At 40.2% G+C, this 288,358-nt stretch overlaps 2 protein-coding genes across 4 annotated transcripts; both read left to right on the forward strand.

Moving 5' to 3' along the window:
- Positions 1-613: 613 nt before the first annotated feature.
- On the forward strand, positions 614-228,013 carry PHEX (phosphate regulating endopeptidase X-linked). 3 transcript variants are annotated; one of them, XM_077988390.1, is made up of 23 exons: positions 614-753; positions 2,419-2,650; positions 8,000-8,068; positions 16,196-16,357; positions 47,169-47,255; positions 48,264-48,490; positions 61,538-61,606; positions 65,102-65,218; positions 68,063-68,146; positions 70,080-70,225; positions 82,679-82,772; positions 85,617-85,745; positions 106,895-106,996; positions 143,118-143,195; positions 153,398-153,501; positions 167,724-167,782; positions 190,992-191,046; positions 196,565-196,632; positions 199,129-199,259; positions 203,901-203,966; positions 204,961-205,065; positions 222,100-222,176; positions 224,584-228,013. In XM_077988390.1, exons 2-23 carry the CDS (start codon positions 2,533-2,535, stop codon positions 224,684-224,686), a joined length of 2,250 nt encoding a protein of 749 aa, XP_077844516.1. In that variant the 5' UTR covers positions 614-753; positions 2,419-2,532; the 3' UTR covers positions 224,687-228,013. The 3 variants fall into 3 exon arrangements, 2 of the variants coding, with proteins under 2 accessions (XP_077844516.1, XP_001087261.3); XR_013412723.1 differs by lacking the exon at positions 614-753 and adding an exon at positions 199,578-199,669 and having other exon boundaries at positions 1,779-2,650; XM_001087261.5 differs by lacking the exon at positions 614-753 and having other exon boundaries at positions 1,779-2,650.
- A 21,304-nt stretch (positions 228,014-249,317) lies between these two features.
- On the forward strand, positions 249,318-250,864 carry CBLL2 (Cbl proto-oncogene like 2). Its single transcript, XM_002806169.4, has one exon. It carries the CDS (start codon positions 249,404-249,406, stop codon positions 250,670-250,672), a length of 1,269 nt encoding a protein of 422 aa, XP_002806215.3. The 5' UTR covers positions 249,318-249,403; the 3' UTR covers positions 250,673-250,864.
- Positions 250,865-288,358: the final 37,494 nt, after the last annotated feature.

Below are 288,358 nucleotides of genomic sequence, written 5' to 3' on the forward strand. Positions count from 1 at the left end.
TCTGCCCACCTTAGCCTCCCAAAGTGTTGGGATTACAGGTGTGAGCCACCACTTCTGGCCCTGAAGCTGGTTTTTTATTTTGTTTTGTTTTTGTTGTTGTTGTTGTTGTTGTTTTCGAGACAGAGTCTTGCTCTGCTACCCAGACGGGAGTTCAGTGGCATGATCTCAGCTCACTGCAACCCGCCTCCTGGGTTCAAGCAATTCTCCTGCCTCAGCCTCCTCAGTAGCTGGGATTACAGGCGCCTGCCACCACACCCAGCTATTTTTTGTATTTTTAGTAGAGACGGGGTTTCACCATGTTGGCCAGGCTGGTCTCGAACTCCTGACCGTGTGATCCACCCGTCTTGGCCTCCCAAAGTACTGGGATTACAGGCGTGAGCCACCGTGCCCGGCTGAAGCTGGTTTTTAAGAGTTAGTGGCTAGGGCTAACTTGGATGATTTGTATTGCTCTTATTTCTCCCTTTCACTGTGAAGGGTCAGGAAATGTCGATGCTGGAGCTGCAACATTGAACATGGTTCCTGACCTTGTGGAGTTCATGGTCTAAGATGTATTCTAGAGTCAAGTCCAAAAACTCTTGGGAGAATCTCATACTAGGGGCCAAAGGCCTGCTAAGATGTGTTATGGAATAACAGCAACAAAGTAACATCAACAACCAATGAGCACAGGATAACTACAACACACCATGATATCATAACTTGGACAAAGACATGATCCAGTGACTTTGGTGCAACATGAAATGAGCAGAAAGTAAGGTATGTTATGGAATAAGCCCCAAAACTTGAGAGAATTCCATGCTAAGGGCTTAAGCCCTGACCAAGACAAGCCAGACAGGATCACGAATGTGTGGCCATGTTATACTGAGCTCATCAGCACCTGCTGAGCTCCTGTGTCACCTCTAAAGCCATGTGCACAAGTTTTGCATTGAGATAATTGCTCTACCGGTTTCTAGGTATAGTTGAATTCTCTACCCCCACTCCCACTGCCCTATGACCTCCAGCAAAACAAAAGCAGGTAGGTAGTAATTGTGTTGTGAATTAATGATATCTATATCTTTAGATGATAAAATCTATATCATTTCAATGGTAGCATTGGAATATCAGTTGCCCTTCCCCATGAAGAAAGCACATTGTTATTGTTTAAATCATTATCATAATAAAAAAATCAAAGACCCAGTCATTCATCAGTCTTTCCAGTGAAGTCAACTGCCTTTGTTTTTTGTTTGTTTATTTTTGAGACAGGGTCTCTGTCACCCAGGCTGGAGTGCAGTGATGAGATCTGGCTCACTGCAACCTCCACCATCCAGGCTCAAGCGATTCTCCCACCTCTGCCTCCTGAGTAGCTGGGACTACAGGTGCTCACCAACATGCCCGGCTAATTTTTGTGTTTTTAGTACAAACAAGGTTTGGCTTTGTTGGCCAGGCTGGTCTCGAACTCCTGGCCTCAAGCAATCCCCCTGCCTTAGCTTCCCAAAGTGCTGAGATTACAGCCGTGGGCCACCACGCCCGGCCTGAAACCAATTGCCTTTGAATTCATCCTGGGGAATCTGCTGAAGTGGACACTTTATGTAAACACAAAAACATCCTAATGAATGGCTGCCTCAGTAGGAGTGGCAGACAAAACACATGGTGCACTTTTCATCAAAAACATGCAAGGAAAAAATTTTTCATCATATCTTTTGTAGTTGCTAATAAACTTAATTCACGCACTTGTGTTTTTTTGTGGGTTTTTTTTTTTTTTTTTTTTTTTTGTACAATTCTTAGTACCACAAAGAGGAAGTGCTTTTTCTCCTTCCTTTAAGAAAAAGTTCCAGTTCAAACCATCAGCCTCTGTAGGTTGTCTTAATTGCTACTTTGCACTGCACTGGACTATGACTGATTTTTGGCACATGCTATCATACACAAAGTTCCTAAAATAAAATGCTCCAGGATATCCTAGGAACTCTTAGAAGGCTTTAAAAAGGGACTCACACACTGAAAGAATATCTTTGATGAAGACAATTCAGGCAAGCAGAATGATTCTTGCAACAGAATTACATGATTAATTGAGAACCTGAAGTGGGTCCGGTGAATCCTGGCCACCTAACTTATCATGATTTGGGGGAGTTTCACGAGAATCCAGTTTTGATAAAACAATTGTTTTTTCCTCCCCAAGTGACTATACATTTAAATAGCTAAAACATCTGTTCAGCAACATAGTAAAACATGTATACTCGGAACGCTTGAGAGAAAAGCCTGCCAAACAATCGGTTGAGAGAGAGTTTGCTGAGGGAGAGCACCAAGATAAAGCAACGTTGTTTGTTTTGTCTAGTCAGGGGGAAAGCCAAGGCAACCAATATTTTGGTTTTTATAATTTTCATTTGTGAAGAATTATTTGAGAAAGGGTGGCGAGGGGAGATTTCCTGACGGGAGTTTTTTAAGCTGTCCATTAGTAGAAGAGCAAGAGAGCCTTGGATGTCAACGCCTCACTCTTGAGACCAGCCACCAAACCACGAAAAGTGACTTTCCTCTCGTGTGCTCTCTACGGCCCTTCTGATGGAAGCAGAAACAGGGAGCAGCGTGGAGACTGGAAAGAAGGCCAACAGAGGCACTCGAATTGCCCTGGTTGTGTTTGTCGGTGGCACCCTAGTTCTGGGCACGATCTTGTTTCTAGGTAAGTGGAGTGCAGGAGGCCGGGGGAACTGGGTGTGTGTCGAGAAGTTTCCTTGTGCTTTATTGTAGCAAAACTTGTCATAACACAGGTATAGGGCTGTTTGCCTGCGTTCGTAGGTGGTGCATCTTTAGTTTCTATCAAATATGCAAATGATAAAGAAGCCTTTTTTAAGGAGCCTAAATAAATAAATACACCCAAGTACCAAATGTATAGTCCAGAAGGCAAAGTGGGTGTAAGTGGCTTCGAGTAGCTGGCTGATTCTGTTGCGTTGGGCGGAAAAATTTTTATGTGGTACATTTAGCAAAATAAGTGTTTATGAATTCATAGTCACATAGTTTCATTTATATTTTGAGGAAAGACTTTACATTGTGATGAAAATCATGCTGGAGTGTCTTTCCATTTGACTTTTATTAATGTTTGCTTGAACGAATCATGAAATTTAATTCACAAAACACAAATCAGTCCTTTAAAGTGTACTTTTAATGATATTCTTCAATTCCTTTCTTATCCAGTGACTCTGCTATGCAATTTGCTTTACAAATTAATATGAAGGAAAACAGAGGTTTTTCCCCCAGGATTTGAAAGATATTGTGATTCAGTTATTTTAATGACTCTTGGTGAGAATGATGTACCCAGAGAGTATATAGGATGATAGAATTGTATTCCTATGAAAAAGAATCAAATATCTTGGAAAGGAGTGAAGGATTTTCTAAAATTCTAGGCTTGCTGAACCCTTGACTATTACCATTTTAATTTTTCTCATACAACCCGTAATACTTCATTAGCTTGAACGTTATGTAGGAATGAGGAGATTCTAGGTGCAGTTTGAAATGTAGCAAACCTGGAAACCTTCCTTGGCATATACAAGATGCAGGAGGCCATGTTTATTTTGGCAGGGGTAAACCAGTAATTAAAAGAGGTAGGGTTGTGTGGTTGAAAACTCTGCTAAAATGAGCAAACCATCTTTCCCTGTTTTCTGTGGCTGAAGATTTAGGAAATTAGATGGGTTTATTGCTTTCTGGTAAAGCTAAATCTCCTACTCCTGCAACTGAATCTGTGGCTCTTGAAAACTCTTGTGAGATTTCTCAGTACTTCGGGTTCAGATAAGTGTCCTCTGCTGAAATTCAAAATGAGAGGGAAAATTCTATGGGCCATGCCAAAAGACTACATGCTATGTGGAACGTGACTGCAAGGTTAGGTTTTGCAAATGCTCCCAAACTTAAAAATCCAAATAATTATTGTTTATGTAAAAATACGTACTCTTTTTAACGATATTACCACTGCATGAAACTTTTACAAAGCTCTACTTTTATGATTACATCCTGAGGCCGTGGCATATCCGTTGAAAGATTCTCCATGGCAGCAAATCTTTGTTCTTTCAGAGAAAATTATTCTTAGGAAACAGTGTCGATGTTCTTAGAGCAAAGTAAAATTCATCAAGCCAGACACTAGTATTACGGATAAGGAGGCCTGCATAACATATGAAAGAGAACTTTCCTGCGTGCCCAGTAACCTGGCTCTCACCTTGACTTTCTAAGAGGAGCTCAAATGATGTTAGAGAATAAGGGCAAACTAAGGCTGTGGCCTCTACAACTTTGCTTCTCAAAATGGGGTCTGTGGACCAGCAGCATCAGCATCACTGGAGAGCTTGAGCTCCACCCCAGACCCGCTGATCCACAATCTGCATTTTCACAAGACCCCCAGGGGATTGTTCGCAAATACAGGTTTGAGAAGCATTGCTTCAGGTGACCACATCTATTTGGATGTATACATTCAGGGATACTTCTTTTTGTTAAATATTTCTGCACTATTTTAGAATCACCCCCTTACCCCCTCTCCCCATCCCTCTCCTCAACTCTGCCACCCACCTCCACTCTGCACCCAGGCAAAGCGCTTGTCTGACAAGCTCCAGGGACCTGTCCGGCAATGCTCTTCATGACAATATTCTAGTTAGGGTCGTCTTCTCTTCAGGGGGCTTCCTGGTTGACTTTGTGGTATATTTCTCTGCCTGTCCACATTCACTTACATGCCTGCAATTTCTAGCATCCCTTCTTACCTCGTCTTTGTATCTGAGGCTCCGGGATAATCTTTTCTCGAAACCTTAGTGCTTCTATAGTAAGAGTGATTGCCAGTGGCCTTGCGGTGGCTTCAGAGAAGCTACAGGGCACCGGAATGGAAAACATATATGCCTGTAACCAGTTTATTTATTTCCAAGTGTCCTTTCTTCTTCTCTTTCCCTCTCTTTCCTCCCCACAATCTGTTTCTCAGATGCACTGGCCCGCAAACTTTTTCTGTCAAGGGTCAGATAGTAAATATGTTCGACTCTGTGGGCCATACGGCCTCTTGCAACTATTCAATTCTGTTGTTGTTGCACAAAAGCAGCCACGGACAATATGTACGCAAATGGGCATGGCTGTGTGCCAAGGAAATCTGATTTCTAGACACTGAAATTGGAATTTTATATACTTTTCATATGTCATGAAATATTATTTTTCTTTTTATTTTTCCCAACCATGAAAAAAATGTAAAAGCCATTCATAGCTCATGGGCTGTACAGAAACAGGCAGTGGAGTGGGCCTACGGGCCATAGTGTGCTGACCCCTGCTTTCTGGCCATTCTTATGCTCTTGATCTGTGGATGACTCCACTGCATCCTGAGGACATTTCCTCTGGTTACAGAGAAATCTACAATGAGAAACCAAACTGCTATTTACAGGTATTTTTCAAAGCTCCTAACCATTCAAAAGTAACATCTTAATTTTTATATTAAAAATATTTTCTTTATTGTCTCTATTTCATTCACTTACACCTGCACATTATCTGGGCTTGTTGATCCTCATTTATTTGGAGGATTTTAAAATAACCCCATCCATGGAGATAATGCTCTTCCTTGAGGGGTTGGGTCTGTCAGTGTCCCAATTAATTATATACACACACACAGACACACACACACACACACACACACACACACACACACATATATATTTTGAAACTGAGTCTCACTCTGTCACCCAGGCTGGAGTGCAGTGGTGCGATCTTGGCTCACTACAACCTCTACCTCCTGAGTTCAAGCAATTCTCCTGCCTCAGCCTCCTGAGTAGCTGGGATTACAGGCACGCACCACCACGCCCAGCTAATTTTTGTATTTTTAGTAGAGATGGGGTTTCACCATGTTGGCCAGGCTGGTCTCAAACTCCTGACCTCAGGTGATCCGCCCACCTCGGTCACCCAAAGTGCTGGGATTACAGGCCTGAGCCACCGTGCCCGGCCTAATTAGTTATATTTAAAACCTTCCTTCTACTCATCGTTAGATAAAGATACCTGATTTTACTTCTTCAAGGTTTTGGGTCAAGAATTATTTCTCATGAAAGGAATAAATCTTTAATGATTTTATTAGCTCTTTTGTTTTTTAAAATAAGGCTAAGATCAAGAAGATATTGTCCAGAATTATAAAAATATTATTATTATTTACAATAAAGCTTATTTTTGCATTATAAAAAAAGAACACATGCTCACTAAAGAAAATTAGATGAACATATAAAAATTGACTGTTGGGGAAAATTCCCCCTGAGGTTCTACCACCCAGGCATAGTGGAATATTGCACACTAATCTTTATGCTGCCCATATATATATTTTTACCTTTTTTTTTTGCTTTATACAGAAATCAAAACATATCTTTTTGCTAAGAAACTTATTTTCTTAAAAATAGGACTGAGATGGACTGGGCACAGTGGCTCACGCCTGTAATCCCAGCACTTTGGGAGGCTGAGGTGGGCGGATCACGAGGTCAGGAGATCGAGACCATCCTGGCTAACATGGTGAAACCCCGTCTCTACTAAAAATACAAAAAATTAGCCGGGCCTGGTGGCAGGTGCCTGTAGTCCCAGCTACTTAGGTGGCTGAGGCAGGAGGATGGTGTGAACCTGGGAGCCGGAGCTTGCAGTGAGCTGAGATCGCGCCACTGCACTCCAGCCTGGGTGACAGAGAGAGACTCATCTCCAAAAAAAAAAAAAAAAAAAAATAGGACTGAGATGTTTCCTAGGCAGTTTTCTTGAATCTATAATGTAACACAATGCAAAGAGGCTGCTTAGAGGATGGCAGCAGAGAAAAAAGCAAAGGAAAAGAAGGCTCCATTTACAAAAACTTGCCACACTGGCTAGTAATCTATAGGTCTTCCATCTCTAGCAGAAATATAGGCACAGCCGAGCTTTCTGATCCTTCCACAGAGGGCCTTGGTCCCCATTCACCTCCCACCATCCCTCTCCCCATGGCCACATCTCCAAATGATTCATTGTTTCTGCTCACAGAGCACAGCAAGAATGAATTCCCCAGAATTTCCTCAGCTACCACAAATATTTTTGAAATCTTAAACTCACATCTGCTAATGCCCAGGTGCTACCTGGGGTTGACAAATGGGCACCCTTCTGTACTTCTGCAGAAACCTATTTAGATAATGTTGCCAGCCAGATGGGGACATTAAGCCATTGGTGAAAAGCCATTTCAATTTCAGACTTTTTTTTTTTTTTTTTTGGAAGAGGGGAAAGGAGGAAATAGCTGGAAGCTTGTTCCACAGAGTTGCAAATGTCTGGTAGCTAAGCTGGGCCTGGTGGGCGGAGGGTTTGTGGGGTTCAGGGCAGGCGGAAAATGACTGTTGCTACTAATAGGTGATTGAGATATGTTCAGCATATTCTTTACCCCTACTCCTTTTTTGGTCCATATCTGTATGGATGGTTTAGATAAGATCCAGAACTCTAAAAGCCATACATGCTAGCTTTCTATTTCCACTCTGATTGCCTCCAAATGACATAGTTTAAGTTTCAATTTTCCCATCTTGAACATGGGCATGGAGTTATAACCAATAGAGTGAAAGTATGAGACTTAAACCACTGATAATTGGAGGTTGAAACGACTTTAGAGAGTATCTCGCCCAGTGGTGCTCATATTTGAGCATTATCGGAATCACCTGGGGGGCTTGTTAAACTGCAGATGGCTGGGCCCCACCCCCAGGTTTTCTGAGTCAAGATCTGGAGTGACTTTCTAACAAGCTCCCAGGTGCAGCAGCAACAGCTGCTGCTGCTCTAGAGACCACACTCTTAGGAGCTCTGGTCTAGTTATACTTATCTTACATATGAGAGAACTGAGTTTCAAAGCAACCAAGAGTCTTACCAAGGTTATGTAGCTAGCAACTAGAGTCTGGTTTCGTGACATGGAACCAACTGGGTTTTGGAATACCGTGTCAACACTGAGAAGGATGAACTGATATCAAATGTGTTGCATATGTTTCCGAGGGTGGTTTACCGGATGGCGGTCTGCTACAAGTCAGTCATTTATTTTGGTCTGTTTTTTCAGTGAGTCAAGGTCTCTTAAGTCTCCAAGCTAAACAGGAGTACTGCCTGAAGCCAGAATGCATCGAAGCTGGTAAGTCACAGTTTTCCATCCTGTGTCAAGTTATAATTATGGTACCTTGGGAAGTGGAAGAGAAGACAGGTGGTATTTTTAGTATTCTGTTTGCTTGAGGTTTACCAAGTACGAAATGCAATTTTGAAGAAATTTTAAGTTTATTTTCAAGTTTTGGTGCGAAATAGTGGATCTTAGGTTTCCTGTTTTCTTTTTCCTTGCAAAAAACAGCTGTGGTGTTCTAAGCGTTGTTGCAAGGGAATCAGGAAAGGGGCTTGGAAGGCTGAATGGCCTCTCTTAAGACCCACAGGCAGAGAACATTGGTCTTCCTATGGCTCCGCTGGCTATAGATTCCTCTTTAGCTTAAGCAGTTGCATATTTTCTGGTCTGTGGGTCTGACTTGCCTGCCTCCAAGCAAGGCTCCTTTGTAAATAAATCCATGCTTCCATTGCCAGTGGGAATCCTTTTTTTCTTTTATTTTAAACTGAGACGGAGTCTTGCTCTGTCGCCCAGGCTAGCGCGACCTCAGCTCACTGCATCCTCCACTTCCTGGGCTCAAGTGATTCTCCTGCCTCAGCCTCCCTAGTAGCTGAGATTACAGGTGCCCACCACCACGCCCGGCTAATTTTTGTATTTGTAGTAGAGATGGAGTTTCACCATGTTGGCCATGCTGGTCTCGAACTCCTGACCTCAAGTGATCCACCCGCCTTGGCCTCCCAAAGTGCTAGGATTACAGGTGAGAGCCACTGTGCCTGGCTGGGATCCTTTTTTGTGTCACACATTGCAAGTCAAACTTCTCTTGAGGTGACCAGGCTGTGTATCAGTGGGTATCCCAAGGTGAAGATGACACTTAAAGTTGCCGCAGTTTTGCCACAGTGTCTTATCCCATCGAACTCATGTCTGGAGTCGCCCCAAAAGCAGCGACAGGGAAGTTCCCATGAGGGAGTACCCCATCCCGAGATGGGGCCAGTTGGGATTCCAAAGAAAGAAGCACTCAATAAATGCCAGGGCAGCCGGTCAGTCCAAAGCATTTATTAGTGCAGCTTATGTTGAAAGTGCTGCAGTGTATCCTCAAGACAGTGAGAGAAAAGGGGTGTTCTACTTAGGGTATTAGGGTGTGAAGACTATATGACGGTTTAAGGAATTTGGCTCAGAGCCAGTACTGGTTTCTTTCAGTGTTTTGTGCATCAACCTCGATACCTTTATCAGTGCCTGGGAATGTCCAAGGGTCCAGTTTGGGCCTAAGCCTGCTGGGAAAAACCTGCAGCTGGAATTAGCCGGGCATGGTGGCTCATGCCTGTAATCTCAGCTACTTGGGAGGCTGAGGCATGAGAATTGTTTGAGCCCAGGAGGCGGAGGCTGCAGTGAGCTGAGATCGTACCATTGCACTTCAGCCTGGGTGACAGAGGGAACGTCTATCTCAAAGACAAAACAAAACAAAACAAGCCGGCTGCTGGCTGGGTCACAGAGTGATCAGGGTATTCTGTCATTTTTGGTTAGCACACCGAAAGCGGCGGGGCAGGAGGAGGAGGGATACCTGGGGGTCCCACACACAGCTATTAGATTTCCCTCCTAAATCAGTGTTAGGGCCTAGATTTGAGGGAGCCAGATTCCAGCCCTCACCCTCATTCTTTAAGTGGGCAGGGACACTTTTTTCAAAAGGAAAGTCATCAAACAAGCATGTGGCCCTTTCACTTTCCTCTTGGCCTTAAGAGGTTAATGAACAAATTCACCAAATATTTGTTGCACATCAGGTACTGAGTTAGGTTTTGGAAATAGAGCAGTGAACCAGGTATGGGAAGAAAGACAATACGGCAATTAATACAAGAAGAAAATTATGAAACCGGGCGTGGTGATACACGCCTTTAATTCCAGCCACTTGGGAGGCTGAGGCTTGAACCCTGGAGTTGGAGGCCAGCCTGGGCAAATTAGTGAGACCCCGTCTCTAAAAGAAAGAAAGAAAGAAAGAGAAATATCAGTCAGTGGAACACGTTACAGAGAAAATTTAACACATAGAACAATGTGATAGCAAGTGACAGGATGGCTAGATTGAAAAGCCTGAGGACATGACCTTGAAGGTGACCTTTGAATGATGAGGAGGGAAATGCTGTGTGAAGACTGAGGCAAGGGCTTTCCAGGTGGGGGGAACAGATGGGGCAAAGGGTGGATAGAAGCGTGGACTTGAGGAACGGGAGGAGCTTTTGCTAGGTGAGGTGCAAGCGATGAGGAGTCAATGGGGGGGCCCAAGTGCCAGTGAGTTTGGGCTTTCCTTAAGTACACTCAAAAGCCTCTGGAGGCTTTTATGAAAGAGAGTACATCTTATGAGCATTTCAAAAGATGTCTCGGTGGAGGGCTCCATTAGCGGGAGTCTTTCCTGATGGAGAAGAGACCATAGGGAACAAGAAAGAAGAAGGTGACTCAGGTAGGTTTATTTCCGTATGCCAGGTGAGAGGCAATGCTGCCTTGAATTCAAGAGATGGAGAGGGAGAATGGGGGAAGGATTAGGAGGTAGAGGGCCTATTGAAGGATTCGATTTAGGCTGTGAACAAAAGCAGACAATTGTGGGTGATGCTTAGATTTTTGGTGATGGTTGGGCAGTGGTGTTTGTTGAGATGGGAAACACTTAGGTGAAAGAGTTTGTAAACTCTGAGACCTTATACAAAGGTAGTGGCTTAGATAATTGTGTTAGTAGAGTTCTTTTTTTTGTTCCATTCTTAAATGATCAATATATCTGTTTTAACCAGGCTGTGTGTTGAGTGACTTACAGGCACCATCTCATAAAACCTTCAAAAGATCCCCGTTGAAGTTGGTGCTATCACCATCCTCACTTCCAGATGAGGAAATGGAGGCTTCTGGAGGCTAAATAACTGCCCAGGGTCTCATCCTGAGTTAGTAGCAGAACTGGACTTCGTGTCCATGTCTGGCTCCTTTCCATCTTTTCCTTGGTGATATGGGGCCATGCCAGGCAACTCTTTTTGGCCCTGGAACCATCTGGGAACTCCCAGGCCCTTTCCTGCTCCAGGCTTGAGTAATTGACCTGGGGTTTTCTCCAGTGGCGAGAGGATGTCATGGAGTAGGGTGAGAGCAGGCGGAACTATCAGGACAGGTTTTAGAGTTTATGTCACCCGGTGCTTTGGCTGTGGTAGGGTTCTTGCAGATGTGTGAAATGGGAATTTTTGAGCTCATAAATTTTCAACTTGAGTTTAGAACACATTTTTTGTATGGAAGGCCACTTATTTTGTGAGTTTTCATTCTGTATTATACATCATCATAATGCAAGTGTAAAACTTACAGCCTCCTGCCAGCTAGTGTGTTTTGCCTTGCTGTCCTGTTTTTAATTTTCACATTGGCAAATGGCTTTCTAATGTTGAAAAAATATATACTGATTTTGCTGTTTCTGTAGTGAAAGGCTCACCAAAGACACAGTTCTCTTTAGTGTAGCATGAGCCTCAGTGTGCCCAGGGGTCTGCAGAACAGCTGTTGAGTACACATGACAGGAGAATTGCGGCCAAGCCAGGGCCTTAAACAAGAGGCTGTGCGTGCGTGGGCGTGCGTGCTGAAAGTTCAGAAGACTAGAGTGTTTGATCGCCTTCTGGACCATTTCTGAGCAGGTGCCAACCATTTCTGAGATGCCTCCTCTCCTTAACTCTCCTCTTCTCTGTGTCCTCTTATTTTAATCCCTCTTTCAAAACAAGAGCTGTACGAAGAATGCAAAGAAACAAGGAAAGGGCATGCATGCTTATGATCGCAGATAAGGGCAGACAGAGTGACTGGGTGTGAAGCATGATCTAGCTATTTACAAGCCACATGATCCTGGGCTAAATATATAGCCACCCTAAGCCTCAGTCTCACCACGTGTAAAATGGGATAACAGTTTTTACTTATACTAGTTGTGAGAATAAAAGAAAATAATAATAGACTGGGCCCGGTGGCTCCCGCCTGCCACCCCAGCACTTTGGGATGCTGAGGCAGACAGATGACTTCAGGCCAGGAGTTCAAGACCAGTATGGCCAACATGGTGAAACCCCTTGTCTACTAAAAATACAAAAATTAGCCAGGCGTGGTGGCACACGCATGTAACCCCAGCTATCTGGGAGGCCGAGGCAGGAGAATCACTTGAACCTGGGAGATGGAGGTTGCAGTGAGCTGAGATTGCAGGTTGAATCTGCACTTCAGCCCTAAGGGGGAGGCTGCAGTGCAGCCTGGGCAACATAGTGAGACTCCGTCTCAAAAAAACCCAAAAAATTAAAAAAAGAAAAAGAAAATAATAATGGTAGTAGCAGTAATCTAGGTTCACAATGCTAATTCTGAACCCCAAACCCAGAAAACATTGTAACCCTCAGTTGGCAAGATGGGGGCCTGATCTCAATTCCTGTGATGGCAAAATTGGATCTTAACTCATGTGAGGCTGCTTCAGATTTCATTTATCCTACTTATAAGAATATGCATATGTTTCCCAATGGAAATATTAATGCACTTGCTTCAGGCCTGCCACTCCAGCCATTGCTGAAGTGTTACATGATCGGTGGTTATATGCAATGTATTTTTTTTCTAAAATCTGAAAAATCTATGAGCTCTGAAACATATCTAGCCTCAAGAGTTTCAGATAAGTGATTGTAGAATTATAGTTCCCAGATTTAGCTGAATACATACATACATACAGGATGCTCAGTGAAATTTGAACTGCAGATATACAATGACTACTTTTTTTGGTGTATGTCCCATGGAATATTTGGTACACACTTATTCTAAAAAGTGGTTGTTTATCAGAAATTCAAACTTTACCGGGCATCCTGCATTTATACGGTAATGTGCCCAACACTATTCTAAGCACTTTACATATATTTAATTTGCATCATGATTCCATGGGGTGCTATTATTATCCCCATTTTCAGGTGAGGAAACTAAGACGCAGGTTAAATCACCTACCTAAGGTGTCTTAGCTGCTGCATAGTGTTTCTGTCATTCAAACACAAGTGGTCTGGCTCTAGAGTTTGCCATGATATCATATTGCTTAAAAAGGGCTTAGCGTAGTTCCTGGCAAAAAGGAAATACTCAATATTGGTGATTTTATTATTGTTAATTATTATTATTACTACTCTCTCCCTTCATCCTTGATTAAATCTAAAGACAGAGGCTGGTATTTAGGATGCCTCCACCTCTACCACATAAACACCAGCTGGAGACTGTGTGACAATTAACCTTATATACAATGACTTGGAAGAGTACGCAGCCTGAGCTTTCACAGATTTCCTTCATCATCATATTTCTTTTATTAAAACAAGACTCTGGGTTTTCTCCACGGAGCTGAGTAGGGGGAAATGCGTTTCGGTGTCTTGACAACTATGGTCCCTTGCAATTTGAAGTCACAGTTCCCCTGCAGAAAGTGCAGCCCTGTGCCCCGCTGTGAGTTGTGAATGATGGATTGGGAGGCTGAAGCTAGAGTTTTCTCACTCAGCAGGCTTCTTTCCAAATTCAATGTGAGTGATGTATTCCCCAACTTTTGTATCAGGGCCAAGGTCAGAGCTGACCTTGCAGTTTTTCTAGGTACCTGCAAGAATACTGGCGAGATGGAGAGGATACATTTGAGGGTTGGGGGCAGGGAAAATTTGAGAAGGAGGCCGGAAAACAGTGTACTTATGTGGATAAAAATGCGTGTGAGGGCTCCTCTGTGTAACTGTAAATGTTGTGTGGGACTGAGACGTGTGATCCATGTCTCTGAGGTGTCACATAGCAGATTCATTCTGTGGCTGCATACAGTAACTGTATATATAAATATATATGTATAAATACCAACCAAAAGAAAGATTTTGTTATGTCCTAGCACATTTGCACATTAAATATTAATGATAAAATAGTAGCAGTAAGTGAAAATGTAATTAAAGACAACTGATGCTAGTTCTGAAGCATGAAAATGTTAAGCCAATTTGAAATTTATCAAACTTCCGAGTCTTTTTTTTTTTTTTTTTTTTTGTAGAGACGGAGTTTTGCCATGTTGCCCAGGTTGGTCTCCAACTCCTGGGCTCAAGCGATATGCCCACCTCAGACTCCCAAAATGCTGGGATTACTGGCATGAGCCACAGTGTTTGACCTCTAAACCAATTTTTGGCTAGTTTTTTTTTTTTTTTTTTTCTTTTGTGTTGTTGGGGGAGGTTTGAAAATGGTGGGGATTTTGAGGGCCTATAGAAATTAGAATGTTTTTATATTATTCACTTCATTGAAGACAAAAGGCTGTTTGAAATTTTTGTAGAAAACCTAGGCTGGAGAAATATCTAGCCTTATTTTTAAACCTGAAGGAACCACACATGTAACCAAACTGTAAGATATGTATCAAAATTTACACAGATTGTACTTTTTTGGGGCAGTTCATTCATATTTAGCTGAAATCTCATTGGGTTTTCGTTACTTCAAACAAAAATATATTCTGGCATTATTTAAAGTATGAAAATTGCCCAGAATGTCATCTTTCCAATGTCATTAAAATATTGGCTAGTTTTTAAAAAGTCAGTTGGTACATATCTTTGTGCTAGAGTGGTAGCCAGCAATTGTATGGCAGTTGGAAGGGTGTTGGAGTTCAATATTGGGAATTTTGGAAACTTCTCATTTTGTAATGAAGGGTTTTCTTTTAAAGCTCATGGTTACGTATTTATGCACACATCTCCTACCTATGGGCTGTCTTCTATATGTAATTGTGTATGGGCTTATGAAAGAGGAAAAAAAAAAAAGTAGATCAGTCTATTGTGTCTTTCTGTTAACTTATACACATACTCAGTTCTACCGCTAGACCTGGGTCCCTCATTTAGAACACCCTACTTTGGCCCTCCTCTGGCCATGCCTCTCCTCCAATCAAGGCGTCTGTGGAGCCAAGTAGGCAGCCCTTTCCTTCTACACCCCAGAATTCCCTGCCCGATGGCCCCAAGCTCCCTTCCAGGATCTGTGTGGGTCTCTTCTGGGGCTTTATTTCTCCGAGAGCTACACTGAATATCAAGGAGCTCAAGAATGTGAAAATATATTGTAAATATAATTTTTAAATATTTAGCTAGATGACATATGGACTTCTGTTTCCATTAGCCTTCACTGTGAGGCAAACCACCCAAACTATAGAGGCCTGGAACAAAAATCCTTTGCTATTTCTCATGATTTTGTGTGTTTGGTGGATGGTTTCTCTGCTGATTTTTGCCTAGGCTCATTTGTGCAGCTGCATTCAGCTAGAGGGGTGCCTGGACTGGAAGGTGAATGATGGCCTCAGTCAACGTCTGGCAGTTGTGCTGGCTTGGTTCTTCTCTATGTAGCCTCTTGTCCTCCAGGAGGCTGCTTCAAAGGGCAGCTAAAGGGCTCCATTCAAAGGGAGTTAATATGGAAGGTGCAAGGCCTCTTAAGGCTTAGCTTTGAAACTCACAGAAAGTTACTTCTGCCAGTTCTGTTGGTCAAAGCAAGTGACAAGGTCAGTCCAAATTCAAGGCAGGGGAAATAGACTCTACCACTTGATGGGAAGAGCAGCAAGGTCACTTTGCAGAAGGACAAGCAGGATAGAAGAAAGAGTCACAGTTATCTTTGCAAATAATTGACCACACACTCTATTTGTATTCCTGTCCCATACCCCACAGATGTTAGGGATGATCCTGCAAAAGCTGGTAGTGATAATACCACCAAACTTTTATCCATTCACTTTTTTTTTTTTTTGAGAGACCGTTTCACTTTGTCACCCCAGGCTGGACTGCAGTGGTGCGATCTTGGCTCACTGCAAACTCTGCCTCCTGAGTTTAAGCAATTCTCCTGCCTCAGCCTCCGAGTAGCTGCGATTACAGGCATGCACCACCATATCTGGCTAATTTTTGTATTTTTAGTAGAGATGGGATTTCACCATGTTGGCCAGACTGATCTCAAACTCCCGATGTCAGGTGGTCCACCTGCCTCGGCCTCCCAAAGTGCTGGGATTACAGACGTGAGCCACTGCGCCCAGCCTGTCCATTCACTTTGAATGTAGTCATTTCATATAGTGAGGTAGATTCAGAGAGTTTTTTTAAGGGGAAATATAAATGCCAAGGCTTGGAAACTGGTTGATATGAAATCGTTGTTTAATTTGGAAAAGAACAGTACACAACATTCAGTGCTTATCATTAATCCTATGATTTTCTTTCTAAATAGCTGCTGCTATCTTAAGTAAAGTAAATCTGTCTGTGGATCCTTGTGATAATTTCTTCCGGTTCGCTTGTGATGGCTGGATAAGCGATAATCCAATTCCCGAAGATATGCCAAGCTATGGGGTTTATCCTTGGCTGAGACATAATGTTGACCTCAAGTTGAAGGGTAAGTTTCTACTGGGGTTTGGTGATACACTTTACAGAGAGCAATATTTGACAGGAAAAATATAGTTTGGGATTTGAAGCATGACTTCTCACTTTTTAACTATGCTAAATTCATTTCCAAGAATTTTTTAAATGAAAGGTTGAAAGGAAAGTTTGCAGAATTTTGATCTCCCAGATCTCAACATAAGACTAATGTAGGTTGTTATGTTCATGTTTGGTAATAGTAAATTCTGCTGAAGGATAAAGAGCATTTGATTGAGATTGCAAGCAAAGGAATAGTTAATGAAAATTGTATCAATATACTCATTTGTCTGTCGTATTCAGAGCAAACTTCATTTCTTGCTGATTGTGTCCTGGATTTTCATGGCTTACAAAATGTACTTAACACCTCATCATCTTTTGACATCACTTTTGAGAACTCTGGATGACCTTGTGGTTGTCATATTGTTCCTGTTAACTTCTAAGTTGGCTCTAGGGAGATTCACTTTTCTCCCATGGCCACTCTAGCAATGACAAGCTGACACACACATACTCACACGTGCATGCACACAAACATACATATGTGCTCAAAGAAATCCCCCCACCCCCCGCCAAAGTTGGAAATGTCTATTATTGGAGGATATTCTGTTAGCATTGGATCTAATTTTTATGCTAAGCTATTGGAGAAGGCCACTTCAGGAGGGAAGTAGGAAGATTTCAAAGCCAGATAAGGTAATTGTTTTGAGAAGGCAAAAATAGTGGTTTTTTTTTTGGCTCTTTTTGACAACTGTGAGTTACACCATGTAACTTGCATTCAGTAACACCTACAAAGAACTCCTGAGAAGTTACAAAAATCATTTTCCCTTCCCATTTACATTTCCCCAAGATTTTAAATACTTGAAAATTAAATATATATCATTTTACAATAAGTAAAACTCTTGGCAAAATAAATAATTAGATACCGATTGTCAATTATGAGGAAAAATGTGCTTAAATGTCACAACTAGATATAAATCACATGGATTTAATATTTTCTATTAGGAGACCCAAATTCAGTCTTGGTAAATTATAAATGAGAATTTACAAGGATGTCAGGGTTTTCTCCTAAACCCAAAGGAAGATTCTCATACTATAAAATCATAAATAAGACCTTGAGGAGTGAGTTTACTAATACTTATTTCCCTGTAGGACATTCATTCATGTTGGTCTTTGATTTACCATTCTTGTCCATTTCCTATTTACCTTATCTTGCTTTTCTTACTCAATAGACAGATGTGTACACACACATGTGCACACACACACGCACAGTCATGCGTGCAGAAACATTACTGAAGGATAAGAAAACTGCAAGATTTCCAGACATACGCTCCTTTTGCATTAGTTATAACCCAAAGATTTCTATCTTCAGGACATGAAGTGGTTAACGATAACTTAAATAACTTTTCAGGGGTGTCTGGAATTTTAACATAAAAGTTAAAATCAGTATATCAATATGCTTTGTTTGAGGAGGGTACTGTCTATAGGCTCCTTCAAAATCAATAGAAATGCGAGTAAATTGTTTAGCACAGGGTTTTTGTATTTACTAGCTTCCTTTTAAAAATCAAAAATTTTATTTCCCAGCTCCATTGAAGAAATAAAAAGAGAGCAAAAATTAAAAGAAAGGTCGCTCATAAATCCATCATAAGAAATAACTGCTAATAAAGCAGTTGGGGATATTTCTTCCCAGGTTTTGTTGCACGTGTGGGTCCATATGCATAACTTCATATGCACACCTATATATTTTAAAAATTAGCTGATATTATGTGTACTACTCTAACTTATTTTCAGAAACTACGCATTCCTCATAGACATAGATTATGTCAGTAGATACCTTTTCTTTCTTGCTTTCTTGCTTGCTTGCTCTTGTCACCCAGGCTGGAGTGCAATGGCACTATCTCGGCTCACTGCAACCTCAGCCTCCTGGGTTCAAACAAGCGATTCTCCTGCCTCAGCCTTCTGAGTAGCTGGGATTACAGGCACTTGCCACCATGCCTGGCTAATTTTTGTATTTTTAGTAGAGATGGGGTTTCACCATGTTGGTCAGGCTAGTCTTGAACTCCTGACCTCAAGTGATTGGCCTGCCTCAGCCTCCCAAAGTGCTGGGATTACAGGCGTGAGCCACTGCACCTGGCCAACTTTTCCTATTATAAATAACACTGTAATAAACATCCTTGTGTATACATCTTTATGTCCTTATCTAAATGATCTAAATATATCCTTAGGATAAATTCCCAGAAATGGAATTACTGGGTTGAAAGAGTACTCTAGATTTCTTTTTTGATGCATATAGCCAAATTGCCTTTTAGAAAGTTTCTTTCAGCTGGGCACGGTGGCTCATGCCTGTAATCCCAGCACTTTGGGAGGCCGAGGCAGGTGGATCACCTGAGGTCAGGAGTTCAAGACCAGCCATGGCTAACATATCAAAACCTAGGCTCTACTAAAAATTAAAAAATTAGCCGGGCATGGTGGTGCCTGTAATCCCAGCTACTCAGAAGGCTGAGGCAGGCGAATCGCTTGAACTGGGAGGCAGAGATTGCAGTGAGCCGAGATCGCGCCATTGCGCTGCTGCCTGGGCAACAAGAGTGAAACTCTGAACTCTGTCTCAAAAAAAAAAAAAAAGTTTGTTTCTGGGTCTTTATATTTCTTTTTTTTTTTTTTTTTTTTTTTTTTTGATGTTTTAAAGGATAACTTTTTCCCATCAACTGCTTTCTGTGGTATAAAGTAGAAGTCAGCAAACCATGGCCAGTAGACAAAATCCAGTCCACTGCCTGGAAGTTTTATTGGAACACAGCCACATCCATTCACTTATGCATTATCAATGGCTGCTTTTGCCCTCCAGTGGCACAACCGAATAGTTGCCATGGAAACTGGATAGCCCAAAAACCCTAAAATATTTACTGTTTGACTTTTATAAACAGTTTGCCAGTCCCTGATGCCTAGTATAAAGTAAAGCTTTGAATGTATGTATTGGATTCAATTGGAACTGTCTAATTAGTTGATAGCTCCTTGGTAGCTTCTTTGGATTTCTTAGATAGTTAATAATAAAGGTAAGAAATACTAGAACAGGCTGAGCATGGTGGCTAATGCCTGTCATCCCAGCACTTTGGGATTACACAAGGCAGGTGGATCACCTTCAGGTCAGGAGTTTGAGACCAGCCTGGCCAACATGGTAAAACCTCGTCTCTACTAAAAATATAAAAAAATTAGCCACGCATGGTGGTTCACGCCTGTTATCCCAGCTACTCAGGAGGCTGAGGCAGGAGAATTGCTTGAACCCAGCAGGCAGGGGTTGCAGTGAGCTGAGATCACACCACTGCACTCCAGTCTGGGCGACGGAGTGAGACTTCATCTCAAAAAACAAAAATACCAGAACAGTGTTGAATAATAGCAATGATAATGGGTGTAAGTTTCTTATTCCTTGCTTGGGTGGTAATGCCTCCAGTATTTCCCCTGAAAACATACACTTTTTGTTTGTTTGTTTTAGATAGCTATTCTTTTTTGTGTTCTGTTGTTCCTAGTTTGCAAAAAGGTGCTGCCCAAGAAAAATGCCTCTTTGCCATTTATCAAGAGACTCAGATAGAGTCTCTCTTTTACCTTATCTTGATTTACCCCTGCTGAACTAAACTTATAATTTTGAAATAAATCCTGCCTATTAATGGTTTATATTTTTTTTAAGACATTACCAGAATTGAAGAAGCTAGCATTTTGTTTCACACATTTGTGTCTATATTTATGATTCATATTGGTTTGTGATTGTTTTGTGTACTAGGTTTGTCAAACTCTGTTATTAAGATTGTGCTGGCATAGTCAAACAAAGTGGGAGGCTTCCTCCCACATGTTTCTATGCTCTGGGAAAGACATAATTCAATAAATCCCAAGTTACTCTATGACAAGCACTGTAAAGGCCAAATTCACAAACTGGTTGTGGGGTTCTTGTTTCAGATGTCAAGAAGGAGAGCAAATGGTGGAAGAGGGTCTCTTAAAATTAGTGTCTTGTAACAAAATAGGTAAAATATAAAATAGCTGGACACAGTGGCTCTTGCCTGTAATCCCACCACTTTGGGAGGCCGAGGTGGGTGGATCACTTGAGGTCAGGAGTTCAAGACCAGCCTGGCCAATGTAGCGAAAACCTGTTTCTACTAAAAATACAAAAATTAGCCAGGTGTGGTGGCAGGCGCCTGTAATCCCAGCTACTCAGGAGGCTGAGACAGGAGAATCGCTTGAACCCAGGAGGCAGAGGTTGCATTGAGCCAAGATCGTGCCAATGCACTCCAGTCTGAGTGACAGATTAAAACTCTATCTCAAAAAAACAAAAAACAGCTGCATAAAATATCTATTAGATTTATAAACTTTTTATTTTGAGATAATTCAAACTTTGAGAAGTTGAACAAATAGCACAAGGAACATCTATGTACCCTTTACCCAGATTCCCTGATTATTACCATTTACTACATTTATTCTATTATATATATACTTTCATTGTCCATCTGTAAATGTATATATAGTGTATCATCCTCTACATATACATTTATATACTTTTATATGTATGGGCGGATGGTATATGATAAAATATATCTATAAATGTATAGATAAATACCGATATAGATACAGATATATAGATTTTTTTATGAACTCTGCAGGTATGTTACAGATGATTAGATATTCCTAAAGTGTATAGAGGTTTTCAAATGTCAAATGTGCTAAAAATCTTACTTCTTTTCCTGAAACACTGAATCTTTAAATTTTAATATATTCTACATCTATCTGTGTGTCTGTCAGTCTATCTACCTTGTCATCCAACTATCTATTCATTTATCATTCCATCCAGGTAATACAGGCTCACTGTAGACCAACCGTAAAGAAACAACAAAAGAAGTATACTTCACCACCCAGCAGTAACAACTTTTTAAATGCAAATATAGACATAAAATTACATATCTCTTCTAAGGGACCATATAATACATTCTATTTAATTAATTTATTTACTTATTTATTTATGACAGAGCCTTGCTCTGTTGCCCAGGCTGGAAGTGCAGTAGCACGATTTCAGCTCACTGCAACCTCTGCCTTTTGGGTTCAAGTGATTCTCATGCCTCAGCCTCCCAAGTAGCTGGGATTACAGGCATGTGCCACCATGCCCAGATCATTTTTATATTTTTAATAGAGACGGGGTTTCACCATGTTGGCCAGGCTAGTCTCAAACTCCTGGTCACAGGTGATCCGCCTGCCTCAGCCTCCCCAAGTGCTGGGATTACAGGCATGAGCCACCACACCCAGCCGGATATACTGTAATTTACTTAATCAATGCCTGTGTTATTGAGGTTATTTTTAATGTTTTCTTCATTGTAAGCCCCTTGGAGCATGAGTTTAGAAACATTGAGCTGGATTTGAATCCTGATTCCCTTTCATTTTCCCTCTGTATCACTCTGGGCCAATTACTGACCTCACCTAGTTCAGTTTTCTTATCTTTAAAATGGAGATAAGAATACACATATCCGGGCACGCAAAGGCATACAGAGTGGTGTAATAGACCTTGGATTCAAAAGGGGGAGGGTGGGAGAAGGGTGAGGAATAAAAAAACTATAGGGTGCATACAAAATATACTATTGGTGACAAGTGCACTAAAATCTCAGACTTTACCACTATCCAATTAATCTACATAACCAGAAACTACTGGTTATGTACCCTAAAAGCTATTGAAATAAAAAATATATATATTTGGAAAAAAGAATACCCATATCATAGGGGCTTTGTGAAGATTGAAGGAGATGATTTATATGAATTACCCAGTCCAGTTCCTGGCACATAGCAGACCTTCCGTAAATATTTGTCCTTTGTTCCTCGCTTTGTTTCAAAGATAGTTCTAAGATTCATGAAGTAATGTCTATCAAATGCTTTAAGTTTTATTCTGGTCTTATCCTTTGTGTAAATACCACGTGCTTTCAAAAATATTGAATACTGTCAAGATATTTTTCCTCACTCTTGATAAAGAGAGAGAACATCCCAAAATAAAACCCAGTACTACCAATCAAAAAAGTACCATTTTCTTAAGGCTGATAGAAAACACACAGATACGGCTGTCCAATTTGTGAAATAAAATGGACTTGACAGACCTGGCTGATGAAAAATTGCCCTCTACTGAAGTGAGCAACCTGGCTTTGTGAATTTTTTTCTTTAAATGGCATATAAGACTCAGATTCCTACTTGGAAAATAAAATTACTTCTTATTCTCTCCAAGAAGTGAGATTTTTTAAAAAGTCGAATATAATCAGATGTTTGTCTTAAGATCCACATTCTGTAACCCCCCCCAAATTTGTCTTCATGTGACCATGAAGAAGACACAGCATGCATTGCTTATGGATGAGCAGATGGAAATGTAGCAAATGAGCACTTATGAAACATGAGGCAATGAATGAGCTAGAACACTTATGTCACATAGAAGACAGATGACTCAAGGTACAGCCAGATCAGCTCTATTACGGAATAGCTATCTTTGCCAATATTTTGTGAAGAAATGCAATATATTATTTTCAAACACAGCTTCAGCAGAACAATAAGATGAAGTAGGGACTCTGCATTAATGAACAGATAGAGATGATTGTGATTCATAGACCATTTATTTGTAAACACCTTCTGACTGAGATTCAAATAGTTCTCGTAATTAAATACCCCCCACTCCAAATAATCTTTTTTTCCTAGCCAAATCATCTTTTGCAGACAATGGGAAACTGAAAACTTCAGTTCCTATAAAGTCATTTAGTAATTAGGAAGTTCAGATTATTGAAGACAGTGAATTGTCATTTTCCTCATGTTGTATGTATAGTAGAGCTTTGACTTCATAAAGTTCTTAATTTTTTAATTATTTTAGTATTATTATTATTTTTTGAGATGGAGTTTCACTCTTGTTGCCCAGGCTGGCATACAGTGGCGCCATCTCGCCTGACTGCAACCTCCACTTCCCAGGTTCAAGTGATTCTCCTGCCTTGGCCTCCCTAGTAGCTGGTATTACAGGCGCCTGCCACCATGCCCAGCTAATTGTTGCGTTTTTAGTAGAGACAAGGTTTCCCCATGTCATCCAGGCTGGTCTTGAACTCCTAACCTCAGGTGATTTGCCCGCCTCAGGCTCCCAAAGTGCTGGGATTACAGGTGTGAGCCACTTGCATCCGGACACTTCATGAAGTTCTTTGAAACAAATAACAGACTGGTAAACGTGGGGATGCAGCGGGGAAGTGCTAAGGACCAACCATCCATTGTGGTGGGCTTTTTATTACCAGTGAAAACTCAGCCTCTGTAGTTTTGAGTGAGTCTCCTATGTAAACTGGGGTGCACCCCCTCAGAGAAGATGCCCATTTTTCTCAGAGCATGCTGGCTCTTTTTCATGTGGCCACACAGGAAGTAACCAATTGCCAAGTTACAAATACATCACTACAGTCCTATATGTGCAAAGGGGTGCTGCATGAAGATTTGGGCCTGTATCGAAGACTTTTGGAATGTGAGATGAAATAATTTTACTTGAAAAGTTTGTTGTTGTACAGGGTTTTCCTGTTCTCATACACCATTTGAGTATTGGTAGGTGTGCATGGTGCATGGAGTGTGGGGAGAAGGTAAGAAGTTGTCAGATTAGGGCCGGTGGCGGTGACTCATGCCTGTAGTCCCAGCACTTTGGGAAGCCCAGGAAGGTGGGTCACGTGAGGTCAGGAGTTCGAGACCAGCCTGGCCAACATGGTGAAACCCCATCTCTACTAAAAACACAAAAAATTAGCTGTGCATGGTGGTGGGCACCTGTAATCCCAGTTACTCCAGAGGCTGAGGCAGGAGAATTGCATGAACCCGGGAGGCAGAGGTTGCAGTGAGCCAAGATAGCACCACTGCACTCCAGCCTGGGCAGCAAAGTGAGACTCCAGCTCAAAAAAACAAAACAACAAAAACAAACCTAGTGCTAGATATGAAATATTCCCAGCACAAAATAATGATAAATGTTTGAAGCAATGGATATCCCAATTACCCACAGTTGATCATTACATTGTATGCTTGTATCAGATAATCACATGTACCCCATAAATATGTAAACTATAATGTATCCATAAACATTAAAAATTGGAAAACTGGAAAAATATAAAAATAAGTTGGTTTTTTTTTGTTTTTTTTTTTTTTTCCTGAACGCCCTGTGGAAGATGTGAGTGTATCTCTAGGATATGTTCTCTTTCTAAATAGCTAAATGAACTAAAGAGGACATCAGAATGACTACCGTGTGTAAAAGCTTGTGTTCTGGTAGTTCTGACAGTCAGCCTGTCAGGTTTTCTTTTTTCTTTTTTTTGGAGTGCTGGAGTGCACTGGCATGATCTCGGCTCACTGCAACCTCTGCCTCCCCGGTTCAAGCAATTCTCCTGCCTTAGTCTCCTGAGTAGCTGAGATTACAGGCACACGAAACATGCCCAGCTAATTTTTATATTTTTAGTAGAGATGGTGTTTTGCCGTGTTGACCAGGCTGGTCTCAAACTCCTGACCTCAGGTGATCCGCCTGCCTCTGCCTCCCAAAGTGCTGGGATTACAGGTGTGAGCCACCACTCCCGGCCAGGTTTTCTTCTTATGTGTGCTTTTCCACCCTCAATGCATGTCCTTGTCTTACTTTTTGACTGTTGTCTGCTCTTAGCCTTCCATTTTAAGATCTGATCTCTTCCCCTATTGCTTTAATGTAGCTCCTCTGTCATTAGTGGTTTCTACTACAAATAAGTTGGGTATGCTTGGTAAGAACCAGCTCTGTTCATTACATTTGTTCTAAATTGTATGATGTTCAGTTGGGGTAAATTCACTGCTTCAAATAGATTGAAATGCACAGCATTTTGATTGTACTAACTGATCTGTGAAAATAGTCGTATTTACCAAGCATTTACTTTTATTCCTGGCACTAATTGCTTTCAGCCATAAGTGACAGACACCCCAACTCAAACTGGCTTAAACAATAAAATATGCTGACTCATGTAACCAAAAAGTCTAGTAATTATGTAGACTTCAGGTAAGGGCTGATCCAGCAGCTGAACATTAAGGATCACATTTTTTTTTTCTTTCTCTCTCTACTCTGACATCCACCATGTCATATTTCCTTCTAAGTCTGTTTGGTCATGAGATTGTTGCTAATAACCAGAATTTATACTTCCTCATTCATATCTAGCAAGAGGCATTGTGTTAGACAGAAGGGATACAGAAGTATAAAGATTAATAAGGTCCCCTAGGCTGGGCGGGGTAGCTCATGCCTGTAATGCTAGCACTTTGGGAGGCTGAGGTGGGTGGATCACCTGAGGCCAGGAGCTCAAGACCAGCCTGGACAATATGGTGAAACCCTGTCTCTACTAAAAATACAAAAGTTAGTTGGGCGTGGTGGTGGGAACCGTAATCCCAGCTACTCGGAGGTTGCAGTGAGCCAAAATCACTCCACTGCACTCCAACCTGGGTGACAGAGCAAGACTGTGTCTCAAAATAATAATAATAATAATAATAATAATAATAAGGTCCCCTAGTCTATCCTAATGGAAATTACAATCTGCACTTCACGAGTGTTCCCATAGGTACTGTAATCAATGCTCTAGAGCTGTCCTGCTCAGCATGGCAGCCACTAGCCACTGTGGGTTTTGAGTACTCAAAAATATGGCTAGGTGGAATTGAGGTGTGATGTAAGTGTAAAATATACACCAAATTTTAAATACTTCATTTTTTAAAATGAAAGCACTCTCATTAATAAAGTGATGGTTTCATTTATAATAAGTAATTGCATGTATAAATAATATTCTGAGTTATAGTAAGGCAAATAAGATATACCATTAAACATCTCCCCTGTTTCTTTTTACTTATTTAAATTTAGCTACAATAAAATTAAAAATTACATACGTGGTTTGGGTAATATTTCTACCAGAAAGCATTGCTCTATAGCCCTGAACAGGCTATTAGCAAGGTGAACTATCTGGGAATAACTCAGATGGATTTCAGTGCTAGAGAAAGCTCAGAGAACACCTTGATTTAAAATAGTCCTCTGGCTGGGTGCGGTGGTTCACGGCTGTTATCCTAGCACTTTGAGAGGCCAAGGTGGGCAGATCACTTGAAGCCAGGAGTTCGAGACCAGCCTGGCCAACAGAATAAAAAACAACAACAAAAATTAGCCAGACCTGGTAGCACATGTCTGTAGTCCCAGCCACTCAGGAGCTGAGGTGGGAAGATCACTTGAGCTGGGGAGGCCACGGTTGCAGTGAGCCGAGATTGCACAACTGCACTTCATCCAGGGCAACAGAGCGAGACTCCATCTCAAAAAAAAAAAAAAAAAAGAAAAAAATAGTCCCCTACCCAATCTCCAATTCCTTTGTATTTGTGTCCTTTGTGGTCCTTATGTGGTCCTTTTTTGTGTCCTTTGTGGTCCCATCTGTAATGATCTCATTTGTGTACATGCTTGCTGTTCTTCTCACTTACACCGCTCCTGTAGATGTTAAACTCCGTGAGAAACTCCATTTTGGGTGTCACTGTGACTGCAGCACAAGCATAGTGCCTGCCATAGGAGGTGCTCAGTAAATACTTCCTAAAGAAAGGAGAAAAGGAATGTGCCCTCTGTGGTTGGCTGAATGCAGTTGTGGGGGCAGCTGACTGGGTAGAGAGGAGTGGCTTTTTCTTCTCCCTTTCACTCCATCTCCTCCTGTGCCCATAGTCCCGGAAGACTCTTGAGATGCAACCGGGACTTGCCCCTGAAAGGAGGGGAAGCAAAATCATCAGTCATTTTCCATTTGTGTTCTGGGCCTCAGGAAGGCAGGACAGGGACGTGGGCAATGAGACAGGCCTGGGCCCTTCTAAGACTCTCTGTTGGTGGGATCTGATGCAAGCTACATACAAGAAAAATAACTTGCAGGATGTGGTTCAAGTTTGGGTTCTGAAAAAATAAAAAAAAAAAAAGGATTCTGCCACTTATCAGCTGTGTGGCCATGGGCAAACTACTTCTTTCTGAGCCTCAGTTTCTTATCTGGTAATACTGTTGGACAAATCCAATGAGATGTGTAGAAAGTCTTCTACACAAGGTTCCATAAATGGAATCTGTTACTGTTAATTTCACAAGGGTTAAATTAATGTTTTAAAAGCGCTTGGCACATAGTAGATGCTTAAGAAATGTTCTCCAGTCAAATAAAAATAACTTATAAGAAGACCTTGACATCACTATTAAAATAAAATGTTGTGATCTAGTTTTTTTTTCTCAAACTCCCCACATGCCTCTAAATAAGGAAGCTGATTCTGAAAAAAGCAAGGCTGGAGATAAAACATAGCAGATGAGGACATTTGTACATATTCCCAACTTTCATTGCCAGACCTTGGTCATGACCCTAAACCCTGGACAGTTTCGATAATCTAATTGTCAGATAACACATTCATTGGAGGCCATGTGATTTTTAAATCACTCCTACAGGAAGAGAAAGAAGAGGAAGGGGAATTGGTAAAAATAAGAACAAATATTCTCTTATGCTTCTCTAGAGCTTCTCTGGATGTCACTTAAAAAAACTGCTACCAATTTCCCGGTTTTTTTTTTTTTTGGAGACGGAGTCTCACTCCACCTCCCCGATTCAAATGATTCTCCTGCTTCAGCCTCCCAAGTAGCTGGGATTACAGGCGCCTGCCATCCCACCTGGCTAATATTTTAATTTTAATTTTAATTTAATTTATTTTTTTTAGACAGAGTCTCACTCTGTTGCCCAGGCTGGAGTGCAGTGGCGAGATCTCGGCTCACTGCAAGCTCTGCCTCCCGGGTTCACGCCATTCTCCTGCCTCAGCCTCCCGAGTAGCTGGGACTACAGGCACCTGCCACCATGCCCGGCTAATTTCTTGTACTTTTTAGTAGAGACAGGGTTTCAACATATTGGCCAGACTGGTCTCAAACACCTGACCTCAGGTGATCCACACGCCTCGGCTTGCCAAAGTGTTAGGATTACAGGTGTGAACCAGCGTGCGCAGCCCCAGTTTCCCTTTGTTCTCTCTTCTTTCCCATCCCTAGGAGATCCTTAACTTAAGTCCACAGTCTTCCCACAAGAGGGCTGTCAATAAAATTCAGGTACTTGGATGGGAAAAATTGCACCTTTATTTTCACTAACCTCTCACAGAATTTTAGCATTTTGTTTACGAATGTAGGCAACAAACCCTGGTACTATTAGCAGTGCCTGTGACTTTGTTACCAACAGCAATCATGGTTATTTTTCTACCTTACTGCAGATGTTGCAGGTATCTTGAAATGTTATGTACATGTATCACTACTTCAAAATTATAGTAGTTCTCAGACTCATTAGGGCTTGGTATTTAATGAATTAATCAAATAGCATATATAAATAATTTCACACAGTAAAAAATGTTTTGCTGTGTTTTGAAATACCTGTTTTTCTTTGTAAGCCTGTGTTTCTTACTCACTTAGAAACATTATTCTCAGAATGGTCCATAGGTTTCAACAGACTGCCCAAGAGATGTAGGCAGAAAAAACCATTAAGAACCCCAATGTATATAAGGATTGCTGGAGCAAGATTCAAGAAGGCATAGTTTTATTTAGCTCGAGCTTCTTGATCCATCTTCATTCAGGTGCTGGTAGTGGCATTGGCTATTACATGGCCTCATGGGTCCACTCATGCCCAAATCTTTGAGTACTTCACTGTCTAGACTCCCTGGGTAATGAGAATGTTACTGACAGTTAATTTGTGTTTATGAGGATATTAGATGAAACTGGAGTTTGTGCCAGTACCAACCCTTGAACTGATTAAATGCAGGCTTTATGATTGTCTATGCCATGGAACCTGTATATTTTCAGGTGAAATTACTAAGGCTTGCCATGTGCTTATCATGAAAGCAGGGCATTAAAGGTCAATTCTGGGCCTGGCAGTGTACAACTGTAGTCCCAGCTACTCAGGAAGTTGGAGAGGGAGGAATGCTTGAGCCCAGGAATTCAAGGCTGTAGTAAGCTAAGACTGTGCCACCGCACTGCAGCCTGGGTGACAGAGCAAAGCCCTGTCTCAAAAAAAAAAAAAAAAAAAAAAAAAAAAAAAAAGGTCAATTCTTATTCAAAATGATATAGCTTTTGCTGTGATGTAGTTAATAATATTTGTGAACAGTGCAAGTGATTGAAAATAGTAATACACCAAGTAGAGTGTTTATTCATAAGTAGATACATGGTATACAAAAGAGCTAGCTTGTTATTCAATATTGAAGACAGGGGCTCTTGATTGAACTTAGAAGGTTGGAGAGTAAGGGAGTGGGGGAACTGCAAACCTGGAGGTGCTAGGAGCTAAGTCCTAAGGGTCAGACCCAATATATATAGCTTGGCTTTGTTGGAAGGAAGGAATGAACAGGGCCCTTGGTGAGAGAAGACAGGAGATAAAAGATGTTGAAATCCATTGGCGAGATTTTTGACTTGCAGCAGGGAATGCTAAGGTTTCTGAGAAGTGGAGCAACAGCCTGCAAAATGCTATGCATGGGAATATTGGCTGAAAAAAATGAATGGGAAAGCAGACAAGGGGGCATTTTTGTAGCATAAATATTGCCACACATTATGAAAAGTTTCCCGTGAGTTAGCTTGAATGTTGTAGGAGGAAAGAAACATTTCACTTTAGAAGATTGTGGACTAAATTTAGGTTCCTTTGACTAAATATAAGTTCCTCAGCATGACTAATGACACAGGATATGTGCATCCTGAGAAAGACATATACACCCACAATGACACTTCTCCACCTGCCCACACCCAGGTCCTGTTTTACAAGGTTGGTATGTTTAAGTGTATTTTACTTTGCAGTTGTTCAGAAGGATTGCATATTTTTGAAAAACTATTTCCTGAAAGAGGATGACTGTTTGGAAAGGAAAGAAAAATCCTAGCTGGCTTTGGTGGTAACAGTTGGGAGGCATACCCACATGAGCTTTGGTGGTAACAATTCCTGAAGCTTCTCCAAGGATCCACGTGTTCCTGCTGTTGGTTGCCAGAAGCCAGAATAATAATGGAGCTGAGAATATGGGATTTTAGTGAGAACTTCCAGGGGCATCCAGATTTCACAGCAGAAGCAGATGACTCAGATGTCCTGCACCTTAGAGAGATGGGTGAATCCCTTACCTTTACCATACACTGAGTTGATCAAGGGCAGAATGGAAGCCCTATAAAAATTAAAAAGTTGGTTGCATGCTAGCATTCATAGTGGAACCGAGTTGAAAATTTTATCCTTGTATTCCATACTCTCTGATTAGATGGTTTCAGCTGTGCTCTCACCCCCAATTCTGAGAACTTTTCAACTGTGACTGAGGTGTGGATGGGTCAAGCATCTTTACAATGTGACAAAATCCCCATTTCTCCTCTGATTTACTACTAATGGGGAGATATTTCAATTCATTACTGTGAAGTGAGCCTTTAATAGATTTAAAAAATTGTAAGAGTATATCACCTAGGGAAGGACCTAACAGGGCTGGGCACTTTATTGAGGTGACCTTATTTAATAATATCATTAGTTATCATTTATTGGACTCTGAACTGAGCTCCCAACAGGTAAGATGTAAGATTTATCTGCCTTTTACAGATGAGAAAACAGGCACCAAGCAGTATAACTAGCCCAAGGTCACACGGCTGATATGCAATTGAGCCAGGATTAGATTTGGCCCATTTGACCTTTACCACCTGGTAAAAGCCCTGAAAACTAGAAAGGTGATATTATTCCTGTTTTACAGTTGTGCAAACTGTGGCTTAGAGAGGTGTATTAGTCTGTTTTCACACTGCTACAAAGAAATACCCGTGACTGCGTAATTTATAAAGGAAAGAGGTTTAATTGACTCACAGTTCTGCATGGCTAGGGAGGCCTCAGGAAACTTACAATCATGGCAGAAGGGGAAGGAGGCATGTCTTACATGGCAGCAGGTGAGAGAGAGTGAGCAAGAACAGGGAAAATTGCCTTGTAAAACCATCAAATCTCTTGAGAACTCATTCATTATCAGGAGAACAGCGTGGGGGAAAAATGCCCTCATGACCTAATCACTTCCCATGAGTTTCTTCCCTCAAAACATGGGGATTATGGGGATTACAATTTGAGATGAGATTTGGGTGGAGACACAGAGCCAAACCATAACAAGAGGTTAAGTAATTTACCCATATTCACACAGTTAGTGACCGATAAAGATAACTTCCAGAGTGGTATTGTCCAATAAAAATATAATGTGAGTCACAAATGCAAGTCACATGTGATTTTATGTTTTCTAGGAGCCACATTTTAAAAAGTAAAAATAGTAGCAGTTGGAATTATATATTTTATCTAACCCAATATATCCAAAATATTATCATTTCTACATGTAATCAATGTAGAAAACTTATCCATGAGGCATTTTCTCTTCTTTCTTTTCTACTAAGTCTTTGAAATGTGGTGCATATCTTAAACTTACAACACTTCTCCATTTGGACCAGCCAGATTGCAAGTACCGGTAGCCTCACAGGACTACTGAAAAGAACAGTTCTAGAGTGGTGGTTCTTGACCCTGGCTGTGCAGTGGAATTACTAGGAAGCTTATAAAACACAGATGCCTGAGGCCCATTCTCAAAGATTCTCATGGAATTGATCTGGGGTGCTGCTTGGCTGTTAGGATTTTTGTTTGTTTGTTTGTTTTTTGAGACAGAGTTTTGCTCTGTTGCCCAGGCTGGAGTGCAGTGGTGTGATCTCGGCTCACTGCAAACTCCGCCTCCCAGGTTCAAGCGATTCTCGTCCCTCAACCTCCTGAGTAGCTGGGATTACAGGTGCGTACCACCATGCCCGGCTAATTTTTGTATTTTTAGTAAAGACGGGGTTTCACCATGTTGGACAGGCTGGTCTCGAACTCCTGACCTCAAGTGATCCGCCTACCTCGGCCTCCTAAAATGCTGGGATTACAGGTGTGAGCCACTGCGCCTGGCTAGATGTGAGGATTTTTAACCACCTCCCTCCCCACCAGGCGTGCCCAAACTAACTGAATAGAAAACTGTAACCTTTGTACATTGGCTAAGTTTCTGTGAGTTTTCTGAGATAAGAACCATTCAAAATGACCACTCTGGCAGTATGCTTTGCTAGTTGACATTAATGAATGCCAAGCAGTGCCCTAGCTAATTTATTAATTTCTCTCCATTTACATTCCCCAACATGTTGACCAAGTCCCCAGAATAACATAAGAAAAGAAGAGATTTTTTTTTCTCCTGCTGATTTACACATTGGTCTGGATACATACCACTGAAAGTAGATTCAGACATAAAATTTTACTCTTTTAATTGGGGTCAAAGGTGTTGGTGTCAGCCTGGAATCTCTGAGCTGTGGAGAAGAGGAAGCTGGGGTTTGAAAGCTGCAGGTGGCTGCCAGAATGAGACAAGTCTAGTGGGGAATGCGTGGGAGGTGCTGGGTGAAGAAAGGAGGCAATTGTGGTTCGCCTGAGGTCTGAAGGCTGCACAGCCCGCTGTGTCTCAGGACATTCACAAAGCTGCCCTCGCCAGAGGCCTCGTGTCCACCTTCCCACTGGACCAAACTTTTGATTCTGCCCCTGAACCCTGGATATGAAACCCAATACTCAAGAATTAAAATGTCTCATCTCACCCGGAGGTTCAATTGCCCTTAAAATGCTTTTGAAGTCATTTGGAATAATTTCTATATTGGCTTCTTTCCTTTAAATCCAAATATAACTTCAATATTTCTGACATATTTATTACTTTCCAGAATGAAAATACTAGCTCTTCTGAAGTGGTAGCTATTTAGTTATATTCAATTTTGTTAGTTATGTTTATTTGACTTCAAATTAAGCCGAAGAATATACAAACACTGCAGAGTCTTCCACAGCCTTACCAAAATTAATACTGTATTTCATCAAATCAAAAATACTGTCAACTGTAAGACGTACCATTGTTTCACATGAGCTAAAGAGTAAGCTATTACACGATGCTTTTTTATCACTTGGAATTTTATTTTGTGTTCATTGAAGTTCTTTTAGCCTTACTTAGACATTACTTTTTAAAAATATTTTAACTTTTATTATAGGTTTGGGGTACATGTGCAGGTTCATTATATAGGTCAACTTGTGACTTGGGGGTTTGGTGTACAGATTATTTAGTCACCCAGACACTAAGCATAGTACCTGATGGTTGTTTTTTTTTCTGAACCTCTCCCTCCTCCCACCCTCCACCCTCAAGTAGGCCGCAGTATCTGTTGTTCCCCTCTTTCTGTCCATGTGTTCTCATTATTTAGCTCCCATTTATAAGTGAGAACATGCAGTATTGGCTTTCTGTTCCTGCATTAGTTTGCTGAGAATAATGGCCTCCAGCTCCATCTATGTTCCTGCAAAGGACATGATCTCATTCTTTTTTATGGCTGCATAGTATTCCGTGGTATGTGTACCACATTTTCTTTATCCAGGCTATCATTGAGGGGCAGTTAGGTTGATTCCGTGTTTTTGCTATTGTGAATAGCGCTGCAATAAACATGTGTGTACATGTCAGACATTAATATTTATCATTGTTTTATATCCATTAAAAAGGAGAACAAAAGTAAAAAGATTGCTTGAAGTACTTCTAAAATTTCTTCACAGAGTCTCTATGATTTAAAATCATCAATGTTTTTGTTTTCTCACAAAATATTGTGCTCTCTGTCTCTCATCAAGAACAGTGGCAATTCAACATTTCTTGAAAAAGTACTCCCTAACTGCCTCAGGGATTTTTGTCCAAGATGGCCTTTTTGGATATGCAGTAAGTTTTTATTTCATTGCTAAGTCATGATGAAATTTTCCTGAAGACATTTTAAGTGGCAATTTACCAGCCATGTACCCGACTCATTTGAAATGCCAACACTAAGAATGGCTATGATCAAATTCCTATGTGGACAGGCAATGGTAACTACATTGTGACTATGCCTGGTGGATGGTTCGAAGATGGATTCCAATTTCAGTGATGTTAAGATGTGAAATAAATGTGCATCTTAAAACTGATGAAATATGGCATGTAAATTATATTTCTGAGAATCCAGGCTTTCCAACTGCTTGTCACATTCACCATGCTTATTTGCTTTAAACAATTTCGCTGAGACTTGTGGGATTCCTTGCCTCAGCATACCTTCGCTTTAGTGTACAATGGTATATAAACAACACTCCCTCACTTCCTTCTTCCACTTACTCCAATTTGTAGCTACAAAGCTGTACTTTTGCAGCTTTGTAGTTCATCTCAACCTTTAATGTACATATGAACTACCTGGGAATTTTGTTAAAATGCAGATTCTGATTCACTAGGTCTGAGAAAGGACCTGAGAGTCTTTAGTTCCAGAAAGTTCTCAGGTGATGCCCATGCTGCTGGTTTGGGGACCACACATTTAATAGCTAGACTTTAGTATGTCTAAGGACATAGTATGTCAGTGAAGAAATTCAGTACCTCTCCAGGGTACATGGATGTTTAAATTTTTCTTCCATTTGTATTATTATTTTGATGAAAACGTATATATTGCAAATTTCTTTGCCTTGCATTGGGTAAATGCAAAGACAGCAGGAATTTTGTATGTCTGATCTTATGGTACAGGGAGAGAGATTTTTTTCCCCTTAATTTGTTTTATGAAAGATTTGTTCATTTCCTTTTCCTTTGCTTTCTTTCTCAAACTTGGGAAACGAATTTATTAGGAAATCTGCATGTAATTGCAGATTAATAACCTACCCATTAATACCACATTAGTTCATCATGATTAATAGCATCTATGTGAACACTTAATGAATTTGTAATGATGGACTATTTGCTTTAAAGTATCAAGAGAACATTCCATGTAAAAAGGCACCACCCGTAACAGGAAAATTAATTATATGCTGTTTGGATAATAGCTTGTCACAAACAAGATATGTTTATTTGGAAAGCCTCATTGGTATTGATATTTGCACAGTGAGAGGTACTTTTTAAAAACATTCATGAATCGTTTAATTTGTAAAATGAGAAGGAAATTTTATTTTCATGAACAGTTAAAATAGGTGTAGGGACTGATATTTATGAAAGAGAGCAGCACAAACACAAATATGTGCTAATATACTCACAAGTTTGCCTGTGTCACTAGGCAGAAAGACTTCCTATAGTGGCCATTTAGATTAAGTTCCGAATTGAACTGCTTCTGCTACCCGCTGGTCTATTCTAAATTCATAAGTCCACTTCCTCAAGGCCCAAGCATTTCTTTTTTCTTTTCTTTTTTTTGAGACGAAGTCTTGCTCTGTTGCCAGGCTGGAGTGCTGTGGCACAATCTCGGCTCACTGCAACCTCCGACTCCCTGGTTCAAGCGATTCTCCTGCCTCAGCCTCCCAAGTAGCTGGGATTACAGGCACACGCCACCACGCCCAGATAATTTTTGTATTTTTAGTAGAGACGGGGTTTCACTATGTTGGCCAGGATGGTCTCGAACTCCTGACCTCGTGATCCGCCTGCCTCGGTCTCCCAAACTGCTGGGATTACAGGCGTGAGCCACCGCGCCCGGCCGGACCAAGCATTTCTTGATACTAATTTTATTTCTTTAGAGAATCATTTGTTTTCTTTATTGTCTTCACTCTAATTCTGTGATGTCAGCAGTCACCATTGTTTATTTCTGTCTTTGCCCTATATCTGAGGAAGTGAAGGTCAAGAAGATTATGTGACTTGCCCAAACTGATCCAGCCATATAATTTGTCCCCCACAGATTATGGGTCTCTCATTTCAAATGTCTCCAATTTTAACCCCGGCGGAAAGAGTTGCAAGCGCAGAGACTCTGTCCAGCTGGTGCCTTTGAGGAAACCCAAGAAGCCCAGTGCGATTGGAGCTCTGAGTTGGAAGGGAAGAGGGATAAATGACAAAACTGAAGAGAAAGGTGGGGGCAGAGCATACAGGCTTTTTAGGCCATGTAAAGATTTTAGACTCTATCCTAGGGCAATGGGAAGGTGTTTGTAAATGTCATGTCGAGGGATGCAATGAGCAATATGCTTTGCTAGAGCGTGCTGCTGTCTGTGGAGAATGGCTTGGAGGAGGTAGCCGACACATGGTGACCAATTCATGCTTTTCCAGCCCCATCACACTGACCTGTTTTCTAGCTTGATATCCAAACGAAGGTAGAGTTTGACTTCCTTGTTACAGGAAATACCAAGGCATGATTGTTTATCCTTTTTTCTATTTTCTCCTTAGGTCAACATGAAAGATCATTGCTGCTTCTTTGTTGCCCTTGATTTCTTTGAACTTAGGAAGGTATTTTGTCAAGCACCCCCACTCATGGGGCAAAATCCTCCAGGGAAGCCATGGCAGCTGCTGGTGGGCATGGTAGTTAGCACTCGTTCTACCAGCACTTTTGCCCCTTTGGGTTCACTGCTTGTGCCAAAGGTGCTGTTGCTTCCCCGCTTTTGGGGGAGATGATTCTGGATAGAGAAGGAAAGAAAGGCTTACTCCTAATCTCTCACTGTCAGAAACCCAGTTCTGGAGGAGTAGTCTCCCTCGACCATACATTGTGGTTTGAACAGCCAGGAATAGAACCCCTCCTTCTCTCACCTCCTCACAGAAGGTGGGAGTGAAAACAGGGGTTAGTTGGGAAGTGACTTTTTAAACCTATGTTTACAGTGTTTTGATGCCACTTTCATAGACGAGGGAGGAATTGTCTGAAGCTTAGATTTTTTAGGATTTCAGGGATGTGATGTTTATCTCTCTTCCTCTCTTGAGGGTGTGATATAAACTGGAATTGAAAATAGATAGCCGGCTGGGCGTGGTGGCTCATGCGTGTAATCCCAACATGTTGGGAGGTTGAGGTGGGTGGATCGCTTGAGCCCAGGAGTTCGAGACCAGCCTGGGCAGCATGGCAAAACCTCATCTTTACTAAAAATAAAAATTAACCAGGCACTGGGGCACATGCCTGTGGTCCCAGCTACTCAGAAGGCTAAGGCAGGAGAATCTCTTGAGCCCAAGAGGCGGAGGTTGCAGTGAGCTGAGACTGCACCACTGCACTCCAGCCCGGGCAACAGAGTGAGGCCCTGTCTTGGGGAAAAAAAAAGAAATACCCTGTATGGTATTATTTCTTTAACTTTGAGAGTCTTTCTGGCATACTGTTGATATTTTTTCCACTCTTGAATCTGTGAATCAACCCTCACATCAAACTCCTATTGCATTTTACGTTTGAGAAAGGAACTTTTTAAAACTGAGGTTGGCAGAACTGAGAACTAACTTAGACCTAAATGGGCCAACGCAAGGAGAGTGTTTCCAAAACAAAACAAAGTGTTTAGTGTCCTCCTTGAAGAATGTTGACACCAAGTTAAAATGGAGCTGCAGAGTAAGGAAATCAGTAAAGACAGGACAAAAGCTCCTTTTTTTTTTTTTTTTTTTTTTTGAGATGGAGTCTTACTCTGTCACCCAGGCTGGAGTGCAGTGGCGTGATCTCGGCTCACTCACTGCAAGCTCTGCCTCCTGGGTTCATGCCATTCTCCTGCCTCAGCCTCCCGAGTAGCTGGGACTACAGGTGCCTGCCACCGCACCCGGCTAATTTTTTTTGTCTTTTTAATAGAGACAGGGTTTCACCGTGGTCTCGATCTCTTGATCTCGTGATCCACCCGCCTCGGCCTCCCAAAGTGCTGGGATTACAGGTGTGAGCCACCGCGCCGGCCAAAAGTTCCTTTTTTGATTTGAGATAGGGTAGGAATGGCAGAGGTGGGAATCTGGGCTGGTGATGTTTCCTGGGATTGCAGGCATCAAGAAAGACCGGTGAGTGCTGTTGGTTTAAAGTAGTGATTATCAAAGTGTATTCCCCTGACCTGCAGCATCAACTTTACCTGGCAATTTGTTAGTAATGCAAAATCCTGGGCCCCACCCCAGACCTACTGAATTAGACACTCAAGTTAAAACACAGCCATTTGCATTTTAACAAGCTCCCCATTTTTTTTTTTTTTTTTTTAAATTTTTGAGACGGAGTTTTCTTGTCACCTAGCTGGAGTGCAATGGCACGGTCTTGGATCACTGCAACCTCCACCTTCCGGGTTCAAGCGATTCTCCTGCCCAGCCTCCCGAGTAGCTGGGAGTACAGGCACCCACCACCACGGCCAGCTAATTTTTTTTTTGTAATTTTAGTAGAGATGGGGTTTTACCATGTTGGCCAGGCTGGTATCGAACTCCTGACCTCAGGTGATCCGCCTGCCTCTGCCTCCCAAAGTGCTGGGATTACAGGCATGAGCCGCCGTGCCTGGCCTAACAAGGTCTCTTGATTTTTCCAGTGTACACTCAAATTTAGAAACCACTGGCTTAGACTAGAGCAAAATGTGAGGTCAAGCCTTGAGGACCAGCCAACTTTGTTCTGTTCTAACCTCACTAGGCCTCCTACCTCTGGTTAGGTGCCTCAGGAATCTGTGTCCCTGGTCAAAAATAGGGTGACAGGACAAAAGGAGTAGATGGCTCGTCATAAAGTCATTCCACCACTGCAAAAAGAAGTTATGATGTAATCAGGGAAGGTCTTTCCTTCAGTTATGGTGGAGAGATCTGTCGGGGAATTCCATGAGGGCATAGCTGCCTCTGGTTTAGCCACTGGGGGCCCACTCTCACAGGAAAGCAACTTGCAGAATTTTTCTGGGTATCTGATGGTTGAATTAACCGGAGTCAGAGACCTGAGTCCAAATCCAAGCTCTAACCTTTACTAACTGAGTCTCCTTGGACAAGTTCTTACAGTTTTCTTGCCTGTAGAATGGAGTTATGATATATGTTTCTTAGGATTGCTGGGAAGGTTAATTGAGGTTGTGTATTAATATAATACACCTGGCACAGAGCTGGCGCTTAAAAAATGAACACTGTCATTACTGGTCCTTGGATGTCTTAGGATTGTTCAGGAAGGACCATTGCAGGGAGTATATAAACACACATGGCTTTTTCCTTGTAACGTTAAGATGGATAAAATAGGAGTTAGAGGCCAGGTGTGGTGGCTCACATCTGTAACCCCAGCACTTTGGGAGGCCAAGGCAGGCAGGTCACTTGAGGCCAGGAGTTTGAGACCAGCCTGGCCAATGTGGTGAAATCCCGACTCTACTAAAAACACAAAACAATTAGCTGGGCGTGGTGGCAAGTGCCTGTAATCCCAGCTATTCATGAGGTTGAAGCAAAGAATAGCTTGAACCCGGGAGGCACAGGTTGCAGTGAGCTGAGATCATGCCACTGCACTCCAGCCTGGGCGACAGAGTGAGACTGTCTCAAAAGAAATAGGAGGGAGAAAAAATATATATAATTAGAGTTAGTAGTAAAAATGTGATATGAAAAAACTGAGGATAGATTTATTTTAAACCTCACGTTTGGCACAGACCTTACATGGAATGATCTGCTAAGATACAAAATATCTAAATAGGAAAGCTATTTATATTGAGTTAAAACATCAGATTGGCAGATTCATTGTAATGCTATGCTATCAAAGAATAATGCTAAAATTGAAATTATTTTGAAGTCTAACCTTGATAATTATAATTCTTACAAATTCACTTATAAGTGAACATAATAAAAGAGTTACCTTCTGTTAGAGTTTTGTAGTATCTAGCAATTTTATATAATTAATTTCATTATGGACAAAGAGGTCTTTTGTGTTAAAAGGGGACATTTTTGTGTTATTTGGTAACCCATGATTTAGATTGATTTAGAGGATATTAATCTCCTTAAAATCATCTCTGCACCTTTTTCTTAAGCTGATGCTTAATCAACAATTATCATTTATAAGATGATCATAAAAAATGAACAGAGAAAATAATTCTGACAGCTTCTATCCCTATATTTAGGTGGGAGTTTTCTAGAGGAATGAGAAATATCAACTCTTATTGGCTTTTCAGTATGTCAAACAGATTCAGTTAATCCCATGCTTGACTGGCCGTGGGGCTGAGGAACCGCCAAGCTGAGCGTCACACAATTCGTGTAAAAGTATATGAGAGTTACAGGATCCACGGACCATGGCTTAGTTAACTTGAATTTTATTTTTTAATGAGAATAACAACAAGCTTTGCAAGCTGATTTAGAGTCTGCAGGTTTAACTGCATAAGGGTTTAATACCTTTAACACCCACGCAGTGTGAGTTAGAAAAATGAAAATTTTCAGTATAGTAAATAAACTGAGGAGCCTGGAAACCAAATTGAAATCTGTAGCCTAGAAAATCAACAACGGCTAAAAATAGTAGGATTAGAGGCAACATTCAACCGTAGACCATCCAAAGGTAGTTTTTAAGTACCACCAAAGGTGAAAGCAGGCCATGATATAATAAGTTTTTAAAAAGTGTGGGTCTAGAGAACATCCTGTTCATTATGTAGATGTGGAAGCTTAAAGTATAGATTTGGTTTTCCAGAGTTTTAATTTTCCATGTTCTTTCTTTCACCAGAATCAGAGGGCACTCCCTCTAATTTCCAAAAGAGAAATGTTACCGTAATCTGCCCGAAATTGAGAATTTACCTTGGTGACGTTGATGTGAAGATTTTAGAATGCAATTGCTGGGTAGGTGTAGTGGCTCATGCCTGTAATCCCAGTGCTATGGGAGGCTGAGTTGGGAGGATCACTTGAGGCCAGGAGTTCAAGACCAGCCTGGGCAATATAGCGAGACCCCCATCTCTACAAAAATAAAAATAAAACAATTAGCCACGGCATGGTGGTGTGCACCTGTAGTCCTAGCTACTTGGGAGGTTGAGGTGAGAGGATGACTTGAGCCCAGGAGGTTGAGGCGAGAGGATGACTTGAGCCCAGGAGGTTGAGGCTTCAGTGAGCTTTGATTATGCCTGTTCTCCAGTCTGGGTGACACATAAGACCCTGTCTCTGAAAGTACCCATTAAGCAAATCAAGCAAATGTCTCCGGGATTCACTGGTCTCTTAGCAAGTAGCCAGAGGACCCCTTTTAGAATAGGCACATGGAAATATTGTAGGGTCAGGAGAAAGAACACAAAGGAGGGTGCTTTTTAAGAGTTCCTGTGCTCCTGAGCCACTTCATTCAAATGTCAGCTCAACATCAAGGTTCTTGGTAGGTTGTTGCTCACAGACCTAAAACTGCATATGTGGAGTTTTTGAGAAATGTATTAGGTGGATATGTCTTAGATATTGTAGAAACTTTAAATGATTGGCCTGAGCTCCAGATGGCTGTTATGAACTCTTGACTAAGCAGGGTACTATAAAATCCTCAAAGGCCTCATCCTTCCTTTGGAATTTCCTTTTTGTATTCTAGAGCACTCAATAAATGTCCTGTCTGAGCAGCAGAATTGAATTGAGTGAGGATTGATAGTCCTCCTTCAGCTTCTGAGCATAACTAAGTATTTTTTTCTCCCCAGTATAGAAGACCAGAGCATTGGGAATGGATGATAAAGCTGAGACAATTGATGAAAATAAAACTTAGGTACCCTTAAAACTGGCATTCATGAAAACAGATGAATGAAGTCTTGGATTGCATTGTATGATATAGGGACTGAGATGTGAAAAAAAGAGATTGTGGTGTTAGTATGATCAGGGCATTGCTGATTGTAAAAAGAAATAATAAAAGTAGTCCAGCTTCTTTCTCATAGTTCTTTTTCAACTGGATGAAAGTCTCTCTCAGACTTTCCTTGTCAGGAATTCAACTCAGCGAACATTAACTAAGCACCAACCATGCCAAACTCTGGGTCCTGGGTGTTCAAACATGAATGTGACCCAGCCCCTGCCCAAAAGAGTATTCAATCTAATGGAGTATAGCCGTTGTTAATGCCAGTGTTTCATACCAACAGTATTTCTTGGTGATACTATTTGAGGCCCAATAACCAAAAATATCTTTACTATTAAAATTCTCACATGTTTCATCCCCTTTGAGACTAGGCTTGTGTTACAAAGGCATGGTTGTCTACACTGTGGTCAAAAACAAATTTTAGATGGACTATAGATCTAAATGTGAAACAATAAAGATTTTAGAAGAAAACGTAAACTATCACTGGGCGCAGTGGCTCATGCCTGTAATCCCAGCACTTTGGGAGGATGAGGTGGGTGGATCACCGGAGGTCAGGAGTTTGAGACCAGCCTGACCAACATGGTGAAACCCCATCTCTACTAAAAATACAAGCTGGGCGTGGTGGCTCATGCCTGTAATCCCAGCAGTTTGGGAGGCTGAGGCAGGTGGATCACCTGAAGTCAGGAGTTCGAGACCAGCCTGGCTAACATGGTGAAACCCCACCTCTACTAATAATACAAAAAATTAGCCGGGCATGGTGGCGCATGCCTGTAGTCCCAGCTACTCGGGAGGCTGAGGCAGGAGAATCTCTTGAACCCGGGAGGCGGAGGTTGCAGTGAGCCAAGATCGTGCCACTGTACTCCAACCTGGTGACAGAACGAGACTCCATCTCAAAACAAACAAACAAAAACAAAAAAACAAAAAATAGCCGGGTGTGGTGGCACATGTCTGTAATCCCAGCTACTTGGGAGGCTGAGGCAGGAGAATCTCGTGAACCTGGGAGGTGGAGATTGCAGTGAGCTGAGATCGAGCCACTGCACTCCAGCCTGGGCGACAGAGCAAGACTCCATCTCAAAAAAAAAAAAAAAAAGAAAAAGAAAAGAAAATGTAAACTGTCTTCTGAGTTTGGGATAGGCAGAGATTTCTTGAACAGGACATGGTTACATGTGGTAACCATGGAGGAGAAAAATGGACAAGCTGAACTAAATTAAATGATTTCAGTTTATTACAAGATACCATTAAAAATGAAGTCTATGTAATAGGGGATATTTTATAATATATTCAAAAAGGACTTGTATGTAGAATATAGAAAACGCTTCTACAAAACAATAACAAAAAGGTAGATTGCTCTATAAATATGTGATATAGACTTGAATAAGTATTTTACCATAGAGGATGTTAGTTTTCTTGGTTGGGGGTAGTGATTGGAAGGGAGCACAAGGGGCTTCTGGGGTTCCAGTAATTAATAATGCTGGTTACTTGAGCATGTTAACTTAGTGAACATTCTTCACATTATGATCTGTGTACTTTTCTGTGTGTTGTATTATTTGTGTACTTTTCTGTACTTTCATTGAAAAAGTTTACATTAAAAAAATGCTTTGTTGTCCAGGATGAAGAATGTGAGCAAAATATTTTTGGAGGTTAACACTGATTGCAAAATATGTCTCCCCATTTAGAACTGCCTCTACTATAGAAGCAGAGGAAATGTTGAGAGCATGGGGCTTTGCAAGGTGGCTAGAGCAGGTCCAGTTTGTGAAATAGTCCTACACACAGCCTGGCAGTGTCTTAGGTTAGCGTAAGTCCTTTGGCCACCAATATCCTGAGAAGCAAGCAGGAGAACAAAACCAATTATGGAGGAAGCACTGGAAACAAGCTTGATTACTTGACAGTTTTGTATAGGGCTAATTCTGCCTGTAATCCTGTTTAAGTCACCACTTATTGATCCCCGTTATCATGTGCCCAGGCACGGAGATGGGGGCTTTCTGTGCATTAAACATTTTAAATCCTCAGCACAATCCTGGGAAGCATGTACTCTTATTATTTGACTTTACAGATTAAGGAACTGGGGCTTAGAGAGATTAAATAACTTGCTAGAATTCCAGCTAGCAAGTTGCAGCAAGCTGCAGCTGGAACCCATGTCTGTGTGATTCCAAAGCACCCCCCCCCCACATGTCTATTATGTTGCCTTAAAAAAAAAATTTTTTTTTATTTGATGGAGCATAGTGAGAAGAAACATACTTAGTTTTCAAATTTGATGATCAGAAGAACTTCTCAAACCAATTTTAAAGTCTGAGGTTTGCTGTGCTATAGTATTTTTATTTTATTTTATTTTTTGAAATACAGTCTCACTCTGTCACCCAGGCTGGAGTGCAGTGGCGAGATCTTGACTCACTGCAACCTCTACCTCTCGGGTTCAAGCAATTCTCCTGCCTCAGCCTCCCGAGTAGCTGGGACTACAGGTGTGCGTCTCCATGCCCAGCTAATTTTTGTATTATTACTAGAGGCGGGGTTTCACTATATTGTCCAGGCTTGTCTCAAACTCCTGACCTCGTGATCTGCCCGCCTCGGCCGCCTCGGCCTCCCGAAGTGCTGGAATTACAGGCATGAGCCACCGTGCCTGGCCTGCAGTTTTACCAACTGCAGTTGTCCTTTGCGGTTGTAAGGTGGTAAGAAATACCTGGGTGGAGTGGGTTGGGGATTGAGAAATCCTCCAAGAAACAACACGGGCTATGATTGGAATGCCCCTGTATGGGTGACCCATGAGCCTTTCTCAATGCTTTGGGGACATTTTAATAACTTGAGTAATTACCTGTGGTAGGCAGGCTTTGTTTTCTACTCATTAACTCTCCAGGCTACATTTTGTTCTTCTTACTGCTAATTCACATGCAGAGATACCTAAAATGGATGTTGTCAACTGATTGCCACATCACTGTCTGCATATCAATGCTCTCCTGTCTGCCTGGGCTCAGAGAGAAGGAAAGAAGAGAAGGAAAAGGGTATGACAAGGAACTTGTGATAGCCGAATCTGTTTTAAAAGCCAAATTCTGGTACAGAATTTTGACATATACGAATTATTGATACTCGTGCATGGCTAGTGTTTTGCGATTGCCCTATTTAGCATATGCTGGTCCTCTTTTTCCCTCCTTGTGATAGATAGCACGCCTTGGGAGCAGACACAGGTAAATGTTTCATGCTTTTAGTTCTTTTTGCTCCTTTGGCTTGTTTGGCCCTTAGGGCATTCATGCTTTTTAGCCCGTGGAGTGTTTATAGCATCAGAACATCATCACAACCCTAAATGAAATTTGGATTATTTACTTCTAAGTATGTTTCCCAAACAGTCTAATGACTGTGTAAGCAATATAGTGGAAGGGCACAGGAGCCGATTTGAATGGAAATATATGTGGATATGGCTTTAGATCTTTTTGTCTATTAAAAAAAAGTCTCCTTTAAAAAATCCTTGGGAACCTGGTGCGGCGGCTCACGCCAGTAATCCCAGCACTTTGGGAGGCTAAGGTAGTCGGATCACCTGAGGTCAGGCATTTGAGACCAGCCTGGCCAACATGGTGAAACTCCATCTCTACTAAAAATACAGAAAATTAGCTGAGTGTGGTGGTGTGCGCCTGTAATCCCAGCTACTCGGGAGGCTGAGACAGGAGAATTGCTTGAACCCGGGAGGTGGAGGCTGCAGTGAGCTGAGATCATGCCACTGCACTCCAGCCTGGGCGACAGAGTGATACTCTGTCTCAAAAAAAAAAAAAAAAAAAATTCCTTGGGGCTAGTTGTCTTGATTTTATTATTATGATGATACACAAGAAAGAAACACCAAACAATCTGAAATAATTGAAAATACATCCAACCCAATTTAATTTATTTCACTGGAATCTATCTAGTTATATGGACTCGTTTTAGGTATAGGTGCTTAGTTTTAAAAAACTGGACAGGAGCTCTGGGTTGCATTTTTTTTTTTTTTTTTTTAACTGTAGAACTTCTAGTTTAGAAGGAAGATTCCTCTTCAGGAGATATATAATTATGTATTAATTTAATTAGTGCTGTACATTGTGTCTTGAAGCTATTCAGAGTATCATAGGAACATCTGTTATACTGTGGTTATGATGGCTGCTAGGTTGTTTCCCCAAATGCCTTGACAAGGCAGTTTGACATAGTTTGGTGAAGGCAGTGACCTGGTGCTGCAGTCACCACAGGGATTTTTCATCTTGGCTTCACGTTGGTAGACTGATACTCTCAAGTATGTTCAACGTTCTCTTTTTCGGGAGACGGTTGTTTTCATTGAGTCCTGGCTTTCCTCTTTCCTTATTTAATGAAATAGTGACAACTATCATTTTCTACCTTCAAACATTATTATTAGTGATTTTATAAATAGAAAATTATTTTCCAGTTGGGCCTATGTCTGTGCTGGCAACCGTTGTATACACACGGACTCTTTTAGATGTCTAGGACTTTGCATGTGTAAATGGGCAAGTTTTCAGGCAATTCGGGTAGATTTTCCAATCTTGTCTCTCCATTTCCTGTCTAAAGAACTTCTTCCATGTCCACAGCATGTTTATTCAACATTGGATAAAACTTCTAATGGGAAATTTCTTCCGGGTGACCTCCCTGAGAGACTGGGCTGTGGAGAAATCTCAAGAAACACAACCCCGATGGAATTAGCTCCGTTGAGAATATTACTTGGTCCAGGAACGAGGGACAGAATTCAGTTATTTTTTATTCTTTTTTTTTTTTTTTTTTTTGAGACAGAGTCTCGCTCTGTCGCCTGGGCTGGAGTGCAGTGGCCGGATCTCAGCTCACTGCAAGCTCCGCCTCCCGGGTTTATGCCATTCTCCTGCCTCAGCCTCCCGAGTAGCTGGGACTACAGGCGCACGCCACCTCGCCCGGCTAGTTTTTTGTATTTTTTAGTAGAGACGGGGTTTCACCGTGTTTGCTAGGATGGTCTCGATCTCCTGACCTCGTGATCCGCCCGTCTCGGCCTCCCAAAGTGCTGGGATTACAGGCTTGAGCCACCGCGCCCGGCCATTTTTGATTCTTGAACAAATGAATTCTGTTTCCTTTTGTGTAGGTGGCAGAAGAAATTGACCCCTGTAGAAGATCCAGTCTCAGTTGGAAATTGAACTTTTGGTTTCTTTTGAGTTAGGAGTGCCCTGGATAAGAGAATGTAAAACTGTTTTTGTTTGAACCTCATGCAACTTGGAATCTGTTCTGTTGTCTGCATATCTTTGATAGATCTGTCTTTTCCAGGGTTGTCTGTCTTTATATTTAATTTTCTGGAGGTTGGAATTGTGATTATCAAATGACTTCCAACTTGGCAGCACATGTGGGTGGATACTAATGAATCCTTTCTTAACCTTCCCAGAACTTTTGGAGAAATCGATCAGTAGAAGGCGGGACATGGAAGCCATACAGAAAGCCAAAATCCTTTATTCATCCTGCATGAATGAGAGTGAGTGATGAAGAAAACTAAATAAAATATTTACCATACCTATCCTTTAGAGTTCTATTAATGTTTTAATATATTGTTTGAGGAAGAAGAGAACTACTAAGAATTCTATTAATGTTTAAAAGTGTTAAAGGAATGATAGTCAAAGACTGGATTTTGACTAGTCCCATCTTAGTTAATGTTGTTACTGGCTTGGTGGAGAAAATCATCTTATTTATATGGGTTGGATTCTTTGGGTATCATTTACTCCCTGAGAAACTTAGAAAAAGTCAGCAGGGCAAACTCCACTGTATCTGATTCAGAAACCAGAATCCAGAAGCCAGGCCAAGTCTGGCTTGAGAAAGAGACTGGGAGGGAGTGCACCTACTAGAGCCTAGAGAAATCCAGATTCCTAGGCATGCCAGGTTCCTGTGTCAGCCTAACAGGCATCTTTGTTGGGTCCTTAGCCCTGTCTCAACACCTTGGGTCTGATTGGAATTAGAACAGATACTGGTCACTTGACCTAGTCTGCCTTCTCAAGGCCATTGCAGGATGAAGCCAGTGCCTGTGGGAAGTGTGTCAACTGGTCTAGGATTTGGGGTATCATGTGGTGAGCTAGAAAAGAGCAATAAAAGACAGGAATCTGAAGCATCACTTCTTCGTTGGGTAGTGACTGGCTTTATTGAGGCATTCCTTTAGTTAGCGTTGTACCTTAGTCCCACCAAGTATTATTCATTGACTGGGTTCCATGTAGAGAGTCCATGTTTATTGTAGTGGATATCCAGCAGTTTCCCTGGTCAGCTGTCCTGGCAAGAACACTAGATGTAGACAGTCACATTGAAGTGTGGATTGTAGGTAGTTCTGTCTCTGTGATTATGCTCATCTCACCCCACCTCTTTTACCTACTCCCTAACGGCTGAAATTTTAAGTTGGAGCCTTATGGGAATTTTGTCTTGAGAAGATGCACTTGAATTCTAGTGTGTTGATGCAGTTTGCAATTCTAACTTTCTCTTCATATCTGCTCCCTTTCAGAAGCGATTGAAAAAGCAGATGCCAGGCCACTGCTACACATCCTACGGCATTCCCCTTTCCGCTGGCCCGTGCTTGAATCTAACATTGGCCCTGAAGGGGTTTGGTCAGAGAGAAAGTTCAGCCTTCTGCAGACACTTGCAACGTTTCGTGGTCAATACAGCAATTCTGTGTTCATCCGTTTGTATGTGTCCCCTGATGACAAGTCATCCAATGAACATATCTTGAAGGTATAATGAGGACCCATTTATCTTCTTTGCTCAGTCCTAAATTAGCCTTTTGGGGTGCCATCCTGGGGAAAGAGACTCATGCTGCCTTAGTGAAATAATAACATAAAACATTTTTATGGAATAGTAGAATCTAGAATATTCCCTTCTCCCGGATTTGCAGAATGTATGCCATTACCACACAAGTTTTGTAAGCCTTTTGGAAAACTAGTGAATTAGTTTCCAGTGATCTGTGATCTGGCCCTCCTATGCCTACTCAGAGCAAGTCTAAGGTTCCTCAATTCCAGTGGGAAGGGGACTACAGGTCTCCTGTTGTTAGCAGAGACTTTCTGTGCCCTGCTCTTGTCCTTGCCTCCTCATTCTCTTGACAGGAGACAACACATGCCATGATTTTTTGTTCCTCTTTCACTAACATTTTCTTGTGCACACACCTAAATTTTAGTTATCAAATTCACTCTGAATCTCTCCTCCCTCCTTTTCAAAGATGCAGCAAAACTTGTTCTGTTCCAAGTGCTTGCTTGCATTTTCTGTTGGAAGACTAACCATGTCTTCCATAAAGCAATGGGCCACATGGACATACCCTGAGGCAGAGCACATTGGTAAAATCAGGAGCCTGTCCAAAAACTACCAACAGCTACAGACTCACCAATGAAAGAGCTATGCAAGAATTCAAATAACATTCGTCAAATAGTTTTGTGCTTTGATCCTGCTCGGTTTTATTTTGTTTTACTTCCACAGTTACTTTGACTGATAGTGAAAATGTTATTGCATGACTGATTTTCTCCCCAATTCTGTCCTTAGTCAAATCAGAAAATATTAATGAAATATTGATATTCAAATTTTAGACAGGTATTGCCCTCATCTCATGTATTTTAACCTTCTAAAATCCAAATCTTAAAGTTCATCTTTTGATTTAGACCAGAGATTGGCACATTTTTTGGGTAAAGGGCCAGATAATACATATTTTAGGGTTTGCAGGCCATCTGGTCTCTGTTGCAACTACTTAATTCTGCCATTGTGTCTGGGAAAGCAACTGTGGACAACAAAGGTATGGCTGTGTGGCGGGCTGGCCCATTGGCTGTAGTTTTCTCACCTCTAGGTTAGACAATGGAATTCTCAGTAAAAATCTTGGGTCATTGAAAGGACTCCCCTGTACTCAGGAGGAAATTCTGAGTTCCAGAGACAATTGTGTTTCTATGTTTGGTGATGAAATGAGCCATCTTCTAATGCTATCAGGATAAGATGTGCTATGTAAGACACGGTGATGATAACCCATCTGATCTCTGTACTGTGTTGATATATCACTCATTTTTTGAAACTAGGTTTTAAGACTATCATGATCAATTCCAGAACTATTATGATGTTCTTTCAAATACCTTAAGTGGTGTTTTGAAGTAAACTGAAGGCTGTTTTCCAAACTTGAGTTTAAGTTTATGCATTCTACTGAGTGATAGAAGATCTTGATTCACACACAGATGAATACTTGCAAATGATAGCCATTTTATTATCTTTCTCACCTATTTCTGGATCTACTCAATTGAATTTATTTCTTTAAAGTTTTTATTATCAAAATGTGATACAAAATTAAAGAATAGAATAATAAACTCCCATGTATCCATCAACCCAACTTCAACAACTCTCAACTTTCTGCTGTTATGTTTCTTTCTGCGGTTATGTTTTAATCGAGACCCCTCCTTTTTTGGGAGGTGGCTAGAACGTTTTATAGCAAATTAAAAATATATCATTGCATAGTAAATACTTCAGTGCTTAGCTAGCGGAAAGGACCATTATCACAACCAAAAAGATAATCATAATTCCATAATTAACAGCTAATAACTAGTTAATTTTCAACTTTTCTGATTGTCTTAAACATGTCCTTAAAAAAACAAAACAGTTGGTCTTTGATTCAATCTCCAAATAAGACTCACAGGTGAACTTAGTTGATATGTCTGTTGTACTCCACAAGGGATCCCCCTATTTTTGTTTTTTTAAACCACATTTATTTGTTGAAGAAACTGGAGTATTTTTCCTGTAAACTGTCTTACATTCTGAATTTGACTGTTTTCAGGGTAATCTAATAGCTGACAAAAGTTCTTGTTTACAGAAGAATCACAGCTTAAAAATGCAGAATAAATAATAGAAAGCTATCTATTTAAGAAAAAATCCCTAATGAAAGGATGGATCTAGGTAATTACCATCAATGGCTGCTTAAAACTATTAGGTAAATGGTTGATTGGGAAATTCATGATAGAGCAGACCGATATCACCTGTACCCTAATATCAATGATAGCATCACTAAAAGTGGGGCAACTGGATATCGTGTGCCTCCTGGTATCAGTTGGAAGTGCACACTATCACCAGTGATGTTGTTGTGCCCCCACAATTGAGCCTCTAGTTTTAATACGAGCTTACAGAAAACATGAGGAATAGAGAAACATGGTAACTAGTTTTTAATAGCTTGCCTTGTATACTTAATATTCAATTAAACTGATCCTAGAAACGCTAAAATGTCAATGATAGAATACTTTCCAAATGTAAGGAGGCACCCATGTACTTATTATTGCTCTCTTTTGCCAAGATGGCAGCTTGTTCCAAACTGGTATTTAACGTTGTTTGGCATTTGAGTGTGGCAAACGTTTGCTTAAGTTCTGTTCCTGTTTGTACCATTTTACATGACTGAATATTCACATATCTGAACTAATTGCCTTCCCTCAGATATAATATAACTATAGTCTTCCTGATGACACATTTACAAGAGTTCGAGCATGTATCTAGAGGTGGTAGGAGAAGCTTTATTCTGAGAGCTACATGAAACCCAATGAACCTGATAACAAAAATTAGCGTACTGGTGCCTGCCAAAGTTGTAGAATTTGCAAGTGTTGCTTTTTTATTCATTTAAAAATAGTTAAAACTATAAAAGACAAAATCTAATTGGATGAACTATTTGGAGCCCTCTCTTATAGGTTTTATGGAATATAGTTAGAAAACTACTGGTATAGTTAAAAAAAAATAGGCTTTGGTATTTAAAAGATTGAGGTTTGCAGTTTAGCTCTGTGATTTACTCACAGAATATCCTTGTGCAAATTACTTCACCTCCCTGTTCTCACTTTTCCCATGTGTACGGAAGGGTGAATTAGAATTTACTTTTAATTGTCATTGAGATTCGAATGAATTGACTTTTGTGACAGTTTTCGTGGTAGATACTGGTCCACAGTAGCACATGATACAAGGTTCCGAACCTACTTTTCAAGGATGACTGAGCAACTGGTCAGGACCATTTGGAGAATGTTTTTCTTTGACATGTGTACCTGATAGGCCTCTCAGAGCTCAAACTCAGTTGTGCAAGGAATAGGCATTTTGTTTACTCGACCTAATCTTTGACTCTGAGCTCCCACCCAACCTTTTGGTGGGAAACTGAACCTTAGTCTAGGCATTTACCTCCCCTCTTGGTGGCCCCATTTCTCAGTCTTCTCCTAGGGTACTGGGAAACTCCAATACCAGTTATCTGGTTTCTGAGAAGAAATCCACTATGGAACCATGTAGCCCCTTCAAGTGTGCCCCTCTGATGCTGAGGTCCTGCGACTCCCATTCCTTCTCGGATCCTGCCATGTTTCGGGGACACTGATCAGTTCCTCTGCTTATGAGAATCCTTGACTTCTTTTGTTGCTTGAAAGATCCTCTTTCTGCTCTGGGAGAAATCCCTCTTACCTGAAACTCTCTTCTGTCAATGTCCTTAGGCTTCCTTTTCCATCAAATTCAATTTTCCTCGGTGTGCCTAGCTTTTCTCATCCCACAAACCCACAGGAATAAGAGAATGGCCTTCTGGGCAGGCACAGCACTGTGGGCATCCTTTTGGGTGAGCAGATGGTGCCTTTGGGTGAAGAGAGAGGCACTGTTTCTAAGGGGTAGATATAGCCCCATGCCAAAGACACGCAATTTGGCCAGCAGGGATTGCTCCAATCTATACGACGTACTTCTGCAAAGCTCCCCTTTGGCGAAATGACACAGGGTTTGCTACAGGCTTAAATGAGATAAAGGGATTTCAAAAATACAGAAAACAATAGAAGTTAGTGACCAAAAATATTATCTTGCTACACATGTTTGGATTTATTCTATGTCAGGAGATAGTAAGTATGAGGATTTAAGGTACAATAAAAGACGTGAGTATATGTGATCCTGAAAGAGTATTTGAAAGGCCAGGGTTGCCCCAGTATGTATTTGCTAGTTAATGAAGACAACAACTTAAAGTCATCATCTCTCAACAGCCCGCATTTTTCTGGCTCTCAGTAAAACTCGTAAAAAATAGCAAGGAGAAACTCTAAGAAAATTGGAAAAGTTTCTTTCTCTTTCTTTTTCCTTTTTTCCCAGGAACTGACAGAACATAGAATTTTATTTTATTCTTGTTATTTTTTATTGATACATAACTACACATTTTCATGGTACATGTGATAATCTTATACATTCATAAAATCAAATCATGGTAACTGGAATATATCCAATAATGGGATTGCTGGGTCAAATGATAGTTCTGTTTTAAGTTTTTGCAGAAATCACCAAACTGCTTTCCACAGTGGCTGGACTAATTTACATTCCCACCAGCAGTGTATAAGCATTCCCTTTTCCCTACATCCATGCCAACATCTATTATTTTTTGACTTTTTGATAATAACTATTCTGACTGGTGTGAGATACTGATGTATCTCATTGTGGCTTTGATTCGCGTTCCTCTACGGATAAGTGATGGTGAGCTTTTTTTCATATGCTTGTTGGCCACATGTATGTCTTCTTTTGAAAAGTGTCTGTTCATGTCCTTTGTCTACTTTTTAATGGGGTTGTTTGGTTTTTGCTTATAAATTTGTTTATGTTCCTTGCAAATTCTGGATATTAGACCTTTGTCGGATGCATAGTTGGCAAATACTTTCTGCCATTCTGTGGGTTGTCTGTTTATTCTGTTGATAGCTTCTTTTGCTGTGCCGAAGCTCTTTGGTTTAATTAAGTCCCGTTTGTCATTTTTTGTTTTTGTTGCAATTGCTTTTGGCGTCTTTATCATGAAATCTTGCCCAAAGCAATTTACAGATTCAATGCTATTTCTATCGAACTACCAATGACATTGTTCACATAATTAGAAAAAGGCTATTCTAAAATTCATATGGAATCAAAACAGAACCTGAATAGCCAAAGCAATTCTAAGCAAAAAGAACAAACCTAGAGCCATCACATTACCCGATTTCAAACTATAGTATAAGGCTGTAGTAACCAAAACAGTGTGGCTGGTACAACTACAGACACATAGATAGATGGAAACAGCCCAGAAATAAAGCTGCACACCAACAACCATCTGATCTTTGATAAAGTCTACAAAAACAAGCATGGGTAAAGGACTGTGGTGCCAGGATAACTGGCTAGCCTTATGCAGAAGATTGAAACTGGACCCCTTACTTTTATCACATACAGAAATCAACTCAAGATGGATTAAAGATGTAAATGTAAAACCTAAAACTGTGAAAACCCTTGAAGAAAATCTAGGAAATACCATTCCAGACATAGGCCCTGTACTATATTTTGAAGTCAGGTAATGTGATTCCTCCAGCTTTGTTCTTTTTGCCCAGGATTGCTTTGGCTATTTGGGGTCTTTCGTGGTTCCGTATAAAATTGAGGATTTGTTTTCTCTTTTGTGAAGAATGTCAATGGTATTTTGATAGAGGTTGTGTTGAATCTGTAGATTGCTTTCAGTGGTATTGTCATTTTAACAATATTATACTAATTTATAAGCATGGAATATCCTTCCTTTCTTTGTGTCCTTTTCAACTTCTTTCATCAACATTTTATAGTTTTCTTTACATGAATCTTTTATTCCATGGGTTAAATAGATTCCTAGGTGTTTTATATTATAAATGATATTGTTTATTGATTTCTTTTTCAGATTATTTGCTTTTGGTGTATATAAATGCTGTTGATTTTTTTGTATGTTGATTTTGTATACTCCAACTTTACTACATTTGTTTATCAGTTCTAATAGTTTTTTGGTAGAGCCTTTAGGTTTATCCAAATATAAGATCATGTTATCTGTGTACAAGGCTAATTTGACTTCTTCCTTTCCAGTTTGGAAGCCCTTTATTTATTTTGCTTGCCTAATTGCTCTGGCCAGGACTTCTAATATTGTGTTGAATAAAAGTGGGCAAAACAGGCATCCTTGTCTTGTTCCACATCTTAAAAGAAAGGCTTTTAATTTTTCACCATTCGGTATGATGTTGGTTATGTGTTTGTCAGATATGGCTTTTACTTTTTGAGGTGTGTTCCTTTTGTACCCAGTTTGTTGAGGGTTTTTGTCATAAAGGGATGTTGAATTTTACTGAATGCTTTTACAGAATATATTAGAATGATTATGTGATTTTTGTTTTTGGTTCTGTTAATGTGATGTGTTTATATTTAGTTACTTGCATTTGGATTTTCCATTTTTTTTTTTGAGAAGGGATCTCACTATGCTGCCCAGGCTGGACTTGGGTTCAAGTGATCATCTAGCCTCGGCCTCCTGAGTAGCTGGTACTACAGGTGTATGCCACTGCACCCAGCATATCATGTCTATTGATTTGTGTATGTTGAACTATCCTTGCATCCCTAGATTAATCTCACTCCATCATAGTGAATGATCTTTTTCATGTATTGTTGAATTAGGTTAGCTAGTATTTTGCTGATAATTTTTGCATCTATGTTCCTAAGTCATATTGGCCGGTAGTTTTCTTTTCTCCTTGTGTTCTTGTGCAGTTTTGGTATCAGGGTAATGCTGGACTCATATAATGAGTTTGGAAGTATTCCCTTCTCTTCAGTTTTTTTTTTTTTTGAAGAGTTTGAGTAGAATTTGTATTACTTCTTTAAATGTTTTGTAGAATTTAGTAGTGAAGACATCAAGTCCTGGGCTTTTCTTTGATGGGAGACCTTTTGTTATGGCTTCAATCTTGTTACTAGGTATTTGTTGAGGTTTTCTACTTCTTCATGGTTCAATGTTGGTAGGTTGCATATGTCCAGGAATTTATTCATTTCTTCTAGGTGTTCCACTTCGTTGGCATATAGTTGTTCATGATAGTCTCTATAATTCTTCGTATTTCTGTGGTCTCAGTTGTTATGTCTTCTTTTTCATTTCTGATTTAATTTATTTGTGTCTTCTCTCTTTTATTCTTAGTCTAGCTAAAGGTTTGTTGATTTTTCAAAAAAAACAAACAAACACCAAATTTGTTTCATTGATTTTTTGTGTGTGTGTTTTTATAGTCTAAATTTCATTTATTTCTGTTCTAATCTTTATCTCTTTCTGTCTACTAATTTGGGGTTTGGTTTGTTCTTATTTTTCTAGTTCCTTGAGTTGTATCATTAGATTGTTTGTGAATTTTTATTTGAAGTGTTTCAACCTTTTTGATGTAGGCTTTTATTGCTATAAAATTCCTTTTCAGTGCTCCTTTGGCTGTATTTCATAGATTTTAATTTGTTGTATTTTCATTTTCATTTGTCTAAAGAAATTTTTAAATTTCTTTTTTATTTTTTTCATAGACCCATTGGTCATTCAGGAGCATATTGTTGAATTTCCACGTATTTGGCCAGGCATGATGGCTCATGCCTATAATCCCAGCACTTTGGGAGGTCGAGGTGGGTGGATCACCTGAGGTCAGGAGTTCGGGACTAGCCTGACCAACATGATGAAACTCTGTTTCTACTAAAAATACAAAAATTAGTCAGGCATGGTGGCGGGTACCTGTAATCCCAGCTACTCGGGAGGCTGAGGTGGGACAATTGCTTGAACCTGGGAGGTGGAGGTTGCAGTGAATGGAGATCATGCCACTACACTCCAGCCTGGGCAACAAAGCGAGACTCCATCTCAAAAAAAAAAAAATTCCATGTGTTTGTGTATTTTCCAAGTTTCCGCTTATTATTGATTTTTAGTTCCATTGTGGTCAGAAAAGATAACTGATATGATTTCTACTGCTTTGAATTTGTGGAGACTTATTTTGTGGCTTAAAATATGATCTATTCTGGAGAATGTTCCACGTGGTGATAAAAAGAATATGTGTTCTGCAGCAATTGGGTGAAATGTTCTGTAAATGTCAGTTAGGCCTATTTGGCTTAGTGTCTAGCTTAATGCTGATGTTTCTTTGTTGATTGTCTAGATGATCTGTCCATTAGTGAGAATGGAATGTTGAAGTTCCCTATCATTGTATTGCAGTCTCCTTCTCCCTTTAGATCTATTAATGTTTGCTTTATATACTTAGGTGCTCCAGTGTTAGATGCATAGGTATTTATAATTGAGATAGGCAATATATTGCTATGTCTCCACTAGGTCCTTGCCTGTTTTTCTGGCACTAAATGGCACCTTAAACCTACGTTTGCTTTGACTCTAGCCAAAGATCAGAGCACTCCCAGTCCAGATATAGGGGAGATCCTAAAGAGGATATCCTGGCAGTGTGGAAAAGCTGGTTGGCGGTTGGTGTACAGGTGACCTGTGGAATGAACCTCCTCTAGCATAATGCTGCTGAATAGCCACTCTGATTTGGTATCTCCTTTGACCAAGTTATGGAGCAGAGTTTCCAGGGCTGGGTATGGTAGTCCCATCTCCCCTCTTTGTCTCTTGCTGTCTTTAGGAATATATCTCCCTTCAGGCATTCATGATGCCTTCTGTGGGTTAAGGTATGAGCAGGTCTTCTGTCAAAGAACCCAAGATGGTCGGGAAGCTGGTTGTCCACCTTGATCTCAGTTTTTCCAGTGTAGAAACTATGAGTCAGGGAAAATTTCTGCATGCTTATTGCTGGACAGATTGGTTGGAAGGGCATCATAGAGAAATTTGATTCTCCTTTGCTTGGAGCTTTTTCACTTCTCTGTGGCCTCAGCAACTGATTCATCTTTATATTTGAGTTCTGGGATATTGCTGGTGAGAATCTTAGTGCTGTATATTTGTTTTTAGTTTCCTGTGTATATGTTGGGGTGGGGAGGGAAGCCAGGTTCTGTCTCCACCACCGTTTTGAAACCTGAAGTCCAGACTCCATTTCCTACCTCATCATTTGTAAGCTCTTTCTTCTTGTATTACTACTTTGTCTTCTAACTTGAGGTTTATTATCACTGGAATGCCAGTTGTAATTGGAGAAAACATTTATATTTTTCAGTTAAATGTGTTGGATTTCCTTAAAAAACATATTTTATTTTTTGTTTACAGTATTCAGATCAGTTGTAAATGCAAGGATTTAAAAAATCTCAAATAACAGTGTCCTGATGGCTTCATGAGAAAGTCTTTTGCCTCAACAGTTTGTATGTTTCTAATGAGATTTATTTGACTGACCTTATTCAATTTGTTGGTTGGTGTGTTTAAAATGTTCCCTAGAAACCATAACAATCTGAAAGTTTATAAAAGGTCTGGTAACCTCACTTGAATTATCTAAACTTTCACAATAAGTGGATTTAACTTTATTTCACGAGAGAGAAACTTTGGCTTTCTTGATAGTATCTACACAGTTTCTTTTCCTATGAGACTCAAGCTCAAAAGATTCTTCAAGTGGTCCAAATTTAATGGAAAGCCAAAGTGTCTTAATCATAATATTGTGTTTCATGATCATGGCTTGCTTAATTTTTGGAAGAAATAGTGGCACATTGGGAATTGCAATAGGACAAAGCCAGGAAGAATTGTGACTTCATTGTTTCAGGCCAATTAGAGAGGGCTGGACAAAATAATTAGAGGATTTTAGCAGTATACACGGACAAGATGGATGTTTTGAAAGTGCCTTTTTTCCCTTGAAACAAGAGTTATGTTTTTCCTGGAATTTTTCGTAATATCACTAATTCTTAACGTGGCCTTTGTAAAATCTGTTGTATATTAAGGGCAGTTTCATGGAAAACTATAATCTTATACAAATTTATGTATTTAAGAATAAAATATTTAAGATTATAGTAAGATGAAAAAGAAGTTGGAGGAGATGGATCAAAACAATTTAAAGTCATATAAACTAATGGTATGGGCATGTAGGATTCAGTTTTTATTCAGATACTACTAATTTTTAATTTGTTATTTAGATTTTGTTTCTTATTTTGGCTTAATGTTTAATGTGTGAATTAGAGATTTAATTTGGAAAAATCTACTCTTCTTGAGATTCATTTTGTTTATCTTTAGTCAGTTGCTGATACTCAAGAAAGAATAAACCGTAGATTTAGAGAAGGTGCTGGAAATGTTTTTAAAGTATCTTAAAATTTACATAAATTCATTTTTTGTGATGTACCTGTCTGTTTTGACAAATGCAGAGAGTCATGTAACCACCACTGTAATCAAGAAATAGAATAGTCCCATCATCCATCCCCAAATACCTCATGTTATCTCTTTGCTAAGTCAGACCTTCTCCTCATGCCCAAACCCTGTCAGCCATCACTTTGTTCCCTGTTCCTGTAAAGTTTGGCTTTTTCAGGATGTTAAGTAAAATTCACCCATGTTGTATCAGTTCATTCTCTTTTATTGTTGAGTAGTATTCCATTGTATACCACAGTTTATACTTTCATGAGTTGGAGGACATTTGAGTTGTTTCCAGTTTTGGGTGATTATGAATAAAATTACATACAGGTTTTTGTGTGACTTTTAAATTTTTTTCCTGGATAAATACCTAGAAGTAGGATTGCTGGCTCTTATGTAAATGTATGTTGAACTTTATAATAAACTGTAAAATTGGTTTCCTTCCAAAGTGGCTGTGCCATTTTGCGTTCTTACCAGCAATACATGAGTGATTCAACTTTTCCACATCCCCACCAGCAGTTGTCAGATTTTTTTTTTTCCATTTTAGCAGATCTATAGTAGTGTTTTATTGCAGGTTTAATTTACATTTTCCTAATGACTAATGATGTTGGGCATATTTTCATGTGCTTATTTTCTATTTTCATATGTTCTTCGATGAAGTGTCTGTTAGCATCATTTGCTCAATTTTAAATTGAGTTGTTTCTTTTCTTATGGTTGAGTTTTGAGGAATCTTTATGTATTCTAGATACATATCCTTTGTCATATATGTGATTTTCAGATATTTTCCCCATTCTGTAGCTTGTCTTTTTATTCTGTTAAGTTTCTTTTTTTGTTTTTCTTGAGACGGAGTCTCGCTTTGTCCCCCAGGCTGGAGTGCAGTGGCATAATCTCGGCTCACTGCAAGCTCCGCCTCCCAGGTTCACGCCATTCTCCTGCCTCAGCCTCCCGAGTAGCTGGGACTACAGGCGCCCGCCAACACACCCGGCTAATTTTTGTATTTTTAGTAGAGACGCAGTTTCACCGTGTTAGCCAGGATGGTCTTGATCTCCTGACCTCGTGATCTGCCCGCCTCGGCCTCCCAAAGTGCTGGGATTACAGGCATGAGCCACCGCGCCCAGCCTAAATTTCTTTCAAGAGCAAATTTGTTCAATGTTGATAAAGTCTAATTTATTAATTTTTGCTTTTAAGGATTGTGATTTTATTGTCATGTCTAAAAACTCTTTGTCTAACTCCTAGTAAAAAAAATTTTTCCCAATATTTTTTTCCAGAAGTTTTATAGTTTTGGGTTTTACATTTAGGGCTATGATTCATTTTCAGTTAATTTTTGAATAAGGTGTGAGGTATGGGTAAAAGGTTATATTCTTTTTGCTTATGATGTCCAGTTTTTCTTTTCTTTCTCTGAGATGGAGTCACACTCTGTCTCTGAGATAGAGTCACACTCTGTCACCAGGCTGGAGTGCAGTGGCGCCATCCCAGCTCGCTGCGACCTCCATCTCCTGGGTTCAAGTGATTCTCCTGCCTCAGCTTCCCAAGTAGCTAGAATTACAGGTGTGTGCCAGCACGTCTGGCTCATTTTTGTATTTTTAGTAGAGACTGGGTTTCACCATGTTGGCCAGGCTGACCTTGAACTCCTGGCCTCAAATGATCTGCCTGCATTGGCCTCCCAAAGTGCTGGGATTATGGATGTGAGCCACCACACAAGGCCTGGATGTCCAGTTTTTCTAGCACACTCTTTGAAAAGACTGTCTTCTTTCTTTTCTTTACCTTCAAGGTGCTGAAAGTTGTTTTTTTTGTTTGTTTTTTTCTGAGACAGAGTTTTGCTCTGTTGCCCAGGCTGGAGTGTAGTGGTGCAATCTTGGCTCACTGCAGCCACCACCTCCCAGGTTCAAGCAATTTTCCTGCCTCAGCCTCCCGAGTAACTGGGATTACAGCCATACGCTACCACACCCGGCTAATTTTTGTATTTTTAGTAGAGACAGGGTTTTACCATGTTGGCCAGCCTGGTCTCGAACTCCTGACCTGAAGTGACCCACCCGCCTTGCCTCCCAAAGTGCTGGGATTACAGGTGTAAGCCACCACACCAGCCTAAGGTGCTGAAAGTTTTAATTCAAGAATTTATACTATACTTTTCTATCACCATAATTCTACTTATTTAGTTGTCTGGTTATCATGTGTGTTTTTATCACTTATCCTAAACCTTCCAGAGAGGGTTCTAACATTTGCAAAGGTTTCTCAAAACAAAATTATTACTTGATTCTGTTCAAATAAAAAAAATTCAATGCCATATGTTATTTTAGAGATAAGGAGTTGGAAAAGTCTGGTTAATCAACTCCATCCAGACTGGCATTTTGCGAAATACTGCAATGGGAAAAATACTGGATCTGGTGATTGGGGACAATGATTTTAGTCTGAGCTCTGCCCAATCATGTTACCTTGGGAAAGTCACATCAATTATCTGGCTTTTGTTTCTCCTTCCATTGAATAAGGGGGAATAGCTAATAATCTCTAAGATCTATTCCAACTGAAATAGCCTTGTTGTTACTCAGTGTTGATAGGACCTCAAAAGGTTTAGAAAACATAAATTAGAAAAGCAGGGGCAGGTCTCTGATACTTTATTGTATCGGTCATTGCCGAAGTACCTATTTGCATGTAGTTCTGAGTGTACTGAATTCTTTTTGTAATGGTGACATGAGCTCAAAATATGGCTGGGATGCAGACGATTTCATCACTCTTGTTAACATGGTACGTAAGACTTTACAGTGCTAACAGAATGCTTTCTGTTTTTGTTTTTACAGCTGGACCAAGCAACACTCTCCCTAGCCGTGAGGGAAGACTATCTTGATAACAGTACAGAAGCCAAGTCTGTAAGTTTTACTCATATTCAACTATGTGCCTTATCAGACTGCTATCAGGTCCATTACTTGTTCTAAGGTCACTGCTGCTTTATTGGAAATGAGCAGTGTGGCTATTCAATGACCATATTCCCAATACAGGAAGACTTTTATTCAGACAGATAAATTCCACTCCCTGTCTTTCTAGAAGTCTGCTCATCAAGGCTGTACAAGTCTCAGTACTCAATGCCCTTATTATCTAGCTTGGGAGACAGCAGGCCCAAATGAAATAACAAAGAAATGAGCTTGCAGTCATTCATTCCTCAGAAGTGCAGAGAACTCACTATCAGTTGCAGAAATAAAGCGTCGGAAGGGATACCCAGGAGACAAATGGTTCCCAAATTGTACTGCTTTAGAATCACTTGGGAGTCTTTCATGAAATGTTGCTTCTTGGGTCACAGCTCTGGAGAGTCTGACTTAGTAGACTTGAGGTAGGGTCTGAGAATCTATATTTTTAACAGGTGTTCCAGGTTAATGGAGGTTTAATAAGAATCAGAAAGGATCAATCAAGTTAGACTTCTTGGGTTGGCTTAGAAATCTAGCAGTTTCCTGAATATTGGAAAGAGCTGGTTCATTTCTGACACTTTCAATTTATTTTGGAAAATTTATTGAACTTCCAAAGAAGCCTCAGACCTAGGTCCCCTGGGTCTATGCTGTTACTAACTTCTATACATAGAAGGCTCTGGAGGGAAGCTAACTAAGATGCTGGGCAGCTTTCTTGCCGAGGACACTCGTCAAAGAGGGTTGGCAAGTTTACCTTCCTAAAAGTAGACAGAGTGAACATTTGCCAGTGTGGGGGAGGGTGTACCCCTGGTTTTCATGGAGTCTCAGCAACTAGGCTCAAAATCATCTCCCCCATAACCTATCAGTCAAGTCCTAGTGATTCCACCTTAAAAATATCTCTTCCATCCCCTTGGTCTCTCTTTTCTATCCTGACTACTATAGGTCAGATTCTTGTTAACTCTTGCCTTGGCTACAACAAGTAGCCTTTTAACTGTTACTGCCTCTCCTTCATCACATTGCCTCCTTAGCACCAGTTGGCAAGTTCCGTTCTCAAAGCACTGCTCCCAGCATGCCTTTGCTCCCAAGACAGGGTCTAAATTCTTTAGAGGGCTTTCAAGGCTGCCTCATGACTTCATCCCAAGTCATCTTTCCCATCTCATCTGGATTTGTTCTTCCCCCAACAAAAGCAGCTTGCCCATTGTATTAGTCCATTCTCTCTCCTAATAAAGACATACCTGAGACTTGGTGATTTATGAAGGAAAGAGGTTTAATTGACTCACACTTCCACATAGCTGGGGAGGCGTTACAATCATGGCAGAAGGTGAATGAGGAGCAAAGTCATGTCTTATGTGGTGTCAGGCAACAGAGCTTGTGCAGGGGAACTCCCATTTATAAAGCCATCAGAGCTCATGAGACTTACTCACTACCATGAGGATATGTGGAGGAAACCACCCCCATGATTCAATTATATTCACCTGGCCCTACCCTTGACATGTGGGGATTATTACAATTCGAGGTGAGATTTGGGTGGAGACACAGCCAAACCGTATCACCTACCTCACAGGACTCTTCACTGCGTCGGAACCAGTCTCCCTCAAATGCTATGTCCCCAATTTCTCCAGGCTAGATTTTCTCTGCAGCTCTTCAGTTTCCAAGCATGTAGCAGCTTTATTAAGGAAGTTATTTTGATGTCTTTAATGTTATAGTTAATAATTACATGTTTATCTCCCTCACTGTTTGGGAACCAGACACCTATTATATTTTTGTCTGTACCACTCTTTCCTAACATATGCACAGAGGGCCTACTAAGCCACCTTGTACATTTGAGTAGGCACTCAATAAATAAGTTTTTTGGTTTTTCTTTTTACATAGAGTCTTGCTGTGTTGCCCATGCTGAAGTGCAGTGGCACGATCTCAACTCATTGCAACCTATGTCTCCTGGGTTCAAGCGATTCTCAGCAACCTCAGCCTCCCGAGTAGCTGGGATTATAGTCATGCACCACCCTGCCGGGCTAATTTTGTATTTTTAGTAGAGACAGGGTTTCACTATGTTGGCCAGGCTGGTCCCAAACTCCTGGCCTCAAGTGATCTGCCCACCTCGGCCTCCCAAAGTGTTGGAATTACAAGCGTGAGCCATCACACCCGGCCAATAAATATGTTTTGTTTTGAATTGTACTGGGAATAGCAAAATATTATTTCTATTTAAGACTATTTTCTTTTTTTCTTTCTCTCCTTTTTTTTTTTTTTTTTTTTTTTTTTTTTTTTTGAGACGGAGTCTCCCTCTATTGCCCAGGCTGGAGTGCAGTGGCATAATCTCGGCTCACTGCAACCTCCACCTTCTGGGTTCGAGCGATTCTCCTGCCTCAGCCTCCCGAGTAGTTGGGACTACAGGAGTGTGCCACCACGCCCAGCTAGTTTTTTTGTATTTTTAGTAGAGATGTGGTTTCACCTTATTGGCCAGGCTGACCTCGTGATCCGCCTGCCTCAGCATCCCAAAGTGCTGGGATTACAGGCATAAGCCACCACGCCTGGCCTATTTAAGACTATTTTCAAAGCTTGCTTACTGATTCAACAAATATTTATTAAAGGCCTGCTATATTCTAAGTACCGTATAGGTCCTAAGGTCACACACATAGTAAGAATAGCTTATAGAAGCAAGGTATATGTTAGTAAATCTTATTCCCAATGCATGAGAAGTAGGTCATTTAATACCTGGTGCGTTGAGATCTCACAAATACGTCTGAAATGAGAGGTGGGCCTAAGGCAGTTCTTTAATTCCCATGATGTAAGGTCACCCGCGCCCCAACCAATGACATATGAGTAGCCCCAAAATGGGTTTATGAGTATGTAGGAAGGAAATTCTGTGTTTGCTATTTGTTAGATTTCACATCATCGTTCCTCTCTTTTCTCCTTTTTTTCCTGAGCTAGGGAGCAGAACTTTGTGAAAACTGTAAAAAACTGAAAAGACACAGGACTGCTGTCACTGGTCTTTTATTTCTTAGTGTGAAGGTGGGTAAATTGAGTTGCAAGAGAATGAATCACACCTCCCACCATTCTTTATGGATCAGGCCTCCTGCTTTTAGAAACAGTTCTTTCCCATTATTTTATTAAAGCCTCACTTGTCTGGAAAGAGGACATCTGACCTTTAACTTTCTATTCTTGTCTCATTTGGAGTTATTTCATGTATCCATAATATCGACGGTTGCCAGAAAACTAGTTCTCTTGATGCTTGATGGCTGGGCATCTCTGTCTGTCATGGAAACAGTACCCAAGTAGCCATCACTCTTTTTTCTCCCAAAGTGTTATGTGGGTGGCTGGTATTGCATAATGCCTGCACCGTACTTTGAGTACAGAGTGAAAATAAAAGACATTTATTTCCGCCTGCTATTTCTGCTCTTCCGTGTCTCCGAAACATATTTTCTAATAAGCTATTGTCATGGTCACTTTGTTCTTTATTTCTTACAGTATCGGGACGCCCTTTACAAGTTCATGGTGGATACTGCCGTGCTTTTAGGAGCTAACAGTTCCAGAGCAGAGCATGACATGAAGTCAGTGCTTAGATTGGAAATTAAGATAGCTGAGGTAAGTCTTCACTGAAAATCTCTTTCTTTCCTTTACTTTCTTTTCTTTTCCGTATATTAAAGGCAGTATATCCTGAATGAAAATATAAATTGCAATCAAATAATAGTATTTTCTATCATTGCCCTTTGGGCCTAAGGTAGAACTAGTAGCATCGCCTCTAGGAAGTAACAAGAAGGACTGTGACAGAAGAGCTCTTCATTCCTTCCACCTCCCTGGTTTAAGCCCATTCAGTGTCCATATGTTGCTCAGCTGTGGCCAAAGAATAGCAGCAGAGAGACCCTCTGACCGTTTTTCCTGGAGAAACTCATGTTTGGCTTAAATAGAAGATAGATGTTTAATAAATCCTTAGTAATCTGGCTTGAATGGAAGGTTGCTTTTAATCCAGTCCATGTTTTATGCTATCCCCACTCAGAGTCATTCTGGCTTAAGTTCTGGGCTCAGGGAAGTCTGTCCACCAATACAGGATATAAAAGTTGATATAGAAGTAGGTAGGACATGTTGGTAAACGTTTTTAAATGACCTTTCTGGTATTACTTTGTATCTGCCCCTGTTTTTTCATTCTTTTCTTGCGCTACTTCAATGAATATCATTGTGTCATATGCATGACACAGAACTACATGTCTGTGTAAATTACCTTAACTTCTTTTTGCCTCATTGTAGAGACAAAAAGATGTAAAAACAAACTTATGGGCAAAATAATGAGAACTCCTAAATGGTTAGCTTTGTTTATGGAGTAACTTTTTTCTAGAAGAAACAAAGTGTAAAAATCTCTATATGTTCCTAGGCCAAGAGGGAACAAATGTGGTAAAATCTGCTTCTGGGGAAACCCTGTAGTGAAAGAAAATGATACTTTTTACCAAGCAACTTTTGCACATGTGTTGGAAGTCTTCCACAAGAGAAGTTAGTAAAAATCTCAAGGTGAATAAGAGTCCAAATGTTGATTGGTTTTGTTTGGCGAGGTGCTGGTGGTGTGTTGAGGTATGGGAGTAGGGATGAAGGATAAGGGTAAGGAGGAATTGGTCTCTCTGTCTTTGCTGTGATGATGTTCGTGTACAGCTCTCTCCAAACTCCTACTTGTAGTGCGAGAAGTTCATTCCTGCATGTCACCTTTGAAGACTGCGAAGACTGCTGCACGTGTCTCGAGGTCCATGACTGTGCCTCTGAGCCATGTCTAGAGTCTGCCTGAATTCTCTTTGCAGGCACATAGGAGGCCCAGGACTCTGATTTGGACTAAAACTCTGAAACAGCAGGGAAGGCCTTGCCCTGAGCCAGGGATTTGGACCAAAAAGGGAACTAAAAACAGCTGGGCTGAGGCAAGACTGGGAATTGTCAAGAGGCTAAATGAAGTGACAGATCTGTTGTGTGGAGGGGAGTGGCTGGCAAAGAGCTGAAAACAGCTCTGAGGCCAAAGGTCTCCAACTTGGGGCTGTGAGACTCCGAGGGCGGAGGAGGGGCTGGTGGAAGAGGAGTGTGGATATTCTCTGAGGCAATGATTCACACAGAGCCAGGAGGCTGTTTGTAAGTTACGTGTGGTCTCTCCTGTGGAGAGTGAAGAGAGGGAAGCTAAGGACACTGAAGCATTTAGCAAAGAGGGGGCAGATATCTGCCAGTAAGCCCTCTGTAATCTTTACCTTGAAAAATCACTGCTAGTAATGCTTACCTCCATATCTTACACTACACATCACTAGGTACTTTCAAAATTAGTGGGATATGTAGTCCTAGGGAAACTTCTGAAGCTGAGAAGACAAGACAGTCCAGTCTAGCACAAACAAGTCCTTGTAAATACAGCCATGGAAGCATATACTTAGCCAATCCAGCTGGAGAGATGTGTGCACAAGGAGAGGTCTTATTGATGGAGTAGCCCTTGTGATTGGAACCAAGTGGAGTGTAATTGGAAAGGCTTGCTAGAAGCAGTGAATCTTGGGCAGTCCTGAGTCATAGTTCAAACCATGGAGGTGGTGATGGTGGATAGGAGATGTAAGAGTAGGAGAGTCATGTGTGCAGTGGGAATGTGGCAAGTTTAATGCAAGGGAATTAGATGATAGAAGGCCCGAAGGCAAAGTCATGACGTGATTGAAGGGTGGATATGGGAGCTACTGCTGGTCAATGGAAGTGATTAAGATGATCCTTCAGGAAGATAATCATTGCTGTTCTTCTTAAGTTAAACATAGTGGAGGCTAGAAGCTCAGATTTGGTGTTGGCCAAATGGCCAAGAGCATGAGTATTGGGAATGGAAAGAGTATAGAGTCAGGGCTGGAGAGAGGCAGGTTTTGAAATGTGTGAATAGGCAGTGACTGGATCCATACTCCCAGCAATGGGGCTAGGGAAATCTCAAGGTCAAAGAAACAAAAGGGGAAATGAGGGAATGAGCTGTTGACAGAATGATCACGGGGAACAGTGGCATCCAGATAGTCTTGTGTTCATCAGTGAAAATTTGCCCCTAGAGATGAAGGGATAGTCGATGGTTCATGAAATATTGAGATCATTATTTGGAGACCACAGGTGACAGTGGGATGTTTACCTCAATTGTCCAACTTAAGTTTAATTGTCAAAATTGAGCCAGCAATAGATTTTGCCCATCCACATTATAGATTGGGAGGGAGATTTTGGGTAGTTCTTTTTGTGCTGGGGACAATATTTGATGCAGAGGAGGATATGAAAGTTTATTTTCTTAATCCTGCCTAAAGTTATGTCTTTTTTTCTCTCCCTCGAAGTTGGGCACCACACCAAAGCCTTGAAAAACTTTATAATACTATGCAGATGTTTTGGCACATGTAGGAAGTAATCATACAGTAAGAAATGGTTCACTTGAAAAAAAAAATAACCAAAATCTCTTTCCAACAGATAATGATTCCTCATGAAAACCGAACCAGTGAGGCCATGTACAACAGAATGAACATTTCTGAACTGAGTGCTATGATTCCCCAGGTTGGTGAAAACTATCCAGAGAACTTTCTCTCAACTGGTCATTTTAGGAGGGATTGGATTTCATCTGTGTGTACATTTCTGTCTTGTAAAACCTACTCTCAGTCTTGGTTATCATCGTCTTTGTCAACAATCACATAAAATATCCCTTGTCTGTGTATTGGGATGCCTTCTGTTATAGGGAACAAAACATCTTTCCAACAGTGGCTTAGAAACTTAAAGCCTATTTTCTCACATGACAAAAGTCTAGACATAGGTAATTGTTGGCATTGGCTCAGCTGTTTAACAGTGTTGTCAAAGGCCCAAGTTCTTCCTATCTTTGCATCCTACTCTGTTTAGTGTGTTGGCTTTTTGACTTCATGTTTGATGACTCATGGCTGCAAGGTTATCCATCACAGCTCCATATATCACATCTGTGTCAGAGCAGGAAGAAGGGGAAAGGGCCAGTGATGTGTCTAACTCTTTTACTAGGAAAAACAAACAGACCTTTCCAGAACATCTCCAGATGTCTTCCCTTTATTTCTTATTGAGTAGTATTGGGTCACGTGGCCACTCCTAACCACCGGGGAGGTTGGGCAAGTGAGTAACTGGTTTTCCATTTCAACAGTGGACACAGGTAACGGAGAAAAGGTTGGGAAAAGACTTTTAGAGTAGCCAATCTAAGAAACACCATATGGTGTTTTAGGTAAGATAGGGATGCTCTGAAGAATGGAGGCATGTTACTTTCTGTGTTTTTGTTTTTTTGAGACACAGTCTTGCTGTGTCGCCCAGGCTGGAGTGCAGTGGCGTGATCTTGGCTCACTGCAACCTCTGCCGGGTTCAAGTGATTCTCCTGCCTTAGCCTCCCAAGTAGCTGGGATTACAGGTGCCTGCTTCCACACCTAGCTAATTTTTTGTATTTTTAATAGAGACGGGATTGGCCAGGCTGGTCTCAAACTCCTGACCTCAAATGATCCCCCTGCCTCGGCCTCCCAAAGTGCTGGGATTACAGGCGTGAGCTACCATGCCTGGCCGCATTTACTTTCTGTTGCTGCTTATTTCCTCTTGTTTTTTTTTTTTTAAAGGCTGTGTCACAGAGACTAGTTATGTACTGGGGCATCTGTTTCTGTGTATATATGAGAGTGAGGGAGAGTACAGGACAGAGAAAGGGAGGGAGGGAGAGAAAATGTACAGTATAGAGAAAGAATTTAGAAGGAGGAAGAGAAATGCAAGAGAGAAGGAGGGAAGAGTACGGGAGGAAAAAAGAGAGTATAGAATAGAAGAAGAGTACAGGACGGGGAGAGAGAGCAGAATGGGGAGAGAAAGACAGAGGGGAGAGTTCAGGAAGGAGGAAGAGTACTAGAGGGGGCCAAGGGAGTGAGGTTGCATATTACTGTGTTCGTGTGTGTGTGTGTGTGTGTGTGTATGTGTGTTGTCCAGATGTAGATGGTACAGAACACATGCTCCATTTGTGATTAAGACAATAGATCAGGCCGAATACGGTGACTCACAACTGTAATCCCAGCACATTGGGAGGCCAAGGTGGGTGGATCACTTGAAGTCAGAAGTTCGAGACCAGCCTGGCCAACATGGTGAAATTCCACCTCTACTAAAAATACAAAAAAAAAAAAAAAAAATTAGCCGGGCGTGGTGGTGGGTGCCTGTAATCCCAGCTACTCAGAGGCTGAGGCAGGAGAATTGCTTGAACCCAGGAGGCAGAGCCCAGATCATGCCACTGCACTCCAGCCTGGGTGATAGAGCGAGACTGTCTAAAAAAAAAGACAGTAGATCTGAATAGCAATGATCAGGAGTTTATTTCTAGACTTGAGTAGTTGCATCTTGAATTATTAGGTGTGAAATCAAAAGAAATGAATGACACTCAATCTATTCTATTTGCCTTTCTTACTTGCTACCTAACAGAGGTTCTCTCATTCTGTTTTGTTCTCTCTCCCCTCAGTTTGACTGGCTGGGCTACATCAAGAAGGTCATTGACACCAGACTCTACCCCCACCTGAAAGACATCAGCCCCTCCGAGAATGTGGTGGTCCGCGTCCCGCAGTACTTTAAAGATTTGTTTAGGATATTAGGGTCCGAGAGAAAGAAGTAAGAACTTTATGTGAATTTTACTGTGACTTTTGTGTTTTCTTTAAATTATAAGGGCTTCCCTTCTCACATTCTTTGAAAACTGTTTTTAAAGAATGTTACATCAAAAGAGTCACAGGGAAAATCCCGGTATCCTTTGTGATGAACTGGCCAAAACCATTGTCTGGTGTAATTTACTTGCTGCAATGATAACAAATGTTTTTGTCCTTTATTTCTGGTCTTTCTCCATGCTGTTCTCTTCGAGATCCTAAATTGTTTATGAGCTTGGGGAACAAGTTATATAATTATGTTATTTTCTAAAATTTCTGTGTGAACATCTTTTTTTTCCCCAGTTCATTCTCAATCTTTTGCTGCTTTTTTTTTTTTTCTGGTTCCTTTGTAACCAGTAAGTCACTTTCTGGCAATAAACAAAAGTATCTGTATTGAAAAGACACAAGACCACTTTGAGAGCGGTAGAAAAATTGCACTGATAAAACAACTTTAGGAACTGCCAGGGTTTTCTTATTTTAAAGAATGTTTTAGAATTTGTTGCTTTGCTAGTTTAGTACTACAAAGAAAAATCTTCAAAATTTCCAGGAAGGAGAATTTTACAGGTTCATTAAGGCATTCAGCTTTGACTTCAGAAAATGAATCACAGAGTTTACAAAATGAATCAACGAGTTTACAAAACACTTTACTGAGTTAATTGCTGGGCCATGATTAAAATCATATTTTCTTATTTGGACTCAGACAAGGCTATGTTGCCAGAAGTTATGTTTTTTAAAAAAGGCACTTCCAACAATTCTAGGAATAAAATGTAGCATTTATCCCCTACAGAAACACTTAGACACCTGAGAGAAGCTGCTGCTCTTTTTAAGATAATTTCTGATGATAAAAGTAATCTGTGTTCATTGTGGAAAACATACAGAAAAGGGAGAGAAGAAACAATTTACTTAAAATTATGTCATTTAGAGATAAGCCAGGATTCTTCGAAAATTTTCTAAATGAAAATTGAATCTAGAGGTAGGTAATTATATTGCAGGGTAGAGCCTTGCTCCATGGGCCAGGAATGTCAGCAGCGTCACCTCGGGTGCTTGTTAAAAATGCAGATTCCAAGGCCCTCCTCCATTGAGTCTGATACAGTAGAGCTGGAAGGGAGGCCAAGTAATCTTTATTTTAAACAAGTACCTCAGGAGAATCTTACGATTAACTTTTCTTAGGGGAGCAGAAGGGGATCACTGTATTTGGAAATTTCTTTGTAAGTACTTCCTAGCTCTCAAATACTATCAAATATGACCCTAATGATTTTCTACTCATATGCCATTGAGTTACGGAGCACATTTTAAATTTTGGTGGTAATTTCCATTGAAAGATGGAGTTTGGCCTGCTAGAGATTCATCCTTCACCTCTTGAGTCAGTTTCTTCTAGTATCTGTGTTAAAAGAGTAGGTACTTCTGAACACTGATTAATTTTACTTCCCAAAAAAGCCTAATTTACAATCAGGGGATAGATTGGAATTTGGTTTACTCTATTAGAAAAAGCATCTCTATCGTGATGATTACTTGGTAATTGCAGGACCTTTCGTAACAGTGGAAAAGACCATGATTGGAGGGAGATTTTACTCTGATTCTTGTCAAAATAATAACTTGGACAAATGTAAACATAGTGAACAACAGTAGAAAAAACATAGATGGAAAAATCACCTTAGACATTATGTACATATACAACTTCATTTAAAAATAAAGACAAAAATTGGCCAAGCACGGGGGCCTACACCTGTAATCCCAGGACTTTGGGAGGCTGAGGCGGGCAGATCACTTGAGGCCAGGAGTTCAAGACCAACCTGACCAACATGGTGAAACCCTGTCTCTACTAAAAAAATACAAAATTTAGCTGGGTGTGGTGGCTGGCACCTGTAATCCCAGCTACTTGGGAGGCTGAGGCGGGAGAATCGCTTGAACCCAGGAGGTGGAGGTTGCAGTGAGCCAAGGTCACACCACTGCACTCCAACCTGGGTGACATAGCGAGACTCTGTCTTAAAAAATAAATAAAATAAAAATAAAGCCAAAACCCAAATATCTTTCACACAGTTTATCCCGCAACCACCAGTTCATAAAAAAGCAACTTGTATTCTGTGTATTCTTGTGAGATTTCAAGACAACGTACACATCATGAGAAGTCTGACAGTATTTTATTTGCATACTAGGGTGATGTTTTTCCATTGATGATCATTTTCCATTGATGATGATATGCCAGTTGCTATAACCAGCACCTCTAAACACTCACTGGCTAAATTGTACCCTCTGCTCATGGAACAGTCTGAACATGGGTGTCCGTGTAAGAGAGCTTTCTTCTAAATAGTGACTCAGGAACCCAGACTCCTTTCATCTTGTGGCTCTGCTCTCCCGTGGATGTTTGGCATCTTCTCTATTCAGCTGGAGGATGGAGAAACAGAGAGGGTGGAGGATTGTATAGGTTTTGGTGGGAAGGCCTAGAAGTGGGGTATGTCACTTCTACCCATATTCCATAAGCCAGAACTCAGTCTTGTGACTCATCTAGCTGTAGGGGAGACTGGGAAATATAGTTTAGCTATATGCCCAGGAGGAAAAGGAGTTGGAGTTTCCCTAGACATGCCTTTATCAAAGAGCATATCTCATTTTCTTGAAATGACGACTTTTCTCTCAATGGCAAATGCTTCCCTGCTCCCTACCTCTATGACACTGTGGGTACCTGATGGCAGGCACTCTTTTTTAAATTTTTAATTTTTGTGAATACAGGACATATTTTGATACAGGAATGCAATGCATAATAATCACATCAAGGTAAATGGGGTATCTATCCCCTCAAGCAATTGTCCTTTGTGTTACAAACAATCCAATTATACTGTTTTATTTATTTAAAATGTACATTTACACTATTTTTGACTATAGTTACCTGTTGTACTAGCAACTACTAGGTTTTATTCATTCTTTCTATTTTTTTGTACCCATTAACCATCCCTCCTTCCCTCCTTCTCCTCTGCTACCCTTCCCACCCTCCAATAGCCACCCTTCTATTCTCTATCTCTGTGAATTCAATTATTTTAATTGTTAGCTCCCACAAATAAGTGAGAACATGTGAAGTTTGTCTTTCTGTGCCTGGTTATTTAACTTAACATTATGATCTCCAGTTCCACTCATGTTTCTGGAAATGACAGGATCTCATTCTTTTTCATGGCTGAATAGTACTCTGTTGTGTATATCTACCACATTTTAAAAAATCCATTTATCTGTTGATGGACACTTAGGTTGCTTCTGGCAGGCTCTCTTGTGATTGCTTTTTTAAGCATTGTGGCCTAGCACAGTGCTTCTCATGTAGTAGACACTTTAAAAATTCTAGAAGTTAACCAGATACCCCATCACCACCACAAGGAGGTGACATATGAATGGAACCCCAAAGGATAAAGAGGAATTTTCTAGGTATGGGAGAATGGAGAAAAGGGGATGGTAAGCATCTTGAGTGGTGGAACTAGTGTAAACTTGGGTGTCACCTGCAAGGCAGGGGGCTAGAGAGCTGAGGGGCCAGCTTGGGCTCAGGATATGTAGAGGAAAGGCATCAGATGAATGTTATGAGGATCCTCCCACCTCCTACCTTTCCCCTGGAGGCACCATTGAAGAAAAAGCCAGCCAAGCCTTCTCACATTGGGCATCTCTGCTGTGCCTCTGTTTTTGAGAATCTGCCTATGAAAATCATATACAGGTAACCATTATGGTTAACATCTTTGATTTTTACAATTCTATGTGTTGTTCCCACTTTACAGATGAGGAAGCTTTGGTTAAGTGACTTGGCCAAGATCACACCTCTAAGAGGAAACAGCTGAGATTCTAAATGGGGTCACCCTCATTTCTATGTCTTATCTCTTTTTTTCCATAAATGTCTTGGTGTGAAAAGAGACACTTTTCAGATGCTTCACTGCTCATTTTGGAGATACTAGCGTGTTGTACCCTCAGATAGTTAGACATTGCTAGCTTTGGCAATTCTCCTGCAATTTTCAGGGGTTCAAAGCCATCTTGTGTTGGTGTCAGCTGTTCATTTCTTATTTTTTAATTTTTATTTTTATTTCAATAATTTTGGGGGAACAGGTGGTGTTTAGTTGCATGGAAGAATTCTTTAGTGGTGATTTCTGAGGTTTTGGTGTACCCATCACCTGAGCAGTGTACATTGTACCCAATGTGTAGTCTTTTATTGCTCACCACCCTCCCCCTGAGTCCCCAAAGTCCATTATATCGTTCTTATGCCTTTGCATTCTCATAGCTTACCTCCTGCTTGAAAGTGAGAACATACGTTATATATTTTTCCATTCCTGAGTTACTTCACTTAGAATAATAATCTTTAGCTCTATCCAGGTTGCTGCAAATGCCATTATTTCCTTCCCGTTTATGGCTGAGTAGTATTCCATGGTGTATATATACCACATTTTCTTTATCCATTTGTTGATTGATGGGCATTTATGTATGTTCCATATTTTTACGATTGTGAATTGTGCTGCTATAAACATGCATGAGCTAGTATCTTTTTCGTATAATGACTTCTTTTCCTCTGGGTAGATAACCAGTGGTGGGATTGCTGGATCAAACGGTAGTTCTATTTAGTTCTTTAAGGAATCTCCATACTGTTTTCCATAGTGGTTGCACTAGTTTACATTCCCACCAGCAGTGTAAAAGTGTTCCCTTTTCACCGCATCCATGCCAATATCTGTTATTTTTTTATTTTATTTATTTTATTTATTTATTTTTTTTTTTGAGACGGAGTCTCGCTCTGTCGCCCAGGCTGGAGCGCAGTGGCCGGATCTCAGCTCACTGCAAGCTCCGCCTCCCGGGTTTACGCCATTCTCCTGCCTCAGCCTCCTGAGTAGCTGGGACTACAGGCGCCAGCCACCTCTCCCGGCTAGTTTTTTGTATTTTTTTTTTAGTAGAGACGGGGTTTCACCATGTTAGCCAGGATGGTCTCGATCTCCTGACCTCGTGATCCGCCCGTCTCGGCCTCCCAAAGTGCTGGGATTACAGGCTTGAGCCACCGCGCCCGGCCAATTTTTTTATTTTTGATGATGGCCATTCTCACAGGAGTGAGGTGGTATCTCATTGTGGTTTGGCACTTTCCTGATAATTCATGATGTTGAGCATTTTTTCATATGTTTGTTGGCCATTTGTATATCTTCTTTTGAGAATTGTCTATTCATGTCTTTTGCCCACTTTTTGATGGGATTGTTTGTTTTTTTTTCTTTCAGCTGTTTATTTCTCAATTGCTGCTTCTCCCTTCTTATATCACTCCCACTGCTAGTCTAGGAGATTAGGCCTGCCTTTCTTACTGAGTGGCTGTGGGGACAGTGGCATTGACTCTTTGGTAGGTGGTGCATGGTACAGAATTAGAGCAATGAGATCCTCCAGTGGTGGTGGTGCCAAACCACGCAGTCCAAGGGAGTAGGTGGCCAGGGAGGGACCCTTGGAGGAATGAGCTGGAGGCTGCCTGTGGGGAACAAGAGCTGGTGTTTAAGGTGGAAAGAGGGTAAGGAGGTAGTGATGATCTCTCATGTTATGTGCATCTCTTCCTAACTACGTGTTCAGTGATCTCATGTTGATAGTTTGAACTCAACCATGGGGGATTTTGACACCATGGAAATTGGCAAATGTAACAAATCATTTTTTTTTTTTTTCTCAACAAGGCAGTTGGTAACATTTATTAGCACATCACTGGGTGAGGAGCTCTATAGACTTCCCTCCCTTTCTGTCCCCCCTTAATTCTCCTCCTCACTCCTGACTTGAGGCTGCCTCAGACACTTCCCATCTACTTTTATCTGAGGAGTAAGAGTGGGAGGAGGAGAGGCCAAGGAAGGTTGGCATCAGGAGGAGTTGCTGTGGTTTCCTCTTCTAGGCCAGGCCTGGCCCCATGGAGATCATCTGCACCAGGACTGTTTTCTTTTGTTGTTGTTGTTGTTTTGTTTTGTAGCAGACTGGCCTAGAGCAAACCCTTGGAGTTTTGTCAAGGACTCTGTAAGTATTCCTGTCTTTAAGTTTCTTTTCATATAAAGCAAGTACAATGTACATTAAAGTAAGATGATTCTTGTTGAATGTTCCCAAAGGATGACCTGGAAAATGTGCTGTTATGTGGACCTCTCCCGGGGGCCAGCTCTTCTGAGAGTGATCTAGGGTCTTGCTAGTCAAAGAATGGCCTACGATGAGCAGCAGAGACATCACTGGGGAGTTTGTCAGAAATGCCTATCAGGCTCTGCCCCAGACCTACTGAATCAGAGGCTGAAATTGAATAAGATCCCCAGGGGACTCATATATACATTCAAGTTTAAGAAGCACTGATGTGGGATTTAGGAAGTCCTAGTTGAGCTGTATGTGCAGAATGATGAGGAGATGGAGTGTTCCTAGACCAGCTGTTTTCAAAACTGACACGGACCAGAATCCCCTGGAGGGCTTGCTAAAATACAGTGTGCTGGCCCCCGCCTCACGGATTCTCATTCAGCAGGTCTGGGGGTAAGGCCTCGGAAGTTTCTAACAAGTTCTCAGATGATGCTGAAGCTGCTGGCTCAGGGACACACTTTCAGAATCACTGCCTTACATTTGCCTCTGGGCAGCCTGTAGGATTTAGGAAGATCTCTGGCTTTGAAAACCTTTAAGAAGAACCTCTGTGGCTCACTTCAGATAGTATGACCGAGAGGAGCAAATGCAAGCTCTGGAATCTGAAAACCCAGATGTTGGTCCTAGATTTGTTACATTCTTGGAAGTACCTTGACCTCTTACCTTCGTTTTCTTCATCTGAAAATAAGGATAATAATAATAATCACTTCACAGCAGTGTTATAAAAATCAAAGAAGGTATTTTGTGATCTCTGAAATGTAATAGAAATGTAAGCTGCCTCCAGAGGTTGAGTATCCCTTATCCAGAATACCTGGGATCGGAAGGGTTTCTGATTTTGGATTTATTCAGATTTTGGAATATTTGCATTATACTTACCAATGGAGCATCCCAAATCTAAAAATTAAAAACATCTTCCAAGTCAGAGGCTTTAGGAAATGATTTCACGTTGCTCTCTTTGTGGTGGATTCTCTTCTGAGACACTTGGCCTTTCTCTATTTTATTTATTGCCACTTGGGGAAATTACCATATGGCTGAAAATGTGTTTTTTGGGAAAAAAGGATGTTATGTGTTATTTTCAAGGACTGTTGCTGAGTCTGATTTTTGCTTTTTGATGTATCTGAGCATTAGGTGACAGTGATTCAGTCATTATGGTTATATCTGTTCCTGGCGTGGTAATATTAGCACTCCAAAGCTGTGCTCCATAGCATTCTGTCAGTGTATTTATAACACACTGAAGAAACTCATCAGTGCCATTGTCTCGCTGTGTGAACTTCTCAGCATTCCAGCTTCCAGCTTGCAGAGGTCTGGTTGTTATGCTATCACCCTTTGTAATGCCTTGTCCAGGAAGTCCTCATAATTTTTATGCCCTTAGATTTCTGTGAAGCATCTTTGTTGGAGTGTTTTGGGGTCTCTGTGATTGGCCAGGAAATCTTAGCTGAATTAGAGGCTTGGCTAGGCATGGTGGTTCACGCCTGTAATCCCAGAAACTTGGGAGGCCGGATTGGGTGGATCGCTTGAGTCCAGGAGTTTGAGACCAGCCTGGCAAAATGGTGAAACCCTGTCTCTACCAAAAATACAAAAAAATATGCTGAGCACAGTGGCACGTGCCTGTAGTCCCAACTACTTGAGAGGCTGAGGCAGGAGGTTCCCTTGAGCCCAGGAGGTCGAGGCTGCAGTGAGCTTAGATAGTGCCATTGCACTCCAGCCTGGGTGACAGGAGTGAGCGAAACTCTGTCTCAAATAAATAAATAAATAAATAAATAAATAAATAAATAAATAAAAAATTAGAGGCTTTAATTCATCACTGTGTGGCATAATGAAAAGCATGCAGGCTTTAGAGTTGACACACCTGGGTCTGGTCTGGCCTCCATTGTTTATTACAGTGGTTCTTCAACTTGGCCTCACGTTGGACTTAGCTGAGGAGATTTATAAGCAATATTTATGTTGGGTACCACTTCAGAGATGGTGACCTAATTGGCCTGGGGTGGTCTAGGCATGTGGACGTTTAACAACTTCCCCAGGTGATTCTAGTTTGAGACTCACCGAATATGTGATTGTGAGTTTACTTAATGGTTCTAAGCCTGAAGTTTCCTCATATGTAAAATGGGTATAATCACATCTCTCTTATAGCAGCACTGTGAGGATCATAGTTAATGTGAGATGCCTAAATGAGATGATTTCAGGGGAGCTGGAAGGGCCCCTACTTCTCAAACCCCAGTATACTTTGCCATACTGCCTCTTCCACCGCCACCATCGGGCCCCCTAACAACTTCCCCAGTTATTCTGGCTCATCACCACTCCTTTGAGGGAATACCTTTTGAACTGATGAGAGGACATCTGCTGGCTGTTGACCTCCTTCTCGTCTCCACCTATGGATCCAGCATGGTTCACATGCCTGGCAAGAGGTATTTTAGAGACAAAAACCATAAAGTCCTTGCACTAAGACCAGGATTGGCCCATGAATGTGCTAGAGACCATGCCCTGGTTGCTGTCTGCATCTCCCCAGTGTGGCTGGCCTTTCTGCCCACTTCCTTGAGTGATGATCCTGTTCACCATCCTCTCCAACACATCAGCCGATTCGACCATTATTTAGCCGGTCCAGAGTTCACGTTCCTGTTTGCAACACCAAAGCCTTTTAACCTTTCGGCATGCTCCTCTCATGAAGCCTTCCCTTAGCCCTCAGTTTGAGATGTACTATCCTTACAGTGAAGTGTCTGGCATGCACTTTTCGGTGCTAGAGTCTACCAAATCATCATTTATGCACTTGTCTCATCTCCTCTGTTCAACTAAAAGCATCAGGAAATCAGGGACTATCCATCTCCCCAGCACGTAGAACTGTTAGTATATGTGTGGGCGCTCAGGATGTGTTGATTGAGTGAATGAAAGAAAGATCCTTTATATACTTACAGTGTGTCCCTTCAATGAAACAACCCAATTACATGAACAAGCTGAAGTCTGAAGTCCTGTGTTCCGAGCTGGACTTTGAGTTCTCTAATTGTAGGTGCTAGGTTCTTATTTCTTTACGTTCCTCATGGCATCTGGCACAATACTTGGCCAACAATAAGTGCTCAGTGAGCACTTCTTATCCTATTAAGGAGTGGAGATGTGAATGCAAAAGAGCCAAAGGAATGACCCCAAACCACTTAGTGGCCTCAACAGAGATGGACAAGGGCCAGACTTTGCTGATTAGGGCAGTGGTATCTTAGGGGAATGTGCATACCCTAACAAGATCCATTGGGTCTGAGAAGAACATTTTAGAACTTCTATATCTTTATTTAAATTTAAAAATAATTAAGCTTTATACAGAGTAATATAATGGACTTTGGAGACTCAGAAGCAGGGAGGGTAGGAAGGGGATGAGGGATTAAAAAAAACTACAGATTGGATCCAGTGTACATTACTTGGGTGATGGGTGCACTATAACATCTCAGACTTCACCACCATACAATTTTTTTTTTTTTTTTTTTTGAGACAGAGTCTTGCTCTGTTGCCCAGGCTAGAGTGCAGTGGCCGGACCTCGGCTCACTGCAAGCTCCGCCTCCTGGGTTTACACCATTCTCCTGCCTCAGCCTCCCGAGTAGCTGGGACTACAGGCGCCCGCCACCTCGCCTGGCTAGTTTTTTGTATATTTTAGTAGAGACGGGGTTTCACCATGTTAGCCAGGATGGTCTCGATCTCCTGACCTCGTGATCCGCCCGTCTCAGCCTCCCAAAGTGCTGGGATTACAGGCTTGAGCCACAGCGCCTGGCCCACCACTATACAATTTATCTATATAACCAAAAACCACTTACATCCCCAAAAGCTATTGAAATAAAAAAACTTTTTAAGAAAAATAATTATGCTTTATTGAGTTCTATATTGATGGCTATGGACCCTTCATTTGATCTGCGTGGAACATGTGAGAGGGCCACTGTCACCCTCACTGGCTTGTTTTCGTTCAGTATATTAAAAATAATCTCAGCTGGCGTGGTGGCTCATGCCTGTAATCCCAGCACTTTGGAAGGCTGAGGCGGGAGGATCACCTGAGGTCAGGAGTTTGAGACCAGCCTGACCAACATGGTGAAACCCCTTCTCCACTAAAAAATATAGAAATTAGCCAGGCGTGGTGGCAGGCACGTGTAATCCCAGCTACTCAGGAGGCTGAGGCAGGAGAATTGCTTGAACCCAGGAGGCAGAGGTTGCAGTGAGTGAAGATCGCACCATTGCACTCCAGCCTGGTTGACAGAGCGAGACTCCATCTTCAAAAAAAAAAAAAAATCTTGAGCAGTTTACATATACCTGTGGATTTATGAATTTTATTGTCTAGTTTGTCTAGTTTACTACATACAGCATAGATAAGTGGCTTAAAAATTCTTCCAGAGAAACAGGAATTGAAATGATTATTGATGATGTAAGCACAAGAGAACAGCTAGAAATTGGCAGAAGTGACCCTTCTCCCAGGCTGGTACGCCATGTTGGTTAGCCAGATGACAAGATAAATACAATGGTGGTCTAACAAGAACAAGCACAATAGTAATCTGACAAAGACATGCCATAAATTTTTGAAATAGTCAAGAAGACTCTAAGAAATGTGGATTTATATTCATTGTCATTGTTGTATTAACCAAATCCTATATGGACACTATGTCTTGAAGAATTAATCCAATGGTGTTTGAAGGATTAATGACTTTTGAAGATTTTTAATTTCATTTTACCTCATCTTTTGAAATTTCTGTTTTTGTATTTGTTAAAAATATTCCTAATATATTAGTCTATTAGTATATCTGTAGAAATTAAACATCCATGTATTGGGTATGTATGCTGAAAAATATTTTACTAGTAGGAGCGCATGTCCACTGTCAGAATGTCATATAAATGAGAGTGTGGTTTGTTCTTGATGGGCTTTTAGTGTCGTCATGTCATACTACTCTCACATGATTGACCAGAAAGCCATTTCAGGAATGTGTGTTATTAGTCACCATGGTAATGGCACAGCTGGGAGGGGAATGGATCATTAAAAATCCATCATCACTATTGGGTTAGAAATTAACTCAGATCACACATTCTTATGAGGTCAGGTCATCTTTTGCTTATAGAAAAAGGCAACCCTTAAAATGTAACATATTTTTAAAGATATGTATTATAGGCATTACATGAGCTTATTCATACATTTGGAAGTGAAAGACAAAACCCCAGAAATATATTTGTTAAGCATTTTGTTATTTTTTTGGAACCCTACAACAACCCTGTAAGGTGGGGATGATCCTCATTGTATGACAAGGAAAGATAAAATCACAGACCTTGAGTGACTTGTCCAAACTCACATATTTAGTAAGTATAGAATGAGGGTGTAAAATTAGATAATTGGTATTAGCCAATATTTAGCTGTTAGTTTCCAAAGGCAAAGAATACATAGGCATGGTATCAAGTCACCTAATCCAGTAAGTCCTCACTTAACATCATCGATAGGTTCTTGGAAACTGTGACTTTAAGCAAAATGACAGATAATGAAATCAGTTTTACCATAGGCTAATTGATGTAAACAAGAGTTAAGTTCCTATGGCATATTCCTGCTCACAAAAACATCATCAAACTTCTAAATAAAGACCAAAACACTTCTAATATTGAACACTGAATACATGTGAGCCATGCATACATTTAAGAAAGATGAATAAAAGCAAGTAAGATGATTATTAACCCAGTTATTCTAGTTCAGGGTTGCAGGTGCTGGAGCCTATCTAGGCAGCTCAGGGCAGCAGGCGGGAACCAGCCCTGGCTAGGACGCCATCCTGTTGCAGGGTGCAGTCACACACACACCATGCTCACTCACACTGGGAACGTGTAGACACGCCGATTAACCTAACAGGCACATCTTTGAGATGTGGGAGGAAACAACAGTACCTAGAGAAAACCTGTGCAGACTTGGAGAGACTGTGCAAACTCTACACAGACAGTGACCCTGGCCCAGAATGGATTTTTTTCTTATCAACTGTATAACAAAAGAATGTTGAATGAAATGATGCTATTTGAGGATCTGCTGTAATTTGAAGGTACTCACAATTTCCAGACATGAAAGGCTGTGTAACAGCGGACTTTATACCCTGAGAGTGAAAGCAAAATGTTCACTCTGAGGGCTGGGGCTGGAATCTTTCCTTCATCTATCTCTGTTGGGTGGTGAAAAGCAAGCCAATTTTGGTTGTGCTTATTGACATTTATCATCTTATGTCATTTCTCAAGTGAAAGTTCTGCATTTTTGTATGAGTAAGAGGTCCCTTGGTAGAGCTTTGCCAACCGTTTTTCTCAAGGTGTTCTGCAGAGCATCAGATATTGACCTAAAATACAATAAATGGGCATCTCTCTCTGTTAACAGGACCATTGCCAACTATTTGGTGTGGAGAATGGTTTATTCCAGAATTCCAAACCTTAGCAGGCGCTTTCAGTATAGATGGCTGGAATTCTCAAGGGTAAGTTTAAGAAGATTGCAATGTTACATCGCTGGATAACTTTACATGCTGGAATCGTCCATATATTAACTGATCCAATAAAAATCATCTTCAGGGATTAGACAGAGGGCGTTTGTAGCCCAAGCTCTATTTGTGTGTGTGTGTGTGTGTGTGCCTTATTTATTTTTATTTAGGTATAAATTACATACGATAAGATACACTCAAGCTCTACTTTGATGGGTTCTATGAAGATATTCAGAGAAATACTAGAGGCCACACATTGTTTTCAAACTTCCCCGTCTTATCAGTGGATTCCCATTTTCCCCCAGAGTTTTTAACTGGGTCACTGTAATTATAGTTTTAACATTTCATTGTGATATATTTGTAACTATCTTTTATTTTCAGTATTCTGAACATTTAAAATGTGCATGATAGAGATATTAGATGGTAGAATTTCATTTTCAATTTGGAAATGGAATTTTGTCTTAAACTTTGCCTATACCTACCATCTTCGCATCTATCCTCTGCTAGGTCCAAGAGGCTCTAATTTAGTTTTCTCTGAGACCTCCTCCATCTGCCCATCTGGCTCTTTATTTATTTATTTTTATTCAAGATGGGGTCTTGCCATGTTGCCCAGGCTTGTCTTGAATTCCAGAGCTCAAATGATCCTCTCACCTCAGCCTCCCAAAGTGCTGGGATTAAAGGCATGAGCCACTGTGTCGGGCCTCACCTGGCTCTTTAATCTTGGCTTCTCTCCCACCCTTGCTCGCCTCCCAGTTTATACCCATGGCACTCTCATCTTTGTTTTTGAGGCTTGTATCTGACTAATTCTCCTTCCACTAGAGGCCGTAAGGATTTTGTATCTTTGAAACAGTTTTTATTTTTCTATCAATTTAAAGTGAAGTGAATGGTGAATCTTGTAAGCTATGATTTCATTCAAGAGGCATTTTTGTTATTAGAGGAACTGAAAGTATAGAAATTCTTAGTGGGCCATTACTCTGGAAGAGTAGTGCAATTATTTTGGATATGCTTTGACCCTATAAAGTCACTAGCATATAAAGTTACTTTAGGGCTGCATGCAGTGGCTCACGCCTGTAATTCCAGCACTTTGGGAGGCCGAAGCAGGCAAATTGTTTGAGGTCAGGAGTTTGAGACCAGCCTGGCCAAGGTGGTGAAACCTCGTCTCTACAAAAAATACAAAAATTAGCCAGGCGTAGTGGCACACGCCTGTAGTCCCAGCTACTTGGGAGGCTGAGGCAGGAGAATCGCTTGAATCCAGTAGGCGGAGGCTGCAGTGAGCTGAGATGATGGCACCACTGTACTCTAGCCTGGGCAACAGAGCAAGACTCCATCTCAAAAAAAAAAAAATAAGTCTTTTTCCAGAGAACAGCATAAAACAACTCTCTCTATATATATATATGTCGTATTGATGGGTTAAGATACAAAACAAGTAGATTGTGTGTGCGTGTGTGTGTGTGTATTTTTAACTGCTATGAATCACATAAAAGATGATGCCCAGCTGCTTTCCACCCCTACTGTGAAGAGAATGAGAGAGGTGTAAGAAGCAGTGTGTGAACATTTAAGGTTAGGTATGAGGGGATGTTTCTTGAGCACGAAGTGCTAAATATAATATTGAATTGCCGAAGAAGGTTGTAGGATCTCTTTCTCTAGAGGTTTTAAAAATAGATTCGTCCCTTACCTCTGAGAGAGGTTACCAGAAATCAGAGGAAGAATAGATGAAATTAAGCCTTAATCCCATTCCTCAAAACAACCTGGGTCTAACATTGTGCAAAGGACACTTCTGGCCACCGTTCTCAGGGCCTCCCTTCCTCCCTGCCTGTACCCCCAACTTCCAAGGGCAACTTACACTATATTTATTTCTCTGCTTTTATCCCCAAGAGTAAACCTCTGACCCTTCCATGTCCTGCTCGGGAACCTTCTTACTTGTTTGTAAATGTTTTCTTGTAATGATATAATTGGGACAGATGGGCACAGCATTTACATCTGTATTTTGCTTGTTTATCAGTGTGTTTTTTGCTGTGACTCAATGTAAATATGCTCCCTGTGTTGTTCATGGTGGACCGTGTTCTCCTGGTCTGCCTTGTTGAGTGCTACTCGGAGCAAGGAAACCCTCGCTGGACAGGAACTTTGCTCACCCACTGAATCTAGACCTTGTTAGTGGAACTTTAGTTCTCAGTAGAGATTAAATATTATCTGGACACTTGGATAGCATCTTCTCATGTCCCTGCTGACTGCAGAAAAGTGATGATACCATTGTCCAGATTCTTTGTTAATGGGGAAAATTGGGAAGAAAGGATAAATATATTATTTTAACTGTTAAAACACTTTCTTTTCTTCCTTTTTTTTTTTTTTGAGACAGAGTCTCACTCTGTTGCCCAGGTTGGAGTACAGTGGCCCGATCTCAGCTCACTGCAACCTCCGCTTCCTGGGTTCACACAATTCTCCCACCTCGGCCTCCCAAGTAGCTGGGATTACAGGCACGCACCACCCTGCCTCGCTAATTTTTGTATTTTTAGTAAGCATGGGGTTTCACCATGTTGACCAGGCTGGTCTCAAACACCTGACCTCAGGTGATCTGCCCACCTGGGCTTCTTAAAGTGGTGGGATTACAGATGTGAGCCACTGCGCCCAGCCTAAAACATTTTCATTTAGTTTGAAATATAATGGGGACAAGCAGAATTTTTTTTCCTCAGCTATTTTACCTTTGCCTCTACTATCTGATGCATATATATGGGTTAGGGTGTGCAATGTTTTGTAGACTGTTTTCTTCAGGTTGTTTGAATTTTTTTTCAGCCATGGATTTTATCCAAATGAAGTTTAATCGGGATCAATTATCTCCCACAGGTAATCCAGGGGACCACAACTTTGCTGCCTCAGTGGGACAAATGTGTAAACTTTATTGAAAGTGCCCTCCCTTATGTTGTTGGAAAGATGTTTGTAGATGTGCACTTCCAGGAAGATAAGAAGGAAATGGTAAGTGGTGCACCCCAGCTAGCAAACAATAATGACAATTTAGCCAGATCTGAAAAGGGTATATTCAGCAGGCTAATGTCAGCCTTCCAGGGGGTAGGGGCCTGTGGATATTGTCTTCAGATTCTTTCAACTTCTAAGTGAAATAGGAAGAAAGGTCATCAAATGAGAGTGAGGATGAGTTAGCAAGTATTGAAGGTTAGAGGAGAGAGAAGGTGTGTAGTTGTCCAGGGGACTGGGCGAGTGAATCAACTGAGGGACTGTAGTGTAGCTGCTTGAAGGCGGCATGTCCAGATGTAGGTGAGGTTCGAGGTCATGAATTCAAAGAGGGTCTCATCACTGTGGCAACGTGTTCTTCCCCATCTGTTTCAACTGCACTGGAGGAAAAGATGTGTTTTTTTTTCTTTCGGCTTTATTGAGGTACATTTGACTAGTAACAATTGTATATATTCGAAGTATACGGCCGGGTGCAGTGGCTCACACCTGTAATCCCAGCACTTTGGGAGGCCAAGCCGGGCAGATGACTTGAGGTCAGGAGTTTGAGGCCTGCCTGGCCAACATGGTAAAACCCCCCATCTCTACTAAAAAAATACAAAAATTATCTGGGCGTGGTGGCGGGCACCTGTAATCCCAGCTACTTGGGAGGCTGAGGCAGGAGAATCGCTTGAACCCAGGAGGCGGAGGTTGCAGTGAGCCGAGATGGTGCCACTGCCCTTCAGCCCAGGCGACAGAGCGAGACTCTGTCTCAAAAGAAACACAAAGTATACAACATGATGATTTGACATACATTGTGAAATGGTTGCCACAATTAAATGAACACATCTGTTGTCACACTTATTTACCATTGTGTGTGTGTGTGTGTGGCGGGGGGAGGGGGTGTGAGGACACTTGAGATTTACTGTCTTAGCAAATTCAAGTATACAATACATAATTAGTAACTATGGTCACCATGCCATATTTTAGATCCCCAGAACTTATTCATCGTAGAACTTTGTACCCTTTGATCAGTATCTCCCCATTTCCCAGCCACCAGCCCCTGGCAACTACTGTTCTACTCTCTGCTTCTATATTTTAACTTTTATAAAAATTCTGCATATAAGTGAGATCATATAATATTTGTCTTTCTGTGACTGGCTTATTTCACTTAGCATAATATCCTCTAGCTTTATCTATGTTGTTGCAAAAGGCAGGATTTTCTTCGTTTCTTCATTTTTGTGGCCGAATATTCCATTCACAAAATGTGAATACATCACATTTTCATTGTGTATTCATCCATTGAACGGTGTTTAGGTTTATTCTATATCTTAGCTGTTATGAATAATGCTGCAATGAACATGAAGGTGCAGATCTTTCTTCCATATACTGATTTTACTTACTTTGGATATATACCCAGTAGTGGCATGGCTGGATTGAATGGTAGTCCTATTTTTAATTTTTTGAAGATTTTCCATGCTATTTCCATAATGGCTGTACCAGTTTACATTCTTACCAACAGCATATGAGCATTCCCTTTTTTTCCAGAAATACCTTGCCAAAACTTACCTCTTAAGTTTTTGATCAGAGCCATCCTAACAGGTAGTGAAGTGGTATTTCATTATGGTTTGATTTGCATTTCCCTGATGATTAGTGATGAAAACCTTTTCATAAACCTGCTGACTGTTTATGTGTCTTCTCTGGAAAAATGTCTATTCAGATCTTTTGCCTATTTTTTAATCAGGTTGTTTTTTCGCTATTGAGAGGGTGTATTTTGAATTAGGAATTTGGATTTGGCCAGGTTTTTTGTCTGCATTTTATTTTTGATGAATTATATTTTACAAATGTCATGAAGTAAAAGATCCAGGCATGATTAATAACAATCCATGTAGTCAATCAGATACAAATATATGAGCAGCTTGGGTGCAGGTTGGTCAATAAACATTGAATTTAAGGGCAAAGGCATTGTAATGTCATGATTGTTCAAATGATTGGTGTCATGTAGTGATACATAATAATACCAAATGGTTGGTATTATGTGTCAGTACATAGTCATTATTGCTACATAATACATGATTATGTTTTATGCACTGAAGTTTGCTTTGCAATACCATATCTAAGTACATTTGTGGCAGGCCAGGTCTCACTAACACAGGCCTCCATCACAACTGTCCCAGCACGAACTGAGTAGCTAGGTTAAACATTCAAAGCTGATTGAGCCATTGCCCATATACAAAGGCTGGAATGTAACAAAGAGCCCACCAAGAGTTTTGCCTAGGCTTTTCCTGGGCCTTGAAGCGTGACAAGATAATGAATGAATTATTAACAGGACCCTTTTAGGATTAAACAAGTTTTATTGGGGGTCTGAAGAAACTCCCCAGGCCTCCACAAACAAGTTTATTGGCGTCTAAAGGAACTCCCCAAACCTTTATGATTTAGTAGGAGACAAGATAAGGGTAATCACCCCAGCACCTAGATCCGTTTAGATTAAGTAAACTTACTGAGGCTCCAGAAGAAGGTCTTCAAGACTCAGACCTAGTTACAGATTAAAAGAAGTTTATCACTTATGTCTTTCGACAAATGCACACTTACACGTAGACATATAGTTTAGAAGGTATATGAGCTCTAGAAAACTTTGTAATTTTGAGTTGGTCTGGTGATAATTTCCAGGCTTTCTTCCTGTAACCAGTGGCAGAAAATAAAACTCTCTTCTTCCCCAGTTCATTTGCATCTCGTTATTGGGCTGTGAGAAATACCAGCCTGACCCTCAGTTTGGTCTGGGAAAAAATTGGCCTATGTTAACTTGTTTTTACTGTCTAAGTAGGAGACTTTATGTTTGAACCTGAAAGTTCTCTTGCAAACAATTCCACTGAAGAATTAATGGCTTATTTCAAAATACTCGATATTCTCCTTGCATGTTTTCTTTTGCTCCTTGGTCAGAGTAAATAGTTTGAGATCTTATCAGATAATCACAGTGGTAATATTATAAGCTCTGGGAAGGCTGTAAAAACAAAGGATAAAGAAAGATTTAAAAAATTATAGCAGGAGGTTTTTTGGCAGAAGAATTTTAACTAATATGAAAAGTATGTGGATTAAACTTGTTTTCCTCAGTTTTGGTGTGAAAGTCCCTTTTCCTTGTGTCAGGGTGTGACATTCTAAAATAAAGTTGATTTTGGCAATCTCCCCCCTGATTTTGATGTATTTTGATGTACATGGGGGTAGTGTGGTAGTTAGGCAGATACTCATCTCTTTAATGTAAAATTATTTGCGTCCCTTGTGCTGAAGCTGTTTGCCTCAGGGAATACTTAAGTTGGAAACTTACAAGAGAATTATCTGGCCTTTTATAGCCTTTTTTTTTAACAGGGCTTCTATCCAAGAACCACCTGGAACCACTGATTTACTTGAAAAACATTCAGTATTATTAGCTACAGTCTAAAGAAAAAGAAAAACAGAAAGATCCCCAAAGGGGCAAATTCCAAAGACCCTAACTCAGATGGAAGTCTGCCATTGTTTATTTACCAAAAAAGTCTGTTAAGCAAATGAATACAGTCAGAAGCTTAAACTTCAGGTACGTCTCAAATTTACATGTGTACACAAATCACATGAGCATCTGCTTGTTAAAATGCAGATTCTCATTGCATTTTAACAAGGTTTGTTTTGTTTTGTTTTTAAAGTTTTTATTTGGGATAGGACCCAAGAATTTGCCTAACAAGGTTCCAGGTGCGACTGCTGCTGCTGGTCAGCTGGTCGCGGACCACACTTGGAGCAGCAAGGTCTTCTCATGATTCATTTGTTTGTAAACAGCACCAAAAAAGAAAAAAAAAAGAAAGCCCTGGTGACTCACAAGAGCAGGCCAGGCCAGTTGACGTGAATAGCAATACTTAATTTACCAAATCTGGTTGCATTAGTGCAGGTAACTGCTTTAATTTTCAGATCATTGAAAGTTTCTGTAATTCAGATTGGTTTAAATGGACTGTGAAAAACCCTGCCTTAGGACCTCCAGGCTTAGTTCCCCACCAACTATGTAGTTATCTTTTGAAAACTGATACCTGGGTTTTACTAAGAGACTCCCGCCCCACTTCTCCTCCGTATCTCTGTTTCTAGAACCTCTTGATGACAGAGTTGGCCCAACTGCCTGTGGTTGGCACCCTTTGTTCTAGAGAGTGAGTAGGAGATAGCAGTTCACATTGAGGTTTCCTACCTATCAGGTTCTCCTCTTTTTCACTGGGGAAAACACATAATTCTACATTACTGTTTCGTTAAGACTTCCCACATCCAAGTGTGCATTTGGACACACTGATACACCAACACTCTCATACTCATTCACACACGTAACCATGGGAATTTAGCAAATTTAATTAGAAATGAGAAGAATAGCATGTAGAAAAGGAGAGTCCTTCAACAGAAAGCCACCAAAAGAGGTTATATAGTACATTCCCTTGCCATCCAGCTAGTGGGACAGAGCATTAACTCATGTGGGATTGGCTGCAAATGTTGCTTTGTCTTTGCAGTCCAAAATAGCACTATCCAATTGAACTAGAATATGAGCCACACTTGTTTTTTTGAGGTAGGGTCTCACTCTGTTGACCAGGCTGGAGTGCAGTGGCATGATCTCGGCTCACTGCCACCTCCGCCTCCTGGGTTTAAGGGATGCTCCTGCCTCAGCCTCCTGAGTAGCTGGGATTACAGACACCTGTCAACATGCCTGGCTAATTTCTGTATTTTTGGTAGAGGTTGGGTTTCACCATGTTGGCCAGGCTGGTCTCAAACTCCTGACCTCAAGTGAGCCGCCTGCCTAAGCCTCCCAAAATGCTGAGATTATAGGCGTGAGTCACCACACCCAGCCCACATATGTAATTTTAAATTTTCTAGTAGCCACAATAAAAAAGTGAAAGAACACAAGTGAAATTAATTTTAATAATATATTTTGTTTAATCCAGTTTATCTAAAATATTGTCATTTCAACACATAATTAATATAAAATTACTAATATGAGGCCAGGCATGGTGGGTCGCACCTGTAATCCTAGTACTTTGGGAGGTTGAGGTGGGAGGATCACTTGAGGCCAGGAGTTCGAGACCAACCTAGGCAACAGAGTGAGAGCCCATCTCTACAAAAAATAATTTAAAAAAAAAAAAAGCCAGGCAAGATTACACACGCCTGTAGTCCCAGCTCCTCAGGAGGCTGAGGTGGGAGAATCATTTGAGCCTGGGAGGTTGAGGCTGCAGTGAGCCAAAATTATGCCACTGCACTCCAGTCCGGGTGACAGAGTGAGACCCTTTCTCAAAAAAATGAAATTACTAATGTAATAGTTTATGGGCCTTATTTCATACTGTCTTTTAAACTCCATGTGTATTTTATACTTATAGCATATCTCATTTGGGACTAGCCACATTTCAGTGTTGCTAAGTGACTCCCATATTAAACATTGCGGGTCTACATAAGAAGGATCCCTTGAGCTCAGCATGGCAGGATTCAGTCCCTAGGTGAGAGGGTACTAGTAGCCGGGACTGGGAGGGTGGCGCTTTTTGGTCCCTGGCCAACTGTTTCAAGAGGGGCTCTAATATCAGAGAGGCAGGACTCACTCAAGCAACACTAGGATTCATGGTCTGGGAACAGGAATGGGGATTAGAGTCAAGGTGCTAGTTGGTGAAGATATTTCAGGTTTTCTGGAATACCAGCTTAGAAGCAGAAACAAATAAAGGCATAGTTCTCATTGGCTCAGGGACTGCATGAACTGTAGTCTGCAAATTAGGATGTTCAGTGCCTTGGACGTACAAAGGAATCCATCAAGTCGAAGCCAGGGGTTCCAAGCTCAAATACCCTCATGGTCAATGAGTAACATTAAATAACATGCATGAATAACGCTGACTGGGTGTAGGCAAAAGCCAGGGCAAGTGCAATAATAAACGGTAATTGCCATTGACCTTGGTGTCTGGGACGCAATAGTAGTGAAGCTCGCTTGTGGGGGTGGTGAATGTGCTATGCAAGATTCAGCCACGACTTGTTTCCAGTCAACTATTTTCATGCAGAAATGCAGGGCTTTGGGGGCTAGACAGGTTTCTGGTTTGTTTTCTGAGAGAAGTCAAATATCTGGATTTTTATGTGAAATCTCTCATATTTTAAATCTTGGTCAGTATTCTGGGGGTCAAATTAAATATGTCCTGCGGATACCATTGCCATTGACTTTTTTCCCCCCACTGAGATGGAGTCTCGCTCTGTCGCCCAGTCTGGAGTGCAGTGGTGCAATCTCGGCTCACTGCAACCTCTGCCTCCTGGGTTCAAGCAATTCTTCTGCCTCAGCCTCCCAAGTAGCTGGGATTACAGGCACGTGTCACCACACCCAGCTGATTTTTTCTATTTTTAGTAGAGATGGGGTTTCACCACGCTGGCCAGGCTGGTCTCAAACTCCTGACCTCGTGATCCATCTGCCTGGGCCTCCCAAAGTGTTGGGATTACAGGTGTGAGCCACTGTGCCTGGCCTCCATTGACTTTTATATTAACATTTTCTCCCTCCTTACCTCCCTTTCTTCCCCCATTCTCCAGAACTAAAGATCATAACTTTGTCCATCAGAGGACTTCTTTAATATTTTATCTTATTTAGATGAAGATTATTTATAATTTTAAAACATATTCCACTAGCTAAGCATTTAATATTACTTTTGTGGAAAGTTACATGAAAGTGGGACTCCTTCAGAGAACTGATGACGTATCATCACCGTAACTAGAGAAGATGCTCTCGTTCCACTGCGACAAGCCCTGATCCATATGCTCATGACCTAAATGGCAGGAGAGAGGATTAATTGTGTTCAGGAAGGATGTCTAAAGTTATCAATTGCTAATTTTCTTTTTTATTTATTTTTATTTTTTAATACTCTTGTCTTTTCCTTTTTCTTTCCTTTCTTTTTGGAGACAGAGTCTTGCTCCATCAACCAGGCTGAAGTGCAGTGGTATGATCTTGGCTCACTGCAACCTCTGCCTCCTGAGTTCAAGCCATTCTTGTGCCTCAGCCTCCTGAGTAGCTGGGATTACAGGTGTGCACCACCACGTCCAGCTAATTTTTGTTTTTGTTTTTGTTTTTTTTTTTTGGTAGAGATGGGGTTTCCTCATGTTGGCCAAGCTGGTCTTGAACTCCTGACTTTAAGTGATCTGCCTGCCTCAGCCTCCCAAAGTGCTGGGATTACAGACATGAGCCACTGCGCCTGGCCTTGTTTGATTATTATTATTATTATTCATATCTGTAGTGTAGAAGTAAGTGCCCCAGATAGATACTCATGTCCACGTAGGGCAGGTGAAGATTCCAACGAAGGCCAGGGAATGAAGGGATTGTCACCATGGGCCTAGTTGTGACTGTGATGGTCAGGATATATTGGTTTTAAAATGTGGTGATGATAATAACAGTAGCAGTTAGCTTTCACTGAGGTTTAATTAGGTATCTGGTATTCTTCTAAGTGCTTTCAGTGTGCGAACTCACTTATCCTCGCAATGACTCTGTTACTGCTATTAGTGCCCTAATTTTCCAGATGAGGAAACAGGCTCAGAGAGTTGAAGTAAATTCTCTGGAGTCATACAGCTTGAAAATGGCTTTGGTGGGGTTCAAGCCCAGACAATCTACATGGAAACCAGTGTTCCATTTCCTTGCTTCTCTCTGAAGACACTTGAATCTTTGCCAATTTTATGAATTTGAGGAGATCAGAACCTTCTTAATGGCTTATCTTGTAATTACCCTTGTTAGCAAATTACTTATTCTAATATTAAGATCTTAAAAAGGCACACATTTCATATTTTTTTTAACATTTCACAGGTAGGAAACAGTTGGAATAGGTTTGGCTTCTAGTATTTCAATATTTTAAATATAAATATAGTGGAAACCTAATTCAAATCCAACCAGTTGACATCATGTTTTTGTATTCATAAAATTCTCAGGAGAAGGACGGAAATGATAAGAAGCAAGCTACTATTGATTTAATCTAAGAACAACTTTGCAGCTATATCTTTGGCTCAGTCTACACACTGAGCTCAATTTCTCATATTTTGTACATACATCATTCTAAGGAGTGATCCCTGATGTTTGCAGTGGTAACCCAAAGGCTCTGTAAGATTTATTATCAAAGTTTAAAAAAATGTTTACCATTCTCTACTAAGGCAGAAATGTGAATACATACATCAAAGAAAAATTTTTCTATTGTGTTGATGGGAAAAAAAGGCCTTGTTGCTTTATCTCTAGTTTCTAGAAAATTCAGTAAAGTTGAAGTTCCCATGTGAACATTTTGGCTGGGCTAAGTTCTTCTATATAAACCATGTCTTGGTTTGTTTCATTGTAGACACTGTGTCCCTGGACTACTTACCTTTATTCATATATCTCATCTCCGCCAGTAGGTATTTTTTGCTGCTCCCTCAAATTTTCTGCATTTTTGTTATAGAGTAAACCCAGTTGAAGAAAATAATTATTTTGACACTTGTTAAAATAGTAATGAAGACTATTCAGGACTATTGCAAGAGGTGTCAAGTCTATTGCAACAGGGGAGAAAGGTTAGGCTCAACTCTAAATACAGCAAAGACAGCTGGAGATTTATAGCCAGTGAGGAGAATGAGGGGGTCAGTGGATGGAAAATTATGAAGAGGAGACATCAGGAGAAGGGAAATTCTTGCTAAACCAACTTAACAGGATTCTTGTGGAAGGCAGGCCAAGGTGATCAGGATGGGGATTCTTTCTAAAGTGACTTAACAGGATTCTTGCTACAACTGGACTAGGCAGGCTTGACAAGGATAGGATGGGGGTGGGAGGCTGAGAGGAGGGTAAGGGCAAGACATACTTGAGAAGAGGGCTCAGAGGAGCCTGACTAAACTTTGGTCAAGGAGAGAGTCTTTGTCAGCTCTCAGATCAAAGCTAAAGTCACTGATCTCCTATCATACGTTAAAACATTCTATATGCAGAAGGTTAATCTAGTTAAAGCAGAGCAAATCTATTACACTTCAGATTTAGGCTTTATTAAGTGAAGAACTAAAACTTGACTCTCTATGTAAAACAATTCACTAATTTCTCCTGCACTCTAGCCGGCTATTCTATTTCTCTTTAAAGACATTGTTCATGTTCCCAAGTAATGCCATGGATGACCTACAATATCTTCCATTTTTTCTGAGCTGCTCTCTGCCTGAGCAATTCCAGTAGTAATTCTTATCCTAAAGAAAGAATTCTCCTCCCACCCCATACTGCTACATCTGGTGTCGAAGACTTAAATACCCACGTGGGTCCAATTGCAGTGGCAGAGTTTGAACTTGCAACCTCAATACACTAGAAGTTCACCTCATTAGTGAGCTAAGATAATTGAATTGATGTACTGCCATTAATATTCTTTAAGTTCTCCAATTCCCTCGCTCACTGTTTCTCTCAGTGGTTGAGTAAATGAGATGTAACTATAACGTTGATGGCAGAAGTCACATGAAAGTCAGTGTCATGCATTATAGCATTGCCCTTATACTGAAGGGTTTTCGTTCCTTGCGAATTCAGCTGCTCATAAGGGTTGTTCTCAGTAAGGCCATTGTACAGATAAAGACAATGGTCCCTTCATCACAAACTGTGAAAGAAAGGATATTCTCTTTGGCTACCAAATACCCCTGTTTCTGTTTGTCTAGTAAGTGGTGTTGGTTATTATTATCAAGATCACTTTCCAGAGAAACGTTGCTGAAGACCTGTCCAAATTAAGGCAAACCATGATGATTTGGTTTTTTTAAGGGCTTTTTAATATATTTATAAAATATTGACCTAATAAAGAAATTATGTCTGGTTTTCTGCAAAGTTGCATTGATAGCTCATAGCCCAGCTCTGCTCTTACCAACATGGGTAAATCAGTTAACTTCTTTGAGCTTGTTTTCCTGTTTATAAATGATGCAAGAGTTTCTGTTGCTATGGTAGGGCTGTGTAACAATCAATCACAAAGCCTCACTGGCATCTGACAATAAGCAGTTACTGCTGATGCATCTGGAGTCAGTGGCGGCCCCCATGCAGCTCTGCTGATTTTGGCCGGGCTGGCTTGAATTTCTGGGGGTTGGCTGATCAAGGTTGGCTTTGGCAGAGGTGATTGGAATGACTCGGCTCTGCTTCATGTGTCTTACTTCCTTCAGCCGGCTAGCCTATGCATGTTCTCATGGTGATGGCAGAAGTTCAAGTGAGCAAGTAGAAACATGTGAGGTCTCTTGAGACCTAGGCTCAGAACAGGCATAATGTAATATCCGCATTTTGTTGGCCAAAGCAAGTCACAAGGCTGGCCCAGATTTACAGACTAGGGAAACAGGGTCTGCATTTTTTTTTTTTTTTTTTTCCTTTTGGAGACAAGGTCTGGCTCTGTCACCCAGGTTGCAGTGCAGTGGTGTGATCTCTGCTCACTGCAGGCTCCGCCTCCCAGACTCAAGCCATCTTCCCACTTGAGCCTCCCGAGTAGCTGGGACTACAGGTGTGCGCCATGATGCCCGGCTAATTTTTGTCTTTTTTGTAGAGACGGGGTTTTGCCATGTTGTCCAGGCTGGTCTTGGACTCGTGAGCTTAAGCGATCTGCCTGCCTTGGCTTTCCAAAGTGTTGGGATTACAAGTATAAGCCACCTGTAACTCTGCATTTTTAATGAGAGGATCCGCAAAGTCACACAGTAAAGGGTGTGGATAAATGAAGGGTATGGCATTAAAGCTCTCAGTGCTGTGTATCACAAATAGGGATAAAAGTAGTATGTCCCTGTTTCATTTGTGGTGAGAATTAAATGAGGTAATCTATGTAGAAGGCCTAGCACAATACCTGGTATACAACAAGTGCTCAGTGAATGTCAGCTACTCTTATTGCTAATATTGCCATGCCTAATGTTAATAATTAAGATAGAATTTATAACATCAACTTCCTGGCATGGGCTGTGGCAACTTCTGCATTTAGATTGCCTCTTTTAAATGTATCATAGAGTGAGGGAGGTGCCTGGGGGGTTTTACTGTTGCTACTCCTCCATACATGCCTAGTGTAGTAGCTTTCATTGGAATAAAGATCCTTTTCATGCTAGTGCCCTGGCCACATTCCAGAACCCACCCTATCATTTAATGCCAAGTCTGGCTCACACAAGAGTCTCATGAAGGCCGGGCGCGGTGGCTCAAGCCTGCAATCCCAGCACTTTGGGAGGCCGAGACGGGCGGATCACGAGGTCAGGAGATCGAGACCATCCTGGCTAACACGGTGAAACCCCGTCTCTACTAAAAAATACAAAAAGCTAGCCGGGCGCGATGGCGGGCGCCTTTAGTCCCAGCTACTCGGGAGGCTGAGGCAGGAGAATGGCGTGAACCCGGGAGGCGGAGCTTGCAGTGAGCTGAGATCCGGCCACTGCACTCCAGCCTGGGCGGCAGAGCGAGACTCCGTCTCAAAAAAAAAAAAAAAAAAAAAAAAAAAAAGTCTCATGAAATTACTCGAGGAGCCAAATATAATTTCCTTTTTTCTTTTTTCTTTTTCTTTTTCTTTTTTTTTTGAGACCAAATCTCACCCTGTTGCCCAGGCTGGAGTGCAATGGTGTGATCTTGGCTCACTGCAACCTCTGCCTTACAGGTTCACGCCATTCTCCTGCCTCAGCCTCCCAAGTAGCTGGGACCACAGGTGCATGCCACCACGCCTGGCTAATTTTTTGTATTTTTAGTAGAGATGGGGTTTCACTGTGTTAGCCAGGATGGTCTCGATCTCCTGACCTCGTGATCTGCCCTCCTTGGCCTCCCAAAGTGCTGGGATTTCAGGCATGAGCCACCGTGCCCAGCCGTATAATTTCTAGAATAGGTACAGATTTCACAACCCTCTACAGGCTAAATCTTGTTGCAACAAATATCAGGTCCCAGTCGTGACAGCTCATTTATGCAATCTTTGGTCAAGTAACATCCAGCAAAACAAGTAATTTAGATAGCTCATTGGGAATTCTTTTGAAATAAGTGTGAACATTTACTCTTGTCCTTGTCCTTCAGTATGCTGCTATGACGATGACACATCGGCTCACCTTTCTTGTTTGTTTTCTCCATTTCTGGCTAGCATTGGGCAGTGTTGCCTTTGCCACATATTATCAGCCACAGTCTTGTCAAGCAGATCTGGTCAGACCTATGGAATGTGAAGACCCTGTATTAGAAATTCATTTACCTAAAGAAAACATTTATGCCTTCCAACAGATCTGAATGTTGGAAGTGACCAGACATAGTTACTTGCTGGGGAGAATTTACCCACAGCCAAAGGCTAGACTATTTGAGACCGATTGACTTGTAAATATTATTCTGGTTTCTGATTCATCCTCTCTTAAAGTTGGAAAGTGGAAAACAGGAAAAGATGAGTTATAAAATTAGAACACAGCCTATATGTTCATATCCAGCAAATATAAATATAAATATCTACCTGAGTCTTATGAATATATGCCTTTAGATAAAAGGACATGAGAAACTCTTCCTGTACCGCCAGAATAACCCACTTTATAGCATGACTTGGGCCCAAATAATTTGATTTTTTCTTCTTTTGCCAAAATGTTTAATAGGTATGTAACATTGCTCATCCTGACAAACTGATATGATTTATTCACTCACTTGGCTGTCAGAAACAGCATTTTCTAACTATCCTTAGTTTTTCTGGTTTAACCACATGTCCCACTTCAATATAGGTCACTTTTTACTTATTTTGTTGCCATTATTTTTTATTAGGAGCCAATCCAAGGTCATTTTTATAAATAGTTACAGTATAAGTAATGAATTAATGAATATTTACTATTTATTGGTACATTGATTTATTTAACGTCTGTGTTTCTAGTAAAGTGACAATTGCCAGAAAGAAAAGTTTTAAGAGTCCCCCTGAGATTAAAGCCTATTTCTTCAGGGTTATCCACATAAATTATTAACAATGATTTCCATTTTTCACATTCCACTAATCAAGTGGTTACAACTCAAGAAAACTTGCCCTGTTCTAGAGCAATGGGAAGACTGGAAACATTTTAATCTCATGATTTTTTCCAGATATTATAACTTCTAAGTATATTAAAGAGGAAAGCCTACTCAACATTATGCCTTTTCGTTAAGAATTTTATTAACATTAAATTAGTTTAAGGTTAATGCACATAATCAACCTTACTGATTTTTTTCTTTTTCCTTTCTTTCCTTTTTCAGAACTCTTAGCCTATAAGTATTCCTCCTAGATATGTACTGTATTTTTAAACCATTCCTAGCTGTACCATGTTGACATCGCCTATCTTAGAATGGACTAGGCTAACTTACTGAGTCATCTGATTTCCACTAACGTTTGTGTTTGGTAGTAGGCTACAGTCATTCCGGAGACATTTGCTGTGAACCTTGTCCCCTAATATAAAGATGGATTTGCTACTCACTGATAAGTTCTATTCATGGATTCAGGCTTTGAATTATTAAATCAGAGTAGGTCTGTCTTTTCAAAAATGACTTCACCTAAAAAGGGTACCATGCATTTTTTTTTTCCTTTTTCAGCTTTCATGTTGTTAAATCTCATGATCATATCTGCACAACACCATATTTTCTATGAGTGAGTTTGTTAATATTTTCTCTTTATACTATTCAAGTAACTGTTATCTGTTAGCATATATGTAAGATATTTGATTCAGTTTCAACTCTGCTAGGTACCAATTGAAGGTTTCAAAAAGCATAAATTGATCAACTTGTATTTACTGAGCATCTGCTATATTTTAATATTAAGTGTGAATGTGAGATATGGACTCATATCGTGAAAAATCACATCACATGAGATATGAAATCATAAAACAAAATTTTAAATTAGCAGAATACTTTTTTGTTTGCTTACATATTCATGATCTCATTTGATCTAAATCACGGTTCCTGTTCTCAAAGCTTATGGGTCTTGTTAGGGAGACCAAATAAATATAAATGAAAAGACAACAATTAAACACACATATATGTATTATTCTGGTTTTAAGCCTCCCAGGAACTCAGAGAGGGAATTGAAAGTGTGGGTTTAAGTGTCTGGGATTCATGGGTATGAGGTGGGATTTGAGTTGCCTTGTGGGATTTCCTTATTATCAGGGACAAAGCTTTGAAGAAAACAACTGATAATGGGGCAAACTGACCCCTCCTTAAAGCAAGGTTGGCATATGTCCCTTCAAATGTATTAATAGAACCATCATGACTCATTTATACAAAGTACAGAATTCTTACATCCATGTGATAGGAGGAAGGGTAAGGAGAGGGCAAGAGAAGAGCCCTCTCTTTAAAGTAAAGAGAAGCCCTGGATGGAAGGGTAACAAGTGCCTATGCATATGTGACTTACCAATGTCTGGTGTCTGACGTAGAACACTATGGGCAAAATCCTGGGGTGCAAAGAATGAAAAAAGAAGAACCTGTTTTTAGATAATACTGGTTGAGGAAAAGAACCAAGAACTGCCCATAGATCAACCAAATGAACCATATTTTTATAGTGTGGTTCCATAAACTCTGAAATAAATGTTTTTTTTTTGTTTGTTTGTTTTGTTTTTGTTTTTGTTTTTGTTTTTTTTAAAAGACAGAGTCTTGCTCTGTCACCCAGGCTTGAGTGCAGTGGGGTGATCTCGGCTCACTGCAACCTTCACCTCCCGGGTTCAAGCGATTCTTGTGCCTCAGCCTCTCGAGTAGCTGGGATTATAGTTGCCCGCCACCATGCCTGGCTAATTTTTGTATTTTTAGTAGAGACGGGGTTTCACCATGTTGGCCAGGCTAGTCTTGAACTCCTGTCCTCAGATGATTCGCCCACCTTGGCCTCCCAAAGTGCTGGAGATTACAGGTGGGAGCCATCGCGCCCTGCCCCTGAAATAAATAGATATTTAACAAAATGTTGCTTTGCCTGAATATGGCAGATTTTACCATAATAACACTTGAGTTAATTTTTGTATGTTATATTTTGAGCTTTGACTGGCTCTAAATATTTCCTACGGATAACTTCACCTTAAGACTTCCAGTTTAAGGGATTTCTATTAATGTTATATGCTGCCTGGTTGAGGTGTGAGGTCAAAGTTTAGTGAAGAAATACTGTTTCTCTCTTTTCTTGTTACTTTAAAATTACAGCAGGTTTTTGACTTGACTGAAGGCAATGTTATTGTGTGATGCTGCAGAGTAGTCTAAAGATAAAAATCAGAAGTGTTCAGTGATTTATCTTCCTAGTTCCAGCATGCTAAAATAATTATTTCTCTTATTTGCATTGACATGTCAACCAATGAAATTAATCACCTTCAAAGATTTTCCTTGTTCTTGAAGTCTGCTGGGGTAGTTCAACACCATTTTACAGAAAATGTTATACAATGAATCTGTAAAGTCTGCAAAAAAAAAAAAAAAAAAAAAAAAGAGAGAGAAAAAAAAGAAAAAATTTGAGAACCTGAGATGGGGGATGTTGTGGGGAGTGGAGGTGCCAGAGAAGACAAGGGCAAAGAGCAGCTGAGGCTCATGGGAAAACAAAAAGTGATTTACCCACGTTTTGACAAATGTGAGAGAGCCACAAAGAGAGTTATCGAAGTGTGGATTCAGGGAAGACAGAGGTGGTGGCGGCAGGGGAGGAGGTGGAAGAAAAGGCAGAGGAGGAAGGAAGTGGCATGTGAATAAACTATTTGTCATTTTTCACTCTGGCAGTGGGCTGAAATCTTTTTTACCTCTTTTTATTTTCATTTAGAATGCCAATCAACGGGTTGCAGACAAAGAACTTTGAAAACCTTTTCTTATTTATTTATTTAGAGACAGAGTCTTGCTCTGTTGCCCAGGCTGGAGTGCTATGGTGCAATCTCGGCTCACTGCAACCTCTGCTTCCCGGGTTCAAGCGATTCTCCTGTCTCAGCCTCCCAAGTAGCTGAGGTTACAGGCATGTGCCACCATGCCTGGCTAATTTCTTTTTTGTATTTAGTAGAGATGGGGTTTCACCATGTTGGTCAGGCTGGTCTCGAACTCCTGACCTCAGGTGATCCACCCGCCTCAGCATCCCAAAGTGCTGGAATTAAAGATGTGAGCCACTGTGCCCGTCCTGAAAATCTTTTCAAAAAGCATTAAATTTTAATGAATTTGATAGCCATTTTAACGCCTAGGAGATGCTGGACGGGGAGGGTCCTGTGAAACCAAGCTGCTTAGAGAGAAGTATCTAGAAACACTCAGCCCCATTTTAGTAATAACCACATACTCCATAAAAATGTCCCAAAAAGAACAGGAGCAAAATGACCTTAAGATTCATCACAGGAATCCAAAAATTCCAAAATTTGCCAAAGATCTTTTTAGCTTGGAGAGTGCTTTTTTTTTTTTGATGAATTAATTTATAATAAACATAATAAAATATGTTTATATTATATTTTATTAAAATAAAATATATTATATTAACATAATAAAATGTTTTGCTTTTGTATACCTTATCCCAAATAAATATTTTCTTTGGACATGTTCAATCTTTTATTATTTATTGGGTGCTTTCTATTATTGCTACATCCTGGCCAGGGTATTGAGAGGGAACCTTTTATTGTCCTCTTTGTCCCTATCTGTATATATAGTAATCCCCCATTATCTGAGACAGATACTTTACAAGACCCCGCTGCCCAGCCCAGTGGATGAGACTGGAGATAGTACCAAACTCTATATATACTATGTTTTTCCTACACATATATAACTATCATCAAATTTAATTTATAAAGTAGGCACAGTAAGAGATTAACACCAATAACTAATAATAAAATAGAACAGTTATAATGATATACTGTAATAAAAGTTATGTGAATGTGGTCTCTCTTTCTCTCAGAGTATCTTATGGTACTGAACTCATGCTTGTACTTCCTATGATCTGTCTGATAACCAAGATACCTAGCAAGTGACTATTGGGTGGGTATATACAGGATGGAGATGCTGGACAAATGAAGGGTGATTCACATCCCGGGCCAGACAGGTTGGGATGGCGTGAAACTTCATCACACTAATCAGAATGGTGTGCAATTTAAAACTTGTGAGTTGTTTATTTCTGAAATTTTCCATTTAATATTTTCAGACCACAGTTGCCCACAGGTAACTGAAACTATGGAAAGCAAAATCGTGAATAAGGGGCTACTACTGTACCTCTCTTCCTAGTAATATGTTCATGCTGCCAGGATGCACATGTGTGAAGAAATGTAATGTTTTAGAGAAACCTCCCTTTAAGCAGAAGGTCTCAATCCTATTCCATGGAGAAAAGACCCACCTTTATACCAGGACTCTCAACGTTCTACATCTAATCTTAGATTCTTCTGCATGCCTGTCTATCATTTTAATCTTCTCTCCTCTCATAAGTGTCTGTCTCATGTGTAAGGTGAATCCTTCCATATAGTCTCTGGATCCTATCACCTCTTTTGCCCTCTGAGACACCACTCATGGCTTTCTTTGTCCCATATTTTCAGTCTCTTCCTTTTCGCTGGATCCTTTCTATTGGTATTTAAACATAGTCAAATCTCGCAGCTGTTCAACAACAACAAAAACAGTAGTGGCAGCATCAGCAAGCATATGCATGAAACCCAAACTCCAAACCCTCAGACCCTTCCCTTAACCCTACATCTCCTTCTCTCCTATCTTTGCTTTTTCTCCTTCATAGACAAACTCAGTTAATTTGAGCAGACTTGCTGTCTTCGCTTCCCATACACTCTTCATCCCACTAGTTTGGCTTCTGTCCCCATCCCTCTTTTTCTTCCAGCTTTCTCAGTCTTATTGAATGGCGGTGGTTGCCCATACCCTTCTGAAGCCTAGGAATGAATCTGACTCTACTTTCCTCATTTTCCCACATAAAATGAATCACCTGTTTCCATTGGTTTGGTCACTAAATCTCTCCTTTGAGTCCACCCACTTCTTTTCCTCCCCATTGCCCCTCCCTAATTTGGGAAGATATAATTTATCTTGTTGGGCCAGCCAATGCATGTTGCTACATGGTGAGGTCCTAAAGACTTAGGGCCAGGCACGGTAGCTCATGCCTGTAATCCCAGCACTTTGGGAGGCTGAGGCGGGTGGATCATCTGAGCTCAGGGGTTAAAGACCAGCCTGGGCAATATGGTGAAATCCTGTCTCTACTAAAAATACACAAAAATTAGCTGGCATGGTGGTGCGTGTCTATGATCTCAGCTGCTTGGGAGGCTGAGGCAGGAGAATCGCTTGAACCTGGGAGGTGGTGGTTGCAGTGAGTAGTGAGCCAGCCTGAACGACAGAGTCAGACTCCGTCTCAAAAAAAAAAAAAAAAAAAAAAGACTTAGGCTTGCCAATAGGCAAAAGATCTAGTTCCTGGAGATTTCCTTGTCATTTTAATATCCTCCTGATGTGGGTCTTCTGTTTGAAATGGTGACTTCTACATGTCTCAGTTGATTCCCTTTTACCCCCTGGCATTTCTCTCTGATTTTGGGAGGAATCCTCTGTTTCTACTAGAGGCTCTGAGCTCTCTACTGTTATTTTAGCTCTTTGTTCAGGTCCTGGCTTTGGTCCTCATTAGCTGTATGAGCTTGAGCAGATCATAGACTCCTTGATCCTTAGTTTCCTTATCTGTCAAATAAATGGTTTCCCCTGGTCCAGTGGGTCCCAGCCCTGACTGCACATTAGAATTACCTGGGGAGCTTTTTAAACCCTCCCAGTGCCCAGGCTGGACCTCAGAACAATGATACTAGCATCCCGATGCCCAGGTCTCAGGATTTTTTATTTTATTTAGAAATTTTTTTGTCAGTATTTTTTTTTTTTTTCGTTTGAGATGGAGTCTTGCTCTGTCACCCAGACTGGAGTGCAGTGGTGCGATCTCGGCTCACTGCAACCTCCGCCTCCCAGATTCCAGCGATTCTCCTGCCTCAGCCTCCCAAGTAGCTGGAATTACAGATGCCTGCCACTATACCCAGCTATTTTTTTTGTATTTTTAGTAGAGACAGGGTTTCACCCTGTTGGCCAGGCTGGTCTCGAACTCCTGACCTCAAGTGATTCGCCCGCCTTGGCCTCCCAAAGTGCTGGGATCACAGGCGTGAGTGACTACGCCCAGCTGTCGGTATTTTTTTTAAAGTTCCTCCAAAGATTCTAATGGGCAGACAAAGTTAAGAACCACTGACTTAATGAGTTTTAAAGGACCTTTTGCTCTTTGCTCTTCTAACAGTTTGTGTTTTATCCCAAGTTGAAGTTTCTCTTCTTTTAATGTTTTTGCCAAGTTGGGAAGAAATAGCTGTGAAGCTCCTCCGACCCCCTTCCATCTGCTGTTTGTTCTTATTTACATATGATGGAACCCAGCCCACTGATTTATAGCTCTGGTTCCCTCACAACTGTTATTGAACTGAAAACATAGCTGAAAACTTATTAAACAGGAAAACATTATTTTAAGCTTAGTGCTGACTATTATAGAAGCAAGGAAACATTTCCACGTCTTTTCTTCTAGAATTAATGTTAACAATTGATTGACAACACCATACTCTCAAATGAAAAAGTTCATTCTGGGGTGAAACCCAGTATTTTTTCTTTCTTGGGTGTCCTGTTGAGAAAGCCAAAGCATCTCTGCAGGAGAACTGGATTTTGAGGGGTTCGTATCCATGAACAGGCAGGGCCTCCTCACACTGCTGCAGGTGGCCTCTAATGTGACATGTCTGTCAGTAGCTCCTTGCCTCTAGTCCTCTCTTTTGGTCCACAGACACTGGCAGCAAAGCCAGGCACACACATCCTCACTATGAGTGTGGCCTCACTGTTCAAATGCTTTGCAAGAGGTCTTTCAGAAGACCACCTTTCTGTAGCAGTCCCCTTTAGGCCTACCATTTTATTTCATTATTTTTTTAGAGACAAGGTCTCACTCTGTCACCCAGGCTGAAGTATAGTAGTGCAGTCATAGCTCACTGCAGCCTCAAACTCCTGAGCTCAAGTGATCTTCCTGCGTCAGCCTCCTGAGTTGCTAGGACTACAGGTGCAGGTGCCACCATGCCCAGCCTTTTAAAAATAATTTTGTTTTTATAGAGATGAGGTCTTCTTGTGTTGCCCAGGCTGGTCTCGAACTCCTGGCCTCAAGTAATCCTCCCACTTCGGCCTCCCAAAGTCCTGAGATTATAGGGGTGAGTCATTGCTCCTGGCCTATACTTACACTTTTAAATTTGAAATAACAAGACTTCTCTGAGCTGCCAAGGAGTAGAGAGGAGAGTAGGAAGATGATATAGCACAGCCGAACATTTATTTTAACCCACAGAACTAAATTTGGAAAGAACTGGGGTCCTGACATAAGTGTGATTCATATTGGTGAAGTGTCCTTTGGGGTTTCTCCTCCCTGCCCGTTTCTCTGTGTTGACAGTTATCTCTTTCAACTGTTCGCTTTCTTCTGCAATACCTATCTGAAATGCACAGCCCATGCCTTTGCCTGTCTCTCTCAGTCCTTTATTAAATGATTAAAATTAGTTAGTACTTTGATAAGGATGAACCAGCTTAGTAGCTATAGACAGGTAAGTTATTGGTTTGTCATAATCTATGGTGAATTCCTGTCCCTGTATACCTGTATAATTCATTTTATGGCTGGGCCATCACATTATTCTCATGGAAAGAAATGGTTATCATCTTATTTATTTATTTTTGGAGACAGGTCTTGCTTTGTTGCCCAGGCTGGAGTACAGTGGTGCGGTCATGGCTCACTGCAACCTCTACCTCTTGGGCTCAAGCAATCCTCCCACCTCAGCTTCCTGAGTGGCTGGGACTACAGGCGTTTGCCACTACACCCAGCTAATTTTTATATTTTTTGTAGAGATGGGATTTTGCCATGTTGCCCATGTTGGTCTTGAACCCCTGGGCCCAAGTGAAACGTTCACCTCAGCCTCAAAGTCCTGTGATTGCAGGCATGAGCCACCATGCCCAGCTAATTTTTATATTTTTGGTAGAGATGGGGTTTCACCGTGTTGCCTGTGCTGGTCTCGAACTCCTGGGCTCAAGTGATCCACCTGCCTTGGCCTCCCAAAGTGTTGGGATTACAGGCATGAGCCACCGTGCTGGGCCTGGTTAGTTATATTTTAGTGGTGGAAAAAAGGGAATTTTCCTGGGAAAAGAAGTGTTGCCAGAGCATGGAGTCAAGCTGAAGGAACCCCTTACTTACCATGTTGAGTATTGAGTCATTTCTCATGCAAGCCAATTTTGTTCCAGAAAACCTCGACTGAAGCTTCTTGGCTTTGACGTTTCCTCTTTGGGTATTTTCTTGTAGATGGAGGAGTTGATTGAGGGCGTTCGCTGGGCCTTTATTGACATGCTAGAGAAAGAAAATGAGTGGATGGATGCAGGAACGAAAAGGAAAGCCAAAGAAAAGGTAAGGATTCCTTTTGATGAAAACAATAAGACTTCTGGTTTAATGGATTTTCATGCTTGACATTGACTGTATAGTTGGTTTTTATATTGACTGAACTGTTGACTCTGAATGACCCCAGAGTTAGCTGTCTGCTTTTGGATGAATATATAGATTTTTTTTTTTTCACCAAGAGGTAAGAGAAAATAATATCGGAATTTTTCGAACTGCATTTTCAAATACCTTGTAATTCTGCCTTTCCTTTCTCCTAATTGCCGTCTGTAAGAGGCACATGGCTTGCTGCCTGCTGAATTGTGTCATAAACCATCACTGGATATGGCAGAATGCAGAGCAGTGGGGAGTCACAGGGAGCAGCTGGAAGAAGAGCCCCTATGACACCAAGAAGAAGAAAACCCATATTGGTCACATGTCCTTCTGCTCTGTGCATGATGCGTGCAAATGTCCTGGGGCAAATCCTTTCCTGTAACCAAGCATATCTCCTTCCTGACCCATCATTTGGCACAAATGACCCAAATAGTATACTTCTAGACTGTAGACCAGTGTTCTACCATTGCTTAGGACTACAAAAGTATTTCCTAATAGAAGTGGACACTTGCTGGGCCTTGTAAAATTTTCTGATACTGTGCAACACAATAAGGGATTAAAGGAGAAAAGTATTGACAGCCATGCTGTTTAAAAGTAGAAAACGGGCTGGGCGCACTGGCTCATGCCTGTAATCCCAGGACGTTGGGAGGCTGAGGCAGGTGGATCACTTGAGGTCAGGAGTTTGAGACCAGCCTGGCCAACATGGCGAAACCCCATCTCTACTAAAAATACAAAAAATTAGTTGGGCGTGGTGGCGCATGCGTCTGTAGTCCCAGCTACTCTGGAGGCTGAGGCGGGAGAATTGCTTGAGCCTAGGAGGCAGAGGTTGCAGCGAGTTGAGATCGTGCCACTGCACTCCAGCCTGGGTGACAGAGTGAGACTCCATCTCTGAATAAATGAATGAATGGGATGCATTTTGAATTCGAGAGATTCTGATAGAGCTGGAATTCAAGTGGGTAGAGCACACCTGCTAGACTCTTGATGGATGCTACTCTGCAGCTGAGAGATTCTGAAATGAGGAGCGTTTCTTGTATCTAGAGGTATTTTAGAAAGCTTCCTAAGTATAGCAATCACCTGGGTTGCCTGGACGCTCTGGCTTTCTGGGCCCCTTCCCAGCAAGGCCTGGGTTAATGGATCATGGATGCAGGCTGAACATCTGTCAGTTTAGCCAGTCTCCAGGTGATTGTTATCACTAGGCAGGTCTGGGGAAACACTGCTTGGAGTCATATTGAGTCATACTGAGCACAAATACTTTTGCCTTATGGTCAAGAAATAAAGGGGGCGGCATTCTGGGAATGCTTAACCTTGTTGAAATGAGAACACGTAGAGGTTTAGCAAGGATATTTTCTAGTGCTTTAAACTCATGGTACTGGAGATGGAGAAACATTGCCATAGATACTTTTGTCAATAGATGTGAAAAGGCTGTTTGTTCAGTGTTTATAATGAAGGAAGAACTGGGATGGTAGGTGGCAAGGCAGTGTTGGAGGAAGACAAAGGGTAGTTTTGATTGTTTGTTCCCCCTTCAAAAATCTGTCAAAGCTGTCTTCAGTCACATAAGGCACAAGCTGATGAAGGCAAGAGCACATGGGCTGTGATGGAAAACTCTCCAGATAGTGGACAACTTTCAACACCAACATATTGTTGTTTTATGAAGGCTTCATTTATTTGCTGAGCTAGCTTGTTACCACAAGCTGGCTGTGGAACAGGATGTGTCTTGCCCTGGGCAGTTGAGCGCTTAGTATGAAGGGCTCTTTATCCTCGCCTGACCTCACGTGGAACGAATAGGTGCTTGCATGAATTAGTACAGGACCACCAGGGTGGAGGGTGGGGTGGAGTGTATGTGTATGTATGCGTGTTGGGGGTAACGTGTTATGAATAGCTGGATGCCAGGGGAATGTTCTGGGAAGTCAGTTCTTTGAGCAGTATGGATTGCAGTTGCCTCAGGGAGTTCTTCTGAGTTGCATAAGGGAGTGGGTGCCTCACAGTTGGCCCTTCTCGGCAAGTGGCCCGTGGGTCCTTCTCGAAGCAGGACTATTCTCAGTTCTTCTAATATTAGACATGTTCCTGTTTGCCTCCCGAGTTGCTCTCCAGTCTTCTATTTTATTTCAATGAGAGCTGTCAGTTTTTCTTCTAAAAGCGCTCTTTGAACACTCTACTTTCTTTGAGTTGAGTTCAACCTGCCAGGAACTCTGCTAGTTCCACGACAGGTACAAATATCAAAGGCAAATTAGATCTCACAAAGTTCCCTGACTATATCTTGCATTTCAGAGTTCAGAGAAGTTTCTTTAACGAAATGCAAGAAAGATGGATGTTGTCGAAGCAATTTCAGCAGTTCTCTGAAGTGGGTCCTTCCCGGGACCCCCAGAAGATATAAATTTTTTTTTTTTTTTTTTTGAAAATTAAATAAACATGCAGTTCTGAAAATGACCTCTGGGTGGAGCTCGTGGTACTCACAAAGAACACTTGCGGCATTGAAAGCTTTTATGCAGCTTTCTACTCCGGGGTTGTTTTTGAAAAAAAAAAATTTTCTTGCCCTTTTTCTCTGCTGTCCTCGATTTGATTGCCTTTTAATAGTCAACAAGAAAGGAGAGACTCTGCCTAATAATTCCTTGAATCTTAGATGGAAATCTCTCACTATCTTAGGGCTTTGTCTTTCTGATACTGAGTAGCCCCTGCATTAAGAAAAGGATTTGCCAGCATTTGAAGTGGAGGGTGAATAACTCGCCTGCTCTTCCTGGTATGACTTGGCACTGTTCTTTGGGCATGTGTTGTATGCAGTATATCACCCAGGCGGAAGATTTCTCATCAATAATAGTGCCCACACTGGGCCAGTGCTGAGTCACTTGGCAACCCATTGGGAAAGCTGGAAAAATGTTCTGATTTGTGAAAGGGAGAAGCTTTTCTTGCCTTCACCATGAAGGTCTGGACCGCAGCTAATTGCAGAGCCTCCTAAGAAGTGTTAACCTCAGCAATCCATAGTGACCGACCTCCTGAACCGGGCAGGTACAGAAAGCTGCAGTGCTCTGAGGCCTAATACCTTGGCTTTTGTAGCAGTGACCTCGTCTCAAAATGGAAGTGTGTGGATGTGGCTTTGTCATACTCTTTGCTAGGGGTGATCACTGTAAAAGATAAATGAGGATGCCTCTGCTCCGGTGAAGGGTAAATTTGTTATCTGTGTCTCCCTGCCTTGTCCTGCTCATCTCTTAAGAGGTCATGAGTGGTTTTTGTATTGTGAAACTGATGGTGTAGGTTTCAAGTGGAAATTCAGTATTGTGAAATAAGCACCCCCTGTTCCCTGCAAGCATGTGCTCTTATTGTAAATAAGCAGCACAGGACAGGGCATCTGTTATTTTTCTGGTGACCACAGCTGTTGAATGAGTGTCAGGTGATAAAATAATGATTTTAGGGGTGGCTTCTGGAGGATTTGCCCTTGCCGGAGTAGAAGAGGAGGATCTCAAGGTCGCTACATCAGGATTCTGACTGAGGCCTGGCAGGAGAGCGTCAGATCAGGAGGAGCAACTTCCTGAGCTTGGCTTATCTCCAGCTGGATGTGACTATATAACCAAAAGCTGGATCCCTTCGGGATTATTTGTTTCTTTGTGCTCTTTGCCCCTGGGACCTAAGTTTGTCAGGTCACATCCAAAGAAAAATAGCAGGATGGGACTCACAGGGAGGTGGCATCCTAACGATGCTGTGAGGGAGTGGCCTTAACCTTGGCCACAGCAGGTGCAGAGAAGTCGGCTGCATGGTCCTAAGTTTATTGGCATTTAACTCCCACACACAGGCTTTGAGTGAGGTGGGGAGAGTTTTCTTGCAGAGGGCAAAACAGAGGTGTAGCTCACTTCTTTGGCTTTGTTTCTGAGCTCTACCAGGCCTAGGTACTGGATTTCTCCCAGGTATTCAGTCAGGGCCCTGCCTATATCCCGAGCCTGGTGGTTCTCAAGGTGTGGTTCCAGACCAGTAGCAGCAGTGGTCCCTGGGAACTCATTAGAGATGCACAGTTTTGCATCCCTACCTGCTGAGCTCTGGGAGTAGGGCTCATTGTCTTGTGTTTTACCTGGTGATTCTGCTGCATGAAAAAGGTTGGGAACCCCTGCCTTGTCCTTACCACTTCACAGCACACCTGCCTGACTTCCAACTGCAGCCACCTGCATTTTGGCTAAGAGCATTCTCCCCCTGCTACAGCCTGCTTTGCTACTCATAAAGGGGGCCCAAAGGATGGGGAATGGCCACGCCTTCCTCAGAAGTCCTCACCCAACAGTTGATGGGAGTTGTTGTGTGTGGCCCCCGCTCCCTCATCCCTCTAGTGCATGTTCCACACGGGCTCTGGGAGCTTTTCCAGTGGGCTAGAGTTCTTATACTAGCTAAGATACTCGTTGCTGACTGCCTTTCTTTCTCTACATATTTCCTCTTTCTCCTACCAGTGTTTCTTTTGCTGCCCAAATGAACTGCTCGCACTTGAATCCTTGTCTTAGAGTCTGTTTCTGGGGGATTCCCAATTAGGACACAGCCCCTGGGGGTATAAGCTTTCCTAATGCTTCCTTGCCTGTAAGGCAACAGCAAATTTCACCGAGTCTGGTTACTAGCCCCGCTTCAGCAGGCTCAATGCCACAAACGTTTCTAGCACACCAACAGCATGCCAGGTGCCAAGCCAGGATTTGGACTCAGAGATGAGCAGCCGCAGTCCCTTTTCTGCGGGGACCTTCAGGCTCCTAGGAGAGCACAGGAGGCCACGGATGCAGGGCTGACCTAGAGAAGTATTAGGTAATGTGATGGAGATGCAAAGTGGTCCTGGGAGTCTAGGGGAGGAGGCTTTTGCTGAGCCCAAACATGACATGTGAGGGCGCCTTACTTGGGAAGTACCTACTCTGCCCCTTTTTCTCTTCCTCTGTGTTGTTCCCACACCCTGTCTTGCAGCCTTGTGGCAAGTCTTCCTCTTCCTTCCTTACTAATCCCAACTCCGCATCTGGCTGTCACTTCCCCTTGGTACCTTCACTCCTGCTTCACCTCACTGTGCATTTTAAATTGTTTTGTAGGAGAAAACAAAGGGAAGGCTTTCATCAAACTGTCTTCTGACCTTTCCAGTTACAGATTCTAGCACATTTGCATAACCGCTCAAGAATGCAGTCACCCTGCATCTGGCATCCACTTCAGGGCTCACCAGGGACAGTGACTGGTAGACCAACATGGAAACTGCGGGCTGTGGCTCCCTCCCATGTGCCACCTTCCCGAGCTTGTCCCTTCTCTCTGGCTCCATGTCTCTCAGTCTCTCTCACACACATGCAGGCCAAGATGGCGGCCTTCATACTTGTATCTCTTTCCTCTCACTGGCCTCAACAGGAAGTACAATATAGAGGTCAGGAGAATAGACAGGTGAGAGACTGCCTAGTTTCCAAGCCCAACTTCTACACCTTATTGGCTGTATGACCCTTGGGAAATTACTTAACTTCTTCCACCCTCAGTTTTCACGTCCGTAAACTGGGGAGATTGGTCCCTATCTCAGAAGATTTGTTATGAGGATTGAAAGAGCCAGTATGCCTAAAGTACTTAGAAGAATACCTGGAGCATGAGAAAGGCTCCCCCAGTTGTCAGCCATGTGGTCCAAACTGCTGTGCCTCTGGGAGGGGAGAATTTGGCTGGACCAGATGGTGAGAGGAGGGATATTTGTGGGCAGCCCCTGCTGAGAGGGCGTTGGAGGGGATGCATTGCTTTTCTCTGGATTTTGGATTTTGTGGTTTTGAACAAATTCAGTATTGTCATTGTGATATATATTTTAAACACAAAAGTAAATATCTGGTATAAGTGGGAGTTTGATGCATATATTTATTTATTTTTTCGAGTTAAAGTCTTGCTCTGTTGCCCAGGCTGGAGTGCAGTGTTACAGTCATAGCTCACTGCAGCCTTAAGCTCCTGGGCTCAAGCGATCCACCCACCTTAGCCTCCTGAGTATCTGGAACTATAGGTGTGTGCCCCCACATCAAGCTAAGTGGCTTCTTTTAATTTTTTCTTGTAGAGATGGGATCTCACTATGTTGCCCAGGCTGGTCTCAAACTCTTGGCCTCAACTGCTCCGCCAGCTACAGCCTCCTCAAGTGCTGGGATTACAGTGTGAGCCACTGCCACACCCAGCCAACATATATTTATTAAAGGCATAGTACATGTGATATCTTATCGGAGTGAGTTTCCATGCTCTAGAGCCTCATGTAAATGTCATATAAGGGGATACTTTAGGTCATTCATTCTCACACTTGAGCATGCATCAGTACCATCTGAAGGGCTTGTTAAAACACCAATTGCCAGCCCCGCCCCTAGAATTTCTGATTCAGTAGGGCTGAGGTAGAGCCTGGATATTTGCATTTCTGACAAGTTCTCAGGCGATTCTGATGCTTCTGGTCTGGGGCCTGTGCTTTGAGAGCTCTAGGTGATTACAAGTGAAAATTTCCTTATGCCAAGCCTGTGTTAATAGAAGGGTATAATGTTCGTTAAGTTATTGTCTTACCTCTTACTGGAGTCCCCTTTTTACCATTTCTCACAGGTGGGTCCCCTGAGTGAGTACTAGGACACCCAGAATCCAGCCAGGCCACCTACTCTACCGTTGCTGTCTCTGCTAAAGAGCCCTTCTTGAGAGAGATCCAAAGGCTCGCTCTTGGTCATTTCTGCCCCTTGACTCTACATCTGTCCCCAGGAGCTACCCAGGTTAAGTCTTCCACATAAAAGCCCTTCCAACATTTGAAGATGTTTAAATGTTTTCCTTTTTTCTTTCTTTATTTTTTTCGAGACAGTCTTGCTCTGTGGCCCAGGCTAGAGTGCAGTGGTGCAATCTTGGCTCACTGCAACCCCTGTCTCCTGGGTTCAAGCGATTCTCCTGTCTCAGCCTCCCGAGTAGCTGGGACCACAGGCGTGCGCCACCGTGCCCGGCTAATTTTTGTATTTTTAGTAGAGATGGGGTTTTGCTATGTTGGCCAGGTTGGTCTTGAGTTCCTGACCTCAAGTAATCCACCTGCCTCAGCCTCCCAAAGTGCTGGGATTACAGGCGTGAGCCACCGCGCCCGGCTGTTTTTTCTATTTCAGATACAATACCTTTAGTGTTTCTCATATTAAATTAACCAACATTACAGTCAGACTGGATGTTCTAAATGCTTCACAAATATTAGCTGCCTCAGTGCCCTAATATCTGTATGAGGTAGGTACTTTTTTTTTTCTTTTTTAATACAGATGAGGAAACTGAAGCACAGAGAGGGTGAGCAGACTTACCCAAAGTCACACAGCTAGTAGGTAGAAGAGCTGGGATTCCCTCCCTAGCGGTCTGGTTTCACAGTCTGTGCTTTTATCTGCAATGCCAGTGGGTCTCAAAGTGTGGTCCCCAGCCCAGAAGCATTGCCATCACCTAGGACTAGCTAAAAATGCAGATTTTTGGCTCTATCCCACATCCATAGAATCAGTAACTCTGGAAGAGGCCCCAGGAATCTATACTTTAATAAGTCCTGCTGGTGATTCTGATGCAGCCCAAGTATGAGAACCACTGCTCTAAGGTGTGGTTCTGATACCTCATCCTGCTGGCTGCTCTCCAGTTTTCAATATCTTTTTTAGAAGCTTAAGTTCAAGGTTGTACACAATATTCTGGGTATAGTATAACTCACGCAGCACAATGGGAAATTATTACTGCCTTTGTCTTGCATACAAATTATATTAAGAAATCCAAAGTTTATATCATGGCTATCTTTTCCCCTCAGCCATTCACTGTTGGCTCATAACGAATTTCTAGTCAGTTAATTTCTAGGTCTTTTTTTCCCCCTCATAGGAACTGTTGTTAAGCCCTGTTGCTCTAGTCCTAAACTTGACAGACAAACAAAAAAACCCTCATCCCAGAACTTCACATTTATTCTTATTAAAATCCGTTCAGTTGTTTTGGTTCATGGCTCTGGCTTTCAAAAAATATATTTCTGGACCTCCTACGTGTTTATTATTGTTTAAAAAATCTATACTCATTTAAAAAATCTGGAAAATAAAGTGCAACAGTAGAAAGACAAAAAAATGTTCTAGTTCCATTACCCAGACATAACCGCTGCTAACATTTTGATGTATCACCTTGACTTTTTTCCCATGCATAGGCTTTGAAAGGCATTCTTGAACAATGATGTTTATAAAAATTTGAGTTCTTCTTTTTTCTCTTAACATTTATTGTAAGCATTTCTTATATTATTGCATGTTCTTTATGCAAGAATATTCACTATTGGCTGGGCGTGGTGGCCCACACTTGTAATCCCAGCACTTTGGGAGGCCAAGGTGGGTGGATCACTTGAGGTCAGGAGTTTAAGACCAGCCTGGGCAACTTAGTGAAACCCTATCTCTACTAAAAACACAAAAAATTAGCTGGGTGTGGTGGCGGGCGCCTGTAATCCCAGCTACTTGGGAGGCTGAAGCAGGAGAATCACTTGAACCTGGGAGGCGGAGGTTGCAGTGAGCCGAGATTACGCCACTGTACTCCAACCTGGGCGACAGAGTGAGATTCTATCTCAAAAAACAAAACAAACAAACAAAAAGAATATTCACTATTATTACATATTCTTCTAGTGGTGGCACAGGAGATACTACTTAAACATTTCTCTATAGTTGCATATTTAGGTTGTGTTGTTATAGCTATTACTATGATTAACATCTTTTGCATCATGCCTTCTCCCTAAATTTAGGACTAATTCCTTAGAATGGCATCTCAGACAACCTTTAAAAATGTCACCTGTTTCATTCAGTGTATCAACTGCTGTTTCTATCTGTATATCTTTCATAACTTGATAAGTTTGTTGTTTTACTATTATACTTCAAGTTCTAGGGTACATGTGCACAACGAGCAGGTTTGTTACATATGTATACATGTGCCATGTTGGTGTGCTGCACCCATTAACTCGTCATTTACATTAGGTGTATCTCCTAATGCTATGGCTCCCCACTCCCCCCTCCCCACAATAGGCCCCAGTGTGTGATGTTCCCCTTCCTGTGTCCAAGTGATCTCATTGTTCAATTCCCACCTATGAGTGAGAATATGCGGTGTTTGGTTTTCTGTTCTTGTGATAGTTTGCTGAGAATGATGATTTCCAGCTGCATCCATGTCCCTACAAAGGACACAAACTCATCCTTTTTTATGGCTGCATAGTATTCCATGGTGTATATGTGCCACATTTGCTTAATCCACAATAGCAAAGACTTGGAATCAACCCAAATGTCCATCAGTGACAGACTGGATTAAGATAAGTTTGTTTTTTAGTTTTATTATTTTGGGGGGATTATTAATGGACATGCTCAAAAAAAGGGAACTGGAATCAGCCAATTTGCTTATCCTTTGGAGATGCCCTTCCAAGTTTATCTATTGAACAGAAATATTCAGGGAGAAACTTCTAAGCAGTGAGTCTTTTGTTAAGTGCCAGTCAGTTCACTGACTAATAGATTTTTGGTCTAGTTTTTCTACTTTGGATAAACTCCATGGAACTATGATTTAAATTCTCCATTTTGCCTGCAAGGAGACCATGAGATATTTAGCAATGCCTTGGTATCATCCGGTTATACTGTATTTAGGGCATTCCTTAATTTACCAATGTGTTATTCTGTTTAAAATGTAGAAACCTGAGGAAATGAACAAAGCTTCACTGGGTTCTCATTTTTCTGAAGTCCCATGTTACCTAAGTGCAGATTATATCATTCTGTGAAAACAGCCAACTGTTCAGACAACCAAATCAGAAATCTCATTCCTTCCTCTTAGCCAACTTGTAAGCACAAATCCTGTTGCTTCTTTCTACCAGCTCTCATATTTATACCATTTCTGTTTTAGTTATTCCCCCCACCCCCGCCCCCCCCCCGCTTAGCTTCTCATCCTTAAACATTTTTTTTAATTGAGATAAAATTCACCTAGTGTAAAACTAACCATTTTAAAGTGAACAATTCTCAATTAGATAGAAGAAATAAGCTCCAAGGCTCAATAGCAGATTATAGTAACTATAGTTAGCAACAGTGTATTGTATATTCCAAAGCGGCTAGATGAAAGGACTTGAAATGTTACCAACACATAGAAATAATGAATATTCAAAGTGATGGGCACTCCAAATACCCTGACTTGATCATTACACATTCTATGCAGGTAAAATGTACTCACATGTACCCATAAATATGTACAAATATTATGTATCAAAGAAAAAAAATAAAGTGAGCAATTCAGTGGCACTTAGAACATTCATGGTGTTGTGTGATCACCACCTCTATCCAGTTCCAAAACATTTTCATCACTCTCAAAGGAAACTTTGTACCCCTTAAGCAGTCACTCCCCATTTCCCACTCACCCAGCCCCTAACAACTACCAATCTGCTTTTTGTTTCTATGGATTCACGTACTTTGGATATTTCCTATGAATGAGATCACACAACAAGGTGATTTTTGTGCCTGGCTTCTTTCACTTAGCATTGTTTTCAAGACTCATCCACTTTGTAGCATGTATCTTCTCATTCTGTTTAATCAGCATCCCCATTGATAGTCTTGGAAAAAGAATAGCAAAATAAACTCTTGTAGCATTTCTGATAGTGAGATCTTTCCTGTCTTCTTTGAACTTTTTGCAGTAGCATCGTAGTGTTTATTCATAGCTGAAAAACTATTACCCAGATACATATTACTGAATGGAAGCAACCCTTTAAGGGAAAGAAGTATGTCTGACTGCTTTATTTTTGTATTTTCAGAACCTAATGTAGATGCGATGCTCCATTCTTTGACTACTGGGCAGACCTTAGTAAGAACCATGGCTTTACCAAGCACTAGCTATGGGACCTCAGGCAAGATGGACAGTTTTGGGTGCCTCAGTTTCTGCACTCATGAAATGGGAAGAAATACTTTCATCCCTATTTTGACTGAGTGGAACAATGAAACAATATATGTGCAGTGGCTAGCACAGAGTAAGTGCTCAGTATTAGTAAGATGACATGTTCATTTTTTTCCAAGTTTCCTCTTACTGCCTCCCTCACTAAATAACATGCTCCATTATAGTCTCTTAAAATTGGGAATGAAAAAGTGATGCCAATTACATTGTTTTCTTTGGGGCAGAAGTACAAAATAGAATTTTATTAACCTTTGACTGTAATATTTAAAAAATTTTTATGGAAATTTAAAAATGTACACAAAAATATACATAACTAATCCCCATATACTTATCACCCAGACTCAGCAGTTAGTAATATTTTATCATGCTGATTTCATCTACTCCCCTACTTGTTTTTATGCTTGAGAATTTTAAAGCTAATTCCATCTATGAAATCATTTTACTGTGATTCCATATCTGACACCATTTTACTATGAATATTTCATTGTGTATCTCCAACAGATAAGGAATTAAAAAAACCTAACTATAATACCATCAACATACTTGACAATATTAACAATAATTCCTTATTAGTATCCTGTCTGTGGGCACTTTTCTGTAATTATCTCAAAATTGTTTGCTTCTTTTTTTTTTTTTTGAAAAAAAAGGTTGATTTGAATCAGTATCCAGACAAGGTCTATGTATTGCAGTTAATAGGTACATCTTTTAAAGCTTTTTAAATTTTAAGAGTACCCCCTCTCCATCCATGAAATTTATTTATGAAAGTAATTGGGTCATTTGGTAGAATTTTCAACAATCTTGTTTTGCTGGTTATTTCCTATGTTGTCTTTTAACATGTTGTTCTCTCTCTTACATTTTCTGTAATTGGTAGTTCCATCTAGAGGTTTGATTAGATTCAGGTTCAATTTTCTTTGGGCAAGAAGACTTCATAGGCAGTGCTGTGAGCTTCCTGTTGCATCTATCAAGAGGCTCACAATCCCACGTTGTCCCACTTCCAAAGTGAAGGGCGATCTGTGTGTTCAGGTGTTGTCAGTCTGATCCTTTCATTTGAACTTTCTTACCAACCCTCATGCAGCCATCCTGTTTCTTGACTGTACATTAGAATCACCTGGGAAGCTTTTTAAAAATCCTGAGGCTCAAGCCACACCCCATATGAAGATCAGACTCTTTGGGAGTGGGACACGGCATTTTCTAAAGTTTCCCAGGAGGGACCCAGCACAGAGGCTCACGCCTGTAATCCCAGCACTTTGGGAGGCCGAGGTGGGTAGATCACTTGAGGTCAGGAGTTTGAGACCAGCCTGACTGACATGGTGAAACCCCAGCTCTACTAAAGGTACAAAAATTATCCAGGCGTGGTGGCATGCGCCTGTAATTCCAGCTACCTGGGAGGCTAAGACAGGAGAATCGCTTGAATCCAGGAGGTGGAGGTTGCAGTGAGCCAAGATCATGCCACTGTACTCTATCCTGGGTGATAGAGCAAGACTCTGTCTCAAAAAAGAAAAAAAGTTACCCAGGAGGTACAAATGTGCAGCCAGGGTTGAAACCACTGACTTAATTGTTTCAGTGGTCATTGATAGTATTTCATTGATTCATGATTCCATTCAGTGTTGCAGTGTTTGATTTTCAAATTCTATCATTCTTTTTGCATTTATTAGCAAGGCTCTTTTTATAAAAAAAGATTTTCCCTCATCAACCACTTGAATACTCTGACATATAGTTTATACAAGAAAGACAGAATAAATGGCTATCTTTGTCTCAATTAATTTTCACGAGTTGGTGCCCTAAGCACCTCCAGAGGTGCCAAAATAGTTTACTTCTTAGTATCACCAACTCAGGGAATCTTATGTATTTGATGTGTTTGAATTTATTATGATCATCATTCACTGAAGTTCAAATTGTCCCATCTTGGCCAATGTGAAGCTCTTCCTTTAGTGAATTTTGAAATGACCCTAGTTGTTTTCGAAAGCATCTTTACCTCCTGGCACAAGATATCCTCTTTAATGTTTAAATTCTATTTAATCATAAGCTGTTTTGAACAATTTATAAATCAGTGCCTAAATTAGTTCTCCCACCAATGAGCAGTATATTGAATTTTTTTCTGATGGGGAAAGGGTCGTACCTTACCGACTTGAAATACAGCATTTCATTAATGAGCAAATTTGCAGAAATATCTGTTAGAGACTGATGTAAATTATCTTTTGTAAGGGGCAATAGCTTATATCAATAGAAATACATGTAATATATACTCCATGGTTTTTGAAAACCTCTGCAATGTTGCATTTTCAGTGTTGATCATCAAGAATACAAATATGTATATAACCATGTCATACATTTTAAAAACAAATAATGCTAGTGTTGAGGAATATAACTAATTTCAAATTTGTGGAACAGTGGGACTATATTAAAAGATGAGTCCAGGTGTGGTGGCTCACATCTGTAATCTCAGCACTTTGGGAGGCTGAGGCGGGTGGATCGCTTGAGGCCAGGAGTTTGAAACCAGCCTGGCCAATGTGGCGAAATCCCATCTCTACTAAAAATACAAAAATTAGCCAGGCGTGGTGGCACACACCTGTAATCCCAGCTATTTGGGAGGCTGATACAGGAGAATCGCTTGCACCCAGGAGACAGAGTTTGCAGTGAGCCGAGATTGTGCCACTGAACTCCAGCCTGGGCAGCAGAGTGAGATTCTGTCTCCAAAATAAATAAATAAATTAAAATAAATAAGTTAATTTAAAAAATAAAAGATGAAACTTGGAATAGTAAATACTTAAAAATTCTAACAATATCAACAAGTAGCAATAGTTTAAACATGCACTGTAAAAGTGTTTTGTTTTTAAGGGTATGTAAGAGACTGGTTGTCTGTGGGACTTTGAAAGCAGTTGGGAAATGCCACAATAGCCTCAGGATAAAATTCTAGAGACCCAAAGCAGAGAGATGCCTCTTAAGAATTATGGAGGATATTTATTATTTTTATTCATGGGGTGGGTGGTGGTGATTTAATGCCTGTCTCTTTTTTTTTTTTTTTCCTTATCCAAATCCAAATCCAAATTCTGTGAGGAATTCACTTAAAAATACATGTTTAGTTTGGTTTAATAAAAATAATCAGTTTTGATGTATTGACTTTTAATCTCATGGGGGAAAGAGTCCTTTAGGAATGTTCAGGTTTTCTGTGTATATTTTGTGTTGCTCATTCTCTTTGGCCCAAGATGAAACTAATAGCCACAATGTGTCTGCTTCTGTGCTATCTCTAGGGTTGCGTCTGCTGCTGTCAGCTGCACCCTTGTTATCTGGCTCCTGGTCCTGCTCAGTCAGTTGTACAGGAATGTCAGTTCCATTAATAACCCCAGGGCCGGACAGGCAGATAGTGGAAAATGGGTGAAGAGAGAGAAATTGTATTTAACCCAGTGTTCTGAGTTGTCATTTTTGAGACCCTAGCATAGCTGGGTAAAGGCAAGCAGAGGCCATGACAGCAAATCCATTTCTGACAGAATCTCATATGCAAACTGGAGAAACAGCCTGAGAAGAAAGAGTGAAAGAGAAGAAAGAGTGAAACATACTGGGAAAAAAGGGAAAGATTTGGGGTTGGAAAAGTCAGAGGAAACAGTGTTAGGAAGAAATGACATGAGCAAGTATTCTGATAGAGGTGCTGACAACTTAGCAAAATAAATTTAATTTTCATTTTAAAATACTATCATTCTTGGTGTTTCAAATGAACAAAATTCTTTTTTAAAAAAATGAAATTTATGTAAGGATTACTCATAGAAGATTTTGGAGTTTTGTGCTGTTATTTTCTTCTTCTTTTTTTGGTTCTGGATCAGTGAAAGGCCCAAGGAACAGAGTAGGTTTTATTTTTTTTCCATCTAGGTGGAATGACTCAATTACTGTAGTCTGTGTTTTGATTATCTATTGCTGCATAACAAATTACCCCAAAACTTGCTGGCTTAAAACAAGTATTTTATTATTTCCTATGATTCTGTGAGTTGGCTGGGCTCGGCTGGGTGGCTCTTGTGCTGGTTTTACCTGGAGTCTCTTAGGCAGTTGCAGTCAGATGGTGGCTGTGGCTGGACATCCAAGGTGGCTTCTTCACACATGTGTCTGGCACCTCAGTGTTCCTCATGTGGCTTTTTCAACAGGGTGCTGTGGTACTCCTACAGGGTAGCTAAGAGTGCCAAGAGGAGAAAGCAGAAGCTGCTGGTCCTCTTAATGTCTGTTCTCAGAAGTCCCAGAATATTTCTTGTGCAGTATTCTCTTGGTCAAAGCCAGGGACAAGGTCAGTCCTAGCCTATCCAAGGGCAGGAGAAATAGGCTTTATCTCTTGATGTGAGAAGCAGTATGTGCACACAAGGAGGGGAGGAGTTGTTTGCTGCCATCTTTGGAAACTATCTACGTACAATCAGCGATCAGCATCCTTTAGCTCTCTCATCTGTGTTTAGTTTTTCTTTGATTACATTAGAGAATTTTTAACTATCTTCACCTCCTCCTTTAACATCTCACCACTGAATGTTATTACATTTTAAAATTATTTTTAATTGAAAAATAATTGTATATATATTTTTGGGGTACAATGTGATGTTTTGATGTACATATACATTATAGAAAGATTCAATCAAACTACTTACCATATCTATCACTTCACAAACTTTTTTTTTGGGGGGTGAGAGCATTAAAAATCTATTATTTTAGCAATTTTGAAATATATAATAAGGCCGGGCATGGTGGCTCACGCCTGTAATCCCATCACTTTGGGAGGCCAAGGCGGGCGGATCACAAGGTCAGGAGATCGAGACCATCCTGGCTAACATGGTGAAACCCTGTCTTTACTAAAAAATACAAAAAATTAGCCAGGCATGGTGGCAGGCGCCTGTAGTCCCAGCTACTCAGGAGGCTGAGGCAGGAGAATGGTGTGAACCCGGGAGGCAGAGCTTGCAGTGAGCCGGGATCGTGCCACTAGACTCCAGCCTAGGTGACAGAGCGAGACTCCATCTCAAAAAAAAAAAAAAAAGAAAAAAAGAAATATATAATAAATTATTATTCACTCTGGCCACCATGCGGTACAATTGGTTACTAAAACTTATTCTTCCAATCTAATTGAAATTTTGTGCCCTTTGACCAAAATCTTCCCTTTCCCTATCTCTCCCCCTCCCTCCAGCCTTTGGTAACTACCATTCTACTCTCTGTTTCTGTGAGAACAACTTAAGATTCCACATGTAAGTGAGATTATACAGTATTTTTCTTTCTGTGCTTTGCTTAGCATATTTTTTTCTTTTTTTTTCTGTTTGGTTGATTAGGTTATTTTTCATTACTGATTGAATTATTTTTTTCTGCTTGGCTCAAGACCAGTGTATACATCGACTCACAGAAGTATTTGAGTAAGCCTAATCATTGTTGAACTGTGATGGGGAAAGGATTCAGCCTTGGGACATGTGACCTTTGTGTACAGGTATAAGAAATTCCTACTAAGTTTTAGGTCCCAGAACTGGACTAGGCCATGAGAGACCCAACCCATCCTAGTAGGCAAATCACTTTCCAGTTTTATATTTGAGTTCATTAGTAAATAAGTTTACTTTCCAATATAGACACCCCCTCCACTGCGCCATAACCAGAGACTCAGCATTGAAAAGGTGATGCTCCACTCTGTGTCTTTGCTTAGCTAAGGTGAAGGGGACAGGTCTGCCACCCTGGTATATTTTGGTGTTCTCTCATTGGCAGTCTTAGTGAAGGCTCATGAGAGCTTCCTCACAGAGGTTTGCAAGGATTAGAACTGAGTGGAATAGACCTGTTCCAGGGAAAAGTGAAGCCGAGGATAACAGTGAGATTGAGTCCTTTAGGACCACAGACCAGAACCTTTACTCAACTCTGATGTTAAGCTATAAATCTACTTTAGAAGTTTATGGAACAATTCAGCTTGTTCTTCCAGGCTTTTGAAAATGAAGGTTAAGGCTGGGCACGGTGGCTCATGCCTATAATCCTGTAATCCCAGCACTTTGGGAGGCCGAGGCAGGTGGATCACTTGAGGTCAGGAATTCGAGACCAGCCTGGCCAACATGGTGAAACCCTGTCTCTACTAAAAATACAAAAATTAGCCAGGCATGGTGGTGCCTGCCTGTAATTCCAGCTACTCGGGAGGTTGAGGCAGGAGAATCACTTGAACCCGGGAAGCGGAGGTTGCAGTGAGCCGAGATCACGCCATTGCACTCCAGCCTGGGCGACAAGAGCGAGACTCCATCTCAAAAAAGAAAATGAAGGTTAAGTTTTGGCAAAGTGATTTGTATAGATCTGTAATACATCATGTTCTAATGAGGGCCAATGAGTTGTTCTAAGTAATTTCTGATTTCCATTAAAAATGATTCATGAAAAAATAAGCTCATCAGAGAGAGAGAGAGAGAGACCACTTTTGAAATGAGAAAAATTGACAGAATAGAAAAAGAGAAAGTCTCTTTTCTCTCTTCCTCCCCAAGCCCCCCTCATCACTGGTTACTTATTTGAGCATCCTTTATCAGCATCTAATGAGAATGAGAGCATAGTGGGATGCCATGTGACCTTTTGAGTAGGAGTTAGAAGCTCTTACGAAGTTTCCAGCCTGATGTCACTTCAGATCCAGGTCCTTAATATTTAAAAAAAAAAACAAAAAACAACAACAACAACAAAAAAGAAACAAAAAAAAAAAAAACTCTTAGGTGATTCAAATGAGCAGCCAAGTTTGAGAAGCAGAGCTCTACTGGAGCAGTGCTTCTGCAACTTGAATGTACATGCAAATCTCCTGGGGACCTGGTTAAAAATGCAGATTGAGTGGAGCCTGAGAGTCTGCATTTCTAACAAGCTCCCAATGGAGGCTGATGCTGCTGGACAATGGACTGTGGACCACACTTTGAGAATATAGAGCAGAGGGCAGGAAACTTTTCACATATGAAGGCCTGAGAGTAAATATATTGGATTTTGCAGGTCATGTGGTCGCTGTTGCAGCAACCCAAATATACCTGTAGTACAGAGCAGCAATAGGCAACAGGCAAACAAATGGGTGTGGCTGTGTGCCAATAAAACTTTATTTACAACACCTGGCAGGATCCTGAATTTGTCTTACAGACCCTGAGCCAATAAAACTTTATTTATAACCCCAGGCAGTATCCTGAATTTATTTTACAGACCGTGACTTGCCAACTTGGTCTAGAGCTTTCCTTGTCTCAAGTTTTTGACCAGTATCTTGCTTCTTCCCTGTTTTGTTGGGCTGAATCTTAGATAAGAATTAAATGGTTTTGAAAGAGGTTACTCAATGGCTTTGTTGAACTGATGAATAATTGATGATGACATTTAGGCTGTGTTTACAAACAGCCCCAATTGTCCCTTGGTTGTGGCTCATTGCTTTGCCTCGAGTATAGGTGGCCTTTCTGATTTCTCTCCCTAGACTGCCTCTTCAGAGGTGGATCCAAACAGAGCTAGGGTTTATTCTGAAATGTGGCCCATGGGCATCTCAGAATAAATAACCAGGTCTGAACTGTGGAGGCAGAGGCTGGCTTCATGTCACTTTTCCTTGACCTGCATTTTACAACTCATCTCTGGAGTTTTGTCTAAGGCGACAGAGGCTGGTATTTTGGCTATCTGAGAGGTAGAGAGCAGAGAGGTTCCTGGACATGTACAGTTTGTGTTAAGATAGGTCATACCCCAGATATGGCTATTAATGGTAGTAGAGGGTTAAATGTTGCTGATAATATATTCTAATAAGTAGATAATACAGAAACAAGTTGTCAGAGTTTTGGGGGGACCCAAATTTGGAACCAAAGACTCAAAGCTCAGAAGAGTTCCCTCTTGTGGGCTTCAGGAGTGAGGTGCAAAGTTCCTGGTCTGCTGCTCATGGTAAATTTCCTGCATTTCAAACCCCAAAGTCAGGCCTAAGCTTCAGGAAAGTGTTCAGTTTAATTGCTTCAAAACGGAAACAGACTGTCATCTATCTTTATGACAATGCTAGGATTCCTAAGGGAGAGGTGTTACTCCTCTTCTGAAATGGGAGGATGTGGGCCAGGAATCCTTGGGTCAGGGATGCTAATGGTAGACTCCATTTCTCAGCATGGTTTTGGCTGGGAATTTCCTCCATGAGATTGACCCTTCTCTCCCTGAGGTGCCATTTTCTGGAATACCGCCTTCTCTCTGCTGGTAAAATCTAATTTACCTTAGTGCCTTGACTGGTCTGCAAAATAAATGTTCTGACATTTTCTGACAGGAGAGCCTGTCCTCTCTCCTTTCTGCTTCTTTATCATTCTTGTACTTTCTTGCCTGTCCTTTTCTGTTTTGACCTTCCCTCTTGGCCAAGTCTTGTCTTCCAGGGGCTCTTGGTCAAAGTTTAGTCCCACCGATGTCCAGAACCGAAAGCTCAGTGGTATTACTTTTAGAGAAGGAGGGAGAACCTCTTAAAAGCATACTTAAAATTCTATCTGTGTGTGTCTTTTCATCCTTATATCTGAGAATATTATTTGTCTTGGCATGTTGAATATGGTTATTAATGCAGATGTGGTCTGTGCCTTACATGTTATTCAGTTGGTTTTGATTTATAAAAAATGAATAATAATTATATAATAGAATATTATTTTTAATCCCTCAGAAGACAATATATGTTGGGAAAACATGAACTTTGAAGTCAGATTAAGGCTAAATTAACCTGGGTGAGAAGTTGGTTTTGGCCTTCGTTGCCTGTGTAGACTTGGGGTGAGTTGTGCTCCTTTTCTGAGTCTCAGCTTATCAGCTGTAAAATGGGGATGATCTGTACCTACCTTGTACAGTTAGGGTAGGATTTGGATCTGATGATGAAGTAAAGAACTTAGCACAGTACCTGGTATATAGTAGAGGTTTAATGAAGAGCATTACTTTTGTTATTTAAAAAATTATGTCTATTGTTTCTGTGTCTGTTTAGCTCTGAGATCTCCTCCTCTTTGAAAATGTCCTTTCCACAAGGCCCTTCCCTTCCCATCCATTCCATCTCATCCTCTACCTTCTTCTGTTTTATCTCTTGCATCCCATTCTCTACATATGACCAACTATGAACTCCTGAGGGAAAGAAATCCACTTTATTAAACTGTGTGTTTTCACTCCTTCTAAACACAACAACATGGATAAATTTCACAGATGTATTGTTGAGTGAAAGAAGCCAAATACAAAAGAGTACACACTTTTTTTTGAAGTTCAAGAACAGGAAAAAGTAATTTATGGAGATAGAGATCAGGATAGTTGTTCTTTTGAAGGTGGAAGGGTTATTCACTGGGGAGGTACCCAGAGGAGTCTTTGGGATGCTATAAATGTTTTAAATCTTGTCTCAGACCTACTAACACAGATGTGTGTATGTTTTAAAAAATATTTGATAGTATTTGTACACTTTGTATGTTATAGCGCAATAAAAATTTTAAAAGATGTTTCCCAGTATGCAGGGCTTATTTGCCCTTTGGTGATCATTCAGTAAAAGGTTGAATATTTAATGGATGTCATGATGAAGTAAGTGATCAATTTTTTTTTGAGACAGGGTCTTGCTCTGTCACGTAGGCTGGAGTGCAGTGGCACCATCACAGCTCACTGCAGCCTTGATCTCGGGCTCAAGAGATCCTCCTGCCTCAGCTTCCTGAGTAACTGGGACTATAGGCGTGTACCACAATGCCAAACTAATTTATTGTTTTGTAAAGATGGTGTCTCCCTATGTTGCCCAGGCTGGTCTTGAACTCCTGGGCTCAAGCTCCCACCTTGGCCTCCCAAAATGCTGAGATTACAGGTGTGAGCCACCACACCTGGCCCTAAGTGGTTAATCTTAATCCCCATGTGACCAAGACCAAATTTTAAGGAAGAAGTAGCATACATTTTGGAGAACATGGTAGACATAATTCTTAATTTATAGCCCGAATTCACGCTGTTATTCACAGCACTACTTGAATCTTCACATAGCTGTTTCAGAAAATATAGTAAATGCAAATGGAAGGACTTGCAATTTCAGACAGTTTTTGCAGGTGGCGGGGCAGGGGACACAGAGTGGAGATACAGTCCCATCAGGCTGGTGGAAAACATCATTTTTCATTGATTGTCTATTGCATATATGCCCCTCTTTTCCCACCCTCCCTTTGTCCTTCTATTAATTCTACTTGGAAATAAAATCTGCAACTCTAATAGATACTACTGACACTTGTGCGGCAATTCTACCAGATGGCATTCGAATCTTGGGTGTTCTATGAAAAATGGAAAGACCAAACACATGCACAAATAAATGAAGGTTGAATTAATCTTTATAATTAAACGGAATATTACCCTGCTATGACTGATTTTTGCTTTCAAACTGGATTGCGTGCTAATTTTTCAGTGAACTGTAATTGTATTAACATGGCTTTTTAGATGCCTGAAAGTACTTAAAAATAGATTTTGCCAAGTTACTGAGAGAAAAGTTATTAGAACTTTTAATCTAAACATCTCTAAGATCTTGAGGTATATTTATATCCTGACTTACAGCTGCAAAGCACTTTCCAATAGTTTTTTATTATTTGTCCCTTATCATCCTGGGATTTAGGTGGCATTGGCCAGAAATTGGGTTGAATTACAAGTGCCTGAGGCACATTAGAAATTTGATGTCCTACTATGTACCACAAAAATTAAAAATAAAAATTAGAAAACAAATATGTACAACTGCTATGTACCCACAAAAATTAAAAAAAAATGAGTGGGAGGGAAGGTGGTAGTGTTTTCTCCATAAAGTGCACCTACTAGCTTAGTAGTGGTGACTATTAGTGAAATCCCTAAGGATTATTGAAGCAGAGGATGAATCCCCTACTTCTGAACTGATAACACAGTGTTGGGGGTTCTCAGAAGTGGGTCCAGCAGCCTTGGTACCATGGCAAGTACCATGATCTAGAGCAGAGAGTATCTCAAACTTGAGCAGGCATGAGAATCCCCTATAGTAGTGGTTTTCAACCCAGTGATATTACACACCTGGAGACATTTGGCAAAGTCTGGAGATATTTTTGATCACAACTGGGGGGACAGAGGGTGTTACTGGCATTTAGTGGGTAGAGGCCAGGAATGCTGCTAAATATCCTACAATCCACAGAACAGTCCCCATAGATAAGAATGATTCTTTCCCAAATGTCAATAGTGCCAAGGTTGAGAAACCCTGCCTCACGGTAAGGCTCATTATAATGCAGATTCCTGGGTCCCGGTTCAGAGGCATTCTAATTCAAGAGATCTAGTGTTGTCCCACAAATGTGTGTTTTCAACGAGCTCCCACGTGACGCAGATGCTGCCAGTCCAAAGACAAAGCTTTGGGAAGCCCTAAGCTAGAGGATGCCAATGTCAAAGGAACAAGCCATATATGTGGGCATTGGCCCTATGACATTCCCCTCTTTTAGAAAAATGATATGAAAATTCCCACGTGCATTTATTGATTGATTGATTGAGACGGAGTCTTGCTCTGTTGCCCAGGCTGGAGTGCAGTGGCATGATATCGGCTCACTGCAACCTCTGCCTGCCGAGTTTAAGCAGTTCTCCTGTCTCAGCCTCCCGAGTAGCTGGGATTACAGGTGCATGCCACCATGCCTGGCTAATTTTTGTATTTTTAGTAGAAACGAGATTTCACCATATTGGTCAGGCTGGTTTCAAACTTCTGACCTCAGGTGATCCACCCGCCTCGACCTTCCAAAGTGCTGGGATTACAGGTGTGAGCCATCATGCCCAGCCCACACTTGCCTAATTTAATAATTCACCAAAGTTATCTCATTTGATCTCTCCCCACCACTTTATGAGGGAGGTACTTCACAAGGTTTTTAGGTGGTAAAGAATTGTTCATATAAGAGCTAACCTTAAAGGAAAGAATGACAACAATTCCCGCTTGAACTGTTGATGAGACAAGGGGATATGTTTATCTAAGTTAATCTCCATCTTGCCTCCTGTTCAAATAAGTAATTTAACAATTGGAGGAGGATTAAGTAGCTGATTAAATTTCTCTGAGAAATGTTAGGTGTTAGGGCCTTGGTATTTCAGGTGTGTTTCTAAGCCCTTTCATCCTTGACATTTGAACATGTTTTAAAATAATTTGTAAGTATTTTTTCCCATTCCCCCAAAAAATGCATTGATTTATTTCATAGTATCTATTCCCATTTTGGTTAATATTTCTATACTGGCTGTGTTTTAAATGTAGATACTTACCTCAACACAATATGTATGAGTATTACAGCTAATTATACAATTATTTAGTTACTATTTAATTATATATTTCTATCTTGATGAAACTTTCCGAAAAGATGAACTTTTGTGCCTCATTTTTCCCTTGCTATCTTTACTATCGGTTTTGAAAAATGGGGCAACCTCTTGTGTAGAAGAGGGGCTGGCAAACCATTTCTGTAAAGAGACAAATAGTACACATCTTCGGCATTGTGTGGGCTATATGGCTTCTGTGGCAACTACTCAAACTCCGCTGTTGTAGCATGAAAGTGGCAATAAACAATACTTAAATGAATGTGGCTGTTGTCAAGAGAGAAAAAAGAAACTTTTCCTTTACCACTTTAGGTTTAATATCAGGGCCTGTGAATTAAACTATAAAAGATGGATTAACGAGAGAAAAACAAAGTTGATTCACTAACCTGCATGAGAGCTTACAGAAAACAGATCCCAAAGAAACAGAATTGGGGGCTTATATATTGTCTTAAGAAGGGGTAGGGCTAGGATTTCAAGGGACAATAAATGGTGGGAAATGACTGAGAAATATGTGAGAGGACCAAACAAAGTCAGGCTGGCTTTAATAAGGTCTGTTTATGTAAGTTCTCATCCTGGCGCCAACTCTTTATCGCCCGTGAGAGGAGTTATTCCTTCCCCCGGTGCAGGAAGTCTCTCTTAAAAGGGGGATTTATGACAGTTGAATTCTTTTGGAAGGCTCTGCTTGTAGGTAGATAAGGGAAGCATGGAGAAAGCCTCTTTCTGCTTGTCTTGATTCTCAGATACCTTCAGCACAAAATAATCCTTTGCTACAGTGCATATTCTGGACCAATAAAACTTTCTTTCCAAAAAGCAGGTGGCAGACTGGCTTGGGCTGTTGTTTACTGAGCCCTGATATAGAGCTCTGTGAGTGAGACAGAGACAAACATAATTTATTTTGGCTCATATAAAAGCCTAAATGTGATATAGGATTGTTTCCACTCTTGGGCTGTTATCATTTTGGTTATGTCTGGATAAATGGGCTTAGCTAATTGAGGCTTAGGGTATTCATTTGAATAGGTCTAGCAGCTGTTCTATTTGCAAACTTTGTGAGCAGTTAACCACATATAATCAAAACTAATAAAAACATTGATTTAAAAATTTATTATTTGGCCACTGTCCTGCCTAGTTTCTTTTCTTTTTTTTTTTTTTAATTTTTATCTTTTGGGACCGGGTCTCACTCTGTTGCCCAGGCTGGAGTGCAGTGGCACAATCTTGGCTCACTGCAACCTCTGCCTCCCAGGTTCAAGTGATCCTTCTGCCTCAGCCTCCCAAGTAGCTGGGACTTCAGGTGCAAGCCACCACACCCAGCTAATTTTTGTATTTTTAGTAGAGACAGGGTTTCACCATGTTGGCCAGGCTGGAACTCCTGACCTCAAGTGATCCACTTGCCTCAGCCTCCCAAAGTGCTGGAATAACAGGTGTGAGCCACGGTGCCCAGCTCCTGCCCAATTTTAAAGGAAATAAATGGGCCGGGCATGGTGGCTCACACCTGCCATCCCAGCACTTTGGGAGGCAGAGGTGAGCAGATTGCTTGAGTCCAGGAGTTTGAGACCAGCCTGGACAACATGGTGAAACCCTGTCTATATTAAACAAACAAACAAATCAATAAAGGAAATAAATGACAGTTGCCTCTGTTTTGAAGGTAATATTGCTACCACTCTCAGGAAGATGGGTGTGTTGTTTTATTAATTAGTCACAAGGTGGCTTTGGGTTCTAAAGTCTACTGCTACTACCTGCTCCATCTATTTACCAAGAAAACTCAAATATTACTTTCTTTCTTTAACTTTGTTCAGTACAGGGTTCACCCAAGAACGAGGAGCAGCACAAAGACACCAGGGAAATGTTTAGTGCCAGTATGGCAAAATTAACATTTACTTGTGCCAGAGTAGTTTCCTTTTGCAGACTGAAGAAACTGCCCACCTCCAAGATACATTGAGTTGATGTTTTAGGAGAGGGTATGGATGGTGCTGGTTTAGAATTTGGAACATGCCTTCGTAGAACGTTGTCTGTCTCAGAGAGTAATGAGGGTTTTCTGCTCTACTGGGGCATTACTCACATAGGGTTGAGGCTGGATGACCTGAAATCTGATCTTTCCTGTCTTCTAGCTCTTGTGCTATTAGAACTGTGATTTTCACTTAGCCCTCTGATTCATGGAAGTGCTGATCTATCTTCCACCCCTGCATGATGCATCTGCTTGTGGACCACACCCAAAAGCAATTTGCAGAATTCAAGTTTTTGAAGAGTCATAATAAATCAGTGCAATTTTTATCAAGAGAATAAAATTTGATTAATCAGATAACTGCAGTGTTATTATTTGTGGGATCCTGATAGACCCAGAGGATATTAAAGCCTGTTCCCTTGACTAATTTTCATCAATACCATTAGCTCTGCCTAGGGCAGTCTCTTCAGCTAAGGCATCTATACTAGTCAATCATTTGTTTGGCATTATGGAAACTGCCATTGTTTTGAATGATAGTGTAATTCATGTATAGTCTCCTGAACTTCTGGGTGCTTAAAGCTCAGAATTTTGATTGATGTTTAATAGTTATTACAGAACTCATCAGAGAAAATGAGCCCTTGGCATGATCGAGCCTGACTGAAGCTTTCAAAGCCACTGCAAGCTTAGGAAAGTTGCCCTATAAATTTTTTATGAAAGGGCAGTGATCAGTTGTTCCATTTTTTTCTTATGTTGGTTAAATTAATAAAAAATAAAAAATATGCTATGAGACTTAACCACATATACTAAACATACAGCTATTTAATTAAGTGATTAAAGGGATCTCTTTGATGTGATACATGCAAGACATTTGAGAATTTATCTGACTCTCCTAAATAGCCAAGTCAGTGGGGATTAAAATAAATGAGCTTTCTGTCTTCCTTTCTGTAGATCAGCTTAATACTAAGTGGCTTTGAAAATTCAGGAGTAAAGCAGTCAACCTAGCCAATCTTTAAATCAGTTCACTCACATGTATAAAAAGTAGATGCCATTTCAGAGCTCACAGCTAAATAAAGCAGAATTATGCCTGATTCTGTTCTTACCACCAGCATTATCAAGTTGTAGTATACCGTATTGAAAATTCTGGGAAGGTGGGGGTGATTTGAGAGTTTAAATCATGTTGTATGTTAGGTTTTCAATGTTCTTCATCTTTCTGAGTTCATTTGTGATAGCTATTGTCTCTCTCTTCGAATAATAATCTTTACAAACTCTCTGTTGTCTCCATGGAAAGGAATTGTGATTTTTAAAGCTCTAGCCCTAAGACTTTAGGGCAGGGAGTCAACTCCCAAGCAACTGAGGTCTGTTGCATGTAAATGGTAGTAATAGCAAAGAGCAAAACAGAAACAAATAAAAATCTTGATAGCTAAGCCATGCATGCACGTGTACACACATGATGCTGTTGATCATGGATCAGTGTGGAAGCACTGTTAAGCACTTACTGTGTACTAGCCCCTGTGTCATGAATTGAGGCAACTCAGTGAATAACCTAGCTTTATTTAATTATCTGTGTTGGCTTAGTAAGCTATGGCCCTTGGGCCATATTTGGCATTCTGCCTGTTTTTGTGTGAACCACAAGTTAGAAATGGATTTCACATTTTTTCAATAGTTTAAAAAAAATCAGCTGGGTACAGTGGCTCATGCCTGGAACCCCAGTATTTAGGGAGGGAGAGGCAGGAGGATTGCTTGAGCCCAGGACTTTGAGACCTGCCTGGGCAACGTAGTGAGACCTGGTTCTCCACAAAAAGGAAAAATACAAGCAAAGAAACAACAACAACAACAAAATGACAAAAGACAAAAAACACGCCAAGTGTAAACAATCAAAATAATAATATATTATGATACATGAAAGTTGTATGAGATTCAAATTTCAGTGTCTATAAAGTTTTATTGGAACAGAGTCACAGCCATTCATTTCTGTGTTGTTCTAGCTTGTTTCTGCTTTCTCAGGTACAATGACAGAGCTGAGTAGTTGTGCAGAGGCCATATGGGCTGCAAAGCCTAAAGTGTTTACTATCTGGCCCTTTACAGAAAACGTTTGCTTATTCTTGATCTGGGTAAGGTAAACTTCATAATTCCTTTATTATCTGAATACTTCTGTCAACTCTGTATTTCACTTTATTGGTATTAGAACTAAATGTATCCATATTCTACAGATGAGGAAACTGAGGAACAGAGAGATTCAGAAAATTCAGGTATTGCTAATACCTTATATGATGATGATAACTTGTTATAGAATAGTTTTCCTCAGCTTTTTAAATAAAAATGCAGTTAAGTAATGGATAATATTACGTTTGTATGTTCTTTTAGCATTAAGGAGAGTCCTGAGCTTAGATTTTATGTTCAGTAAGTGTATTAGTCTGTTATCATGCTGCTAATAAAGACATACCTGGGACTGAGTAATTTATAAAGAAAGAGGTTTAATTGACTCACAGTTCCACATGGCTGGGGAGGCCTAACAATCATGGCGAAAGGCAAACGAAGAGCAAAGTCACGACTTGCATGGCAGCAGGCAAGCAAGAGAAAGCATGTGTAGGCTGGGCGTGGTGTCTCATGCCTGTAATCCCAGCACTTTGGGAGGCTGAGGCAGGTGGATCACCTGAGTCAGGAGTTCGAGACCAGCCTGGCCAACATGGTAAAACCCTATCTCTACTAAAAACACAAAAAATTAGCCGGACGTGGTGGCAGGCGCCTGTCATCCCAGCTACTCAGGAGGCTGAGGCAGGAGAATCACTTGAACCCAGGAGGTGGAGGTTGCAGTGAGCTGAGATTGTGGCATTGCACTTCAGCCTGGGCAACAAGAGTGAAACTCCGTCTCAAAAAAAAAAAAAAAAAAAAAAAAAAAAAACGCATGTGCAGAGGAACTCCCCTTTATAAAACCATCAGATCTCCTGAGACTTATTTACTCTCAAGAGAACAGCACGGGAAACACCCATCCCCATGATTCAGTTACCTCCCACTGGGTCCCTCCCATGACGTGGGAATTATGGGAGCTACAGTTTGAGATTTGGGTGGGGACACAGCCAAACCATATGAGTAAATATTTGTTGATTGATTGAAATAGCTTACATAAAATAAATAGTTTTGTTTGCCACCAAGAATTAATTGCATTGGAAGCTGACTGTGGTGGCTCACACCTGTAATCCCAGCACTTTGGGAGGCCGAGGTGGATATATCATTTGAGATCAGGAGTTTGAGACCAGCCTGGCCAACATGATGAAACTCTGTCTGTACTAAAAAATACAGAAATTAGCCGGGCATGGTGGTGCATGCCTGTAATCCCAGCTACTTGGTTGGGGGGTTGGTGGCTGAGGCAGAAGAAGCTTGAACCCAAGAGGCGGAGGTTGCAGTGGGCTGAGATTGCGCCACTACACTCCAACCTGGGCGACAGAGTGAGGCTCCATCTCAAAAAAAAAAAAAAAAAAAAAAAATTAATTGCAATGGATTTTATACCTTGCTTAATTTTCCAGAATGTTTTATATGTTCTCACAAAATCTCTCGTTTCCCCCCTTTTTTCTCTCCTGTGGTAAGATCAGTTAATATTGAAATATACCTTAATGTTAGCTGGGCATAGTGGCACATGCCTGTGATCCCAGCTACTTGGTAGTCTGAGGCACAAGAATTACTTGAACCTGGGAGGTGGAGGTTGCAATGAGCTGAGATCGTGCCACTGCACTCCAGCCTGGATGACATCATGAGACTGTCTCAAGACAACAACAACAAAACCCGGGGAAATGTACCTTGGTGTGAACAGCACTGAATGATGTTTATGATCACATGTTAATCCTCTTATATTTAAAGGTTAAATGTAAAATCTAGCTTTTTATATTTGCTGATACTATTGATGACATAGATCAGAGTGGGTTTATCAAATTATTCATTATATGAATTAATATTTATTGAGTATTGGTCACTTGCTATGTTACCTGTGGTAACATGGTGATTAGGTGGAATAGGCTATTGGTTTAATTTGAATAGTATTAGAAGATTCTCTCAGCTACAAAACTTCTCATTTAATTGTATTTATTCCTTTGGCTAATAAACTACTCTTTTAAATAAAAGTATTTCTGCCGAGTAAATATATTAGATTGCTCTTAGTCACTTACATTCTATTATAAACTAGTTTGAGGCCCCAATGGCAGCTAGTGGATTAGCAACCTTGAAAAATTAATAGTTTTGATGGATGAGAAGGAAAGGGGGAGATTTCTCTGGAGCACAGAGCACAGAAAGGCCAACTAGGGTATGATGGTATTGCAAGTGGTATGAACACATAGGACCTGCTAGGTATTGAAAGGAACAGATACAAGAAAGGGAAAGAGGAGGAAGGCAGAAACCAAGATGGCAAGTGCTAAAGGCAACCTGTATCTTTAATTTTTTCTAGGGTTAGGTTTGGTAGTGTTTCTTGTGTCTGTTTGCAGAGGTGTGCCAATAGTGGCTCTCAAAAGAGTCCTCCAACTTTTAGGGGGCTGCGAATAGCCTGGATTCTTTTGACTCATATGCAGAGTCTGGCTTTGCTAGGAAAATCTCCTACTGTGCTCCAAGAAGCTTGTACATTTGTCTTCCATTGATAAGAGGGTTGCATCAATAGCTTTTCTCCCTAGGCATTTCTTTTCTCATTATTTTTTCTCTCACTACAAGTGTGGTCTTCTGAAACTGGACCTATGACTAAAGACAGTGACATTATTTCTCAGGGGTTTCAGGTTATTTGGTTAGGAGTATAAGATGACCTGGACTCCTCTGGAAGACCCTCCAAACAGACACACAACAGTTATTCCAAATCCTTGGAAGAAGTCATGTTTCTACTTTCTTGGTGTAGTCTATGACTAACATTTGCTCATCATGTACTCTGAACCAAGGGAAAAGAAGTGTTTTACATGCGTTGTCATCCTGAACTCTTGCAGATAACGCTGTGAAGTAGGTACTAATTTTTAGTATTTTTTTTCTCAACATCTGATGTAAAGGAGAGTGTGTTAGGATTACATTAGCTATTGGAAAACATGGCACATAATGCCTCAAACAAATAAGGGCTTTATTTTCTGTATGTCATGAAGGGGAAAGAGGGAGGCAGTCCAGGTCTAATATGCTGGGCTTCAAATGCCATCAGCTTTTCATCCCACCATCTTCAGCATGTAGATTTTTCCTCATATGTGTTGCCTTTTGATTACTAGATGGCTGCTCTGCCTCTGGCATTGCATCAGCATTCCAGAAAGGAAGAAGAGGAAAGACTAAAGCAGTAGTTCTCAACTGGAGGTGATTTTGCCACCAGCGGACATTTGGCAATATATGGAGATATTTTTGGTTGTCACAACTTGCGGAGCGGGGCATGGGTTGCTCCTGGTATTGAATTTGTAGAAGCCAAAGATGCTGCTAAACATCCTACAATTTACAGGACAACCCCCACAACAAGAATTATCTGGCCCAAAGTGTTGAGAAACCCTGGACTCAAGGCAGAAGGCACATGCTGATGAATCTGTCCCCTTTTAAAATGGATTATTGGAAGTGCAACAAGAAGTTTTTCTTAAATGTCATTGGCCCGAATTTCATCCCGTAGCTGACTCCAGTTGTAAAGAAAACTGGGCAACATAGCTATTTTGTTGTTGTTGTTGAGTCCATTGTCATCCTGAGCAGAATTGGAGTCCTGATAGTAAGAGAAGAAAGGGAGAATAGATATTAGGTAGACAGTAGGCAGTGTTTATTTCAAAAGTTAAGTACTCTCCCTAAGGTCACAGAGGTAGTGAAGATCAGCAGCTGCGTAAACTTCCTCTATTGAGGAAGGATGTCCAGCTGTCAAGTGCAGCTTCTCTCCAGATGTCTGTATGAATAAAGCATGAAAATGCATGCACTGGGTATGGAAAGCCCTGGAGTTTTTGATCAGCCACAGACAGCCTAGGAAATATTTCTTGCAGGATATAATATACAATCTGTTAAATATTTATATCACTGCTCTCTCAGTATTTACAGTGGGACTTGCCTTTCCTTTTTGTCCATGTAACCAATAGGGTAATTAATCTCAGACCTGACTCACTAATACTTTGCCCTTCAAGCCATCAAACTATTGGTGCTTCTCTTCTCCCATTCTGAAAAATTAAAAAGCGATGTGATTGCTATTTGCCTTACTTAGGGTTCATTCAGGAAAACAGACACTCTTCTAAGTATATCAACCAGCAAGACATTTAATATAGGGAATTGGAGGCTTAGGCAACCACTCCGAGGGCTGGGGAGTGAAGGGCAGAGTCTGCCAATGATCTCTGCTGCTTATACACCAAAGAGGTCTTTCTAAGGAGAATGCCTGGAAGTTTCTGGAAAAGGGCTGTATCTGCTGTCTGCAGATGCCCACATGTCTGTATATGGCTACCAACAGCAAATGAATGGCATCTCCTCTTCTACCTCTGGAATTGCCTATGAGTGCTCCTCATTGGCAGTCTAACCTGGAGCCATGAGATATTGCAAGATGTAGTTCTGAAGCTTCTCAGGGAAAAATGTAGGATGAGGAGAAGTTGACAACGAAGTCTGTGGCAGAAAAAAACATTTGAGTCTGAATAGAGGTATACATATATAGCACATTTTAGGGAGAAGAACACTCTAGTCAGATGTTGGCAATGTTGCTACTAGTATTATTACCTTATTCTAGGTATGTATCTTTGGGAGGTAAATAGGGATTCTTTATATCTGTTCTGATTGTTCTGATTCTCTTCAAGTTATGGTGATGCTACATAAATAATAAAAAAGGATTCAATAACCTGCATAGATGGTGCAGAAGGTAACATATTCTGTGAGGCTCTGTGGTGCAGTGGGGGGTCCCAGAGATGAGGTTTAAAAAACAGTGCATAATTCACCAGCATGCTCTGGAAAGACCAGTCTTCAGAAAACAATTGTGAATGACTCAGCTTGTTCATTCGTTCGTTCTCTTTCTTTCCTTCTTTCTTTCTCTTTCTCTCTCTTTCTTTCTCTTTCTTTCTTTCTTTCTTTCTTTCTTTCTTTCTTTCTTTCTTTCTTTCTTTTTCTTTCTTTTCTTCTCTCTCTCTCTCTCTCTCAAACTGTCTGGAATTCTTGCTATAGTTATGCATATGACTTATAGTGAGCTGATAAAATATAGTGCAAAGTTAAATACGATGCAGGAAATAATAGAATAATCTCAGAATGAGGTAACCTGTAGACATACGAACTAGTTTGGTGTTGGGGGTAGAGTTGTAACCTCTAGTTATCTGCTATCTGGGTCACATCAAGCTTTTAGTGTGTGTAACTCACAGGGTTTTGAAGGTATAATTTGATCTGTGCTATACTTGAGTCTCTGAAACAGCAAAACCCATTATGACTATGTCTTACAGCCCTTGTAAAATCCTAAGTCTTGAGTTTCAGGATTCTGCTGATATTTAATATTTGAATTATTTCAAGGAAAATAAGGAAACTGTACTATCTTATTCTGTTTATTTCTTGAGTGAGGAAAATTGAAAGGGACTAAAGGAAAGAACTCGTTGCCAAGAGCAGCGTCCAAAGGTCACTGGTTTTGCTTTGCGGCTTTGCTGGGAAAAAACCAATGTGTTTGGGGTTGCCTAGGTCTTACGTTAGGTCATCTGGAGGCAGATCTGGAGATGAGAATTCCTGTGTAAGTGATTTACTAAACAAATACTCCCAGGAGAAATCAGTAAGGGAATGGGAGAAGCAAGACAGGGAGGGGTGAGAGTCCAATTTCAGGAGACATCTCAGAACTAGTCTGATCCTGCAGGGAACTTTGGAAGTACAAATTATACCTCAGAGTTTATCCTGAATTGAGGCAAGGGGGCTGTGCTTTCATATTGCTGTTTAGGGCCGCTTGGGCGGAGGCGGAGGCGGAGGCGGAGGCGGAGGCGGAGGCGGAGGCGGAGGCGGAGGTGCAGGTGCAGGTGCAGGTGCAGGTGCAGGTGCAGGTGCAGGTGCAGGTGCAGGCAGGGTGGGTAGAAAGCAAATAAACTCCCAGGAACTAGCTGTTTTTGATTGCAGGCAAGGAGCTCTAGTAGCTCCTAGGGCAGGCCTTCAAAAAGTCTCAGGTGTTGTCCATTAGAAAAGAAAACCAGATGCTGGAGGGAGGCACAGAAGTTATAAAAGGGATCCCACGGAATCTGGTCAGAGCCCTGACAGTGTACTTGTAAGCTTGTCTTTTGCTTTTACGAAACCCAGAATCTGGGGAAGGGAGAGAGAAATTTTTCACATGGAACTGTGAAGTTTCTCTAAAGCAAGGGTTGACGAACTTTTTCTAGAAAGGGCCAGATAAAATATTTGAGGCTTTGTGGGCCACAGGGTGTCTGACCCGATTATTCAACTCTACAACTGTACTGCAGAAGCAGCCATAGATGACAGGTAAACAAATGAGTGTGCCTATGTTCCAATAAAACTTTATTTATAAAAACAGGGGTAGGGTAGCTGGATTTGGCCCAGGGACCATATTTTGCAAATCTCTGCTCTTGAGGTTCCATTTATACCCTATCTGTTATAAAACACAGAGGATCATTAGTACCTTTGTCTATCTAAATGATGGTTACGACATTATGATGTATCTTAAATTATTCTAGACCACTGCCTCCAATCTTCCTGGCATCCTGGCCATCTTTCACAATGTTGCAAAGATAATCTTCCTGAAGCAAGACTCATCTCCTTTTATTCCCATGCTAAACATATTTAGCTCTCTCTTAGCTGTAAAATAAAATTTAGGCTTGTTAACATGGCACTCAGGAATCCCTGTGATCTGACCCCAGGCCAATTTTCCTGCCTTATTTTCTGCTCTCCATCCTCATGTACTTATAGTCCTGCTACATTAAATTACTCGCCCTCTCTTCAATATGCCATTATCGTGTGTGTTTGCTATCTCCTTGTAGTTTTTTTCATTTTTATGTATTTAAGCTGACTACATATATATACTGACAAAATTATATATATATATGATGTACAACATGATGTTTTGATACATGTATACATTAGAGAATGGATAAATTAACATATCCATCACCTCATATATTTATCATTTTTGTGATAACATTTAAAATCTACTCCCTTAGCCATTTTCAAGTGTACGATACATTGTTATTAACTATAGTCACTCTGTTGTACAATACATCTCCTAAACTTATTCCTCTTATCTAACTGAAATTTTGTATCTTTTGACCAACTCCCTAACCCATTCCTCCACCCCTGGTAACCACCATCCTACTATACTGTCTCCTATGAGTCTGACTGTTTAAAATTCCACATGAATGAGATCATGCAGTATTTGCCTTTCCGTGCCTAGCTTATTTCACTTAGCATGAAGTCCTACAGGTTCATCCACGCTGTCACAAGTGACAGGATTTTCTTCTTTTTTAAAGCTGAATAGTATTCCATTGTGTATATATACTACATTTTTAATCCATTCCTCTGTCGATAGACATTTAGGCTAATTCCATATCTTGGCTATTTTGAATAGTGCTTCAGTGAACATGGAGGCGCTGATATCTCTTTAGCGTACTGATTTCATTTCCTTTGGCTATATCCCCAGAAGTAGGATTACTGCTTCGTATGGCAGATATATTTTTAATTTTTAGAGGAACCCCCATAGCGTTTTTCTTTTCTCTCTCTTTTTTTTTTTTTTTTTTTGAGACAGAGTCTCACTCTGTCGCCCAGGCTGGAGTGCAGTGGCGTGATCTCGGCTCACTGCAAGCTCCGCCTCCTGAGTTCACGGCATTCTCCTGCCTCAGTCTCCTGAGTAGCTGGGACAACAGGTGCTCGCCACCATGCCCGGGTAATCTGTTTTTTTTGTATTTTTAGTAGAGACGGGGTTTCACCGTGTTAGCCAGGATGGTCTCGATCTCCTGACCTTGTGATCTGCCCGCCTTGGCCTCCCAAAGTGCTGGGATTACAGGCGTGAGCCACCGCGCCTGGCTTCCATAGTGTTTTTCACAGTGACTGTATCAAATTATATTGCCATCAACAGTGCTCAAGAGTTGCCTTTTCTCCACACCCTTGCTAACACTTACTATCTCTTGTCTTGTTGATAATTGCCATTCTAACTGGTGATAGGTAATATCTCATTGTGTTTTTAATTTTTATTTCCCTGATGAATAATGATGTGGATCATTAAAAAAATATGTTGACCATTTGTATGTCTTCTTTTGACAAATGTATTTTCATTTTATTTTCCCTTTTTAATTACTTATTTATTTATTTATTTTGAGACAGGTTCTTGTTCTGTTACCCAGGCTGGAGTGCAGTAATGTGATCATAGCTCACTGCAGCCTCTACCGCCCAGGCTCAAGTGATCCTCCTGCCTCAACCTCCCAACTAATTGGAACTATAGGCAGGTGCCACCATGCCCGGCTTATTTTTATTTTTTATTTTTGTAGAGACAGGGTCCCACTGCATTGCCCAGGTTGGTCTTGAATTCCTGGCCCCAAGCAATCCTCCTTCCTCAGCCTCCCGAAGCTCTGGGATTACAGGCATGAACCACTGTGCCCGACCTCCTTTCCCCATTTTTTAACCAGGTTATTTGCTTTATTGATATTGAGTTGAGTTTTAAATATATTTTGGATATTAACCCTTTATCAGATGTATGGTTTGTACATATTTTTGCCTCCATCTTTGCCCCTGTTTCTTCTCCTGGAATGTTCTTCTAGCTCTACATTTTGAAATCCTAACCATTCTCTAAGACTCGATTCAGTCACCTTCTCCATTAAGCATTTTCTCCATGCAGAAACAGTCTCTGCTCTGGACTTTGATAACAATATTGTCTATTTCTGTGAAAATTTTTATTTTGTTTACATTGTACTGGACAGTTATTTGCTACATTCACTACATTTTTAGTATACCGAGGTCTTTCAGTATATATCTATCTACTTTTGCCCTTCACAGTGGCTTGCATATAGTAGATATTCAGTAAATGGAGTTTTCAGATGAAGGGCACATTTCTACATCTTGTGATTATTAATGATTTAAGTGCTGAAACTCTGACATTATTTTTCTTTTTCCTTTTTATAGGCGAGAGCTGTTTTGGCAAAAGTTGGCTATCCAGACTTTATAATGAATGATACTCATGTTAATGAAGACCTCAAAGCAGTAAGTGCTATATTTATTGTACTTTTTTTTTTTTCCCCTGGCAAGTTTTACTGGCCTTGTGCCTTTCAACTAACCCAAGTCCAAGCAATTAAAACTGGTGATGCCAGAAAACACCAACTTTTGATTAATTCCTTGGCTAGATATGAGCCTGAATATGCCAGGCAGATCACAAGATTTAGGGCAGATTCAAAATAAAGAAAGTGTCAGAAACGATGCATAGCTGAGTGGGTACCATAAAACAAATGGACTTGGGTTTGGCCTAATTTGATCATAAAAGAAAGAATTAAGCAAATTGAGTATTTTACAATTAGTGAGCATGTTCTAATGGCAAATGCATCATGTTTGTTGTTAAACACTTTTTATTTGCTTCATTCATATTAAATGAATAGTAATAAATCTGCCTACTGGGACTTAACTTCATTAAACTTTATGAGTGTTTTGGCAAATTAAGTGCATATACATATGACTCTGTAATTTATTGTGAATTGGATTGTGTATTTGCAGTAAGTTACTGATGAAAAATAGTCATAATTCTTTTTTATTCCAATATTTTTGGACATGTATTTTCCGGTAGGTATATTAATTATAGGCCTTTCTAATCACAACGACTGTTATTTCCTCTCCTACAAATAGTTCTGATAAACGATTTTTCTTCCTCATTTAAAAAACCTGTTTTTACCATTCACTAGATTGTCTTGAAAACGTAGTCTTTTGAAATTCTTTAAGTAACTATGCTTCTGAGGTATAGCTCTTTCCTGAAATTGTGGCTCAACAAGTGGCATATCTGAAAGCAATCCCAGCTTTGGAGACGAGCATCAAAATTTTACAAGACTATTCAAAAGTGAGAGAAAGCATTAATTAGATTCTTCCTCCATTGGGCTCTAAGATATAGCCTCCCAAAATATTGATACAGTTGCTCTGGAAGAAAATAATTATGCCTCATAGCATCCTAAAACTCAGACAGTCTATCTTATTTTGTTTTGATGATGCTGAAAATTCCATTATTATTATCATAACTAAAAATGTTGAAGCACTTGACATATTCATGTACATTAACTTTTAATTCCTTCAGTGATTCTGTGAAATAGATGATGTTCATTCCCATTTTGCAGAAAAGGACATAGAGACTCAATAATTTAAGTGAGCTCCTCAGTTGCACACAGAGTTTCAGAGCCAGGACTGAAATCTGGGCTCAGGAAGCTCTGCCTGTAATCAGAGAAGGGGTTCTTGAGGGTCCTTTTTAGGCAGCTGTGCTGGAGGAACAGAAGCGTCAGGGTGGAGACTTGGTGGGGGCAGTGTGACCAGAGCTGTTGGAAGAAGAGCAGAGGGAAGGCCATATTATCAAACAGTTAAGAGCACAGGCTCCAGTATCATGGGCCTGGGTTTGAATTCTGCTTCTTCCACTGACTAGCTGTTTCATCCTGTGTAGGTTACTTAACTTCAGTTAGCGTCCCTTTGGTTATCTGGCTACTGGAAATATCATAATCAAGTCTTAGTATTGTTGGGAAGATTAGATGAGATTATATAAACGTAAAAACACCTGGCATAATACTCTGACACAGAGTATAGCCTACTCCCTATAAAAGGGAGCTTTAATATGGACCATCTGTGGTCCATTTTCAAATCAGCCTTATAAAATATTCCATTTCATTGATCCTTAATAGAAATAGACTGCAGCGTGAATTTACAGGAAAGCAAAAAGCACACTGGGTATTTTAAACAGGGAATTTAATACGGGAAATAGGTTGGAAGGCAAGAAAAGGGAAAATAGATAAACCACAGGTTAACCTGCTGTTGCTGTAAGAAGAATATCACCAGGGCACAAAGTACCTTAGCAGGAGAACCTGGGTAACTCCATACAATTGGTACATATTCTGAGTCAGGATGTGGATGAGAAGGTTTGAGAGACAGTTTGGTGTAGAGGTTATAAATAGGGACCCTGGAGTCAAAGTGCCTGGAGTAAAACCCCCAGTCTACCATGTACTACCGTGTTACCTAGGGTAGGTTATGTATCCTCTCTGTGCCTTTCTTCATCTGAAGAATGAAGGTGATATCCCTCCCATATAGCATTTCTGGGAGGATCAAATAAGTTAACATATTTAAAGTGTTTAGAATGAACCCGAGCATACAATCAGCACAATGTAAGTGTTAGCTATGACATCCTCAATTCACACTTGTGGTAGTGGACATTTTGGTTTGAAAAAGTCCTCATGAATTAACTCATACACTGTCCAGGTCCCTCAAATTGATTTAAAAGGGTATACAGATGGAGCAGTCTCAAGCTTTAATCGAATAAGGTAGCACTTAAGGCTTACTCACAATATTTAGTTGATCAAGTTTTGTTGGCATTCTGTTGCTAAGTTGAGAGCCCCAAATTTAAGGACCCATTGAATGCAATATCTTTTGTGAAAAGAAACCAGATGCCAAACAGGATGCCATGTTGGCTATGCTTCTTTGTTTCTCTGGGGCCTGAACTGAAGCGGTTACACACCAAGATTTTTAATCACTTCTTTGAAGAAATGGCTTTCATCTGACTCATTGCCAAAACAGACACAATTACACCCAAGAGTTTTAACAGTTTAAAAACCTGACAGTGAAAAAAATTCCAGGTACACGAAGTAAAAAGACATTTGTATTCAGAAACCGATGGTTTTAGTCCATTTTCACATTGCTATAAAGAAATACCTGAGACTGGATAATTTACAGAGGAAAGAGGTTTAATTGACTCACAGTTCCACATGGCTGGGGAGGCCTCAGGAAACCTACAATCATGGCAGAAAGTGAAGGGGAAACAGGCACCTTCTTCACAAGGCGGCAGGAGGGAAGAATGAGAGTTCAGGAAAAAACTGCCACTTTAAAAACCGTCAGAACTTGTGAGAACTCGCTATCATGAGAACAGCATGGGGGAAACTGCCCCCATGATTCATTCATCTCCCTTCCTTGACATATGGGGATTACAGAGATTTGGGCTCTCTCACTTTCTCTCCCCCTCAATCCCTGCCCTTTTCTTTTTCTGACAATGGCTTCAGTCCCTCCTCCAAAGCTCAGCTCTGGAGTGGCAGTTCTCCTCTACTCTTCTAAGTGACGGTACCATCACCTCCTCCGTTTTGTGACACTAGACACAGGAGTAGCAGCTGTGCTACTCCCGTGACTCTCACAGAGCCAGATCATATCACTGATAGATGAAATGAATAAAACCCACCCTAAAAGGTAAAGGATGACATTGCAGTATTGTCACTGAGGGCAATAGCAAATAGACTGAAGTATTCCTGGTACACAATGAGACTGTTTTCAGTTTTAAGAAACATGTGGATAAGGACTCCTGTGAGAAATTTCTGGTAATACGAGCTCTGAGCATAGAGGCTGTTACAAATGAAAAACAGCATGCTGCATTGGAGACAGGTGGAGATATGATTCATCAGGCACAAATGCAAAAGGAAAGAGGAGCGAAATTACCTGATGGATCAGATGAAGGTCAAGGAAAAATGCTGAAAATGGAAGTTGGGCTCATGTGGAAATAAAAGCAAATGAGATAGAATTAAGAGGTAAATATGCAAAAGAATCAAATTTTTTTCTTTAAGGATGACAAGGTAAACTGAGGTACTCAGCAAAGCATTTCTGAATAACAATCCTGCAGTTTTGGAAAAGAACAAGAAGAAATAAAATGCCCTTTATTTGAATCCCCATCAACATGCAGGAAAGCCTATTAGCCTAAATAGGTAGGCATCGGCCCGTTTTCAAATCAGCCTAATAAAGTATTCCATTTCGTTGATTCTTAATAGAAATAGATTCAAGCAGTGAGTTTCTACCAATTTTGGAAATATTTCAATATTAGCGAGGAAAGCAAAAAGCACACTAGGTATTTTAAACAGTGAGTTTAATACATGAAATATGTTGGAAGGCAAGAAGAGGGAAAAATGAGATAAACCACAGATTAGTAACTTTAGAAAGCAGCTGCTACTCCTGTGTCTAGGGTCACAGAAGGGAGGAGGTGATGGTCCCGTCACTTAGCAGAGTAGAGGAGAACTGCCACTCCAGAGCTGAGCTTTGCAGGAGGAACTGAAGATTCTTCCAGAGTCACTGTCAGAAAAAGAAAAGGGAGGGAGTAGATGGGGAGAGAGAGTGAGAGGCGGCAACACAGCACCCTTTTCTCTCCTGCAACCCACTGATTTCCTCTAGCGCCTCCTATTTGCAGGAAGGTAATTGGCAAAGGAGCTTGGGAAACAGTTTTCAGATTTCCAGTCCCCAGCATTACGGAACAGAGTGAAAGGGTAGGCAGCACGTAGCTGAAAAACTATAGGTAAATAACCAGCACAATTAAGGACATTACTCATTCTTGTGAAAGCCAATGGAGAATTGCAGTAAGGACTAAAGTCAGAATCATGGCTGGCCTCCATTTACTTAGGAGAATTGGAAATGAGAAATGTTTCAGAGGCCAAAGTTTCTGGTGAGTGATACACACATATATACATATAATGTGCATATAGGGATATGCAGATATGTGAACCTATGTAAGATTCTCTGGGGTGGGTCTGGTCTGCTTTGGCCAGTGAAAAGCTAGTGTGTATGTGCGTGTGTGTGTGTGTGTACATGACAAACAGTGCTACTATGCAAGAGTGAGGTGATATTCAGATGGAATGCTGCAGAAAAAGAGGTTGTTAAAATATTAAAATAATTATTTACTATTTGTTAACAAAAAACATTGCACTCAGCTCTTTCAAGGGACCCCTGGCCGTCATGGCACTGGAGAGCTAAGGGTGGGCATTGGAGGTGGGGCACCCTGGTGCCCCTCAGCCTTCCAGCCAGACCTCTGTAACTCTCTCACATTGGCCTTTATCCAGACTGTTCCACTCATCAGAGCAGACCAAGACCAGCCCCAGTGTGGAGGTGGGATATCTGGTTCCAGTGCTAGTGTGCTGGCTGGAACTCCCTCAGACCCACCTTCACATAGCTGTTTGTGGGAATTGCATCCTCCATGGTACACTGTATATGTGGATTATTAAACATTTTGAACATCATCCCAGTATATATTAGGTTGGTGCAAAAGTAATTGTGGTTTTTGTCATTATTTTTAATGCCAAAAACTGCACTTACTTTTGCACCAACATAATAAGTATGTCTACATGTACAGACACACATTACTTTTGGGCAAAGCCATCTAAACACACCCATCTTGCATATTGATTTGTTGTTTGAATAAGGGAACATGTAGATATGAAATACAAATTCCATTAAGTATTCAGAAAATTCTTTGGTTGCCTAACACAAAATCTTTCTAATAGATATTTGGATATATCTCTGAGTATCTTTAAATGGATTTAAATTAAATGAAAGGTGTCCTAGAATTTACACATCCTACTGGCACAGTAAGGAAAGTACCACAATTAGTGCTTCAGTATTTTTCATCTGCCTGTTCTTACATGTAGGCCGAGGGCTATACTACAGATCATTTGCATTCCTATGTACTGTCTTATAAACATGTACTTATCCTACAGAGAAGCTGAACATGTTTCCTTGTTATGCGCTTACAGGTTCCCCATCTTTGGGGTGGTGGTGGTGGTAATAACTTTATTCTTCCATTTAGTCTGTGGATCTGGGATAGGATATTCAAGAAGAGAAATGTAGGCTCTGCTGAATTTTATGATCAGGACAGCTATTCCTAGGAAATGACACAAGAGTCCCAATTAATTCCCCAAAGGTCACGCAATCGAAAAGTCAAGAGATGGAATTGATTGAAAGTGATCAACTTGACCTAGACTTTTTCCAGTAACTGAAAGGACAAGAGGCTTTTGAGCCAAGTATTGTCTCTTGCCGAATTTAAGTTTTTCATTTTGGAGATTACAAGCGGCTTTAAAATATTCATGTGAATTCATTCTTGTTTCTACTTCTACAACAAACAGAACTTTCCTAATAGTTGCTGGGCTTCAATTCTTTTTCTCATCCAAGGGCCTTTTGAAATATTTAAAATTATCAAAATATTATTGCAATTAGCAAGTCTTCTAAAAGTAAAAACTGATCCCACTGATAATATTTTTTAAAAGTTAATATTTTTGAAGGAAATTCCTCGGAGAAAATTTCCCAGAAAGTATTCTGAGCCCAATAACATATCTGAATTTTCTATCAGTTACAATCACATTCTGAAGGTTTTGGCAGAAAATTTGGGAAATAGAGAAAACACACTCATAATATTGCTACATAATATATATACATATACACCATGGAATACTATGCAGCCATAAAAAAGGATGAGTTGTGTCCTTTGTAGGGACATGGATGCAGCTGGAAACCATCATTCTTAGCAAACTGTCACAAGAACAGAAAACCAAACACCGCATGTTCTCACTCATAGGTGGGAACTGAACAATGAGATCACTTGGACTCGGGAAGGGGAACATCACACACCGGGGCCTATCATGGGGAGGGGGGAAGGGGGAGGGATTGCACTGGGAGTTATACCTGATGTAAATGACGAGTTGATGGGTGCTGACGAGTTGATGGGTGCAGCACACCAACAAGGCACAAATATACATATGTAACAAACCTGCACGTTGTGCACGTGTACCCTAGAACTTAAAGTATAATAATATATATATATATATATACTTCTGTTACAGTTTATTAATTTGTTTTTCTCTATTTCTGTACAGCTGTAATTGATGTTTATATATAATTTGGTATACCAACCTTTACAGTTAACATATTGTTTTGTTACTGTCTTTATAGCCTTTGTTACCATTATTTTAACAGTTGTATAGCATTTCAAGTAAGTTGTGTCATGATTTATTTAATCACTGCTTCTACTCCCATCCTCAATCTTAGTTTGTCCTTGAATCATTGGTTTACTTATTAAGACCAATGAAAATAACATTGGAGTCAGAGCCAAATGACTTGGACAGTGTAGCTTTGCCAAATTCCATAATAGATGGGAAACAGGGCTAAGGAGATTATGGAAAAGTGCATTTTAGAAAGTGACTGGCCCCTGCCTACCCCCAAACACTTAACCTGTCTCAAGGAAAAGAAGTAAGACCTGTCCTCTATTACTTGTGATTTCCATTAAATAAATGGAATAGATAATTAAACCAGGCTAATACTCTCAACTTAATAATGAAAACAATTTTTAAATTATCTTTCTAAACATAGATAAGCTATGGCAAATTGTAATTAATTACCTCTGAGTTTTGTTTCCCCCAATTATTTTCAGGGTTCTGGTAGGTCCTTACTTATCTAAAGTATTTTTAGACTTGGGACCCTTTTCTTCTTTACAAGTTTTTTTTTTTTTTTTTTTTTTAAGACAGAGTCTCGCTTTATCGCCCAGGCTGGAGTGCAGTGGCAAGATCTCGGCTCACTGCAACCTCCGCCTCCCGGGTTCAAGTGATTCTTCTGCCTCAGTCTCCCGAGTAGCTGGGATTACAGGCATGTGCCACCACACCTGGTGAATTTTCATATTTTTAGTAGGGGTGGGGTTTCACCATGTTGGCCAGGCTGGCCTCGAACTCCTGACCTCAAGTGATCCGCCAGCCTCAGCCTCCCAAAGTGTTGGGATTATAGGTATGAGTCACTGCGCCTGGCCCTTTAGAAAGTTTTGAGATGGCTTTCTGTTTAATGTCTGTAGACCAACCTGAATGTCAAGGGATTTTGTTTTTTAGATGGAACAGTAATGAAAGTATCACAATTAGCAAGCTTTCTAAAAGCAAAAACTAACCCCACTGATATTATTTTTAAAAAGTCAGTATTTTTGAAGGAAATTCCTCTGAGAGAATTTCCCAGAATGTGTTCTGAAGCTGAGAACATACCTGAATTTTCTATCAGTTACAATCATATTCTGAAGGTTTTGGTAGAGCTATCTTGGAAACAAAAGCTGAAAAAGGCAAAGGGTTGAACAGTGGACACATCTTTTAACCATATGATCTGGGAATGTCTTAGGATTGCTAGTAAGGTTGCTTTCTATAACAAGGTGCTTACTCTGTTTCTTCTCAGGCTAAAATAAACCTTTATCTTAAAATACAATCAATTATAAGATTTTGGCCAGCGTGGTGGCCCACACCTGTAATCCCAGCACTTTGGGAGGCCAAGGCGGGCGGATCACTTGAGTCCAGGAATTCAAGGCCAGCCTGGCTAACATGGCAAGACCCCATCTGTACTAAAAATATAAAAATTAGCTGGGCATGGTGGTGCATGTCTGTAATACCAGCTACTCAGGAGGCTGAGGCACAAGACTCGAATGAACCTGGGAGGTGGAGGTGGAGGTTTCAGTGAGCTGAGATTTCATCTCTGCACTCTAGGTGTCCAAGGGTGACAGAGTGAGACTCTGTCTCCAAAAAAAAAAAAAAAAAAAATATATATATATATATATATATATTTATATATATGATTTCTTTTTATTTTGAAACATTTCAAATGTCGGAACATGAGTAAAATAATTTGAACACATCTATTTTAGCACATATTAAACATACTGCCATATTAGCTTTGTACCTGCACACACACATTTTAAATGAATGAAAGAGATGCGTTTGAAATTCTGTCTGTAATCTTCCTTGATCTAATCTCCTTCCTCTGTGTCTATCTCCATCTCTGCATATAAACACTACCTTGAGTTCAGTCTTATTATTGTTGTTCCCATGCCTTTCTTTATGCTTTTGCTACATAGGCATATGTCCATAAACAGCATACAGTGTTGTTTTTCATGTTTAAAAACTTTAAATTTCCTCATAGATATAACTTACCTTATTCACTCTGCATAATTTTTAAGATTATTTCATGTTCATGCATACAGAACAATCATTTAAACTGTTGTATTGCCTTTCATTATGTGAATATACCACAATTTGTTATCAGCCCCTCTTCTCCGTGCAAGCAGTTTGAGGTACAATTTAAAGTCATAGCTTTATAATTTGTTGGCCAAGCAGAACACAGACGATGCCAGGAATCAATACTTTTATTTCTGCCTTTGTCCATGTGCCTTCGGTTATTCTACTCCTTCCTTTATATTTTGGCTTGGTCTCCTGGAAAGATTGTTAAGATGACTCGTTAACAAAAACTTCTCCACAGACATGAGTACCCACTCTGTGTTAGGGAGGAGCTAAATGTGAGCCAGACATTGGTCCACAAATAGGTGACTGTCAAGCCTATTACCATCAAATTGCATATATACATTCATATCTATAATGTAATGCCTGTGGGTTTCATATACATGCATATTTTACTTTTTGCTTTTAAAAGACTATTAAAGTTATAAAAATTACAGTTAAGAATTTGGTTACCTTTGGTTATTTCCTTATTCAAATGTGCATTTTTCTTAATTTCCATAGTAATATATTTAAAAACCAAAGCACTGGAGGTCACTACACACCACTACATTAACAGCTCCACAGATCTTATTTACAATAAACAGCTAGGTTAGGTATTGCTAGTTTTGTAGATGGAGTGCCTATAGAATGGAAACTGTCTGCCATTCTCCTTCCAAAACAAGAAAAGGAACGAAAAAATCAATTATACCTGTTTCCCTGTCTTAATAGACAACATTGTTGTGAGCTGGTACCAACTTCCGGTGTTCCCATGCAAGCTATAATCTATGATTTGCCTCTGTAATTTCATTAATATTTAGTGACCAGAGACTTTTTGAGTGTTAACAGATACATTCTGTTAATAATTATTCTGGTGACTTCATTGTGCTTATGGTAGAAAATAGGTCCCTGAATCACATTTATTTTTTTCCTTTATGAACAACTACCAATTATTTGACTAAATCATTGTCTGTAAGCTAAATGAGTTTTCAGCCAACTAAACTGCATGTTACTAAAAAAAACTTATGTGACAAATAAATAAAGTACACATTTTAAAAAAGATCAAGGACTTGTGAGCCAAGAAATTTCAAACCAAAGATAATATGTTTTGTAAAGGTTAAAGTAGATTTTTCAATTAGAATGTAAATGGAATGCATTGTAAATGACTGCAGCTTCTCTTATGTTTTTACTGTGATCCAGAAATGACTGTATTGATTTTTGAAGTTTTTACGTTAAAAGAAAATCACTGAGACTAAATGTCATGGCTTTGTGAATTCTGGGTTAACTGATGACAGCGGACAGAGGCTGTGACTGCTGCAGCTTCTCTGCTAGTTGCTCCTTCCTATGCTGAAGAATGTTTTAGAGCCATCTTTTATCTTTACTTAGAACAATGATGTTGTGGTTTGTTTTATTCAGATCAAGTTTTCAGAATCCGACTACTTTGGCAACGTCCTACAAACTCGCAAGTATTTAGCACAGTCTGATTTCTTCTGGCTAAGAAAAGCCGTTCCAAAAACAGAGTGAGTATTAAAAAAAAGTTAAATAGATAAATACATTGGTGAGAAGCGGAGTCTCTTTAGATTAAACTTTGTAATTCCCCTCAAGTCAGAGTAGCTGGCTTGCCAGTTAACTTGTTTTAGCAAAATCTGTGTCATGTTTTGCCAACTCTTATTTTTTATATTATGTGATTCAGATCTTAAGTCTAATTACAGGTCCCCCATTTCTAGCATCAACACGTATCAAGAGAAGGCTTATTAGGATGCAAACATTAAAGTTATTTCTAGATCTAGTTATGAATATATAGAGAGGGAAAAATTTCTCTGGATTTTTACATTCATGTAGTAACTTTCGAAGATCTTAAAGAATAAATACTTTAAAAAAACCCTATGATTAGAAACGACAAAGTAAATGTATAGAAGCAACTAGAAAATATTTGTTGAGGTAATGCCTATCAAAGAACTGATAGCTATATTGTTTTTATCTAATAGCAGTTATGGTTTATTTGCCTTCCTCTCAGCTGCCTATAGGAGTTTTTCCTACAGATAGGAGGGTTTCCTTAGGTACTTTTAGGCCCAGGGCCCACCAGCTATGATTTCTTCCCTTAGCAAAATGTCAGTGATGATGACAATGATGATGGTAGCAGCTAACAATTATTATTTGTTTACATCGTACCAGAAAGTGCTTTACAATTTTTAATTCATTTTATCCTCATAGGACTTTGGCATGGTATAGATACTGTTATCCCCATTTTACAGGAAAATAAAAGGCTTACAACTGAGAAATTCTTCAGCTTAGGTTTGGATCACATTTTGTTCTGTCTGCTGCTGCTTTCGATTCCTGGGACTGGATTCTGTTGTGCTAAGGCCCACTTCTCCAATGCTTTTTTTCTCTCTCTTCTCCAGATTGGATGATGTCTATTGATCTGTTTTCAACTCCAGAATTTCTTTTTAAATTTAATTGTATTATTATTTTTAAACTTAGTTTTTATTTCAATAGGTTTTGGGGGTATTGCGGGATCTGGCCAGCAGCCCACAATGCAACGGGGCTCTCTCTTTCCAGGCGGGATCAGCAGGTCGAGAAATAATAGACACACACAAGATAGTGAAAGCTGGGTCCAGGGGGGTCACTGCCTTCTGGTCCCGCGGTGCCAACAATGCACTGGATATGCCAGCATTTATTATTAAGTTAGTGAGGGCGGGGGTAGGTTGGTGAGGGATTTAGGGTCATTTGATTATGAGGTGAGATGGTCACATGGGGATGAAGTAATTCTTCTACATAACTTCTGTATGCAGAAGTACAGTATACAGAGGTAAGAATTTACAATATAGTGCGTGCATCAGGAATTTCTAACAGAGCCTTAAAACAGAAACACAGTCTTTCCATAACCTATGATTAGCAAGATATTAATCAGCAGTAACAGTTATAGCAAAGGCTGGTTACAAACAATTCATAGAGACAGGATGTGAAGTTAGACAACCGGTTAGACCAGAATTTCTCAGAAGGGAGTATGTCTTAACCCTAAAGAGGCCTAGAAGAGCCGCAGCAAGATGAGGGCATTTATAGCCCTGTCTTATCCATGTGGACAGGCGCCCCCCATGCATCCATTTATAGGCTCTCCACGAGGGTCATATTCCATTCCCAGAGCTATGAACATCTGCTTTTCTGGGATAGGAATCTTGGTGATGTGAAACCTCCCTGACTACATATCCATTCACAGGCTCTCTGCAGGGGGAAGCACATCACGCACTGTTGGCTCATTCTGGCAGTCCAACCTGCCATTGTCTTTACACAATCCTGCATGCAATTTTATATTTACAATAATCAGGAGCATTTCATCTTTTATTCCATAGCAATAGTTTCAGGGGGTCTCCCTACATGGGGGAACAGGTGGTAGTTGGTTACATGAATAAGTTCTTTAGTGGCGATTTCTGAGATTTCAGTGCACCCATCACTTGAGCAGTCTACATGTACACTATATTAGTGTGTAGTATTTTATTCCTCATCCCCCTCCCACTCCTTTCCCCAGGTCTCCAAAGTCCATCGTATCATTCTTACTCCTCTGTGTCCTCATAGCTTAGCTCCCTCTTAGGAGTGAGAACATATAATGTTTGGTTTTCCATTCCTGAGTTACATAAGATAATGGTCTCCAATTCCATCCAGGTTGCTGTGAATGCCATTATTTCATTCCTTGTTATGGCTGACAACTCCAGAATTTCCATTTGTTTTTTATAGTTTCTATTTTTCTGTTGTAATTCTTTGTTAAGTCATTGTCATCATATTTTTCTATTTATTCTTTGAATAAAATTTATTTTAATTCTTTAAAGTCATCTATAATAGCCACTTTCAAGTCTTTGCTAAATCTAATATCTGGGCTCAAACTAACTGGAGTTAGTTTCTATTGATTGCTTTTTTTTTTTTTTTAACAGTTTTTCCTTTGCATAACATTTTGTTGTTGTTGCTAATGACAGTTTAGATAGTATGTTGTAGCAACTCTGGATTCTGATTTATTTTTCTGGGGTTTTTAAAAGCAAACAAAAAAAAGTAACTGTCCTAACATACTGCAGAATAGATCTTCTCTGTAGTATGCAGCTGTCGATGTCTCTGCTCAGTTTTTTAACTCTTATTTGTAGGTTTTAGCCTCACTTCCTAATGGTTGTCCCTGTGTCTACATAGCTCAGTGCTCAGTGATTAGGTCAGAGCTTGTGCTCAAACACCTTGAGTCTACAGGGTTTCTACCCTCTGCCAGTTGCTCTGTGTGTGGGTTGGGAGCACCTTCAAAATTACAGCCAGTTCTCAGTCCACCTTCAATTTCACCTTCCACCAGGCCGTCACTGGTCTTCCCTACACATGTGCCTAGTTTCCCAGTCAGCCAGGGATGTATGGAGTACTTATTCAGCTCTTCTATTACTATGTCAGTTACAGGATCTCTCTTTTAAATTTCTGACTGGGTTTTCCTCATTGGTTTTTTACTAAGTTGGTCATTCAAAAATTAAAAAAAAAATTGTGGGTACCTAGTAGGTGTACAGATTTATGAGGTACATAAGATATTTCAATACAGGCATGGAGTGTGTAATAACCACATCAGGGCAAATGGGGTATCCATAGCCTCAAGCATTTATCCTTTCTTTATGTTACAAACAGTCCAATTATACACTTATTGTTATTTTTAAATCTATAATAAATTGTTGACTGTAGTCACCCTGTTATGCAATCAAATACTAGATCTTATTCATTCTATCTAACTAAATTTTTGTACCCATTAACCATCCCCACTTACCTCGACCCAGTACCCTTCTCAGCCTCATTCTACTCTCTGTCTCCATGAGTTCAATTGTTTTAATTTTTAGTTCCCACAAATAAGTGAGAACATGTGAAGTTTGTCTGGGGCTGGTTTATTTCACTTAATATTCTCTAGTTTCATCCATGTTGTTGTAAATGACAAGATTTCATTCTTTTTTGTGGCTTAATAGTACTCTATTTTATATATGTACCACATTTTCTTTATCCATTTGTCTGTTGATGAACACACAGGTTGCTTCTAAATCTTGGCTATTGTAAACAGTTCTACAATAAACATGGAAGAGCAGATGTCTCTTTGATATACTGATTTTCTTTCTTTTAGGTATATACCCAGTAGTGGGATTGCTGGACTGTAAGGTAGCCCTATTTTTAGTTGTTTGAGGAACCTCCAAACTGTTCTCCATAGTGGTTGTACTAATTTACATTCCCTCTAACAGAGTATTGAGGGTTCTCTTTTCTCAACAGCCTCACCAGAATTTGTTTTTTCCTGTCTTTTGAATAAAAGTCATTTTCACTGGAGTAAGATGATATCTCATTGTAATTTTTGATTTGCATTTCTCTGATAATCATTGATGTTGTGCACCTTTTCATATACCTGTTTGCCTTTTGTATGTCTTCATTTGAGAAATGTCTATTCAGATCTTTGTGTCTATGTGTCTGTTTTTATGCCAATATCATGCTATTTTGGTTACTATAGCTCTGTAGTATAATTTGAAGTCAAGTAATGTGATTCCTCCAGTTTTGTTGTTTTTGCTTAGGATAACATTGGCTATTCTGGATCTTTTGTGGTTCCATATAAATTTTAGGATTTTTTTTTCTATTTCTGTGAAGAACGTCATTGATACTTTGATGGGGATTACAGTGAATCTGTAGATTGCTTTTGGTACTATGGGCATTTTCACAGTATTGATTCTTCTTATCCATTAACATGGAATAGCTTTACTTTTTTGTGTCCTCTTCAATTTCTTGCATCAACGTGTTTATAGTTTTCATTGTAGAGACCTTTCACTTCTTTGGCTAAGTTTATTCCTAGGTATTTTATTTCATTTGCAGCTATTGTAAATGAGATTATTTTCTTGACTTCTTTTACAGATTGCTTTCTCTTAGAATATAGAAATGCTACTGATATTTGTATGTTGATTTTGTATCCTGCAACTTTACTCAATTTGTTTATCATTTTAATAGTTTTTTGGTGGAGTCTTTAGATTTTTCCAAATATAAGATCATATTGTCTACAAACAGGGGTAATTTGACTTCTTTCTTTCTTTTCTTTTCTTCTTTTTTTTTTTTTTTGAGACAGAGTCTTGCTCTGTCACCCAGACTGGAGTGCAGTGGCGCACGGTCTCTGATCACTGCAAGCTCCGCCTCCCAGGTTCACGCCATTCTCCTGCCTCAGCCTCCCCAGTAGCTGGGACTACAGGCGCCTGCCACCACGCCCAGCTAATTTTTTGTATTTTTTTTTTTTTTTTTTTTTTTTTAGTAGAGACGGGGTTTCACCGTGTTAGCCAGGATGGTCTCGATCTCCTGACCTCATGATCCACCCACCTCGGCCTCCCAAAGTGTTGGGATTACAGGCGTGAGCCACTGTGCCCAGCCAACTTCTTTCTTTCTAATTTGGATGCCCCTTATTTCTTTCTGTTGTCTGATTACTCTGGCTAGGACTTCTAGTACTATGTTGAATAACAGTGGTAAAAGTGGGCCTCCTTGTCTTGTCTAGATCTTAGAGGAAAGGCTTTCAGTTTTTCCCCATTCAGTGTGATACTAGCTGTGGCTCTGTCATATATGGCTATTACTGTGTTGAGGTATATTCCTTCCATACCCAGTTTTTTCAGGGTTTTTATCCTGAAACGATGTTGAATTTTATTAAATGCTTCTTTAGCATCAATTTACGTGATCATATGCCCTGTGTTTCTTCCCACTGTGATAGGACAGCACTGAGTTCCAGTGCAAAGTCCCACAATCACTGTGCTCTCCTTCCCCCAAGCACACAGATTTTTCTCTCTGTGCCCATGTTGCTGCTGCCGGGGAATAAGGGAAGGGTGGTGTAGGCAGTTCAGGACTGGCTTTCCTACCCTCTTCAGTGCCTCTTTCCTTGATGTGATGTTAAAACCAGGTATTGTGATTGTTCACCTGGATTTTGGTTCTTATGAAGATGCCATGTGTGTGTGTGTATGTGTGTGTGTGTGTTGTGCGCGCGCACGTGCGTGCGTGTGTTTGTGTGGCTAGTTGTTCAGTTTGGTGTTCCTGCAGGGAGGACACTTGCTTGAGGTTTCTCTTCAAACTTCTTGCTCTACTTCATCCTCTATGTTGGCCAATTTTATCTGACAAAGCTGTGGCTTTTCACTCCCACCCCCAGTTGAGTCTACCCACTGGGGCAGCAAAGCTGCTGATTTCCCAGCCAGCCTTAGCCAGCCTTTTTCTGACAAATCTAAGGTCTCAGTGAGCTAGGAGGGACAGGAGTAGTCTCAGGCAAAAAGGCCATAGTGCCTGCTCTAGTTAATGCCAAGCTCTACCAGTTTTTAAATATTAAATTTTGCTTAATTTATTGCTCCCCCTTGATCAATTCCCAGATTCCTAAAATGGCTGTTTGTTGACAGTGTTGTCCAGTTTTATACTTGGTTTTTGTAGAAATGATTTGTCAACCTTCTCATGCCATTATAACTGCAAGCCTGGCTTCCATGGGTTACAATTTTTTTTCATGGTCCACTTTTTAACCTTGGCTAATATTCTGATTTCTCGATCTTTGACTGGCTCTTTTTATGCTCCCTAGTCTCTTGCCACTCTCCCTTTTAAGTCCCTGTTCTGTCCTGGCTTCTAGAAACTCTGAGCCCCCGTGCTTTCCCTTGGCTTAAGTGATGATTACCACTTCTCCCTCTTATGTTTCCATCCGGCCATCCCTGATCTCTGTCTTTCAAACCTTCCTATAATATGCACCTGAAGAATTCACTGGCGGTTACTGACTTTAAGAGGTAGGCCTAAAGCTGAATCTCTCCCCTGCCTATCCCTGACTCCAGTCAAAAGCACAAAGGAAAAAAGCAGAAGGCTTTAGAACTGCTTTGAAAAATGATAGATAATGGTTTAAAGCCATTTGCTCCACTGTCTTTGGTTCTTTCCTGTCATCACATTATTTCTCAGTCCACCTATCCTGTTTCATTCCCAATCTAAATTATTCAATAGTTTTAGATTTAGACTTCTTAAATCCAATACTCAAATCTGATGACTTCGGCAAATGATTTCCAGTATCCCTATGACCATCTACATGTAATACGGTAGTCACAGATCTGTATAATCTTGCCCTTTAATATTTGCTTCAGATCAGTTCCAACTCTTTTTTTAAAAAAAAATCTGTGGAAAATGGAAGCGTTTCACCAATTTTTTGGTGAATTTTCAGGGGCTCCTGCATATTGGCAATACAGCCAGTCTAATTCTTTGATTTCAAAATGTCATTATTCATTTAGGTGTGTAGAAAGGCCTGGATTAGTAATTGAAAAACTCCTAAATGTGTTATCTTTAACATCATCCTGGGATACTGATGAACTGTCAGATTCTAATGGTCTTAACTATTTCTAATATTTTATTCATGCCTTAGAAATATACTGCTTTGTCACTTAGGCAAACTGAGATGTGTGTGGTTTTCTTTTCTGTCACTGAAAAACAAATAGCTCTTTCACAAGGGTATTAAATTGGTTAACTTTTGGGAAAAGTTCTCCAGAAATGAAAATCAGTGCAATGCTTACAATTCTTGTTTCCTCAGTCTATATGTCTATTTCAGGGAAATAGCATTTAGAAATTTAAGGTCTTCTTTGCATAGTAAAGGGATATGAGTAAATTCCTTTTCTTTTTTTAAAGGAAACATCTGGCTGTTCCTTTTCAGGCATTGTAGAGAATTTTAGCCTCATGATACTCATTGGCTTGAATTGACATCTTTCAGTTCTGAAACTTCATGAGTTAATCGAGTGGGGATGATTCTGGAGTAGCTCTACTACACTAGTTTACTTTGAACAGCACATCACGATTATATTTTCACAAAGCCCTGAAATAACATTTTGCTTCTTTGTGGGTGTAAGAGATAAAGACCCTTTATCTTTCATTCTCATGGAATCCATTTTAGCTGCACTAATGTGCATTAAGAAGTTTCTAAGGCAATGGGAAATGTCAGCAAGAATGAAATTAATTGGGTGGCCATCCCTGAAGGTACATATTTAGGGGTTGGTTCACAGAATTGTCACTTCATCAGCTTGCTTAAAAATAGAGGATTTACTTACTGCTTGGCTTGAGTTGAAAGTAATTTCTTTCCCTCAGGATCACCTTCTTTGACAGAAATTATTTTAAGTCAGTGTCACTATTAACTCACTCTCATTCTACTGTGACCAAACATGTCTGAATTCTCTATCTTTTGAAAAAAATGTAAAGATATATTAAATGTCTTTATAAATTATGTTCCTGCCCAGAACTTTTGTTTGGAAAAGCATTATCTATAGCATGGAATGGGAGTGATATAATCTGCAGGATATTAATAAGAAAGCAATAAATATACTATGGCTTTTCCATTCCATATTCCCTAGACTACCTGTAAGAGTTGATAAGAAAAACGTAAAACTTTAGCCTGATGTATATCTATTTTATATGGTCCAAAGAAATAGGGGTACCAATGTCTTTTTCTTCAGATTCTTGTATTTTGGTATTATATTCCTTTTATGTATCTCATTCTCCAGTATAATTTCGTCTCCATTATTTTGGGATTTGAAATTTCTATGAGACCTCTCCCTACCTTATCCACCAAATCCTTTCTCAAACACAGACTGCAGAAGTACCCTAAAGACATAGTAAGAAGAATTTAAAGCACTTGAATGATATTCTGTGTTTATTCAAGTGGATGTATACATAGCAATAAATTCATTTTAATGGATTTGTGATCTTCTGTTCAGCACATACCATTTGGACAGCAATGTGTTGTCCAATTGGAAGCTACTCTTTGTTCTCAGAAGGCTTTATCCAGTCCTCATACATTGCCCCTACATCTTAGAGCCAGCAGAGTGTCAAAACCTTCTCACCCCGGACTATCCCTGCCTTCCTGCTCTGCAGTGGCTCCTCCGACTTCCTCCTCTGTTGCATCTCTCTGATTCCAGCCAAACAAGGTTGTCTGCTTTAAGGGCTTGTGCTTGGATTTAGCCTACTTGAATAATCCAGGATCATCTCTCTATTTTACAGTCCTTAAGCTTAATTACACCTGTAAAGTCCTTCTTACTATGTGATGTAACATGTTCATAGGATCCAGGGATTAGGACTTGGTCATAACTTTACCTACTACAGGTAGCCAAGTTAGGTCAATAGAGGTGCTTTCCCGTTTACTGTTTCCTCAGGAAAGTAGGCCAACCAGCAGTCAAAGCCCATAAGCAACTTAAAATCTTGTTGGGAGATAAGCTGTGCAAACTCAGATGCCTTCAGAGGCCAGCCAGTTAACAAATGGTTGACCTACATGGGTGTAAACAACAGGGAGTGGTGGGGACTGTGGAAAACTAGTAACTACACACACCACTTAAATAAATTCCAATTCAATCGTTTGTTAAGCCATTGTGTTCGGCAAGCAAAACAGTTTTCTGGGAAGATTCAGCCCATTGGGTTGGACTTAGTCTGTGGATAGCCAACTTTTCAGCACTCCATTTATCTATTGCTGTGTGACAAACCTCCCCCAGATTTAGAGTATTGAAACAGCAGTAATTATTTTTCTCTCTCATGGTTCTGGGGATCACTAGGCTCAGCTGCATGGTTCTTGTTGGTGGGGTTTTGTTTGTTTGTTTTTGTTTTTTGTTTGTTTGTTTTTCACAGAGTCTCGCTGTGTCACCCAGGCTGGAGTACATTGGCGTGATCTCAGCTCACTGCAACCTCCGTCTCCCAGGTTCAAGTGATTCTCCTGCCTCAGCCTCCTGAGTAGCTGAGATTACAGGTGCCCGCCACCAAGCTCAGCTAATTTTTGTAGTTTTAGTACAGACAGCATTTCACCATGTTGGCCAGGCTGGTTTCAAACTCCTGACTTCAGGTGATCTGCCCATCTCAGCCTCCCAAAGCACTGGGATTACGGGTATGAGCCACTGCACCTGGCCATTTGTGGTCTTTCATGTAGTTCCAGTCAAATAGTGGCTGGGGCTGGTGTCATATGGAAGGCTACCTCTCTCACATGGCTAATGGTTGATGCTGACTGTTGACTAGAACATCTACATATGGCCTCTTCATGTATGTTGGGTTTCCTTACAGCATGTTGATTGATATAGAAACTTCAAAGAGCAGCTTTTCTGAGAAAGAGGGAGGGAGGGAGGGTGTGCTTATATGCATCAGGGGGAGGTTGTATCACCTTTAATTACCTAGCCTTGGAAGTCGCACTGTCATTTCTGCTGCATATTATTCTTTAGAAGTGAGTCACTAAGGCTAACCCATAATCAAGGGGAGAGGAATTTGGATTCCATCTCTTCATGGGAGGAGTGTAAAAAAGTTCACAAACACATATTAAAACTAGCACATGTAGCCTTACATTAGAGAATAGTAAAACTAAATATATAATAAACTTGGATGTAATACGGGAGATATACAAAATGCTTAACAGCTGGTTTGGCATGGGCCCTGAACAAATAGGAGAAATAACAGCATCAACAACTGGTAGGATCTACTGGTGCAGCTGCTTAATATCAGCTCTGGGTATTATCAAGGCTCCAAATGTGCCCTAGAGTCAATAAGAGCCCTGGGAGCTCAGGAATGGTAAGATCATGTGTCTGAAATAAGATGTTTTCGTTATTCTTGTTGAAGCTTCAGAAGCCCCATTAAGTTCTCATTTCAGAGATTGGTTGTTTGGTTTGCTTTGTCTACCTTTGTCTACCAGCAGTTAGGAAACTTTTCCCTGCATAGCCCTTACCTGAATGTTTTAAAAGTTTGTTATTTTAAAGAGAGGGGAGTTGGGAAGAACAAAAAGAGAAGGGACAAGCTCTAGGAATACACATTATCTTTTGTATATATTATGATTCAGTCCAGTGCTATTTAGAAGCCAAGGCACCCACCTGGATTTTCCCCTTTTGACTTAGAAATGTTGGGTTCTTAGGATAGTGTATTAGTTTCCTATTGCTACTGTAACAAACTCCTAAAACCTTAACAGCTTAAAACAACGCAGATTTATTATCTCACAGTTCTCTAGGTCAGAAGTCTGGGGTAGCTTGGTTGTTTCTTTGCTTTGGATTTCATAAGGCTGAAATTAAGAGTGTCAGCCGGCTGGGCTTTTATGGGGAGGCTCTGGGAAGCATCCCCTTCCAAGGGGATTCAGGTTGTTGGCAGAATCCAGTTCTTTCTGGTTGTAGGGGTAAGGTCTTTACTTCCTTGCTGGCTATTGCCTGGAAGCTACTCTTTGTTCTCAGAAGGCTTTATCCAGTCCTCATACATTGCCCCTACATCTTAGAGCCAGCAGAGTGTCAAATCCTTCTCACCCCGGACTATCCCTGCCTTCCTGCTCTGCAGTGGCTCCTCCGACTTCCTCCTCTGTTGCATCTCTCTGATTCCAGCCAAACAAGGTTGTCTGCTTTAAGGGCTTGTGATTGGATTTAGCCTACCTGAATAATCCAGGATAATCTTTCTATTTTACGGTCCTTAAGCTTAATTACACCTGTAAAGTCCTTCTTACTATGTGATGTAACATGTTCACAGGATCCAGGGATTAGGACTTGGCCATAACTTTACCTACTACAGGTAGCCAAGTTAGGTCAATAGAGGTGCTTTCCCGTTTACTGTTTCCTCAGGAAAGTAGGCCAACCAGCAAGTTTATGTTAAACACTAGGGCTTCATTGAAATACCCTAAATTTGAAGGAAAAGAATATGCATTTTATGGAAATATGTCTAGGTTTCGGTTTTTAAAAGAGAGGAGGCACTCTTTCTTGATTTCCAGTAATGTCTACAGTATAATATCATGCTTAGGAGAACTGATTTGAAGTCAGACAGACCAGGCCTTGTACAAGTACATAATGCTCCTAAGTCTCATTATCCTCATCTGTGAAATGGGCTAATAATTCCTATGTTGCCGTGGGGAAAAACTGATGAATAGAAGGTGCTTAGGACATAGTAAGTGCTCAGTGAATGTTAGCTAATAATAAGGACAATGAAAACAGAATGACATATTCTTAGACTTCTTTATAGTTGGGGAGAAGGTATGAGTTTATCAACTAGTGTCAACAATTGGATTTCACATTAGTTTCATATTAACCTGACATAAATTAATTTGTTAGTCTGACATAATTATTTTATTAGAGATAAATGAGTAAAACAATTGTTCTAGAAAGAGATTTATACACATATTTTTTTCTTTCTTTCCTTTTTTATTTTTTTAGACTCGAACTTCTGGGCTCAGGCAGTCCTCCTGCCTCAGCCTCCCAAGTAGCTGGAACTATATTTGCATACCACTGCTGGGCTTATGAGTTTATTTTTAGTAATTTAGCTTAAGATGAATTGCTTGGTTTTAATCATAACAAGCAGTCACTGAAACTTACAACCATCTAAGTCAGGGGTTGGCCACTATGCCTGTGGGCTAAATCTCACCTGCTGCCTGTTTTTGTATGGCCCGTGAGCTAAGAATAATTTTTAGAGATAAATGTTTGCAGTTGGTTTGATGATGGGGAAGCCCTAACTTCATTTGGTTTTTTGTTTTTGTTTTTGTTTTTTAATTAAAATAATTTTTGGTGGTAGGTAGTAGTTGTAAATATTTATGGGGTACATGAGATATTTTGATACAGGCCTGCAATGCATAATCACATCATGGAAAATGGGAGTATCTATCCCCTCAAGCATTTATCCTTTGTGTTACAAACATCCACTTATATTATTTTTGTTATTTTAAAATGTACAGTTATTATTGACTATAGTCACCCTGTTGTGCTATCAAATACTAGATCTTATTCATTCTTTCTAACTATATATTTTTTGTACCCATTACCCATCCCCACTTCTCCCCGATTCCCCTACCGCCCTTCCCAGCCTCTGGTAACCATGCTTCTACTCTCTATCTCCATGATTTCAATTGTTTTGGTTTTTAGATCCCACAAATACGTGAGAACATGCAATGTTTGTCTTTCTGTGCCTGGCTTATTTCACTTAACATAATGACCTCCAGTTCCATCCATGTGTTGCAAATGACAGGCTCTCATTCTTTTTTCTGGCTGAATAGTACTCCATTGTGTATATGTACCATATTTTCTTTATCCATTCACCTGTTGGTGGACACTTAGGTTGCTTCCAAATCTTAGCTATTGCAAACGGTGCTGCAACAAACATGGGAGTGCAGATATCTCATCAGTTATTTTCTTTCTTTGGGTATGTACCCAGCAGTGGGGCTGCTGGATCATATAGTAGCTCCATTTTTAGTTTTTTGAGGAACGTGCAAATTGGATAAGCATAACTTAGAACCCCAATTAAGCAAAATGTTATCTCACCCCAAAACAATTCTATTATTTTCATTGATAGGCCTGTAGTAGAAATAATTGTACTCAGCTGGGCATGGTGGCTCACGCCTATAATTCCAGCACTTTGGGAGGCTGAAGTGGGCGGATCACTTGAGGTCCGGAATTTGAGACCAGCCTGGCCAACATGCCGAAACCCTGTCTCTGAAAGAAAGAAAAAAAAAGACATAATTGTACTTGATTACTATTATTATTTTTTGAATTTCATCAATGAAATTTGTGGACAATTTGCTCTTAAGTACCTACATAATATCCTTGATTTTGCCTCTTTGCCTGTAAAGCCTAAAATATTTATGATCTCACCCTTTACAGAAAAAAATTTGCTGGCTGCTGATCCAAGTAACCTATTGTGCATTTAAGATTTGGGTGTAGACTCCTCTTAGATAGAAGGGATCCTTAAGATGTCCTAATGCAATGCCTTAATTTTATAGCTAAAACTAAAGCCCAGGAAGGTAGGTGACTCTTCCCACACAATTCAGCTAGTTAGTGATAGAGGCAGTACACTTTCCACTGGAGCAGGCAGACCCTCTGGGTAGCGTAGTTGGACTTTATTCATCTTTCTTTAAATGAACCTCTGTGCTGTCACCAATCCAGAACTTTTTAAAGGACAGGCCAGAGGTGATGCAGCATAGAAACACAGTTGTCCATTCAACCCATTGAATAGGGTCTGGCAAATATATACTTGCTGTGTTTCCATTTCAGGGAGCGCCCTTTAGATTCTAGAATTTCTCATTAAAACTTTTTCCATCAGTGACAGACTGGATTAAGAAAATGTGGCACAAATACACCATGGAATACTATGCAGCCATAAAAAAGGATGAGTTTGTGTCCTTTGTAGGGACATGGATGCAGCTGGAAACCATCATTCTCAGCAAACTATTGCAAGAACAGAAAACCAAACACCGCATGTTCTCACTCATAGGTGGGAACTGAACAATGAGATCACTTGCACTGGGGAAGGGGAACATCACACACCAGGGCCTATCACGGCGGGGGGAGGGGGGAAGGATTGCATTGGGAGTTATACCTGATGTAAATGATGAATTGATGGGTGCTGATGAGTTGATGGGTGCAGCACACCAACATGGCACAAGTATACATATGTAACAAACCTGCACGTTATGCACATGTACCCTAGAACTTAAAGTATAATAATAAAAAAAAAAACTTTTTCAAAAGCACTGGTATGCTGACTTTTTTATTCTGTTAAGTTAGTAACAATAAATAACTGTGCTTGTTAATATATTCTCATTGAGCCGTGTTCAATTCAGGATGAGATTGTTCATTGAGCAGTACAGTCACCCTAAACTGAGGGAATAATTTCCCCTCATGTCCAACATCCCCATTGTTCTGTGGTTATCTGCTAATAAACCCAGCCATGCTGTGTTTGTCTTTGCTTCCCTCCTGCCTGTATAATGATGATTACTCTCTGGCATTTGTTTCTTTTTCTACAGGTGGTTTACAAATCCAACGACCGTCAATGCCTTCTACAGTGCATCCACCAACCAGATCCGTAAGTACTGGTTCCTTGTCTCCTTGGTAATCTGGTATAAAATGGAAGGAACTTTTCCGTGACTATGATGGAGGGTAAGGCATTCCTTATTTCCCCCAAAAGTGGCAGGGTATGCTGGTGAAGGAAGGTTGTTTTCCTACCCATATGCCAAATTTTCCTCACTCTCTTCACCTTACTAGTTTTTTTTTTAAAAGCTTTATGTCACCATTGATTGAAAAAAAATCAACTACAGTAAACCAGATTAAACCATAATGAAGTTTGCCATGAAAAGGAGCAAGTTTCCACTTTCCTCTCATAATGGCCTTACTGATTTTGTCCATACCATTTTGTTCGTTCCTAGGATTGGTGGGGAAAACAGCAGGTAACTGAGCAGATTGTAGAACCTGAGAGGACGATCTGTATGTAAGAAAGAAGCTTGGAAATGTTGTTATTAATGCTAGGAAGTTATGTCTTGAGGTTTTCTACTTACATGTATCAGGTATATGTAATTAAAAATACCATGATAAATTTTAAAAATTATTATTTTTATTATTTTTTCAAGACAGAGTCTCCCTCTGTCACCTAGGCTGGAGTTCAGTGGTGTGATCTTGGCTCACTGCAACCTCTGCCTCCCAGGTTCAAGTTATTCTTGTGCCTCAGCCTCCTGAGTAGCTGGGAGTACAGGTGTGCACCACCACGTCCAGCTAAATTTTTTTTATTTGTATTTTTAGTAGAGATGGGGTTTTGCCATGTTTGCTAGGCTAGTCTCAAACTCCTGGCCTCAAGTGATCTGTCCACCTTGGCCTTCCAAAGTGTTGGGATTAGAGGCGTGAGCCACTGCACCTGGCCTTAAAACATTATTAAGATCTGTTTGGCACAAATAAAAAGTCTGACAGCATCCAGCCTTGGCAATAAGGACACACACTCATTGCTGGTGGCAAGATAGATTGGCTCATCCACTTTGCAGGGCAATTTGACAATATCTCAAAAAGCTGCAGATGTCCATGCATACCTGTGACCATGACCTGTGCTCCTGGAATGTGCTCTAGTGCTGTGATTCTTGAAATGTGGTCCTTGGACCTGCAGTAATAGCATCATGGGGGATCTTGTTAGAAATGCAAATTCCCAGGCCCCACCTTAGATCTGTTGATCAAACTTTGGATGTGGAGCTCAGAAATCTGGTGCCATAAAACCTGCAAGTGATTGTAATATATGCTAAAGTTTGGGAACAGTTACCCTAGAGAACTCCTGCACAAGGCATAAAGAAGCCCAAGCGAAAATGCTCATAACAGTATTTATAATACTAGAAAAAGCAAAATAACCTACGTATTCCTCTGCAGGAAGGTGAGTCAAATGTGGCATATTCACACAAAGGAGTACCATAAAGCAGTGAAAAATGAGCAATATATATTAACATGGATGAATTTCACAAGTGTTAGGTTGTGCAGAAAAATACAACTTGGGAAAATATATCAAGTATGATATATGATACAAATAAAGTTGAAATTCATGCAGAACAATTCTACACATTGTTTGGCGGTCCATCCATTTGCAGTGTAAGTGTAAAGACATTCATGAGAATGACAAACATGAAATTCTGGTTGGTGGTGGCCTGTCTTGGGGAAGGTGGGCAACTCCTGCTGAAATCCTTGCTGGTTTCTCCTCATCTCCTATATCTCTTAATGATGGCATGCCCCAAAGCTCAGTCCTTGCACCTTTTCTGTTCTCTTTTCTCCATCTTTGCTCACTTGCTTGGTGATAACATCTAATCTCATGGTTTTAATCACATTTCTATGGTGTTGAATGCAGGGGATGGAATTTACCACCCTTGTTCATACCACTACTATCTCCCACCTGGATTATGGGAATAGATTCTTCATTGGCTTCCCTGCTTTGTTCTTACCCCCCTTCAGTCTATTCTAAATATAATATTGTAGCAATTTTAAGACTTTTTACAATCATATCATGTCAGTTCTTTGCTCAAAAGCTTTTATCAACATCCCATCTCACTCAGAGAAAGAACCAAATTATTTATAATGGCCTTAAGGTCTGTTATCTTTCTGCCCGTAACTCCTGCCACTCTCCCTCTTCCTCCCTCCTCCTGTTCCAGCCACACTGGCCTCCTTCGTGTTTGTAGAGCACATCTGACACGCTCTGCTCTGGGGATATTTATACCGGGGGTTCGCTTTCTCTTGGAAAACTTCCCCAAGTGACCTGCCTGGTTTATGCTCCCATTGCCTTCAAATCTTTATTCAAAGGCCAGGCCACCTCCTCAGGGAGGCATCCTGCCTTCCCTCTGGCCAGTCAGCCAGTCTGCCGTGGGTCCTCCATACTGGCCGTTGTTCCTACAGGACTCTGGTCAGAGGGGACAGCCCGAAGGCTGTGGCTGCCCACTACTAGCTGGCACATCTTCTTAGAGCCGCCATCGTGTGGCCACTGTTAGGAATAGCAGTCTCTGCCCGACTTGGGTCTGAGAGAGAAATGAACAGAAAGAAGACAGACAAGCAGATGGCGGAATTTTTTTATTTATACGTTAATTTACATAACCAAGTAAGTTGTTAAATATTTTGAATGTCACTTCTTACTATATAAATATTCATTATCACTAAGCTACCATTGCTTTCTTAAGGTCCTAAATGCCAACTTGAGAACTAAATTGCATGTGTTATATGGGAACTTATGATATTTGAGTTATTAATTATAACTAATACTTATAATTTAATATATTATTAATTATCACATTTACAATATTCTATTGGGAAATAGAAATCGTTTAGATTATTCACTTAAAAACGTTTTATTGCCTAATATTTGGTACATGTGAAAGAACATATGTAGCATTTTGGCACATATAAGTTATAAAGAATATATGAAAACATGACAAAATTAATATGTGCCTATGACGCCCTCACCCAATCAGGAACCATCCCTCCCACTAACCACAGAGGTAACAGTCTTCTCATTTGAGGGTTTATCATTTTTTTTGTTTTTTAAAATAAAACTTTAATTATATAGGTATCCCTAAACAATATGTAGTTTATTTTTACTTGTTTCTTAGTATAGTAAAAATGGTATCTTACTGTATGCAATCTTAAACAACTGTGTTTTTTCAGTCAATATGTTTTTAGGATTTGTCCGTGTAGCATGTGATGGTAGGCTGTTTTCATGTTCACTGCTGTATAATATTTCATGACTGTACCCCCAAATTGTTTATTGTCCAGTCTATGTGTCCCCACACCGAGGTTTTTGCTTATGAACAGTGCTGCTCTGCATATTCTTGTGACTGTCTCTTGAAACAAGTGTCTGAGTGTATACACCCAGGAATGGAATTATTGGCTGATAGGAAGAAGTTATCTACCAGATAACATTAAATGTTTTCCAAAGCTGGTGTTCCGAAATACAGAAGTGTTTCTGTTGTTCCTCATTTTCATCAACTCTTGGCATTGGTAGACTTAATTTTCACCAGTCTAGCGAGTGTAAGAGATCAGCTCTTATGCAAGAAAAGCCAATGTTTCCGCATCCACTTTAAAATGTCACTGAAGGCTTACTACTCCTTAGGGTACTTAAGTGTGTCTAATAATAGTTCCATCTCCAGGGTTCGCCCCTGCTCAGCCTTTTTCTTGCCTGCGAAGGGCTAATCCTATCAGAGGTTTGCTGAGGAAGAAGCCATTTCAGGGTAAACCAGTGGTTTCATGAAAGCTCATGGGCAGAGGGGTTTTCAACATGAACAATTTGAAACAGTATTTTAATTAAGAGATTCAAGCTGTTTCTGTTTTCCTAATGACCAGTGCTTGCTCTTATTGTAAATTATATTCTCAGGCAAGATGACAAGGAATCCTTTGGGGGAGTTTTATTTTCCCCTCTCTCCTTTCTGATTTTCCGGACTACAAATTAAGACAGGTGGAGTTTCTTCTTACACATTTCCCCACTGGGTTTCCTGGGACTTCCCCCACCCTACAACTGCCTTCTTTTTGCTTCACTGAAGAAGTGAAAAATTGAGGTGATTCTCTAAAATGAACATCTTTATTGATTAGGGGCTGATTCTGACAGCATGTGGCCATCTGTTTAATTGGGTTTTACATCTAACATGTAACTATACTTAGTAACGTGATTTATGACAATTTCATTCAGTTCCCATTATCACTTTCTGATTTATGCCACTTAAATCTGCTTCTGCATGCAATACAGACTTGAGTAGAAAATAGAAAAACCTGTAGTTTTTTGTTTTTTTGTTTTTTTGTTTTTTTTCAAATCCATGCCTTTGTGTGGAACCCTATGACTTGTGGCCATCTTTCAATGTTAGATTTTTACAGGGTGGTTACAACTTCTTATTTTTCTTCCCTTGTCAAGCTGGGTAGCAACATCTCTAGACATGGAGCATAGTGTGAAATTATAATGATTTAAATCTGCTGTACGAGGAGTTATACTCAGTAGCTGTCATCAAATTTAATTATATTTGAATAAGGTGGTTAAAGAGGAAAACAAAGATCTGAGATGGTTGGTGCTTAACCCTAACTTTGTGATAACTGTGACACTGATCTCGCTGCTTTTCAGAGGGGCAAGGTAAGAACATCAATCGGAGATCTAGTTTGTATGGCCTTAGTCAAGGTTTTTATCCTTCCAGACCCCTATTGTCCTGTCTGCCACATGTTGAGGCTATCTAGCCCATAGGGTTTAGGGGAGGATTTAATGAGATGAATTTGTAAAGTGCCAGCACATTGCCAAGCTCAGGGCTTGTATATCTAAACCTGGCATGCCAGGAATCCCTGCGATAACCATTGTGTCACAGGACAAACAGCAAAATATAAAGATTGGCAGGGGGGATTATTTCAAACTTTTGCCCTCAAGAGATCTTAGGCCGGGCATGGTGGCTCACGCCTGTAATCTCAACACTTTGGGAGGCTGACACAGGTGGATCACCTGAGGTTGGGGGTTTGAGACCAGCCTGGCCAACATGATGAAACCTCATCTCTATTAAAATATAAAAATTAGCCAGGCTCAGGAGGCTGAGGCAGGAGAATCACTTGAACCTAAAAGGCAGAGGTTTCAGTGAGCCAAGATTGCGCCACTGCACTCCACCCTGGGCGACAGAGTAAGACTCTGTCTCAAAAAAAAAAAAAAGATATATATTCAAACAACATTTTTGAATATTAATAAGACACAACCAATTTGGAAAAGTGTTTGACAGTTTGTTGATATCTCCTATTACCCAGAAATTCCACTCCCAATAAAATAAGCAGATCTGTATGCCTACCAAAAAACATGTACAGGAGTGATCAGAGCAGCTTTATTCATAACAGCAAAAACCTGGAAAAAACCTAGTGTCCATCAACAGAAGAGGTAAATAAGTTGTGGTATATTCTTATAATTGAATCTTATACAGCCATGAAAAAATGAACTGTTCCATATTATAATATGTATGCATGCCACTGACTAAATGCTGAGTAAAAGAAGCCAGGTGTAAGACTAAATACTGTTCTGTTCCATGTGTATAAAGTTCAGGCACAGGCAAATAAATCTATATGATAGAAGTAAAATAATGACTACCTTTGTTGGGGGTATCGACTGAGAGGAGGTGTGTGACACATTCTTTATCTTGATCTCAGAGGTGGTTACACAGGTGATACAAGAGTAAAAACTCACTGTGTTCTATCATTAAGATTTATGTCTGGCTGGGTATGGTGGCTCACGCTTGTAATCCCAGCACTTTGGGAGGCCAAGGTGGGGGGATTGCTTTAACCCAGGAGTTCGAGACTAGCCTGGGCAATATAGCAAGACCCTGTGTCTACAAAAAAACAACAAAAAATTAGCCGGGTATGGTGGCATGCGCTTGTAGTCCCAGCTACTCTGGAGGCTAAGGTGGGAGGATTGCTTGAGCCTAGGGGTTTGAGACTGCAGTGAGCTATGATTATGGCACTGTACTCCAGCCTGGGTGACAGAGCAAGATCCTGTCTTTAACAACAACAAAACTTTATGCTTTTACTGTATGTTAAGAGACACCGCAAAATAAATGGGAAGACTGCTCCTTTTCTCCATAAAAATGTTTGGAACAGCATATGGTATGCATGGACATCTTGAGCTAATAATAGGTTGCCTCAGGCTAAGTCTCTAGAGGTATAGACCAGGGACTGGCAAACTTTTTCTGTAAATTGCCAGATAGTAATATTTTTGGCTTTGCAAGCCATACTGTCTTTGTTGTAATTTCTCTACTCTGCCATGGCAGCCATGGACAATTCATAAACCAATGAGCCTGGCTGTGTTCCAGTAAAACTTTATTTACAAAACAGGTGGCAAGGCTGCAGTTTGCCAGCCTGTAGAGTAGCATGCTTTGAGAGAATGGGCTCCAGTGTGCCATTGAGGAATGTTCTGACTCAGCTTCCATGGTTCTTTGGATCTATTCAGGTAGTGGTAGTGGTGGGAAGAATGAACAGCTCATATTTGGTTTTCATTTCTACTAACATAGATTGATCTTTAGAAGAAAATTCATGTTAAGTATTCAATATCAATGAATATTTGAAAAGCACCTCATTTAAGTATTTAGTTTGTATTTTCATACATCTCAAATCAAGTTAAAGAAGTATTTTAAACAGATAAGATCTTGGCTTGAAAACAAGCATGGCCTAAGGGCTAAAACCAATGATTTTATTATCTTTGCTGTTATACACAAGGGATTTTTTTCCCTCAGTTTAATCACAGATATTCTGCTAAAGAAGATAAGCCTTTGTCCAGAGGCTGGGCTTATGCTGGCATCGAATTATGGAACTAATCTGGAAATCAAACATAGATTTGTTTTGCTGTTAAGGATATAACTGTGTTTCAAACTGGGAGAATTTCTCATACTTCATTGGCTCTACCTGAAACCATAAAGTAAAAGCTAAGTTAGCAAATACTCACCTGTGGCTTCTCTTGGAATGTAATGAAATTAAATCTTTGAATCCACTTGATGTTGCATTTGGGGACATGGGAAAATAAGGCTCATATATAGAATTTGAGAGTAATCTTCCATTGTTTTTAGAGCTAGAAAGAAACTTAGTGGTCACCTCATCCAAATTTCTCATTACCTAAAAGAGATCCTGACACTCAGAGCATTCTTAGTAATTTTTTTCCACTTTTTCACTTGATAAGGCCCCAGTGATTTTCACTTCCTGGTATTCATGCCCCTGTCCAGTCAGTCCCCTGCCACACTGAGTAAGGCTTACCACGGTAACTAATAGGATGCTATGGGAAATTCTGGACTACGACTTCTGAGGCTGGGTCATGTTTTTTGGATTGTTCACTCTGGAGGAAGTCAACCACCACATTGTGAGGGCATTCAGGGAGCTCACAGAGAGGTCCACATGTGAAGGAACTGGGGCCCCCTGCCCATTAGGAGCACCATGTGAGTGCATCATCTTGGAAGTAGATCCCCAGGACAGCCAAGCCTTCAGATGACTGTGGCCCAGGCTGACATCTTAGCTGCAACCGCCGAGACACTGATACAGAACCACCCAAATAAGCTGTTTCCAAATTCCTGACCCAGAGAGATGGGGAGATAGCAACAATGTCATGATTTGTTACACAGCAAGAGGTAACTAATAAAGCTATTAGAGCATGCCCAGGTGCTAACTGAGTTTGGTAGGAGGGTATATAACATTGTGTGGTGTAGTGGTTAAGAGTGTGAGCTCTGAAGTATGACAGTTTGATTTTGAATCTTGGCTTGGCCACTAATAACTTGCAACCTTGGGCAAGTTACTTAACATCTTTAAGCTTCAGTTTAATTATCAGTAAAATGGCGATAATAGTAGTAACCATCCTATAGGGTTGTTGTGAAGATTAAATGATACTATATATATAATATCTAATGTTATCTAGTATGACATTTTATAATCTAATATTAGATATACAATATATGATATTAATATATAATAATAAATGTTAATTATATCTAATATTAATATACATTTATATATTATAAATTATACATATAATATATAATATAATATATAATATATATCAATATGTAATATATAAGTATATATTAAATTATATATAACTTCTATATGTTAATATTATATATAATATCATTTAATCTTAACCCTATAGGATGGTTACTACTATATATGTGTTTATATATGTGTATATATATGAATATAATGCTTGGCATAGAGTATGGTTCATAGTAGGCACTCAATAAACATTAGCTATTAGTCCTTGCTTTTGAGGAGCTGGGAGAGAGACACTTGTTACCAGGTCATTTAGAGGACATCATGGTGAGTGTGCAACAGAAGGGTGTGCAATGCATTCTGGGAGCCACAGTGGAGGGGCAGTTAAGCCTTGGGGAGTCAAGATTGGATTTCCAATGAAACTGATGTTTGAGTGGACTTTGGAAAGAAAAAGAAATTTCTCTGGGCAGAGAAGTGAGATTAGGGCATTCAGGAAGAAGCACTGTTGTTTGATGCAAAGGCAGCAGACATGGCTGAACATAGCACAGAACAGGCTGTGAGATGGCCACAAATGCTGGGGCACAGCTTACACTGGTGGAAGAGACAGCAAAGGGAATAATGGGAGATGATATGCGGAAGGAAGGCTTTGTGGGTCGTGTCAAAGAATGGGCCAGAGAGAGCTAGTATAGTTTTTGTCGGGGGAGGGCGGCACAAATAACTTAAGTTTTACTTCTGTATTAGTCTGTTTTCACACTGCTAATAAAGACATACCCAAGACTGGGTAATTTATAAAGGAAAGAGGTTTAATAGACTCACAGTTCCACATAGCTGGGAGGCCTCACAATTATGGTGGAAGGAGAAGGAGCAGCAAAGGCATGTCTTACATGGTGGCAGGCAAGAGAGTGTATGCAGGGAAACTCCCATTTATAAAACCATCAGATCTCATGAGACTTATTCACTATCATGAGAACAGCATGGGAACAACCTGCCCCCATGATTTAATTACCTCCCACTGGGTCCCTCCCACAACATGTGGGAATTATGGGAGCTACAATTCAAGATGAGATTTGGGTGGGAACACAGCCAAACCATATCAACTTCCTTAATCCTAATATTAGAGATCATGGCCTGGAGAGGGACAGATTGCAGCCACTAATACCAGTTAGGAGTTTTGCAAATGACTCAAGAGAAGGACGGGGAGGGCCTAAACTTAGGCAATGACAGGGGTGAGGAGGAGTAGGAAGTGGATAAATCAAATTCTAGGAGATGATTCTCAAATAACTGCATAAGATAATGCAGATAGCACAGTGATCCTCCCTTATCCATGGTTTTGCTTTTCATTGTTTCAGTTACCTAGGGGCAACCAAGTTCTGAAAATATTCAGTAGAAAATGCCAGAAGTAAACAGTTTGTAAGTTTTAAACTGTGTGCCATTCTGAGTAGCATGATGAAATCTCTTGCTGTCCAGCTCTGTGCCGTCTGGGACGTGAATCATCTCTTTGTCCAGTGTATCCATGCTGTATATGCTACTTGCCTGTTAGTCATTTAGTAGCTGTCTCAGTTATCAGATCAACTGTCACAGTGCTTGTGCCCAAGTAACCCTTATGTTACTTAATAATGACCCCAAAGCATAAGAGTAGTGATGCTGGCAATTCAGGTATGCCAAAGAGAAGCTTCCTTTCAGTGCGAAGGTGAAAGTTCTCCACTTAAGGAAATTTTAAAAGAAATCATATACTGAGGTTGCTAAGATCTACAGTAAGAACAAATCTTCGATACATGAAGTTGCGGAGGAAAAATAAATTTGTGCATTGTGTACGTGTGTGTATTGGTTTGGTACTATCTGAGGTTTCAGGTGTCCACCAGGGGTCTTGGAACATATCCCCCAAGGACAAGGCAGGGGACTACTGTAATTTTCTAACCTTTCCACTAGGGCTTTACAAGACTTCCATCAAATAGAGATTATAACTGTTCTGTGCAGCTACACTTTGCTGAGAAACCATTAATATGCCAAGCATTTTGCCAGGTACTTTAATGTATGTTATCTGTAATCTTCACAGTAGTTCTATAAACTTGGCATTATGGGCTCATTTTACAGAAGAAACTGAAGCTCAGAGAGGTGATGTAACTTGCAAAAGACTGCACAACTAGCACATTGCAGAACTGGGAGTATAACCCAGCTTATCTGATTGCATCCTGTTTATCGTCACACTACACTGTTCAAAACTGGATAGGAAATGTGAGAATTACAGTCATGCGATAGGCTGGGTGCAGTGGCTCACACCTGTAATCCCAGCACTTTGGGAGGCTGAGGTGGGTGGATCACTTGAGGCCAGGAGTTCAAGACCAGCCTGGCCAATGTGGTGAAACCCTGTCTCTACTAAAAATACGAACGTTAGCTGAGCATGGTGGCCAGTGCCTGTAATCCCAGCTACTCGGGAGGCTGAGGCATGAGAATCACTTGAACCTAAGGGCGGAGGTTGCAGTGAGCTGAGATCGTGCCACCGTACTCCAATCTGGGTGACAGAATGAGACTCTGTCTCAAAAAAAAATAAAATAAATAAATAAAATAAAAAATAGCTATGAGATGATATACATGAACACATTCTGAAAAGGTTAAGGGTAAGATATAAATGTGTTAGAATAATCATTATTATATCATCCCCTCACCCATGCTGCTCTTTCACTAGTTGGGGGATTGTTTCTCTTCTGGTATGGAAACAAGATATTATAGAATGTAGGGCAGCCAGGAGGTGAGAGTGAGTAGTTCAGATGGTCCCCAAGTCCTACTGATTTCATGTCCAAAAGGGCAGTGGCATCGAGCAGTTCATTATTGCCTCTTCTAAGAGGGCTGTTCTCTGCAAGCTTTTTGGCTAAGCCTGTGATCTCCTTGGGTCTTTAGCTTATGGGAAGAGTGGAGGAGGGGTTATTCCATAAGCTAGCTTAAAAGGAGTATTTAGATATACTCCCCTAAAAGGCTTTACTTTCCAAAATTTACACTGAGATTTTACAAGTTTTGTTAAGTGAAGTCATGAACAAACTTCGAGTAGTTTGCGAAATTGGCAGATGATGCACTTAGCAAGGTTGTGGAACACCCGCTACAACTTGTTTTTGTTTTTGTGACGGAGTCTCACTCTGTCACCCAGGCTGGAGTGCAATGGCGCGATCTTGGCTCACTGCAACCTCTGCCTCCTGGGTTCAAGCGATTCCCCTGCCTCAGCCTCCTGAGTAGCTGGGACTACAGGCGCTCACCACCATGTCTGGCTATTTTTTAAAAATATATATTTTTAGTAGAGACAGAATTTTGCCATGTTGGCCAGGTTGGTCTCAAACTCTTGACCTCAAGTGATCCACCTGCCTCGGCCTCCCAAAGTTCTGGGATTGCAGGCATGAGCCACTATGCCCAGCCCTGCTACACCTATTTTAAGGCATTCTTGTCCTGGTCTAGTTGAGGAATTTGGAGGTCCTGATACAGCCCCCCAGTTTCTGAAGCCTAACCAAGGAGGCTTCTGAGAATGGTGTTCTGGGTAGTATCACGGGAGGACAAAGGTAGCCTCATCTGGAAAGCTCTGCAGTCCCATGGGATTCCTGTTACCATGGTAAGTCCCAGAACCAATGCCTGTAAGGATGCAATTTGCCACTTGTAGGGTATTTCTAAATGCCGTTTTCAGACACACTGCACTGGGCAGGTTGGCTGCAGGGCTGGTAGTAGGAAAGCATGAAATGATTATCAGAGTCACCCTGATTAAAGACAGGGTGTGAGTGGGGCACTCACTGGCAACTGCCTGGATGTAAGTAAGCCAGGGTGAGGTGAGCATAGGAACCTAAAAACCAGCCATGGGAACAGGAGACAGGATGTCAGGGAGAAATCTCATTGATTGACCTTGATGGTCACAATCTCATTTGTCTTCTCTTTAAAAAATAAATTGTCTTTTACCCTTATTACAAAAGTAGTTCATAATTATTGTAGAAAATCTAGAAAAATTTTAGCTGAACTAAAAAAATTTAAAAAGTTAATATCATTTAAAGATAGTCATGGTTAATACTTTTGTTGAATACCACTGAAATGTACATTTATCTACAAATGTTTTACGGTTTAACTACGGACTCATCCAATAGTACTACTTTTTCCCCACTGAACATTGTAACATGAATATTTTTTTCCATTTATTACATATTCTTCTAAGTCATTGAGTGTAGTGTTCAACTGAGAAAACACCTTATTTAATTACTTCCTAATGGACATTTCGGCTGTTTCCCTATTGTTAACCCTCTGTATTGATAAGTTTTGTGACTTTTTGTATAAAACTGAGACCATTTCTTTAGAGTAAATTCCTAGAAGTGGAGGATTTCCTGTGTCAAATGGTGTGTCCCATTTGAGGGTTTTGAAATGCGTCTTACCCAACTTCTCTCAAGAAAGCGGTACAAATTTGTATTACCACTAACAACAGATGAGATGGTTTAACCTTTAATGAGTTGCATCTTAAAGATACTGTTGGAGGAAATGAATAGAGAGACTTAGTTTTTTGTCTAATTGATATGGGGAAAATGTTAGTCACATTTCATTCTTGAGACTATTATTGCATAACCAGATACCGTTCAGTGAACCCACATAAGCATTTGCCGAGTACCTACCATGCTCCCAGGACTGGGCTGAATATCCCTGCTGCTAGTGTCAGTTTCAAATACTTAGTACAGCAATCAATAAATGAGAAGACCTGTTGGAATATAAGTAGAATATGAGACACTGAGCTTCATAGTGGAAGGAAATTAGTGTTTTCTTTGCCAGATGTTGAACTATAGCAGTGGTTTTCAAAGTGCGGTCCCTGGATCATCAGCATCCCTTGTGATAGATGGGCATTATCTGGCCCTACCTACTGAATCGGAGACTCTGGGATTTGGGCCCAGCAATTTATGTTTTAACAAGATCTTAACTACCAAACTTCTGCAAGATGCCAAAGATTGAGAACCACTGAGCTATAAAAATGCAGCAAAGGCAGAAGAGGTCAGACTTGTTGGGTAAAGGTGTGGTGACTAACTTCTGGTTTGCCTGGGACCATCCCAGTTTTAGCACAGAAAGTCTTGCATCCCAGGAGCCCCTTCTGTCCCAGCTAGATAGGGATGGTTGGTCACCCTGGTAAAGGGTGGCAGGGGTGAAGGAAGGCTCTCTTCATTGCAGCCTAAAAGTAATTATGGCAGAAAAAGAATAGAAGGGCCAGCAGAGAAGGTTTCAAGATGGAGGGCAGATTTCAGAAGCTGCTTTCTGCTTGTCAGCTCTATGCTGATAGATGTGGTGGCAGGAGGTTACCTGCAGGAAGCCAGCAGATGGCTAAGGCATCTTGCTGAATCCCTTGACAGGAGTCACAGCTGTTAGAACTTGATACTTTCTGGAAAGGGGAAGGTTGGCATTCACCAAACTACTGCAAGATGCCAACTTGAAAAAAAATCCATGATTAATCTTAGCAGTGATGACAATGAAATCATTTTACAGCAAAAACCATAACCAAAAGTGCTTTGTAATTGCAGCAATTTCCATGTCCTGACTGATGGCATCAGATTCTAGAATGGTGTCCAGCTTATCTGATTACAAGAACTAATCCTGAATAAGATGTAACATTCATTCTTAGAGTAAGCATTCATCCTGGATTTTCTAAAGCAGGTGCAATTTAAACTCTTCTTGTTCTTTACGGGGAGTCATAATGTATAAGGCATGTAAAGTTTCAGTTTTGAAAGTACAGTGTGCAAAACTGTAATAAAAGTAATCATATGTTACATTGTTACATGCATGGTGTTGATGACAGGAGGGCCGATTTATAGATCACTTAAACATACAAAATTCCTTATTTTTCCTAAATCAACAGTTCTGAACCTGTTTGCATAGTCCAATTACCTGGGGAGCTTTTAAAAAATGCTTATGTTCAGGGTTCCATCCCAGAGATTGTGACTTAATAGGTTTGAGGCAGGGGCTTGGACATAGATATTAAAACAAACAAACAAACAAACAAACAAAATTCCCCAGGTGATGTGCATTTGGGGTTGAGAATACTGTACTTACCCTGATATAAACCAATGGGTCCCAACTTTAGCATGTACCAGAATGGCCTGAAGTGCTATTCAGTAGGTCTGGGGAGGTGGGGGTGCAAACATTTGCATCTCTAAGGAGTGCCCTCGTGATGCTGATGCTGCTGGTCTGCAGACCAAGATTTGAGCACCAGTTTCCTAAACCATTCCTACTCCAAACCCCAAATAATCATTCAAACCACATCTATCACCCATTAGCTAGACATGCGAATAAATAACTCCCTCTCAAAACATTTCTGCACATCTACTCCCACATATCCGGTATTTCTTTTTTTTTTTTTTTTTTTTTTTTTTTTTTGTGACGGAGTCTCGCTGTGTCGCCCAGGCTGGAGTGCAGTGGAGCGATCTCGGCTCACTGCAAGCTCCACCTCCCGGGTTCACGCCATTCTCCCGCCTCAGCCTCCGAGTAGCTGGGACTACAGGCGCCCGCCACCTCGCCCGGCTAGTTTTTTGTATTTTTAGTAGAGACGGGGTTTCACCATGTTAGCCAGGATGGTCTCGATCTCCTGACCTCGTGATCCACCCGCCTCGGCCTCCCAAAGTGCTGGGATTACAGGCTTGAGCCACCGTGCCGGGCCTCCGGTATTTCTTTTATCTACTGAGTTTAAAACATATTTCAATTAAAAAGCAGCCGGGCGCGGTGGCTCACGCCTGTAATCCCAGCACTTTGGGAGGCCGAGGCGGGCGGATCACAAGGTCAGGAGATCGAGACCACGGTGAAACCCCGTCTCTACTAAAAATACAAAAAAAAAAATTAGCCGGGCGCGGTTGTGGGCGCCTGTAGTCCCAGCTACTCGGGAGGCTGAGGCAGGAGAATGGCGTGAACCCGGGAGGCGGAGCTTGCAGTGAGCTGAGATCCGGCCACTGCACTCCAGCCTGGGCGACAGAGCGAGACTCCGTCTCAAAAAAAAAAAAAAAAAAAAAAAAAAAAAAAAAAAAAAAAAAAAATTAGCATACTTTAGAAAGCTTGGTATAGGTTTACCTTCCTCTTTAGGTCTTGCAAAATAGGATTATTTGTCTAGTGGTATCCTTTCTCCCCCACTAGATTGTAGGTTCTTTGAGGACATTTGTATGTTCAAAGCTTGCCCATGTGGCTTGGAACATCATAGGTGCTCAGTAAATGTTAGTAGTCAATGGTTATGCATAGAAATTGCATCATCATAACCAAACCCTACTATTCCCAATAGTTTTTATAATGGGATCTAAATAGACTGACACTCCAAAATTAGGATCATAAAATATATTCACTTAGTGAAGTGGACGCTATTGCACAGGACAAGTAAAATAAAGAAGTGAGCAGAAGGTAACTACAAGTGAATTTCACCAAGAAGTACAATAATGTAGATAAGATGATATATCAGCAGTAGCTCTGAAATGTGGACTAATACATAGAGTAGTTTAGTAATACAAGCACACACTTAAGGCTTTTGAAAAAAAATAACTGTCACAGCTTGTGCTAAAGCCACATTAATACATCAAAAAATCCACGCAAACAACCAAATATCCCATTGTTTGACAAAACTAATAATGCAATAGAATGTATTGACATAGTCCACCCCTTAACAAAACTATCACAAACATCCGCACTGAAAGAAAACAGACACAGGTACACACTTAATGAAAAACCCAAGTATATTTCTGGAGAAAGCAGCTACGGCAAATATGGAAACAGATTTAGTTCAATAAACAGCTGAATGTGTATGCTGGTCCACACATCCTCAAGCCCATTTAATTTTCCTTTGGAATTTTCCCTTGGTCACCTTTTTTTGGACTTAATTTACTTTGTCATTTGCCCCTGGCTCTGTCACTTCTGTCCCAGAGGCTGCTGGAGGGATCCTAAATGAAAAAAATCAGTAATGCTAATTCTTTCAGAGGAGTCAAAAGAGATGTTGAATTTAAGAATGAAATGCTCCTAAAGGTAGATGAGTTCAAGTTGTCTTGCATTGTGTTACTATACTTAAAAAAGTTTGCTATAGAGAAAGGGAAAAAGCACATGGTCTGGGTTTCTGAAGACCTGGCAATGAAAGTTGGAGGCTTCCTATTTTGTAAAATCTGACCAAACATGGAAATAACAGGAAAAGATGTCTGAGTCTGGTTCACAGTTGTCTAACATCATCAGCATTTGTAAGGGTTAATACTAAAAAAAAAAAACCTCCAAATAACATAAAATTTTGAAAGGTAATGTTTTAAAAATATTTTCTGCATAACTTTTCTGAACCATACACTTATGAATATGGAACTTAAATTTAATGCTGCAGTAAAGTGAAAGCAACAATGAATGTAGGGAAAATGGATTAAATTAGTTCAATATTCTCCAGGCCAAAGGCCTTGGATCAATATTTTGTCTAATTTTCTCTTTTCAGCATATATCACAAACATAAAAAGGAAGAATATTCCACTTTTATTGGGGGTCAGCTGGGAGGGCTAAGAGGATACAGGATTGATGGAATTTGCATAAAACTGGGCAGGACTTTTTAGCTTGTTAATATCTGTATTGTGATTGAAAGTTTATTGGAAAAATGTGCTGATCTCAAAACTACACTAGTTCTGCCATGACAGCAAGAGAGTGGAACCAACAAATTCTTTCATCTAGAAAGAAAATGAAAACCAGAACTTGAATAATGGAATGTATCTCAGATCTGGTACTGAATGTGGAAAATTCGAGAAGTAATACATTGGTACTACTAATAGTATCATGTACGGTTTTAAACTTTGGCTAACAAGATGTACTCATAATGGTAGGTAATGCTTCAACCCCAGTCATCCGTCTGAGTTTCACAAGATACAATATCAGTTCGTTCAAGTATTTATTGAGTGCTTACCATGAACCAGGTATTGTTCTAGCTCTGAAGATATCACCATTAAAGAATAGTAAAAAATAAAAATCCCTTTTGTCATGGAACTTGCATTCTAGTCGGGGAAAGACAGAAAATGCATACAAAGTAAGTCAAATGTAAAGTATCTTAGATGGTGGTTAAGTGTTATGATGAGTTACAAAGCAAGAAAGTGGGTAGGATAACATCCTGCCCCTTAAAAAAGCACTAGGGAAGGCGTTAATGAAAAGATGATCTTAGCCTACATACCTGAAGCGAGCCATACAGATAGTGGCGGAAAGTAGGTTCTAGGTTAGGGGAAAAGAGGGGTAGGGCAAAAGGAAGATTATTCCTTTTTTTCCATGTCCTTCTATCCAGTGTGAATTTGCTAGGCCTGAGTATATTTATTTATTTGTTTTATTGACATCTGAGCTGTGGAATAATGGGCTACATTTGTTTTCTTCTCTATACTTGTTTGTACTAAAAAAACTCTAATTAATGCAGCTGACAATAATGTGTACTGAAACCCAGACACATTGAGGTATTTAACTTTTCTGGGAAAGCTGTAGCTACCGTCGGCGTATGATTTATGACTATAAAAGTCAAATAGTTGAACCTGGGGTAATCACCCAGTGAATGCGATTGGTTCTTTGGCAATTGTGTCCTAAACAAAAGCACTCTGTCTTTTATGATCAGCATTTTGCTAAGCTCCAACTAGGTTACTCCACATTTACTGATAGGAGAATTGTAATGAGAAACACCAGTAAAAATGAGAGGTTGACCCCAGTAGAAAACCAAAAGCAGGTTCTTGTGGCTTTCCCAGGTGCAGCTTTGAAAGAGACACTATTACTGATAGATAAATAAATAATTAGGTTATTACAAAGAGCAATATTTTCTTTTGTCAGAATTTTAATCACTGAAATGGTATAACCACAATTTGTATTTTTGCCTGAAATAGGAGTGGAATTTGCTGGTGTTAACAAATGCAAGAACAAAATAATACTATGTAAGCTTAGTTAACTGTTTTTCAATAGCCTTTAGAAGAATTTTCTATAATACACACATACTTTTTTTTTGAGATGCTAAAATAAATTTTAATAATTGTTACATAACATACTGTGTATCTATTTGATGAAATCTACCTCTGTGTAATAATTATTAAAGTAAGTCTTGAAATGTATGATAAGAATATATTAGTTTTTTGGGTACAATTTCCATGAAAATACGTAAATAAGAAAACAAATAACTAAAGAAACAGGAGGTTTTTTTATAATACTGTTGTCATCGTATGAAATTACTCTATTAACTAAATTAACCTGACATTGTCACTCTTAAAAGCAAGATCTAAACAAAACTAATTCTCAAATTTATTTAATTTTAGCAATATATTTTATTTAACTGAATATATCCAAAATATTTTCATTCTAATATGTAATCAATATACAAAAATTATTAAAGAGATGTTTTATATTCTTTTTTCATACTAAGGCTTGAAAATCCAGGGGGTATTTTATTTCATTTATGTATATTTATTATACTTTAAGTTCTAGGGTACATGTGCACAACCTGCAGGTTTGTTACATAGGTATACATGTGCCATGTTGGTTTCCTGCACCCATCAACTTGTCATTTACATTAGGTATTTCTCCTAATGCTATCACTCCCCCAGCCCCCCAACCCCCGACAGGCCCCTGTGTACACACACACTTATTTCTAAAAGAATTAATTTTAATTACACAAGCCGATTATCTTTGGATAATCAAATTTAAAACATGACATTTATGTGTAGAGCCCTTTTTATCAGCCACCACCCCAAATCCTGATTTTCTTCAAAAGGTAACCACTGTGATCACTTTGATATGTATTTTATGACTTTTAAAGAATTTACATATGTATACACATATACACACAATACATGTATATGCTCACACTGGTAGGATAGTTATGTAAGAAAATAAATGGTATTTATATATCTATATCTGTACCTTGCTTTATGCCAACAACATGTCTTGGGGGTTATTTCCCATGCTGGAATGTTAAGACCTACCTCTTTCTTTTCACTCACTGCATAGCAGTTCACAATAGGGTTATACCATAATTAACTGCCCTCTTATTTGGACATTTAGCTTGTTGCACACTTCTCAACTACAAGCCATGCAGCAATGAACTCTGTAGTGCCCTTGTGCAAGTGATTGGGCAGTGGTTTTCACTGTGGCACCCAGACCAGTAGCATCTGCATCACCTGGGAACTTGTTAGATACAAATTCTTAGCCCTACCCTAGACTTACTGACTCATAAACTGAGGGTGGGGCCCAGCAATCTGTAGTTTAACAAGCCCTCCGGTGAATCTGATGCATCATAAAATTTGAAAACCACTGGCAGGCATGTCTGTATGTACAGACATACATGTGTGGATACAGTCAGTTCTATAACGTAACATATGTGTTCTTAAACACCACTGTGCTATGCAAAAGTATGTACTAAAAGGCCACAGGGCTTATGAGAAAAATGAGGTTGGGGCACAACAGTTAAAAACTTTATCAGTGACACATTAAAAACAAAAGCTGGGAGCCCAATACAGATGATAGCGCGGTTTTATACATGTTAAATGGGTAAATACACAAATGCTACAGTAAATATGGCACCTTCCCTTGAAAAGACCAGAAGTTTGCTTGTGTAAGTTGGTATTGGAGGGGTTGTCCCCTGTGAGTTTTTGGGTAGCGGCGGAAGGAGTAGTTATATGAAATTGGAAGGTAAGTTGGTTTAACATCAGATGTGGTGAGTGTGGCTCCTACCCCACGTGGTGAACTGAGGCAGTTGGTCATGTTGAGGTGTGTGCGTGTGTGCATTTTGTGTATTCCTATATGGCTCAGTCCATTTGGGTGCAGTTTTCTGCTTTTTTCTAGCATTTCCTGTGGATAAGCAAATGTGAAATTGGAGTTATGTTCAAATTTTCCCCCAATGTATCAATTTCCTTGGAATACATTTGCCTTTTCAATACAGGTGTGATAGCTGTATGTATGGATGCTGACTCTTTTGCATACATTACACAAAATAACTCCATACACTGTACTGAATGCTGTTTTTCACTGAATATTTCTTAGAGCTTTTTCCATATCACCACATAGTTACTCATTTTTTTTAATGGCATTTAAAGCATTAAGAGATGACTAAATTGATCTCCAAAATGCTTGCAACAACCTACACTCCCACTAACATGCTTCCTACACTTTGGCCAATATGACCTATTATCACATTTATTAACTTTTGCCAACCACTAATTAAATGTCTCTCTCCTTCCTCTCCCGCCCTCTCCTCCCTCTCTCTCCTCCCTCACCTCCACAGAGACATTTACATTGTGAGGAATGACTCTCATAAGTACACTGATAGAAAAAGAACTTTAAAAGTGTGAAACAGGTGGCGAGGTGGTGTTGAAATGCTAAAAAAAAAAAAAAAAAAAAAAAAAGGAAATGGATATGAAGAAAACATAAAAACCTATTAAAAAGGCAGAGAAAAGGAATTTCCTTTCTACTTATTTTTCACTTCCACCTTTGCTAAATACATCTTATCCACTTTATGAGATAAGATATTGAGTTGACCCTGTAGGGATTCCATCTATCACTCTAGCTGGTTGACGTCTCCAAAAATGCAGCTTACACTATTAATCCATTCACTTCAGCAAAACATGCCTAAGGGCATCAGATTCTTCTGTTTATCAGTATTGGGTTCCTTGGCCCCAACAAGCTCAGCAGATACAGCTGAACAGAGTGATGTGATGGCTTCAGCTCTTGAGTCTGGGGCTTCTAACAGCAAAAGTGACAGAAAAAGTGGCTCATGCAGGTGTCAGATGTTTTCCTGTAAAGAGGTTGGCAATGGATGTAAATGCTTCCAGCTGAGCACATTACCAGGCAGGATAAGCCATAATGATTTAATAATGAAATCACATTGGTTTATGATCATTGTTCTTATTAGGAAATATCATTGCTTTTTGATGATTTATTATGTGAAACTGAGTTTTCATATAAACACTGTGATTTGCATTTATATGTAATATATATTTGCATATGTATATATATCTGAGTCAGAATGACTTACTAAAAGTAATCACCAAAAAAAAAAAAGAGGATGCAATATTGATGTAAATATGCCAAAAATATTTAAGGAAATGTAGAAATTATGAATATTATTATGATGTTGCCGCTTCAAAATAATATTAGATGCATTTTCCTTTATGTGAAAATGGCAGAGAACTAGTAGCTGGAACAATCCCTGTTTTGCAATAAGGCTTTTGCACCTTGAAATCACAAACTATGATATTATTAATAAAATATAAAGAATATATATGAGGGTTATATAGAACCACCATTTCCCTTCTAAATTAAGGACTTGCTTTCCTGTCCTCGTTTCTCCTCATGTGTGGAGAAATGGAGAGAGAGAAAAAAAGTTTGGAGGAGAGAGAGAAAATGGAGGAGAGAGAGAAAAAAAGAAGAGGGAGGAAGAACATTTTGACTTATAAAAGAGCTTTCAGTCTCACAGGGCCTAGAACAGTTGCTCTGGAGCAGTGAAGGACACTATAGAAGGCTTCTCTCTCTCTCTCTGGTCATGATTCTTTGCTCTATCAGCTGTGATGACTTGTAAGTACAGTTCCTAGGATCAACCCAGGGTGCAAAATTTAGTGGTGAGTTGCAAGGCCAAAGCAAAGCATGTCTCTCACTCATCTGCACTCAATGTCAGGTACATAATTTGGGAAGCCCAGTGCAAAATAAAAATGTGGGGCCTCTTGTTCCAAAAGCAGGAAAAAATGCAATTGAGGGTGCTAAAATATAAAGCCTTGCCCTATCTTTCATGGCTTTTCTCTTTCAACTTGTCATGGTATTGTTTTATTTGCTATTCAATGCTATTATAAGAAAAATTAAAGATGTAAGTCATTAGCATGAGTGTTACTTTTCATCTCAATATTGTGCAATGTCAGTTTTAAATGCAAACATAAAAGCATTTAACTTGTACGTGGAATCACCAAAATTACACAGTTTGTATTTTGTAGCTTGTTTGTGCATATGTGTTTTGTTCTTACCAGCATGGAGGAAATGCTGAACAAAACTCAACTTTTTATTTCACTTCTTAATACATGTTCATTCTACCAATACTCTACCTTTGGTTCACTGATGAGTAAGGAAGGACTAAAAGGAAAAGAAACTATAGGTTATTGTATAAGTCTGTTCTCCCACTGCTAATAAAGACATACCTGAGACTGGGTAATTTATAAAGGAAAGATGTTTAATGGACTTACAGTTCCACATGGCTGAAGAGGCCTCACAATTATTGTGGAAGATAAAAGAGGAGCAAAGTCATGTCTTACATGGCGGCAGGCAAGAGAACTTGTGCAGGGGAACTCCCCTATATAAAACTACTGGATCTCATGAGACTTATTCACTACCATGAGAACAGTATAGGGGAAACCACTCCCATGATTCAGTTATCTCCACCTGGCCCCACCCTTGACACATGGGGATTATTACAATTCAAGGTGAGATTTGAGTGGGGACACAGCCAAACCATATAATTCACCCTTTCTCTGTCCTTTTATGTCATCATTTTCAGTGTAGGTGTTTGGCCAATACAGGGAAGTAACAGGTATAAGAAAGGTTATGACAGGATTCCTTGGACATTCATGTTTCTTAGAATGCCACTACCTTCTTTTGGTCATTGAAGCAAATTCTGGTTCGAATGAAAAGTATGGCCTCTTAGGCCTATCAGAGCTTACTCAGTTCTAGATGTATCATATTTACCTTGTATTTGTTTGGCATCTCACTAAACTCCTACGCACTGTGGGCCTGATGGAGTCCTGTGCTCCTGGGGCATTGTGAATGCTGTGTGAAAATGGGGCTCCTAGGAACAGCAGACACATATTGTGCACATTTTCTCTGCTCACACACACATGTTCCATTGTCTCCTCAGGCTCCACTAAAAAAATACAAGTTCAAAGATAAAATAGTTATGAATTTCAAGACACTGGCAGGAGAGGATTACATTAAGTGCAGAACCCTTCTCTGTGTGGGGCCTGTGTGACTACACAGGTTGCACGCCCACAGAGCCAGCCCTTTCTGTATCAGGCAAAGCTGCTGGAAAGCCTGAAGCCTCATTAGCATGCCATGTATGAAGGAGCCCAGCTCACAGCAGGCTGGACGTTGCCAATAGTGTACCAGTGCAAAATAGTTTCCCTGAAACCATTTAATACACTTATTTCAAACTCAGTTGAATTGATATCATTGAGACAGCTAGGTCTCTTAGAGTGCTCCCAGTGCCAGGAGGAGTGCCTTTGAGATGGGTCTTTGAAACCTCAAAGTTATAGCTAGAACCAGGTACTCATCATTGAATCACTCTCTCTATATCTCTTAACATTTTTTCTTTCTCATAGGATTTCCAGCAGGAGAGCTCCAGAAGCCTTTCTTTTGGGGAACAGAATATCCTCGGTGAGTAAATGAGTAAAGAAACCAGTTACCAATTAGGAAGAACATGTTGCTTTGGTAGAGGACAGAAGAAACAAAGTCAGTGGTTATTCAGCAGAAAGATGCCATGGAATCTGGCATGGGTCGGCTGTACTCTTTTTGGGTATTTGTTTTCTGATCCTTATTACCAGGGTGTATGACTGGACAGGAAGGCCAACTTACACATAGGTGGCTTTCATTTTTATGCATTTATTCTCTTACCCATTAACTCATACTACCAGTATTTGGACATTGAAGGATTGTTGGGATTTGAATTGATGGGATGAGTCTAAAACCATTCCAGATAGAAGAAACAATGTGAGATAAGGAGGAAAAAGTGTTTCTATAATGGCAGAGTCTAGTTTGGCTAGCCAAATGGTACATGAAAGGAAGTAGTGGAAAAGAAGATTGAGGTTTGATATTGGAGGGCTCTGCATGTCAGGTAAGGAGCTTGGATACTAATAGGCAATAGAAAATATTGAAAGTTTTGAGCAAGTTAGATAATTGAATTTATCTTTAGAAACATAACCTAAGAGGGTCCTTCTGACTCTCATCTTCTGTCTCTCCCTTCTACTTATAAGGACCTTTGTGATTACATTGGGACCATTCAGATAATTCAGGATAATCTTCCTGTTTTAAGGTCAACTGATTAGCAACCTTAATTCCATCTGCAGCTTTAATTGCCCTTTATTGTGTAACATAACATATTCACGGGTTCCAAAGATTAGCATATGGACATCTTTTGTAGGCCATTATTCCACCTACCACATGTGTGTTACAAAGTCAGTTATCACCATGGGCAACTGGAGCTCAGTCTTGCTGGGGAACTGTAAAACATGCTTCAGAGTGATCCCACCTCAGGCACATGGGAGCTGGGGTATTTATCTATCCTCCAACTCACCTTCCATCATTGATTGAGTGCTCCTACCAGGGGTACCTGGCAGTGCCCATCCTAGGCCAAGAGGGCTCTAATGGCTGGAGAAAGTCCTTAGGCAACTAGTTTCAGGTGCTGACATTTGAAGGCTGTCAGATTGGTGAGCTCAAAAATAGGGCTAAGAGGACATGGGCAGTCATCGATAAAGCTTACTACAGGGAAGCACCATTGTTAGAATAAATAAAAATTCCAGGTTCTTATTTAACCAAATCCATTAATAATATCCCAGACCTCAGCTGCATAGTTTTCTTTGATGTTCAGATGTTTGGAATCAATTTGCCCTGCTTTTAAGTTTAGAAATATATATAATATATATTTCTATAATATATAAAAATTTAATATAAATTTATATTTATATAATATATATAAATTTAATATAAATTTATATTTACATTTATAAAATAAGTATAAATATATATTTATATTATATATATATTTCTAAAAAATTAAAGGTTTAGGATATTCTTTAAGTTCCCTTCAAACTAAAAAAGTCCTAGAATTCTTTGATTCTGCTTATTGTTGACAATTTAACTGAGCTTCTATTACCGTGATTATATAGCTGGAGATTAGGAAATAGTCTGGTTAGATTTTTGGAGTTATTGATTAAGTGATTTGTTTATTGGGTCTGTGAGCATGATTTTCTGATACAAAAGCTAAGATCATCAAAACATAGGAGTTAATGTTAGTGTCTATTTGTTTGTACCTTAGGCTAGGTCATAGCTAATACTTGAGTGTGAAAGAGAATTTTTTTTTCCTAAAGACTTCTTTGTCCTCATCCACTTAATGAATAGCTATTATGTATCATTTGGGTTCCCAGCATTGGGAATATGAAGATGCTAAAGACATGGGAGTCACGGTCCAGTGAGATGGCTTCCCATACGTTCATCTATTCTGTATTAATAAATGGATAGCCTCCAGAAACAAGGGAGTGGGTATCCTTTCTGCTCACAGGGCTCAGCTTAGTCCTCACCTGAGTGTTGAGTCCAATTATGAGGCATGAACAAGTTGAATTATTTCCAGAGGAAAGAATCAGGACTGTAAATAGTTGAAGACAATGTTTCTCAAAGTGTGTGTTCCATGAAATAGTAAGAGAGGTAAGTCATCCTCCCCTTCCCTCAGTTCTGGGGAATCATAATAATTATCACCATAAAAGTTTCCTAGAAGCTCTGCAAGAAAGAAACCTATTTAGATGTGTTTAATACAACTACCTTTTTGGTACCCATTAACCATCCCCACTTCTGACCCCAGCCCCCCACCACCCTTCCCAGACTCTGGTAAACCATCCTTCGAAATGTAGAGGTTCCCAAACTCCCCTGCATTTTGGGAAATGCTGATCTAGAATTCATGACTGAAGAATAAGAGTTGAAAGAACTTAATAACACTTGAAGGGGAACCTCATAACTGTCGGCATATTTTTGAAGGAAAGTTAAGGTGGTAGAATGACTTATTATATTCAGGAGATTCAGCAGGTGTTCAGTTAGAGGCTACACTAGACCAATAGATGGAAGCCATAGAAAAGACATTTCAGATCAGCATTATGGAGAGCTATTATGTTTAGACCTGCCCAAAGAGGGAATGGGTTACCTTAGAAGGGGATGAGCTCTTGGTCATTGGAAATACCTAAGCAGAGTATTATAACCATTTGAATGGGTTTTTCTAAAGGGGGCCCATTCCTCTAGTAAGAAGTTGGACCAACCATTTGAATGGGTTTTTCAAGAGGGGACCCATTTCTGTAGTAAGAAGTTGGAGTAGATGACCTCTAAGCCGTTTCCAACTCAGAAATTTTTATGAATTTATGATTCAGGCATAGGGCAACCCTTACTTGATAACAGTGTGAGTTCATGGTTAATCTAGACAGCGGTATAGTTGTTTTGTTGTTGACAGCAAATCTGTGTGCATATGTTAAACCCACTGAGTAATAAGAACAAAAGAGAAACTGAGTAGGTAGTAAAAGTGGTGCCTTCTCTATTTTATTTTTGCAAGACTAGATCTTCAGTGCAAGAAATCTTCCAGTTTCTGGCCAGCCAGTCACGGTTGCATTTTAAAAGGGAGAGTTTATTTTTTTATGCTTATTTATTTATTTATGAGATGGAGTTTTGCTCTTGTTGCCCAGGCTGGAATGCAATGGCGTGATCTCACTGCAACCTCTGCCTCCTGGGTTCAAGCGATTCTCCTGCCTCAGTCTCCCAAGTAACTGGGATTACAGGGATGCACCACCATGCCCAGCTAATTTTGTATTTTTAATAGACACGGGGTTTCTCCATGTTGGTCAGGCTGGTCTCGAACTCCCGACCCCAGGTAATCCGCCCGTCTCAGCCTCCCAGAGTGCTGGGATTACAGGTGTGAGCCACCACGCCTGGCCAATGACATGCTAATTTAAATACTCTTCATTGATAAAATAGAGGATGTGAATCTAATATTATGAAATATTATTATTGTCAGGCTTAGTCATATAAAATTACTTTTTCTTTGTCTCTTGTCCAAAGGATTGTGATTAAGTAACTGAGAATTGAAACTTACAATGATTCAATCATTTTCTGAATTCTCTATTACCCTTTGCAAATAGGAAGCTTGTTGGAGCAGCCCCTCTTAAAGGACATTCATTGCACAGCAATTTCTATAAGCTTCCATTGTTCATGCCTTCAATTCATCCAGTCAACAGCATTGACTGAGGGTTGTAGAGGACCAAGTACTTATTCTCAGAGCTGAGAGACCTGGAAAAACTAAATGTTGCAATCTGCACACTGATAGCTACTGCCTCAAAAATTAACACTATGTAAAATTACAAGTTTGTCCCACACTGCTATGATAGCTCTATGATTGAAATGCATAATTTCACTCTTACTTCTTTAATGAAGGTTTGCAATGATGGAAAAACAGTAGGAAGCATTTTTTTTTTCAAATGCAAATTACCTTACGGGAAAGAAATAACAAAGGAAAGAATTGCCACCAAGGGGAAAAATTAAATCTTACACCACTTCCTTGGGTGTAGTTGAGACAAACAATTAGCATGGTAAGGATCATTATGTCCTGTAATAACATGCCACTTTAAAAATTTCCATTCCTTCCAGTTATGGGTCCTATCTATTTGCTGGGTGACTTTGATGTTGCATGTCAGGAACTAACTGTGAGATATTTTTAGCATTATTGCAAATCTCATGAAGAATCTTCACAATAAGGATTCTAAGTGGTGTGTAATTCTCATCCACAGGTTAAATGACTAAATTAAGATACATATAGATCTGTCACTTGCATGAGATGGTAAAGTTAACTAATCAATTAGTTAAATCATTGTTACTTTCTTACTCTGCACAAAGTATAGAGGATTTACCAATGAACAAGTAGATAAGGGAGTGGCCTCAATAGAACTTATATTTGAGAGAGAAAATCCCAGGCACATATATGGAAACCTCATTATTGATTTCTTCATATATTCTTAATATGCTTTGCTATGTAACAAAGCACCACCAAGCAACCATTTATTAGCTCATGATTCTGTAATTGGGCAGGACTGAGTTGAGACAGCTGGTCTCTGCTTTGTATGGTGCTGGCTGGGGTCACTTAACGAGGGCTGGAGGATCTAAGGCGACTTCACTCACCTGTCTGTGCCCCGGTTGGGCTGGCTCTTGTGGCTGGGGCATGGCAGGGCCTCTCTCTCTTCCTTTGGAGTCTCTCAACTTCTGGGGTTTCTCGCTTTCTTCATTTGGCCTCATTCCCTCTAGCTGGGTAGTTGAACTTCTTTGCAAGTGACTTCCAAGAAGGTGGAAAATGGAAGCTACTTTCTTAAGGCCTAGACCCAGAAGTCATACCTGACCCCTTCCACTGCATTCTATTGGTCATAGCAAGCCCTAAGGCCAGTCCAAATTTAAGCAGAGGGAAATAGATTGCCTCTTGATGGGAGGAGGGGATGTGTGCATTCAGGGGTAGGTAGAATTGTTGGTGGTGCGTTTTATAGATAATCTACCACATGCTTCTTCAGAGGTGAAGAGAAATAAAGTGGCACCTTTTTCAAATCTTTGCTATTCAGTTGTCATCTTGTCTACAACAGAAAGAAGAACGTGACTACCTTTGAAAATAGAGTGATCCCTTTTAATCTCTACTCTGTTCCTTTTTTTATGACTACATTTGGAAAACAATTTAACTTCTAAGATTATAGTGACTTCTTAGCAAGTTTCCAGATAAAAAATAAATTATATATTTCCTGACAGGATCTTTTCTGCTCTGTTTTAGGTGTTCATAAATATATAGCTACAGCAGATATAAAATCATAGAAATCTTAAGGCTGAAAGGGACTTCAGAAATCATATCTTTCACATCCCTAATTTCACAGAGTAGGGCACCATGGTTCATATGTGGTCATAATGACAATGTTAGAATTTGTATTTTCTTTGTCTATTTCAATTGGAAGGTATGTTTAGATTTTTTACAGCTTTTGGGTATGGTTATTAGATTGTTATTACCATGGTGACTAGAAAGCAGTTTATCTTGGCTTTCCATTGAAAAAATTAAAGGATTATGCTCTGAGATTCATGCTTGTAATTGTCTCCAAATTATGTATTTATGCCATAGATCTCTGAGTTATGGTGCTATAGGAGTAATTGTTGGACATGAATTTACACATGGATTTGATAATAATGGTAAGTACTGGTTCATTTTCTAAGCTGCTGCTTTTGTAATAATATTGACTATATGGATGTTAATTGTTATGATTGTCTTTGCATAGCAGCAGCATCATAGCTTGAAGATTATCCAAAGCAATATGATTGCTGATTGAAAACTTTTCCTCGTGTCTTGCTGTGATGGCTTGCAATAAATAAACAATTGTTCCCATTGGTGATTGGGGTAGACTTTAAAAAGCAGCCTTGTAATTTCAATAAAATTAGCTTTGCATTTAGATCAGGATTGCTGTAGCTGCCACAATAGTTACAGGGACTGATTTATAGCTTCTCCCTTTGTCATTTATTCATCGTCTTGAGATTTTCTCCCTGGAGGAGCAAGCTCTGCTCCAACGATGATTATACATGCTGCCAAGTTAGGACTTGCTGAGTTAGGACTCTGGAGCTTGTCTGACTGATTCCCTTTTACGATTTCGAAAATTATGCAATGCTTATTCTCTATTTTTCTCTATACTGGCTTATATTCTGATTATTATTATTATTATTATCCTTATTGAGACAGAGTCTAGCTCTGTCGCCAGGCTGGAGTGCAGTGGCGCGAGCTTGGCTCACTGCAACCTCAGCCTCCCAGGTTCAAGTGATTCTCCTGCCTCAGCCTCCCGAGTAGCTGGGATTACAGGCATGTGCCACTATGCCCAGCTGATTTTTTGTATTTTTAGTAGAGACAGGGTTTCACCATGTTGGCTAGGATGGTCTCGATCTCCTGACCTCATGATCTGCCCACCTAGGCTTCCCAAAGTGCTGGGATTACAGGTGTGAGCTACCGCACCCAGCCTATTCTGATTATTTTAAAGTCTACACTTTCCTAATAATCTATGTAATAGGATATACTTTGTATCCTGATGACATTTAAACAAAAGGAAAAAGCAGAATATGACATAAACTAAAGAAATGGCTTCCTTTGAGAGTCCTCATCATTGTTGATCAGCACTCTTCTCCTTTAACTTTGGAGTATTATTGGAAAGCCACATGAAATCTCTGAAACTTATGGATTAGTAGCAAATGACTATCACATCCACACCCACACAATGATTTACAGGCAGTCTCAGGAACCAGCTGCCCTAAGGCAACGTTATATAGAAGGGGACCTCTTTCTTCCATCCCTGTAGTATCTCCAACATCCTTTCCTGGATGCCTACCCCAGGGCCAGAGACCCTCTGGCTCTTCTAGAAAAGTCTTCCTGTACTCCCACCAGCCCTTCCTTAATCACCTAGATTTTTTTCTCCCCTGGTCTTCCCTTTTCTGTTAAAATGTGGCTAACTTGTAGTTATCTGACTCTGCAGAGCTAGACTTTCTGCCTTTGGGTGTTTGGTTTATCTGAGATGAGAGTCTTAGCTAAGAAATAAAAGCTAATAGTCCTTTCTTCATTCTGGGCCTCTCGATAGGGAATTTAAGTACAGTTCCTCCCCAGAACCTTCTGGAGAACTTCTGGAGTCTTTCTCAAAGGACTGAATCTAATGGTGGCAATTTCACTCTGTAACCAATGCTTAGAACAGTGCATTGCACATATAAGTACGTGCCCGGTACCTATTTAATGATTGGTTGGTTAGTGGGTAGAGGACAGTGACTCCATACTATCCCAGGGGGTGGTGTTGGTAGTAGGTAGCCTTGCTGAAGAGTTTTGGATTGTTCCAATTAACAGCTTTACTTAGGGGACTTTTTTTGTAAGCTGTGTAATTAAATTTAAACGATGCCTCTGATTCTCATAGTAACCTTGAATATAGAAGACAGTCTAGCAGCATCCAAATTTTGTTTCAAAGGATGTAGAGAAAATGAAGAGTGAGCACATAGCAAGAAAGCATGTATAATCTTTCTTCCCGTTATGTTTTGGAGATTTTCATTCTTATTCCAAGTTTTCTTTTTAGAGCAATCTTCCTTGTCTAAGTAGGACAAATGGGTCTTCTATCCACACTAGTGGCTGTGGAATGATTCATAACAGAGGTTTTATGTGTCTTTCAGCTCCTGGCAACTTGGAGGAAATAGGTTCTTATAGGGCTGAGTCAGGGTCTATGATCGCACAGTATGGATGACTCACTGGGGCTACTCCTATGGATCGTTTGGAATTTCACTGGTAGTAGTGCTCTGATTGCCTCCATGGGCTTTCTGAATGAAGCCATTTTATTTCATAATCCAGTGAACATTTTGGGTCAAATCAGGTAAAGACACAGAATCCAAGATTGGATAAGACTAGTATATGTAATAAATTGATGAATCTCATTTTTAAGGTGCTCTTTGTTCCTTAGAAGGAAAGCACTTCCTCAATTGTCTTTATCCTTTTCACCCTTTTTACAATTAACCTGTGACATTGGAGAGAATGCAGGAGCTGATCTCAGGAAGAGTGTTCCCTGCTGTTATGACTGTTTTTTGAAGGCTTGTCGAGGTGAGGGAAAGGGAAGATGAATTTACTTTCCATATATAACACAAATGTCTTCGAACTTTTTTTTTTTTTTTTGCTAGGTAGAAAATATGATAAAAATGGAAACCTGGATCCTTGGTGGTCTACTGAATCAGAAGAAAAGTTTAAGGAAAAAACAAAGTGCATGATTAACCAGTATAGCAACTATTATTGGAAGAAAGCTGGCTTAAATGTGAGTACAACTGTGGCTAAGGGGGCACCTTGTGGTTCATTTTTCCTCATTTGGACATTAGCTTGCTTTAAACCATTGGTTCTCAAAGCATATTTACAAGATCAACAGCATCTGTCTTCCCTGGGAACATTCTTGAGTCCTACCCCATACCTACTGAATCAGAATCTTTGGGGTTGGGGCCTGGTCATCCCTTAACCAGGCATGAACTTTGTCCTGATACATTGCTAGGGCTGGAAAAATACCTCAATCCTTGCTATGCCTCAAATCTATTATACTTGTAGATGAATTTAGGTAAAAATCCATGTGCTTCTCTTACAGGGAATGTTTATAAACACTGACTTGGTTCTCCTGGTTCTTAAACCATGCTCAGCCCAAGTGAGACCACTGCTCATTCAGGCAGAGAAACCAGGGTCAGTATCCTTGAATGGTGTCTAGCACTTTTATCAGTGTCCTGGACAGCCATTTCTCTACCTATATTTTTTAAAATATCTACAACTGTGACATGTGAAGACCTAAAATGGGTGCTTCTGTGTATCTCTATATAGTACAGGGGTTTTCACACTGTGAAAATGTATCTGGAGTATATGTTGCTTCAAGAAAAGCATACAGAAAAGGGTTCTAGAGTCAAAGGGTTCTATGGGTCCAAATCTAGGTTCAACTAGTTTTATGAACTTGGGTAAGTTACTTAATGTTCCTGAGTCTCAGCATCTTCATCTGTGAAATGGGTCAGTGTTTCTGAACTCATTGATTTGTTGTAAGAATTAAATGAGCAAAGCAATGCGAAACACTAGCACAAAGCCTGACACAAAGCAAGTGATCAATGAAAGATAGTTAATATTCCTGATCCTTTGTGAGATACTCATTAGTACCTTATCCCAGGAAAAAACAAAGCCAAAGATTTTTGGGTTAAACCCCCTCCCCCCAAAATAGAACAGCTTTCTTGGGGGAAGGGAATTTATATTTCCTTTTGATTATTATATACAGGCACGAAGATGAAACTTTTAATTGAAACAAACGTATCCCCATACTAGCCCTGAGAGATACAGATATTACTAAGTGTACAGGTTTTACATATGAGGGTCAAAGAAATTAAACTGAGGTTCAAAGAGATTAAAACCCATGTTTGAGTCTAGATTAGAGTTTATGTCTGTACGACTCCAAAGTCCATACTCCTTCCCCTATATCATGCTCGGGTTCTTATTTTAAATTCATTTTATATCTGGGTGATGTGTGGGTGGACTGCTCTTCACCATTCATTTTGGCCAAAGTGTCAGAGATTGAAACTTAATTCTGACAAATGTGTACCTTTGTCACAAGGACGATAGAAAGGGCATGCCTGTCTTAGCATAAATCCACTTAACCATCAGAAAACAGCTTCAGTTTCATTCCCACAGGAGAGTAGGTGGCTTCCTTTGTGGATATAAGGGCCATGCTTTATTTTTCTGGCTTCATTTACAGGAGCCATTCCTTTGTGCCTGAATCTTGCTTTGTAATGAATTCGGGGGAGCTCAGATGGGGCACTACAGATGCAGACTATCAGCAGCTGTTGAGTCTTTTGTTGTTGTTGTTCCTTTTTGTAGCTGTTGGGTCTTGAGAGTCCAACCTAGGGCCATGTGGTCTACTGAGGCAGAGTTCAAGGAGCCAGAGGATGAGGCTGCTCCAAAAGGCTCTATTTTAGATATAAAGCTTAGACTGAATGGCTGGGCATAGTGACTCATGCCTGTATTCTAAACACTTTGGAAGGCCAAGGTGGGAGGATCACTTGAACCAAGGAGTTTGATACCAGCCTGGGCAACATACGGAGACCCCATCTCTACAGAAATTTTTTTAAAAAATCAGCTGGATGTAGTGGTGCATGCCTGTAGTCCCAGCTACTCAGGAGGCTGAGGTGGAAGAATTGTTTGAACCCTATAGTGAGATGTGATCAAACCACTGCACTCTAGTCTGGGTGACAGAGAGAGAGAGCCTGTCTCAAAACACACACACACACACACAACACACACACACACACCTCAGAGTAAAAAGGAAGGAGATTAAATTTAATCTTCAAGAGCCAAGAGGAGTTAGGACTTGAGAAGGTAGCATATTAGGAAGCAAAGGCTCTGGAGACAGAAGACTGCTTGGGTTTGAATCCCAGTGACAAGCGAGCAGTTTACTTCATCACTCTGACTTAGGTTCACTAGAAGCAGAGCCCAAGAAGGGGTTCCTTAGGTCATTGATTTTTTTGAGACAGTGTCTCGCTGTGTCACCCAGGCTAGAGTGCAGTGATGTGATCTCGGTTCACTGCAACCTCTGCCTCCCTAGTTCAAGCGATTCTTCTGCCTCAGCCTTCCCAGTAGCTGGGATTACGGGCGCCAGCCACCATGCCTGGCTAATTTTTGTATTTTCAGTAGATATGGGGTTTCCCCATGTTGGCCAGGCTGGTCTCGAACCGCTGACCTCAGGCAATCTGCACACCTCGGCCTCCCAAAGTGCTGGGATTACAGGTGTGAGCCACCGCACCCAGCCTAGGTCAGTGATTTATTCAGAAAGTAGTTTCAGGAAAAACCTATAATGGAATGAGGGAAACCTGTTGGTTTCAGGAAATGTTGAGCCTCACCCTGATTCCACAGAGGATTCTGGAGCACGAAGTGCACCACAGAAATTGTTCAGCCCAGGTACTGGGCTGTTCAAATTGCACATCAGTCAATTACTGGAAGGTGGGTTATAACCTCCCAGCAGTCTCCAGATGAGGTGACTCCCATAAGCTAAGGTTGATCTGGCTGTTAGCAGTTTTGGGAATGGGTGTACAGTTTAGGTAGAAAAGGGGATCTGGTGGGATATCAACATCTGCTACACACTCAGCTTTAGATCCTCGTTTGTTGAGCAAGGATGGTGGTAATTAGCACTTACCTCATAGGATTGTGGATAACAAAGAATATACATAAAGCAGGAATGATAGCTTTTGTATACTGAAGCTAGGAGGGTCCTGAGTGATTACAGTGAATAATAGTTTCCAAAGATTTATTTTTATTCCTTGATATTGCTTGATACCTGGGTGACTGGACTAGCTAAAAAGTAAAGAGTTGGTAAGATCCATGGCTTGAAAGTTTCAAGCAAGATATGTTAGTTTTCTGCTGCTTGCTATAACAAGTTACTATAAACTTAGTAGCTTAAAAGAACATAAATTTAATTTATTAGCATACAGTTCTGTATGTCAGAAGTCTGACATGGATCTCAATGGCCTAAAATCAAAGTGTCAGCAGGGCCACATTCCTTTCTAGAGGTTGTAGGGGAGTATCTGTTTCCTTGCCTTTTCTAGCTTTTAGAGGCTGCCCACATTCCTTAGCTCATGGCCCCTTCCTTTTTCAAAGCCAGCAATGGCCAGTGGAGTCTTCTCATGTTGCATCACTCTGACAGTCTCTCTCCTGCCTCCCTTTTCCTCTTGTAAGGACTTTTGTAATTACACTGGGTCCACCTGGACAATCCAGGATAAAGTCTGCATCTCGAGATCCTTAACTTAATCACCTCATGTAAGTCTCCTTTGCCATGCTTTATTTTTCCAGCTTCATTTTGTAGGGACCATTCCTCCGTGCTTGAATCTTTCTTTGCAGTGAATAAGGTAACATATTCACAGATTCCAGGGATTAGGATGCAGACATCTTTGGGAGGCCGTTATTCTGCCTATTACACAAGAGTTGAAAGACTTTTCTGTAAAGGGCCAGATAGTAAAAAATTTAGGCTTTGTGGGGTGTATGGTCTTGTTACAATATTTAATTCTGCCATTGTAGCAAGAGAGCAACTATAGACAATACATATATGAGTGGGCATGACTGTGTCCCAATAAAACTTGATTTAGGAACACCAAAATTTGAATTTCATATAATTTTCATGTGCCACAAAATATTCTTCTTCTTTTGATTTTTCCCCAGTTGTTGAAGTAGGTAAAATCCAGTCTTACCTTGCAGCCTGTACAAAAACAAGGAGCAGGTTGGATTTGGCTTGTGGGCTGTATTAGTTTAGAATATTTTTGTCCTAGCTCATTTAAAGTTTTAAGAAACAATCTTGAATATTTGCAATAATTTCTTTACCATGCTTGGCTGGTTGTCATACATATTGCAGACCTCAACCTTGTGATCTGTACTCCTTCTGATTTTTGTTCCCTGGGAGAACCACTTTCCTTTTAATTTTTCATGGAAATTGCTGAAGGTAAAATGATGATAGTTGGTCTATGAAATCTTGTTCCAGTGTGGATGGTAAATTTTTGGAAACACAGGCACAATGAGAAGAATACTGAAATTATACGAGTTAATCAGAGAAAGTAACCTGTGTATTGACATTCCTATTTTTTCCCATTAAACCAGAGTCACTCAGAATATTGTTAACATTTTATTGGAGCTGGCTAGATTGGTTAGAATGAAGAGGTAGGTGACAAAGAAGTGTGTAGCATAATAAAATAGAAAGTATTATATTCAGGAGCACCTTGCTGAGGATAGTGTGCCATCTTACAATATATTATGCCTACCTCTGATTTATTGGATGTGATTTTCTCTTTAAAATATGATACTTTTCTTGCTATAATACTCATGCCCCTTGCTGAATGATAGTTGAGCATGAAACACTCATTTTTTTTTTTTTTTTTTCCTTTTTTCTTTCTGTTAGGTCAAGGGGAAGAGGACCCTGGGAGAAAATATTGCTGATAATGGAGGCCTGCGGGAAGCTTTTAGGGTATGCGCTGCTACATTTGCTGTGGTTCTAAAAATCAAGCCATAAAACACCATATGGGTGTCCCTCAATTCATACCACAGCCATGTTCTTGAGGAGTTAGATATTATGGAATTTCTGTAAATAGAAGTGTGTCTCCCTGTTGACCCTATTATATAAATAGAACTACATTTCTTTCTTTTTGGGGTGTAAAGTCACCCTAAAGAATAATATTTATTAAGAATCATGTATTTAAAGAATAGCTTTTAGAAAATACATTCACCATCAGATCGAAGCATGCTACGGCAATCTCCTTGGGGCTAGGTTCATTTGTTTTCCTGAGTACAGGTGTTTCTGTAGTCTTCCTATAAATTTCTCTGAAAACATCAAACTTCTAAATTATGACCAGAGGGCAGTGGTTCTCATATACTGGGCCAAGTGATAGTTCCTAATAACGTTTTCATCATCCATTAGTTTGTGGTCAAATAAGAAGCATAAGGATAATGCAGAAAGATTTCATAAAGCTAAATGCATTCAATTTAATGACCAGACTGTTATTCCCGGTTATATCCTTCCTATATTCTAGTTGAAATATACTTTATTTTATAAAATGAGGGCACTAGAAGATGATAGTTTTTCTCTTATGTGTCAAAATGAAAAAAGGTGACATGCAGACCCCAAAATGTATTGCCATAGGGGCCTTGCCATTGTATTAGATTTGTTTGTCCCCTGGTAGGAAGAGAAAGAACAGCTTTTTTTCCCCAAGAGTTATTTAATATCTGAACGCTTTGGTCCAGCTGCTTTGGTATACATTGAGCATAAGGCCTTTCTGCAGGTGTACCTGCCTCACTGGTAAGCAATAGGACATGGACTTGTTTCCAGGTGTTTCTTTTCTTAAAGAAAATTTTGACATGATGCATTTTGCACGTGGCAGAAGTAGATATTTACTATTCCTGTGCTAGATGAGAAAAGAGAAAAACCCACCATTGCAGAGACTCATCTCTTCTTCTCTCACCAGGCTTACAGGAAATGGATAAATGACAGAAGGCAGGGAGTTGAGGAACCTCTTCTACCAGGCATCACATTCACCAACAACCAGCTCTTCTTCCTGAGTTATGCTCATGTGAGTAGACTGAGGAAGGGGCATCAGGGATGAGATGCAGGACTTGAATTTGCTCCCTTGATCAAAGATTTCAAAAAGTTTAATGGTATGACTTTGATTTTTAGCAAAAGTTTTATCTTGCTGATTATTTTTAGGGTAAATCTCACCTCCTTAACGTTCTATAGTACATAATTAATTAACTGATTGAATCGAGGTGTATTGGTATTTTTTAAATCAAATGGGTTACTAGCCCTGCGGTAATTCATTTGATAGTTCCTCAATGTATCTTGACTTCTTAATGTGTTTGATACTATTTGTAACCATTTCTAATAACTTGTTCTTTGGCTTTCACGGGCCTGCCCTTTCCTATATTGCTTCTCCTTTGCCTCATTTGCTGACTTTATGCCACCACTCTCAGCCTGTGGGGGACCCTCAGGGTCATGTTCCCAACTATCTAATGCATATGCAGAGACCCTTAGAGCTGAAAAAGAACAAAGGCAAGGAGAGTCATGTCACTCTTTTGTGAGTTTAATAGGCTCTTGGAGCAGAAATTGAAAGGAAGATGTGCACGAAATACAGCACAATTCTGAGTTTGAGTCTCTGGCTAATGAGGCAAGTGCCAAATCTTTATTAGTTATTACACTGGTTCATGTCATAAACATACAGGCAACCTCTTCAGTCAGGGATAGGTCAATAAAGGTTTTCTAATGAATGGCCTCACAGTGGGCAAATGTGTATGTGTATGCTCAAAGCTAGACAAAAATTTTCATCAGTACAACCTTTTGTTCCTAAGTCTTTGCTTTCACTGCTAAGTAAGCTCATTCTCACACAAGTCTTCTATAATTCAGTTTGGTCAAAGGATTCTTGCTTGCCTGGGGTCTTTTATTTCTTAAAGCTAATATAAAAACACTAAATAAATTATTATTTAGCATCCTGATGTCAACAAAACTCTAGTCAACAACATGACTTACCTTTTAGTCTTCCTGTTTCTATCATCTCATCCTATATTTAGATTTTCCTGGTTAGAAAGCCTGGATTCTTAGGTCTTATTTGATGCATCTGTCCTCATTTTTATAACATGTATTCCAGAAGCCAGATGTTTCATACTTTTTTAAAAATTATACTTTAAGTTTTGGGGTACACATGCAGAACGGGCAGTTTTATTACATAGGTATACATGTGCCATGGTGGTTTGCTGCACCCATCAACCCGTCATCTACATTACGTATGTCACCTACATTAGGTATTTCTCCTAATGCTATACCTCTTCTAGCCCCCAACCCTCCAACAGGCCCTAGTGTGTGATGTTCCCCTCCCTGTGTCCATGTGTTTTCATTGTTCAACTACCACTCATGAGTGAGAACACGCGGGGTTTGGTTTTCTGTTTTTGTGATCATTTGCTGAGAATGATGGTTTCCAGCTTCATCCATGTCCCTGCAAAGAACATGAACTCATTCTTTGTTACGGCTACATAGTATTCCATGGTGTATATGTGCCACATTTTCTTTATCCAGTCTGTCATTGGTGGACATTTGGGTTGGTGCCAAGTCTTTGCTATTGTGAACAGTGCTGCCATAAACATGCGGGTACATGGCATCTTTACAGTAGAATGATTTAAAATCCTTTGGGTATATACCCAGTAATGGGATTGCTGGGTCAAATGGGATTGCTGGTTCTAGATCCTTGAGGAATTGCCATACTGTCTTCCACAATGGTTGAACTAATTTACACTCCCACCAACAGTGTAAAAGCGTTCCTATTTCTTTACATCCTCTCCAGCATCTGTTGTTTCCTGACTTTTCTAATAGGCTTGAGGTGGTATCTCATAGTGGTTTTGATTTGCATTTCTCTAATGCCCAGTGATAATGAGCATTTTTCCATATGTTTGTTGGCTGCATAAATGTCTTCTTTTGAGAAGTGTCTGTTCATATGCTTTGCCCACTTTTTGATGGGGTTGTTCGTTTTTTTCTTGTAAATTTGTTTCAGTTCTTTGTAGATTCTGGATATTAGCCCTTTGTCAAATGGATAGATTGCAAAAATTTCTCCCATTCTGTAGGTTGCCTCTTCACTCCGGTGATAGTTTCTTCGGCTGTGCAGAAGTTCTTTAGTTTAATTAGATTCCATTTGTCAATTTTGGCTTTTGTTGCCATTGCTTTTGGTGTTTTGGACATGAAGTCTTTGCCCAAGCCTCTATTCTGAATGGTATTGCCCAGGTTTTCTTCTAGGATTTTTATGGCTTTAGGTCTTATGTTTGTTTAAGTCTTTAATCTATCTTGAGTTAATTTTTGTATAAGGTATAAGGAAGGGATGCAGTTTCAGTTTTCTGCATATGGTGAGCCAGTTTTCTCAACACCATTTATTAAACAGGGAATCATTTCCCCATTGCTTGTTTTTGTTAGGTGTGTCAAAGATCAGATGGTGGTAGATGTGTGGTGTTATTTCTGAGGGCTCTGTTCTGTTCTGTTGGTCTATATATCTGTTTTGGTAGCAGTACCATGCTGTTTTGGTTACTGTAGCCTTGCAGTAAAGTTTAAAGTGAGGTAGTGTGATGCCTCCAGCTTTGTTCTTTTTGCTTAGGATTGTCTTGGCTATGTGGGCCCTTTTTGGTTCCCTATGAAGTTTAACGTAGTTTTTTCGAATTCTGTGAAGAAAGTCAGTGGTAGCTTGATGGGGATAGCATTGAATCTCTAAATTACTTTGGAAAGTATGGCCATTTTCACAATAATTGATTCTTCCTATCCGTGAGCATGGAATGTTTTTCCATTTGTGTTCTCTCTTATTTCCTTGAGCAGTGGTTTGTAGTTCTCCTTGAAGAGGTCCTTCACATCCCTTGTAAGTTGTATTCCTAAGTATTTTATTCTATTAGTGGCAATTGTGAATGGGAGTTCACTCATGATTTGGCTCTGTTTGTCTGTTATTGGTGTACAGGAATGCTTGTGATTTTTGCACATTGATTTTGTATCCTGAGACTTTGCTGAAGTTGCTTATCAGCTTAAGGAGATTTTGGGCTGAGACGATGGGGTTTTCTTAATATACAATCATGTCGTCCGCAAACAGAGACAATTTGACTTCCTCTCTTGCTATCTGAATACCCTTTATTTCTTTCTCTTGCCTGATTGCCCTGGCCAGAACTTCCAACACTATGTTGAATAGGAGTGGTGAGAGAGGGCATCCGTGTCTGATGCCGGTTTTCAAAGGGAATGCTTCCAGTTTTTGCCCATTCAGTATGATATTGGCTGTGAGTTTGTCATAAATAGCTCTTATTATTTTGAGATACGTTCCATCAATACCCAGTTTACTGAGAGTTTTTAGCATCAAGGGGTGTTGAATTTTGCCAAAGGCCTTTTCTGCATCTATTGAGATAATCGTGTGGTTTTTGTGATTGGTTCTGTTTATGTGATGGATTATGTTTATTGATTTGCATATGTTAAAACATCCTTGCATCCCAGGTATGAAGCCAGCTTGATCATGGTGGATAAGCTTTTCGGTGTGCTGCTGGATTTGGTTTGCCAGTATTTGATTGAGGATTTTTGCATCGATGTTCATCAGGGATATTGGCCTGAAATTTTCTTTTTTTGTTGTGCCTCTGCCAGGTTTTGGTATCAGGATGATGCTGGCCTCATAAAATGAGTTAGGGAGGATTCCCTCTGTTTCTATTGTTTGGAATAGTTTCAGAAGGAATGGCACCAGCTCCTCTTTGTACCTCTGGTAGAATTCGGCTGTGAATCTGTCTCATCCTGGACTTTTTCTGGTTGGTAGGCTATTAATTGCTGCCTCAATTTCAGAACTTGTTATTGGTCTATTCAGGGATTCAACTTCTTCCTGGTTCAGTCTTGGGAGGGTGTATGTGTCCAGGAATTTATCCATTTCTTCTAGATTTTCTAGTTTATTTGCATAGAGGTGTTTGTATTTCTGTGGGATCAGTGGTGATATCCCCTTTATCATTTTTTATTGCATTTATATGATTCTTCTCTTTTATTCTTTATTAGTCTGGCTAGTGGTCCATCTATTTGGTTGATCTTTTTTAAAAAACAGCTCCTGGATGCATTGATGTTTTTGAAGGGGTTTTCATGTGTCTATCTCCTAAAGTTCTGCTCTGATCTTGGTTATTTCTTGTCTTCTGCTAGCTTTTGAAGGTGTTTGCTCTTGTTTCTCTAGTTCTTTTAATTGTGATGTTAGGGTGTCAATTTTAGATCTTTCCTGTTTTCTCTTGTGGGCATTTAGTGCTATAAATTTCTCTCTACACACGGCTTTAAATGTGTCCCAGAGATTCTGGTACGTTGTGTCTTTGTTCTCATTGGTTTCAAAGAACATCTTTATTTCTGCCTTCATTTTGTTATTTACCCGGTATTCATTCAGGAGCAGGTTGTTCAGGGTTGTTCAGTTTCCATGTAGCTGTGTGGTTTTGAGTGAGTTTCTTAATCCTCAGTTCTAATATGATTGCACTGTGGTCTGAGAGATTGTTTGTTACGATTTTCTTTCTTTTGCATTTGCTAAGAAGTGTTTTACTTCAAATTATGTGATCAATTTTACAATAGGTGCAATGAGGTGCTAAGAATGTATATTCTGTTGATTTGGGGTGTAGAGTTCTGTAGATTGCCTATTAGGTCCGCTTGGTCCAGAGCTAAGTTCAAGTTCTGAATATCTTTGTTAATTTTCTGTCTCGTTTATCTAATATTGACAGTGGGGTGTAAAGTCTCCCACTATTATTGTGTAAGAGTCTAAGTCTTTTTGTAGGCCTCTAAGAACTTGCTTTATGAATCTGGGTGCTCTGTATTGTGTGCATATATATTTAGGATAGTTAGTTCTTCTTGTTGCGTTGACACCTTTACCATTATGTAATGCTCTTCTTTGTCTCTTTTGATTTTGTTCATTTAAAGTCTGTTTTATCAGAGATTAGGATTGCCACTTCTGCTTTTTCCTTTCCATTTGCTTGGTAAATATGCCTCCATCCCTTTATTTTGAGCCTATGTGTGTCTCTGCACGTGAGATGGGTCTCCTGAATACGGTACACCGATGGGTCTTGACTTTTTCCAGTTTGCCAGTCTGGGTCTTTTAATTGGAGCATTAAACCCATTTACATTTAAGGTTAGTATTATTATGTGTGAGTTTGACCCTGTCATTATGATGCCAGCTGGTTATTTTGCCCATTAGTTGATGCAGTTTCTTCATAGTGTTGATGGTCTTTACCATTTGGTATGTTTTTGCAGTGGCTGGTACCAGTTGTTCCTTTCCATGTTTAGTCCTTCCTTCAGGAGCTCTTGTAGGGCAGGCCTGGTGGTGACAAAATCTCTCAGCATTTGCTTGTCTATAAAGGATTTTATTTCTCCTTCACTTATGAAGCTTAGTTTGGCTGGATATGAAATTCCTGGTTGAAAATTCTTTCCCTTGAGAATGTTGCGTATTGGCCCTCACTCTCTTCTGGCTTGGAGAGTTTCTGCCTAGATATCCTCTGTTAGTCTGATGGGCTTCCCTTTGTGGGTAACCCAACCTTTCTCTCTGGCTGCCCCTAACACTTTTTCCTTCCTTTCAACCTTGGTGAATCTATTATGTGTCTTGGGCTGCTCTTCTCGAGCAGTATCTTAGTGGGGTTCTCTGTATTTCCTGAATCTGAATGTGGGCCTGTCTTGCTAGGGAGGGGAAGTTCTCCTGGATAATATCCTGAAGAGTGTTTTCCAACTTGGTTTCATTCTCCCTGTCACTTTTAGGTACAGCAATAAGACATAGATTTGGTCTTTTCACATAGTACCATATTTATTTTCACTCCTTTTTCTCTAATCTTGTCTTCTCGTTTTATTTCATTGAGTTGATCTTCAATCTCTGACGTCCTTTCTTCCGCTTGATCAATTTGGCTGTTGATACTTGTGTATGCTTCACAAAGTTCTCGTGCTGTCTTTTTTAGCTCCATCAGGTCGTTTATGCTCTCTAAACTGGTTATTCTAGTTAGCAATGGATTTAACCTGTTTTCAAGGTTCTTAGCTTCCTTGCATTGGGTTAGAACAAGCTCCTTTAGCTCGGAGCAGTTTGTTATTACCCACCTTCTGAAGCCTACTTCTGTCACTTCATCAAAATCATTCTCCGTCCAATTTTGTTCCCTTGCTGGCAAGGAGGTGTTCTGGTTTTTGGAATTTTTAGCTGTTTTGTGCTGGTTTCTCTGCATCTTTGTGGATTTATCTACCTCTGGTCTTTGATGTTGGTGACCTTCAGATGGGGTATTTTAGTGGACGTGCTCTTTCTTTCCGTTTGTTAGTTTTCCTTCTTACAAACAGGCTCCTCTGCTGCAGGTCTGCTGGAGTTCTACTCCAGACCCTGTTTGCCTGGGTATCACCAGCAGAGGCTGCAGAACAGCAAAAATTGCTGCCTGTTCTTTCCTCCAGAAGCTTCGTCCCAGAGGGGCACCTGCCAGATGCCAGCCAGAGCTCTCCTGTATGAGGTGTCTCCCAGTCAGGATACACGGGGGTCAGGGACCCACTTGAGGCAGTCTGACCTTTAGCAGAGCTCGAACGCTGTGCTGGGAGATCTGCTGCTCTCTTCAGAACTGTCAGGCAGGGACGTGTAAGTCAGTCTGCTGAAGCTGTGCCCACAGCCACCCCTTCCCCCAGGTGCTCTGTCCTAGAGAGATGGGGGTTTTAATTCCCTGACTGGGGCTGTTGCCTTTTTTTCAGAGATGCCCTGCCCAGAGAGGTGACATCTGCAAGTCTGGCTACCGTGGCTTTGCTGAGCTCCTCCCGGTTCAAACTTCCCAGTGGCTTCGTTTACACTGTGAGGGTAAAACCACCTACTCAAGCCTCAGCAATGGGGGATGCCCCTTCTTCTCCCACCAAGCTCGAGCATCCCAGGTCTATCTTAGACTGCTGCTGTACTGGCAGTGAGAATTTCAAGCCAGTGGATCTTAGCTTGCTGGGCTCTGTGGGGTTGGGGCCCGCCAAGCCGGACCACTTGGCTCCCTGGCTTCAGCACCGCTTTCGATGGGAGTGAATGGTTCTGTCTTGCTGGCGTTCCCACCACCACTGGGGTATCAAAACAAACAAACAAACAAACAAAAAAACCACACACACAGAAAAACAAGAACAACAAAAAATCTCCTGCAGCTAGTTCAGTGTCTGCCCAAACGGCCGCCCAGTTTTGTGCTTGAAACCCAGGGCCCTGGTGGGGTAGGCACCGGAGGGAATCTCCTGTTCTGCAGGTTGTGAAGACCATGAGAAAAGTGCAGTATCTGGACTGGAGTGCACGGTTCCTCAGGCTGAGTCCCTCATGCCTTCCCTTGGGTAGGGGAGAAAATTCCCTGACCCCTTGCACCTCCTGGGTAAGGTGACAACCAGACCCTGCTTAGGCTCACCTTCTGTGGCCCTGCACCCACTGTCCAACCAGTGCCAATGAGATGAACTGGGTACCTCACTTAGAAATGCAGGAATCACCCACTTTCTGCGTTGATGTAGCTGGGAGCTACAGACCGGCGCTGTTCCTATTTGGCCATCTTCTAGTTCTTCTCGATGTTTTATACTTTTAAGTGCTTTTCAGATTCAACATCTTCTCTCCTGTTTTAGACAGTTTAGGCTGCTATAACAAAGTGTAAAAGTGTCATAGACTAGGTGGCTTATAAACAACACATTTATCACAGTTCTGGAGGCTGGAAGTCTCAGATCAGAGTGCTAGTGGGATCGAGTTCTGGTGCGGGCTTTCTTCTGGGTTACACACAGCCAATTTTTCTCTGTGTCCTCACATGGTGGAAAGAGCTAGCTAGCTCTCTGGCTTCTTATATGGGTACTAATCCCATTCATGAGGGCTCCACCCTCATGATTTAATTGCCTCCCAAAGGCCCAACTCCTAATACCATCACATTGATTAGGGCTTCAACATAAGGATTTTGGGGGACAGAAACATTTAGTCCATAGCATCCCCATTACCCTATCTCATCATATATAGGCATAATCTTAATATCCTCTACTCTGGATTATCCCAACAGCCTTATGGAATGTTAATCTGACTTCAGCATTTTTTTTTTTTAACCACTGTTTTACATACCATTGAAATCCCACTTTTATTTCATTACCAACCTGCTTGAAAGACCTACAGTGGCTCCCAAATGCCTACCACATTGAAGCCAAACACCTCCATCTGGCTTCCCAAATTTCCAACTCCACCTAATCCAATTCAATTTCCCATGACTTCATTGGGTGAGAAAAAAACTCAGCCTTAATGGGGCAAGTATCCTCACTTCTACCCTACAATGTCATGCCCATTACTGTCTCTCTGGCTTTGCTTCTGATTCTCCTTCTATAATGCAACCCTTCCTACTCTTCCCCCTCAGATGATTATTCAGTGTAAGCTTCATCCTTTAGGATCCATGTTGAGTTCCATTACCTCCACATATTCCCAAGGACTCCAGTCCTTATTATTTTATTTTATCTTCAACTCCTTTTACACTTACTTACTTTCATTACTATGCAGTTGAGTACCTAACTGCTCTCCAAATGTTCAAGAATTTTAGTTTTCATAGATAGAACTTTCTAGAGTTGGGATTGGCAAACTAGGGCCAAATATGGCCTGCTGTCTTTTTGTAAATAATGTTTTATTGGAAAGCAGCCACATTCCTTCATTTTTTCATGATCTGTAGCTGGTTTTGTGCTACAGTGGCAGAGTTGAATAGTTGAAACAGGGACCTTATAGTCTTCAAAGCCTAAAATCTTTACCATCTGTCTCTTTCCAGAAAAAGTTTGCTAACCCCTGCTCTAGAGGACAAAGTACAGTGATCTATCAGTTCTTACTATTTACATCCTAGCCCACAACATCTCTTTGTAAAAAAAAATAAACTAATTGATAGTGATGTTACTTATAATTCTGAAATGTTTCCAGATATAATACCAAACTATATCTGATTTATTTTAAACTAAAGAGATTTGGCGGGGGGTTGGAGGGACGGGGAGTGGAAAGCTATTTTATATCACTAGTGAGAAATTTATCTTGGATCTTTTCCCACTGACAGAATGAGGAGATTTTTCAATCTTTTGCACTTTAAAGTAAGTCTGCTTATAAGGGGTAAAATTACTTTCCCTCCTGGGAAGGTACTAAGAAAACAGTAGCAGGCATAATGTGTTTTCCGAAGTCTCTTAAGTGATATATTAAGCAAAGACAATACTATATTATAGTGTAAGAGTATAAGAAGAAATAATATAAGAAAAGAGGTTAAAATCAAATGCCAGAAACTACTTCACATTAGCCAGCTTCTGAGGAAATTAAGGAATCACATTACAAAACATATTCAAAGTCGAATTCAGAACCAATGTAACTGGTGGTTTATCTTCATCAAAAGCAACAACATCACATCACCTTTCCTGCTTTCTATATCCCTGCAGTTGCTGAGACCTCTCGTTTTTCTCAGATATTCTAATCCTTCTACTTCTTTCCGTTCTATTTTCTACTTATTTAGTGGATATCCATTCTTCCTGGTATCTATAAATAATCTAACTAGTCTCTAATTTCTTCCTTCCATTGTACACCCCTGCCAGATAAATCTTTTTAAAAATCTGGATTTTATTATTTTCCTACTCAAGAATGACTTTTAAATATAGTTTAAACACTCTGGCCAGCTGCTCAGGACTTCAGAAATCTGACACTGTCCTTCCTCTCCCACTGCTGCCCGTTATGCACCATATACTCCAGCCTAGTTGAATGTCTTGTTCTCTTTCCCCTCAAACATATCTTTGCTCCCATTTCCCCCTCCACTTAGAATATTTTTTCCATATTTATGTGTCCTAGTTCAATTCATAAAGACCATATCATAAGTCATATGGCAAGTCAGGATAAAGTAGGTTATGCTGCAGAAACAACACAACAAAAGTTTATTTCTTGTTCACTCTCCATGTCCAACAGGAGTCAGCAGTGGGGCTCTTGTAGTTTTTACTCAAGAACTTGGGTTTTGGGCCGGGCACAGCCTGTAATCCCAGCACTTTGGGAGGCCAAGGTGGGTGGATCGCCTGAGGTCAGGAGTTTGAGACCAGCCTTGCCAACATGGCCAAACCCCGTCTCTCCAAAAAAAAAGAAATACAAAAATTAGGCAAGATGGCCTAATAGGAACAGTTCTGGTCTGCAGCTCCCAGTGAGACTGACACAGAAGGTGGGTGATTTCTGCATTTCCAACTGAGGTACCTGGTTCATCTCACTGGGACTGGTTGGACAGTGGTGCAGCCCACAGAGGGCAAGCCGAAGCAGGGTGGGACATTGCTTCACCCCAGAAGCACAAGGGGTCAGGGGATGTCCCGTTCCTAGCCAAGGGCCTCCATGAGAGACTGTACCAGGAGGAAGAATGCACTCCAGTCCAGATACTGTGCATTTCCCACAGTCTTCGCAACTGGCAGACCAGGAGATTCCCTGCAGTACAGGGCTTGGCAGGTCCCACCCCCATGGAGCACAGCAAGCTAAGATCTACTGGCTTGAAATTGTCACTGTTAGCACAGCAGTCTGAGGTTGACCTGGGATGCTTAAGCTTAGAGTTGGGAGGGGCGTCTGCCATTGCTGAGGCTTGAGTAGGCAGTTTTACCCTCACAGTATAAACAAAGCCACTGGGAAGTTTGAACTAGGCAGTTTACCCTCACAGTATAAACAAAGCCACTGGGAAGTTTGAACTAGGCAGAGCTCACAGCAGCTCAGCAAGGCCACTGTGACCAGACTGCCTCTCTAGGCAGGGCATCTCTGAAAAAAAGGCAGCAGTCCCAGTCAGGGAATTATAAATAAAACCCCCGTCTCCCTGGGACGGAGCATGTGGGGGAAGGGGCAGCTGTGGGCACAGCTTCAGCAGATGTAAACGTCCCTGCCTGACAGCCAGTGCAGCAGTCAAGCTCTGCTAAGGGTCAGACTGCCTCCTCAAGTGGGTCCCTGACTCCCATGTATCCTGACTGGGAGACACTTCCCATTAGGGGCCGACAGACATCTCATACAGGGATAGCTCTGACTGGCATCTGGCAGGTGCCCCTCTGTGGACAAAGCTTCCAGAGGAAGGAGCAGGCAGCAATCGTAGCCTTTGCTGGTGATACCCAGGCAAACAGGGTCTGGAGAGGACCTCCAGCAAACTCCAGCAGACCTGCAGCAAAGGAGCCTGAAAATCCACGAAGATGGGGAGAAACCAGTGCAAAAAGGCTGAAAATTCCAAAAACCAGAATGCCTCTTCTCCTTCGAGGATCATCAGCAAGGGAACAAAACTGGACGGAGAATGATTTTGATGAATCGATAGAAGTAGGCTTCAGAAGGTGGGTAATAACAAACTGCTCCGAGCTAAAGGAGCTTGTTCTAACCCAATGCGAGGAAGCTAAGAATCTTGAAAACAGGTTAAATGAATTGCTAACTAGAATAACCAGTTTAGAGAAGAAGAACATAAACGACCTGATGGAGCTAAAAAAGACAGCACGAGAACTTTGTGAAGCATACACAAGTATCAACAGCCAAATTGATCAAGCGGAAGAAAGGACGTCAGAGATTGAAGATCAACTCAATGAAATAAAACGAGAAGACAAGATTAGAGAAAAAGGAGTGAAAAGAAATGAACAAAGCTTCCAAGAAATATGGTACTATGTGAAAAGATCAAATCTACATTTGATTGGTGTACCTCAAAGTGATGGAGAGAATGGAACCAAGTTGGAAAACACTCTGCAGGATATTATTCAGGAGAACTTCCCCAACCTAGTGAGGCAGGCCCACATTCAAATTCAGGAAACACAGAGAACGCCACAAAGATACTCCTCGAGAAGAGCAACTGCAAGACACATAATCATCGGATTCACCAAGGTTGAAAGGAAGGAAAAATGTTAAGGGCAGCCAGAGAGACAGGTCGAGTTACCCACAAAGGGAAGCCCATCAGACTAACAGTGGATCTCTCTCCAGAAATGCTACAAGCCAGAAGAGAGAGGGGGCGAATATCCAACAGTCTCAAAGGAAAGAATTTTCAACCCACAACTTCATATCCAGCCAAACTAAACTTCATCAGTAAAGGAGAAATAAAATCCTTTATAGACAAGCAAAGGCTGAGAGATTTTGTCACCGCCAGGCCTGCCTTACAAGAACTCTTGAAGGAAGCACTACTATTAGTACCAGCCACTGCAAAAACATACCAAATTGTAAAGACCATCAACACTATGAAGAAACTGCATCAACTAATCGACAAAATATCCAGGTAGCATCATAATGACAGGATCAAATTCACAGATAACAATATTGACCTTAAATATAAAGGGGCTAAATGCCTCAATTAAAAAAGACAGACTGGCAAATTGGATAAAGAGTCAAGACCCATCAGCGTGCTGTATTCAGGAGACCCATCTCACATGCAGAGACACACATAAGCTCAAAATAAAGGGATAGAGGAAGGTCTACCAAGCAAATGGAAAGCAAAAAAACAAACAAAAAAGCAGAGGTTACAATCCTAGTCTCTGATAAAACAGACTTTAAACCAACAAAGATCAAAAGAGACAAAGAAGAGCATTACATAATGGTAAAGGGATCAATGCAACAAGAAGAGCTAACTATCCTAAATGCATATGCACCCAGATTCATAAAGCAAGTTCTTAGAGACCTACAAAGAGACTTAGACTCCCACACAATAACAGTGGGAGACTTTAACACCCCACTGTCAACACTAGACAGATCAACGAGACAGAAGTAACAAGGATATCCAGAACTTGAACTCAGCTCTGGACCAAGTGGACCTAATAGGCATCTACAGAACTCTACATCCCAAATCAACCGAATATACATTCTTCTCAGCACTACATCACACTTATTCCAAAACTGACCACATAGTTGGAAGTAAAACACTTCTTAGCAAATGCAAAAGAACGAAAATCATAACAAACAATCTCTCAGACCACAGTGCAAACAAATTAGAACTCAGGATTAAGAAACTCACTCAAAACTCCGCAACTACATGGAAACTGAACAACCTGCTCCTGAATGACTATTAGGTAAGTAACAAAATGAAGGCAGAAATAAAGATGTTCTTTGAAACTAATGAGAACAAAGACACAACGTACCGGAATCTCTGCGACACATTTGAAGCAATGTGTAGAGAGAAATTTATAGCACTAAATGCCCACAAGAGAAAGCAGGAAAGATCTAAAATTGACACCCTAACATCACAATTAAAAAAACTAGAGAAGCAAGAGCAAACACATTCAAAAGCTAGCAGAAGACAAGAAACAACTAAGATTGGAGCAGAACTGAAGGAGACAGAGACACGAAAACCCCTTCAAAAAATCAGTGCATCCAGGAGCCTGGTTTTTCAGAAAGATCAACAAAATAGACTACTAGCCAGACTAATAAAGAATAAAAGAGAGAAGAATCAAATAGATGCAATAAAAAATGATTGATAAAGGGGATATCACCACCAATCCCACAGAAATACACACCACCATCAGAGAATACTATAAACACCTCTATCCAAATAAACTAGAAAATCTAGAAGAAATGGATAATTTCCTGGACACATACACCCTCCCAAGACTAAACCAGGAAGAAGTTGAGTCCCTGAATAGACCAATAATAGGCTCTGAAATTGAGGCAGCAATTAATAGCCTACCAACCAAAAAAAGTCCAGGATGAGACAGATTCACAGCCGAATTCTACCAGAGGTACAAAGAGGAGCTGGTACCATTCCTTCTGAAACTGTTCCAAACAACAGAAAGAGAGGGAATCCTTCCTAACTCATTTCATGAGGCCAGCATCATGCTGATACCAAAATCTGGCAGAGGCACAACAAAAAACGAAAATTTTAGGTCAGTATCCCTGATGAACATCGATGCGAAAATACTCAACAAAATACTGGCAAACCAAATCCAGCAGCACACCAAAAAGCTTATGTTGGCTTCATACCTGGGATGCAAGGCTGGTTTAGCATATGCAAATCAATAAATACAATCCATCACATACACAGAACCAATGACAAAAACCACACAATTATCTTAATAAGGCATTCAACAAAATTCAACACCCCTTGATGTTAAAAACTCTCAATAAACTAGGTATTGATGGAACGTATCTCAAAATAATAAGAGCTATTTATGACAAACTCACAGCCAATATCATACTGAATGGGCAAAAACTGGAAGCATTCCCTTTGAAAACCGGCATCAGACACGGATGCCCTCTCTCACCACTCCTATTCAACATAGTGTTGGAAGTTCTGGCCAGGGCAATCAGGCAAGAGAAAGAAATAAAGGGTATTCAGATAGCAAGAGAGGAAGTCAAATTGTCTCTGTTTGCGGACGACATGATTGTATATTAAGAAAACCCCATCGTCTCAGCCCAAAATCTCCTTAAGCTGATAAGCAACTTCAGCAAAGTCTCAGGATACAAAATCAATGTGCAAAAATCACAAGCATTCCTGTACACCAATAACAGACAAACAGAGCCAAATCATGAGTGAACTCCCATTCACAATTGCCACTAATAGAATAAAATACCTAGGAATACAACTTACAAGGGATGTGAAGGACCTCTTCAAGGAGAACTACAAACTCCTGCTCAAGGAAATAAAAGAGGACACAAACAAATGGAAGAACATACCATGCTCACGGATAGGAAGAATCAATATTGTGAAAATGGCCATACTTTCCAAAGTAATTTAGAGATTCAATGCTATCCCCATCAAGCTACCACTGACTTTCTTCACAGAATTCGAAAAAACTACGTTAAACTTCATAGGGAACCAAAAAGGGCCCATATAACCAAGACAATCCTAAGCAAAAAGAACAAAGCTGGAGGCATCACGCTACCTGACTTTAAACTTTACTGCAAGGCTACAGTAACCAAAACAGCATGGTACTGGTACCAAAACAGATATATAGACCAAGGGAACAGAACGGAGGCCTCAGAAATAACACCACACATCTACCACCATCTGATCTTTGACAAACCTGACACACATAAGCAATGTGGAAAATATTCCGTATTTAATAAATGGTGTTGGGAAAACTGGCTAGCCATATGCAGAAAACTGCAACTGGACCCCTTCCTTACACATTATACAAAAAAAATCAACTCAAGATGAATCAAAGACTTAAACGTTAGACCTAGCACCATAAAAATCCTAGAAGAAAACCTGGGCAATACCATTCAGGACATAGGCATGGGCAAGGACTTTATGTCTAAAACAGCCAAAGCCAAAATTGACAAATAGAGTCTAATTAAAGAACTTCTGCACAGCAAAAGAAACTATCATCAGAGTGAACAGGCAACCTAGAGAATGGGAGAGAGTTTTTGTAATCGACCCATCTGAGAAAGGGCTAATACCCAGAATCTACAAAGAACTTACACAAATTTACAAGAAAAAAAAAAAACCAACCCCATCAAAAAGTGAGTGAAGGATATGAACAGACACTTCTTAAAATAAGTCATTTATGCAGCCAACAAACATGAAAAATGCTCATTATCACTGGTCATTAGAGAAATTCAAATCATAAACCACAACGAGATACCATCTCATGCCAGTTAGAATGGCAATCATTAAAAAGTCAGGAAACTACATGCTGGAGAGGATGTGGAGAAATAGGAACACTTTTACACTGTTGGTGGGAGTGTAAATTAGTTCAACCATTGTGGAAGACAGTATGGCAATTCCTCAAGGATCTAGAACCAGCAATCCCATTTGACCCAGCAATCCCATTACTGGGTATATACCCAAAGGATTATAAATCATTCTACTATAAAGATGCCATGCACACGTATGTTTATGGCAGCACTGTTCACAATAGCAAAGACTAGGAACCAATGCAAATGCCCATCAATGATAGACTGGATAAAGAAAATGTGACACATACACACCGTGGAATACTATGCAGCCATGTAGAAGAATGAGCTCATGTTCTTTGCAGGGACATGGATGAAGCTGGAAGCCATCATTGTCAGCAAACACACACAAGAACAGAAAACCAAACACCACATTTTCTCACTCATAAATGGGAGTTGAACAATGAGAACACATGGACCCAAGGAGGGGAACATCACACACCAGGGCCTGTCAGGGGGTGGGGGACTAGGGGAGGGATAGCATTAGGAGAAATACCTAATGTAGAGGGCGGGTTGATGGGTGCAGCAAATCACCATAGCACATGTATACGTGTGTAACAAACCTCCACGTTCTGCACATGTACCCCGGAATTTAAAGTATAATAAAACAAATACAAAAATTAGTTGGGCTTGGTGGTGTGCACCTGTAATCCCAGCTACTTGGGAGGCTGAGGCAGGAGAATCGCTTGAAACCAGGAGGTGGAGGTTGCAATGAGTCAAGATTGTGCCATTGTACTCCATCCTGGGTGACAGAGCCAGACTCCATGTCAAAACAAACAAACAGACACAAAACTTGGGTTTTAGAGTCTGTATCTTGGCATGTGCTTCTGTGGATAACACAGAAGTAGAAAAGAAGGATAAGGATGTGTGCACTGGCCGTTAGTGTAGCATCTTCAATTGTTCTTAAGGCTCTTAAAACTTCTGTCAGGTTTTAAAGCTTCTGCCAGGAAGTAACATATATTACTTCGGCTTCTGCTCACACTTCATTGGCCAGAACAAGCCATATCGCCATGCCCAACTTCAAAGGAGATGGAGAAGTGTACATCAATCCTAGGCCCAGACTAGGGTGAAGCAAGCAAGGCACTCAGGGGCAGACTACTAACTTCTCATCGCCATCCTCAATAATGGGTGGCTGATTCATTTTATTGATTTGAATGAGTATGGTTAAATTTGAGAAGGACTATTTCAAACATTAAATTCATGGAATGAATACACTAGTGGATTCCTGGGCACATATACGATTCTCTTGATTTAAAGCACTTGTCTGAAAACCTTTCTCACATACTCAAATTGTGAAATTATTCACATTGATAGAATCTTCTACTCTGGGGATCAGAATAATAGATGTTATTACCAATGACGGTTTTATTTGATCTACTAAAACTGTTTGTCATCCACTGATTCTAAAATTATTCTTCAGTATAATTTGGAGCATTTAAGACAGTAGAAAATACATAATTGGAATGAAAGCTCATTTGTTGGGATGCTTTTCTCTTCTAGGTGAGGTGCAATTCCTACAGACCAGAAGCTGCCCGAGAACAAGTCCAAATTGGTGCTCACAGTCCCCCTCAGTTTAGGTAAATGGGCAAAGGGGTGACGGCAGTTTTTAACAGTGCATCTCCCCCCTTTCTCCCCCACCCAGCCATCCAAGGGCTCTACCAGATAGGTGATCTGAAAAAAATCGCATATTGTGAACTGTATGATTTCCATTTTGCAGCCAAAAAATATCTGGCCACACAGAAACTAAGTATCTTCTTTCATTAGTAGTAAGCTGGTTTAGTCAGCACTCTCTCACCTGAATTTCTGCTGGTGGGTACTTGTACATATCTCTAGTCTAGCGCTACATTAAGTGCCAATGAGACTATACAAGACTCCAGAGGTAATTTGGAATCCAAATCATAGCTTTAGTATTACATCGCATTATCTTCCAGTTTTTGAAAGAGTCTCAGTAAACTGCATTATTGGACTTACTCAACTGCTTACTCTTTTGGTCCAAAAAGCCTTTATTGTCTTAGGCAAGGATGAGATTTGATGTACTCTGCCTTAAAACACCTAGAGCTATGGTTTACTTTGTTGTAAAGAATATCCCCTTTAATACCTCTTCTTCTTTCACACAGTCAAACAGCAAACATGAATGAATGGCCACTTTCTAAATAGCTCTGAACACAAAGGAGGATACATAGTATTATTTAGCAATTATAATTTATATCTAGAGTTAGAGAGTCTACATTTTGGCTTGCACTTTGGATCATATTTTGAAACAGTAGCTTATACAAAAAGGGAAGAGGATTATGAATTACAGTCTTATTTGTCAGAATGTATAAAACATTAAGTACAAATAAAATTAAAGTTAATATTACTCACCCTGTACTCGGTCCTATAGGTTGACAGAAATTTTCTGTAGTAGGGGAAAGATAAGTATGATGAGAAATGCAAAAACCATAACAATTTATATGTATTCATTCTTTGTTTAGGATATTATATCTGGATATCTTTATATTTAATGTTTAAATGAATCCATTAGCATATTGCAAGAAAGCTATCTAAAATTTCTTCTATATTTTAAATCTTATTCCTAAGATCTTGCCTTAGAAATGCTTCAGAAATTTATTATAAATTACCCACTAGCATAAAAATCTAATCACTGTGTTGGAAATTTCTCCGCCACTGGGCTAAACTGTCATGAAGGCTGACGGTCTCGAATGTACTAAAATGTGTTCCCACTGACAAATGGTGCAGATGAAACCACACAGTAGATTAATTACTCAACAGATACAAGTTTTCAGAAACTTATTTCCTTTAACTAGTTGCCTGTAATGTTGAATTTTACAGTGTATGCTTACTAATTATCAGCTATATTCTATCTTTAACACTTGCCTAGGGTGAATCATACTATGAAATATGCATCCCTACCCATATATTCAGCTAAAACACAAGCGGTTATGAGGATTTTTTGGCTATAGTGCATTACATTTATTCAAATGCCCGTAGGTAACAAAGTCATTAGGGAAGAAATAGTGACTGAGAATGCTGAGTCTCTAGTCAACCCTTTGAACATGGAGTTGAGTAAGAAGTAGATGAAAGGGGGAAGTTGTTTTGTGTGTGTGCTGGCTTGTTACTGAGGTCTGCAGTAACTGTAGATTTTGAGTGCAGCAGAAATCACACAACGGCAATATCACTTCCAAAAGACAGCTGCAATCAAAGTACTGCATAGGAATCCAGTCTTTACTGTAGTTGGAAGCCTATAAGAATGTGATATATTGGAGCTAACTCCAGTGAAGAATTACTCATCAGTAATAACTAGATACCATTCATTAATTGATTGTTGCATTAATCAAATTCTGGGCAACTATGAGCTTCCATACCTAACACTAATTCAGAGAAAATGTTTCTGTAGATTGAATGAATTCTTTAAAAATAGCGGGAAATGCAACAACATGGATGACTCTTACAGACATTATATTCGGTGAAAGAAGTCAAAGACCAAACAGTACATACCGTGGATTCCATTCACATGAAGTTCAAAATCAGGCAAAGCTATGGCAATAGAAGTCAGAATAGTAGTTATCTTTGGAGATGCTGTTGGTATGGAACAGGCGGGAGCCTACTGGGTGCTGGAATGTCTTGATCTGGCAGGTAGTAATACGGGCACATACACACAAAAAACTGTCAAGTTCTACATGTAATATTTTGTATAGGTCAGTTATATTTTCTATAAAGTTTTTAAAAAGTTAGAAAAACTAATACTGGTGACAATACAGTTTTATAAGAATTTGAAGACTGTTGGAAGAGTAATGGGGCATTTGCTTGGCATTCAGGAGATGCTGGTTCTAGTCTGTTCATTTTTTTTTGAAAAGTTGTCTCCCTGTAAATAGATTAAAAGAATGGCAACATTCTTTTTAGCAATATTCTGCTATAGTTTTATACAGAACCTGTTGATGTGCAAGAATTGTATGACATATGCTTTGACATACCTTTTTTCAGGGTCAATGGTGCAATTAGTAACTTTGAAGAATTCCAGAAAGCATTTAACTGTCCACCCAATTCCACGATGAACAGAGGCATGGACTCCTGCCGACTCTGGTAGCTGGGACGCTGGTTTGTGGCATCCTGAGACAGTTGCACAGTGCCAGCAGAGGCTGCACTGAGCCTTCATCGCCCATTGCTTTAGGCCTGGAGACTTTCATTTTTAGTGCATTTTCATTATTTGGGTAGGTGACCTGCTTGGATCTAGACAGTATATGTTCAAAGTTGTAGAGCTTATAAAATGGAATACAAGCATGAACCAAGTATGTTTTTTTAGAAAATCAAACCAACAAAAATAAATCCCTAGGCTACTTTTGTTAAAATGCTATCTGCTAAATTGTTGCTCTTGTCCATTTTAGTGTGTTAGCCACAGTTATGTGGTACATACCATTTCAATCTATAGCTTTGTGGGAAGCCTAAATTGATGTATCCATTAAAAGTTCAATCTATTAAACTTGTAGCCTCTCGATGAAGACACGTTCATGAACACCTGGGAGGGCGTGCTGCTCTGTGGAATGCAGTGCAAGTTTTTATGGACAGTAATTACACAGCATTCCTCAACTCTAAGGTAGTTAAATTAGAAATATGTTTGATCTCCATTTTACAATTTTTGATGAAGTTCTTGCCTTCAGCTTTGGAGTCTATTGGAATGAAAACGTGTCTCACAGCTTGCATCTCATGTAGCAGATTGCCCTGTTCAAGTCAGCATGAACAAAGCTGGCAGAAAGGCTACTAGGTAACGGATTTGAGTTTATTAAATAGAAAAAAGGGAATGAGGATATATCTTTAGGTCCCAGAAGAAGTAAAACCTCCTAGTTACATAACAGCAGGGAAACTAGGAGATGAAATCTCCAAAATTTTGTCCAATCTGTATGAACTGCAGTGATTGTCTGCTAGACACTTTTTTTAGTCTAATTCTTGTTTGTTTCATTAGCTTCACATGTGTGCATTGTACTGGTTTTGAAATGAGCAGACATTGAGAAAACAATTTTCTGATTTCCCATTAGGAACATATGACTTTCACTCCCCTTTAGTGCAAAGGAACAAACATCACATTGAGGAGGGAGAAATGTGCCCTTCTGTTTCAGCTTAATGTTACCTCTCTTTAAAAAAATTCTTTTTAAAAAATTTCTTGATTGATGACATTCTGGAATTTACTGATTCAATTTAAAATTCCCTGCATAGTCCAAATAAACATAATTTTTACTCTTCAAGTCATCTAAAGAGTTGTGAGAAAGAGCAGTACTATGTGTTTTATCCTTAGAGCATTATCCTTCTAAGTGAACTCCTTTCTTATTAGTGAGTGTGTGTGTGTGTGTGTGTGTGTGTGTGTGTGTGTGTAGGATAAAATTGTAATGGCCTTAAAGTTGTTACCTGGCATTTTTGGTCTCTTAAAATAGGCATCCCCATACCCCCTTTACATTATTCATTATACATGAGGTGCTGGGTTAAGTGGGCCAATAGGAAAATCTCAAAAGCAAAATGACAAATTCAGATTAACCACAGGAAGCCATTTTATGTCCCTGCGATTTGTGATTCTTTTTAAAATATATATATATATATATATGTATGTGTGTGTGTGTGTGTGTATGTCATGTCCTTTTGTAGCCATGGGAACGTCTGAAGGGAGAAAAATGGAGGGGCACCATCATGAGGAAACAATTATACTGCATTAGTCAGAGGAGAGCAATTTTCCCCTTGACTTCTTCCTCTCTGAATGGATAAACTTGTGAAGGGCAGCTACCTTCTCCTCCTCTTAACCTGGCTTAATATGACCTTAGTTTGTATTTCTAAAAACAAGCAGTATTAGGTTGGGAATGTATGTGTCTTTTCTCTGGAGGAAGCATTCTGACTTGGTTTATAGACATATAAGATACTCTGTTTTATTCCTGCACTTGGGTGTTTGTTTAAAATCAGCTGAGGTTTGTCATGCTTATATGAATAGTGTTTCCCTTCTAGATTTCCTTTATAAACTCCAAATAAACACATTCCTGCAGGTCAGAGAAAGTGTTTGATAAAAGCATAGAGTTATGGCTTTGGAAACAGAAATTAAGTCACTTGTTGGTTTAGCAAAAGTGGTTGGTGATTAGTTGGGGCCCTCACAGTTTCTAGATAAGAAGCTTACCTTATCCTGATTCACTTTACTTGCTGTAACTGTTATACTGAAAATTGTAGGTAGGATGTCCATTACTAAAACAAAGCAAAACAAAACAACAAACCAAAAGCAGCAATACCAAATCATCACTACTAGCTAGAACAATTAGAAGGATTGAATTTCCAAATATATGCTCATGTTTAACTCTTCCAATTACATTCTCACTGTCCTTTCTCTTAGATACAGATTGCTAAGATTAACAGACACTGATTAAGTGGTAGAAAGAGAAAGGTAAAATGCAACTGGAAGGGAAAGAAAAAAGTAGGGAGACGCTGGCCTATGGATGTGGCTCTGAAGAGAAGACAGGATCTTGGCGTTCCTTGCTAAGCACATTCACTGGAGTAGAGCCATAAAGTTTTAAAAAAAATGATGGTAAATTAAAAGGATATTAGATATTAGATATCAGACTAGGGCTGCTATAATACAGTTCTCTGATTCACACACCAGATGTTCTGCCAGTGAACTATTGTCTGGGCATTGGAAGGAGTTAGGGTTTTTGTGTTTGTGAAAATCTCCTGGATTAGTAAAAAATTATTTCAGATATAAAGTGGTTTTATTTGGGCTCATCACCATTGCCCAAAGTATACTGAGCTTTTCACTAAGTGCTCAGCATTGGCCTCCTGTTCTCATTTATTCATTTTATGAGATGGACTTGGACATCACTAATGCAAACACGATTCATAAATTATCCTGAAGTTTATTTAGTGCCTTGCCTCAATGGAGCTTAAGCCTAGCACATAAATTTTATCTTATTTAGCCCTGGAGCATCACTAAGAAGCAACTAGGAACTATGGCTTGCCAGACAGATTCTGCTTGTGCCAAAGAAGTGGAGAAGCCTGAAATCTCTTGTCAAGTATCCCACAGGAAGGAAAGGTAGTCTTTGGGCTTTGGTCTACTGACCTGTGGATTAACCTCTATCCCTTAGATTATCCCATTTCTAAGTAAATTTATTCAATCAGTATTTCTATAATCACTTAGCATTTGATAGGCTTCGTCCTTGATACATTTAACATAATGCCTCAGTTGCATATTAAATTATGGAAGAATATACGATTGCTTCATATAACAACATTCTCATCACCAGTGACAGTGTCCTACTGGTTTGAAGAGAGATGTTCTTGGATTATACATTTTATATCTAAATGGTTACTGTGAGACTGGTTGTATTTTCTGCTACTCATGAAACGATGTAAACAATCATTTTAAGGACAATAAAAAGTTGGTTGAAGGCTTTCTGTGTCTTTCTTTTTTAAAAATATTACAATCTATTAGATCTGTTAACATATTCCATCCTGTTTTACACAACATTTGCCAAAAAATAGTGTACAATAACTGTACTATATTAGCTTTCTTGGCTTAGAAAAGTGGGATTTGAATGCAGTAACTTTCTCCATAGACAAGAAGGTATTTACGAGGTTGTCATTATATTTTCTTCCAGAATGTAAGTCAGCAGATATGGTTTACTGCCTTTGTAATAATATTTCTATAGAGAAAGAGATGCCTCTGAGGAAATTATCAACGGTGATAGGGGATAGGGCTGATCTCACAAAAGTGACAATGAACATCACAGTTACTATCAAATCAAAGAATCTCTGTGTTATCATCATTCTGTAACAATCCAGTCGATTTATAGTTATTCATTCCCAGCACACAGTAACTGAGCACTCATATTGAAATCACTAAACCAGCTATATTTAGGTGGATAATATACAGTGTCTGGGCTTCAGTGAACAGTCTGGTCTAACATGGGAGATGGATATATAAACTGTTTCAATAACCCTACTAAGTGATTATGATATATAAGTCAATCAGGTTGTGGTTTGGAACACAGAGAAAGAATTATTCAGCTTTTGTCTGGTGGATACTATTGGTGTTTCCTCTGCACAGATCCCAGCAAATTCCTTTTACTGGGTGCCCTTACCTCATTTTCGCTCTGCTTTTTTTTCTAATTGGCTTTGACTCGCTAGGATGGCTGCCCTCATGCTACTGGAGCCTCTTTGCCCGATGTACTTTCAGAGAACTGGAAGTGTCTGGTGACCGTTAGACAATGACTGAGTGGTATGGGACTCTGCATGCCTGACTGCCTCCCTGAGTTCAGACAAATCCAGAGGCGTACAATAGAATTTATACTGATTTCTCTGTGGTGTCTTTTAGGGTTATGCTGACAGTGCAAATTGAGTCCCCTGTTGATTATTTTAAACACCTTTCTGGCACTGATATGTTCTAAGATCTGGAAAAGTACTGGTTTGTAGGATCCCAGGTCAGCCCTTCTATGTCACAGCTCATACCATCATCATGTACAGGAAATGGACATCACAGGGCACAGAGATTGTGGGTAATAAGCAGCTGAGCACGGCCTGTTGTGCCCTTCTTGGAGAGTTTATTCTAGTTTCTAAGCTGATCCATGAAATGAGAATTTTTGTGTATAGGGAAGTGGCACAAGGAAAGATGCATATAAATGACAGTGTTAGATATGTATCTAAGTGGACCTGATCAAAATTTGCAAGAGGCTATTTCCAATTAGGTTTAAGATATTTGCATGCGCCTCAAGTTCACTTGCCTTTTTTTTTTTTTTTTTTATTAAGATCACACTAGCTGTAGAAACAGATAATCTCAATGGCTTAACCCAGTTTATTTCTTGTTTTCATTACACACATAATGGGTATTAATTATCAGTGAGTTTCTCTCCTCTAACTGGTGACTCAGGGACCCAGTCTCCTTCCATATTATGGTTCTGCCATTTTCAACACATGATTGAAAGTATGCTCATCTATAAGAAGCCAGTGGAGGGAAAAAGGCCATGGAAGATATTGAGTGGAAGATTTGCGATAGTCCTTGAAGTTGCCTACATTACTTCTGCTCATATTCCATTGGCTAAATCTAACTGCAGGGGAGGCTGGGACATGTAGTCTAGCTGTGTGCCCAGAATGAAGAACAAATGGGTTTAGTTCTCAGGGAGCATTCCCAGTCACACCTTATAAAGTGAAGTACGGGGCAGTAACTTCGAGTTCTTTTGAATTTAGAAAATTGCTTTTGAGCACAGCGCAATGAAAATTGAAAATGCCATTGGTAGCCTACAGTTTATTCTGTAGGAGTCTTTTTAATTAACAGCTTAATTGGATAATTTAATTCCCTTTAGAATTGGAGATATGAAAATGAAAATGAGATACTCCCTGTGATCTGACAATACCGTGCTTTAATAAACACACCAAAGTGAGCCCGGAAATGAGCACCACAAAAGCATTACCATGATTTGTGATCAGTGAAAGAAAACCTGATCTATAATTTTAATTATTCCTAAATGGTTTAGATACATGTTTCATTTGAATGTGTATTTTGTTTTGTTAATTGGTTCAATTAGAAAGGTAACTGAACATAAGAATCTGTGGCAAAGCCATGAATTTATAATATGTTCTAAGCTTTTAAAATATATACCATTGATAAAGTAACTAAAATATCCTACAAAATATTGTTGAAAGTGCAATATTTTCCAGTATTTTCAGAGAATTTATATATAATAGTTTTTACTTCTCCATTGATTATGAGATGAAAAATACTACTCACCATATTCTTGTTATATGCTTTCTCCACTTGAATGAGAAATTGAGGCTCAGAGTCCAAGAAATGAAGATGAGTGTCCATGTACAAGCCACAAAAGTGCTGTTCTAATTAATTCTGGCCAGAGACTCTACTTTACAGAGAAAGAAAAACTGCATAAGTTAAAATCCCAGTGTAAAAAGCTACCTAAAATACTGAGTATCATTTTCCCTGCCAGTTTGGCTGAAATGTCTGCAAATGTCCCAGACAAAAAAAGACGTATAGTTTACCATTTAGAAGTACACTGTGTTAATTTCCAAATTGATTTAGAAGTCAGTGGAATCCCAGTACTTGGATAACAGTCAGACAACCCTCCCACCCCAGTGATATTTGATGAATGGCAAAAATAGCCCAAAGCATATTTATTCCAAAGTTGATCACATTTTCAATTGGCATTTATAATTTTTTTTGGCCTAATAATAATCATAGTGAAAATGGCTTCTGTTTGTTGACACCCACTATGTCCTAGGCACTCTGCTGGGGCATGCCTGCTTTATGGCCAATCCTCGCAACAATCTTGCACATAGTTGTTGCTATTCCAACTTCACAGGTGAGAAACACGTGACTTGTCAAGATCACATTAGTAATTGCAAGAGCCAGAAATAGTCAATTTTGTCTAACTTCAGAGCCCATTCTGGAATGTTCTCCCGACCAAACGTGATTGTAACCTGTGACTTACTGAAGACTTCAGGTTATACTTCTATAGTAATCTGTTAGAAAATAATGTAAAGAAAGGAGTCAGTTTACATATACTTAATGGTAGTTTCAAGTCCTTCAGAAAGGATTCTAGACCCTGCTCTTTACTGATAATGCTTGCTACCATTTATTATGTAAAATGTGCCAAACATGTACTAAATACCTTTTTTATATTATCTAATTTAATTATCACAACAACTCGGATACATATTATTATCTCTACTTTACAGGTAAGAGACCTGAGGCTTGAAGAGGTTAATGACTTCATTCATGATCATTTAGCTAGCAACTGGCAGCGTGGATTTGAATCCAGTTTGGTCTGAGTGCTTTCTTAGGCAAACATTAACTATGGTGACTCTAAGTCCTGGATGTCCGGGCTGGGGCATCCCCTCAGTTCAGTTGGCAGACCTCCCTGAAATCTACCTGTGTTCAGCCCCATGATTACCCTCACCCTCTCTGTTCAGTCCCTGCAACCGAAAAGTTTGCAGGTTACTTTCTCCAGAGAACAGAATCTTTGTGGTCCTGCCTATGGGTAGTTGAGAGAGTTTTAAGCAATCACCTTGGTTTTGACTCTATGATGCATTCTTTTTAATTTTTTTTTTTTGAGACGGAGTCTCGCTCTGTCGCCCAGGCTGGAGTGCAGTGGCGCTATCTCGGCTCACTGCAAGCTCCGCCTCCCGGGTTTACGCCATTCTCCTGCCTCAGCCTCCCGAGTAGCTGGGACTACAGGCGCCCGCCACCTCGCCCGGCTAATTTTTTTGTATTTTTAGTAGAGACGGGGTTTCATTGTGTTAGCCAGGATGGTCTTGATCTCCTGACCTCGTGATCCGTCCGTCTCGGCCTCCCAAAGTGCTGGGATTACAGGCTTGAGCCACCGCGCCCGGCCTCTTTTTAATTATTTTTTTAAGATTTGACAACACTGTATTTATCATGTACAACATGATGTTTTGAAGTATACATACACATTATGGAATGGTTAAATCTCACTAACGATTGCATTACCTCATGCAGTTACTTTTTGTGGGGAGAGCACTTAACATTCACTCTCTTTGCATTTTTCAAGAACATAATAAATCATCATTAACTACAGTCACCTTGCTGTACAATAGATCTTTTGAATTAATTCCTTCCATCTAACTGTAATTATGTATCCTTTGAACAACCTCTCCCTATCTTCCCCACCCCCCAGTCTCTGGCAGCCACTATTCTACTCTCTACTTCTATGAGAACCACTTTTGAGATTTCACCAGAGTGACATCATGCAGTATTTATCTTTTTGTTGTCTGGCTTATTTCACTTAACATAATGTGCTCCAGGTTCATCCATGTTGTCACACGTAACAGAATTTCACTATTTTTTATGGCTAAATAATTTTCCCTTGTGTATATATACCACATTATTCCTGCCTTGATGGATGTTTAGGTTGATTCTACGTCTTGGCTATTGGGAACAGTACTGCAATAAACATGGGAGTGCAGATAGCTCTTCAACATACTCATTTCATTTCCTTTGCGTATATACTCAGTGGTGGGATTGCTGGATCCTATGGTAGTTCTAGTTTTAATTTTTTAAGGAACTTCCATACTGTTTGCCATAATGGCTGTATAATTTACATCCCCACCAACAGTGTGTAAGGGTTCCCTTTTCTCCACATCCTTGCCAGCGCTTGTAACTTTATCATGCATTCTGACATTTACTGTTACCTAGAGCTTCCAAATTCTGAGTCTTTCTGGTATTCTACAGAGTATTTCAGTTTGCTTCTAGTAGGGGGTCCATTATTTTTGTCTATGTGGGCTTATACCTTTCAAAAAATATATTTTTAGCTTTTTTGTGTGAGAGAGTGAGCGGATCTACATCTGAGTCTCCTACATTCAACTGGAAGTCTACATTTCATTTTTTAATGGGAATATTTAATAAAAATTTATTTGGAAAGAAATGCTGCTATAGATACAGTTCTATATGGAATTATTGCCTTTCCCCAGTAATGTCTGTAACTAAAGAGTCTAAAGTTTCCTTTAAACTGTTGAATACTAGGAGATTTGATTTAACACAGAAACCCATCCTATTTTTTCTTAGCTAATTTAATAAAATAAACACACATGAACATTTGGTATTTTTCATTTCTCCTAAAGACATAGAACTTAGCCTTTGGAAAATTAATTTGAGATTAAAGGAGCCTATCTCTGTGTGCCTTCCAAAGTTGCCTCGGAGTACACCTAGGAGGATGCTAGAGTGGATTTGTCACAAATGCTCTGGAGGAAATTTTTACGTATCAACAAGGGCCAAGCTTGCTCCTTGGAGATTCACATTTCAACTCTCATTTGCACACACATAGAGTCTCTGGTGCAGATTGAGTTTGAGTTAATGCACAGAGCTTGTTGGGAAGAAATCAATCAAAAACCTCTTTGAGGATAAATGGTTTTTTAGGAACAGAATGTTCAGTATCTCAATTTTATTATAAGCATTGAATAAAAACCATTTTAAAACATTCAGCATATTAAAACTACAAAAGGTGGTAATAATAAAGGTATTCCCTCACCTAGGTCAGTTGGTGATATGTACTAAGTGATATTTAGAATAAGGAAAAAAATCAACTGTCATTTAATGTCTGCCTACAACACATGAGGCAGAGTGCTAGTTGTCATATTGCAATTTGAGTAATCCAGGACTCCGGTGACTTTAGCCCAAAACTTCAAGAACAATATTACAACAGCCTTGTCATTCCTCTGCTTAAAAAACCTTTAGCAATTTTTTTTCATTGTGTTTACAACAACATCCAAACAACTTTCCCTGACTTAAAGGGCCTACAGGACCTGGCTCTCTGCTTCTGCTGTCACTTCTTCATAGCCTTTTTCTAGCTACACTGGTGGTCTTTCTGTTTCTGTAAATTTACTAAACTTTCTCCTACCTTCTCAGTCTCAGGGCCTTTGCTGTTTTGCCTGGAATGCTTTTTGTATGTCTTTCACATAACTTCGTCGAAGTTAGGCCCCTTAACTATGTGGTCTATCACCTCACCTGGCTCGCACCTTCATAGATCTTACCACTGTTGCTAGTTTTCTCCTTCCTTCCTCCCTCCCTCCCTCCTTTCCTCTCTCTCTTCTTTCCTATTGTTTGTCTTCCTCCACTGTCTTGTAAGTCCCATGATATTAAAACTTCCTCTTGGGCTAGGCATGTTGGCCCGCACCTGTAATCCCAGCACTTTGGGAGGCCGAGGTGGGAGAATTGCTTGAGGCCAGGAGTTTGATACCAGACTGGGCAATATAGTGAGACCCAGTTTCTTAAAAAAATAAATAAATAAATAAAAAAGTCAGCTTGGCATCGTGGAGCATACCTGTAGTCCTAGCTACCCAGGAAGCTGAAGCTGGAGGATGGCTTGAGATCAGGAGGTTGAAGCTGTAGTGAGGTATGATTGCGCCACTGCATTCCAGCCTGGATGACACAGTGAGACCCTGTCCCTAAAACAAAACAAAACAAAACAAAAAATAAGCCTTTCTTTTGTTTATTACTATATTTCTAGTATCACTACTATATTTCTAGCACTCACAGGGTCTTAAAAATAACAGGCCCTTGAATAAACATTTAGTAAATTTGTTCCTTCATTTCACCAATAAATATTGATCATTTACTATGTGCTTGGCACTCTTTAGGGGCTGCTGAGGATATTGCAGTAAACCAAACAGATAGAAGGTCTTGCTTCCATAGAGCGTATACTCTAGGAGTCAGAAAATAAAATAAATAAATGAAACGTGATATAGTAGATGGTAATACTTGTTATGAAGGAGAGAGGAGGATATAATATGTGGATGTCAGAGTGTTGCAAATTTAAATAGCATGGTCAGGAAGATGTTTGAGCAAAGAACCTATCTTGCAGAAGAGGCTTCTAGGCAGAGGCAGGAGTGAGTCCAAAGACTTAGAAGTAGAAGCGTCCCAGGACATTTGTAGAAGAGCAAGGAGACTAGTGTGGCTGGAGCAGAGCGAGCAAGGAAGGGTGCAGAATGAGATGATGTCTGGATGAAAACAACATTCAGCTTGTCCATGGTCATACAGACTGCTGTAAGAACTCTTTTTTTTTTCACTCTGTGTGAGATGGGAAGCCATTGGAGACTTCTGAGCAGAAAAGTGACAAGATCCAACCTGTGATTTCCATGATGACTCTGGCTGTGTTGAGAACAGACTGTGGTTGAACAGGGGAAGAAGCATGAAGATCAGTTAGGAAGTGGTTGCTATCATCCCAGCAAGAAATGATGGTGGCTGTGTCCAGGAGAGGAGCGGAGGGGAAATGAGTGAATGAATGATAATAAAATTTAAGAAAGAAGCTCTGCATCATCCTGTTACTTTGAAATTTCCACCTATTTCTTTTGTATTTGTGTTTTCCCATGGCCCCATGTATAATTATATGGCATAATTTTATTCTGAGGATAATATGATTTTGAATCTTTTTCATCTAATAGCGTCGGCCTATATCCATAGGTGCTTCAAAGTCTTCTGTTTTTTTTTTTTGTTTGTTGTTTGTGGTTTTTTTTTTTTTTTTTTTTTTGAGATGGAGTCTCACTCTGTTACCCAGGCTGGATACAGTGGTGCGATCTCGTCTCACTGTAACCTCCGCCTTCTGGGTTCAAGTGATTCTCTTGCCTCAGCCTCCCGAGTAGCTGGGATTATGGGCACATGCCACCATGCCTGGCTAATTTTTGTATTTTTAGTAGAGATAGGGTTTCACCATGTTGGCCAGGCTGGTCTGGAACTCCTGACCTCATGATCCGCCTGCCTCGGCCTCCCAAGGTGCTGGGATTACAGGAGCCACCACACCTGGCAAAATCTTCCACTTTGAATGGCAGAATGATATTCTTTAGAGTTTCTGTGACATAATTTGTTCAACTGTTTCTATTTAGAAATTTATTGATTTCATTTATCACTATGGTAAATAATGGAAATGAAAATATTAATATTTATTAATATTTATTTTCTTTATTTTCTTTCCTATAGATTGTTTCCTTAAATACTTAAGAGTGAATTTACTTCATCAAAGGAGGCATGTATATGCTGTTGTGGCTTTTGAAATGCACTAACAAATTGCATTCTAATAAGGTTGTATGCATGAGGGTACCTACCGGTTTTACAATAGGACTGGATCAGAAGTAGGTCCTGCTCATAAGAAAGTTACAATATAATGTGGGAAGAAGATGCGTAAACCATCAGCTCTAATAAAAAGCACAATGAAGAACAGCGTAAGAAGGTACCACATTTACAAAAACCTTATCAGCTTTAGATGTTATTAATTTCATTTTTAGTAATTTTTGCATCCATTAAATAAATAAGCCTGAATGGAATGGCTCACGCCTGTAATCCCAGCACTTTGAGAGGCTGAAGCAGATGGATTGCTTGATCCCAGGAGTTCAAGACCAGCCTGGGCAACATAGTGAAACCCCATCTCTACCAAAAAATATAAAAATTAGAAGGGCATAGTAGAATGCGCACCTGTAGTACCAGCTACTGGAGAGGCTGAGAAGGGAGGATTACTTGAGCCCGGGAGGTTGAGACTGCAGTGAGTCATGAATGCACCACTGCACTCCATCCTGGGTGACAGAAAACCTGAAGTAAGTAGGTAAGTAAGTAAGTAAGTAAATAAATAAATAAATAAAGTGTGACTGGTCGTTTAATTTTACCAATTCACTTTTTTGTTTTTACCTCTCTTGATATAAATTACCCACATATCAAGGCCCTTTACCCATTAAGCTATTAAGATTTTGATTTTTTCTCATTCTACTATAAAGACACATGCACATATATGTTTATTGCAGCACTGCTCGCAATAGCAAAGACTTGTAACCAACCCAAATGCCCATCAGTGATAGACTGGATAAAGAAAACGTGGCACATACACACCATGGAATACTATGCAGCCGTAAAAAGGATGAATTCATGTCCTTTGCAGGAACATGGATGAAGCTGGAAATCATCATTCTCAGCAAACTAACACAAGAACAGAAAATCAAACACTGCATGTTCTCACTCATTGGTGGGAGTTGAACGATGAGAACACAGGGACACAGGCAGGGGAATATCTCACACACCGGGGCCTGTTGGTGGTGGGGGGGCTAGGGGAGGGATGGCATTAAGCGAAATAGCTAATGTAGATGACAGGTTGATGGGTGCAGCAAACCACCATGGCACATGTATACCTATGTAACAAGCCTGCACATTCTGCACATGTATCCCAGAACTTAAAGTTTAATAATAAAAAAAAAATTTTTTCTTATCAATTAGGTAAGTTTTTGTTGCTTATTATTCATAGACACTTACTTAACTAGAAAACAATTCTGCTATTCTCTGATCCTCATCTTTGTATGTTTGCAAGTAGCAGTGTTCCTTTGTAAGGTAATGGAGATGGGCAGAATAATTCACACAATTTGTCTTACTGAAATAAACTTTATACAGGGAAGTACAAAACAGTTAACACAAATTTAGGAGGAACACAGTGTTAAGTGTATATCAGTTAACTGAACAAATATTTATTGAAGCACTTAATAGATATTATTCTAGGGTTGGAAATATGATGAATTAGGTTACAGTTTCCAATCGTTTAACAATTTGAAAATTACTGTACTCATAAGGAACAGTAGATATATAAATAAAATTTCAGCAGTGTAATATATAATTGGATAGAGGTGAACACAGAGTTCTTTGGAAATAAAATTGGATAAAAGTATTTATAGAACTAAGCAATGAAAACATTCTAATGCCCTCAGCTGTGAAATAAAAATAATACAAAATGAATAAGGCAGACAACTCAATAGAAAATTGGGCAGACGACTTGAGCTAACCACAAAAGAGGATATTCCAAATTGCCAAGAAATAGATGGAAAAGTGCTTAACTTCACCAGTCATGAAGGAAATGCAAATTTAAGCCACAACATGATTCAACTATTTACCCCCTCCCCACTAGAATGGCTAAAATCAAAAAGCATTTAGACAAGCAGAACTCTCATAGATTGCTAGAGGGAGTATACGTTTGTATGGCCACCTTGGAAAACTATTTAACAGTATCTTCTAAAGCTGAATATACTTGTGTCCAATGACCCAGCAATCCACTCCTAGGTAGTAAGTTGTCATCTTAGTAGGTAAACAATGGTTGAATATTGGCAATCTTATATTGTTTAACCTAATGTTTACCCAGCAGAAATGCACACCTATGTTCACCAAAAGACGTGGAAGAATTTCATAGAAGCACTATTTATAAGAGTCCCAAAACAGAAAGTATCCAAATGCCCATCAACAATAGAGAAGGTAAATAATTGAATATTGATCTACAATAACAAGAACAAACGAACTGCAACTACATGCAACAAGATGAGTGTTTCTCACAAACATAATGTTGGACGAAAGAAGCCAAACACAAGAGAGAAGATACTTTATGATTCTACTTACATAAAATATAAAAATATGCAAAACCAGTCTGTTAGAAGTCAGAGGAGTGGTTACCCCTTGGGGATTAGGAACTGGAAGTGTTCACAAGGTGAGGCTTTTGAAGTTCTGGTGATGTTGGGTTTCTTGATCTGGATGCTTTCTACATTAATGATTTGTGCACTTTTGTATATGTATGTGTATTGCATCAAAAAGTTTTTTAAAAATTAACGTTAAATACAAGAAAGTCCAAGTAAATCCTCATTTTTTCCCCCACAACAATCACTTTGATGCTTTTCTAGGGAAATACTGAATATCAAATTCTTTTAAAAAGGTTTTCTCCCCTCATTTTTGGAGCCCTTTTCTGCTGGCAATGGTAGGTAATGCTGTAATTGTTGTAGGAACATAGGTAAGAGACTAAACTTGGTGTGGGGTCCTGGCTGGGAAGCTTTCCTGGAAGAGATGAAGCTGGACCTGAGTTGTGTAGCATCCATTAGAGACAGCCAGGGAAGGAAGTGGATGGCAGACAGTTCCAGGGAGAGAGGCCAGGCTGCTCAAAAGCAAAAAGGTGTGGTAGGGAAAGAAAGAGAACCCACTGGGAGGGAGTGGACAGAGCTTGCTGGAGCTAGAGCTTGGAGAGTAGCTGAGGAGGGGTTAATGATAAGCAAGAGAGTTTGGCAAAGGCCAGAGAAAGATCTTAAAGGGTCATGATACTGAGCTTGGACTTAATCTTGTAGGCATCAGGGAACCACTGACCAATTTAAATCAAACAGGTGACACAATTAAGTTTCTACTTAATAAAGAGTAAGAAGGTGATGGTGTGAGAAATACCTGAAGAGGGTTAAGAAGACTGGAGCCTGGGGTACCAGCCAGGAGGCCATTGCAGTAATCCATGGGAGACATAACAGGCTGGTGGTATTGGATGGAGAAGTAGGGACAGATATGAGAGCTATTGAGGAGACAATTGTTCTGACAGGACTCAGTAATTGATGGGTTTGAAATTGATATGTAGGCATGGTATTTTTTTTTTCTAGTAAAAATAGGGCAGAACCTTAATTTTGATAAATGATAAAACACACGTGGCCTTTGTCCTTATTCCCCCCCTTTAACACCTTTCTACAGGTGTATCCATCAAAGGATGTTGCCATGACGAACAAGAGAACGCTTACCAGTGATTTTCCATTGCTGCTTGGAATGAAAACCCAATGACACATTTCAAAATTTTGCAGTGGTGAATCACGTAGGTCATCTTATTGCACTACCATGCAAACTTCTTGATTTTGCCAAATCAGTCAGTTAAGAGAAAAAAGGAAAAAAAAAGTGTTACCTAAATATACTGTCATATACTATTGTAAACAAAAAACAATCTGTGTATGTGTTTATGATTATATAGTACAAAACTATGTACACACATGAAAAAACATACATGTATGTATATACACACTAGAAACTTAAACAGCTATGTGACACTCTTGAGATTTTATATACAGACATTATCAAGGTCTACAAAAAATAACAAATGTTTATTTAATTTTCCCTGTCTTTTTAATGGTTCCATTTGGGTGGGGGAGGATCCAGAGGATGTTTTCCTCACTTTAATTACCTCACTGCATTTCCTTCTTTTCAATTTTGGCTTTTATAAATGGGAACACTGTGTTAATCCATTCTAATTAAAACCCAGCCATGCAACCCTTCAGTTCAAGAAACAATTTTTGAGTCTGCCTAGGATATCATTTAGTCAGAAATTACCTCTATGGCTTTTAAAATGATCACCACTACAGTGCTCTGGTAGCCACGGGGGCAAAGTCTTTACAGGCTGATTTTCTAAAAATACCAGGAATTTGCCAAGAGCCCTTGTTCTGGAGAAGGGTTCAGAGTTCTTCCACAGGGGCCCAACAGAGTGCAGAAATGTGTATTCCTATAGAAAAAGAAGAGGGTAGGAGTTATGGAAGGGGCAACAGCAAATGACCCAAGTTCACCTCCTGCCTGTCCACAGAACACCTCTTTGCCTTCCGGCTGCTGGAGGAGCTATGCTATTCTTAGCCATCTCCCGTGAAGGCAATTACACAAACCCCCTCTGAAACCCATTTCCGCATTTGTTCAAGAAATTCTTTTATCTTACGTAAATCCCCCATGCTGTAACTAAGTCCTTGGTCTGCCCTTGGCCAGATGGGAGGGCAGCCAGGCTTCCTCTCTCCAGCAGAGCCCTTTCTGTACCCAAAGATGATTATCTCATCATCGTGCCATCCTCCCTCCCATTCTCCAGACTGAAAATTTTCATCTTTAGCTTTTTCCTTTCCTTCTCCTTCTTACCATTTCTACGATCTCCTTTAACTGTTGCCGAACGCTTTTCAGAACTGAACCTAGTACTATGCAAAAAGTCTATCTGATCTTGTTCTCCAACTGATGGGGACAAGGCAGGTTGAAAAATGTTCTGAGAAAGCAACAGGGAGAGTGGAGGTAGGTGTTGCTTGCCCACAGCTGTGGAATAAAGCTGAGTACAACTGAGTCCAAAACCAAGGCCCCAATCCAAGGCTGCATCCTCAAAAAACAAGAAAGCCAAGCCCGAAGTCCTTGCTGGTTCAAAGGCCCAGGGAGAATCCAGAGGAATTGTTCTGTAAGGGGAGCAGGCCTGGATGTGCGCTGAGCAGTGAGTGGGCAGCTGCAGCCTTTGCAACAAATCCAGATCTTACCGTCCTGGGCCGGGAAGGGGCAGGCATCTCACGAACAGCTGAAGAACTGACCAGCAGTAAGTTCAGGAGACTGTTCAGATTACGTTGTCAGACTAAGTCAAAACTCTTCCATGTCACTAAACATGTGCCTCAGACCTTGTAGTGGACTAGGATCAAACTTAAGAGGGTGTAGAGGAAGCAGATGGGCCCCAACCCAAATGGTCCCTCCCTCGTTGAACCATGTGACAGTCTCTTGGGCTTGAAAACTTTGAGTCCTCTCTCTTTCCCTCCTCTCCATTGCCTTAATCACCAAACTGTGACTCTTCAATGTCTCTCACGCTCATTCCTTTTTGCTTCTATTTTCCCCAGTCAAACCTGAACAATCTCAGTCCTGAACTGTAAATTGCTTCCTAATAGGACTTTCAATTCCTATTCCTGTTTGCCAATCTATGCCACATTCTGCTGTCTTTCTTTTATATTTTTACTTGAGGACTTTGAATTACCTATAGGGATAAGTTTTTATGCTTCTTAGTCCATCCAGACCCTCCAACATTTGGCCCTAAACTAGCTTTCCCAACCACATCTCCCACTGCTTCTTCATGAGTCCTCTATTGAGTCAAGTATATTGCCCTTTCTATGTCTGCCTTTGTCCATGTCGTTGCCTGACTTGGAAGGTCAGTGACTCTCCTCTCTGCCCATTTAAATCCTATCTTGAAAGATGAAGATCTGATCTTAGTTTATCTAAGATCACCTTGACCAAAAGTTCTTTATGTCCCCAGATCTCTTATAGCACTTTCTGTCAGTTTCCCTCATCTAATCTTATATTGTACTGGGCTCTTAGTTGGCTTCAGTATGTATCTGTTGTCTTCCCTGACTAGTGTCTTAAATACTTTGATGGCAAAGGTGGACTTTTAGAGTTAAGGAAATCATTCCAAAGAGCTTAGCATTGTTCTGGATGTACTGAGTTTGCTATGGCTTCAGCGTAGTTTACAATGCTACGGTGCGGTGATTCTCAATATTCTTCAAGATGAAGATCTCTTTGTTCCCTTTCCATTGTCAATAAACAAGTGTGTTGTGGTTCATTGATTAACATTTTTAAAAATACCATGATGATCAGATGCTTTTATGAATTTGCTAATGCTTTACAATGAAATTTATTTAGGTATAGCATCACCACCATGTACTCAAAAATTAGTAGTGCTGTAACTGTATTTAAGATGTTTTTATTTATTTGGTCGAACACTTAGCCAGCATGTGGCTTTGCTCACCCTTACAATGATGTTGGCTCTTTATGTGTCCTGCTGCCCCACTATTTGGTCATATTATTATTATTATTACCTCACAGGGCTGTTGTGAGGGTTAAATGAGATATACATGTTAAGTACATGACACAGTGCTTGGCTGAAAGTGATTTTGATCTTTCTTTCCCTTCCTCATGCCACCATCAGCTAATTTAGAAGATGGGAATGTTCCGGGACCTCTGGGACAGAGCTTAGGGCAGTGGATGAGGGAAGGGATGGCGCTGTCTCTGGAAGAGAAGGGCATTAAAGATCACCTAGAGCAGCAGTTCTCAAACGTTTTACTTGCAGGACTCCTCTACCCTACCCTCTTAAATATTATTGAGGACCCCAAAGAGCTTTTGTTTATGTGGAATATGTCTCTCAAGAAACTTAAAAAAAAAAAGTTTAAATTTAAAAATAACAATAACAAACCCATTATACATTAATGTACATAACACATTTTTATGAAAAATAACTATATCTTTCAAAACATTAGTGAGAAGAGTGGGATTGTTTTAAATTTTTGCAAATCTCTTTAATGTTTGGTTTAATAGAAGACAGCTGATTCTTCATTGTTTCTGCATTCAATCTCTTTTAATACAGATGGACCCCAACTTACAATGGTACAACTTAGGATTTTCGATTTTACAATGTTGTGAAAGTGATACCTATTCACTAGAAACCATACTTCAAGGGCCCATACAACCATTCTGTTTTTCACTTTCAGCACAGTAGTCAGTAAAGTCCATGAGATACTCAACCCTTTATAATAAAATACACTTTGTATTAGATGATTTTGCCCAACTGTAAGCTAATGTAAGTGTTCTGAACATGTTTAAGGTAGGCTAAGCTATGATGTTCAGTAGGTTAGGTGTAGTAAATGCATTTTTGACTTATGCTATTTTCAATTTATGATAGGTTTATCAGGACATAACCCCACTGTAAGTCAAAGAGCATCTGTATTTGGTTTTGGTGAAGTATAGGAAGAAAATATAGTTTCATACAGATATATTGTTGAAAAAGGGAAAGTGTATAAGGGTATTTGAATAGGTTTTGAGATAACTGTGAATATTCTCTGAAACTAAACCAAAACTCAACAAGTGGTAGTTTAAGAAATGTTTTTGATTGTAAATTGATAAATTATAGTTGTATATATTTATGGGGTACAATGTGATGTCATGATTTATGAATAAAATGGGGAATAATGAAGTCAAAATAATTAACATAGTTTCTGTAGTGAGAACACTTGAAATTTACTCAGCGATTTAAAAACATACAATACACTATTAACAGTTACAGATTACCTGCAATGCAGAATCTAAAACACATCAATGAAGTTTTCATACTCTGTTACAACAAAATCCATTGCTATCTTTATTTCAATGCGTCTTTTAAACATTTATGATTTTGTAACACCAAACCGTGGGCACTTGGAAAATATTGGGTGCACCGAATTACGCAGATCTTCCAAATGTAACCACATTTCATTATACAATTTCAAAAGATTGTCTTCATTATTAATCACCATTGATCTTATCAGGTAAGTTCTTAGTGCTGGGAAGCTGTTAGGCTCACGGTGGCAAATACAAGATTTTCCAAATTCTCATTTTCATTCAAAAACTTAAATATTATCATTGGCAATAAATACTGCCAGTTATTTTCTTTGAAGTTACTGGCCAATTTAGTTCATTTTCTTGAGAAAATATCTGCCAAATACCCAATTTCAAATAACCACAGTCTGTCAGTTGTTCTTCCAAATAAAAACAGTGTTCCTCAAAAAAAAAAAGCAGATAGGCTGGGTGCAGTGGCTCACGTCTGTAATCCCAGCACTTTGGGAGGCTGAGGCGGGCGGATCACCTGAGGTCAGGAGTTCGAGACCAGTCTGGCCAACATGGTGAAATCCCATCTCTACTAAAAAAAAAAATAAAATAAAATAAAAATAAATTAGCTGGGTGTGGTGGTGTGCCCCTGTAATCCCAGCTACTCAGGAGGCTGAGGCAGGGAAATTGCTTGAACCAGGGAGGTGGAGGCTGCATTGAGCTGAGATCACACCACTGCACTCCAGCCTGGGTAATGGAGAAAGGCTCCATCTCAAAAAAAAAGCAGTTCACCTTCCAACTCAAATGATGGCATTAGTGCTTTTCCTTGAGACAGCCATTGTACTTCAGTGTGCAGCAGAAGTGCTTTATGTGCACTTTCCATTTTGTCACACAAAATATGAAAAAGATGTATACTCAGGAGCTGACATTTAATAACATTAATAATTGTTAACACTTCACCAAGGACATGTTTAAGTGAAACTGACATTTTCTTTTTACTGTGTAGCAGTAAGAAAATATACCGACTACTAGTATAGTTTGGTCCCATTACCTTGATTCATGCTAAGGTACCAGCAGTTTTACTCATCATTGCTTTTGCACTATTGTCACAAATGTCAAATGATGAAAAAGGCAAATAACATCTTTCTCTTATTATGGAAATACTTTTGACCTCAACGACCCTCAGAAAAGTCCCTGAGAATCCCCAGGGGTCTGTGGACCATGTTTTGAGGACCACTGCTCTTAAACTTCTGCAAAGGGCCAGGCCTCCCAGCATGCAGTATGTAGCCACTAGCACATTTGGGAGGAGAGGTGAGGTCTCCTTCAAACAGGGCAATTTGCCTTCCTTTTTGGAGCCTGAGATGGACTTTTTGTTTCCTTGCAGAACTGAAGGCATCTGGCTTGGGAGCACGATTATTCTCCACTCACCTTTAAACTGCCTCAGCTATTACTAAGTCTCTGGCAGTGATATGTTGATTATGTGAATTTAAAGCCCACAGGAGCCAGAGGAATGACAGATCAGATTCTCTTAAATGAGAAATAAAATCCAGGAGCCTGGCAGCGGGACATACGGCTCTCGCTCCTGCTGACCTTTGATGTCACTCTGGTAGAATGACTGCTTCTAGGCCAGATGGCATGTAGCTTAAACGGAGATGTCTCAACCTGTTTCCTAGTATTAATTGTACACATTGATACTCTTCCATTGTGTAGTCCATAATTCTTCATTGTCAACCTCGTTTAGATTTTGTTTTTGAGGGGAAGCTGAACTCAAGCAGGCCTCCATAAATTCAAGCTATTTCAAAAGCTCCAATTTCATTTAAGTCTCCAAACCCAAACCTTTTCCTATCCAATCACTGTTATAGACGGACAGACACTGAATCTCCCTTCTGTCAATTGAATGTGTGTCTAGCAACTTTTAAGAGCAATGAGATTGAAGGAAAGAGTGAGTCTCCTTGCCCTAAAGGAGGTGGCTGAATGGAAGCCCATTTAATTTTTTGTTTGAAGGTACTAAATAAGGATCAATTTGTAAAGACAGCTTTCTGAGTGTAGCAAGATAGCTTCTTAAATCTGATAGGGATAAATGGGAGGTCAATACCCTTTTTCTTATCAACAATTTCACCAAATAATATTTACTAAGAACTTTCATGTCGGGTGTCTCAGCTATAAACAAGGAAATACTCCAAGCAGAGATATTGGAAGTGCTGAACCAGGCCAGTTGCTGGGTATGGAGCTAGAAGCTAACATCGCTTGTCTATGGTAAAGCATGCTTTCATTACTCAAAAGCAGAACTTTTAATTTATTTATAAATTAATTTGAAGCAGACCCAATGAGCAACAAATGCAAATGTACTCAACTGGGAAAAGCAGCTGACTTTTTTCATTCAGGGTCATGGGTAAGGACAGAATTCTGTCACATGAAAAATGTCTCAGTTTTGACAAAAGAATTAACACTGCTTCAAGGAAAGAGAAAATAAGTTATGGACATTATATCTGACAGATTTTTCCCTTCATATTCATGGCATTTGAATTATATGCACATCACTAAAGCAGTATTGAACCCTCATGAAGAGCCTGGCAAGTGAGTAATTGTAATTTTAAAAGAGGAACATTCACATATGTTTTAATGTTGTTTTAGTTTTTACTCAGAATTCTGGTTCACTGTTTATAATAGGGCAGAACATCCATGCTTTTGTAAGAACCACTTTGGCTTATACAAAAATACAGTACCGGTCAGGCGTGGTGACTCACGCCTGTAATCCCAGCACTTTGGGAGGCCGAGGTGGGCAGATCACCTGAGGTTGGGAATTCGAGACCAGCCTGACCAACCAACACGGAGAAACCCCATCTCTACTAAAAATACAAAATTAGCTGGGCATGGTGGCGCATGCCTATAATCCCAGCTACTCAGGAGGCTGAGGCAGAAGAATTGCTTGAACTCGGGAGGTGGAGGTTGCGGTGAGCCGAGATGACGCCATTGCACTCCAGCCTGGGCAACAAGAGTGAAACTCCATCTCCAAAGGAAAACAAACAAACAAACAAACAAACAAAACAGTACCACTTTAAAAGTTTCTAAGCCAACAGAATTTCAAATGATCTAAAATTTAAATCAACATGTAATAGGATGCCTGGTTTAAGGGAAAAACATGCGTTGGCCTTAGTGTTTAGATAGGTTAGGTATGTTTGGAGACTCCATGACAGGAACCCATAAGGAATTTATTTGCATAAGGGATGAAGTTGCTTCCTGTGAATGAATGAACCCCAAGAGAGAGTAGCACTGCTGGGATACTGAGAAGGTCAAGAACTAGGGGACAGTATCAGAGGCAAGTGGCACTGTTCATTTAAATTTAAACTAGGCACCATGAGCTTATAACCCGAGTCCTTGGTAGAGGAGCAATATCTAAGAGCAAGTGAAGGAATGAGTTCAGAATAATCTAAGACACTGGGGAGAATAAGCCTGAAGTGTTTTGTAGGCCATGTAATAGAGTGAAATGAAAGGGAGCACAGAAGTCCATTTATCTTCTTGGACTCAGTGGCACCTTCAGTGAGTATTGTGTCTTTGCTGGGGCAGTTGTGACTTTGCATACTGGTGGACACTGGTGCCTTTGGTGGTTATTGGGACATTGTTGAGTTTTCACCATTAGTGTAGTCAAGAATCAACGACCTGGCCGGGCGCAGTGGCTCACGCCTGCAATCTCACCACTTTGAGAGGCCGAGGTGGGTGGATCACTGGAGGTCAGGAGTTTGAGACCAGCCTGGCCAACATGGCGAAATCCTGTCTCTACTAAAAATATAAAAATTAGCCAGGTGTGGCGGCACATGCCTATAGTCCCATCTACTTGAGAGGAAAAAACAAAAAAAGAATCAACAACCCAACAAACCAGAGCCAGAGAAAAGGAAAATGATCACCGCTATGTAGTAACTGAGTACTGAAACCAACATAATTCTCCATCACTGCGTAAAACAATAACGGACGTGGGAATCGCTTTCTGTTCCCATATTAATCCATTTTGAGAATAAGCAAATGTAGGTACTTGCTCCAGGAAATACATTTTCCTGAAAAATAAAATCGTAAACCAACTCAAAGAGTTTACTTAACAAGAATATCACCTTCCCTATCAAAACTTGCTTCAATATTCTCCTCCTGCTGTGCCCACCAATCTACAGCTATTATGTCACAAAATCTACCCAATCCCAGTTACAGGCCTGCCTTGCAAGACCTGCCCTGAAATCACCCAGCTTAGTCCCTAATAACCTACCCCGTCATTTCCCCTCTGAGACATTGCCTAGACACTGTTAAGGCAGAGCTCTCTCATACTGCAGTAAGTCTCATAAGATACTTCACTTCGATTGGTCAGTGATGTTTTTCTAGTATTTTAGGGGAGGGCAGGGAGCAGCGGTTGACAGCCAACAAAGCTAAAAGGGTGAATGTCTGCACATTCAGGAGAATAGAGGTGCCACAACTATGGGTGGAGTGGAGACAGAAAAATATGGTGTGTTGCTATTTTTGTGATCCAGTTTGTACTTAGAGGCAAGGTAGGACGTGAGGAAATGTGGGCTAAATACCGATAACCCTTCTTAAAATTAAGCAAGAACAGCAAATGTCTAAAAAATGTCTAGCCCAGTGAAGTTACCATCTATTCACTACTTTTTTTTTTTTTTTTTTTTTTTTTTTTTTGAGACAGAGTCTCACTCTGTCGCCCAGGCTGGAGTGCAGTGACGCGATCTCAGTTCACTGCAACCTCTGCCTCCCAGGCTCAAGCGATTGTCCTGCCTCCTGAGTAGCTGGGATTACAGGCATGTGCCACCATGCTTGGCTAATTCTTGTATTTTTAGTGGAGATGGGTTTTCACCATGTTGGGCAGGCTGGTCTGGAACTCCTGGCCTCAAACAATCTGCCCGCCTTGGCCTCCCAAAGTGCTGGGATTACAGGAGTGAGCCAAGGCGCCCGACCCTATTCACTACTTCTTACATGATTTTTCCTTGACGAGATAAATGTAATGCTGCCTTCTTCCAGACAAAGGTGATTTTTAAACTTACTGTACCGTGAAATCACAAAATCTTAAAGGTGTATTTTGTATGTATGTACATATACATACACACACATACAGACACATCCTATCTTATTCCAATGAGGGATTTAAGGCAGTTCACAAAAATGCAATAGTATAAAAATAAGTCAGTCCTAGAAGGCAAAGCTCTGCAGGGCCTGCTGGGCACGCCCATCAGTTTCTGTTTCCACAAAGACCCCTTTCTCTTTGAATACTAAAGAGTAGCATTAGCAACCTCAACACTGAAGCTTTTGCTTTCTCTGCCCAAACTCCCTCACTAGAGTGGTGGGACAGGGTAGGTGAGAAGAGAAGGAAGCCCTTAAAGGTCAAAGCAGTGGAGGGTTGGGGCGGGATCGGATCGCACTTTCACCTCCTGGGCTTAGGAAGATGGTGCACATGCGTTGTAATGCGCACGTGTTACTGGCACATGACTCCCGGTCCCTTGTGAGCCGAAACTTGGATCCTAATGACGCTGATAATGGGTTACTAGGCACTCACAGTTCTGGATTGTTGCGTGGCCTTGATGTTAGCAGAAGAATTCCTTTAAAAGTCATTTTTGAAGAAGTAGACAAACCTAAATCTGTGTCTCATCTCCAAGGAATAGGAACAAGATGCCTGCTGGTGAACAAGAACGTGAATATAATGAAGACAGGAAGTATTACTCTAAAGGAGTTAAACTGGTGAGAAAAAAGAAAAAAATTCCTGGTTACTCTTGGGGGGACATTAAGATAAACATCATAGGTGAAAAGGATGATTCACCAATTCATTTCTGTGACAAATGTGATTTGCCTATTAAAATCTATGGGCGAATAATTCCATGCAAGCATGCTTTTTGCTATAACTGTGCTAATTTATATGACAAAATCGGATATAAAATATGTCCACGCTGTAGTTATCCTGTGCTGCGAATTGAGGAGCATAAACGAGGTTCTGTCTTCATGTGTAGTGTTGTTCAGGGATGCAAGAGAACATATTTGTCTCAGAAAAGCTTACAGGCTCATATCAAACGCCGCCATAAGAGAGCTCGAAAACAAGTTGCCAGCGCTTCGCTTGAAAAACTTCGTCCTCATATTGCTCCGCCACGAACTGAAATCGCTGAAATCCCTAAAAGACTGCTAGACAGGGACCATCTAAACTATATTCCACCAGAGCAGCACACCATGATGTCACTACCGTCTATGCAACAAATGCCACACGAGCAACATAATCAGCCACATAAGGATCTTCAGGTTCCTCCCCCAGAACTATCTCCAAGTCCGCCTTTTCCCATCCAGTGGGAAACCGTTAGTGTTTTTACAAGAAAACACGGCAATTTAATAGTTGATCATATTCAGAATAACTCAGATTCTGGTGCTAAGAAGCCATCACCTCCTGACTATTATCCTGAGTATCAAAGTCAACCAGTGGTATCGTCCCCTTGTCATATTATGCCTCAAAAACAGCATTATGCACCACCTCCATCTCCATCATCACCAGTAAACTATCCAATGCCATATCCTCCTCAGGATGTAGGTACTCCTAACTTGGTTTCTAGCCAAGCGCCAGCTCTAACCACGACCTATGATCTATCACTTGGATATATTATTGCCCAGGTGCCACCTTATATGAATTCTCCTCCACCATGTGCTCCCCAGTCTCAAAATGGTAATTCATCTGCAAGTGAATTTGCTTTTCACCACTACAACCCTAACTTTTTACCTCAGTTCACTGAAAATCAAGAAACCTTGAGCCCTCAGTTTACACAAACAGATGCAACGGATCACAGACGATGGCCTGCATGGAAAGGACTGCCACCTCCTCCACCAACATGGAGTCCACCTCCTTCAACCCTACATGGTGGATCACATCATTCATACCAGAGAAGACATAGACCATACTAAGCATGATAATAGTATTTTGAACTGAAGACCTGATGGGGAAAACAACTTCAACTTCTATACTGTACTGTGGATAAGTGGCTCAGTTCAGCACAGCTGTAGTTTAACAACTTTGTTCCTCTGGTGTGGTAAATTGACCTAAAGGTGACCTCTGATGATTTCCTGAAATAAATATGCATTGTTACATTTTCAAAAGTATTGTGGTTTTTATTTTTATTTTTTTGGTGATATGTTAACCTGTGAAAAAGGATAAAATTTCAATATAGTTGTAAAAATGCTATTTTATGTGAACTCAAGTATAGTCACATGCTGTTTTTTAAACATGTTTTACCACTAATTTCCCAAAGTACAGTAAAAATCCTAGAGGTAAAAATCTACTACGATGTACAGTTAAATCAGACAGCTAAATGGTAGATAATTATTTCACGTTTTAGGAACTGAAATTTTAAGGTATAATAAGTGTACAGTGCATTTCATTTGGATGCCTTTTCATTTTTAGGCAGCCCCAGAAGCACCAAAATATATCAGAATTCCAGTACTATGATAGATTTATGTTTGCAATGTTAAAAAGCATTACTAAATCATTTGGAAAGATATGACCAAAGTAATTGTATCTGTAGGCTCCAAGCTGGTGGGGACAATGTTACTTGTTAATGCTTTTTTTTTTTTTTTTTTTTTTAACAGAATCGTTCAAATCACATAATGCACCACACTTACTAAGTAGCATTATTTTATAGCACTGTTTAAATGGTGTCATTTAGATGAAGTGTGTTCTACTTTGCTCATGCTCCTAAATTAAATATTCAGGGCTGAATAAACTTTATTATAATTCTTTGTTTCATGGTAGAACTTGATCCTGTTCTTATGTGGTTTTTTGTTTATTAGGTTTTAAGCTACAGTTTGAATGCCATAGAGGAATTTGGATAATCTATTAATGAGAGGCATTGTTACAGTTACAAACTTGGACTTGCTTGGGTTTCATTATTGCATGATAAGGGTTCTTCCTCTAACCTGAAATTAAAAACTATTAATTCTTTCCTATTTCTTTTCTTGGTAAACAGCCTAAACTTGGGACATTTTAGCATGAAGTTAACAGTAAAGACTACCAGATGACTTTGTATAGGAGAAAAGTAATGACTTATATGAATTTCACTGCTTTATTGTATTTAGAATGAGCTTTTGCATTTTAGGGGCTTATTACAGTCCAGCTATGATGGCCACTTCCACTTCCACTTCTGTACTTTGTACGGAATTCATATGGATGAACTGATGTTCTTAGGATATTTCATATTATTCGAATAAACCCTCATGAAGATTTTTCTCCCCCTTCAACAGTACATAATATAAATATGAAATGTATAGTATGCAGATGTTATTTACTAGATGGTTTATAGTGTATAAATTTAGGAGATATTTCTTTTTGGCAAAGGATGAACTGATGGCTAACTTATCATTTTACTCTGTTGGGTACAGGCAAAATAAATTCTTGTCTTGGCTGATCAGATGCTCTCTGAGCTTAGAGCTGAAGTTAGAAATATATAAATGGCCATTTTAACCTTGACCAGCCTAAAATAAGTAATAGACTGTTTTTTTTAAGTGAGTGATTTTTCATACTTAGCAATTTGAGAGTCTAATGTTAATGCAATATTTCTAGTGAAAAAGCCTTGTTATTAGGAGCACGGCATGTGATGATGTGAAATGTTGGTTAGTAAGTGCTTCTATTATACTATTACAGGTACTTGGACTGGTACACACTTGATTTCCTTTCTTGCCTCTACTTAGAAGCTGTTAAAATATTACTGTTAAAATCCAATATAATTTTTTGTTTCATGTAATAAAAGCCAAGTTCACTTTAAGTCTTCTCAACTATCTATGAAGAGCTCTTCTATGTTTATTGACATTCTCTAGGATTGAAGGTAGTATGAAACCACTTATATGATGCATTAGACCAAAAAAATCAGTATTATAAAATTTTACATGTTAAAAGAAGCCTTTAAAATTATTTATTTGCAGTTAAGTTTAGGCAATATGTTATTTAGCAAAGCAGAACAGATGAATGTGTTGTAGCAGACAAAATTTTTAAATGATATTGGTTATGAACTCATCCAGTGATGTTTGAATGACAGTGATGGGTAAAAGAATCACAAAGTTACCATTAGTGTTTCTTTAAGGGAAAAATAATGCGAATCCTTTCCTTTTACTCAGAGAAGGCTTTGAAGCTATAATGGGCATAAGTCTAAATTAAATGTATGTATGGTACATTATAGTACTCTGAAGACTACTGAGGTGGCAGTTTAAGTCTTAAAAACAATATGGATCCAAAAATACTAAAACATAAACAGAAATACCAGGGAAAGGGAAAATGAAAGTCAGATAAATAGTAAAATTAAGTCCAAGTTAAAGCTGGAAGCAAAAAATTTGCACAATTAATTCCTGCACTGTTGTTAATGATGGATGAAAAGTGGTTAAAGTAAACAGGCAAGACAAAAGCATGCACATTTTCACGGGAAGCATAAGCCTGATACTGAGCAAAAGTTCTCTTGTGGCGCTCATAAAATAGTCATTAATATAGGGTTGTGATTCCTGATTCTGACAGCATGAAAGAATCTCCTGGAGCATCACCACAAATTAGCATTCTTTACTTATCCTCAAAAGATTCTGAATCAGTAGGTTTTGGCAATGGATAGGGTTTAGTAATCTGTTCTTTCAGTAAGTATCCTAGGTGATTCAGAAGCAGCTGACTCAAAAATTTAGTCACTGAACACCCGGTGTCTAGTCTCAGTGGTCTACCATCCATTCTGTACACAGCAACCACAGTAAATATGTAAGAATGGAAGTTGGTCAGGCACAGTGGCTCACGCCTGTAATTCCAGCACTTCGGCAGGCTGAGGCAGGTGGATCAGGAGGTCAGGAGTTTGAGACCAGCCCGGCCAACATGGTGAAGCCCTGTCTCTATTAAAAATATAAAAAATTAGCCGGGCTTGGTGGCAGGTGCCTGTAATCTCAGCTACTTGGGAGGCTGAGGCAGGAGAATCACTCGAACCTGGGAGGTGGAGGTTGTAGTGAGCCGAGATCGCGCCACTGCACTCCAACCTGGGCAACATAGTGAGATTCCATCTCAAAAAAAAAAAAAAAAAAAAAAAAAAAAAGGAATGGAACCCAGCTCTCAAATAGTTTTACATTACACTTCAAGTCCAATACCTTTTTCTTGACTGTATACAGTTAAACTCCTAGTGAATTTTCAAAACTCATAACCTACCCTTCTCTATCCATTCCCCCTATTCCAGTCATACAAACTTAAAAAAAAAAAAATCCTTGGGCAACCGAATTCCTTCCTGCCTCACATTTTACACTTACTGCTTTCCCCTGCCCCGCCCGACCTGGACCATCTTCCTACAAGTCTTCTTAAGGCTGGCTCTGTCACTTCATGTTTCTGTTCAAATGCCTTCCTTGGCTGCCCTGTGGGAAATAGCACTGCCCTCCTCACACCCATCTCCTAACCCTGCTTTATTTTCCTTCATTCTCTATCACTACCTGTTATTACATAATTACTTATTGCTTCTTTTTGTTGTTTCCTCCACAAAAGTGTTATCTCCAAGAGAGATGGGTCTTTGTACTAGTCCATCAAAGAAGGATGAAGAGTGATATATAATAAAGCAATTTAATTTTTTGTTCTTGCTGTTTTCTTCTTTTTATATTTTATTCTTTCTGAAGTGAAAATTGGGGCCATCTCATAACTTTTCTCTACACTCTTAGATACATGGAAAGCTCTCTGATCCGTTATTAAAATGTCCAGTCTGATGGGACAGTCAAACTTTAGAACTGATTTAAGGGTAAGTCCTTTCCTTACTTCCCTAGCTGTGGCTCGTGGAAGACGAGCAGTTAGGAAGAATGTTGTGGTCAACTTCTTGCCTTAACCACCTTTGCTTTGATTTCTTCTCCCTATTTCATTAGGTGGAGGTCTTGGTCCTTCAGAGTTGGAATGCAAAGGACTGGAGCAGGAGAGGTGAGGGAAATAGGAAAAGTCTTAACTTGGTTGGTACTATATGAAACTGGGTTAGTAATTTCTGGGCCCAACTTCAGGTTTTAAGAATTAATTTTTTCTTTCATTGACACTTCCATGGTTGGTAAGAAAGAATCGCTGTCATTGATCCGGATCTCTACTTGTAGTTCCCTTGATGAATATGAATGCATCTCTCTTCCAGTTAGTTCCCTAGTTCTTCCTCAGCCCCTGAGAATCTAGCAATACCTACAGCTTCTCTTAGCTGAGTTGTGTTTATCCCTCCAGCTCCCTCTAGTGAGGGGCCATATCTGGCCCCTGAGAAACACATCTCCTTTTCCCTGATAAACTCTGGGTGTGCTGGCCAATGTCAATGTTGCCAGCTTCCTTTCCCTCACCTGTCAAAGAAATTAGCCTGTCTCCTGCACCTTTGATTTTCCAGACACCAGTCCACAGTGTCCCTAATGTTCCAGAGAATACATATTTAGCCCTTGGAATGGTCTCATTAAAGCACCTCTCTCCTGCGAGGTGATGTGGGAGGCATCCTTCATCCTTTTCTAAGAGGAATGGTGGTGGTAGAACTCACAGCATAGCAAAATTTAGAGTCAGGCTGTTTTCTTATTGGCCGGTGCCCACACCATACTGTTTGTTAAATAATTTTATTATTACTCTAGATCCAACTATGCTTTATTTTCAAATGGCTCAGAAACCCCAGATGGGAAAATGCAATCTGTTTGAATTGCATCTACAAAAACAAAGGAAGGAGGAGTGCATGATTAAATGGATAATTCAGAAAAAAATGCCTCAGGTATTGAAATGTTCTTGGCAAAATTTTAGTATCTGAATCATTCTAAAAAGTGTCAGAATTTGGCACATCTCCTAACGGTTCCAATAACATTATGCTGAGTAAAATTATACATTTTTTTCTTTGACAAAATAGTCAATAGATATATTTCATTTCCAATAGAAAGAACTAAGTCATTTTTAAAGTATCTTTCAAGGTCAGCCCTAGGTAAAAATGTGGTATAGATGGAGTTCTATTTTGATGGGATAAAGCAGAGGTATAAAACTTTTTCCCTCTACTGAATAAAACTAGCATTTTTCATCACATATCATCACACAATAAGAAGCAGATGGTCTGCTTATTTTACTGACCATCACTCGTTTGTGTTTAAACTTTTTTCCTAATATTTGACTTGGGTATTCTGTTTGGTTTATGCATATGGCAGACTGATTGCAAAATTGGCCGCAATTCTTTACTCCTTCCTATGTGTCTTCACAGTTCTTCCTATCAAGAGGTAGAGTCTATTTTCTCACCTCTTTGAATATGATTTACTTTGGCCAACAGAATGTGGCAGAAGTGTCAGTGTACCAGGTCTGAGCATAGAGGCTTTCTGTCCTTCCACCTTCTTTTAGAGCCCTGCCTCCTTGAGAACAAACATGGCCCACCTTGTTGAAAGATGAGAAAACATATTGAAAACTCATTTCCCCCCATTGAAAGCCATCCTAGACCAACTTACAGTAAGCCAACTCCAAAACATGTGAGAATGCTCAACCAAGATTAACATAGCTACCAACCCAACCCAAAGATGACTGCAGACCCATGCAGGAGTCCAGCTGAGACCACATGAACTAACCAGCTTACCTGTAGTTTTGTGAGCAATAATATAAATGCTTATTGTTTTAAGTAACTGAGTTTTGGGGATGATGGGTTACACAGCAGTAGCTAACTGATACAAGCCATTTTTACTCCCATTTCCCCCCTGTAGTTAGAGAATTACACACTGTCCAGTTTTACAATAAAATTAGCACTAATGTGAGATGTGTTCAAGACATGAATTATAAATATTTGATGTTTAGACATGAAAAGAACTCACCTTTGAAAGGGTTTAAAATAGTAAACATTTTCTTCAGGTTTTGTCATCTTCACCTATTTTTCAATTTTCTCATTAATAGTCAAGTTATAAGGAGGATTAACCTTCAATAAACTGCATAGTAACCTTGAGCAAAATTGTGGAGGATTTAGCTTAAGCGGGCATTGCATATGTAGCTGGTGTTACCTAGCATCTTGGTATATATGTGAAGTACCATGCTTATAAGCATAAATTCTTATTCCCAATTTTATCTTCTGAATAGGTGTCTTTGGATCTCCTATATTTGTGGGAGCCATTTGTGTAATAGCCAAGCTATGGTGGCCTGATCTTACTTTGAAGATTTAGCCCTAAGTTTTGTGACAGGGCTGCATTCAGGGAGTACATACAGCCATAGTCACTATGGAGCATAGTCTTTATCTTTGCATTTAAGGAGGTTCAAGTCAGCATGGGCTACCTTAGAGGAAAAACCTTTTAACCTCATCCTTTCATGGTTCCCAACAATTTGAAACAGCTTTCTAAATTGATGTCCTAAAACTTTCTCTTCCCTCTTTAGTCCAGCCTTCCCACCTGTCTCTGTTATTTTTTAACACATATGAGCAAGCTATTAGTCCCCTAGTTGTGCATAAGCCTAGATGTCTGACACCAAGGCTGACATCACTTTGGATGCCACTTGACTCCATATTAGACAGTAAGGAGGCAGTTGGGCAAACATCTGTTTTAGGAACCAATGTCAGCATAGTCTCAGGTTTCCATTAAAATATACTTACAAATACCTGTATTTTTAATGAAGAAAATTAGCTTTAAAATTTTTTCATGTTTTAATTTATAAGAGCACTACATGCTCATTATTAAATACTAATATAATATAGGAAATGATAAATGCAAATTAAAGCTATCTGTGATTCTATAGGTGATTTTTTTCTGTATATATTTTTACATGCATTTATATGGTGCTCCGTAAAAGTTCCCAGAATGCACCTTTTCTATAATCTTTTATTAGTTATTAATTATTTAAATTAAATTACAGGGTCAACTTTTGATTTTTAACTTCTGAAAGCAAATGACTTATTTGCATTTTAGTACATAATGCCATTTGATATGCTTCAGTTGGGGCTCAATATACATAATGCTATGTCTATATGGTCTCTAAAAATTAAAAACATTAACTCTAATTTAGTCCATACCTTGCCCTGTGTTGTATTGCAATCAGTATGCCTGGTTCTGTCTTCAGGGTAAAGACAGAACATATCCACAATCCCCGGGAATGGAACAAAATGGTAGCCAACTCTAAAACATGCGTTGAGAAGGAGCATCTATCTCAGTCACTATAATTACTAGTAGGTGCATTCTATCATAAGTAAGTCATCACTAAATCCTTTCTTACTTTCCTTTCCCTTTCCCATGCTTTTGACTCTGAAAGAGACTGGCCACACATTAGGCATGGGGAAGAATGAGAGGACACTGCGCACTGTTTTACAAAAAGTATCTGACAAAATGAAACCATTTTTTATTTTTAAAAAGTCTTTAAGTAAACATTTTTATTTGATTTGAACACTAAATTTTATTTTGTGCTTTGATGTCCTGGTAACTTACAGCTATTTAAAACTCTCCTCTGGCCACATTCCCTTGGGTATAATGTAGGCACTTTATGCCCCGTGAATCCTAACTCAATCATCACCTCTCCCAGACAGTAGGCTCCTCCTCTAGGCATTCCTTTCTTGGTGAATGGTTCCAATAGCCAACCAAACCAAATGTATAAGCCCAAACTTTGGCAGTCATTCTCTAGTCTTCCACATTCCACTTTCACTTCCCATATTTAATTGGTAACCATGGTCTACAGACTCTACCTTTATGCTTCTCTCATGGCCATGCCATCCAAACCATTGCCTTTACCATGGTGCTGGCACTCATTGCTTCTCTGGTGGGCTCCTGGAAGAGCCTTCTTATTGCTTTCTCTGCTGCTGGTCTTATCATCGGCCCCACTCATCCAACACAGCTGCCCAGTATGCCCTCTAATGTACAAGTCTGTTTGTAGACATCAGTGGATCGCTGTAGCATGTGGGATAATGTCAGATTCCTTTGCTTAGCACAGAAAGGCCCTCATATCTGGCCTGTTTCCCTCTCTGGCCTCACTTCCCACTACCTGCTCTTAGGCACTCTTTTCTCCAGTTATATATTTTCACTGTCCTAAAAACAAAAGCAGTTTCCCCTTTATGTCTTCTTATATGGGGTTGCCCTCTGCCAGACATATTCTTTTCCTTTTTTCCCCCTCTCACTTTTCCGTGTCTTGTCTTTTTTATTCACTTCTTTTAAAAATCTTTCTCCAGACAAGCACATGATTTTGATGCCTCTTCACTGTGATTGCTGTACTATTTGTGTGCTTACATCATGCCAGTTAACACACTGTATTTTAATTGTTTACACGCCTTTCTCTTCCACTAGACCAGTGGGCCTCAAAATGACCAGCAATATCAGCAGCATCATTGGGGAATTTGTTAGAAATGCAAATTCTCAGGCTGCACCCCAGATCATAAGTTCTGGGGCTGAGACCCAGCAATTTGCGTCAAGAGTACATCATTTAATATTTTGTGATGGGAAAAGACTGGTAGGCCATGGTGGGTAGCATGCCTGGGAATGATTTGGAAGAAGATGCATGAATGCTGCATGAATACTGTCCTCTGTGCCAGCTTTTCTTAAATAGACCAACAACATTAAAGAAGCCCAGAATGCCCAGAAGCATTTCAACACTTGCATTCATTTGCTGCTATAGCAAATTACCACAAATTTAGTGGCTTAAAACAATAAGAGTTAATTATCCTACAACTGTGGAGGTCAGAAGTCTGAAGTAGGTCTCACTGGGCTAACATGAAGGTGTTGGCAAGGCTGAGTTCCTCCTGGAGGCTTATTGAGGGGAGGACCTCTTTCTGAGCTTTTCCCAGCTTCTAGAGGCTGCCTACATTCCTTGGCTCATGGCCTCTTCCTCTATCTTCAAAGCTGGCAACGGCTGGTTCAATCTTTTTCATGGTGCCATCTCTCTGCTTCTGACTTTTCTGCCTCCTCTTCTCTAGTCAAGGACCTGTGTGATTACATTGGATTCACCTGGATAATCCAAGCTAATCTCCCTATTTTAAGGTCAGTTGACTAGCAAACTTAATTTCATCTTGCTATGTAACATAACATATACACAGATTCCAGGGATTAGGATGTGGACTTTTATGGAGGGTGGAGAGGGATATTATTCTGCCAACCACAAAATTTATTCTTGACTTTTGGAGATTTGATTAAAATTGATATCGCCTTTTGCCTTAACTCACAAGCTCTTTGGAGAAATCTAGGATTCCCTTTTTTCATTGTCTTTCCTTGTGAAGAAAATGGTTTGAAAACTTTGTGGTGATTTAGCACATTTTATTGAAAAGGCGATCCCTGCCCCCAGGACTTACAGTTGTGGCTAATATGAGAGAAGGATCAGTCCAACATGGACAAGTTTGGAACTACATTGGGCAGTACCAAAGTGTATTTGTGGATAGTGCACCAGTGACACCATGAGAAAAAGTAAATTGCAATCGAACAAGCTTGCTATCATTTATTATCCTTAAACAATGGTTTATCCATCTTCTGGTGAGAAAATAAGAGAATCCCTCTAAACCTGTTTGTGACTAGGCATGCCTAATATTTATAGTTGTCCTGTTTGTACAATATGCTTAAGTTTATTCTGCACTGTGAATTCAATACTTAATTTTCAAATTAAGTGCAAGACTACCTATCTCAAGCTGAGTTTATTCTGTACTGTGAATTCAATACTTGAGTTTTAAAAAAAAATTTACTAATCCTGAATTGAAAGCTCCCTTCAGGTATTGTTAAGGAGAACAATGTGTACTAGGTAGAATATATCTGACATTTTTACTTACTATCTTACATCAAAATAGAAAGCCCTGGCAAACAGTACCTTTAGCCAAAGCAGCAGAGGCCAGAACAAAATTTCTTTCAGTTTAAGCATGTTGAAGGTAATAAAGACTGTGATTTTAGTTGAAGGAAGAGAAGTTGTGAGAAAATTACCTGGCAATCTAAGCACATACTGTCAAATTATTTACCTTATATGGCTTTTATTTTAGGGCAATACATTGTTATGTTCTGATCTTGAGGGTAACTGTTTGGCTTTATTTTGCATGTGTTATTAGAACCAAACATGATCACCCAGAAGTTTAGGAGCCACTGGGGTTGTGGATTCACTCTGGAAGTATAATGCATCTGTAATAACACAGTGCAACAATGACCTATGAAGCTAAGAAGTGTTTCCTTGGATTCAACCCTTGGACCACTTGGCTAAACAAGAACACAGATTTAGGAGAGTGGTGTAAGAGGACATTGATTTTTCACATTCCTATAGTCCTTTCACAAAGAGAATGTGTAGGACATGTTTTCTTTTGACAGACCAGCTTTCATTCCCTTTGTTCATGAATCTGTCTCAGAGAAGAAGTTTACACTTCTAAGAAATGACTTTGTTCCCCCCACCAGGCTCCAAATAGAAACTTTTCAAGGCCACATTTGCTGTGAGAGATATTTATCATGGAAGTTAAGTAACTTATGATTAAATTCAAGAGTCCTCTCAGCACTGAGAATAGGTTATTTTCTCCAGGAGGTCCCAGCAGGTTCCTGTTTTAAAGAAATTGAAAAGAAATATATTGCTTTCAACAGCCCCCAAATCAATACCACTTCAAATATAGATGGGACCAAGTTTCTCATACTTCTTATGTGGACTGAACAATGGTGCTGACCCGAAGTCCTGTGTGATCATAATACTTAGACTAAAGCCATTGTACTCTGTGGTATGATTGTGGCTCTTCCCTTGCCATTCCAGATTCAAGTGACCAACCCTTGTGCACACCACACAGCAATGATGGTCTCTCATCCACCCATCTTTAGAAACTCCCCTAGAGAGCAGGTTGAGGATCAGACCATTTAAACATCAAAATGTATTTTGTTTTCTTCACCTTTTAAAAAGCAACATAGGGAGAATCTTAGCTAGGCAGTGCTTTTTTGACTAAATAATATGTGTAATAAATATGGTAATTAGCTGGAACCTCCTTTATAGCACAGTACCAGCATTTTATTTATCTTCCCATCTTCCTCAGAATCCAACTGTGGCTTTCACAGAAAAGCTCAATATATGCCTATTAAATAAATGAATCAATAACTTCACACACCAATGCTATAAACATGTCCACTTCTTTCTGGACTTGACATGTAGATTTTTGGTGCTGGGAGAAGGACCTTGATTCTTTTGTATAGTTTCCATTTTTCTACTGCACATCTGAAAACTGCTTTTTCTCTCTTTGAATTTGGTGAGCATGTTTATTTTAAAGTGTTCATCTGATAACTGCAATATCCTTCCTTGTTATTCTTTTTTCTATGGTTATTCCCCTACTGGTGCTAATTCATGTTATTTTATCTCTGGCCTGTCTGCCTCTGTTGGCATGTTGGACCTGGGATTTGAAAAATTGTTGGTAGAAATAATCTCAGCCCAAGATGATGCTATTTTCCTCCTAAGAGGATTCTCATTTGCTTCTGCCAGATGCCCAAAGGCACTAGCAATCTTGATCACCTCTGTTCAGTTTCAGGGACTGAGAGGATTAGACCTACAATCCCTGAAATAGCTCATGTATTTCCAGTTCACACAAATCTTAGGATGCAGACTTTTTGAGATCCAAGTCAAAATGAGGAAGGTTAACCAGCGCCCCTCCACCACTCACCTCTTGGTGGCTTCCAATGCCACTGGCCACTGTCTGCTCCTTTAGCTTCACCAGGTTGACTGAATTACTGCTTAGCCTCTCAGATGTCCCCTCCAGGACCATTAAACGCCCCTAGAAGTAGAGTGTAAACACAGGGTTCATTTCTCAGGGCATCCATTCTCCCCTATGTTTTGTCCAGGTAATACTTCTCTATCTTATTATAAGGCCCTTAAGCAGATTTAAAAATATTTTGTAATACTTTTCTAGTTGTTCTTAGAAGGTGTAACCAAATTACCTAATCTGCTATTAGTAGTCCACTCATCTTAATTTTTATTATAGTCCTTATATATATAGATCTTTAAAACATTCTTCATTGTCCATTGGCCCATTTTATTTCCTGTTTGTGAGTCTATTCTGCTAAATAGAAATGTTCATGTATTTGTTTTGGTGGCTAGCTTTATACCTATAATTTCATATAATGCTTTTAATCTTGTTTCTTCAGAAAGTATCTATTAATCTCTTATTTTGAGAAATGATAAAATCAGTATGCTTCTTTCTTACCCCACTCTACCACTTGATTTAACCTGATTGTATTTAATTTCTTAATATTTATTATGACACTGTTAAATGTATTTCTATTATTTCATTTGTCAGTTTAAAACAGTATTGACATACAGCTATTGAAAAGGACAGAATGAGCCGGGCACAGTGGCTGACACCTGTAATCCCAACACTTTAGGAGGCCGAGGCAGGTGGATCACTTGAGGTCAGGAGCTCGAGAACAGCCTGGCCAATGTGCCGAAACTCTGTCTCTACTAAAAATACAAAAATTACCAGGCATGGTGGTGAGCGCCTGTAATCCCAGCTACTCAGGAGGCTGAGGCAGGAGAATCACTTGAACCTGGGAGGCAGAGATTGCAGTGAGCCAAGATCATGCCATTGCAATCCAGTCTGGGTGACAGAGTGAGACTCTGTCTCAAAAAAAAAAAAAAAAAAAAAGAACAGAACAGGACAGGACAGGACAGAATGTAATACATATATGGAGTAAAAGAAAAACAATATATTGGGAAAAATACCTCTTTGCAGACAGCCCCTTCTCTACTGTGCTGCCTGTTGCAACCTTGCACCGTATTTTCATACTTTCTCTAATAAATCTGCCTTTTTTAACATACAACTGTCTTAGTAAATTCCTTTACTGCCCATGACACCAGCCCATATAGTCACACCTGTGACATTTTCTATAAGAGAAACATGAATTTAAAGACACAAACAGTTAAAATTAAAATTATGCAAAAAAGATATACCATGCAAACAATAACCAAAAGAAAGCCAATGCTCTTATTCTAATACCAAACAGAGTAGATACTAAGGCAAAAGCAATATTTGAAACCAAGAAAGGTATTTTGTAACAATAAAAGAGCTAATATACCAGGAAGGTATTAAAAGAAGCCAATAATGTTGCTTCAAAATATTTAAAGTAAAAATTGGCAGAACTGAGGGGAGAAATAGACACACCTATAGTTTTAGTAAAAGGATTACATTTAATTGGCCACTATGTAGTATAAAAATTAGACCTTCAAAAGTACTATTTTACTTTAAAGCATTTTCCCAATATATTGCTTTTCCAAAAACTAAGTCTTGAATTAATCAGTTCTGTTGTTAATGCTGTTTTCAAGATTGTTCTCTATACATTTATTCTTACCTTTCCCATCTTTGGATTTCATTGGAGTTATTTTTGCCTTTTTCTTATGATGAAACCAATCTGGCTAGTTTGACTGATTTGTCTCAGTGTGGCTTCCTGTATTACAATCACTTTCATTTCTAATAAATGGTAACAACCAGTACCCATGGTTATAACAGCTAACACTTACAAACTACCCACTGTGAACTATTTTAAGTGTTTTACATACATTAACTCATTTAATTACCACAACACATTTTTTTATGTAAGTATAATTATCAACTCCATTTTAGAGATAAGGGAACTGAGGCATAGAAAGTAACTAACTTACCCAAAGTTATATAGCTAATAAGTAGCAGGGTTGGGATTCAGCCTCTGACAGTCTGGCTTCACAGGGTGAGGCATTAACTGCTCTGATATCACCTTACCCCTTTCAATGATTCAGACTCTCAAATTTTCCTCTCTGAGCACAATATCTTCACTTATACATCCCCTGATATGGTTTGGCTCTGTGTCCCCCACCCACATCTCATTTCAAATTGTAATCCCCACCTGTCAAAGGCGGTAGATGATTGGATCATGGGGGTGGTTCCCCCATGGTGTTCTCATGATAGTGAGTGAGTTCTCATGATATCTGATGGTTTTATAAGGGGCTCTTCCCCCTTTCTCTCTCTCTCTCTCTCTCTGTCACGCACCTGCCACCATGTAAGAAGTGCCCACTTCCCCTTCTGCCATGATTGTAAATTTCCTGAGGCCTCCCCAGCCGTGTGTAACTGTGAGTCAGTTAAACCTCTTTCCTTTATAAACTACTCAGTCTCAGGTATGTCTTTATAAAGTAAAGACAGAAAATTGGTACTGAGGTAGTGAGGTACTGCTATAAAGATACCCAAAATGTAGAAGCAACTTTGGAACTGGGTAACGGGCAGAGGTTGCAACACTTTGAAGGGCTCAGAAGAACACAGGAAGATGTGGGGAAGTTTGGGATTTCCTAGAGACTTGTTGAATGGTTTTAACTAAAATGCTGATAGTGATGGGGACAATGAAGTCCAGGCTGCGGTGGTCTCAGATGGAGATGAGGAACTTACTGGGAACTGGGGCAAAGGTCACTCTTGCTATGCTTTAGTGAAGAGACTGGGGGCATTTTGCCCCTGCCCTAGAGATCTGTGGAACTTTGAACTTGAGAGAGATGATTTAGGGTATCTGGCAGAAGAAATTTCTAAGTGGCAGAGCATTCAAGAGGATGCAGAGCATTAAAGTTTGGAAAAGTTGCAGCCTGACCATGAGGTAGAAAAGAAAAGTCCATTTTCTAGGGAGAAATTCAAGCTGGCTGCAGAAATGTGCATAAGTAGTACGGAAACAAATGTTAATAGCCAAGACAATGGGGAAAATGTCTCCAGGGCATATCAGAGACCTTCAGAACAGCCCCTCCCATCACAGACCCAGAGGCCTAGGAGGGAAAAATGATTTGGTGGGCCTGGCCCAGGGACGCCCTTGCTCTGTGCAGCCTTGGGACTTGCTTCCCTGTGTCCCAGCTGCTCCAGCTCCAGCCATGGCTAAAAGGGGCAAAAGTACAGCTCGGGCCATTGCTTCAGAGGGTGTACGCCCCAAGCCTTCCACATGGTGTTGGGTCTGTGGGTGCATAGACAAGAAATGAGGTTTGGGAACCTCCACCTAGATTTCAGAGGATGTATGGAAACACCTGGATGTCCAGGCAGAAGTCTACTACAGGGGTGGAGCTCTCATGGACACCCTCTGCTAGGGCAGTGTGGATGGGAACTATGGGGTTGGAGCCCCCACGCAGAGTCCCCACTGGGGCACTGCCAAGTGGAGCTGTGAGAAGAAGGCCACCATCCTCCAGACCCCAGGATGGTAGATCCACCAACAGCTTGCACCTTGTGCCTGGAAAAGCTGCAGGCACTCAATGCCAGCCCATGAATGAGCCTACTCCTTGCATAAGTGTGCCACAGATATAAGACATGGAGTCAAAGGAGAATATTTTGGATCTTTAAGATGTAATGACTGCCTTGCTGGATTTTGGACTTACATGGGGCCTGTAGCCCCTTTGTTTTGGCCAATTTCTCCCATTTGGAATGAGTGTATTTACCCAATGCCTGTACCCCCACTGTATCTAGGAAGTAACTAACTTGCTTTTGATTTTACATGCTCATAGGCAGAAGGCACTTGCTTGTCTCAGATGAGACTTTGGACTGTGGACTTTTGAATTAATTCTGAAATGAGTTAAGATTTTGGGGGACTGCTGGGAAAGCATGATTGGCTTTTAACTGTGAAAAGGTGTGAGATTTAGGAGAAGCCAGGGGCAGAACAATAAGGTTTGGTTCTGTGTCTCCACCCAAATCTCTTCTAGAATTGTAATCCCCATGTGTCGAGGGAGGGACCTGTAATCCCTCTGGGTCAAGGGAGGAAAGTGATTGAATAATGGGGGAAGTTTCCCCTCTGGTGCTCTCACGGTAGTGAGTGAGTTTTCACAAGATATGATGGTTTTACAAGGGGCTTTTGCCCCTTCACATGATCTCTCTCTCTCTCCCTCCCAACTGCTGCCATGTAAGGCATGCCTGCTTCTCCTTCTGCCAAAAGTTTCCTGAGACCTCCCCAGCCATGTGGAACTGTGAGTCAATTAAATCTCTTCCCTTTATAAAGTACCCAGTCTCAGGTATGTCTTTATAGCAGTGTGAGAATGGACTAGTACACCCCTCTGCACCAAAATTTGGTTCTCAGCCCCTTCCTCAGGTATAAGTCTAGTAACTTCCTCCAAGATCTTCTCACCTCCTAACCCAGCCTGAATCTGAGGCTATCTTAAGTTAAAAATTAATTTTATGGGTTCCTTGATCATTTGGCCCTCTCAAACCTCAGCTCTTTGCCCAAACTGCCTCTATGTGTATTAACTCTAGCTGGCTAAGCCCCATTGGAGACAATCACAAGCCTACCAAGATGAGCCTCCTTACAGATGATGCTTGTCAACCTCATGTAGATCCTCCTTACTCTGACAGTTATCTGTTTTCCACTGTTTACTCACTTTCCCATTTCCCTTCTGTGACCTTTCTAAACATTTGTCTCTCTCATTAAAATTTCTGCCTAATCCAGCCTCCTACAGATTTAGCAGATAACCCCGATTCCTATATCCTGAGGCTAAAAACTTCTGAATTGAGCTTTCTAATTTCCCATTTCTCCTCCAGAAAACCTATCTGTTGTGTCATTTTTTTTCTTCTTTTCTCTCATATTTATCAATTTCCTCCCTTCCTCCCACACTTGCTCTCTTTTCCCTCTCTTCTTTCCTTCCCTCCATGAGTATTTGTTGAGTATATGCAAGGCATAGGTCTAGGTTCTGTGGATACCACAGTGAATACAGAATTCCTGCTCTCCTGTAGCTCACAGTCTAGCAGGGCAGACAATTGAGAAACAAATCAATGTATATCATCTCAGGCAAAGATGAGAGCTTTGAAAATAAATGAAGTAGGATAAAGGAGATAGAGAATCCTGGGGGAGAGTGCTTTATTTCTATATTTGATGATAGTCAGGGAAAGCCTCCAATGAATAAGCCTTGAAGGTTAGGCAGCCAGATTTAGCAAATAAAAAGATGGGATCCAGTTAAAATAAAAAATAAATATAAAAAGTCCAGTTAAATTTGAATACCAGGTAACCAATAATTTTTAGTATAAATATGTCTCATGCAATACTGAAAAATTATTGTTTATCTGCAATTTGAATTTGACTGGATGTCCTGATTTTTATCTGGCAATCCTCTGAAGGAACTATGGTGACAAACCATTCATAGATCCAGAGGATGAGGTTTCAGGCAGAGGGAATGTTTTGGGGATATTAATTTTATGTCTGCAATTGTGTTAGGCACTGTGGATACAGAAAATCAATACAATGGTATTTTGTCTCCTAACTGGTCTTGCTGTGTCACTCCTCTCTCTCTCCTCTAGTCCATTTCTATACACAGCAGTTAGAGTGAGCCTTTGAAAATACAAATCATGTACCTTCTCTGCTCAAAACCCTCAATGGCTTCCTGTCTCAGAGTAAAAGCTGGAGTCCTTAAAATGGACTTCAAAGACCTAGGTCAGTGGCAATCATATACATCCATTATCTGGAGCTCTTTAAAACATTCCATGCCTGGATCCCATTTCCAGATTCTGATTAAACTTGCTTGTGCTGCAGGATGGAATTCAGGCTTTTTCAGGTTCCCAGGGATTCTATACTGTACTGGGGGGTTTGAGACCCTCTGCCTCACATGACCTCATACTCCTTCTGCCTCCCCAGCTCCAGCTCTGGCAGCTCCCCACCAGCTCCCTCCACTGCAGCCCCGCGGCCGCATATTCTTCCCCAACATTCTTCAGTGGTGCTGTTGCCTGGAATGCTACTTTCAGAATAGCTACAGGGCCCCTTCCTCCACATTCATGGGGTCTCTGCTCAAGCATCACTTTACCAGCAAAGCCTTTCCAGATATTCCTCACCCTCCATGCTGGTGCCCCATTCTCTCTCTTTCTGCTTAATTATTACCCATAGTTCTCAAGATGACTTTTCGTGTTGTATATTTGTGTCACTGTTTATGCCTGTCTCCCCACACTCTAGTGTAAGCCCTATGAAAGCAGAGTACTCTGTTTAGTTCACTAATTTAGTGCCTATGTACAGTGCCTGGTACATAGGTTGAGCTCAGCAAGTATAGGTTCATGGAGGAGTTCAGAGTCTACAGGGAAATTTAGACCCATAAACAATTAATTGTAACACAACAGGGTATATCATAATTAGAAAGTTTTAAACAGAATTCCCTAGGGACTAGAATGCTTTTGATTCCTGATTCCACCCCTTCCCCTCCCTCGAGGATGTTGTTTCCCAACTTTACCTTTAAACATTTTGCTCTCCACAGCCTCCATCTGCAAACCCAATCAAGCCCTCCTCTCCCCTACGCCCCTCAAAAGCTACCATTTAGTGAGTATGCTAGGCATTGTATTAAGTACATTATGGACATCATCTCATTTAACTCACAACAATTCTGGGGTAGATATTAGTATTATCCCCTGATATAGTTTGAATGTCTGTACCCACCCAAATGTCATATTGAAATGTAATTCCCAATGTTGGAGGTAGGGTCTAGTGGGAGGTAACTGGATCATGGGGGCAGATTTCTCATGAATGGTTTAACACCATCCCCTTGGTACTGTCCCCACGCTAGTGAGTGAGCTCTGCTGAGATCGGGTTGTTTACAAGTGTGTGGCACCTCCCCCCTTTCTGGCCCCTGCTCTAGCCATGTGACGTGAATGCACCCTCTTTGCCTTCTGCTATGACTGTAGGTTTCCTGAGGCCTCCCTGAAGCTAAGCAGATGCCAGCACCACACTTCCTCTATAGCCTGCAGAACCATAAAGCACTTAAACCTCTTTTCTTTATAAATTACCCAGTCTCAGGTATTTACTTATAGCAATGTAAGAACTGACTAATATATCCTCATTTTACAGATGAAGAAACTGAGGCCCAGAGAAGTTAGGAAACTTGGTGAAAGCAAGATGTGTCTCACTTCAAAGCCTGCGCTCGCAATCACTGTGTTCTTTATGGTTTCTACACCTGGCCTCTCCTTTGTCAGTCCCAGCTTCATTTGACCTGCATGCTGCTCTCCAGGACTCCTTCTGGCTAGATATATGGCTGTTCTTCTCCCTTCCCTTCACCTCATTGTCCAAGGGCCCTTCAATGTCTAGGCCAATCATGCAAGGGTGTAAGGTGGGTGAGAGGAGAGTTGTTAACTAACCTGGTAGGTCGGACATGGCTGCTGGACTCTTTCATTACTCCTTGAGATGCTTTGCTGTCATCACATCCTCTGGTTTGAGGCAACACCCCACAATGCCTTGGTCTTCATGTCTTCCCAACCCATGAGATGCTGTGTTTCTCCTCAACGTTTTGGGCAACCATCAAACATCCAAACGTCAGAGCTGATCCCAAGGGAGCAGAGTGGAGGCTTCTGGCTTTCTTACATATGCATTTAGTAAGACGCAGCTTTTTTGACTTTCTCTTTAGTGTGGATTCCTTTTCAACATACCAGTTCCTTCCTGGGTGGTGTGAGGACCTCAGATGTGCATATGCCCTTATCACATCACCTTCTGAGGCCACCTTCTTTCTGAGGCATGTTGCCGGAAAAATTATGATGGTGTAATTCATACTGATCCTGATTAATATTTGGACTTTCATTTTTTGCCTCATTTCAAATCATGGTATTTTGGCTACATATTTGAAACTCTTGCAAATTTTATTGATCAGCTTTTGAAACTGGTTTGGAATTTAATTTTGTTTCCAGTTGCTTTCAGTACTGCAGTGGAGGCTGTGGAGGTCACTGCAGATGGTTCTGGTATCTACCACCAGGTTTCCGTGTCTGTTGGAGGTGGAGGTATTCTCTGGCAGTTGGTGTCTCCTAGGCCTCTGTGCAGGGCAGGCTGCAAGTGCCTGGGGGTTAATGCATGGGAACCATTCTCAACCTACCAGGGAAAGGAATAGGTAGATAAGTGCCCCAGTTTCCTTGCTGTCAGACAATTCGGAGGTGTGTTCTTAGATGGTCTCCAGTGACCAACTGCCCACAGCACTAACCAACTTATTAATGCATTGCTGGCTTTTCCCCCTTTTCTGTTTCACTCCCCTCTACCTCCTTAGAATGCTTCCTGGGATCACTTCTCAAATAAACTATTGGTACCCAAATCCTTGACTCAGGGCCTGCTTCTGGAAGATCCCAGACTGACACAATATACATTTTGATTTTTCCTGTAAGGAGCAGAAAACAAAATTCCCCAATCCACCATCAGCAGCTTCTCAGTTGCTACTTAAATTGGGCAAACTAATCTGGCCCGCAGACAACTTCTCCTTCTGCTTTGACTACCAGCTAAACACCTCCCTGCACACACCAGCCTTCCTTTTGACCACTGAGGTTCTAGCTGTTTTCACAAATTTCCTTTTATAACTGTTTTGAAAGTAAATTTGGGTCTATTTGATTATATTAGCCGCCCATTTGATTCATAAAGATGGATAAAATTTTTGGTTTGACCAGTGCAATCTGAGGATGCTGTTGCCTAGGTAACAGCCTGGGTGGGTGTGGAATTAAGGATAATAGGCCTAATGCTACATATGAAAAGAGAACAGATTGCCTGGTAGAAGGAGGTGCATTAGATTTCTCAAGCAACTTAAGATGCCTCACTGGAAGAGGCCATTTTCTAGGCAGTTAGAGGAGTAAATGACTCAGTAAGAGATGCTGTTTGACAGTTGGGATTTCTGTAAGGGGATTTTCTGTCATCTTATTCCAACTTCTTCCAGTTCAATGTAGTTGTGGGGGAAGCAATCATGTACATACATGCACATATATAGGGAAAATACTGAGAAAGAAAGACAAACATACCAGTGCCTGCCCATGTAGGTCACTCCTCCATATTCCATTGGATAGAAAAGATTTCTATACAAAGGCAAATAGATGAAAACTCAATTCTGTCTTTCAGCCCAGGGATAGCAGTTGAATCAATATTCTGCACTTCTAGGAGGAAACGAAGAGCATTTATGCTGTGGATTTAGCTAAATGTGTATATATATCAGGATTTGTTGAGCTTCCTGGCCCTGGTGGCACAAAAGCAGCACCATATTACTTAGTGCTTCATGGCTAGCTTGAAATGTGATGAAGATTTGTCCAGCCAGGCTCCACACCCCCAAAAATCTCCTGGCTGTGTCATTTGCTCATTTGCCTTTAAAGGTGCTTGCATAACAGCAAGTACCCTACATGGGATTCCATGACACTGAAACACAGTGGAACTGGATTTTGTAGAAGATTGCTGTTTTCCAGAGACTTCAAAGCATCCCTCGAAATCTGAGGTGTTGGTGCTGCAATCTGAAGATATCATAAGCAAACAGGATCAGGGATTAAAATTTCAAAGATAGCATCTCTTCATATCTGATAACAATTTCAATTATCAGAGCTTGGATAATGTTAGCATCACTTCAGGGTTTTTGTATCTAAAATGATAATGTCATTCCAACCATAAATGCTCTTCCCTCTCCTGTCTCATCATTGGTGACCTTCTTCATCATATTCAGCCTCTCCATTAACCTTGCCTGGAGAGTAAAACCTAAACCCTATTTTTGTACTTTTTCCTAATGTCTTAACTTGCATGGCATTGCTTCAAGGTTTTAGTATGGTGCATTGCAAGGATTATTCAGGATGGTCACCAACAAACATGCTGGCATTATAAGAAAATGGTTTGGTTCAATTTTTTAAAAAAATCTGTTCAGAGAAAAAATGTACGTATGTCAGCATTTTATTTTAACTACTTGATGGAAATCTTTAATAATGTATTTCCATCCTCTTTTATTCCTTCACCCCAGAATTCTGAATGTGGTCTAAATGTTTTTGGATGATTTAGGATCATCATGCATCATGCAATGATGGTTGTGCTAAGTTTTCAGGCCCTACTGAACGAATCAAGGGGCTTTGATTCTCTAAATGGCCTACCACTACTGTATCTTTTGAATACTATTATACTTGGGTTTCTCTTTTTAAGTTTCTGTGTCTTTTCTCTCTGTCTATTCCCCTACTCAGTGTGCCTGCCAATTATCTCCACCCCCACACCATTTCAAACTTACAGCTGTTAATCTTTTTTTAATATGGCAATGAGACAACTAAGTTTGTTGGAGCAGCAGGTAAAGTTAGAACACATACACTCTTAAGGACCCGAGGCCCCTTTCTATGACTAAAGTGTATTAGCTTTGTGCATGAATTTGACACATTTTGGTTGCTCAGAAATTTGTATTCTTGTAATTTAGTGACTATATTGTGTATGAATTACCTAAATAGGTAATTACACACCAGAGAATTGTGACCATATTCTGTGTGTGTGCTTTTTTTCCCCAGGACATCCCTCATAGATTATTTACTATGAATTTAGAGACCATGATACCATTTCCTTCCAGTGCTTCAGTAATCGGCTCTCCATTGCATTTCTTTCTCTCTCAAGCATTAATGCTACCAAGCCCTCCACATCTGGTTCACTAAATGGGAGGCTTCTATGGTTCTGATAGGAAGTTCAGAGGGTGTGGCTGACAGAGTATTGTATACCAAGGCAGGCTCATACTTTGCAGATGTTTTGGTTGCATTGGCAAATACACTTGAAAGTGGGAATGTCATGAATTTTCTGGTCAGGTTTTAGAACCTCATCTGCCTTGAGGACCCAAGACTTTTTTGGGATTTCTTGGGCAATGATTAGGCTGATTATTTTGTTGAACAAAGAAAAAGCCAAACTCCACACTTGTTCTATGTCTGTATTTCTACTTCTAAGTGTCTTTGTTCATTTAAGTTAAATCTATCTTCAGAACTGTAGAATTTTATATAAAAGGCTTTGGAGTTCTTCTTCCCCAATGAGTATAGTTTGTAGATGATGACACAGGAGTTCTGAGGTTCAATGATCCAATCAAGTTCCATCCCCTAGTTAATTAGTGACAGTGACAAGATGGAACTTGGCCCCCTGATTAGTTATGTTACCTAGTTTATTTTATTTTATTTACATTTTAGTCACACTGACCCTTCCTTGTGAATTTTAAATGTTATAGAGGTAGACACATACTTGCAAAGAGCATACTGGCTTTATTGTGATGAGTGTTCTTCATTGGCTATGGAATGGTGAGAGCACCCACACTCACCACACTGCAAATTCCTGATTGATTTAATCAAGGATTGGAAACTTCACAGAAGAGAGGGGGATGCAGGTATAGAAAGAAGAGCAGGTGCAGGGGACCACAGCAGAGCAGCCTTTGATACCTCTGATCCTGAGACACATTTGGTCCTGCTAGCTTTTGAGTGCTTCCTTTTGTGCTATGCCTGAGTCTTTTTTTTTTTTTTGAGACGGAGTCTCGCTCTGTCGCCCAGGCTGGAGTGCAGTGGCCGGATCTCAGCTCACTGCAAGCTCCGCCTCCCGGGTTCACGCCATTCTCCTGCCTCAGCCTCCCGAGTAGCTGGGACTACAGGTGCCCGCCACCTTGCCCAGCTAGTTTTTTTTGTATTTTTTTTTAGTAGAGACGGGGTTTCACCGTGTTAGCCAGGATGGTCTCAATCTCCTGACCTCGTGATCCACCCGTCTCGGCCTCCCAAAGTGCTGGGATTACAGGCTTGAGCCACCGCGCCCGGCCGTGCCTGAGTCTTTTATAACTGGCTAATGTGACCATCCAGGAAGAATTTCCACAAACAACGTATACCCTTAACAGGAAACAGTGACAAGCATCTGAGCCCTTCCTGGATCTTGAATCAAATTCAGGGTCAGCAGGCTACATCCTCAACGTGAAGAGGAGAAAGATTCAGGATCCAGGCCATGTAGCATTGTGGTAAAGCACATAGAATTGGAAGCTAGACTCTCTGAGTTTGTTTCTCATCTGCCACTCAAACACTGAGAAACCAGGGGAAAGTTATGTTTAACCTTTCAGCACCTCAGTTTCCCCACCTACAAAATGAAGATAATAGTAGTACCTACTCAGCAGGTTGTTAGGAGAATTAAATGGGTCAGTATTGTAAAGTACTTCAAACAGTACAGAATGATGCTTAGCATAACGTAAGGGCGATATAAATGTCACCTATTATTATCATATTTCCATCTTGTCCAGGATCTCATTTCCTTACAGGCTCTACTCAGGGAAGATGCTCATATTTGAATAAAAAATTAGCTTTGGGAATGGATGTGTAAATAAAAGTGCAAGTTACGAAGTTGATTAATGTTTTCTTCCACTGTGGCTATATCTCCAATTTTGTTTCCGAACAAATACATAAATCAAGTACAATAAATATGTTTCTCCATTCCACTTATACGAGGTTTCTAAACTAGTCCAACTCACAGAAGCAGAGAGTAGAATGCTTAATACCAGGGAAGGGGGAAGGGAAAATGGGAAGTTGCTGTTCAATGTCTATAAAGTCTCAGTTATACAAGATGAAAAAGTTCTGGAGATCTGCTGTACAACATTGTGCCTATAGTTAACAATATGCTATCATGCACTTAAAAATGTTAAGAGGCTAGATCTCATGTAAAATGTTCTTAACACACACACATACAAAGAAAGAAATAGCAAAGAGGTAGGAGATAGTGTTGGAAAGTCTATCTCCTTGATGGGATTCAGATAAATGAAAAATCTGAGCCGTCCAATGTGGTTGCAAATATACAAGAATTTGCGCTGTCTCCTTTATCAGAGTATATTTGAATGAGTCAGCCATTGAATATCTCACAAAGTGTTATCATTGGTTAACATGCCTTTTACACTAAAAATTATCATATGTGAATGAACATTTGATGGCAATAAGTCGGACTATTTGAAACTGGGACTTCATTTTCTAAAAAATAAAAAAAAGATCATTATACGTATTCCTATGGTGTACAGATCTCTTATTTATAATATACAGGAAATAATTTTAGAAGGAGAAAATGGAATTATCTAATCCAGAATTTCTCAGTATAGAATCCATAGTGGTTTCTATGTATGCTAAAGATACTGGAACAGTCTTAAAAACAAGCAGACTTTTAAGAAATGCACGACTGCTCAGTCTTTGTAATGATAAAATTTTGCCTAATATATTTGACTACTTGAAAAAGAGGGTTATGGTGATAAATTTCATATCCTACCTAGCTTTTAGAGATTAAAAACAAAACTAATCAAGGTTATAGGATTTATAATTTCCAAAGTACTCTTGCATATAATATTTCATTGTATGCTTAGAGCACTTTACTAACATATTATTATTAGCCCCATTTGACAGGTAAGGATTTTGAGGTTCAGAATGTTGAAATGAATTGTTCTGAAATAAACTGCCAATGAACCTGGACTGAAATCCAGGTTTTCAGTCCTTGAAGCCCATGGAAAGTTCCTCTTCTCCAACGACAGATAAACAATTTTCAAAGAACCCTAATATATTTCCTTCATACCAGAAAACTATCTTTCTATCATAACTCAAAGGATACCTCAGGATATTGAAAACTGTTGTGAGCATTTATTATTGTGGAACATTACTGCAAAACGGCTCTGGCCATTAGAATTTTCTGGTAGTGTACATGCTGGATAAATGGAAACTTTACCAAGTTAAATAATAATTTGTGATTAGAGACTAGAAACAAAGCTGATTTTATTATTTAACCATCCTAGTAAGTTCTGAGGGAGAAATGATTGTGTCACGGATGTGTGCATGTGTGTGTGGAGTTCTGCTCGTAAACTTGATGTTAGAACTGATGCAGGAGAGGTACAGCAGAATGGGTCCCAGAAGGAAATCATATGTCTGTTTAACAGAAAACTTCAAAGTCAGTAAATCTTGTTTTTGCTTCAGAAATTGTCAGCGTAAATCCAGTTGCTGACCCACACATAGAAATGGTCTGTACGCTGTGGCTTTGTAGATGCTTTCAAAATTCCTCCTCCTAAGATTACCAGATAAATATAACATGATTTTTGTTTCTATTACAAGGTAATTGGAGTCCTAATGGTCCCCTTTCATCCTCTCCTTCCCTGATTGCAGTAACAAAGCTTACTTTATCTCATTTGAGGCTCTTAAAAATGCTTCCTATACCTGTATCCCTTCATATATTCCAGAGAGAGATAAATTTAATTTTTATTAGCTGAGCCCTATGAGTCATTCTGCTAACTGGCACCACAAACCACCTCCCCACCAGACTGGCCTTTGCTGAGGGCTCTAAATTTAGAAACTGAATGAGATTGCCTCTGGGTTACATAAGGAAGTGAGGAGGTTATTTTTAGCACACCATTATACCTAGAGAGCCCTGTGCTTCTATCTGATTTGTTAAGCACAGGCTGAAGGAAAACGTGATTACTGATTATCTCCCTGTGCTGTTCGGGTGCAGCATCCCTCAGTACCAAATGACATTTCCAGTTTTGTTTACCTGCAGTCCTTCATGTTTATTTCATCTGTGCTATAAACACACTGAAAACCAATTGTGTTGAAACACAAGGTGATATTTTTTACTACCTCCTTCATTTGGGGAAAATCTCCCCAATATGTACTGTAATTTTATCCTTTTTTTTTTTTTTCTCTCTCTCTTTCTTTTAGGAGTGGAAGGAAAACATTTTGGCTGCTCCTTTTCTAAGGCTGCTGTCAGAGCTGATGATGGCATGTGTCTATCTAGACCAATGAAGCTTTGTTTGTGCTTTCTTTGCCAGGCACTTGTTTTTACTTTCTTTTGCAAGGGGACTGCTGCAGCTGATTGGGAAAAATAAAAGTGGCAAGGCAAACATTAGGAGGCATGCTGTCATCCAGGCAGAAAATTAATGAATGCAGTGGTGGCCAGAGAGAGAAACTGGATAGAGGCAATGTTTTGCTTGTCAGTATATTCCCATTGTTTCCCAGCCCAACATCGAAAGTCCGCATTAGCCCTTTCTGATTCTTCTAGGTTGTATTTTAGCAATCAAGTACATCTGCCTTGTTGGAATTTTGATGCAGTGACGGCGAATATCATTTACTTATGTTGATTTATAATTATTTTTTAAGAGATTGGATGGTCATATGGCTAGTTGCCTAGTAAGTCTGTCTTAGAGTTACTTTTTTTTTTTTTTTTCTGTAATCAGTGTAGGTAGCTGAGGTTTTTAGCTAGTGTATATATGCAGAGCAAGGAGAATGTTGTAAGAAGTGAATGGTGTACGTGAGCGTCAGGGCATTCCTAGCAGAAAAAGTAAAAGTGCTCACTGAAATAGCCCACCAAAATATTGCTACAACATTAGTATTTTGCAGTGGTTCTGGGATGCAAGGATCTAGACTGTACAACAGTAACCCAGGTAGCTCACTCTGGGTGTCCTGGTTAATGAACTGGCTGGAGTGGGGCCCCCACTTTCTCCCAGCAGGAGTGTCTGGGTACCCAATCTTTACTTGCTAATCAAATCTCTATTCTTGCTCATACAATTATTTTTAGAGACATAAGTCTAATCATGTCATCTCATTTGTTAAAAAGCAAATAGGCTATAATGGTCCTTAAATAATGATGATAACTAAATGGCAACTAAATAAAAAGCAACTTATCTGTTTTTCAGTAGCACAATTTACATAAATATGGAAATAGGTGGTATATAAGTCATATTTCTCAGAAATGATTGGGGGGGGGTGTGGAGAGAGAGAGAGAGAGAGAGAGAAATCTTCAACAGAATATTACATTACTAAATATAATACTTGATTCAGCCAAGTCAGTGCAATTTCTCCCAGTGCGAGTATCTGTACCTAAGCTTAGCTTCTCATAGACCCCGTGGGCCCCACGTGCGGGTGAATTGGTGGTCCCAGGCAACTCCTGCAAACAGATGGGACCCAAATCCAGATAGCTTGGTGCCTAGAAGTATGTTTGTAGACATCTTCTCTCATATTTGCTGTAAGATTGAGAGCGAACAGGGGAGTTTTTTCTAGATGCAAACCCATGCCTTGGCCCTGGTATGCCTCTCTGTGTGTCTAATGGGAAGGTGAGACATTTATGCCCTTGCTTCTCTTATGACCATGGCCTTGTAAGTTTCTACTTTTTCTATATGGTGTGACATTGTGGGATTTAAGTCCTTTAACAAAGGAGGTGATAACCACAAACGGACCCACCTGGCACATCAGGTGAGGAGAATCCCTATTGTCCAGCCAGCAAGGGTCCAGTAGGCCACCCTGGAGATAGCCCTCCTGAAAGTGAATACAAGGTATCTGGAGAGGTGGTGAGCAGGGTCATTTGGGATGAAGGAAGGTCACTGGATGACCATGGTGATGTCCATCACCACAGCCCCTGAGAGGGCAGGCCAGGCCACTCAGCCCTGGAACGGCCAGTAGTCCAGTGGCTTCATTCTCTATCAAAAGATTACTAGTATATGATCCAGCAATCCCACTGCTGGTATATACCCCAAACAAAGGAAATCAGGATATCAAAGATATATCTGCGCTCCCATGTTTATTGTAGTATTGTTCACAATAGCCAGGATTTGGAAGCAACCCAAGCTTCCGTCAATGGATGAATAGTTAAAGAAAATGTGGTACATCCACACAATGGAGTATTATTCAGCCATAAAAAAGAATGAGCTCCTGTCATCTGCAACAACATGGATGGAACTGGAGGTCATTATATTAAGTGAAACAAGCCAGGCACAGAAAGACAAACTGCATGTTCTCACTTATCTGTGGGTACTAAAAATAAAAACAATTGAACTCATGGAGATAGAGAGTAGAATGATGGTTACCAAAGGCTGGGAAGGACAGTGTGAAGAGGGGTGAGGAGGAAGTAGGGATGGTTAATGGATACAAAAAATAGTTATAATGAACAAATAAGATCTCGTATTTGATAATACAACGGGGTGACTAGAGGCAATAATAACTAAAAGAGCATAATAGCATTGTTTGTAACACAAAGGATAAATACTTGAGCTGATGGATGCCCCATTTACTTCAATGTGATTATTACATACTGTATGCCTACATCAAAATATCCCATATAACCCATAAGTATGTACAAACAAAAATTAAACAACCAACTCAAAAATTAAACCAACTAAAAAACCACCTAGTATGTACAAACAAAAAGTAAACATTAAAAACATTAAAAAAAAGATTACTAGGACTTGAGGTAGCTGGTCATTTGGAAGTCCTTGAGTGGTGGCTCACTGTGACAGCAGAATCCTGGGTGCTGAAGGGTGGCAGTAGGTGACTGAAGCAGCCCACCCTCTTCCTCAAGAGTCGGGAATCCTTGAATCCTAAAGACAGAGGATGGAAAGGCCCCATCCCCGGATGCTATCTGGGCAGCTAGGGCACCTGGAATGTGTTACCTAGCAGCTGTTTGGGAAAAACTTCAGTACAGATAGAAATGGGACATTACCAAGAGAGAGAAGCAGGCTCCCTCCAGGCTAGCACCTCACTTTTGGCCAGAAAAAAATCCCACAAGCTTGATTGCTTGTTTTCATCTGTAAATCTGAATGGTGATGAGTAGGGAGGGTTCAACGCAGGACCCTCTACTACAAACTAAATGAGTGTGTTGGATATATCCAATACCTTGCCTCATATCCTCTTGGCCCACCTAACTTTCTGTGGTGGCAGCCAGCCATATGCAGGTGGCAAGTAACACCACCTTACCCGGGCTACACTAGTTATCTGATCCAAGACTTCCTGCAGCCTCCGTGTTCAGAGGTTATGCACAAACCCGAAGGGAGTTAACCCCCATGGGAAAATCCTTGACCACTGGGAGATAGCAGTCAGAAGATAAGTATTGGTCCTCAGGGCAGAGAATTCTGAGGAACATTCTACATGGCGCTCAGAGGGATCTCCAGAAGGATTGAGCTCCAAACATCTGCAGTATGGACAGCTTACTAACGTGCCCTTTAGATTGGCTTTTCATCCTCCCTGTCTCACGCTTCCTAGTACCCCCTTTTCTGTTCCTTGGGAACACTTTCCAAATTAAACAATCTGTACGCATGCCGTGTCATGACAGCTTTGTCTCAGGCTCTGCTTTTGAGGGGAATAAAACCAGAAAAAGGCAATATGCCTATACTACTGTAGAATTAGATACAAGGGAACAGAGCAGAACTTCTGAAATTCTGAACTCAGTTGGAGAGAGAATACCATGTTGGGAAGTCTGTCTAGTGCAAGATTTCTTAACCTAAGCACTGATGTTTTTATTTGCCGTGAGGGGCTGCTCTGACCATTGTAGAACGTTTAGTCACATCTCTAGCCTCTACCTACCAGATGCTAATGGCACTCCACCCCTAAGTTGTAATAATCAAGACCATTTTGAAACACTGCTAAATGTCTTTGAGGAGCAATTCACTCCTGGTTGAGGACCACTGCTTTCAGGGAACACAAACTCATGCTGCCTGTTCAACAGATTGTTCAAATCTCAGCATGTCTTTCTATGGGATAATTGGAGGATGGGAGTCTTATGGCTTCCTTTTATCCTGATGCTGGCTTGTAAATTTCCCTTTCCCAATAAAGCCTATCCTTCATACAATGGCACACTGTGGAATATATACTCAACTCTGGCATGTGACTGACAGTGGTTCAGACAGTGGTTTCAACAGCTTGTATGAAAGTGGTGACCATGAAGGGATGTGTATGTGTACTTTTGCACCAACCTAATATTTATATGCATATATATGCGCATATATATATACATGTGCACACAAACACCTAATATATATGCATATATATTTATGCATATATATACACACACATATGCACACACATACATATATACACATACGGGCACGCGCACACACACACACGTTTGCATACAGCCTCAGGAGATGCATAGACCCTCTGAAGACCATGCATGGACCTAGTAGAGTCCACAAATCCCAGGCTAATGATGCACGTGTAGGTAGAGTTTTTTTTTTCCCCCTAAGAATAGTTAATAATACACTTGGGTCACAAAAACAGTCTGTTTGTTCCACTTACTCATATGAGTATAAACATCTGGATTTTGAATCCCTGGATAGTGTTCCACTCGAGGAGGAGGTGCTAATCTCCTTCAACAGTTTTAATTTTAATGCCAGTTGGGAAAACATCTTTCTCCCAAAAGAAAACACCTGGCCTGCCCTAAATCGCCTGTCATCAAAAGCCTGTCTCAGTGTCAAATCATTCTCCTGCCCTTCCTTTCTATTATCACCATAGGCTTCTATTATCACCATTTCTGGCCTTCTGAAGGAATATAACTGATTTACTCTGAAGTGGCCTAAAAGAATTTACTTTGATTATTAAACTTTTAACAAACCATTGAGAATTAAGTTCAATATTTGAACTTTGAGGTCCAAAGATCGTGATGCGTGGAGGTGTAGGGCCATGGGAGGATGGATACCCAACAACAATCTGACATAGTGTAAGTGTCTTCATGAGATGGATATTTTTTAGTTTTTGGCTCAAGGGAAAAAAGTCGCAGTTTTAGCCATTGTGGTAATAAGTTCTAAAAGCTAACACTTATTGAGCACCATGGTAGATATGCTAGTTGTCCACCAACTATTTGTGCTTTTCCTTCCACAGTGTAGTAGTGTTGCTGGGTAGCAGCTTCCCAGCCAGGTAGTACATTTCTCAGATCCCTTTGCATCTAGAAAGGGCCAATGGTCAGTAGAGTGGAAATGGAATTGATTTATACTACATCTGAGACTAATCCTTAGAAGCCTCTCACCAGATCCTACACTCTCTTTCTTCTTCCATCTGACAGCTAGATATCAATATCCAAGGTGGCCTTGGAAGCCACTTTTTTAAGAAAGCAGAAGAATATCCTTTATCCTTGAACCTTTAATGACTACATGGAGCAGAGCATCATCCGTTCCCACCTTCAGCCTCTGATCAGCCTTCTCACGAATGAGAAATAAATGTCTCTTGTGTAAAGCTTCTGAGACTTTGGGACTTTGCTCTGTAAGAGCAACTAGTATTATTTCAACTAAATGAAGCACTGTAAGAGCAACTAGTATTATTTCAACTAAATGAAGCACTTAACATATACTACACAATCAGTTTTTTTTTTCTGGTTCTCTGGTTGAAAACATTTTAATATACTTATCTGTTTTAATTATTATAACATCCCCCTTATGAGGTAAATATATATATTGTTCTCAATTTATAGATCGGACCCAAGACAGAGAAATGTCGTAGTTTTCCTAATGTCACTCAGTAAATAAATGGCTGAACTTGAATTCAAACCCAAGGGGTAAATCTCTAGAACTTCTGCTTCTTTCCATTCTATACTATGGTCCCAGTAGAAGTCCAACTGCCACTCAGTTATCTTAACATCATAAGGTGAGTTCACATGTCATTCTGTTTTATATTCCATATGGTTATAATTTTTCCCCTCTCTGGGATGTTGGAACACTAAGTGAGGATTTTATTTTGAGACAATGAAAGGTCTAAAAGCAGATGATACAAATTAAAAAAACCATCTCACAATTCAAATGAACGTGATGAAGACTTTAATTTCTGAGTGAAACTTTAAAAGGTGACAACTTTTTAGGAGATGAAATGGATTATATCATCTCTACTGTGACAAGTTAAATATGGTTACAAATTATTTGATGTTTTTCCTATTAAGAGGCAAGCTCTATGTTCCCTCTCCTTGAATATGAGCATGCTATGTGACTATTCTGACCAAAAGAATATCATGGAAATGACACTATGACAGTTTCTGGGCTTAGGTCAGAAGAGAATGGCAACTTCCACATCCTGTCCCTTGGAATACCCACTCTTAGAGCCCTGAGCTGCCACATGAGAAGTCTGGTCACCTGTAGACTGCCATACTGTGAGACACACAGCCACATAGGAAAACTTGGATAATAATACACTATGTGGAAAGAGAGAAAGGGAGATTGACAAAGAGGCAGAGACCACACAGCTTCAGACATGTGAGTAAAGAGGTTATCTTGGAAGCCCATACTCTGGCCCTCCTCTCTTGATAATATATGGATCAAGATGAACTGCTCTACTGAGCCTTTCTGGAATATAAAATTGTGAGGAAAAGAAAATCTTTGTTTTGAGCTGCTATGTTTTGGGGAAGAGTGTTATGTAGCAACTGACAACTAAAACGTCCATTATGATGGCTATAATTTATTTAAGACCAAACTAAGCTTAGGAGTTGATAAGCAAAAGGCAGAAGAGCTTTATCTGTACAAGATTTAACCCCACAGAAACTGAAAAGCAAGAAGTTTGATCTTACACAAGCGAGAGATTGAACAGTCATTAATCCAATGCCAGATGGTATCCTGGGAGAGAATAGAAACAAGAGAAAACATAGCCCCCCAAAACCTGTGGAAACAGAAGCTATATTCTAACACAAAAAGGAGCTGGACTATGGTTTGCCCAATTTAGTTTGCTTTCCAGGAAAAGATTTAATATATGGAAACATAAGGACAGGATGTCATTGTCTCACGTTTTGTGGGTATTTCATTAATATAGGTCCACTCTACTTCTGTTTTGTAGTGATGGTTCCCCCAGAGGAGTTTCTTACTCCTAAATTCACATTTTCTGCCAAGAGGCCTTTGAGATTCTTGATTTTTTTTTTAATTTGAGATTCCCGACATCTCAGAAATTGTCTTCAGACACCATAAAACTCATCCTGTAATTACCACATTTTCACTTTGAATCTTTACTATCCCATTTATAATAAATGTGGTGATAAACCATTTATCTCTAAGAAATGTAAGAAATATAAAACTTGAATCATTAACACAATAATACAGTCTTATTGGCAGTTTAAAAGGCCACAATAACAATCATAAAATGGAATATTATGCAGCTATTAAGAATATAAGTTCTCTGGCCGGGCGCGGTGGCTCAAGCCTGTAATCCCAGCACTTTGGGAGGCCGAGACGGGCGGATCACGAGGTCAGGAGATCGAGACCATCCTGGCTAATATGGTGAAACCCCGTCTCTACTAAAAAATACAAAAAACTAGCCGGGCGAGGTGGTGGGCGCCTGTAGTCCCAGCTACTCGGGAGGCTGAGGCAGGAGAATGGCGTAAACCCGGGAGGCGGAGCTTGCAGTGAGCTGAGATCCGGCCACTGCACTCCAGCCTGGGCGACAAAGCGAGACTCCGTCTCAAAAAAAAAAAAAAAAGAATATAAGTTCTCTATGACATGAAATGGAAAGATCTCTATACTTTTCTTTTTTAAAACTTCACGATATATCCTGAATGGGTATAGTATGCTATCTCTTGTGTTAAAATGAGAAAATTATGGTGCCATATTTCTGCACAAAAATATTCTGGAATTATATTCAAGAGACTAATAAAAGTAATTACCTATGGATTTGGGGGGGATGAGGAAGCAGACTGACTTGGGACAGGGTGGGAGTGAGACCTATTACTTTCCAGGTATATGTAAATACATATTACATTTATGCATATGTAAATACATATTACATACATGCATATGTAAATATATATTATATACATGCATATGTGAACATATATTACATATATGCATATGTAAATGTTCAATCACAGGAACGCGTTATCTTTTTAAAAATAATCTGAAGTCCATAGTTTACATTAGGATTCACTCTTAGTGTACATTTTATGGTTTTGAACGAATATATAATAACATGTGTCTATCATCACAGTATCATATAGAATATTTTCACTGCTGTAAAAATCTGTGTTCTGCCGGTTTCTCTCTTCTCACCCCACCCCAACCCTGGCAACCAATGACTTTTTTTACTGTCCTCCATAGTTTTGCCATTTCCAGAATGTCATATAGTTGGAATCATACAGTATGTAGCCTTTTCAGATTGATTTCACTTATTAATATGCATTTAAAGTTCCTCCATGTATTTTCTTGGCTTGATAGCTCTTTTTTTAGTGATGAATAATATTGCATTGTCTGGATATACCCGTTTATGTATCTACCTACTGAAGGACTTCTTGGTTGCTTTCAAGTTTTGACAATTATGAATAAAGCTGTTATAAATATCTGTGGGCAGGTGTTTGTATGAACATAAGTTTTCAGCTCCTTTGGGTAAATACCAAGGAGCGCAATTGCTGGATTGTATGGTAAGAGTATATCTAGTTTTGGAAGAAACTGCCAAGCTGTCTTACAAAGTGGCTGTACCATTTGGCATTCGCCCTAGCAATGAATGAGAATTTTGGTTGCTCCATATCCTCATCCGTATACGATGTCAGTTTTCTGGATTTTGTCCATTCTAATGGGTAGGTAGTGGTATCTCATTGTTGTTGTGTTTTCTTCCTTGATGATATGTGATGTGGAACATTTTTTCATATGCTTACTTGCTACTTGTATATCTTTGGTAAGGTGTCTGCTGAGATTTTTGGCCCATTTTTTCAGGTTGTTTGTTTTCTTATTGTTGAGCTTTAAGAGGTTCTTTGTATATTTTGGATAACAGTCCTTTATCAAGTATGCCTTTTGCAAATATTTTTCCTAATCTGTGGTTTTTCTTCTAATTCCCTTGATGTTGTCTTTTACAGGACGTACGTTTTTAATTTTAATGAAGTCCAGTGTATCAATTCTTTCATGGATTGTGCCTTTGGTGTTGTATCTAAAAAGTCACTAACATACGCAAGGTCATCTAGATTTTATCCTAGATTATCTGCTAGGATTTGTATAGTTTTGCATTTTACATTCAGGTCTATGATTCATTTTAATTTTTGTGAAAGCCATATGGTATCTAGATTCAGTTTTTTTGCATGTGGATATCCAGTTGTTCCAGCACTGTTTGTTGAAAAGATGATCTTTGCTCCATTGTATTGACTTTGCTTCTTTGTCAAAGATTAGTTGACTATATTTATGTGGCTCTATTCTGTTCCATTGATCTATTTGTCTATTCTTTCACCAATACTACACTCTCTTAATTACTATAGCTCTGAAGTAAGTTTTGAAGTTAGGTAGTATCAATCCTCCACTTTGTTCTTCAATACTGTGTTGGCTATTCTGAGCCCTTTGCCTCTCCATATAAACTTCAGAGTCAGATTGCTGATATTCACAACATAACTTGCTGGAATTTCCATTGGAACTGCATTACATATTGACAAAATTGGGTCTTCCTACTCATGAACATGGACTATCCATTTATTTAGTTGATTTCTTTTATCAGAGTTTGATAGTTTTCCTCATATAGATCTTATATTCTGTTAGATTTATACCTAAGTATTTTATTTTGGGGTGCTAATATAAATGGTATTATGTTTTAATTTCAAATTCCACTTGTTCATTGCTGTTACACAGGAAAGTGATTGACTTTTGTTTATTAACCTTATGTCCTGCAACCTTGCTTTAATTGCTTATTAGTTCCAGGATTTTTTTTTTTTTTTTTTTGGAGTGGATTCTTCTGGATTTTTTACAAAGACTATCATGTCATTTGCGAACAAAGATCATTTCATTTCTTCATTCCCAATCTGTATAACTTTTATTTCCTTTTCTTTTCTTATCGTGTTAACTAGGACTTTCAATACAATGTTAAAAAGAGTGGTCAGAGGGGACATCTTTGCCATATTCCTGATCTTAGTGAGAAAGCTTCTAGTTTCTCACCATTGAGTATGATGTTAGCTGTAGGTTTCTTCGTAGATTTTTTTTTTTAATCAAATTGAGGAAGTTCTCCTCTATTCCTAGTTTACCAAGAGGTTTTCTTTCTTTAAAAAAAATGATGAATGGGTATTGAATTTTGTTAAATTCTTTTTCTGCATCATTTATGTGATCATGCATTTTTTTTCTTGTTTAGCCTATTGATGTAATGGATTACATTAATTGCTCACCTTGCCTCCCTTCATGGATTCATATGGATGAAAAAAGGCATGACACCAAGGGGTAACATAAGGACTTTTTTGGACCCCCTCCTAATTTTCATTGGTCATCTCCCATTGTTGACATGGAAGACAGCTGACATTTCTCAATTAAGTGTTATACAAATATAAATTTAAACTCTCCGTAGCTCAGCACCCTCCTCTCCTGTGCTTATTATCTTCCTAAAGCTCTTTTTATGCAGAAGTTCTAGAGTCTGGAGCTACCACTGAAGAAAATACTGGCATAGGCAGGGGGATATTTTCTCCCTCATAGAATGTTTCTTTCCAGTTGGCACTAGTTTAGAGGTCCATGAGTCACGTAAGCTATAAGACCAGCAGTGTGAGACTCAGATAATGAATTTATCTGGGTGATTACTTTTCAAAACATTCAACCCAATGTTCCCCTTCAGACTACGTAGGGTGTATTAATCAGCTGTTTCCTCAGATAGCTGTTGCCATAATAATGCTGTGTAACAAACAACCCCTAACCTCAGTTGCTTACAATAACAAGCATCTATCCTGCTCACAGGTCTGTACACTGATTGCGGTTCAGCTGGATACAGCTGAGTGACTGTTCTTCAAGCTTTTGGTTGGCTACACTCGGCTTCAGGTTGTAGTTTGGGTTCAGGTGTGCTCCACATTTCTCATCATGGGGACCAGGCCGAGGTGGCAGTGGCTACTGGGGCATGGTCTTCTCATGGATGAATTTTGGAATGAAAGAGCCAAGCCCAATTACACAACCACATTTAAGACTTTGCTTGCATCATGTCTTCCAGCATGCCATTCTTCAAAACAAGTCACACAGCGAAGTCCAACATCAAAGGGGCAAGGAAATACAGTGTGCCCACAGTGAGGGGGGAAGAGAATAAATATTTGTTGAACAATAATCCAAACTATCACATCAACTTTCCCTTTGGATTTCAAATGGAATAAATAACTTTCCCTACCCTTCTTTGTACATTTTCTGTGTGAATTGAGAACTAGGTATTTAAAGGAACCATCTTCTATTGCTTGTCCCCAGGAGGCCCACTTTTGCCCTCTGGAATAGAGGTTTTAGTTCTTTACATGCTGGTAAGTCCCTCATCAATCTATTCCTATAATGTTTGTCTACTCAGTAAGTTTTTTTAAATTCCTAGCTTGTCCGAATATTTTTTCCTTCACTATTCT

The sequence above is a fragment of the Macaca mulatta genome, chromosome X (genome assembly GCF_049350105.2).
Source record: "Macaca mulatta isolate MMU2019108-1 chromosome X, T2T-MMU8v2.0, whole genome shotgun sequence".
Classification (NCBI taxonomy): Eukaryota; Metazoa; Chordata; class Mammalia; order Primates; family Cercopithecidae; genus Macaca; species Macaca mulatta.

Coding starts and splice junctions, on each gene's coding strand:
- CBLL2 (XM_002806169.4), top strand. CDS start 249,404: ATGCCTGCTGGTGAACAAGAACGTGAATATAATGAAGACAGGAAGTAT.
- PHEX (XM_077988390.1), top strand. CDS start 2,533: ATGGAAGCAGAAACAGGGAGCAGCGTGGAGACTGGAAAGAAGGCCAAC. Junction 68,147..70,079: donor TGAGTGCTATGATTCCCCAG/GTTGGTGAAAAC, acceptor CTCTCCCCTCAG/TTTGACTGGCTGGGCTACAT. Junction 153,502..167,723: donor AAAGCCGTTCCAAAAACAGA/GTGAGTATTAAA, acceptor CTTTTTCTACAG/GTGGTTTACAAATCCAACGA.